General features: G+C 42.0%; 2 protein-coding genes across 18 annotated transcripts; one reads left to right on the top strand and one right to left on the bottom strand.

The window, feature by feature from the left end:
• Positions 1-101,373: 101,373 nt before the first annotated feature.
• On the bottom strand, positions 101,374-102,392 carry LOC125083051 (uncharacterized). The gene is given in 3 exon segments (XM_047698966.1): positions 101,374-101,620; positions 101,622-101,805; positions 101,808-102,392. Coding segments are annotated over 3 exon segments (933 nt in total). The 5' UTR covers positions 102,310-102,392.
• ZNF462 (zinc finger protein 462) lies at positions 101,603-241,583 on the top strand. 17 transcript variants are annotated; one of them, XM_047698956.1, is made up of 14 exons: positions 104,548-104,774; positions 105,419-105,462; positions 157,317-157,566; positions 158,115-163,732; positions 164,529-164,693; positions 166,320-166,606; positions 169,800-169,918; positions 174,161-174,352; positions 206,451-206,718; positions 208,612-208,748; positions 217,910-218,133; positions 232,983-233,115; positions 237,423-237,546; positions 238,765-241,583. In XM_047698956.1, exons 3-14 carry the CDS (start codon positions 157,347-157,349, stop codon positions 238,970-238,972), a joined length of 7,695 nt encoding a protein of 2,564 aa, XP_047554912.1. In that variant the 5' UTR covers positions 104,548-104,774; positions 105,419-105,462; positions 157,317-157,346; the 3' UTR covers positions 238,973-241,583. The 17 variants fall into 17 exon arrangements, 10 of the variants coding, with proteins under 10 accessions (XP_047554915.1, XP_047554919.1, XP_047554912.1 ...); XR_007122153.1 differs by lacking the exon at positions 105,419-105,462 and having other exon boundaries at positions 104,549-104,774; positions 238,765-239,794; positions 240,856-241,583; XR_007122154.1 differs by lacking the exon at positions 105,419-105,462 and adding an exon at positions 237,941-238,086 and having other exon boundaries at positions 104,549-104,774; positions 166,503-166,606; positions 238,765-238,891.
• Positions 241,584-257,763: the final 16,180 nt, after the last annotated feature.

The following is a 257,763-nucleotide window of genomic DNA, read 5'->3' on the forward strand; positions in this document are numbered from 1 at the left end:
AAAATTCAATCCTTCTCCTCCTGTGGAGTGGGGGCTTAGAGGAACGAGGATGTATTTTCTTTGGCAAAGCTTTTGAGTCAGAAGTTCAAGGTAGAGGCAGCCTGGGGAAAGCAGATACTGTTGGTTGCCTATGCGTGCCCTTAACTCCAGCCCCAGGGATGGGTCATGAACCCATTCCCCCTGACAGTAATTGGTTTAGATGGTGGCATGGATCTAATTCAAGCCAATGAGGTGTGAGAGAAAATCTGCGGGAGGATTTTAGGAAACTTTTTCTTTAAAAAAAAAAAAAAAGGCACAGAGGAAAAGCTGGTCTCTTTTTTTCCCTCTGACCATTGTCATGCTTAGTTGTGATAGCTACAACCACGGCAGCCATCTTGCAACCAAGAGAGAATTCAGCCTGAGGATGAGGACAAGTATGGCAGAGGTGAAAGATAAAAAGACCCTGAATTCTTGATACTGTCATTATGCTGCTGGATAACCAACACTGGAACCCCCTTAGCTCCAGATTGCTTGTAATGTGAAGTAATACATTTCTTTATTGCATAAGCCACTTAAAATTGGTTTTCTTCTGTTACTTGAGGCCCAAAGAATCTTAATACATTTGCTTTGTTGAGTTGGCTAAAACCTTTGAAGATTTTTTTTTTTTTAAGTATTGGGCTTGCACATGCTACATCACAGCAAAGTGAGACCTGATCCCTGTTTCTGGCCACTTCTCCCTCATATTTCCAGTCTTATATCCCCACTGAGGACAGTGTCACTGGCCTTCATCTTCAGCTGGGTGACCCATCGGTTTAATGGGTTAGGTCTACAGTGAGCTTCTGACTCTATACAGGTTCTTAATTTCACACCCAAATCATAAACCATTTCTTCCTGCCTCCTTTAGGCTTCAACAGAACACCCACTTGCTAAACCAGTCCCCTGACATCGTTTTCAAGAAAGGGAATCTAGACGATGTGCAGGCAGAGGCAAACAATGTGACCTTTTCCATGTCCATCTATTCCATTTATTAGGGTCCTAAACACAGCCAGCACTTGGTTAGGCTCTTCATGGGCTAAAGGGATAAGGTACTTACCTCCAAATGACGTCAAGCTCTGAAAGCCATCCTTCAAACAACTACCTAGGCCTTCCTATAGACTGCATCAATTTATTTATTTATTTATTTTCTCAGCATTTAGTGAGCAGTTAATCTATTCCATTCATTCTTTTTTTAAAGTTTATTTATTTAGGGACGCCTGGGTGGCTCAGTTGGTTAAGCAGCTGCCTTCGGCTCAGGTCATGATCCCAGCGTCCTGGGATCGAGTCCCACATCGGGCTCCTTGCTTGGCAGGGAGCCTGCTTCTCCCTCTGCCTCTGCCTGCCATTCTGTCTGCCTGTGCTCGCTCTCTCTCACTCTCTCTCTCTGACAAATAAATAAAAAAAATCTTTAAAAAAAAAAGTTTATTTATTTATTACTTAAGGACTCTCTACACCCCATGTGGGGCTCAAATTCATGACCCCAAGAGAGTCACATGCTCGCCTGAACTAAGCCAGCCAGGAGCATCTCTGTTCCACTCATTCTGCTAAGCGTTGGGAACAGAAACACAAACGAGCCTTTTATTCATTCAACAAGCAAACTTAACATCTACTTTGTGCAGCCAAGCATTAGGGAAAAAATTATGATGGAAAAAGTCCTGAAGCTTGCCCACAAGGGCAGTCTATGGTAGAGACAATCATTTATCATATATTCACACAAGCACTAGGTGAAGGGAAAGAATAGGGCAAGACAGAACATTCTAGACAAAGGGAACTGCAAATAAAAAGGCACTGGGGCATCAGAGAAAGTAGTGGAATTCAGAAAATCAAAGGCCAGTGTGACTGGGACATAATGAGCAAGGAGAAACTATTTTAAGATGAGGCTGGTGGAGCCCCATGGGTGACTCAGTGGGTTAAGCCTCTGCCTTTGGCTTAGGTCATGATCTCAGGGTCCTGGGATCTAACCCCACATCAGGCTCTCTGCTTGGTGGGGAACCTGCTTCCTGCTCTCTCTCTGCCTGCCTCTCTGCCTACTTGTGATCTCTCTCTCTGTGTCAAATAAATAAATAAAAATCTAAAACAAACAAACAAACAAACAAACAGACGAGGCTGGAGAGACAGGAGGCAAGGGCTGGGTCACCAAATGCCCTTTGTACCATATTAAAGAGTTTGGACCTTTTCGTAAGGGTCCTGATGTAACATTGGAAAATATTAAGCAGGATAGTAAACCAACCAGACTTTTGCTGGAGAAGCCAAGCTTAGAGTCAGAAAGATGAGTAAAAAAATAAACACAAGGGACGTTTGGGTGGCTCAGTTGGTTGGATGACTGCCTTCAGCTCAGGTCATGATCCCGGAGTCCCGGGATCGAGTCCCACATCGGCCTCCCAACTCCATGGGGAGTCTGCTTCTCCCTCTGACCTTCTCCTCGCTCATGATCTCTCTCACTGCCTCTCTTTCAATAAATAAATAAAAATCTTTTAAAAAATAAATAAATAAATAAACACAAGAATGGAGAGGAGAAGATGGATGACAGACGTCAAGTGGGCAGATCAGCAGAAGATAATGGCCAACATGCTATTAGATGAGGAACCGAGGAAGAAGGACCGGAAGGTAGAGATGATTTCCAGGCTTCAGGTGACATCACTTTAAGTAGGAGCAGAATTAGACTGCATTTAGTTAGCAGGACCTAGTGTGTCCAGGATGGAGTATCCAAATTAGACATGAAGATATATCAATTTGACTCAAGAGAAAATTCTGGGTGGGAAAAATTAATTTGGGTTCCATAGCGAATAGGCGGCATGAAGACACAGAATGGGTAGCACCCAAAGAAAGGATATAAGTGAACAGAGAGAAGTTCTAGTAGAGATCCCTGAGGACAGTTTATATTTGTGGGGTCTGGGGCAAGAGTACCAGTGGAAGTGCCCATGCATATGCTTAAGTATTTGAAAGTGAAACATCAAACTGACAGGCTATTAAAATCTTTAATCCTCCTACTTTTCATGTTATATCTTCATAACAACGCGATTTTAAATATGTAAAATAATAGTTTCAAATGACTGAAATTTGGCCAAAAAATAAGATGAGCGAATTCAATTATTACGTTACTATGTCTGCGTGTTCTGCTGATGGGTCTGCAATGTGCAAATGAGGGATTTAAAAAGTCATACACATTTGGTGAGTTATTATAAATTTATCCCATGAAATTTATTTTCTTCATTTCGACAAAATCACTAATTATGTTGTTATAATCAAGATTCTCATATAATTCATGTTCTTCTCACAGGAGTACCAAAATATAAAACTGAGGCAGGCGTGATTGAAAATGTCCCAAAAAAGTGCTAAACTAACACTTCATAAATGAGCAATTCATTTTACATAGCATGTCCAAACATTATAATATACAGAACATCTAGAAAAATATTACAAAATATTTTAACTTCGTTATCTCTTAGAGTAGTATCTAGATCTACAGAGCAATATAAAAATTCAATATACTTCACGCTCATTATATCTAAGCCTGCATATATACAAATTTAAGAACAACGGGAGTTGTTTACTATTACAGAATGTTTGCCTGCCTCTTTGTGACACCACTGTAAGTTCCACATTAGTTCATGAATATTTCTAGAATTCTGAATCAGAAAGCGAAGAGAAACAAGAAGATGGACATTTGGTACTTTGGACAAATGATACTTCATTATATAATAAGAATATATTGCATTCATGTTATCTCAGAGAAAAGATTTGACACAGGACTTAATTTGCCTTTTCTCTTATCTATGCACTTTTGCCACTCAAATCCTCCCTCTACTGCAAGGCAGTACCCATCTTTGCCTTCTATGGTAGCAGAACTACCATGTATGGGACTTAGACTTGCACTTAGAATCCATGTGCAGAAGGGCAGAGAAGGATTTCCCTTGGGGCTGAACAAGGTTGGTCATGACGGTAACTGTTAAAGGTTATGAGACACAGTGTCTGAGCATGGGATCCCCAATGGTGGAAGTGCCCTTGTGTTCAAGAAATCGATTGGGAGGCTGTGGTACGTGGGGGCCTTCTAAAAGATGCTGCTCAGGACGGGGCTCCCTAGGGCCAGGTCTAAAGGATGGTGTTATCTGAGGAGCATCAACAGCTGCAGTGTGATTGCAGGAGAGAATTCCATGAAGCCGGAGAAATAAGAGGAAAATCAAAATTGGTACTGCAGACATCAAGGGAAGAAGGATTTCCAAGGAATTACCAACAGAGGCAAGTGGCAGACCATTGGGTAAACAAAATGTGGCCTATCCATATAATCAGATATGATTCCCCAAGGGAAAGAAGTCAAGGGCTCACACATGATACAACACAGAGGAACCTCAAAAACATGAGGCTAAGTAAGAGAAACACATCACAAAAACCCTACATATACACTTGATCTGTATCGTCCACTTATAGAAAAGCCCAGGGAGACAGGAACGAGTTCCATGGTTGAAAGGGGCCGCAGAGCTGGAGGAAATCAGAGTAACTGCTACCCCATATGGGCTTGCTTTTCCAGGTGATGAAAATGTCCTAAATTTAGATTATGCCAAAGGCTGTGCAACTCTGTCAATACACTAAAAGCCAATGGATTGTACACGTTCAATGGTTGAATTTTGTGGTATGTAAATTATATCTCGATAAAACTGTTGTTTAAGAAGGAAGAATATAGGGGCGCCTGGGTGGCTCAGAGGGTTAAAGCCTCTGCCTTCGGCTCAGGTCATGATCCCAGGGTCCTGGGATCGAGCCCCACATCGGGCTCTTTCCTTGGTGGGGAGCCTGCTTCCTCCTCTCTCTCTGCCTGCCTCTCTGCCTACTTGTGATCTCTCTCTGTCCAATAAACAAATAAAATCTTAAAAAAAAAAAAAGGAAGGAAAAATATATGAGGAGATAACCACTACATTTAAGGTCACATCACCCTTTGTCTGATCCACCAAATGCTGGTCACCTAACTGTAGAAAAATCAAATCTTGGGAGCTGTCAGATGTTTAAGACCAGTGATTTGTCCATTGCTCCTGACAAAAAAATAAATCCATCTCCTATTCCTTAAAAAACAAAAGATGAGATAGAGGGACTGCTTTGTAATAAAGGTCTTTCACACGAAGGTAAATTTGAAAACAGAGAGCATTTATGCAAAAAATCCATTTACTGTGTCAGTAATTTCCAGCATTTCCCCTGCTGTTATTGTAGATAATTGAGTAAAAGCTTTTCCTTCTCTACATCAAGCATCAGTATCCAACTGATCCTGTTAGAAATTCAGTTTTGAGATTTCTCTTCAAGATCATGACTGCAGAGTTTATGGGAAATGCATGTGTGTTTGGGTAAATGAAACTATTTCTTTTTCTTGAGGTGAACACTTAGAACAACTGGAAGAAAACAGAAATGGGGGGGAGTAAGATCTTCCACCAAATTTATCAATACAGAGTCCCAGCTATCTTTCATCCAGCTGACTATATGTTTAGGTTATGAATACACATCTCTCTCCCCACCAATTATTCAGCATTTATGTGAATTCAAGGTACTAAATGCTAATATATTCCTGTTGCTTGTGTTTTTAATGAATGCATTCGTTCTAAAGTCAATAATCTGGCTGATGTCCACATGCTGGCTAATGTGTAGCACAGAATTTAGACCTTCTAAGAATTTATTTCTTAAAACTGTGAGTTGGGTGGGGGAACCCTAAGAGTTAAGGGCATGAAAACTAAAGACAAGTAATATGTAACAGGGATATTAATAACTCACAGGGGAATCTTACCTACCTCACAATAGCAATTCCAGATAATGGGATAATTAACAATAACATTTTTATAGTTTTTATGATACAGTAGTATCTAAACCATTAAGGGCCTAGGATTAAGAGGGCCAAACCATTCAGAGACTAGGATAGATCTCCTTGTCGGGTATTTCCAGAGGACTCTATCTTTAACACCCACTCTTGTCTACTTACTTGACGCCGGTCTTCCCCTCTAAGCTTTATGGAAGCAGGAACTCAGTACAGCAGCTGGCACACAGTATGTGCTCAATAACCATTAGTAAGATTGAACTTATCAAGTCTCTACAGCTAGTAAGGCACAGAGATGAGATGTCAGACTCCACATCACATGTCCCTTTAAAGCGCTAATGGTGTTTATTTACTTATTGTTACTGTCAACTCATTAAAAAAAGAAGGAAAGAAAGAAAAGATGCTAAATGACATAGCTAGACCAGGCATGTGTCTGTTTTTATACCTAAAGCCACTTGTGTGTGGATTAACATTTTGGCATATAGCCTAGTGGTGATATAGTTCTATGGTCATAGAGCTCAGTGGTTTTCTTGCCCAGGGGTCATGTAGGTCCATGGTCTTAGAGCTCAGGGATCACATAGCTAATGGTTAAGATCACATGGCTAAGTGGTTAAGAGGCAGAGCGCCACAGTATCAGGTCTTTACCCAAAACTTTACTGTAAGCTCTCTAGCCACGTATCCTCTAGTACTTCAATGAACTTTCCCAAGCCTCAGTTTCCTCATTTGCAAAATGGATATAGCAGTAAAAATCTCTCAGGATTATAATGATGAAATCAAATCTGTAAACCATGCAGCACAATGCCAGGTACTTAGCAAGCATTCAATATCCATCATGATTATCAACGTCCTCATTACTATTACCATTATTATGTGTCCCTAGCAAGAAAAGCAAAAGCCCCATGGGTTGTATACAGAATTGTCAACAGCAGAAAAGGCAATTTGCTGATAACTGATACTTGATTTGGAGATGGAAAAGCTTTTACTCAATTCTCTACAAGAGCAGATGAGTAAACGTTAGCTGTGCCATGTCTTTTACAAGCCACTGAAGCCACCAGAGGCAAGAAAGCCCTCTCCAAGTTCCAGTTGAAGAATCTGGGGAGACCTAGAATATTCTCCTCTACTTCTCTTTTAACAGCCTTGGGTCATTTAATCTCCTCACCACCTCTGCTGCTGTGTGCAATGTTTTTTCTAGGTGACTACAACCCTACTTGATCATTTTCAGAAAAGGAATTCTTAAGTCCCTTTGTAGGTCAGAGATGTGTCTTCTTTCATCTGCATACATGTCTTTCCCTTTACTGCTAGGCTATTAGTTTTGATTTCAACTGCTTCTTATGAACAGATCCCTGAATGTTGTGCCCTGAAGGACTACGTTGCTTTCTCACTTATTCCTTCTTCAGAACGTTCTCCTTCTCCTCTTCTGTCTGCTCCTCCTCACACTTCTCTCAGCTTCTGAGACAGCCAGCAGTGCAGAATATGGTTGAGTTATATTTGCCCAGACGCTGATACCTCATGCTTGGCTTTGTGGATTTTAGAAAGATGAGGCATTCAGAGTCAGGGACTTGGGTGTGAATCCTGATTGAATCATGAATTAGATGACTGAGTTTTGGGCAAGCTATTTCATATCCCCATACCATGGTTCACACATTTATAAAATGGGAATAATAATAACACTTACTGAAAGGCCTGATGAAATTGAACTTCCCTTTAGATCTCACCAACTCTTCACCTATAGGCTTTCTTCCATCTTTTGTCCCCTGTTCACAGCCAATCCCCACATGAGCTGTAAGCAATGCACTCCAGACTCACCATGCCATTGTGTTTTCTTCCTTGGAAATAGTCTTCCTCATAACCCCTCTGGCAAAATCCTGACCTTCCTTCAATGCCCATTTTAAGTGTCTCCAATTCCGAAGAGCCATCCATGATCCTTTCCCCTTCCCAAACTGATGGGTTCTCTAGCTCCTCCAGACACTGAGAAATACTCAGCAATTTGATATGTCCCTTATGGTGGGTGATCTCTAATTGATTTCAATACAATTGAGAAAGATCTTTCCAACAATTAGAGCCTTCTGACTAAAAAGAAATGAGCTGCTTATGAAGGCAGAGAATTGGTTCTTAATAAAAGTTTGCATGCAATCATAGTACTTGTCAGGGAATTGAGATGAATCCCCAAACCTGTTGTAGAGACTTTGACAACGAATAGGAATGTGAGACTGAGAAATCTTTGAGATGCTGTATCATTCAGAGATTCTGGATTATGTATGGTAGCATAGTGTTCATTCAGTTAACATCTTCTGAGTACCTACTTTGGAGTTCAACAGAAAGCACAAATCCAAATGCCTACTGGTGACAAGTGAGGTAGGTGACTTACATGAGGAAGTGGGTTGAGTATTACAGATCACCAGGGAGTGGAGTGGAGAGGATTACACTGGAGCAGACACGCTATGTTTAATGTTAGTACTCACACCTCAGCTCCATGCATTATTGCTGATTAGGAATGCGGGTATGGGGGGTTTTGGCATTATCAGTCATTTTGACTATTCAAAGAAAATTTAAAAAACAGATTTTGTATAAAATGTCTCAATTTTTTTAAGTTGACAGTTCCTTTTGCAAAAAACAAAGCAAGATGAAAAAATATTGTGCAGGCCAACCAAATGCATCCAAAGTGTTGAGTCTGCCCTTGGGCGCCATTTTGAGACCCAAAACTAAATACTGTACTCAGTGCTTGGTGTTACAAAAGATAAACCCCACACTCATGTGTGGGAGATAGGCATTTGGAACAGATAATTATAATATATTGCACATTTAGCTTATTTCCATTTTTTCTTCAAAAATAAATGAAAGTATCTAATGGAAAATAAAGAGAGAGAGGGAATTAATGTAAAAGCATGGTCTCAGTGTACTTGGAGTACAAAAGAAGAGATGGAAAACCTAGCAAAGAGTTGGGATAGTAGGAAAGCAAAAGAAAATAAGTAAAATGGCTTTCCAGTAAGGGTGAATACAGACCTGAGTCCCTCCCCTTGAGCAACTGGACAGAGAAATAGTATTTATTTAAAGAGGATAATGATACTTTCTGTTTATAACAAGTTGCATTTTATGTGGCCATGCTCAATTAGCCAATTTCGTATAGAGTTGGAAGGTTGAGAGAAGAATTAAAATGGCAGGGAAAAAGAAATGTTTAGGGTTCATTTACTGAGGTTAGATTGTTTGAAGTCATGGATATGAATGAGATCAACAAATGGGAGATTTTGAAGTGAGGAAAATAGAGAATGGGGCTCATATCCCAGGAGAGAAGCGTTTTAGGACAAGCAGAGAGTAAGAAAGTCCAGCAAAGGGAACCAAAAAGAATATCGGGAAGTCAGAGAAACCCAAGTCCCTACGGCCAGGGCAGGGGCATTTGCCGAGAAGTCATTCTCCTCTTAAACTAGGTCAACCCCAAGGTACAGCTGCTGGGGGAGTGGGGAGTGAGGATAGTGGGGGGAACACTGTAAATTTTTCTCTAAGACTGGTAGGCCAGGATGATTTCCAACCTGGGCAGAAACTGTGATCCAATAAAGAACTGATAATGAGTATTGAGGAGAATATTGTTGGGTGGCCGACTGAGCTTTTCATTTTGGATTGGCACCAGGAAAATATTCTTTCCATGGCTGAGAGAAAGAAGGTTTCTTTTCATTTGAGAAGAAACAGATTTTTGCCCCGACTCTGCAAGGGCAATGCAAGTCATGAGGAAGGGATTCATTATTTTCAACTGCAGTCTTCCCACATTCCCAACACAAACGTTATTCCACACGCAGACACATTCAGACCAACTTCAGAGCTGTTGAGCACATACATGTTCTGAGGTTGCAACTATTCATCACCGTGAACTTTATTTTTCTCAAGAAAAATAAATTAAGGTCTTGGGAAAGGAAGGAAAATGAAGCAGGCCAAATGAGGAGTTTAGTGGACTTGAGATGTGAATTTTCAGAAACTCCCTTTTCCCCCATTAATCCTTCTTTTTTGTCCTTTATCCATTATGTGGGATTAGTTCTTTGTAAATTTGGATTTGTACTGATGAATTAAATTCTTGGCAACCGCTGTTCCTGCTGACTGGGTGCTTCTTTGTGCCCTTTGTAAGATCTATAACTCATTGCACCTGTTGCATCTGAATAGTCCTCTGCAGTCAGGAGTGTGTGTGTGTGTGTGTGTGTGTGTGTGTGTGTGTGTGTGTTCTTTAAAGCATTCTACAACATTCAATGTAAAAGAAGAACTCCAGTAAACGGGAGGGGTTGCTAAACAGTGGACTGAGTTATGAAGGCAAGTTGCAGAATCTCTTTCCTTCGTGGTCTTTTACGGAGAACACCAGAAACAGCTCTAAGTAGCACAAGGGGCATTTGGTGCTCATTTGGGACAAAATGTTATAAAATATGAATTCTGAAGACGTCTCCAGCCCTCAGGGGTGGCTGTATGTCTGCACCGAGATCAAGAAAGGAATTCTATGATCCTCTAGTCAAAATCTCACAGTTTTCGAAGAAGGTAAGTCTGGGTCAGAGAGGGTTAGTAGTAACTTACCCAAAGGTAACACAACTAGTTAGTGGAACAGAGAACTAGAATCCACACCTCCTGACTCCACCCTACTCCAAATACACATAGTTTCACTTTACATCCTCCTTTGTTCTTTGAGATAAATATTAACCAGCTGGCTTGCAAGCTTTTGTGGAGACGCTCTGTGTTTTCATCAAGTTTCACATTTCTGAAAAATTACATCAGAATTTATGTCAAAAGGATGTTGCATTTTTTCAATGAAATATAGTTTTTAACAGGAAAAAGAGAAAGCGAACCAGGATATATGTCTTAGCAGCTGAATAAACAGGTCTACAGAACAAGCATTTTTGGCTTGATATGTTATATATTATTTATAGAGCAATCATTCAATTTATTAAAGATTGAACCATTAGTTTCATAATATAATACATTCTCTTCCTTTATTTCCCATCTAGAGCTCTTTCTGAGATGGAAATTAGCCAAATGGAGTACAAGCATCTTTCTTAGAGGTTCTGTCAGGTTTCCTTCTTTCTTATTTTTCCCCATTCCCCACAGCTACCCACACCATCAGATCATGTTGCTTAGTAGAGGTGGTTGAGACAGAATGGAAATCCCCAAGCTATGAGCCATCCAAGAGCATATAATGGAAGCCACAAAGTCTAGGATTAAGTCTCATCCGTGCCGCCTTAATTCTTTTGGAAAGCTAAAGTCTCGTCTGTGCCACCTTAATTCTTTTGGAAAGCTACTTAACCTCTCTGCACTTCACATTGCTCATCTGTAAAATGGGTCTCATAAGTCCTCCATCACAGGTTGTTACAAAGGTACAGGAAGATGACAAATGTGAAGGCATTTCATAAATGTGCTCTGTTACTACCAGGAAGTTCAATGCAAACTACTTCCACCTACCACGCAAATGAAAAACAGGACTAAATGGACAGATAAAAATAATGATTAAGCCAAATCTTTTTAGTAAGGGATATCAACCCCTAAAAACACATCATAATTTTTTTTAAAATTTAGTGAAGTAATTTCTCATCGATGTCTTCTCAACCCATTCCCATATCTCTTATGGCAAATATAAAATATTAGTGGATGACGAGGATAAGGACTTGAAGGACTATTATCAATTAAATCAGTTGAGGGTCCCAGTTAAGCTCTAAGAAAATGCTGGTTGAAATTTTCTAGCTTTCATTTCCTCTCTGAATGTAGTCTGACTTAAGAACTTCAAGAACCCCCAAAATTTACTGTTTTAAAATGTAAAAGCTCAAAACACAGGAGGTGTGTTCCAACACATGTAAGCTAGACGATTACATCTAAAGCACGAGGGATTAAACAATCCATCCATGTTTGGTGGTGATGGTGGAAGGGAGTCTGTCTGGATGTGTGTCTCCTTCAAGAAGCTGGCCTTGGTAAAGGACAAGCTCTCCATTACTGACTGCCCAGAACACATCATGTTAGAACCAGCACGTTGGCATTCCTCAACCTCACTTACGCACTTTATTACATTCTCATGTGCTTCTCTGGTACCGCATTTGAAAATCATCACATCTTCCTTATCTAATAAACATGTGCACCACTAGTCACACTGAGTATGCAATGCAGAGTTGCCCACATGAGAAGCAGCTACATTTCTATTCCACACCTGCATTTCAAAGCATCTTCTCTTAGGGTTTTTGTGCAGGACTATATTTAAGATAACTGATGTTTTCCCTATCCATGCAAATTTCTCTGTCCTACATAGGCTATAATTATATCAGACCATCTCAGATATACCCTCCAGGTTTGGTGAACATCTATTTAGATATTTTGCTTAACAGGACAACAGACAGCAATAAATAATTTTATTTATGTTAATTCAATAATTTATTCATTAAATCAGAAAACACTATTCAATACTTATCCTGTGTTCGGCCCTCTGCTAGAACTTGGGAGTAGATGAGACAGACATAGTCCCTGCTGTGAAAAGGCCTACTCACAGCCTCCTCTCAGAGTCAGGCAAACAACTAACCCATCTGAGAACTATAATCAAGTCTGTGTAGGGCACTGGAGGAACAGAGCAGCGAGGGTGTTGGGTTTTGCCTAAAGAGATATGAAGAAGGACTTCATAAAGAAGGTGATATTTGAGTTGTGCTTAAAGGATGAACAAAGTTTTCTGGGCTGGGGCACAAAAGATAGGCCTTCTAGACAAAGGGGATGCTGTGGGGAAACTGCAGGAGGCACAAAGCAGTTACTGTGAATTGTCCTGTGTGACTGGAGTGTATCATGATTGGGTGGGCAGAAGTGTTAAACAGGAGTCTGGCAAGGGAGGTCAGGCTCAGATTATAAAAGGCCTTGAATGTGTGTTCCAAAGATGTTTGAGATTGTCCAGTAAGCAATGGGATCATGGAAAGATTTCTGAAAAAATTATTCTGGTGGCATGGTTGATAACAGGTCCAAGGAGAGAAGTGGTTACAGACGATAGGACAACATGTTAGGTATTTACAAAGATCCAAAAAAGAGATCTGAACTAGATGTATGGAAATGGATTCAAGAGACATTTCTGATTAGAACTGCCCCACTTGTTGACAAGATGGATGTATACTTGTGTTCACCATATACATTTTGAGTGCACAGAAGTCTATAAGCTCCTTAAATTCTTAAGACAATTTAAGTAAAGATAATTTACTAAACGGGTCCTTCAAGATTATACATAAACAGCATGAAGAGACTAGCTCTTCTGGACCCTGGGTCAGGATCCACTGAGATGGTATTCTGACACTGTCTCTTCATAGCTGGCTGGACAGTAGATAAGTCCCTTCCCCATTTTAAGCCTCTCTTGTGTCCCAAATGGAGGAGGTGACCCCGATGATTTATCTCCAAGACTTCCTCCAGCTCTCACGATCTGTGAGTCAAACCCCTGTGATAAGGGTCCACCACCCCCAGCCTTTCCCAAACTGAGTCATCTCTGAAGCTGCGATTATTCTGGGGCTGACCAGGAAATGGGAGCACAGTCACTGCAGTAGCATCCCAAGATCCATTCTCAGGAGCTGGGAACGAGCAGGTCTGGTGTGAGGCTGAGGCAGCTGTCAGGGGCTATTCCCTGATTACACAAGCCTCTCCAAACATCTCCCGCTCAAATGCATAGCCACACTCGATCCTATAGACCAGTCAGGGCTTCCCCCAAAGAAAGAGCCCTCTCTTTCAAGTCTCCGAGTTTCTCAGTCTGTTTTTCCTGCTTGGGCAAATCCCCACAGCCAATTATCCTATTTACATTGTTCTAAAACTTCTCACAGGACTTTGCCACAAGAATGCAAGGTTCTCAGGTGGTTTTTCCTTACTTCCTTATCCCGGAGCTCAGCCGGGAATCTACTTCCCTCAGGGGACTTCAGGCCTTGTTCGTTGGTCCCCTAATCAGTAGGGGGCTCCACCTCTGCCTAGTTCCAGCCACCTAACTCAGTACACCCTTGACTGTTCTGTGGCCAACAGCTTCTGCAAGTCGAGAATTCCACACAGCCACCCCAAGAGGTAGGTGTGACTTCCCAATTCTAATGTGAGGTTTGGTGGAGGAAAGATGGCTCGTCAGAGGCTGAACTTTTAGAATGTGCCCAAACCAGAATTCAAACCCAGGTCTGTTTGATCTCCAGTCTGCTCTGGTTCTCCTTCCTGCGACCAGAGTTAAGCTCTAAATGATATTAATGCCCAAGCATGAATTATCTGCAAAGCCTCTGAGCACATCTACATCTGATGTCTTTGTTACCCAAGGAAGGTACAGTCAAGGTTACTTCAGGTTAAGACACCAACAGAGGGAAACAGGTCCTAATTCACCTAACCAAGGGCACTAATGTTAGACATCCAGGTTCCTTCCAATTTTTTCCCAGTAGCGGTGGGATGTACTGCTATCAGTCAGTTTCACATAGTCATTAAAATGAAGAAACTCAGGCGCCTGGGTGGCTCAGTGGGTTGGGCCTCTGCCTTCTACTCCAGTGGAGATCTTAGGGTCCTGGGATCGAGCCAGCATCTGGCTCTCTGCTCAGCAGGGAGCATGCTTCCCCCTGTCTCCTTCTGCCTGCCTCTCTGCCTACTTGTGTTCTCTGTCTGTCAAATAAATAAAATCTTTAAAGAAGAAGAAGGAGGAGGAGGAGGAGGAGGAGAAACTCTATGAATCAGGCTGCCCTGCTTTGAATCCCCTTTATCACACAGTAGCCTGGTAACCTTGACCAAATTACTGAGGCTCTCCTAAGCTTAACTTCCTGTGGGTAATGGAAATGAGAATAATACTCACCTCATAGCGTTGTTATGAGGAGTAAATAAGACGATACATGTAAAGCACTCAACACACAGTCTGGCATATGGTATGAGCTCAATAAATCCCAGCCATTATTATTAGCATAATATCTTTGCACATAAATCTATCTGCAGCTCTGATTGTTTTCTTAGGAGAGATTCCAATGAGTAAAATCCTGTATCAAAGGGTGGCTCTTCATACATAGTGCTTAATTATCTTCCACAAATTTTGGGGCAATTTATACACCCAAAAGAAGTGCCCGCAAGGGTAAATACAGCATCCCTCATAGCAGTGGACTCCAAAGATCTATGGAATGTAGCTGAGCGTAACACAATAGAAGGTGCTCGAACATCTTACAGTTCTCACATACAAAGATAAACTTTCTTTTCTTTTTCATGTCTCTTCAGTCATGGACTAACCAGGGTCTAGGCTAATCAATCCAAAGGCCTTTGATTTAAGAGTTTGAGAAGATGGGTTCAATTCTAAGCTCTGCCACTCACCAGCTATGAAAGTTTGAGCTAGTCTAACAGGAATTATACCTGGGCAGTATCTTCCTCTCGTATTCTTTATAACTACAAATGCAGAATGTGTATTATCATTAAGATAATATTAAGACAGGCCTAGTCTTATTTATGTGGCTGTCAATATTTTTTGTACATTTTTCTGTAAAGGCATTGCATTTATAAACAATTTTTCACTGTTTATTATACAGATATCTCATGCATCAATATCAAATAGGGCATAGATCCAACTCTACCAAAATTTTGCTGTACAGTCAAGGGTAAGTGACTTTCCCATTCCGGGCCTCTTTTTTTCTGACTATAACAGCGAAGTCTGTTGTAGATAGAAACACATTACCTATGTTTCTATCATTTTGCCTTTGCATACATCGAGGTTTCTCAGTCTTGGCACTACTGACATGTTAAGCCAGATAATTTTTTGTTGTGCAGAGGAGGGGTGGTTGTCCTGAGCATTGTACGATGGTTAGCAAGTTTCTTAGACTCTACTACCTTATTGGTACCTCCATCTAGGCTTTGACACTTAAAGATGTCTCAAAATATCGAGACAAATGCTGAAGGTCAAAATCATCCTCAGTTAAGAACTACTTGCCATATTCTTAAGGGTTTCAGGCCTTGATTGTTATATAAAGAGTTGGATTAGATGGCTTTTAATATCCCTTCCAACTATAAAATTCCAGTGATGCTGTCAACCCACCCACATCCCATAGATTTGAGAGAGGTCCTTGTCACCTCTAGTATCTCTTCTACCTGCCAAGGTCCATGGATGTGATTGACTCAGTTACCTATGCCTTTGCTAGAGGTGATAGGTGAACTATCCCAACCACAGATTTGGGGTTCATCTGACCCAGTCACCAGTCAGATGTCTCTGGGCAAATTCTGAATTTTTTCATATGAGCTTTTCTGAATTTTTTCATATGTCAAATGTGGATGATACCTCAGATCAATTCAAGGAGGACTAAATACGGCCAGTGTGCATGTGCCCACTACCAAGGAGGAGGAAAATTCCAAATGGGAAGCTCTTGCTTTCATTTTTCCCTACAGAAATGATTTACCACTCAATCCTTTCTCAACCATAGCCTTCGGGTTTGGATCCAGTTTTCTTTTGATTTAGGTGTTTCCAGCCACAATCAAGGAGCCTTTCCTGAGGAATGGGTTAGACAAATGATCCAGTTAGCAGTCAGAGGAATGCAGTGGACCAAGAGAGTGACTTTGGTTCCAGCTGAAAATGTCAGCAGAGTGCTGGGAGAAAGGAATCTGTTTAGCAGGTGTGCTTGGAATCTGGCAGACAGCATTGGGCCAGGGCCAGGGCCACTGAGCTGGTCTGAATGCCTTTCTATGTTGACTCCTTGGGACTGAGACCCAGGATTTAAAGGGGAGAACACCTAGAGTAAACACACAACAGCCAGACAGTGGCTAGAATTTTTCCCTAGGCCTTCCGTGTCTCTTATAGAACACCAAGAGACCAGCAACAGAAGTGAGGCCTGAGTCCGTGGCCTTCACCCACCCTCTTCCACATCACCTGATCTGAAAGGAGCTCCAAAAATAGCTCAGAATTTGGGCCTGCCTGGGAGAGACATAAAGATCCATTTACATGGGAAGGTGACTGCTCTGAATACCCACAGCAGGCCAATCTATGTTAATGGCTCAGTCTCCCTCAAATCTGGGATTTATATAACTGGTTCCTACACTCTGCCGTTGCCAGCAGAAATGCCTGAATTATCTTAATTCCAGAATGTAAATTATTCCAATTTTGAGGCCATCATTTTAAAGCTGTCAAAGTCAATATTTTTAACAGCCTAGAAAAAAATTACAACTGGAAAATGTCTAAACAAGTTGTACTTGAGGTCTTGAGACAACTTCTGGCAAAAATCTGTGCTGAGATGAAGAAATCCCCCATCTCGGGACTCACAACTCAGGAAAAACATCGATTTTGTCCCGTCACCAATTTGTCTGCGGGGGAGCCAATGAGTCAGTCTACCTGCATTGATCACTTTCAATCTGTTACTTTCCATTTATGGATTAATCATTCGTCTTTTGGTCCAACTTTTTTTTTTTTTTTAAGAAATTAATTCCTTAAAGAATAACATTCAATACTTGGTCATGAAGAGAAGGAGGGGAAAATCCCACCCTAACCTCCACCCTTTCCAAGTTTCCATTCCATTTGTATCTTAACTCCCTTCATCCATGACTCTCTGAGAACCACTGTGTGCTGAGCATGACCCTGGTGACGCTGAGATGGGTAAGTACTTCCTGAAGGTGAGGGAGGAAGCTTTCAGAGGAACTACCTCACATGTGGCCAGGAAAGAAAACGATCATCATCTCTTACGAACTCTCCCAGAAAGACACCTGGGATTGAAGGATGTAGACGAATGTGTGAGGAAGGGAATGTGCAGAGCTGATTTGTCTTTGGGACAGAGGCAACCTGTTAGCACCTGGGCAGCTAGCCAGGTTGCAGGAATATGGCACACCCCCCAAGTGGGCACGTCTGCCCATCACTCCCCCAGACACCAGGCTCAGGGTGGTCCTCAGGATAACGCTGGAAAATCTCTGTGATGGGCCCATCTCCTCTTCAGAGGCTGGAAAACACCCCATTCCTGTAGCTCTGAAGCAGGATTAATTGATTGGTCTCATATGAACCTAAAAGCCATTAAGAGCAAGGAGGATGAAAAGCAATTCAAATTGCTTTATTACCATTTTCTAGTAAAGTACCAGTTTAGTCCTCAGCCCTACTGTGAAGCAGCAGGTTTCCAGATATTGACTGTGCTGGCATGTGCTTCTAGAAGAGAGGAAATGCCTGGGTCTGAAAAGCAGAAACATCTGCTCAGATCTCCAGCGGGTCTGTTGCTGGAGCTATGGCATGGGGGGAGGGGGGCAGGGTTCCCTCCAGGTGGTGTCACTGCAAGCAGGAGGTGGGGAAAGCACCCCCAGTAGGGGAATTTCAGGCCATGGGTGGGGGCTCTTCCTCTCTTTTCTTAAGGCCTCATTCACTTATGGGCGGAGGAGAAGAGATTATAAATGGTTTTATAAGGTAGTCTATAGACTTTCTGACAAAGGGCAGCCAAGATGACTATGGTAGTTACAATGCTAATGACAGTAGCCATCCTGTAGTGCCTGTGTATGCCAGGACTGAGCACTTTACCTACCTTCAATCATTTAAACCTCAAGCAACACTACATGGTAGATACTACTATAATCTCCTTTTTACAGATAAGAAAACTGAGGCACATGGGTTAAGTAACTTGTGCAATTTCACCATCTAGTAAGTACAGGGGGGGTCAAGCTTTAAACCCAGAAAGTACAGCTGAAGAGTCCCTGCTCTTAATACCTATGGTAATGACTAGAGCACTATGCTAGACACTGCCATGACACTTTTTTCTTTGATCCTTACAGAAATACTGTGAGTCAGATACTACTGTCCCCAGTTTTCAAATGAGCAAACTATAGCTGAGAGTTATGAAGCAATGTGTTCCTAAGGTCATAAGGATAAGAAATAGGGGCTCCTGGGTGGCTCAGTGGGTTAAGCCTCTGTTTTCAGCTCAGGTCATGATCTCAGGGTCCTGGGATTGAGCCCTGCATCAGGCTTTCTGCTCAGCGGGGAGCCTGCTTCCCTCTCTCTCTGCCTGCCTCTCTGCCTACTTGTGATCTCTGTCTGTCAAATAAATAAATAAAATCTTTAAAAAAAAAAAAGTTTTTAAGAAAAAAAAGAAAGAAAGAAAGAAATGTCACAGCCTGGATTAACCCCAGGTCAGGCTCTTTTTACAACAGCCTGGTTACCCTCGGTGATCTCAGAATTTGGACTTGGGCTATGCTTTCTCTGTAGAGATCTAACCCAGAATGTCAATAACAAATCAATCAGTAATAATAATAGTATTATTGATAATAGTTAACATTTACTGAGCACCTGCAATTTCATAAGCCCTCCTCTAGACATAAGTTAAATCCTCACAAATTCCTGAAAGTCAGATTTTTTTCTTTATTATCCCCGTAAACCAAAAAGGGAAACTGAGGCTCAGAGACATAACGTGACTTGATTAGGGCCACACAGCTGGTAAATGATTGCACTTAAATATGAGCCCAAGATGGTCTGGTTCCTAAATACAAGTAGTTACTAATTGTCATTTTCTTAAATCAAAAGAAAAGAAAAAGAAATAAAGAAGGGGAACAAAGAAAGAAAAGCAACAGAAACTGAAGGGTTAATATTTGAAGTCTGTTCAGTGCCCTAGGGAAACTCACATGTAACAAAAATTTTTGCCACATGTCTCTAGAACATAAAGCCCATGTGAACAGGGATTTGGGGCTTTTTCTTCCTCTCCCATATGCCATGTACCTAGAACAATACTGATAGATAATTGTTGAATGAACATTGGATTGTGATAGAAACATCTTAGGAAGCTTGAGTGATTCACAGAAAGGGAGTTTTATGACACTTCCAAGAACAAATTCAGTGCTGGGCTACAACTAATCAAAGAGATAAGAGGTAGATTTTCAAGTAACAATTACCACAGGTGTGTCCATCTGACTTAAATATTTATTTATAAGATGAGCGCTCAGTGGATCATCATCTCTCCAGTTGCTCAAACCAGAAACCAGGAATCCAATCCCCAAACTACTTGGGGACCTAATACTTGGACCAAGCCACTGCTGGTCTCTCCCCTGAACTAACTCAAGATTCTCCCATCTTTACTCTCTTCTTTTACTCTTCACCTCTCTAATCCTATCCTCCATCCAAGAACCAAGGTATGCCTCCTGAAATATGAATCCAATTATGTCATATACCCTACTGGAAAACCTTCCCCAGTTTCCCATTGAACTTAGAGTTAAATCCAGACTTCTTCCACTAGCCCCTGTCTTTCACCACCACCATTTCGAACCACCTCCCCATTACTTAGAATGTTCTGTCCTCATTGACCTTCTCTCAGTGCCTCTAACAAATTATGTCCATTCCCACTTTGGACCTTGTACATATCATTTTCTCTGGTTGGGCTCTCCTTGCACAATTCAAAGTTATATTTTTACTGGTATGCTTACTCTCTATCTACTCCAGTAGGTTGTAAGCTCATGAAGGTGAAGACCCTGTCTGTTTTTTATGTGTTTGTGGGAGGTTAGAGTGTCATCATTGGCTGTTCAGCACCTAGCTTTGTGCCTAGCAGTGTAGTCTGGACTATAGTAGACATTCTAAAGTATTTACTGAATAAAATTAATGTAAAAGATTATTATATCTGGATAAAGTCGCAGAGTCCCATAAACCATTAGTGTAAGCATCTTGGAAACAAGTGCTATGTCTTTGTTAACTCTATTCCCAGCAAATTCCCCAGAGACTGACAGAGGTAGATGTTAAATGAATTCATGTGAGTGACAAGATGGAATGGACAAGTAACTAACATTTACTAAACCCATTAGTGTGTTCTAGGCAATCAACATATGTCATTTTTTAAATTCCACTCAATAACCACATGGAGTAAAAAAAAAAAAAAAAAAAAGACTTAAAGAGTTTAAGTCATGTGTCAAAGGTCACCATGTTGAATAAGTTAACTTATTCAACCACCTATTTTTACAGATAAAAAATTGAAACCAATAAAAACTCAAAAATTTGAGCATATAAGGCAACTATCTCAACATAATAAAGGCCATATATGAGAAACCCATGGCTAACGTTATGCTCAATGGTGAAAGACTGAAAGTGTTTCCTCTAAGACCAGGAACAAGGCACCAATGTCTGCTTTTTCCACTCTATTCGAAATAGTATTGGGAGTTCTAGCCAGAGTGTTAGATAAGAAAAAGGAATAAAAGTCATCCAAGTAAGAAGGGAAGAAGTAAAATTATCTCTGTTTGCAGACAACATGATCCTATTGCAGGAAACCCTAAAGATTACACATACGCGGGGCGCCTGGGTGGCTCAGTGGGTTGGGCCGCTGCCTGTGGCTCGGGTCATGGTCTCGGGGTCCTGGGATTGAGTCCCGCGTCGGGCTCTCTGCTCGGCGGGGAGCCTGCTTCCCTCTCTCTCTCTCTCTCTGCCTGCCTCTCTGTCTACTTGTGATCTCTCTCTGTCAAATAAATAAATAAAATCTTTAAAAAAAAAAAGATTACACATACGCACACACACATGCACACATGCACAGACTGTTGGAACTAGTGAGTTTAGCAAAATTGTGGGATATAGAATTAACATACAAAAATCAGTTGCTTTCTATACACTGACAATGAACAATACAAAACAAAATTGTGAAAACAATTCTATTTAACATAGTGCAAAAAGGATAAAATGCTTAAGAAAAATGTAACCAAGGAGCTGAAAAACTTGTAAATTGAAAACTGCAAAACATTGCTAAAGAAATTAGAAGGCACAAAAAATGGGAACACATCTGTGTATATGGACTGAAACTTAACATTGTTAAAATGTCGATATTATTCAAAGTGATCTGCACATTGAATGCTATCCCTGTCAAATTCTCAATGATGTTTTTGCCGAAGCAGAGAAACCCTTCCTAAAATTTATATGGAATTTCAAGGGACCTTGAACAGTCAGAACAGAATTGGAAAAGAACAAAGTTAGAGGATTAATGCTCCCTGATTTCAAAACTTACTACAAAACTACAATAATAAAAAACTGTGCTACTGGCATAAAATAGACATATCAACTAATAGAATAGAATAGAGAGTCCACAAGTAAACTTTCAAACGTATGGCTAAATGATTTCTGACAAGAATGCCAAGACCTTTCAAGGGGGAAGGGACAGATTTTTCACCAATTAGTACTGGGAAAACTGGACATGCAGAGAAGAATGTGGTTGGAACCTTACTTTACACCATAAACAAAAATTAACCCAAAATGTATCAAAGGCCTAAATGTAAGAACTAAAGTCATAAAACTCCTAGAAGGAAACATAGGAGAAAAAATCTTTACAAGATTGAACTTACCAATGACTTCTTGGCTCTGACACCAAAAGCATGGGCAACAAAAGAAACAGACAAAAAGGACTCCCTCAAAATTTACAACTTTGTGCATCAAAGGACACAGTCAAAAGAGTGAGAAGCCAACTCACAGAATGGGAGAAGATATTTGCCAGTCCTATTCCTAATTAGAGACTGATACCCAGTATGTATTAAAAAAAAAAAAAAGCTCCCACAACTCAACAAAAATAAATAGCCTGATTTTAAAATAGGCAGAGATTTGAATAGACATAACTTCAAAAAAGGTATATAGGTGGCCAATAAGCATATGAAAAGATGCTCAATATCACTATCATCTGGGAAATGCAAATCAAAGCCACAATGAGATACCTTGTCACAGCCATTACTATGGCAGATATCAAAACAACAACAACAACAAAAGAAAATGAGAAGTGTTGGTGAGGCTGTGAAGAAATTGGAACTCTTCATTCATTGCTGGTGTGAATGCAGAATGGTATAGCCACTGAGGAAAACAAAGTGGAACTTACTCAAAAATTCAACATAGAATTATCCTATGATCCAGCAATTCCACTTATATATACCTAAAAGAACAGAAGGCAGAGACTCAAACAAATATTTGCACACTCTTGTTCATAGCAGCACTACTCACAATAGTCAAAGGTGGAAAGAACACAAATATCTCATCGACAGATGAATGAATACACAAAATGTGATATGCATACAATGGAAGGTGATTCAGGCCTAAAATGGAATGTAATTGTTGGGTCCATGGCCAAAGGAGTGAGACTGATACAAAGCGAAGGTCAAGCAAAGCTTTATTTCACGCCAAGCATCGAGAATCAAACTGGCCAGCCAGGGCCGTCTCTTGCAAAGAGGCGACCTCTCTCTGCCTTACAGACTAGCTTTTAAGGGCAAAGGCCATGTGGTTGGGCCTGGCCACGCACAGGTGGCCAATGAGATCATAACACAGAGAAAGCTGCACAGTCCTGCTAGGTCACACATAAGTGGCCAATTGAATTACAATTTACCCTATAGTAGATATTTGAACTATCCTATCACCTTGGTCAGATTTGGCGCCCAAAAGGCACCCAAAGGGCGGGGCCCATACTCCTTGGTAGCTAGGGAGAGAGTACGCACCCCCCACTGATTGGAGACCTCCACCTGGTCTGACCCACCCTTGTATTTGGGCTTTGTTACCTGGAACTAGTTTCTGGGACTTGTTTTAAGTAAGTCCCCTGGGGGAAGGGGGGCGCAGGGACAGTTTAAGTTCTACTGTATAAACAACAAGGTGATTGTTTAACCGGATGGAATCGCTCTGGCTAAATAGGCCCTTACATAATTCTGACACACGCTACATCATGGATGGGAACCTTGAACACGTTATGCTGAGGGAAATCATCCAGACCCAAAACGATAAATACAGTCTGATATCACGTAGATGAGGCACCTAGAGAAATCAAATTCATGGAGACAGAAAGTAGAATAGTGGTTAGTGGTTGTGGGGAGTTGTGGGGGGCGGAGGGTAGACAGGAATGGAGAGTCATTGTTTATGGTATAGACTTTCAGTTGGGGATGACGAAAACTTTGTGGAGATGGATGGATAGTGGTGATGATGGCATGACGGTGTAAATGTTGCCCTGAACTGTACACTTAACAAGGGCTAAAATGTTCAGTTTGATGTCATGCATTATTTTACCACAGAAAAATGGAAACCAAGATGAGAAGACTTCCCCAAGATCACACAGTGAGCTTGTTATTGACTCAGGAGACAATAGAATTCCCAGCTTCCGGAAGCTCCCAGTGCTATTCTTATCTTCACTTCAAACTGAAATAGGACTTAGAGTTACAGAACATTTACAAACACAGTTAAACATCAAGTAGCTTGAACAGAATGAACCCAGCTCCTCAATTATTATTATCCCCCCGCCAGGCTCTCTTAGTAAAAGAAGAAACTCACAACAAAAACCTGTCATTGGTGGAGGTGGTGATAATGATGGTAATGGTTTTGAGAACAATCCCTCCATTCCCTGAGGCCCAGGCCAGTGTGCATTTAACTCAGCTCCTTGACCCCCCAGACTCTACAAAAAATATCCCAAGTCCCTTACTCAACAAACTTGGGCTCTGTTTCAATTTTTACCTTGATAAGATGGGACTAAGTAGAAACTCAGCTAATCAGAAAACCATTAATCTGCCAATTAATTGTGGTTTTGCTCCTTGAGTCCCTTTAGAGTAATGTCTTTACAAAATAGGCAACCAGGGGCACCTGGGTGGCTCAGTGGGTTAAAGCCTCTGGCTTCAGCTCAGGTCATGATCCCAGGGTTCTGAGATTGAGTCCCATCCCACATCAGGCTCTCTGCTCAGCAGGGAGCCTGCTTCCCTTCCTCTCTCTCTACCTGCCTTTGCCTGCTTGTGATCTCTGTCAAATAAATAAATAAAATCTAAAAAAAAATTTTTTAAAAAACAGGCAATCAAAAAACTACCTGAGGGGTGCCTGGGTGGCTCAGTGGGTTAAGCCACTGCCTTTGGCTCAGGTCATGATCTCAGGAGTCCTGGGATCGAGTCCCGCATCGGGCTCTCTGCTCAGCCGGGAGCCTGCTTCCCTCTCTCTCTCTCTGCCTGCCTCTCTGTCTACTTGTGATCTCTCTCTGTCAAATAAATAAATAAAATTAAAAAAAAAAAAACTACCTGAAAACTTAAAATTTCAGGGCTGAATCTGGGTTGGTCTCTTCTTGTCTCTTTTTTCTTCCCATGGTCAGATTGACACTTGTTAGGCAACTGAAGGAACTGTTTATGTCATGCAAAAACCTGCCTTTCAAAGGCGAGTTAGACTATTATGTATGTCATTTGTCATAGGTCTCTGACTGCTCAACCAATGTTTATTTCTCTTGGTCAAGGGTTAGGAAAGAGAAAAGAGCATGAAAAACACTCAGATTTGTAGAATAGGATTACAGCACAAACTGGATCATTAACTCCAACGAGATCATTCTAAATGAACATAGATATTCTTCTGCCCCATGTCCTAGTGTTTACAGTAACACCCCTGCTGCTACTATAACTGGTTTGTCTCCTTATTAATGTCCAGAGTTATCAAAATTCTCAGTTAGGACATACTTTCCATAAATTGAAATATTAAATAGCCAGTTACATTTTTCTTTCAACCTAAAAAAAAGGGGGGGGGGAAGCCTCAGGGTATGGCCTCATGAGTAAAGTAAATTTTAATTGTTCCATTTTCCCACAGCAACCTGAATATGGTTATCAATTTTTGTTAAACTAGATTCAGTTTTCAGAGTGATAGCATTATTTCTTTCCACTCAGACTCTTCATACTTCTTGTCCATTAAGAATACATGTTAACAGTCAAGAACATGTATGCTACCAAGGTTGAAACTCTAAAAAAAGAAGACTTGATATCATTTTTTTAAAGTTCAAGGTGTTTTTATTGGAATTTAAAAGAAAAAGAAACTTTTATAGGTCATATAATTCCAACTACCTATTAATTACTTTGATCCTAATGTACACTTTTCTGCCCTTTTAAAACATGGATATTCAGGGCGCCTGAGTAGCTCAGTTGGTTGACTGTCTTACTGTTGATTTTTGGCTCAGGTCATGGTCTCAGGGTCATGGGATGGAGCCCCATGTTGGGCTCTGTGCTCTTCAGGAAGTCTGCTTCTCCCTCTGCCCCTCCCCTTACTCCCACAAGAGCATGTGCATGCTCTCTCTCTCTAAAATAAATAAATCTTGAAAAAAAAACACTGATGTTCAAGACTTGAAAAATCCCTCCTGACCTTAGGGACATGTCAATATCTTAGTCTTGTTCATATCCATAAGATCGGCTCTTACTTTAAGTTTTCCTGATTCAGATCTGTATTCTGTTTCTTATGTCTGTTGCTATTAAAAATTGGATCACTTAGATTCATGTTGTTATCAGATGAGAGAAATACTATTGAACAAGTTACCTTGTTAATCCTACCTGACATATTCCTTGAGATCACAATCCTTCTTTTCTGCTCCAAATATGAGAGAGTGCATGGACATTTAACTAGCTGTTCTCCTCACAAAGTTCTATAAAATTTTTCTCCAGTTACTCTTTCTCCAAAAGGAAACACATGGTAAATTTTTACTTGCAAGTCTATCTGATGCTATTGTCCCTCTCAGCCCCTTCTCTCTGGTCTGGCTTTTGACCACCCTCCCCTAACAAAATTCCTCACCTCCAATCAGTTTCCAGTGATGTGTGAACTGATCAAAAAAGAAAAATTTTAAGTAATAATTAGAAAGCACTTTACAGTTTGCAAAGTACTTTTGTTAAATTTAATTTGCATTTTCTATTTCTATAAACACACTCATTTTTTTAATACAAAGACAAAGTTTTAAAAAATTCTTCACAATCTCACAACCATACAACTCCTCTTTGATTTCTTAAACAAAAACAATACATTTATCATCTATAGTGACAAAAAGCAGACCAGTGGTTGTTTGGGACAAGGGGTGAGGGAGTGGGAGGTTTGACTGTAAAGGGCAAGAAAGAACTTTCTAGGATAACAAGATTATATCCTTCCCCACCCCCCCAGCTTTATTGAGGTATAATTGACATATAACATTGTGTTAAGTTTTATGTATATAATGTGATGATTTGATATATGTATATACCACAAACTGATTACCACAGTCAGGTAAGTTAACACATCCATCACTCACATACTGACCATTTTTTTGTGTGGTGAGAATTTCCAACATCTACTTACTTAGTATCTTTCAGATATAAAATAGTTAATGGTAAGTCATGCCATGCTTTAGATCCCCAGAACCTATTATCTTATAACTGGAAGTTTGTACTTTTTGACCCCTTTCAGTCATTTGCCCAATCTGCCTGCCCTGGAAACCACCCGTCAACTCTGCTTCTATGAAATTGAGTGGGTTTTTTTTTTTTCATTTAGATTCCACATAAAAATAATATCACACAGTATTCGTCTTTCTCTGACTTATTTCACTTAGAAGAATGCCCTCAAGTTTCATCCATGTTGTTGCAAATGTCAGGATTTCCTTCAACAAAAGTAGGTTCTTGACTGTTACAAGGCTATATTCCTTTGTCAAAAGTCATCATGCTGTACACTTAAAATGTGTACATTTTATTATTATATGTAAATTATACCTCAATAAAGTTTATTATAATTTTTTAAATAGTGATATATTCATAAGGAAATTCAAAAAGTACTTGCAGTTAAATATGCTGGATTTATTTTACTCTACCTCTCGCTGAAATGGTAGTAAAGGAATGGATAAAAGACATCCAAGGACAAGGAGAACAGGGCAAAAAAAGACTTTAGAAGGTAAGAATTCAACAGATTTCAGAATTTAGCAGAGCAAAGTGAGTTACAAACTCAGTGCCTACAGTTAGATGAAAAAATCATAAGAAGTTAGTGGGCAATTTCCCCGGCAGGAACCCTGGAGGGAAAGAGAAGGAAGCTTAGAACTTAAGGGAGGTGGTTGAAATCTAAAAATAAAAGAGGGTTTAGCTGGAAGTCTGTCTGAAGAGGAATGGGACCCCACCCCTTCACTCTGGGCAGCTGGAAAATCACCCCGTCTTCACCCTCCACAGTGATAGAACAGAGGTTTATTTCAGAGAGACCCCAGACTTCTCCCCAGTGGAAAGTAAGGGCCAGTGCAAGATGGAACCTGGCCATTTACAAATAAGTTGACTTATTCTAACCCCCACAGGATTTTGAAGATCTTTTTCTGGAAAAATTAAACAGTTCTAGAGAGGAAAAAAAACCTCGCACACATATTCCAGGGTCTCACCAATGGTAAGGCTGTCCTTGTTCTCGATCTCTCTAGACTGAAGCCCACCAGTTCATAATACGGTCTCAACACACATACCTACACACACACACACACACACAACACACACACACACACACACACAGCTTCCAGATAATGGCTCAGTTTTAAATAAAAGCAGAGTAGAGGATCATTAAGCATTTAAGAAATAACATCATCTTTGCCACATCTGCCATGAGAGTGAAGGTCATTCTCAGCAGCCAGAAAGGGTTGGGACAAGGAATTGTCATATCTTATATAAGCCTTCAGTACTATTTTATGTTCAAACTATGGGTATCATGCACATAATTTTTTTAAAAAAAAAAGAGGATCCATCTCCTGTTTTTACTACTACAAATAACATTACAAAGCATTTTTGCTTCCGTTGTCTCATTGGGATTTCACAAGAGTCTGCAGAGATAGAAGTTACTGTGAGCTCTGTTATAGATAAGGAAATAGAGAATTAGAGAAATGAGGTGAGCAGTGACAGGTCCACTGATTCTAAATCCTTACCTTTTGCTCCTTCGAAAGGTTAAAGAACAAAATTGTAATATATGTTTATTTACAATTCTGCCTGATTCCTAAAAGGTCCTTATGGGAACTCATGATGATGAGTAGCATTGCCAGATAAACTGAATTTTAAAAAAATCATTTGAGAAGCACATAGGAGAAGGAATAAGAATCAAAGATTCAAGGGTTAAGATGAGTTCATTGAATTCAAGCCAGCAAATCCTATATATCCCAACAGAAATAAAACAAAGTTTGGCTCTGAGCTTCCTAGCAACCAATGCTAAAAAGGAAGTAAGACTGACAACTTAGAAGATTCACAGTGTCCACAGAATAAGATTAAATCATATATTTTCCCAAAAATCAAATCATATATTTTCATGTATCCTTGCTGCTGAAACCAGAGAGAACTTTTACTCACTAATCTTCATAAAGAAGAAACTATATGATATAATGAGCACCATCCCCAGCAATGTTATTAAAATACGTCAACAGCAAGTAGAATCTCTGTCCTCCAGTGTAGACCAACTTCATCACATCGCAATCAATTTGATTAAAAACAAATTAGCAGATGGCCCTTCTTTTCACTACATCTGTATCTTTGGGGTAGATACCCAGTAGTGCAATTGCAGGGTCATAGGGAAGCTCTATTTTTAATTTCTTGAGGAATCTCCACACTGTTTTCCAAAAAGGCTGCACCAACTTGCATTCCCACCAACAGTGTAAGAGGGTTCCCCTTTCTCCACATCCCCTCCAACACATGTTGTTTCCTGTCTTGCTAATTTTGGCCATTCTAACTGGTGTAAGGTGATATCTCAATGTGGTTTTAAATTGAATCTCCCTGATGGCTAGTGATGATGAACATTTTTTCATGTGTCTGATAGCCATTTGTATGTCTTCATCGGAGAAGTATCTGTTCATATCTTCTGCCCATTTTTTGATATGATTATCTGTTTTGTGTGTGTTGAGTTTGAGGAGTTCTTTATAGATCCTGGATATCAATCTTTTGTCTGTACTGTCATTTGCAAATATCTTCTCCCATTCCGTGGGTTGCCTCTTTGTTTTCTTGACTGTTTCCTTTGCTGTGCAGAAGCTTTTGATTTTGATGAAGTTCCAAAAGTTTATTATGGCTTTTGTTTCCTTTGCCTTTGGAGTCATATCTTGAAAGAAGTTGCTGTGGCTGATATCGAAGAGATTATTGCCTATGTTCTCCTCTAGGATTCTGATGGGTTCCTGTCTCACGTTGCGGTCTTTTATCCATTTTGAGTTTATCTTTGTGTATGGTGTAAGTGAATGATCGAGTTTCATTCTTCTACATATAGCTGCCCATTTTTCCCAGCACCATTTATTGAAGAGACTGTCTTTTTTCCACTGTATATTTTTTCCTGTTTTGTTGAAGATTAACTGACCATAGAGTTGAGGGTCCATATCTGGGCTCTCTACTCTGTTCCACTGGTCTATGTGTCTGTGTCTTTGTCTGCCACAGTTGCCAAACTGTGGAAAGAACCAAGATGCCCTTCAACAGACTAATGGATAAGGAAGATGTGGTCCCTATACACTATGGAGTATTATGCCTTCATCAGAAAGGATGAATACCCAACTTTTGTAGCAACATGGATGGGACTGGAAGAGATTATGCTGAGTGAAATAAGTCAAGCAGAGAGAGTCAATTATCATATGGTTTCACTTATTTGTGGAGCATAACAAATAGCATGGAGGACATGGGAAGTTAGGAGAAGGGAGTTGGGGGAAATTGGAAGGGGAGGTGAACAATGAGAGACTATGGACTCTGAAAAATAATCTGAAGGGTTTGAAGAGGTGGGGGGGGTGGGAGGTTGGGGGAACCAGGTGGTGGGTATTAGAGAGGGCACGGATTGCATGGAGCACTGGGTGTGGTACAAAAACAATGAATACTGTTATGCTGAAAATAAAAAAAAAGAAGAAGAAGAATGTAAAATAGCTCATTAGTAATTTTTTAATATTGATCACATTGTCATTGAAACATTACTATTTTGGGGAAATTGGGTTAAATAAAATTCATTATTCAATTTCAAAAAAAATTAGCAAGGGCAAGAGGAAGAGCATGAAAATAATGAGACCTAGGGATAAGGGAAAATTCAAAGTAAGTATAATGTTCCCATTATTCATGTATACATATACACATACACAAACATACGTATCTATGGTATCTATAAAGACTTTGAAACAACGCAACTTCCTAGTGCACTAACCAAGAGAAAGAAACTACAAAATGTACACCATTTATGTCACTTGTTATATAGGATTATTTGCTAAAAAATGAGTTTAAAATTGATTTATCTATCCAAAGTGGTGACATTAATTAGTTTTAGGATTGATCCACAGTTATTCTTTTTGTTAGAGAATTGTCTCTTAAATCCACTCCTGATCCATGAGACTAAAACCATCTCACCTGTTAACTGTTGACTCTAGGTGAGGGAGTTTGAAATGACCTCCCCCCCACCGCCATCTACTTCGATTCCTCCTCAAGGAGGAGAGTTGTCCAAATTCCATGACATTTCATGGACCACAGTATAGGGAGTGCTGATTTGACTGAGTCAGGCTGAAGAATGGGTGAGAAAGGGGAAAACTCCAGAGCTGGTCATATGTCCACTGAACATCAGGTCTTTCCGATACTCTCCTATTATTCTCTGAATGAATAATGGCCATTCCAGGGTGCTGACACCCTGGGATGACACCCAAAGCTCTTGTCTTCTGAAGTACCAGAAGTTCTTTAGTCTTTAATGCATTAGGACTCTGCTGAGTCCTATGCACAAATGAGAAAAACAGGCCTCTCTCATGCAGGGCAAACCTGGTCCATACGGACCTACTGATGGTTAAACCAATGTTGTCTCTCTTCTTTCAAACCTTGCACTCAAAACTTCCTTCTCATGTGCATCCTTTCCTTTATGCCATTCCGTATTGCAGATAAATTCAGGCTCAAGGAGATTGTCTAGTTCTTATTATCAATGTAGCCATTGTATTCCCAGGACAAACCAGCATAGGGGATAGAAATGGATTCTCATTAAAACAATATTTCAGTAGGTCTAACTCTACTAGTTCTCCTCATACTTAGTGGACTCTGGCATTACCCTCGAATTTTGCTCATTGATTCCCAGGTGTCCCCTAAGTGCTCTCTCACATGTGCTCATTCCCTTTTTCTATCTGCTCCCACCACAGACCTCTTCTTCCCTCCTGGTCCAAAACACTTCCTTAATTCCCTCACCTTCAGAGCTGTGTGAAGGTACTAACACTGTTCCTAAGGCACACCATTGAAACACCTCCCATGGACCCATCAAAAATGCAACTAATGTGCTATAGTTCTGAAGTTGCCAAAGCAGCACTTTGTGTCCATAAGTCTTTAATGTGCCTAAATCATCTATCTTTGTGCAGAAGTGGAGAAAAGTTCTTACAAGTTCCATTATAATTAGAAGTATTATGACAACATTATGAGCCTGGGTGGTTCAGTCAGTTAAGCATCTGATTCTTGATTTCAGCTCAGTTCATGATCTCAGGGCCATGGGATTGAGCCCCACGTTGGGCTCTGCACTTAGCATGGAGTCTGCTTACCCCTCTCCTTCCGCTCTTCCCACTGTTCTCTCTCTCTCAAATAAATAAGTAAATAAAATCTTAAAAGAAAAAAAAAGCAGCAGCATTAGGATAACTGTAGTGAAGTTGTATTTATGCTTATTTGCAGCTCCATCTTTCCCAGGAGTTCAAATATGAATCTACAGAGGGCTGGTCCAGGGGAGAGTTTAGAATAGCAGACACCATCGGTGAAGTGCAGGGCATCCTTCCCTGTAAATTTCAAGGCTTTGGTATGGTATTTGGCATTTCCTAGCTTCTGGTAGCTGTCGGTAACCTCTGGCATTCCTTGTAGCTGTACCAATTCAACACCTTTCTCCAGCATCTTTCCTGGGTATCTTCACATCATCTTCTTTTTCCTATCTTCATATGGCTTTTGTATAAGGACACCAGTCATGGGATTTAGGGCCCATGCTAATCCAGTATGACCTTAACTGATTACATTTGCAAGACCCTATTTCCAAATAAAGTCAAATTTCAAGGATCCTAGTGGACATGAATTTTGAGGAGACATTATTCAATCCAGGATGCCCACACTTGGTCAGACTCAACAAGTGCCAGATAAGGAAGTATAGGGGCCTGTGGGAGTCATGTATTGGAACCTAATTCAGACTCAGTCAAGAGAATCAAGGAAAGATCAGAATCCAGGAAGCCAATGAGCTGGTGAATGCCCAAACCGAAAGTTCACTTGTATGAGAACAACCTAGTCTCTTCTCCTCAACACCTTCCCTCCATCCCCTTGGACAGAAGGACTTGGATGGCTGCCATCTCTCTCAGAAAAATGGAACTAGTATATACTGAGTGTCTTCTATGAACCAGGAATATGCTAGTCACTTCTCCAGAACTAGCAATTCCCCTAAAGTTGAATCCTGATTTTAGAAGTGGAAAAACTGTGGCTCAGAGTTAAGTGACTCATCCAAGAAACATACAGCTCCTTGCCAGTCTGGCCCCAAAGGTCATGCATTGTCAATGCACACACTTTCTGCAGGTAGGACCTCAGTACAGTCCTAGGCTGCTTCTGCTTCCCCAGGTCTCGGAGAGCTAGCTTAGAACAGAGATTGTATTTTACTTCTGTGGCAAGGAGGAAATGCTGCTAGGACACAGCTGACTGTCCCGTCACATTGAATGCCCACAGAGGTTAAGAAAGGTCCATGAGCCCACTCATCATCTTCTGCCTCTTCCATGCACCTCTACCCAACCCTTCTTTCCTCCCAGGAGAAAACCAGATTGGCTGGAGTGTTTGCACCAAGAAAAATCCATCTCTTAGCAAACATTCTTCCAGTCCCCAAGGATTCTTCATAAGAGCTTTCCACTGCACCCGCTCACAGGGCAGACACTGTGCTAAACCAGCTGTTTAACACAAGAGGCTCATGGTCCCCAGAGACCCGAGACAAGCTCCTGAGACGTGCAATATGTCTCCATTAGCCAAGCAACCAGCTTTGGGTGTGTTTTCTAATTCCATATTCTTGTGTTCATTAGCTGCAAGCCTGCCAGAAACTCAGAGCTCTCCAGCTTTTCCAAACAGAGAAGAGAGAAATATTTCGCATGGTTTGCCTCATAGATCAGTTTTTCTGAGGACCTCACGCTGTAGAGGCTTGTTACCACCACAACCTGTCAGACTTAGCTGCAGAGCCTGCTGGGGTGTCTGTGCTGAGTCAATAGAGAAAGATGAGTAAACATGAGAATGAGGAACAGGCAAAACTGGGAGAGGAGCTGACCAGCCTGCAGGACAGTTTCTGAGACAGAAGGCAGCCGTCCAAGTCCTGCTGGCCAAGGGGCAAGAGGGAAGGGGGTTTAGCACAGCAGGTAAGGGCTCGAACTCCAGAGAGAGGCAGAACTGGTTTTGGATGCGGACAACCCCCCCTTAGCAACTCTGTGACCTGAGGCAACTGTCATAACCTCTTATGCCCCAGAGGTAATAAAAGAACCTCCAGATTATTCTGAGGCAACAATGAGATAATGCTTATAAAATTCGTAGCACACGGGCTGGCCCAGGATAAACTATAATTAACACTCACTGCAGCCTGATTCAGTCTCCAGGGGAAGACAGTCTTGCTGGTAGACAGTGACCTCCCATCAGAAGTAATGTCACAGAGAATGGCAGCTCCCCAACCCTCGGTTCTTCTTCCAGCCCTTGTAACATTGTCCAAATTAAGCAATTTGGGGTGAGAGTCTACATTGCCCACATGTGGCTATCGAACATGTGAAATGTGGCCGGTCCAGGTCAAGAAGTACTCTACATATAAAATCCACAGTGGATTTGAAAGGGTTAATGTGGGGGAAAAAATCATAGAATAGCTCATTGATACTCTATCTTATATTGCCTATGTGTTGACATGATAACACTTTGGCTATACTGGCTTAAATAAAATATATTATTAAATTAATTTCACCTTTTGGGGGAGGGTTTCGTTTGGTCTGGTTTGGTTTTTACCTTTCTCAGTGTGGCTATAAGAAAATTTACAATGACGTGCATGGCCTGCACACATGGCTCACATGATCTTTCTACTGGACCATGCTGATTTACGCGGGCAAGTGTTCCAGCCAATGGGTTGGATTCAAGGGACCCAATTCCCATTTTAAGCATAAATGGAACCCGCTCAAGATGTTAAGGCAGGTAGGCTTCTGAGCTAACACATGGACCTGCAAGTACCTGGGATGGGCCCCCTGGAAATGAAGATGATGATGACAGCAGGAAGATTTGTATTACACTTCACCTCCCAGCAGGGGAGGAACCCCTGATTAAGGGCCAAGCCTGTGCAGGGCTGGCTCTGTGAATGGGTGGGACGGAGCCCGAAAGCTTCAGGACCTGCACTAGGCAGGGCTGAGGCCTCCAGGGACAAAGAGTTGCCATGTTTGGGATTGTTTATAAACCTGGTAACAGGTAAGCGCTTCATAACACCATGTGTCCCTCCCTCACTGGTCATGAGCAGAGATAAGGAATCAAGACACCTCCCTCTAATGAATGCACATCCAGCTCAAAATCCTGGGCTGGAACAGAAAGACAGAAAGAGCAGGGAGGAGAAGCAAAGCGATTTTGGAGGAAAACTTCCAAAGTATTGAGTATGTCCTCAAGCCAAGATAGCCACAGCCAATTTCTAACACGGACATAAGAAGCATTCTTGGAGAACTCTATCTCATAGGCCCTTGAAAACATGATTATAGTTAGAACCATATGTAGGGCCTAACATGTTTAAGGAAACTTCTGGCTATTCCCTTCAATCTCTCAGCCCCAAACAGCCTCTGAAATGTGATTAGGTACAATCTAAACCCAAGCTCCTCAGAGACATGACCTCAAAACCTGGTTAGTAATTCCCAAAGTTAAAGTTTTCCAAGAGTCTGTATTGTCCTTACACAAAGGAGAGTGAGTAGTTTGTTGAGGAATTTCTCCAGTTTAGAAACTGAGGATTTCAGCATCTCGTCTTACCTCCATGAAGCATAAACCAGTGAGTTGAAACAAAGGAGGCATATGAAAAAGCACTGGAGATTGAGGGAAAGTAGGGATGGCTTCCCAGCTGACCAGAACTCAGTGATACACTGTGGTCTGGGCTGGGATTATTTTTAGGCTTTGGCACTATAATCAGGATTAGGATTTCACTCCCTGGCCTATGAAGACACTCATATGACTTCGTCTTTCTGGACAGAGCATGTGTTGTGCTGCAGGTTGTGTGAGGACCACTGTCAGATTTGGTGAGGCAGCCCCATTCCCGATCAGAGTGTACAAAAGGCAGGTTGGATCCCTGAGTGCGATGTGGGTTGTAAAGGGCCCCTTGGCCAGGACCAAAAAAAAAAAAAAAAAAGGGAGAGGGGAAGGAAGGAAGGAAGGAAAGAAAGAAAAGAGAAAGAAAGGAATTTGGCTGCTTCTGTTTCTAACATATAAAGAACCTTGAATAACCACCCCACACACACGCAGCCCAGTGGTGTACCTACAACGTGTCTTATGAAAAATCCATCACATGCGACTGTTGGTTTTGCCTGTTTGTTTCTGCTACATGGATGAGTCACCCCTGTAACCAGATGTTACAGCCCGTTTCTAACAAACAGGCTGGGACATGGGCTAGTGGGGATGTTTCCTCCATACTCTTTGAGACCCCTGATCTCACCCCCACCCCGTTCTGTTTCCCATGCCCCCTGTTGAGACTGACCATGAACTCGACTGGCTGGCCCACCAGGGACCCTCTCATTCGCATCTGCTCCATTTGATCCTGACACACATGGAACACTTTACCAATGTGTATTAAATAAAAAAGCATGAATTACTGCCTAAAACTCTGAGCCTCATCTTTCTCAGTGCACCCCTGTGCTCTGTTTGCAACAGAGAGTACCAAGTCACCTGGCAATTCCCTGGGTTGTAAAGCCAACTCCTGATAAGAACTAGCTAAAGGGAGGCTATGGAGAAATAGGACCAGGTCATGGTCTTCGGAGGGTCAGTGTTGGTTAGGTAAACAAGAGATGACCAAGTCTGGGGTGAACTTGAAAGAGGTAGAGATGATGCAGTCTCCCCAGAAAACACTTTCATTATCATAATGTTAATGATGCTAATAACAGTGACAAGAATATTCTCTTACCTTCTTAATACTTGTGTCTTAAGTTCTTCCAGTGTTCCAGACCCTGTTCTGAGTGTTAGGCCACATAGTGAAAAAGTAGAGTCCCTGCCGTCATGGGTGCAAGGTGACAATGTAAGGAAGGAAGTGTCTGATGTAGCACATGAGAGAGGGGTGTCAGGGGAGAAGCTACTGCAGCCTTATAGGAGGTGACCAGAGGGCGGGAGCTGTGGAAGGCCGGAGTCATCGGAGCCATGTCAGAGAGTGCCTCATGGAGCTTTTGCACTGCAAGGAGGGCCAGTCCATTGTGTCCCACCTGGAAATGGATCATACAGGTCTTGTGGTTGTGTCATAACATTGAAAAAACAGCATCAACAAAAACAAAACTTCTCACCAAAACCAAGGCCTTTAGATGTCTCCCCTAGCAAGTACTAGAAAAGGGGACAAGTGACCATCTCTGTACAGCTCATCTTTGACCCTGGTAATGAATGAACTACTGCTGTCAATGGCTTTCTTAAATACAAGTGAACACTTGGTGCTGTGCATTCCACGTAAAACCACGTGCAACTTTACAAGTTGCCCAGTATTGCTGGACCGTGCTGGACTGTGTTGGGCTTTCAACTCTGTTTTCAGGAAATTAAGCCTCATTAGGACCATATCAGGTAGATGTTATCCTTGCACCATGTCAGCAATAAAATAAACCTCCGAAAGATGATTTTTTTCCCCCAAATCACCCAGCTTACAAGTAGCACCATCATAATTTCCACACAAATGTTCCCGACCACTCAATACCATTAGTCCTTGGTGCCATTTTGCCCATCTCCCTGCAAAGAGAAGAAGGAGAACAGCCACAGGTCCCCTGCATGAGTGCTGGGAGAGCTAGGAGTAGGACCAGCCTGTGACCCAGAGATCCAGAAGACCTCCAGGATGCAGGTCGTCCCTACGAGGGAAACAGGGAAATAGGACTACTTACTTCCTTGGGTGGCCAAAAGCACTGGTGGGGGATAAAGGAACCTTGACAAATGCCTTTGAAAATTAGAATGAAATCCAATCTTTCATGATAACCAGGTATCAAAGAGCCAAACTAGAAACTTACTGGACTAAGAATTTAGCTTTCCAGGGATTTTTCATTCATTCATTCATTTACTCATTTAACGTGTATTGACTGCCGATACACTGTGTATTCACCAGCTATGCTACTAATCTGTTTGTAGCATGGTCCTGGTAAACTCTCACTTTTCTAGAAAAGAGAAGATCATGTGGAACCTGCCATAGTCAGAAGATTTAGCTTTGACCTAGAACGTTGTTACCTGGTCAGTGCATGAATGACCTAATCTCTCTACGGCCTCAGTTCTTAAAACAATATGAAGTAATATTAGTCCTACCACATGGGTTTGTTGTAAAGATTTCCTCAGAAAAGGTATGTGAGAGCACCTGGCACCCAGAAGCCAGGAAATGTTAGTTGAATCTGAATTTGTGGGTTATTTTCCTGGGGTTAAGTCTATTGCTGGTTTTCAGAACAAAATACAGAATGTGAGATAAAGGGAAATAAGAGCTGTAGAACCTCAGGTGGACTCCTTGTGCACCTGGTATGGGCAGCCTCGTCTTGCTGGCACCGCCAGGCAGTACCGGGAACCTTGAACGTGGTCCCAACTGAGACCAGGCACTAAGGCTGTGAAGCCTTGGTGAGAATGGGCAGTGTTGGAAGAACCTGCCATGTCAGCCTGTTAAGCCATGGCCTGTCTTGTGAGAGGTGAGTGCTTGAATACGCCTTCAGTATTTTCCCTTTCTTCTAGAAGAGCGGCCAGTAAAACTGATTTGGTTATGCAAATGTAAATGCAAGTACTTGGGCACTGTTCTTGGAAACCCGCTTTGGAATAGTGGTTTTCATTAGCCAGCATCTAAAATGGAGATGCTTCGAAGTTACTTGTTTAAGAAGCAAAACTGTTTCGTATGACCTAAAAAATATTCTATCCTGTTTTGTGCAGTAATGTAAATTTGGGGTATCTTTAGGCTGCGCTGTGTTTCTGCTTTTGCTAGTTCTTTACAAGTGTTTCTTCTCTGGAACTGGTTACTAAAACGAGAGCTGGGATGGTCCCAGACGCAAACACAAGGAGGGCCTATTAAGCCCTTCCTTCAGGGCTGAAGACGGAGGATTCGTCACACAGAAGAATTCACAGAAAGAACAGAGACCAGATAGCTTTCTCAGGGAACCCTGAGTCTCTGGCTGCGTGTACCATGATAAGTAAGGAAGGGGAGAGCCTGATGCCTCTGAATAAAGTCTTTTACTTTGCTTGAGCAGCATTTGACCAACAGTTACTTGTCCTCATGGCGATGTGTTTGTTCTTGTGGGAGCTCACAGCCAGGACCAGAGAAATATAAGAGCAGCCACCATGAAGTCTCCCACTTTGACTGGACAAAGAACTATCCAGATGCACTGGCCTCAGGTTGGTGAAATTCCCCAGGCTGGTGTATTGATGTCCTACGCATCACACTGTGTAAGAACAGAGAACCCAGACTCTGATAAAAAAAAAAAAAAAAAAAAAAAACCAAAAAACCCACACATTAAAAATGCAAGAGCTTGGTGATGGCTGCACGTATCTGTGAACATTGAATGGTACCCTTTGGATAGGTGAATTGTATAGTATATTGATTACATCTCAATAAAGCTGTTTTTAAAAAAATGAAAGAGGTGTCTTTTCTTTGTGTAGCCTAAAAAGGAAGAAAGGAAGGAGGTAAAAAGACATCCCTACCCCACGTGAAGGTCTTAAAATGGCTGGAAAAGGCTGCCATTCAGCAGGTGAGACCCCGCCCCCACATCACCACCAGTCCGTCATCCCTGGAAAAAGCAAACAGAAACAGAAAAATGGACTCTATGAAGTAGACACTTCATAAGACACAGGAGAAGAGGACAGTTCTTTTATTCTGGATACCATGGAGTTGAGACCTGCTTATGGGCATACCTGAATAGTGGGGATAACAGGACTTCAGATCATGGAAGAATCAGAAGAAGCCCAAAGCTAGAGATGAGCAAACAATGTCCTGTAGATGAGGTACTTATTTGTACGTGTCTAGTTCCTTTGGTTATCACTGAACCTCCAGTCAAGTCGTATCTGGGAACCATTGTCTTCTCAGCTGGTTGCCACCAGCACAGCAAATACAAGTTACATGCCTTGAGTCCTCACCTCCTCCCTGCAAAAGCTATTAGACACTATTGGTATTAGTCTCTTCCAGCTGGCATAACAAAACACTGCAGACTGGGTGGATTAAATAATAGACTTTTATTTTCTCATCATTCTGGAGGCTAAAAGTCCATGGTCAAGGTGCAGGCAAATTTGGTTTCGTGAAGGTTGTCCTTCCTGGCTCGTAGTGGCTTCCTTCCCATTTTACCTCATGACTATGGCCTTTCCCCTGTGCTTATGTGGAGAAAGAGAGATTCTGGTGTGTCTTCCTCTTTTTTATTGTTTTTCCTCAAAGGTAGTATGTATCTATGTATTTTTTAACTTGAGTACAGTTGACATGCAGTCTTACATTAGTTTCAGGTACAACATAGTGATCTGACCTCTTTCTATATTATGATATGCTCACCACAAAGGTAGCCACCATCTGTCACCATACAGTGCTATCATAATATCATTGACTATATTCCTTATGCTGTACCTTTTATTCACATGACTTAATTCATTTCATAACTGGAAGCCTATATCTCCCACACCCCTTCACCTACTCTTCCCATCCCCCCATCTTCTCTCCCCTTTGGCAACCATCAATTTGTTCTTAGTATTTGTAGATCTGATTTTGCTTCTTGTGTGTTTATTCATTTGTCTTGTTTATTAGATTCCACATATGAGTAAAATCATACAGTATTTGTCTTTCTCTGTCTGGATTATTTCATTTAATATAATACCCTCTAGCTCCATGTTGTCACAAATGGCAAGATCTCATTCTTTTGTACAGCTGAGTAATATTCCACTGTGTGTGTGTGTGTGTGTGTGTGTGTGTGTGTGTGTGTATCACATCTTCCTTATCCATTCATCTATCAATGGGCATTTGGTTTGCTTCCATATCTTGTCTATTATAAATAGTGTAATAAACAGAGGTGCACATATCCTTTCAAATTTATGTTTTTACTTCTTTGGATAAATAGTAATAGAAATAGAAATAATAGAAATAGAAATAGAATTATTGAATCATATGGTATTTCTATTTTTAATTTTTTGAGAAACCTCCATACTATTTTCCATCGTGGCTGCACCAGTTTACATTCCCACCAAAAGTGCATGAGGGTTCCTTTTTCTCCACATCCTCACCGACTTTTGTTATTCTTTTCAATTCTAGCCACTCTGACAGATGTAAAGTGATATCTCATCATGGTGTTGATTTGCAGTTCTCAGATGATTAGTGATGTCGAGCATCTTTTCATGTACCTGTTGGCCATCTATGTGTATTCTTTAGAAAAATATCTCTTCAGGTCCCCTGCCCATGTTTAAAACGGGATTATTATTTTCTTTTGATGTCAAGTTGTATGAATTCTTTATATATTTTGGATATTAACCCTTTATTGGATATATCATTTGCAAATATGTTCTCCCATACCATAGGTTGCCTTTCTATTTTGTTGATAGTTTCCTTTGCTGTGCAAAAGTTTTTTGTTTTGGTGTTGTACCAATAGTTTATTTTTGCTTTTGTTTCCCTTGGCTTAGGAGATGTATCTAGAAAAATATCTCTAAGGCTGATGTTAAAGAAATTACGGCTTATGTTCTCTTCTAGGAGTTTTATGGTTTCAAGTCTCTTCCTCTTTTTATAAGGGCACCAATCCTATCAGTTCAAGACCTCATACTTATAACCTCATTTAACCTTAATTTCATCCCTAAATGCCCTGTCTCCAAGTATAGTCAGAGTTAAGTCTTCAACATACTAATTTTGGTGGGACACAATACAGTCCGTAACACTATTATTTTCCCCATTTTACATCTGAAAAAACTGAGGCTTAGAGAAGAAATTTGGCATAGTCAAAAAGCCAAGACATGAGCCCAAAATGTCCAAAGGAAGAAAAATATCTTTATCTACTTCATTTATACCACTGTAGTGAATTAATGCGTATATGTATTCTCTGGCCAATATATCCTTAAGGGAACAGGTTGGGTCATGGTAGCAGAGAAATCTACAGGGAAATGGAAATCCTAAGAAGGCTAGAATTATGGCAGCCACATTCTGCCAGTTGTCCCCATCCTGGGCTTCACCTTGTGTTGCCAAATTTGGAGCTTCTGATCTGTGTTTATTAAGGGAGATGACAGTTTCACTTACATGATTGTGATAAAGAAAAAACATTATAATTCAGACACTGGAATCCCCAAGAGTTTGAATGATAGCCACATGTATTGTGACAAAGCAAGTAGCCTATGATTCAAAGTCACATTGTTCTTTTTGACACTAAATATCAGTTAAGTCATGATGATCATAGAGCTTCTCATTATTGCCACAAACAGACCTGCCCATCATGGATGACCACATGCTCCAAACCTTTCCTCTTTTCCCCTAACATTTCATTGTATTTGCCCAGTGTCCTATTCCCTCTGCCTGGCATGATGGGGAAAAATAATAATTTTTAAAATGCCCGGTGATAATAATAGCTACAATGGCTTCAAATGGTATTTTACTTATTTCTTCAAAAAGGTTTGTTCTTGGTTTCTTTGTTGTTGTTCCCTCCCTATTACAGATCAGATACTATTCTAGGCATCAGCAATAGAGTAGTAAGTCAGTCAGAGAAGATCCTTGTCTTCAGAACACACATGCTCTAGTAAGGAACTTATATTACTATGAGAATCTTAATCTTTATCTTAAGCAGGACATCTCTGCTGCTTAACCAGTCATAAGCAGTGTGAAAAATGGAGCTTGATCTGCAGTCATGATTAGAAGATCGAGTTTTGAGCCCTGGCTTCATGTCTTTATTTATTCCTGTAACATCCACTATGCACCAGGAATTACGCTTGGTGCTAGTGATATAGTAATGAGTAGGGGAAAGAGACAGACCATTACAATGCAATGTGCTAAGTGCTATAAAAGAATCATTGTCAAAGTGCTTTAGAATTACTGAGGGAGCAGTTTGGTCTCTTTGAGAAAATATAGGCAGCTTCACAGAAGACATGAAATTTGAGCTAAGTAATTAAGGAGCAAATATCTTCTAGGTAGAGAAAATGAGGTTGGTCTGTGCCTCTATATGCATAGAGGTTTATAGTGTTTGGGGGAAAAGGGGAAAAATCAGCATGGCTAATGAGAATTTCAGGCAAGTGGGAAAAAGTGTAAAGAATACAGATTGGCCAGAGATCTGTCTCTGTATTTCTATGACCATTTCACAAACCCAACTCTGTGAGTTGCCACATACTGAATTTCAGTGGCACAATCAGAGAAACCATAAATACAATTTACTTCTGTAAGTGCTTCTCTTCTCCAGGTGTATAGACATACATATACATATGCAGATATATATTTTATCCTGTAAAAATATCATAAAGAAATATAAAAGTACTGAGATACTTTATATTCAACATTTTGATTATTTGATTTTACAATAGTTATTCAAATTTTACAGAAAAATTAGCTTCAAATGCCATTAAATTGAACACATCATAGCTTGCATCAGGAAATCCCCAGACTTACACTTTCAAAATGTTTGACTCAATTAAATAATGTTGAAAAATCTATTGCTTCAAAATCATTATGGAAGATTGAAAGCAATCTTCTGCCTTGAACCAGAGCGCAATTGATCATGAGAGGGCACAGCACCCTAAAGAAACTTGCTAGCCCTCATTCTGTCCAGCAGTCCCATGCACCAGCCTTCATGAAGAGACTAGAGAAACAATAAAGAAAAATGTTCTGTTAGCCTTGGTGCTATTTGTCACATAGTTCCTGCTCTCTGCTTTCCAAGCATAGAGGAATGTTACATTTCCTTGAAGCGTTCATTCTAGACTTTCTCTCATGATGACCAATGATAATAGCTGCTTCATCAGCCTGATTCCAGAATGGAGACAAGACAAAGTGGATATCCAACTACTTTGTGATGTACATACCAAGGAAGAAACAAACAACCCTGTTGTGATAAACCACTAAACATTAGGGATTGTTTGTTACTAGGCATAATCTACCCTTGTTGACTAATAACTTTACAGGATTCAAGAATTGAATCAACTCTATTTTAAAGTATAACCAACTATTCATGTATCAAGTGTGTACCATATGCTAGTAAACACTGTGTATTTTATCCTCATTTTCAAACCACTAGGTAGGTAGGTATATTTTATAAATGATGAAACTGAGTCTCCAAACATTAAGTTGCAGAGTCAAAAAACAAACCAAATCCTCTTTCTTTTTCCAAGTCTGGCCTTCCTTTCGCTGTACCTCATGACCTCTTCCACTATTTCTATGGCAAGTAACCCAGATATACCTGAGACTTAACCCTCAAGATCTAGACACTTGACTTGAATCCCATTTCAGTGCTTTGTGAAAATCAAGTCATCCTCCAAGAGTTTTGCAAATTTTAAGAGGACTTTTGAGCCCAAGCCTTTGTCTAATTTCTGGAATCCTGATTCCTTATTCCACATTTACAAAATGAGGTACTAGAGGTGAAACTGAGCCTTTGTGCCAATTTCTAAAAAAAGCCAAACCAAACCAAATGAAAACTCATTACACACACACACACACAGCATTGGGTAAAGGGGGGTTGACAGCATATCTTAGATCAAACAACTAAAAATCTCATATTCGACATTTCTAGTCTTTGAAAGGCCTTTCAAGCCACCCCATCTCTAAGAGAGTTCCTTTTGTGATCTATGCTCCCCATGATACATAAATTCCCACAACTCCTGGCTCTGTTTTTTTTTCCTCTAGCTCCTCCTCCCCTCCTCCTGGATTTCCCCTGAAACTCCAAACTCCACTCCCTCTACCATTCTGAACGAGTCCATTCTCCATACTTCTTACTTCCCAATTTGCATAGTCCTCAGCAAGACTCTCTGCCTTCCCTTTAACAAAAGTACCCTCCTTAACAGTTGATTGTGGTTATTTTTAAAAGGACTTTTACGGTTATACAATCTTTTAAAAATGTTTCTTTTTTGTCTTCTTGATGTTATGTATAGTCCTTTCAGATACAAATGTAGAATCTGTCTTAAGGAAATGCCTATTCAGTTCTCTGGGTCAGTACTATCCACCTCTATCTGACAAGTCTTGAGACTTGTGTCATGCAAAGTAAGAGATTAAAAAGAATCCAGCCCCTGATTTCAAGATATTTACCTTGAAGTTGTAGATCCATGATAATTATACAGGAAACCTCTTGAAAACCTCCCAAGTTGTTATCTGCATAGTAGCGTTTGTGAAGGTACCAGGAATTCGGTGAGAAGCTGAAGGAGTCTTATGGGAGGAGATGGGGACAGGAAGAGGCTAAGGAAATGTGCAGATGTGCAAGATGGAAAAGTTTGATCCAGGAAGGGACTAGAGCATAAGTCAAAACAAGACAGCAGGAGACATCTTGGTACGTGCTAGTGACATTTCATCCCATTCTCAACCTCCTTCTGGACCCCTATACCTAAAGTCATATAGCAATAAAAAAGTAAAAGATGTATCAAACCCAAGTGTTTTGGCCTCAAATACAAGACTCTTTATAATTATACCCCAGTAGTTCAAATCATGATCCCACAAAACAGTAATTTATCTTGAGTTGGACTGATAGGTTCTGCATCTAAAATCTGGCCTTTTTTCGAATTGTTGAGGAAAAATGTTAATGCATAATGCTTTGTTCAGTGTTGAGTTTTTACTCAAATCTCTACTTACTGGCAACAAAACGATAAGCTGTAAATAAATATTAACGGGGAAAGTGGGAAACAGTCTGCACTCTTAGTTTTTCTTTACTTGTTTGTTCTTACATGAACAGATACTCATAAAGACAGGAACTCAGGCTTTGGAGCCATTCCACCTAAGTTCACATTTCTGCCTTGCTACTGTGAGCTGTGTGTTCTTCCTTGGGCAAGTTATTTAACCTTTTAGTACCTCAGTTTCCTTGCCTGTAAAATTGGGATATTTATATCACCATTTCACAGGAACAAGTCTACAGCAGGAACATTGGTGACAATATAATAATAGTAACTATAACAATAATGGGTAACATTTACTGAGAACTTAGTATGTGTCAGGCACTATCGGCACTAATTAATTTTTCCAATAAATGTTTGTTGTTGTTATAATTATGTCATCAGTGTTCCTGATTGTAGAGTTATTCCTAATGTGTATAATGGAAAGAAGGGAAACTTCATTTCATAGTGTTCAGAAGAAAGCTCAACAGCTGTTGTGGTCTCTGCCACCTGAAAAACATGGGAAGAGCACCACATTACTCATCGAGGAGGTTGATGTCATTCTTCCTTCACATACGCTTTCATACCAATAACTTTCCATCCAAATTTCAAAATAGAACATTTGCTTCTAGTTGGACAAAAATCCCTGTTCTGAAGCCAACATAGCATGCAGAATTCGTGGATTGTTCTGGTATATGCTAGATAGGAGGGAAACGCCCTACAGGAAATGCCTATGATTTTCTACTTCTGTTGCTGTTTAGGGGTCCTATCTGCATATGTCATAGAGAGGGGTGCAATTACGCAGTCTGTAGTTTTCAAATTTAATGGATTTGCATGTTGGAATTATGGTCAGAGCTTCTTTCTATGGCTTCAATCCCACCACTTCGAATAACAAGATGCATTCTTATTACAATGGAGAAAACCGAATAAGATGCACTGCAAATCCACTTTAAGATTGTCCCAGCAAACAAACGTATCCTGGCATCACCCTGAAATGTAGTACATTCTGTGATTGAATGATTACTCTGGACTACACTGAGGAGTCCTTGTCAATCATCTTTCTTCACAGGACGTATATGTGAGGATGTTTTCATTCAATCCTCAACCAACCAGATAGAGAACTTCCAGATGGTAAGCATTCTCATAGCTTCTGCTTTTTACCTAAGGCAAGGATATGAAATCAAATGACCAAATTATTAAAGCAGCACTTTTCTTCTAACCGTTAGTCATTGTTTAGAGACTGGCATTTTACAAATAAAATGAACATCCTGCTGAGGACATAGCTGTTGGCATCCCAGAGGTAACCCTTCTGCCTTGAGACTGTGAATTTTGGAATTCATTAATGTACGTATTTTAAGATCATCCTGTTTGGAAAGATCACAATGAACCAAATTCCGTAAGGTCTCACTGAATTGAAATAGTACCGTCATTTCTATGACCCCAGGGGAAAAAAAAATCTCTACATCATCAAGGCTGCATGATTAAGTATCTCAGAAATCAAGGACATAGCTTCCGCAAAAAGTGCTTTCTACAATGCACAGACAAAAATCTTTAAATAGCTAACTTACCTGATCACGAAAAGTACCTGTACCAGAATTTCTACAGTTAATTTCAGATATGGCAAACCCAACGAAGCTTCAGAGACTCCCATTAAATCTCTACTCCCAAGTTTAGCAATATGAAGTACAAGTTCTCCAAAAGGAAGTATAATATTAGCCAAGCATGCTCTTCAGAATCCATTAGACTGGAATCCAGGAACATAGTTAGCAGTGCCCATAACCTGTCATCAAGAGTTCTTGATTATTCAAATACAGTGAATGCCAATGGTTGGAGCATATTCAGGGAATATATAGGTCAAGTTGCTTTTGATAAATACTTAAAAATAGTGGTTACTGATTCTAAAAGCTTCCTATCAGGCAATTCTTAACAAACATTATTTCCAACCCTCATAATAACTTTGCAAGGTGAGTGCCATTATCCCCATTTTACAAATTAAACAAGTTAGGATCAAGACTGCTGAGTCATCTTCTGAAGGCTTAGGACACAGTAACTGGCTAAGCCAGGAAAAGTCAGGTTTGCTCAACACCGAGCCAGATGCATTTCCCTACATACTGAACTATTTCTTCAATGTTTGCATGATGCTTTTCTGCATATTAATTGCCTCATTGGCTGAAGTCATCATCTCTCTGATGTAGGCTTTACTTTCCTTGTTTTAAAAAGAGGGAAACTGAGGTTCAAGGAAATAAGTGACCACGAGAGGCCATACAGAGAATAAGTAGCAATTCTCTTGCTAGTGTGCCACAGTGCACCTGCCTTAGAATTAGCAGCAGAGCTCCATCGTCAACTAGGAGAGTAAGATTGAAATTGAACGGAGTTGTGGTAGATCCTTAATCAGACACATTCCATTTAACTTTTTTCAAAGTCTGTTGCCATGGTTGTTAAGACCAGCATGCATTCCTTGAGATTACAACAATCTCACAGCTGACGATGCTGGAAATTGCGTTGCGAGGTGTCATTACAAGGGGAGTGAAACCAAAAAAACAAAAAAGAAGAAAATTTAGTTTATAGCAATAGACTTCAGTGTCCAAGGTCACCATTCCATCTGGAATTGTTTCTAAATATTTTACCAACTTTTTTTATTGTTATTTTTTTCAGAAATGCATGATCTTTAAAGAAATGATATTAAATATTAAAAAGTAGAAAGAGGATGGGGGAAAATCCATAGTTCCAGCATCCCAAGCTAACTACAACCAAGAGTTTGTTTTATTTCTTGCTCTTTTATATATATATTATATATATTATATATAAAATATGTATATTATATATATTATAAAATATATATAAATATAAATATATAAATATATATTTTATATGTATAGTTTTATATACCTTCATATGTCTTCTACAAAGTTGTTATCATACTGGATATATAACTTTTGTTTTTTTTTTACTGAGGCATAATTGACATACAACATTATATTAGTTTCAGGCATACAACATAATGATTTGATATTTGTATATATTACAAAAGGATATATAACTTTAGATCTTACTTTTCAACCTACATCTTATATTAAATGTTATAACTCGGGCATAACCAGTAGCAGGTTAATGGCTACTTAATTATCTACTGAGCATGGTTATTATGATTTATATAGTATTTTTCTGAAAGGATAGTCCTTTCAGCTTTTACCAATTGATTTTTATTATGAAAAACTTTGCAATCAGTATCTTTATGCATAAAGTTTTTTTAATATTAGCCTTATTTCATTGGACAAACAGAAATAGAATTACTGATCATTTTAAGATTCTTAGTAGATATTTGTGTTCAGATAACTTGTAGTCAAATTATTTTTCTATGTATTTCCCACTCGTACCATCATTAGTTTCCTTTGAATATTCCAATTTCAACAAATTGATAGAAATCTCCCAAAGTAATCTCTGAAAAACTGTTTGAGCTTGTGTCATCCATTCTGCATTTAGCCATAGCACCAGTTCATTCTCATGCTAGAAATCATCTTGGGCTCCAAAGAAAACAGTTGAAGACTTTTCAACAGACGGTCAGTGTCCTCAAGCCAGCACTGCCATTAAGACATGCCCTTCACTTCACGATTGCCTAATAATTGAGCACTGTAGAGAATGCCTCTGTAACCAGAAATTTTTGAGCAGCACCCATATGTAGTATCTTTGGACAGTCTGGTTCTGGATGTTCTTGCTGGTTTGGGAACATTGCAAAGCCTAGCTTTGTCCAAGTTGGTCAACAGCTGATCTTTGATGATGCAACAACTATTACTTGTGAAAGGCCATTTCAGGTTACATGCCATCCCTTTGGAAAGTCTTTTCCCCATAAAATGTTCCAGTATTGGGATAGCTTTGGAGAAATATTCCTTAAAAGAGATGAAGTTAGGGCTTCAGTGAGTCTTCAAGAAGGAAAGCTGCTGCAGATATCTGCAGGGCGATGGAGGACTTTATTCACTAGAATCCTTCTCTGGGCCATGGAATAAAAGGAATATTCCCAGAAAAGGAAAAGAGGAGCATTGTCTTGACTGAAAGAGGAAGAAGAAGGGGCAACAGACATAAAGGGTCAGAGATTGACAGAGAATCAGGTCATCTTTTTGTTTCCATAAATGGGAAAGAAAAGGATGGGATTTTTTTCATGTCTTTGAACAGATGTATGAGTAAAGAAAAATAGTAGTATTTAATATATATTTTGCTGAATGATATGGCATGTAAACTCCTAAAGTAGACCTTCAAGAAAAAATAGTAAATTCTCACATTATTTTCTAGTCTTCTGGAGTTAAATTTATAGTGTTTTGGGATGGCGGTGGTGCAGTGAGTTGTTCTTATCAGGCTGTTTTATGTGTCACCTGGCAGGTCTCAATGTGACTCTATTGAAGTTACATAACTGTGTTCTGAGGAAACCACTCTGAACCAATGGGGCCTTCTGCAAAGCTCATATATTTTTTATGCTGATATGCTCCTATCAATTTCCACCTCTCTCATCCTATCACTAACACTCAGACTATGACTTTAACAATAGGTTTAAATCCTGGCCACTGCTCCCACCTATCATTCCCATTTTTGCTCTTCCTCCTAGTATGGGCTTTGCTATCCTATCTACACTACCCACACTTCCTTGACCCTGCCAGCCCTGCCTGGTTACTAGTATTTAGCTCAATAGTTTTAGGTTAGCCTAGGCAGCTAACATCAGTCTATACAACAGAGATAGCACACCAATCACACAGGCAAGGGAAGATGAACTCATGAAACAACTTTTGGTTGCCATATGTCATTTTGATAAATTATAAATGCCTGGGTGGCTCAGTTGGTTAAGCCTCTGCCTTCAGCTCAGGTCATGATCCCAGGGTCCTGGATGGAGTCCCACATTGGGCTCCTTGCTCCATGGGGACCCTGCTTCTCCCTTTCCTTCTGCCCCTCCCCCTTGCTCATGTGTGCGCTCTCTCTCTCACTCTCTCTCTCTCTCTCTCTCTCAAATAAATAAATAAGATCTTTAAAAATCAACAAATCAATCAGAAGGGAAAATCTAGAAGTCAAGTTGGAACTTCAATATCATCTTCTGATGCTCTTACATCAATACTCTACCCACCACTCAACAGGAGTAGAGTCACATCTTGTTTGAAGATTAGTTTCTAGTGTTAGTTTAAGGTGAAAATTGAATATAGTAAGAAAAAAAATGCCCTCAAAATCCCTTAAATCATTCACAAAGTTGTATATAATATAATCCTCAACAATTCTAGAGCCAAAACAAACAAACACACAGTTTTTCCTCTAGGATTAGAATGGATCGCTAATGCTTTAGATGAGCACCAGAGAAAATCATTAGCATGTGTTGAGAGGCCATACTGGTGCGTTGTTGTTGTTTTTTTACTTAAACTTTATTTTATTTTTTCAGTGTTCCAAGATTCATTGTTTATGCATCACACCCAGTGCTCCATGCAATATATGCCCTCCTTAATACCCACCACTGGGCTCACCCAACCCCCCACTTCCCCTCCAAAACCATCAGTTTGTTTCTCAGAGTCCACAGTCTCTCATGGTTCATCTCCCCCTCCAATTTCCCCCAGTTCAGTTTTCCTTTCCTTCTCCCAATGTCCTCTGTGTTATTCCTTATGCTCCACAAGTAAGTGAGACCATATGATAATTGATTCTCTCTGCTTGACTTATTTCACTCAACATAGTCTCCTCCAGTCCCTTCGATGTTGATATAAACGTTGGGCATTCATCCTTTCTGATGGAGGCATAATACTCCATTGTATATATGGACCATATCTTCTTTATCCATTCATCTGTTGAAGGGCATCTTGGTTCTTTCCACAGTGTGGGGACAGTGGCCATTGCTACTATGAACACTGGGGTACAGATGGCCCTTCTTTTCACTACATCTGTATCTTTGGGGTAAATTCCCAGTAGTGCAATTGCAGGGTCATAGCGAAGCTCTATTTTTAATTTCTTAAGGAATCTCCATACTGTTTTCCCAAGTGGCTACACCAACTTGCATTCCCACCAACAGTGTAAGAGGGTTCCTCTTTCTCCACATCCTCTCTCCAACACTTGTTGTTTACTGTCTTGTTGATTTTGGCTGTTCTAACTGGTATAAGTTCATATCTCAGTGTGGTTTTGATTTGAATCTGCCTGATAGCTAACGATGATGAACATCTTTTCATGTGTCTATTAGCCATTTGTATGTCTTCTTTGGAGAAGTGTCTGTTCATGTCTCCTGCCCATTTTTGACGTGATTATCTATTTTTTGAGTGTTGAGTTTGAGGAGTTCTTTATAGATCTTGGATATCAGCCCTTTGTACTGTCATTTGCAAATATCTTCTCCCATTCCGTGGGTTGGAGAGGCCATATTGTGTAAAAAAAAAAACAAAAAAAACAAAAAGAAAAAAACATAAACTATGTTTTAAACTCTTGACATAGAGCACCTGGGTGGCTCAGTGGCTTAAAGCCTCTGCCTTTGGCTCTGGTCATGATCCCAGGGTCCTGGGATGGAGCCCTGCATCAGGCCCTGTGCTCAGCAGGGAGCCTGCTTCCCCCTCTTTCTCTGCCTGCCTCTCTGCCTACTTGTGATCTCTGTCAAATAAATAAATAAAATCTTAAAAAAAAAAAAAAACTCTTGACATAGAATCAGCATAAGAAGATGCTCCCACTAGAAGAGACACAAGACAACTTGGAGAGACATGGGAACTCCAGAATCATAGCTTCCAATTCACATTCACTCATTGAGTGGATATATGAGCAAAAATATCTATTCATCATAGTAGTTATGACATATCTACTGTTAGACTAAAGTAAGGATGCCAAGCCTTTTTGGAGTATTGATACATTCATTCATTTATTCCAGAAACACATACCATATGCCTACTCTGTACCAAATATCATGTGGAGCTAGCAGCAGCTAATAGTGGAGCAAGACATATTCTTGATTCTCTAGGAGCTCGTTGTCTCATGAGAGAGAGACAGACACTTGAGCCAGTATTGATAGTTCAATACAGCAACAGAAGTGCAAGCATGAATTTATGGGAACACAGTGAAAGTTCTTAATAACTTGCCTGGGATGGGTCATGGTGGTAATCACAGAAGCTTCAGAGAAGAACCTCAATGATAATAAATTTACAATTCTCAGTGAAAAAAAAAAAAAAAGGAAAAGAAAAAGCTGGTAGCTACTACTCTCAAGGTAAAGAATATATCATTTATGCCAGAGTTTCTTCAAAAGAAAACTCACAGTCTTCATAGTACTATTAGTTCATTCTTTCATATACTCATTCACTTAATTTTCTAAGCACTATGCTGTAGAGATTTCAGTAGGAACTCTGGAGTCCCTCATCCTGGATATCATATGTAAATTTGACAATTACCCAAGCTCTCTACATCTAAATTTCTTCCTCTTTAACATGTGAATAGTAAATGGGATTTTTTTAACTCATTGAGATGATACATGAAAAGTACTTAGCATAGTGCCTGAACAGACTAAATGATCAATAAATTTGCCTGGTATCAGTCACTGTGCTCTTTTTAAAGAAGACTGGGAGCTCTCTGGGAAAAACTAGAGGCAGGTTTCTAAGGAAGGGAAAAGCTTATGCAAACAAACAGGATGAAGAAAACATACCCTATGTTAAGGGAACAAGACAGTTCAGTTTGGTGATTGTGTAGAGTGTGTGGTTGAGGGGAGTGGCAAATGATGAGATTGGAAAGATAAGCTGGGTCCAGATTGTGAAAGACTTTATAAACTGTATGAACAAGTCTGAACTTTATCCTGCTGGCAAGGAGGAGACAATGGACATCTTTAAGCAGGGAAAAAACATTATGGGTTTTTTTTTGTTTTTTGTTTTTGTAGGAAAAATGTTTTGGCAGCAAAATATGTCAGGAGCATAGGAGGCAGGGATAGTAGTGGGAAATGTTTGCAATAATCCTGGCAAGAAAAATCCAGGGAGGTGGTAATGAGTGGGAAATGAAGTAGAAGAATTGGATTTGAGGGATATTTCTAAGGTAGGATTAGCATAACACAATGATTGATCAAATGTAAGGAACAAGAGAGAAGGAAGTCTAGAATGACTCTAGCTAGAATTAAGAAAGGCAAGAAAACAGAGGCACAGTAGATTTTGTTGGTCAGATAAGTAGTATGTGTATGCCAGACATGTTAGTGGAACTGTTGAACAGGCAGTTGAAAATTGGGTCTGGAGTTCATTGCAAAGCTCTGAGCAAAGAAATAAATTTGGGAGTCATCAGAGAATAGCGAGCAGTGAAAGCTCTGGGAATGATTCCAGGAAGAGGAGTTCAACATGCTATCTTCTTAGTCTATTGTGTTACTTTCCCGGGTATTCACTCTTCTGAAATGAAGTGAAGCATAATCCATGTCACATGGTCTCCAAAAATAAGGTCTTTCAGTCATCCTAGAGCTATTCAACTTTCACCACATTTTATTTCACAAATTGCAACCATAGTTAAGTCACCTCACTTTCTAATACAGAGGAAGTGTCCTATGGCATTGAATTAATCAAAAGATACATGCTTCTTGGACTTTGTTGCTTCATGATGGTGGACAGAAACCATGGCCTCTCACTATGAATAATGATTTGCCTCAACTTGGCTCAGCCACAAAATGTTGGAGAACTAAATTGCTCATTTTTTACAAGGCAAGAATTAGCTCATCCTCAGAAAGTAACTGCATACACATTGACCAAGAAGCCCATCTTTTTATGACAGAAAGCAAGGTTCAAAGGCCTTCTACCCCTCTTTAACCATTTGCCTTCCTCGCAAATCTTTGGGGGTCATTCTTCTCAATAGATATGTCTAAACTCTTAATTGTGTCTCAGATCTATAATGACCTTGTATGACTCTACCAGGACAAGTAATTTCTAAAGGGCTTTTGATGAGCCTGGTTCCGCCTTAAACATCAGCCCTAGGCCAGTTATTTGAAAAAATGAATGCCTAAAACACTACCATTTTTTAAAATAGTTCACCATTTACCTTGGTTGAGTGTGGAGAATTTATGCACAGGAGCTTTATTAGGAACCATCATGCTTCATCACCCTCAAGCTAAATGTTGGGCAAAGAAGAAGTTAGAGACTACCAAGGATGCCCACAAGCTTACTGATGGACAAGATTAACCAGAATGGCTTAGCTGTTTCCTCATTGCTCAGTATAACATGTCTCATCAACAGCAGTAGCCAGTTATACAAAATCACCAATGAAAGAATGTAGAATGGAAATTTAGAATCCCTGGGTTGACATCCTAGCTCCCATCTCAAGCAAATTAATTAAATTTCCTAGGGGGTTAGTATCTCTATTTGTCAGTGTCTCTCTTTGTAGAAAACCCTTGCTTTTTTTTTTTTTTTTTTTTTTTTGTTAAGCATTAACAAGATAATATGAGTGAAAACACTCAGCACGGTGCCAAGTAAATAAACATCCAATACTGGATTTGAGTAAGAGTTTGAGATCTAAATGAGATCATGGTCTGCTTATACCAGGTGTTGAGTCTTTGCTGAAATGAGTTAGTGAGATAGAACTATTGAGGCCACAGATCTTGGGTCACATTCATTAGTTGGAGAGTGTAGATGACCCATCTTCATATTAACTGTCAACAGATACATTCCTATCTGGAGGACTAAAAAATTCAAGACTTTTAGGAAGTAGTTGCCTTTCTGATTGTGATTTTTTTAGATACTCTGCTATTGAACATACCTTTACCACAACATAAAAAAGCTGTAATCAGCTTCACTGTTGAAGTGAAATTTTAAAAAAGTTGGCTTTTCTACACTTACAGAACTTGAAACAGAAAAGGTAGAACATACCCAATTTAGTAAAGGTTAGTGTGAGAGCTAGCTGCCTCTGACACCCTAGAGTATCCTTAATATTGTAACATAGTATGCATGACCAATATCATGCATAATTCAAACCTATTTCTATTCCCTAGGAATTTGACAATGTATATTACCTGTCCCAGTATAAAACTGGGGGGAGAGGGGATTCCAGAAGAGTTAAATGGAATACAAAGAACTTAGCAAACTTAGCAAATAAACCAGTTTTTTAAATGTCAAAGGATATTTAAAGGAACTTGCCAAGATAAATACCATAGGTTCAAAGGAAAAAAAAAAAACACTTATAATGAATTAATATTTTAGAGCTAACTCTCATGGCCCAGTATATGGCATTCTCCTTGTATATAATAATGAAATAAGCTCATATTTAGCAGACACTCACCAAAGGGAAATTGATTTCTGGAGCCCACCTGACATTCAACCCACAGCTTGCTACTGATACGAAGAAAGATTAATGTACCTGCTCGTAGTCAGTGGAGATTTGAGGTTGCATCTTATTCATGACCAAATCCTCTCCAGCCAACCATGCTACTTCCTGGAACCATCTGTGAGAAGCTGTGGACTTTGTCATCCTGGGCCATTTATCCAGGCATGATGTTTAATTAGTGCACACAAAGTTGATGTGAAAGGCTTGGCAGCTCATCCCCTCACCCCTGTTGGGTTCATTGCCTCATTAGAAAAGCCCTGGATGGCTGACCAGCCAGACAAAATTAACAAGCTCATTTTTCTAGCCATCCACAATAGCAGTAACTAACATTTTCATAAAGATTTCAGGTTTACAAAATGCTGTTACGTATGTAATGCACTTTATTGCAATGTCGTAGACAGAGCACCAGACCTTGGATTTGGAAACCCCAAGTCTAAATTCCCATTCTGCTATGATGTGGCATTGGAAAAAGTAGTCTGTCCTCTTTATGTCTCAGTTTTCTGCTCTGCGAAATGCTTGTTTGGATTAACTAAGGTGGTACATGTGAGAATAACTGCACCTTTGCTGGTGTTCAGTGATTACTGCTGTGACCGTATCGACTACATTCTGTCTTCTCCATCCACCTAGTTTAAAGAGCAAAATCCTCTGCCATACATCTGAAGAGATGGTGGCCCCAGACAGACCCTCTGAATATGCTGAATAGATTGAACCACCACTGAGTACAGAGGTTAACTGAGAAGACTATAATAGGAGACTCGGGCAGGGAGAGTGGAGTGGAAGAGAGTGTCAAATAGGTTTACACATCTTCAGATAAGATCTCATTGGCAATCCAGACTTCCTAGAAATTATTCTCTAGCTAAAGCAAAATTCTTGTTGGTTGCTGACCCAACCATGTGACCGAAGGGAACATTTTGGACAGAACACAGAAGACTCTTAAAGTTTGACTCCAGAATAGACACCTAGCCTCTTACATCTCCACCTCCCCTCACACACACACATGTTTTGTTTTGAAATTCCACAACTGAATCCTGAGCTGCCTCAAGAGAAGGGGGCTGGAGCTCATAAGGGAACTGTATTTGAAGGAAAGCAGTGATTACCTCTCCTATCTTTCACAGTCAAATAAATATTTACTAAGTAAGGACACACAGCATACATTAAAATTAATGCTTCGCACAGCTTTGGAAATGTCTGTCATTTCTGTCAATGTTTCAATAGCTCCATGACTGTGAATGGCTCTGCTGTCTCTCAGTGAGAGCTGCCATTTTCCTGACGGTGCTCAGCGGGAGATTGGGGCTGATTATATACTCAAAGCCAAAGGACGAGCAGCTAAGCAGAGGAAAGCTCAAGGGAGAGAGGACAAGTTTACGTTCAGCGAGGTCTGCAGCCGTTCTACAGTATTTTGGGGAGAGTAATTTAATGGTGATTTCAAATAAAGAAAAGTAGCAGCACCTAATAGGGACATCCGTGTTTATAGACTATTAGCAAAAGAACACTGGAGGAAACTGACAATCATCTTTCCTTGGTTAAATAGCCTATGCAGAACTATGTCTTCCGTATGTCAAGTTGTCACCAGCCCAAGGGTTTAAGAAGGGACAGTTGGCACTTAAAAGATATTGATGCACGTGTTTACCCAAATGTCATTCATCCAACGCCCGTGCAGTGTGCAGTGGAGATATTTGGACTCGAGTAATTTTATTTTAGTGCTTTCCCCTCCTCTAGGAATAGTGTCAACTCCTGACACTAATCTGGAGGCTAAAGTGATGGCTCACAGTTTCATTAATGGTGTATTTATGATCTCTTCAAAATGCCAGTGATCTACTCCTCTTGGAAAATATACACAACCATTAAGGAAGTCACTTTTTTTAGCCATTGCTCTTTCCATTGGCACCTTGGGTCCTACTGCAGCTGCAGTCCCCAGAAAATGGAGGAAAACTTGACCAGCTATTTTTGGGACAGTGAGAGAAACAGATCTGGAGAGCTGTAGAAATGGGGAAAGTAAGAGGTGAGATGGGAAATAGCAAACAGAGAGGTATGTGTTACATAGTCGACTCCATTTTCCAAGTATTCAGAAATGAATTAGTGACATTCCTGAATGTGCTGGAATGTCTTGCTTCATTCCAGCTGTGTTTTCTCTGTGACTCATACATCAGGGTCCCATCTTCTCAGTTCTGATATGTGAGTGGTCCTCTTTAACATCAGTGCCGCCTTCCTGTACTTCTGTTAGGAAGAAAGCCAGTCCTCTCTACCAATATATTTATCAATGAAAATTCTTCCCTGTAAGAGGGATTTTACATCATAAAAATAGATTGGAGGGGCGCCTGGATGGCTCAGTGGGTTAAGCCTCTGCTTTCGGCTCAGGTCATGATCTCAGGGTCCTGGGATCGAGCCCCACATCGGGCTCTCTGCTCAGCGGGGAGCTGGCTTCCTCTCTCTCTCTGCCTACTTGTGATCTCTGTCTGTCAAATCAATAAATAAAATTTTAAAAATAAATAAAAATAAAATGGATTAGAAAATCACTAAAGAAGCTCCATCTCAAAGCCTTCTTGAAGTTACCTTGGTGTTAGAAACATTCTTTATTATTTCAGCATAAATTGCAAAGAAACTTGAAGGTCCAATCCCAACATCCAGAATTGACATAGGTTTTAGTTTGGGTTTCATAAAAGCAAAACCTGAGATAAGGGTTCTGGCACAGTGATTTATTGAAGAAGGGTTCTCAGTGTTCTAAGGGTGGGGAAATCAGGACGGCAAAGGGAAAGAAGCTAAGCACAGTCTAAGTTCAGGTGAAGTCCAGACTCTGTCTGAACCTCTGGGGAGCTCTGGAGGATAAATAATGCCACAGAGTTTTTTCCACTTTGAGGCAAGGGAGCTAGAATTTCATACTTCAGAACCAGTAAACCACTAGCTCCAGGATACCCCAGAGGAATGTAAACTCCTAAGCACTTTTGGCTCTTTGAAGATCTCGATAAAGAATGTCCAGTGGCCTAAGGGAAGTCCTCTCGAGAAAGTATGAGCTGTTAGGAGCAAAACATACAGGAGCTAGGGGATGGTATGTGAGGGGATCTGTGTGGCATTCCAACAGCCTATACTATGACATACGATCATATGGTCATTTATTCACTACGTGATCATTTAGTGCCTACTGTGTGTCAGGTCCTGGGCCAAGTGCTGGATATATAAAAATGAACAGGAAACAATTTCCTGAAATACTTCAACAGCTCGAGGAAAGGCCAGACATATGAATGAGATCACAAAATATAATGTGGTTGGTATTTTCAAAAATAAAAGTGCTATGAAATCCAATGAATAAGTACCTAACAGCAGGGGTGGGTGTCGTACAGAACTTCAGAGAGAACATAATCCTAAACATCTGACACTTCTAAATAAGTCGAACTTGAAATCTTTGTGAAAGGATAAAGTTCTGCACACTCAGCTCAACTAGCTCTGCTCACTCCCTGCATTATTGTTGTTGTTTTTCTGAGACATCCATTAAATATTCACCCAGAAAACATTTAGTGAGAACCTGATATGTTCCAGGAACAACAATGGGCACTGGGGAGACAAAGAAAAAGAACAGTTCCAACCCCTAGAGGAGCTTACATCCTGAGCTCATCATTTCCCGTGTGGAAATTCAGATTTTTCATCTGAAAAATAGGGTTTATAAACTCTTGATACCTAGCTATACCCAAGGATAGTTCATGAAATGTATGAGCTCAATGGAAATGTTTCCAATAATTAAGACCTCAAAGCCCCTGGGGGGTGGGAGAGGGAAGCAATTTCTCTTTTTTTCATCATTGTGAAAGATGTGGGTAAAGTTAGCCACAAACTTAAATTCAGCTCTTAGAATAACTGACTGTTATCCCCAGTGAAATACCTAAAATGTCTTAATATATGGTCAAAAGATAAAAGTAAAAAGTAAATGAATCCTAAGCTCCCTGTGATAGTTACAACCATAGGCAGCCAAGCAAAACCACATATGAAAAAGCATCATAATGAAGGATGGTGACACCCAGGGCCCAAATCTGGACATGACTGTCAATAGAAAAATGAAGAAGGAAAACAAATAATGTGGAGGAAAAGCAAGTCCTAAGTGATTCTTGCCCCCACATCATCTGCAGCAGCTCACCAACTGTGATGCCCTCCTCTGGCTTGTCCAAATCTTGCCCAAACTTCCCCAGACAGCCAGGTTCTACCTCTTTAATGAAATAATCCAAACCTTTCTCCTAATTCTAACAGTTCTTGTGTCTACACCACTTACTGAGCTCTTTACAAATCATCTGGTCCTCTTTCTTCTTTTTTTTTTTAAGATTTTATTTATTTATTTGAGAGAGAGCACAAGAAGGGGATCAGCAGAGGGAGGGGAAAAGCAGGCACCCCGCTGAGCAGGGAGCCCGATGGGATGCGGGGCTTGATCTCAGGACCCTGGGATCATGACCTGAGCCAAGGGCAGACGCTTTAACAGACTGAGCCACCCAGACGCCCCATCTGGTCTTATTTCTTATTTGTCTCTTATATGCCCAACAAGTTTGTAAACTCCTGGAAGGCAAAAAATTCTTATTCTTTTTCATATCTCTAAGCTGAGTTCAAGGCAAATGGAAGAAGGGAAAACTCACGCTTGCTAATGGAAGAATAGACAGTGTCCCCAAACTCCAAGTGTGCCCTCAGATTCTGATGGACAAAGTACAATGTGGGTGCAGGAAGAGATTGTATATTGGCAACAATGCAAATGAGTCATCAAGCTTAGCAAGATTAGCCTGGAAACAAAACAGAGAACCGGGTGAGATCAGGATCTGCATCTAGTGAAAAACATGACAACCCTAATCAAACGGTTGACAAAAAGCAAAGGGCAAGAATCAATTTAAGGAATAAGTCAGGATCAGAGCTGGCAGGGGCTGAAAATCAAAAACTTAGAGAAATAAAATTTGAATGTTAGGTCTGGGCCATACTGTATAGATAACTCTGCTGAGATCAACCTCTTTTTTTATTTTTAATTTTTTTTTACAGTCAAAAGTTGTGCATAATGTATATAACTTGATAAGTTTGGACATAAGTACACACCCATAAATCCAGCACCACAATCTATGCCATAAACCTACCCATCATCTCTATGCTTCCTCTTGCCCTCTTCTTCTCTTGTCCTCCCCCTCCCCCTCTTTTCTTCCTCCTCCCTCTCCTCCTCTTTCTCCTCCTTATTATTGTGACTTTGTGAAAAGAACAGTTAACATAAGATCTATTCTTCTAGCAAAATTTTAGTATACAATACAGAATTGCTAATGCTACTGTGTACAGTAGATCTCTAGGACTTACTGATGTTATATAACCCAAACTTTATTCCTTCATATTGACTCATAACTCCTCATCCCCCCTAGTCCTTGACAACCATATTTCACTCTCTGCTTCTATGATTTGATGATTTTTTATTATCATGTATTAGTATCATGTAGTATTTGTTCTCCTGTGTCTGGCTTGTTTCACTTAGCATTATAACCCATAGGTTCATCCATGTAATTGAAAATGACAGGGGTTCTTCCTCCTTTAAGGCTGAAAATATTCCATTGTGGAGAGATAGATAGATAGATAGACAGACAGACGTAACATTTTTAAAATTCATTCATCCCCATCGTTGGACCTTTAGGTTGCTCCCATATCTGCTCCCATATCTCCCATATCTCCCATGCTGCACATGGAAGTGAACACGGAAGGGCAGATGTGTCTTTGAGATCCTGATTTCAATTCCTTTGATATATATTCAGACAGGGGATTGCTGGAGCATATGATTGTTCTATTTTCAGTTTTTTGAGGAACCCCTCCATACTGTTTTCTATAGTGACTGCACCAGTTTACTTTCTCACAAACTGTGTTGTACAAGGGTTCCCTTTCCTCCACAGTCTCACCAATATTTCTTACATTTTGGTTTTTAAAAACTTTTTTATTTTTTATTTTTAAAGATTTTTATTTATTTGACACAGAGAGAGAGAGAGATCATAAGTAGGCAGAGAGATAGGTAAAGAGAGAGGGGAAGCAGGCTCCCCACCAAGCAGACAGCCTGATGTGGGACTCGATCCCAGGACCCTGAGATCACGACCCGAGCTGAAGGCAGAGGCTTAACCCACTGAGCCACTCAGGTGCCCCACATTTTGAGTTTTTGATAAACATCATCCTAACAGATATGGAGTGACTGTCTTCTTTTGATGTCTGAGTCTCCACTTAGTGATTACTGTTGAACTGTGTTGATGGCTGCCTCAGAGGATAAGAAGATACAGGTCTTCACAGCTTATATGAAATTCCATCTTCGAGACTAAATTCTTAAAGACTACCATGATTCTCTGTTCCTCAATTTATTATCTGCTGATAAGATTACAGAAATTCTGAAATGGCCATGCCCAAAGGAAAGAACATGTGCTCCAGGTAACAATTTACCAAGACACTTCTGTTGTTTCAAATAAGTATCTTTGACTTTTTATAGGAATAAAGGTAAAAATAGGTAGAAGTCAGCTGGAAGTCATGGGGGAAGCCCTCAAGGAAGTATCAAAACTGAATGCCTAGATCAGCACAGTCTGCAGAACTTCCAGTGATAATGGAAACCTTCTGTTTCTGCATTGTCCAATCAATATGGTGGCCACTAGGTATTAAGCAGTTGAAATATGGCTAGTACAACTGAAGAGAGGCTGATTTTTTTTTCATGAATTCTAGTTAATATAAATTAAGCTAAGCACACGTGGCTAATGGCTCCTAGCTGCAGTGCTAACCTAGATCTTCACCTTAGACTGATGAAGAGAAAACAATAAAATAAGGTGGTTAAAGGAAGAGAATAAAATAGATAATGACTAAAATTGAGAAAGTGATGAGAATGGGTAACAACATTGGTCAATAGAAGGAAAGAGAGAATAAGACCATCTGGAAAATCTGTTTTTATTTAGGAGATGTGTTGCTAGGAGATATATCAGCCTAAGACCAGAGTTAAAATAGCTTAGCTAGGAGAGGTTAGACTGGCAAGAGGCCTTGTCAGGAAATATCAACCAGTTTCTACAATCTGGATGAATGTTGAACTAAGAACTCCTTCCATGTTCAACTTCCAGGATCCTAAATAAAGCCATGTGCAGTATCTGTTTCGGTTTTAGATTAGGCCAAGGAATATCCCTAAAAGCCACTTAGTGTGATGCTACTTTTCAAGGAATGATAGCTCTCGTTATTTGAAAGATAGCTCTGACTGGTTCAGTCTTGAACCCCAGAAAAGACCACTGTAGGAAATGACACTCATCCTTAAGTGTGTTTCATCGATTTACCAAATGGGTAGATGTTTGTAGCACTTTATCCATCAATCCATAGAAAAGTAGATGACTTTCCTTCTCATTGGTGAGATAGAGAACTTTCTCCATGGACCATATGATCAAACACAGACCCAACAAATCAATCCACCTTGTTCATGTTCTATCAGAGACATTTTCTGAACACTGGGAGACTCTACTGAGGTCATTAAAAATGTTGAGGGTAGGGAAGTTCCTGCAGAAGGAGAACAAAAAGAAACATGCTTTCTTTTTTCTTTGAACGTAGGAAGCTGCTCTCAAATCAAGTTATTTGCATTGCTTCTTTTGCACCTTCCCCTTGAGTAGGCTATGCCCATCTGACCATCATGTTTATATGTTACACTGAAAAGCTATCCAGTGGAGGGAAAATAACTAGTATTTTCAGAAAGCCAAACTGTTTAGGAAACCTTTCTAAACTATTATCTCTTTGATCATCAGATCATCTTCATTTTGCAAAAGAGACAACAGAGACTCACGAAAGAGGTTAGTCTGCACAAGGTGACCAAGCTGGTGAGCAGGAGCGATGGAGTAGCCCAGGTTTCCTTCAACCAAATCTTAAGTGAAAGCACCTACTTCCGGGGGCCCCTGGGTAGTATAGTTGGTTAAGTGTCTGACTCTTGGTTTCAGCTGGGAATGTGATCTCAGGAGGTCGTGATCTCAGGGACCAAGGGACCAAGACTGGGATCAAGCCCAGTCTCACATTCCACAGTCAGTACAGAGTCTGCTCGAGGTTACCTTTTTTGTGATAACATTTTTAAAAAAGATTATATTTATTTGAGAGAGAGAGAGAGAGAGTGTATGAACAGGATTAGGGGCACAGTGGGAGGAAGAGGAAAATGTAGATACCCTGCTGAGCAGGGAGCCTAACATAGGACTCAATCCCAGGACCCTGAGATCATGATCTGAGCTGAAGGTAAGTGCCAAACTAACAGAGCCACCCAGGTGCCCCAACACCCTACACTTTAAAAGAAATTTGGATATATTATCTAGGTTGGTATTTATAATGACTCTTTATTATTTGCACTATATTGATGAGGAAACCAAATTTCAGAAAGGATGGATGTCTTGTTGATAATCACACAACAAATACTTAAGTAAAATGTTCTTTCTATCAGAACGACGGAATCCCCCCTTGAGCATCTCATAAATTAAAGGTTATAGGAAATTAATGTGCATATTTACACTGAGTCCAAGGAACATAGGACAATTACTCAGTAAATCAAGGAATTTGGAAAGATAGTACATTTTTAATTCTTTCTGGTCTGTATTCTCCAAAATTGTACTTTCTAGTTTCAAAGCAAAAATTAGGAACATTGTGAGTGCATTTAAAATATAAACAGTGGTATTTTTCTAAGTTTCAGAATTGGTCCTTATTTTAATATATGAGTATCCATTTCTTGATTTTAAAATAACATTTTATAAAATTTGAGAGAGACAAACTCAGCTTAATTCAATCATCTTTTAATATTTTGATTCATTTTCTGTTTCTACCTTTGTCTGCATGTATATATCTTGTGGGCCACCAATTTTTTTCTTAGATTGCTCATTCACAAAGGTGGAAGAGAAGACAAGCAGACAATGTGAATTATGTAAAACTATTCATGCTGCACAAACCACAAAATGGAATTTCTAGGATTTCTCTAAGCCTCACTATTGGAGCAAATAAAGTATAGCAAGGAGATCTTGACCCAGTTCAACTGAAGATATTTGAACATTGAGAGCATATTTAAGTTGCTGGTCTCTCTCAAACCCAATTGGATATACCAAAGTGAAAGGATATCACGTTGAGACGTGACCCAGTAAGATGTCATAGTTTTATGGTCCTAGTAAGGATGGACTCATTTCATGAGTGTAAGACCCAAAAGGCATAACTACTACTTGCTAGTCCCCATGATGCAATCTGAATGTTATGTCCATTTTGCCAAAAAACATATGGTCAGAGTATGTTAAGATACAACAGTGAATAATGAAATGTAGGAACATGAAATTGTTTTTCAGCACTAAGAAAGCAGTTAGTAGGGAAGTCAGAAACCAGGAGGACATTCTTGGGATCTGAAAAGAGAGAAGGCTAACTTGTCCTCTCATTCATGTTTCCTATGAAATATAAAATCTTAGAAGAAGACAATCCAAGATGATCTGGAAAGTACATGATCACAACTTGAAATAAACAAGTTAATTCATAAATCATCTCATCTATCCCATCTGGTATACCATACATCTGGTCAAACTTGAATGGAAATGACTGCTCCCTATGCCTCACCCTTGTGCGACCACTAAGCATCACCTAATTGCAGTTAATGAAGCATCTAGCCTCAGGATCTGGCTCCCATTCATAAGGAGTAAAGGGTTAAATCTCCACACTTCACAGCAAAAACTCCCTCTCATCAATAGGTTATAAAAATCAAACTATTTTCATGGAATTTGTCTGTTTGGGGAATGTTCATCTTTTGTAGATGTCAGCTTTGAAAACCTCTGATGTTCTTCATCCCTACATGATATGTTCAATCATTTAAGCAATATGCAGAAATGTATTGATCGCTTATATGTCAAGCTTTGTGTGACATGCTAGGAGGAACTACAAATTAAAAGGAGGTTTACTCTTTCTGCTTTCCACAGGCTTGCAGCCTGTTAAGATAAACAAGAACATAGCACTGGAGCCAAGTATATAAGTCAAGGGAATGGGTAATTAAATACTACATGGTGAGGAGGCCACTCTGATATACAAGAAGAAGATAGAACCTTGTGGGCTATAGGCAGAGTTGTCTAGTGGAAAACATACTGAAGTCAGAACCTAAGTTCAAGTCCTGGCAGCACTATTTTCCAGTTGACTGATCTTGGGCACCTCTTTGAGCCTTTGAACTAGATGGCTTTGTCCTCTTCCTGCCATAAAACGCTTTAACTTTCCATGACTCATCTTGTGTTACAATGAAGCTGGAATAAACTTTGTATAAGTAGAGGGGAACAAAAGGGCATTTAAGATAGGAACAATATAAACTAGTAGAGCAATGGATTGTGTCTGAAAGGGAAGACCCTAAGGCGATGACAGTAATGCTTTCTGAACTGAGAGTTAATAAAAATAGACTAAATGTCAACACCAGGGCTGCCATTTGCTCTCCTCTCCCAACCCAGGGCCCTCCCTGTAGATGACCAGATCCAGAGATTGGAAACCTTACCCAGTCATACCTAGAAGGCCATCCAGATAGGCAAAAGATGAATTCAGAAGGGCTCTGAAATAGAAATTTAGCTTTGTCAGGAATCATTTTGTTGTTTATAACAGAAACCCATTCAAACTGGTTTAAGTAGCGAAGGGTTTGTTGAAATAATACAGGAGGATCCTATGAGACCCAACTGTAGAATATAACAATGAGGCCTCACATGATCTAGAAAGTCATCACGCACCTATTCGGTCCATCTGACTCTCTGAGCCACATGGTTTCTTTCTCTGCTGGAAGTCACCTTCATTCTCCTCTTGCTTTATACCTGTATTCTTGCCCCAAACAAAACATGGCCGTAGCTTAACTCCATGACTGTAGTCTCTCAGGTTGCAACACAGTTAGGCTGCAGCTTTTGTGAATCATTTCAAATTCTAAGGAGAGCATTGAATTGACCAATGGCCAGCTCATGGGTTTATCATTTCTCTAAAATTTCTCCACTAGCCAATGGATAGATTTATAAGTTCTCTAAAATTTCCCTAATTACGAGAGGCCAATAGAAATTGTAGTACCCAATTCTGGCTCTTTCAGGGCTTTGATGGAATAGGGTAAGCTAGAAGGAGAATTTAGGTATGATGAGCAAATCAACTACTGTTTTTGCTACCAGCTGCTATTATGGCTTAGACATCTTACAGGTTAAAAAAGATTGTAGGAACAAACCTAATGGCCTAACTATCATTTATAATATATAACACAATTTTTATGACAAAACATGCCTCCAGTTCCAAATTTCAACAAACAGTCTATTTTTAAGTTGGAGACTATCTCCATACAATGTCTACCAACTAAACATGACATAAAATGAAGGCATTGGTTAGACTTTGTGTCAGCTTACTCCAAAAGAACATTCCTTCATACCACAAAATCTCTAACCCTCATGAATACAGATTTATGCCTTCATGTAGAGAACAAAGGCCAATCGCTTAGAAAAGAATTTATTTTTAGAACGGAAGATGAATGACTGAGAAGAAGGTAAGATGGCCAACCTTCCTCCATGGCATTAGGGAAAACTTCAAATGAAGGAAACAAACATTTGTTTCATGGCAGTCATCTGCCAGAAACTGTACCAAGGGCTGGACATGCCTTTTCTTATTTAATCCTCATAAGATTTTAAAAGAAGGCTAACCCCACTCTCCAGATAAAGGAACAAAGACAATGAGGACAACTCGCTTGTACAAAGTCATAAAAGTTGTGATAGAGTCAATACTTAATACAGAGTGCATCTGGCTCCAAAGGACATGCTCACTCACTGTCTTCACACTCTAATCAGCATGGCGGTAGTGGGCATGAGCTCTGAAACCAGATGGCTAAAGTCCTACCTTGCTCCATGCCCAACCAGTCCTATGAAAGAGACCAAGTGAATCTGCCTCTCAATTTCCTCAGTAAAATTAGTTATTTAGAACCCATTCCAAAAGCTGCGAGAAGGATCGAGTGAGTTTAAAACAGTGAAGTGTTCAGAAAAATTCCCGATCCATCTTGAGCTCCTCCCCATTCCCTCTGGTGCATCCAATTGGGATTCCTGGGCTCAAGGAGGACCAGCAACTTAGATGTGCTCTCAAGGTCCAGATATCTTCAGCAGAACTGAATCAAGGTCCCCTTGCATACCCTATTTGCTCCAATAATCAGATTTGGAGCAATCCTATTTTGTGGCTCATTCAGCATGCGGAGTTTTACATAACTCAGATGACCCGCTTGTCTTTTCTTCAGCCTTGGTTGATGAGCAATCTGAGAAAGAAATTGGTGGCCAGTGAGGTATATGCATACATACATACATATATGCGTAGAAGCAGAAAAAGCATCGAAGATGTTGTTGTTATTGCCCCCACATTGCTTTGGAGGCTATAATCCACGAGCAGATGATTAATACCATGCAAATCATTGCATGGTATTAATGCAAATAGATCTGATGACCAGCACACAACATATTTGCCAACTAGAAAATGTATCTAAATGTTGAAGAAATGTGAGCAAATCCAGGAGAATATATTTACCCAAGGAAACAAGGTGAAAAGTCTGTCAGCACAGACATTTTGGAATGAAGGTGGACCGAATACAGAAGAAGTAGAAGAAGGAATAAAATATGCTATCAGAGTAATCTTCCATGCCGGCCCTAGGGGGATAAACTAAGTAACCTAATAGGTGTTTTCCATCTTTGAATTCTCTGACTAGAATAGCAATGAAGGTTTTAGCTCAGAATTGGGATGCTACAGCCAACTTAGGAGGTCTGCAGAAAGAGGCTTTTATATTGCCTACCCACACCATGTCTGGCTTAAACTAGTGCTGACTGATTTCTGTTTTCTTAAGTGCTCACCCACCATAACATTTTCTACACACTATGTGCAATCATCGTGCACACATGCATACAATTATGGCGCAAGATACACGAGCATTTGTGTATAGATAGATTTTGAAAGGTAATGTTCACTCCTGATGCATTGGTTCTCTGATTTACATTCAATACATAGAGAGTGAAAGCATATTTCTTTTAGAAAGGGAAGGGGAAAAAAAAAACAGTGGCTGATGTAGTTTGGAATTTATGGGTCAAATATTAATTCCCTGAATATTTAGTAAATGAGTATTATACTTGTAAGGTGCAATGTTTATCAAAAATGATAGTGTGTGTTGGGGGAAAGAGGCTGGCGGGGAGAGAAAGCTATAACTTCCTTCAGACTTCATTATCTACATTACTTGGCCTACCTATTAAAATTAATATGATTATGTCTTTAAAGGTAAAAATATGCTCATACTGATCACATTAATTTCCTTATGGTGGTAATGAGTTTGAATCACAACATAAAAATATCTAAACCAAATAACTACCAGTGCTCTTGCAAAGGTTATTAAGAACAGAAGATTTCTCCAGATGGTCTAGAAATTATGCCAGTTAAATCATAGTTAAATAATGTATGGGTCAAATTCCATGATCTCGAATTCAATAAAAGTATTTTTGTTATACTACTTTTTATGATATATTATGAGGTAGATAAATATCATATTAAATGAACATAGTTTATGATGTCAAATGAACAGATTATTACCTGGGGCTTTTTTTTTTTTTCTAATCTTTTGCACACAGGTATTTGTTGAAATGGAATCTGACCCACATAAACAAATTTATCTTTATGGATGTGAATCTGATATGGCAGAAACCCTTTCAAAGTTCTATGCCACATGTTCTTTCCATTACTAAACACTTGAAACTATATGTTCTAAGTGCATGTAAAAGTTATTTCCATTGAATAAGGCATTAAATTCTAGATGAATCTCAAAAGGTAGTAAATTATTATAAAATACTAACTCGAACTGTTACAGGTAAAGACACTCATTGTGAAATAAATGTGCATGGAAAAATGCCTGAATAACTATTTCAGCATTTAATTGCCTCCGATTAGAATCCTTAATTTGCAGGAGATGATTATTGCGTACTCAGACTTTTTTCCCTTTCTCTTCTTCCAAGGTAGTCTAGTGACATTAAAAATAACTTTCTTGCTTAGAGTCTCCCATCTTGAATTTTCCCCCAAGGTGCTTGAGTTTACAAAAAATAGTCCTGGGGCATTTTTTACCAGGGGACTATCATTGTACAATTTATAACCAGCCAGCCTCCTCTTCTGTATACAGCAGCCAGATGCTGTGTTTAGAGTTTGTGCAACCCTCATTCATTCGTACATTCTTTTTTCGACTAACAGTTATTCATTGCGCCAGACACTGTTCTGAGTGTTTCATGTGGCTAGAGACAGAATAGCAGTCGAGTAAGAAGTAAGTAAGGAGCAGAGAAGAAATCCTACATTCTTGAAGCAGGGCTCTGATTATACAGTACTTCCTTTGTTAACAATAATTGCTTGTTACCTTACGACACTATCCTTTAATTAGAAATGCCAATACAGGAAAACGTTAACTAGCTCTCGCACCTATTATCAAATGTAAGATACGTCAAAATTACAAGACGTTGTAGAAATGCACGCTCATAATAATAATGATAATAATAATATTATTATAATAGTAACATCTACCACTTATTAGTGCTGAGCATGTACTTGACACCATGACAAACACTTTACATTTAACCACCAGACTGTCAAAGCTCTTAGGGCAGGAACCTTGTATGTGTCTTGTTCGTGACTTCATCTCCAGTGTCATGCAAATTGTAAATATTCAAAACTACTTTTGTCAAAGGAATGAATAGATGAAGGAATGAATCTATTATCTCATTAAGTGCCTAAGAGATAGGTATTATTACCTATCTTTACAGATGAGTAAACTTAAGGACTCGCGAGAGAGGTGAAGTGTTTGGCAAAACTAGGATTTCAATCCAGTTCTGATTCCCTCCAGGATCTGTAGTTACACTGCTCCGCATAGCACCTCCTGATGTTGTGGGTCCTGTGTCTCAATTCCTCATTAAATTAAACATATTCTTGATTAGAATAAGCTTATAATTCTCTTTCATTTGATAAATCGTTTGGATCACCTACTATTTTTTAAGTTTTTTTGTACCACCCCTCTATAAACACTTACTCAGATGTCATGCACAATACCTACAATTAAGTTTTGAAATAAATGTATCTGAAAACAAATCTTCTCCCTGCCACCCCCAAAATTTAAGGTTTGCATTATGAAAAGCAAGAGAGCCTCTCAGAGATGCACATATGGTTTCAGTAATCCAAATCGCTCTTCTTTGAATTGAAACCTGGTGTAGTGAAAGTAACATGAGTCTGCATGAGGCAAACATGGGCTCAATGGCTCGCTCTACTGACTTCACCAGCTGCCCGACCTTACTACCCATGGGCCTTCATTCCTCCAATGTAAAATGGGAACAATTAGAAGAAATAATGGTACAGTGTCTGCAAAGCTCTGAGTAAGGGTGGCATTTAAGAGGCAAATTAAAAATCAGAGTCCTTCAGAGAACACGTTCAAAGGAAGCCACTGCAAGAGCCACAGGCAGACAGAAGACACAGGTGTGTGGTGGCCACTCGCAGAGAACACCGCCAACCAGGCAGGCAGGGGAGCTGAGCTGGGAACTCTCTCGAGGGGCGCCTTCTACTGGCCCTGGCCAAATGATGGCTCAAATGGATGCTCCTCTCCAGGAAAGGTGCCCAGAGGACAGTCCTTCAGGACGCAGTGTGCAAAGAGAGAATTGTCCCCTGATGCTGGGGCTGAGTTTTGTTCTTTTTTGAGAGGTCGGTACCACCTCCAGTAGGGGAAGTCTCTGGAGGAGAAGCCGGCGGAGGGTCTAAGATGTGAGACTGGATGATCTCTGAGGTTCAATCCAGCAACTATGTATTAGGATTCAAACTTCTGATCAATTTACAAAAGTCATCTCAATGATCTCAAGTGGCCTATAAGTGCAACAAGGCAGAAGGCCACAGTGTTGAGGGAAAGAAGAGGAAAAGAGAAGCTTCACATCGCCCAGAGTGCAAAACCTCTCATGCTGGTGGAATTATGTTAAATGGAACTAGGAAGGAGAGCCAAACGGACTTCAGAAAGGGCAGTGCTCTCTCCCTTTTCTCAGCACCCCAAGAAAAATGCATTCTGTGCTTATTGAGTCTTCCTAAATATATGTGAGCGCAGCCTCAGATAGAATGTTCTAAAAGCATACAGGAAGAATAACCTATCAAATTTCAGATTGAGGAAGGAAGGCTCTGCTCTCTAGCTTGGCAAAGAATGCCAACAATATACTGAATATGCGATCTGGACCTTTTACTGGAGAGAGATTTTAAGAAAATTAGAAAAGGTTTTTTGTCCCCAGAATCTTGTCACTAAGTGGGAGAAGAGAGCAACCAACATGGCAGAGTAAACTGATCGCTAAGAGGAGGTACAAATAAGTCACTAACAAAACAAAGATTCAGACTAAGAAACTAGAAGGAAGTTTCCTGGAGAAATTGTTTCTTAAATTGAACTTTGAAGAATAAGCAGGACTTATAATAATTTTTTAAAAATGCAGAAAAGCAACCTAATTAAAAAATGGATGATGGCCATCGGCAAGCAATTTCCTCTAAAATGTAATATAAATGACCAATAAACATGAAAAAAGAGATTAATCTTAATACCCAAAAATGCACATGAAAATAATTCAAAACTATTTTTCATCTATCAGACTGGCAAACATTTTGTAAATGATAATATCCGTATTGACACGTTTTTATGAGGAATCAAGCAAAGTTTATCAAGGTCCTTAAAATGTTAATATAATTTCACCCAGTAATTCCAAATCTAATATTCTGTTCAAAGAGAGACACATAAAGACATACATCGAGGCATAATTTATAAAAATAAAATATTTGAAACTTTTAAATGTTCAAGAATATCTACAGAGTAAAATGTAATGATCCATTACCTATATTTTAGAAGAATATTTAATGACATTGGAAACTTTTCCTGTACATTAAGTGAAAAAGAAGTGTTCTAAATACATGTGTTTCTATACATAAGATATGTGCATGTGCTTTGACATAAACAGTAGAAGATACATATAAAGATATAATACTATTTTTGGATTATGGGGTTATGTGAGTTTATTTTATACTTAGTAATCTCTCTCATATTCTGAAGTTTTAATCAGATAAGTATTATTTTATTTTATTTTTTTTTATTTTTTTTAAGATTTTATTTATTTATTTGACAGAGAGAAATCACAAGTAAGCAGAGAGGCAGGCAGAGAGAGAGGAGGAAGCAGGCTCCTTGCTGAGCAGAGAGCCCGATGTGGGGCTCGAACCCAGGACCTGGGATCATGACCTGAGCCGAAGGCAGCGGCTTTAACCCACTGAGCCACCCAGGCGCCCCAAGATAAGTATTATTTTAAAACAATTTTTTAATGAGTTGAATATGCAAGTAGAGTAGTGAAATGACATTCTAGGCCAAAGAACAATACAAGTAAAGACAAAAGACAAATATGAGAGACACTTTTGGAAAAGATAGAGTAGACCAATAAGGAGGAATGTAGCAATAAATGAGACTGGAAAAGTGGTTGGAAGCAGGTGCTGAAGACCTTGACCATCATGCTAATGAATTGGTCCTATGAGTAGTAGAGATTCTTAAAAAGGGTGATTGTGTGATCACACTGGTTTGTAGGAAGACTATTTAAATAGCAGTTTGGGGGATGGAGGATAGATCAAAGGGGGGAAATCAGAAGCAGAAACAGACTGTTGTCTATATGGTCTAACCTAACAATAGCTTCAAAACTTTTTTAGACTATGACCCACACAGTAAGAAATATGTTTTATACTATGACCCAACACAGTTATATGCACACACAATTATCCTACCTATGACTGAAACAAAGGTTACATGAAAAAGTGATACCCTTACCCTATGAAATCTATTCTAATATTTTTTGTTCTGTTGTGTTCTATTCCTTTACACTCTATAACACTACATTTTTTTTTTAATGCTGGTCACAACCCACAAAAATAATTTCAAGATTTATATGTGACAGCACTACTCTGGGATAAGTCCAAGTCTCCCTCTCCTCTCCCCAGCTACATTCCTGAGGAGTGAACCAAACTTCAATAATGGGTCAAGACCAAGAACCCAGAGCTGGGCCATTATACTAGGAGCTGAAGATTTTGAGGGGAAGAGCAAGAGGGAAATAGCTTTTGATCTTGTAATGAGAATTATTTTGGGATAGCTTGCTCCCTTGGCCTTCCTTTCTTCCTGGAAATGCTTCTCCTTCCTGTAAATCACTTCCTATACAGCCAGTTTAGATAAGAAGTCTAAGACTTCTTGTCATCACTTCTGCCAACCTACTCCACCCACAGAAAGCCAACAGAAAACAAAGGTTAGCCCAGAAAAAAAAGCAACCTGAAGCAGATGTGCAGCTAGCCCAGATATAATCAATCCTGTCAGCTGGCATGTCATCCAACCTAATTCCTAATATAGGCATTTGGAACCGAAGTCCAAGCCAACAGGAAAATATGGTAAATTGGTGGGCCGCTCTTGGTACAACCTTCCTTTGGACACAAGTTCATAGGGAATGTAGATGGAAGATGTGTTTCCACCTATACTGACAGAAAAGAATTCCCTAGTCCTAGTAAGAAATGATCCAGGTCTTACCCAGGAAGCAGCTGTAGGATGCAAATGGTGGATACATCCACTAAACATATCTGTGTTAGAATCTGCTGGATTTGAAGACAAGTTGGATTGGGAAAGGGAAGAATGACAAAGAGAGCAAGAGAGAGGTTGGGGGGGCGGGAGTTGGCAGGGAACAGCTCCTGGATTTCCAATTTGAGAGACTGAGATGGAAGCTGAGTTATTCTGACATCATTAACAAGGAGAGAAATGTGGGAAGAGGAACGGGTTTTATGAAGAAAATAATGAGTTGTATTTTGGTGGAGGTCCATATCAGAGAAAATTCAAAGCAAAGGGACAGAGGTACTGTATTCTTCTCCATTGAAGTGTTCCTGTTTCCTATGGAAGAAGGCAGAATATGAAGGGCAGTCAAACCAAATAATAAGTCCATTTATTTTTACAAACATCTGGATCTGGAGTGAGCTAAGGTGTATCCCACTTCACATGTCAAATCTCAACAGCAGCACATATGTTGAACCCAGTTTTCTTGTTTACCTCTTTGCCTGTCTTCTCACAACAAACCTCACAACTGGGAGACACAGGGGTCATTACTTCCAGTTTGTAGATGAAAAGCTTAGTAGACACAATGAGTTTAAGAGGATTGCCTGAAATCACATTGAGTTCTGATGCTTATTTTTTTTAACCACTGAATGTTTCCCCCTGAAGTCCCCTCTTATTAAACAGTGAGCCTGTAAATTTGATCATGAGAAGAGAGGGGAAAATGCCAGCTGAAGAGGCCCAAGTGGAAGAGTCATCTTTAAAAGGACTTTGGAATATTCCAGAAGCCAGGAGAAAAAGACATGCCTGACTCAGGTTGTAAAATAGAATAAAATTGTTGAACATAAAATCCAGGCCATTAGAAAACATTTCCATAATTTGATGCTAGTTATGTTATGAAATACAGCCCCAATGAAATCAATCTTAGGGCTTTACAATCACTCAGGAAAATCATTTCAGATAGAGAAGGATGGTAAGGGAATTTAAATGTTTCCTGCTTCCAACACTCTGTTGTATTTTCTTAGGCAGCAAAGGGTTTTCAACCATTTTTGAAGCATGTTGACATAATCATACATGTTTCAGCAATTTCGTCAAGTTCGTATATATGAATTATATTTTTATTAACAATTAGTTTAATCCTTTTGATCTAAAATGACTGAGTCATATTTTCCTGGGTAGATCAGTGTAGTGGAAAAAGAACTTCAACATTCAGAGAGGCCAGTATTTTAATTCTGTTTCTCCCACCTTCTGGATTGGTGACTGCAACTAGACAAGTCGTAGCAGAATTTATCTAAGCCTCAGTTCCAGTAAATTAAAGCCACAGTACTCATCTTACATAATGTGTGTAAGGATGAAAAGAGAAAAATATATATAAAACCCAAGTCCAATGCCTGATGTAACAGAAGCTCAATGAATAGTAGCTATGATGATGAGAAACAATGAAGGAAAAAAAAACACTATACATCCACTTTGGAAAGATGTCATTTTATTTTTGGTAATTAGGGTAAAATTCTTTCTGAAGGTTGCAAACTTTTAATAAAATACAATATACCCCTGCAAAATACATGTTTAGTTTGAACACTCGTATTCTGGGTGACCCTGGAAAAGATACCTTCTCTTCTTTGGCTCAGATTTTGCAAAACACCAGGAAAAGAACACTTAACTCTGACCTTTCCAGAAATATGGTGAATATTTGCTTTTCAAAGATCAGTCATGGTTAGAGGTTTCCTATATCAGAAGTTAGTCCAGCTCTTTTCCTCGGGTAAACACACATGCAAAACCATATCATTTTAGGCAGATAGGAGGTAAGCCTTTTTGGTCAAGGTTTTTAGAAAGGAAATATGGCTATATTTCCAGAAAGACCCTTCTATGTCTTTAGAACTATACACTCTTGAGAATTTCTCCCTTAAAAATAAACAAAATGCCCCACGTTTTGAATGTATTTCCTCATGTTCTAGCCTTAACGGAGTTGAAGTACAATTGGTTGTCACTCTCTGGAATAACGCTTCTTTAAGTACTGTGGGATTTATAACAGCTTCTTCTCACTATTCTCTTCTCCAGGACAAATCATCCTAGTGCCTTTAACCTCTGCAGAGCATGCTAGAATGCCCTGACTCTATTAAAGTGCCTGGCACCCCATAGACCTTAATAAAATACTCTGGACAAACTGGCTAACGGATTGACTTTTGCCATAGATCTTATTTCCCAAAGTTCTAAACGTATTTGTAGCTTTCCTGTCCAAGTTCAAATATAGTATAACACATCACAAGTGCCGAGAAGCAGGAAGTCCATCACTGAATCTGGCACTAGAGTCCTGGGTGGAAAATACCATTTGTTTCCTTGACAGTCTCTCCCTGGTAAGTGGACAATGCGGGGAGCAGAGGGTTAATAATGCTAGTATGGGAGAGCCTCTACACCCTGCCAGTTCTCAGAGGACAGGGAAGGGTGATGGTGCTGGAAATGGGTGGAATTCCTGGTGCTGTTCAACAGGAAGTTGGGGGAAAGGTCTAAAGGTCTAATGGCCTCATAATTAAGGGCTTCTTCTCCAGGACAAGTTTCTAATCAGGAGTTGTCCTGCAGGAAGAAAAGGAAAGGACAACAAGTGGGAAAGTCACTTTTGCGTTGAGAATTGGCTAGCACAGAGGATGGAAGGCAGAAGACCTTTCCAACATGTTAAGAGCCAAAAGAGTACCTTTTAGTGTTTGTTTGGATTATATTTGCCTGTAACCCAGCAACTGGGCCCAGATGCCAGGAGCCCAAAGAGAACACTGCTGATGACTGGTGTACAGAAAGAAAAAGAATTCCTTTTGTTTTCTTGCTTTTATGGTTCTTCTCAAGGTGAGTGAAAAGGGCTAGTCAGGACCTTTTGAAACTGTTTAGAACCCTTACTCATTTTTCTAACAACGGTCAGGATGATTTATAGCACCACATGTTCTCATTGGTGATTTCCTCTTTTTTATTTTTGAAGACAAGACACAAGTGGGAAATGTGAATCTTGAGCCAGAGTTAAGCTGATCTTTTAAGCAACCAAATGAATTTTCCAGTCACTATCCCCCCCATCTTGAGGCTTTCCTCCCTGAATCACTGAGCTCTCTCCCTTACAAGGGCGGTCATTCCTATGCTCAGTGTCACTCTCAACTTTTGGATTTCAAGAACTCCATGTTGCTCAATATTCTAAGCTGGTTTTGCTTAATACATTCTCCTTCTGTGAACTGAAAAGAAAAAGTAGTGTATTCCATGTCTGAAATTTATTAGATCTCCTATAAAATCACAACAAAATGATCTCAAACAGAATTATATTATTTCAACAGATATATAGAAAAAGGACAACACAAAACTAAGTCATTCTTGATAATCTTTGCAACCAGGTGAGTCTTCTTACTTCAAGCTAAATCCCTCCTCTGTTACTGTCTATTTTCCCTTGTTCCTAACTTTATAGAAATAGGGAAGAGTGTGTGTGTGTGTGTGTGTGTGTGTGTGTGTGTGTGTGTGTGTGTAGTGGTGATGGTGGTGGTAATGGTGGTTTTATTCCCATTTAATCGTCATCACTTAGCCATTTGAAGATTATTAATACAGTCCTTGACCTCTTATTTTCTAGATGAATCAGTATAAGTTTTATGATCCTGCCCCCACCTCCACCATGGGTCTTATTTGTATGTTAGAAAATAACTTGGGATTAAAATACTTCATTATTTCCTAGTTAATTTAAAGATCCTAGAATTTCCCATAATGTGTTCATTTAAATGGGAAAATTACAAGTAAATTTCATCTGACTGACATATTTGGAGAATGTGGTTTTCTGATTAATCAAATATTCTCTATTTATTAATATTCAAAAATTTGGGAATATATCTAACAATAAAGCTATGTGCTACAGCATTTAACCACTAATGATCCAGATGGCACTTTAGAATCCTGTACTGCTTTCATACCAGTTTTTAAGACTCTGTCATGCAACTTGGTATCCTGAAATCAGCCATGATAGGAGTATTTATAATACAGAAAGCAGTCAATTCTATAAGGAGACTCAGTTGTTAAACATTCACTAGCACACCGCTGGCTTCTGGTCATTATTACAAATATAATAATTATTACTTATAAAATACTACTTGTAAAATCTATGCCCTCAAATATATCACAGCATAGTAGAATAAACAGAGATAATGTGAATACCCAAAGTCTATAATTTTCACTCATGCTTAAACTTTCGAAAATGCAACCTGATTTTATTTATCTTTACTAATCATTTTCTAAGATTTTTTAATAATAAAATTTCCTCATGAACTCAAAAATGAGCAAAACAGTAATACATGCTGAAATGATAGAATGGTTTAACCTATTTAAAAAGCATATTCTTTACCCAGCAATATGTAAAGAATCCTTGCAAATCAATAAGTAAAAGATATGACACAATAAAAGTTTTGCCAAGAAGTACAAATGGCTACTAATTTTGAAAAAAACACCTTATGTATTGTAATAGACAAAATCAAAATAATAATAAGATTCTGTTTTATCTATAAGATTGGCAAAGCTTAATTTCTTAATAAAAACATCTAATGTTGGTACAAATATGGAGAAACCAGCATTCCTGTACTGCTAATGAGAATGTAAAATACCAACACTTAATAGAAAATTTAGCATTGTGTGTCAAAAGCCTTAGAAATATATATATATATATATATATATATATATATATACACACACATACATATACATATATATTCTATAACCCAGAAATTATCTCTCTAGGAATTTATTCTAAGAAAGTAACAAAGTTTGAAAACAATTAAATATTCAACAATATTAGATTGCTAAAGTAAATTAGATTATTAATATTCCATTGAAACAGCTATATTGGATCGAGGAGCTCATACAGAATTTCACATATATGCAAAGAAGGGAAAGGATAGGGGGTAAGTCCGATGTCAACAATTTTAAGGAACAAGTTCAGGGCACATTTGAGACTAACATAGAACCAATTTATAACTCCAGATTCTTTACATAAAAATTAATATAATTCATTTTAACGAAGAGCCTTCGTTATCAAAAACAAAACAACTAAAATATGTTGCTCTGTTTCCCAAGGCAGGAAATCATGCCTTGTGTCCTAAAGGTTCTGAACTCCATGCTTCACACTATATACCATCTTTCCTTCTACAACATTTCCAATAAACAGTATGTTTGTCACTCTTTTAACATGTTTTTATTAAACATTTTTATAGATCTCACCATGACCCAGACTCTGCTATCATCATCCCTTGCTCATCATGGCAATAGCCTCCTTAATTTTTCTGTACTGCCCTGCCCCCCTCCCCAACAAGTGTGCAGACACTTGCCACTTTTAAATACTCAATCCTTAACACAACCCCATGGGATCAAGTTGACCTGCTTAGCCCATAAATACCGCTCTGACCTTTTCCATCTTTCTCGGTCGAGTCCAGCATCCTTGCTTCAGCTTCTCTGAGACACGATGCACATTCTCTTTCCTCAAGCTGCTCCCTGAGCAGTGAATGGGCTTATCACTGCCCTCCCCACCCACGGTCACCCCCAGCCCTCTTGATTCTTTTTCTGAATCTTTTCTTCAGATCTCACTTCACTGGTTACTTTTCCCTCAACGAAACCTCCCTTGACCTCTCCCAATGACTGTAAGCTCTCCTGGACCCTTTTTTCAGGGCCCCTGTTAGCCCACCTTTGTGAAAAATGACAAAAATTTGTTACTCTTCCTGATGCCTGCAGGATACTCAGCAGCCAGAGCTCTGGCTGGTGTTCAGGCACCCCTTGGCCTGGTGCTTTTGGGTGAGGCCCAGCCTGAGCAACTGTCTTCCTTAACATGTCTCATGGCTGCAATTTAACACTTCCCATGTGGAGCCATATTTCTTCTGACTCCAGCCTCTCCTGCTTTGCCCACCTAGGATATAACTATCCAGAAGGTCGGTGATACTGTCTGGGTTTGCTTACGGTTATATTCCCCCTGTCTAACACATTGCCTGGCACAGAACAAGTACTTAATAGGTATTTACATATCAGTGATTGAATCTAATTTCCCTTTCCCTCACTGTCACTGTCACTATTCTCTCCTCCACTTACCTTGGCCACTTCTACCCTATTGAAAATCCACAAAGATTTTCAAAACCTTCCCGGAAGTCTCCACATGTGACAATTTACACCAAAATCACCCTAGGAATGAAGAGACATTGAGGTCCTCAAAAAAACAGGGAACCATAATTTTCACAAAAGATCCAACACATGTATTATCATTATTCAGAGTTCTTTGTTTCTAACATATTTTTAGTTTTTGTCATTTTCTGCATTTTAAGTATGAAATGAATCATCGGATATTTAGAAAATAAGAACCAATAAGATCTCAGTTCAGCCTGGCAAATAATCATAAAACACTTCTGAACTACAAAAAAAAAAAAAGGGCAAGAATTTACAAAAGAAATGACTAGGTCAAAATCATACTAAGAAAAGGAAGGTCCTAAAAAAATGAAGTTGTATAGTCAATCACCAGTTGCACTTAGGATTGAAGGAGGATTTATGAAAGAATAAAATCCAGTCTTCATCCTGTCAGATTTCCTGGCAGGTTTTCACGTTTTGATAAATTTGAAAAAACCTGGATTTCAGCTTAAAGCAAAGAATGAAAAGAACAACGACAGGTCTATAAGCTTTAGGTAGATATGTTACAGTTTTGTAAATAATTTCTCAGATTAGAAATGAAACAGTATGCTAAAAAAAAAAGAAATGAAACAGTAATTAATTAAGATAGATGGGGAAAATATAAGATGATGAATACATATCAGCTTCTGCATTCTAAGAGATATTCCCCAATGAATGGAGAAATGTGAGAAAGGCGTTTTTTAGAGATTAATAAAGATAGTGAAAAGCTTTCCTCTGATGAACAAGTTATAGCGTGTCTTTTATACTTTCATAGTCAACTAAGGTCATGTGATATTTGAGTGAAAGGGAGATGAGAGATCTTGTAGGCCAGCCTCTCCTGATTTACAGCTGGGTTCTTTCATCGTTCACTGCATGTGTGTTGGGTTTAGACAGTCAAAGGAAGGAGTGTGGGAACTGAGCTTAGATCTCTCTAAGAGACTGTGATGGGAAGATGATGAGCACCCAGCAAAGAACACAGAGTGTATGGCTTGTGAGATTGGAGGAGAATCAAGAGAATCAGAGGTCAAAGACAAAGCAGAACATTGAGTTTGAAACGGGACTGAGATTTGATTAGAGGTCATAGGCTAGATGTTCTGGTTCCCACTTCCATGTTTTTTCCATAACGCCATCTTCCTTCCACTCCATTGTTACCTCACCTGAGCTACAGATAGGACTCCCCCTCTCCCTCTAGGGAGCTGCTTACTTGTAATCAAGTCCACTGAAATTTCAATAGAGGTGGTGAAAGAGGATATCTTACTTTGTGGTTTTTTTTGAGACAAGGATTTGAGGGAGACAGAGTGTGTATTAATAAGCATGTTATTGCTATGGGCAACTGGCTTAGTTTCACAGCGACCCTCTGAGGAAGCATGAAGGATATGCTTCAGCATTGTTGGGAGGGTCGTACTGGGGTAGATATTCACAGACTCATTGGTTGAGAGTTTCCCACCTGGGGGAGTAAATATTTAGCATGTCCCAGGTTACCTTGTGCATGTTTTTCAGTGCTAGCAAAAGCCTCTAGGCAGAGAAACAGAGAAGCATGGGTACTTGAGGTGGGAAGCAGTCTGCAAGCCAAGGAATCTTCATCACTGCTACAGGTGAACCCAGAGGTAGGCTGCATAAATATCGACATCTGCTATGGAGGACAGTGCACAACTGATCATGGTAGCACTGTTCACACACTTGGTAGATAGGTTGGACTCTGTTTCTTGTTCAACTATAAGCTATTTGGGCAGATGGCCAAGTGGTATTCTTCTTTCTTTTTAAATTTTTATTTTTTTAAATTTTATTTATTTATTTATTTTTAGAGGGATGGAGGGGAAGGAAGGGTAGAGTGAGAATCTTAAGCAGGATCCATGCTCAGCACGGATCCCTAGGCAAGGCTCGATCTCACAACCCTGAAACCAAGACCTGAGCTGAACTCAAGAGTCAGATGCCCAATAGACTGAGCCACCTGGGTGCCCCAAGTGGTACTATTCTTAAGCATTTGCTAAAGTGGGAGAAAATATACACTAGGTAAGAGATTATTTTTTAACAATATTTAACATGTCTTGAGAATAATAAAATATGGCTCAATAAATATTAGAAAGGATAACATTCTGCCCCCTTGTTTGCATCCAGAAATTTCTGGAAAATTTTTTGGTTTCTGCTGAAACTGAAAACAGAACAGAAAAAACAAAAAGAAAATTATTGAAATAGAAATAGAAATATTATAAATAGCAAATTCTTTTTATTTTAAAATTTATTATTTAAATCCACTAGTACCAAAAGAATTTCATCTGGCTGAAATAAATACTAATATTTTTATGTTTTAATAATATGCAAGTCTATGTAAATATCTCATTAAAATGAAATTATTCCTAAGTTCATCAGTGAGCTACTGTCATTATCTCAAGAAGCTATACTTCTAACTTTGATAACCAATGGGTCTTAATTAAATAGATGATAAACCACTTCTTAGTATAGTTTCTTAACTTTCTATAGAGAACTTATTCACATAGATATGCCTTTAACTGGTGACACAGATGATCTGAACAAAGTTCTCACTAGAGAGCCCAGCTATTCCAAACAAATAAAACATGGTTGCAAGCAATGCCATTAATAGAGGATTGCCTGAAGCACAAGCAATATATCCTACCCTCTGGTTCTCTGGGTTGTCCTGGATGAGGTCAGACCACGGAAAACATGCCCACACAGATAGCATTGCTTTGGCCCTTCTAGAACTGCTCTTATCCAATCAGGATTTGATATTATCCCACTGGCCTATTGAAGGATTGGAGGTAAATCCACAGATGTAATGGCTCTCTTAAATGTTTAAAACCAAACATAAACAGCCAAAACCTTGCCATTGTCTTCTGAGTGCCTCATCACTAATATTGTGTCTCACCTGTTCTGGCCTGCCCCAAACACACGAGTAAGGAGGAGTCTGTGCCATGCATTACTGTTAAATTACTACAATTCCCTTTCTAATCATTTTTACCCTTGTTCCCATTTCTTTAACTATTTTCCCCTTTTTACTGAATTTTTAAAAACAAGTTGACCTGAATCCTTTGTATAACTTGAAGAGAAATAAAAAAGAAAGAGGTAGTAGTAGGTGGTTGAGATAAATTATTTGAGAGCATTTAGGAAAGAATACAGTGATTATTGGATCCAGTATGGGTTCAATAAGAATAAATCAGGCCAAATTAACAAGTACAGGAAAATACCATGCACGTAACGGTATCCTAATTTCAAGAACATGTTTTCTGTTTCTCATAATATAATACAACAGATGCTAACTTAGCTAAGTGAATTCATCTCTGCTTGAACAATGATAACAAAGGAAGATTGATTGAACAATGATAACAAAGAAGGACTGATTAATGAATCTATTCCAACTTGGAAGAGGTCATTAGTAACATAATTCAAAACTCCCTCCTTTGCCTTGAATCGTCAAAGAGATCACAAAAACATTGGGTTTTGAGGATCGGGGATTCCATAAAGCTAGGTGAAATATCTAATAAAATGGAAAACAATATCAAGACTGAAAAACAGTTTGGCAGTCTGAAACAGTAGACCAGTTATTGCTTGAAAGATTGTATTTAACAAAGATGATAAATAAAATCTTGATGTAAGAATTAAATGTAAAAGATTAAAACTTCTATTTCACAAGTTCAAAGTGAAGGAAAAAACCAAGACCTGGATGGGTGGGTGAATATTTGTTAAAATAAAAATGTGAGGGAACTGAGTGGTATTAAGTTGACTTAATATAACTATATAACATGATTGCTATCAAAAGGTAGAACCATTGTTGCAAATATTAATTGAAGTCAATACTCAAATGAAAGTCCGGTAAACTCCCTCTGTACTACCATTAGCAGTATACTGTTTGTGTTCAATACCCCATCTTTCAAGGACAGGATCAAATACACATTTGGAGAGAGAAAATTGAGATGGAGAGCCTCTGGAAATCCAGCAACAGGTGAAGGAACCAAGGATATTTAGTGTGGGATAACAACAAATTCAGTCAGAAGTTGAGTAGTATTTACTTAGATGGGTTGGGGGATGGATTTGTTTTCCAACTTTTGGAAGGTGCTCTTGTAAAAGAGAACAGGCATTTCATGCGTTTCCAAACAGATAAAGCAAGATTATAAGCTGTTTGAGGATAGAAACCATGTCTGAAGGATTTTAATATTCTTGGCAAGTCCAATTATACTGCAGGTGTTGTCTGATACTCACTGAAATAAGGAACTGATGTTATTAGAAGATAGATTCCACGGGGCACCCGGGTGGCTCAGTCCGTTGAATGGCTGCCTTTGGCTCAGGTTATGAGCCCCAGGTCCTGGGATCGAGCCTAACATAGGGCTGCCTGTTCCTCAGGGGGTCTGTTTCTCCCTCTTTTTTGCCCCTCCTGCCACCTACTTGTTAGCTCTCTCACACTCTCTCTCAAATAAATAATTATCTTAAAAAAAAAAAAAAAGAAAAAGACCAATTCGAGCACTATATTGAGAAGAACTGTATAAGAAGTAGAACAACAGATTTTCAATATATTGATTTTCGTATCACTGGAAATATCCCAGCTATAAAAACAATAGGGTGTAGTGGCTCAGATTAAGAACACAGTTTCTGGGATAAGGCTGACTTGGGTTCAAATTTCAACCCCGTGAATTAGCTGTGTGACCTCAGCCAAATTACTTAACCTCTCTGGGTCTCAGTTTCTGTCTGTAAATTACATATGGTGTTAACTAGCTTTCAGTTTTGTTTTGATGTTTAAATCAAGACAATGTTTATGAAGAGTTAGGATGGTATCTGGGACAGTAGTATAAACATTCAATAAATCATTATTACTCTGGCAGAAATTGTCTTAGTCTTCCAAGAATATTATGAAAGGAATTCTTGCATTGGATGGGAAGTTGAAGAAATGATCTCTTGGTCTTACTCAATTCAAACATTCTCTGATTCTGTGATTTCTCAGCATTATTCTTTCCTATATCCTTAGAATTTATAAATGTCTCTAGAATTGGATTTATCTCACTAAACTGGAAGCATTAAATTAACGCTCACTTCAAGCTCCTCAATAGGAAGGACTGGTTCTTTTAATCTTTACACCTTCAAGTGCACAGCACACTGCCATATAGTAAATAGTACCATACTCACTTTATAAATAAATGAATGATAAACAGTTGAATATTTAATTCATCTCAAAATGTAGATTTGCCATCTTTCCATGAAAATTTCAAGTCCAAATGCTTCAAAATATCCACTTGATCCAACATGCTTCCTTCAAGCCTAAATAAGAAAAGCAAATGAAAAAGATTGCAATTTATTTATCTCTAACCTTCGCCATTTAAGAAATGAACATTCTGAGCACCTTCTATGGGCCAGGTGTTTTCCTACATAATCTCATGTGATTTGTTAACCCATCTATGAAGTAAGTATTATTTTACCTAATTTGTAGATAAGGAAATTGAGTCTCTGAGAACTTAAAAGTCATTCAAGTCATACAATGATTAAGTGATATATACCTAGATTTGAGATTTAGTATGTTTCATTCAAATACTAAGCTGTCCCTTTTAAGACATTTTTAATTGCAAAAGCACATGCTACAAGCTTTTTTTGAAAATTTTAAATTTAGCAATACACAGACTGAAGTATTAAAGCTCTTTTATAGCTTTTCACCCAACCCTGCCAATCCCTGCATTAATATGCTCTGATCCATAAGAAATCATGTGTAAAAGCACCCTTTTAAGTATTGTTCTATGCATTTACATGCATATATGATATATAAACATAGCATTAATACTATAATATTTAATATTAAGAAGGTAGCATTTAAAAAATAAATACAACAATTTTTTTTAATTTTTTTTTTAAATTTTTTTTCAGCATAACAGTATTCATTATTTTTGCACCACACCCAGTGCTCCATGCAATCCGTGCCCTCTACAATACCCACCACCTGGTGCCCCCAACCTCCCACCCCCCACCCCTTCAAAATTCTCAGATCGTTTTTCAGAGTCCATAGTCTCTCATGGTTCACCTCCCCTTCCAATTTCCCTCAACTCCCTTCTCCTCTCCATCTACCCTAAATACAACAATTTTTAATGTAATGATGCAAATAGGTCTATCTCAATTGTAATGAAAACATAAAAATTTGTAATAGTGTAAACTTATATGCTATAATTTATAAAATAATTCCACTATTGTTGGGTATTTAAGTAACTTCAGATTTTCTTTGATTAAAAACAATACTACACAAACCATATGAGACTTTTGACTCCAGGCAACAAACTTAGGGTTGTGGAAAGGGAGGTGGCTGGGGGGACTGGGTAACTGGGTGACGGGAATTAAAGAGGACACGTGATATGAGGAGCACTGGGAACTAATGAATCATTGAACATTATATCAGAAATTGATGATGTGCTATACCTTGGCTAATTGAATTTAAATTTTAAAAAATGGAATATTTTTTAATTTTAAAAAGGAAACAAAACTACAGCAAACAACTTTGTTCACATATGCAAATATTCCTATAGGATAAATTCTTAGAAATAGAGATTTTGTGTCAGAAAGCTATGAATATTTTAAATTCTTTTAGTTATCACTCCATTGTCTACCAACCCACTGTACAGATTTGCATTTCTACAAACTCAGTCGTGTATGTCCCTGTCAACACTGATAGCACAAGTTGAAAAGATATTTGACAATCTGATGAATGAAATTATGATTATTATAAGTTTCACTTCCATGATTATTAGAGATGTAATACCTTTTTCGTATGCATTTTGCCTATTTTGTATGCCTTCTGTGGATTGTTTGATGATATTCTATGTCCATTTTTAAAACATGGATTATCTTTTTTTTTAAGGTTTTTATTTCTTTATTTGAGAAAGAAAATGTGAATGAGAGAGGGCATAAGCAGGGGGAAGGGGCAGAAGGAGAAGCAGACTCTCCACTGAGCAGACAGATGCTTCACTGACTGAGCCACCCAGGTGCTCCTAGATTGTCTTTTTCTTATTGAATCATTGAAACTCTGCAGATAATATTTATTTTTGTCATATATGTTGAAAGTATCTTCTGCAGGTCTGTCATATCTTCTGCAGGTCTGTCACTTGTCTTTTAAATTTATTCACCAATAAAATTTATTATGTAAATTAACTGGACAATCTATGACATTTTAGAAAATCTTTTCACACCCAGGATTATAAAAATATTTCCCCATGAGTCCCAGTATGTTACAGTTATTTGTTTTTTCGTGTTTATAATTTTAATCCATCTGGAATTTATTTTTGTACATGGTGTGAGAAGGGAATATAACTATTTCTTCCCAAGTGGAAATGTGTTTCCAAAATTAAATCTGAAATAATTGATTATTTCCAAATGATCTGAAATACTATATTTATTATATACTAACCCTCACATGTACATAGGCTGGTTTTGGATTTTGTATTTTTTATTGTGTTCCATTCTGTATTCAATTTGTATTCAACTCTTGTCACTGTATCTGTATAATAAATTTTATGATATATGATGAGGCATTAGACTTCATACTAGTCTTATTTTTGAAAATGATAATTTCCTCTTACAGATAAGCTTTGGAATCAGTTATCAAGGTGAGAAAAAAGGCCATTTTGGTTGGGACTACTATGGATTTGTAGATTATTATAAAGGGAATCAACAGGGCCCCTGGGTGGTTCAGTGGGTTAAGCCTCTGCCTTCATTCGGCTCAGGTCATGGTCTCATGGTCTCAATGTCCAATGTGGGCATTGGACTCTCTGCTCAGCAGGGAGCCTGCTTCCCCCCCCTCTATCTCTGCCTACCTCTCTGCCTATTTGATATCTCTCTCTCTCTCTCTCTCTCTGTCAAATAAATAAAAATAAAAATCTTTGAAAGGAGTCAACAATATTGAGGTTTTTCATGTAAAAATGCAATGTATCTCTCCATTTTCATGTCATAAGTCTTAGGTTCTTTCAGTAAGATTTTAAAATATCATCATGTGGGTTTTGCACATTTCATTGTTTATTTATTTTAGCTACATTATAGATGTTTTTAAAAATTGTCATCTGTGTGATTGGGATCTTCCATCCCCATTGTATTTTCTAAATGGTACAGTGACATACACTGTGCGTCATCTACCAAGTAGCCTCTGATCACTCCTTTCTTGCTAATTTTATTTGGGGTCCTAATTTCATTTGGGGTCTGCAATATGCCCATTCCCAGAGGATGAATCATGATAAGGTCTAAGCCAGCCACAGTTAATCTAAATGATTGCGCTTTTACCACACGCTCATTTTCTCTAACACTTTCGCCACCAACGCTGGCCATGTTATCTAGTATTACAGAATGCGTGAAGAGTGAAAGTCTGATAATATTTACTCCTCGATACAAGTAAAACCCCCTTTGCTCCTGCCCCCATTCTTTCCTCTAACTTTCGATGCTGATGAGCAGGTGCAACACCTGTTTGGGATAAACCATAAAATGGCCACGTGAAAACAAAAAAAAAGCAGTGTGTTGAGATGATGTAGCAGAAAGATAGTGTCTCGGTCCCTGAAAATGTTACTGAGCCACTAAACATACCAATGAACGGATTCCCTTTTCAGGAAATAGGATTTAAACCTTAACTCAACATTCTCTAACTGAAGCTGAATGCATCCAAACCTATTTAGATATTATTGGCATATGGGAAAATTAGTAGATTTTTGTATATTTCCCTTGTCCTCAGTTCCTTTCTTGAACTCTGAGTTCTATTCATTTTTAAGAAGATTGAGAGTTTCTAATTTGCATTCACAAATGATGATGGTTTGGTCTCAATCTTTCTCATATTTACTCTTAAAATTTCTTAAATTATCCCAAAGGCCAAGAACTCAGTCAAATGTTGAATTGTATCAGTGAATAACATGTATTTTCTTTTTTAATTCCTGACCTTAATGAGAATGCTTTTACTATTTCAGTAGTAGTAAGTTTTGCTGTAATTTCCTGGTAGATATCCTGATAATGAAAAAAGTATCCTTCGAGTTGTGAATTACTGAAAATTCAATTTTGTTTTATTTTGTTTTGTTTGTAATCAGAAATGGATAATAAATTTTATTAACAACTTGTTTTGGCATCTGTCAAGATGATCACATGGTAATTCTACTGTGTTCTGTTAATGTAATGAGCTACCTCAATAGATTTCCTGGTTTTGAGCATCCTTGCTTTTCTGGGATAACCTTATTTAGTCATGGTGAATTACTTCTTTGATGCACTGTTGGATTTTTATATGAAATATGTTGTTCAGAAGTTTTGCATTTATATTTACAAGTAATATTGATACAAGCTTTCATTTCTGTATTTGGTTTGCTTTTTGGGATTGTGGGGTTATAGAGTAATAATAAGACCAAAGAATGAGTACAAAATCTTTAAACAGCACAGGACTTATACTTTGATGTCTAGAACTTTCTGTATTCTTTAAATTTTTTCCACGAATGTCTATTACTTTATAATAAAAAGAAGTTAAAGATAAATTAAAAAGTACATATATATATTTTACAAACAAAAATTATCATCTCTATAAGGTATAATAGTTTACTTAGTGCCTCTGCAGTGGGAGTTGGGGATTTAACTATGCTTTCTGTTTTTCTGTGGTAATTGGTTTATTTTTCTTTTCTCCTTTCTCTTGAGTCAATTTTCATTATTATATGGATTTTTGGAAAATTATCCTTTTCACCTAAGAAATTCAATTTTATTGATATAATAGTTTCATAACTTTTTAATCTCCTCTGTAGTTATGTTTCTTTCCTTATCTTAATGTTGTATATTTATGTTCTTTTATCAGACTTATCTGACTTTTCTGTTGATAGTTTAATTGACAAAACTTACTTCTTAATTTTTATTTCTTAAATTTTTATTTCTTAATTTTTATTTCTTAAATTTTATTTCTGCTTTTAACACGCAATACATTCTACTTAAAAAAAATTGGTAAAGGATTTGTAACTCCTTCAATTCAGTGTTTGTGTATTTTAAATATGTTCTGTTTCTAATTAATACACTTGAAGATATTAACTTTTATTTGGCTAAAACTGTGTCTCATCATGTAAGTTTTCATATATAGTATTCTCAGTGTTGTTTCTATTTGAATAGTCTGTAGTTTTAGGTATTTTAAAGTTTTTCAGTAAATAGTTTGTGTGTGTGTTTCTGTTCAGTTTATTTATAGTTTTCGTGTACTCTGATCTGTATTCTGCTTTCAATACTTACTGATATTATAGAGTTTTTATTTTTGTGGCTGAATGACTGGTCATTTTTAGTAACTGCTCCATGGGTATTGAAAAAGAATATCAGGCACGCAGCTCTACATACATCTACAGTCAAGTTTAATGAATGTGTTATTCAATTCCTCCATATCCTTTTGTATTTGAGGGACACTTAATTTGTCATTTTTTGGTGAGGCCTGTCAAAAATCTACAATTATCATTATAGTTTTGTAAACTTCTCCTTGTAGATATAACAAATTATACCTCACATATTTAGAAACTATATTATTAGGTACAAAAATGATGAATTACTCCTTTTACCAATTAAAATGTTTTCTTTTTCATTTTAGTGTTTTAACCTTGAATTTTATTTTGTCTGGTATTACTATATTTTCTCCTAATTCGTTTCTGATAGCACTTCTCTGATTTCTGGTTACTCCCTTTTTTTTTTTTTTTCTTTTTGGGGACTCCCTTTTAATTCCAAAAACTCCTGGTCATTTACTTTTACTTGCAACCTATTTAAACAGCTGTTTGCATTTTTGTTTCTTAGACCATCATGTTGTTTAACACATCTCCTTCTGGAAACTGACAGATTTTCCGACCCTCAGATAACAAACAGGATGTAGAGGAATTGTACAACCCATTTACTCAAACTGAATAAAGTTTATGGTTATTAATTTGCTTTAATAGTATGAGATTCTTTGTATCCCAATAGAGAAGCTTTATCCATTAACACTTACTCTGAAAGTTGCCACAAATATATTAACTATACAGTTTGATTTCTGACTTCTTATTTTTATTTCTGAGGTTGTGTTTGTGTTTTCTATTGTCAAATCCTCTTGTTTATTTAAATCTTTTATTTTCTTTCACTGAATTAAAACAGTGAATAGTCCTTTTTAAGATATTAGACTCAGATCTGAAGCTAACTATTTTAAGAAAAGAGCCAAAAAAACCCCAAAAAACAAAAGAAAATAAAAACCAAACAAAAAAAAGAAAAAAAAAACTGATGTAAAGTTTTGAATAGACTGGTAACCCAATAATGGATCTACATTATCTATGTTTTGTAAAATGATAAAGAGGTCATAGATGAAACAATAACCTGTGTACCTACTGAAGGAATTGGAACTAAGTTAAATTACATATAAATTTACACATATATGTATAAATATGTACATACATATTACATTTATACATACAAATATGCATATAAACATTGCATTTATGTACATTTATATATATATATACACATAAATTATTACATATAATATAAATTTACACATGTATGTCTAAATTACTACCTATATATATGGAGAGAGAAATGCTGCTCAAATATTTAATAAAACCTAAACAATATTGTGATCTTTTCCAGTTTAAAGGGATAAATCTGATAATAAAAGAGAAAGTTAGGACCAAGAATAAAACAGACACATTTGCTGTAATGAAGGTAATCTTTCAATTAAGTGGGTAAAGAAAGGGTGTTTTTAGCAATACTATGACAATTGGTTAATGATTTGGGAATTGTCTGATCCCTACCTCAAACCACATATTAAAATAAATTATACAGAGGTTGTACAGTTAAATGTGAAAGTAAAACTCTTGATATTAGTAGGGGAAAAACACCCATGTACATAAGTAGTTGTCCCATTAGGGATTTTGAAGTCTTTCCTAATTTTATACCAATGGCGGAAGGCCAAAAGAAAATGAGTGATAAATTTGAATACAAATATTTTAACCTCAGTATGTTAAAAAAGCAGTATTTTCAAAGTTAAAAGTAAAAACTAAGACAAATATTTTTTTCTATATTATAAGGGGTTAATATCCTTATTCTATAAAGTGACATCACAAATTATTGTGAAAACACAGACATACAGGGGCACCTGGATGGCTCAGTGGGTTGGGCCTCTGCCTTTGGCTCAGGTCATGATCTCAGGGTCCTGGGATTAAGACCTGCATCAGGCTTTCTGCTCAGTATGGAGCCTGCTTCCCTGTCTCTCTGCCAGCCTCTCTGCCTACTTATGATCTCTCTGTCAAATAAATAAATGAAATCTTTAAAATAAATAAATATATAACCATAGACATACAATCCTATGAATAAAAAACAAGCAAAGGATATCAACTATCGAATCAAAAAGGGGAAAAAATACAGAAGAAAGAGTTAACAGCAGTTCTCTCTGTATTTTTAGACTAGGTATTATCTTATTTTTTCTTTTGTTTAACTTTTCTGTATTTGCTAACTTTGCTACAATACCTATTACTTTTATAATCAGGAAATATAAATATATCAAGGTATATTTATAGACATGATGCAAAAAATATATTACTATGTTATATTGGTAGTTTAACACTTGACAATTAGGAAAGAAGGTGCTATCTGAAATCAGAAGTCCTAAGCTCAAGTCCCAGGGCTCATTGAATGATCTTGAGCAAGTCACTGAACTTTAAGCCTTGATTTCTCCAAATAGAAAACAGAAGAAATAATCCTCATGTCATAAATTGTGAAGAATAGATTTTTAAAAATGTATGTGATAGGAGCACCTGGGTGGCTCAGTGGGTTAAGCCTTTGCCTTCAGCTCAGGTCATGATCTCAGGGTCCTGGGATCAAGCCCCGTATCGGGCTCCCTGCAGGGAGCCCGCTTCCTCCTCTCTCTTTGCCTACTTATGATCTCTCTCGCTCTCTCTCTCTCTCTGTCAAATAAATAAAATCTTTAAAAAAATGTATGTGATAAATGCTTTATGAGGGTCACTTACAGATGTCAGAGATTCCCGTCACTAATCTGGTGTGTTAGGGCTTTTCCCAGCCTCCAGACAAAATCTGTGCATCTTCTCTTACAAACACCATATCCCTTTGCCTGATGAGGGCTTAGGTTTCTAAACTGAGGAGATGACAGCTGGATAGGTCTTGGATTTTGCAATCTCCTCAGTGAATGGGACAGGAGCACCTAGTAGAGCCTGGCTACATTCAGGTTTATAGTTAAATGAAACTGTAATAACAGTCACTATTGCTTTCCTTTTTCCATGTCATATGCTTTATCTTTCCAGTTTTAGTATCCACAGAATTAACTCAGTTACCAAACTGATAATACAATTCCACGTTTATGACACTTAAAAAGCCTCAACTGGGGCACCTGGGTGGCTCACTCAGTAAGTGTCCGACAGTTTCAGCTCAGGTCATGATCTCAGGTTTGTGAGATCTCTCTTGGGATTCCCTCCCTCCCCCTACCTCAACCCCTCTCTCTCTCCATCTCTAAAAAAAAATAAAAATTAAAATTAAAAGGAAAAGTCTCTACTGATTTCAAATTCAGTCCTCTGTCATAAGTCAGATGAGAGAGCACTGGCCAATCTCCTTTTTCAATAACAGAAATAAGTCCTTTGTGAATGTTGCATGATGTAGAGGCAGAGAGGCAATGCAAAAGGACCAGAAGAATCAACTTTTCTATGATCCCTGATATGCTGAACAGCGCTGATTCTCCATTTATATCTTTAAATTAAATGAAAGCAGAATTACAATTTTCCATGTGAAAAGCCTTTTGCCTCCTGGTCTTTTTTTTTTTTTTCCCCTGAGTCTAAGCCTATAAAAACTCTTTTAGATTGAATGATGAGAAGGAAAAAGTGGAGAAAAACCCTAAACATTCTCAAGGAAGAAAACATGTTGATATATGGACAATTTAATTAACTGCTCTGCTAATCCTCTGAGTTTACAAAAAAAGATAAAATGGACTGAAAATTATCACAATAATTTAGAGAAAGTGTAAAAATTATTTATTGGTTGATGAAGCTGTTAATTATTGTTGGTTATGTAAAGTGTAAAATCTCATTTCTGGGAAACCTTATGAAGGAAGGGAAGGAGAGAGAGAGGGAGAGAAGGGACCAAGAAAAGGAGAAAACTGAGGTTTTGGTTCAATACCAGTTCAAAAAAATCTCTTTTGCTAGGATAGGCAAATTGCCTGTAGTTGAAATTGCCATGAAAAGAAATTGAGTAGGTGTGGATCTTCAGTAACTTTGGTATGTGATCTTGAGCATTTTTTCATGAGACCATTTTCTCATCTGGAATAGATAATGCTTTTCAAACTGTGCTCCAATAGAACATTGCTGATCCAGAAGCTAAACCAGAGAACAGTAGTGATCTCTATACAATTTACAGAAAAATGAAAGAAAATAAGGTTCCCCCTTTGCTGTAGTTTATTTATTTGTATTTATTATAACAATTCCCACACTGTATGAATTTTTCTGAACATATACAACTGTTTCTTCATTTGATATATCAATAAACAAAATACTCTTGATTTTAAGACTTTCTGTTCCATTTTTAAAAAACCTCTGGCAATAATTCAGTCTGGTAGCTGAGTTCTAGCAAAAAAACAAATGGAACCAGCAAGCAGAAAGTAAATAGTAATAGGAGAATTTAGATACAATTAATTTGCTTGGGTTTTTCATTAATAATTGTTGATTTTTAAATTTTGTTTAAATAGTAATGGATTAATTTTTGACAGGGGTGCCTATTTTGGTTTTGAATTTCTGGACTAAAGACCTGTCTTTTGACTTTGGAGCTTTCCCTTCATCTATGCCATCTCACAGTGAAGCTTTATAGACTTGGATCATATTAGCTTACACTTGAAAACCCCCATGTTCTTTATCTGCATTTAAAAAAAAAGCTTCATAGCAATCTTATAAATATTTAATTGTTCTTCTTTTACAGATATAGAAACTGATGCATGGAGTCCAAGGTCATCATTAGTAAGAGCAGGAGCTGGAAACTAGTGTGTAGATGTACATTGCTGGATTTGGTTTTGTCTTTCTTCTGAACATTAAATCAATAAATACTTACTTAAAACATGCTCCTTGCAATGAGCAAATTTTCAGGATAAACATTAGGAGGATACTAAAGAGTAAACTTGTTCTGCATTTTAGATATTTAAAAAAACATGCAACCAATACTCCACTTTTATGAAACATTGATCTTAGAAGCTTGCAGGGAAATCAAACCTCAACCTAGGAGATAGGAGAGAGTATATACAGATTCTTCATTATGGAGAAAGGACAATTAACATGAAATCTACAAGGGGTCAGTCCAGGGTTAGTGGTTAGTGGATGAAAAGTCAAGTCAGTTTGATGCTGGCAGTTAGTATCCAAAATCTGAACATTGAACTCTTGAGTAAAGGCTGTTTAGGAAATCAAATGAATATATGCAAGGACTTCAAGATGTGTATGTTTTAAAATAACGATTAATGAAAACTTAAAATTAAATTTCTTTTACACATTAGACAAACATTTTTTTCAGTCAGTGATTATGACATAAGAGAAATTCTGTGCTGGCAAAATTTACTTGCAAGTTCTACAATTTTTTTCTTTCTAACTCCAAAAAGAATACATTCATTGTAGAAATGTTTAAAAATCTGAGAAGTTAGGGCTCTTGGGTGGCACAGCCAGTTAAAGTTCTGACTCTTGATTTTACCTCAGGTCATGATCTCAGGGTCATGGGACTGAGCCCCACGTCAGGTTCTGTGCTGGGTGTGGAGCCTGCTTAAAATTCTCCCTCTCCCAGGGAGACAAACCATGAGAGACCCTTAACTGTAGGAAACAAACTGAGGGTTGCTGGAGGGGACACGGGGTTGGGGTGGGGATAGCAGGGTGATGGGCATTAGGAGGGCACTGATGTGATGAACCCTGGATGTTATAGACAACTGATGAATAACTGAACTCTACATCTGAAACTAATGATGTACTATATGTTGGCTAACGGAATTAAAAAAAAAAAAAGATTCTCCCTTTTCTCTTTGCCCCTCCCTCCCCGCTCTCTTAAAAAAAAAAAAAAAAATCTGAGAAGCCACAGTGAGAAAATATATACCCATAATTACATCACCTAGAAAAATTACATCACCTGGAAAAAACTATTAACACTTTCATTATACTTTCCTAATCCTTTTTCAATGCTGAATACACACGTAAACACACATACTCACATACACATTTGGAATAATGCTGTATATACTGTTTTGAAATCTGGTTTTCTCTTATCAAAAAAATCATGTAAATATTTCAATGTCATTTAATATTTATTATAGAATTTGATAGCCATATATATGCATATATATGCATATATATTTATATATATATATATATATTTTTTTTTTTACGTAGAAGAACATATTTTTTTTTAACCAATCACTTGTTGGTTATTAATGCCACAGTGAACCTCCTTGTACATAAATTTTTGATAATAGTCATGAATACTTAGGTCAGTTTCTAAAAGTTAAGTTTCTGGGTTAAAGACTTTAAATATATCCAGAAAGATTGAAACTTGTCATAGTCCCACCAACAGAGAACTAAAGGGTCTGTTTTTCCATATCCTCAACAACTGGGAATTATCTTAACAACTGGCAAATGTAAATACACACTCAATGCAGTATATATTTCTGCCAACTTGTAGAGTTGAGTGCCATAGTTTTCATATTCATAACTGATGAAGTTGAATTTCATACTAGCCATTAGTAACTTTATTTTGATAATATTTGATAATATTTTGAGAGTATAGTGGAATTCTAGATTTCAAAGTACAAGAGTAAGAAGTTATGAGACCTGGATTTTAGTTTTCTTTACACCATTAGCTTTGGAAGACCTTAGGTTAAATCATTCAATCTTTTTGGTCTTAAATTTCCTCTTGTATATAAAATATACTCAAAATGCCCACTCAGATCTTCTTACTGTCCCTGTGAAAAGCAAATTAGATTATTTTCCTGAAAACAGCTACTGTACCACTAATTTATTAACAATATTAATTAGCTCTTTGAAACTCATTTATAATAACAAGACACAAAAAAGAAGATTCTATCATTTAACTTTAAAATGTTTTTAAGGGGCACCTGGGTAGTTCAGTGGGTTAAGCCTCTGCCTTCCGCTTAGGTCATGATCTCAGGGTCCTGGGATTGAGCCCCGCATTGGGCTCTCTGCTCAGCAGGGACCCTCCCCGCCGACCCCCGCCACCACCTGACTCTGCCTACTTGTGATCTCTGTCTGTCAAATAAATAAATAAAATCTTTTTAAAAAAGGTTTTAAAATACTTAAACAGGTAATTGACAATTCAGTCCAAACAAAGCAGTCAACTCCATATCAGTATATGTGTGTGTGTGTGTGTATAGGCACATAGGTACATATGGTTTATATATAATTATATAACATATAATTTATATATAAGTTCCACATTTTCTAAATTTTTTATGAGAGGTCAACTTATTATTGACACATTGGTATATTTCCTTTCAAGGTGATTTGTGTGTGTGTGTGTGTGTGTATGTGTTATAAAAAATAATCAGTGATCATAATTTTGTATCTAGGTCTTTTACCTAGCAGGAGGCCATTTTTCCATTTAATTACAAAATCTTACTAACAATTTTAAGCTGCCTACTACATCATAGTGGGGATATATTCTTATTTATTTACCATTTCTCTTCTCTTTCTTAATCACAAGTTGTTTTCAATTACTTACTTTACCTGTGCCATTTTTTTGTATAAGTTTCTTCTCCATTTCTGATTGGTCCCTTAGGATAGATTCTTAGGGGAGGAATGGGGGACAAAAGGTGTGACAATTTTAAAACTTTAAATATATATTGTTAATTGTGCTAAAAAACTTGTGCCAGGTTTTAATTCCTCCTAGGAATATATAATGGGAGGGCTTAATTTGGGGGTATAGTAGTCACTGCTAGACCACATTATTATTATTATTATTATTACTGTTATTTACTTTTTAAAGTGTAAAAATGATTCATGTTTGTACACACAAAAATAGCTCAAACAACATTTTCTTTTCCACTTCTCTAACCCCTTACCAAACTTACAGTTTGGCACGTATACTATCAGACTGTGCTTTAATCCAATTAATTTTAATAATATATTTACTTTGATACGTATTGAAAATGTATATATAAAATAGTCCATCAGACCTGTGATATAATGAGTATTATGGCTTTTGATAAAGCTAATTTTTTTTTTTTTTTTTTTTTAGATTTTATTTATTTATTTGACAGAGAGAAATCACAAGTAGGCAGAGAGGCAGGCAGAGAGAGAGGAGGAAGCAGGCCCCCTGCTGAGCAGAAAGCCCGATGTGGGGCTTGAACCCAGGACCTGGGATCATGACCCGAGCCGAAGGCAGCGGCCTAACCCACTGAGCCACCCAGGCGCCCCAAAGCTAATTTATTTTTAAAGTTGATTTTAAAATAATATATGTTAAGTAAATAACATGTAAACAAAACAATCTTGAAGTGATCTGAGAACAGTAACTTCAGAAAAATGCCATAGAGGCATAACTTCTAGAGTTGACTGCCTCTGACCAGCTCTGTGGTCCTGACCAAGTCACGTCCCATCTCTGAGCTTTAATTTCCAGAGCAAGTAGCAGGAATCTGGAAATACTGGTCTTTCTGCTAGAGAGGGATGCTTCAACAAATGGGCAATCTCTCAGCTGAGTCTTTTTCTTCTGAATTTTGCTTAATCTAATCATAGTTGAGCTCAGGTTGCTCTTTCCTAAAAAGAGCTCCTCTATTAAGAAATTCATGTATAAATATGAGTTAAGTAGGATATTGACTTTAAAATGAAACCCCAAAATTTTACTTTAACAAAATACCTCTTCTCAATAACTTCATAATAGGAGCAGAAATGTTCAAGTTAATTATAGTCCCCAAATTGGCTAAATTCCTGTATTGCTTTTGAGAAAGTAAAAAAACCCAAAAAACAAAGTAAAGTTCTATAACCAAGTAATGTGATTTTAAAGCTAGTGGGTCAACAAGTAGATCATGCATTGAGACTCTAACCTATTGTCTCCTATTCCTCTTTGCATCCCTAATATTCAGCTCTAAGTGTGGCACATTGTGGCTGCTAAATAGATATTCAACGATTGAATGATATTACATATGAATGTTCCATATTATGGTAACTAGTTTGATAGAACTGTAAATTTAACTTGTACTAAGGGAGAAAGACTTTTTTTTTTTTTTTTTTAATTTTAGAACATTGCTATTGAACTATCCTCTCTGGTATCCAAAGGTATAGATATACAAAGATTCATATGAAGTAAATTTAATGTAAGTCATTGCAATTGCCCTTCCTTTGAGAGCTGTTCAGAATCACAAATTATCCACCTTCGTCTTCTTTTCATCACTCCTCCCTAGGCATGGACACTAGTCAACTAGTTATACATATTTGGATATGGGTTTATGAGAATATATTGATTTTTCTGTAAGGGCTCAGAAGGAAAAGTGTTAGTGACTTAACTTTGTGGATATTTGGTGGATCCATAATTACTGAATTTGAAATAAAAAAAAACCTTTTTAAAGACTGAGTAATTTCCAACGACAATGAAAGATCTTGAGGATTTAGAATAACCCTTTGAAAATCAGAAACTCAAATAGTAAAAGACTACATTGAACTGTACTGAAAAGAAGTTTTGCATAGGTGGGAAAATACCACCAAGTTCAAGAGGTCTGTCACAATATGGTCAAATGTTTAAAGATGGAATAATTGAGACTTCTGAAAAAGCCATACTCAATTCATTTGCTCTTTGTTTTGCTAAAATCATCAGCATGAACAGTTTTCCAGCTGGAAATTTAGAAAGTGGGGCTATAAACTGGAATTTGGGGTTGGCTTTTTTTTTTTTTGTATAGTTTTTGTAAGGAGGACTTTTCTTTTTTTATATGATATAATGTAAATATTGTAACAATGACAGAACAAGAACAGGAGTGAATAGCTCTTGTTTCAGTTGAAATTCTGTCTTTTTAATGTAGCCTCTGGACCAGCTCTTCTTTCCATGATTCCTTCCTGCAGGTGACAGAGGCCCCTTTCCTCCCAGAAAACACTTCTTTGAGAGATCTGGGTGCCTTCCTTTCGTAAACCTTTAAAAGGCAAAATGATTTATAGGCTACCCCTGTCCTTCTAGAGGTGGGCACCTAAGTAGATCATATTTGCATGGGTCACTCTGATTGTAGGACTCCACTGATTCTTGAACTAAAATTGCAAGATTTATTATTCTGTTAATGCTCATAAAGTCACTCTTTTGATGAGCCATAATTTCCCTTTATGAGGAGCCTGCATGCCGGTCACCCATGATAAGGGAGAAGAAAGTCCAGACTTCCAACACGCTCATATTTCCTCGTGAACATTAATAAAGTCTTGAAATCCCATATGACTCCAGGACATAATGGCATGGGATACAGCAACAAAAGGCAAATTTCATGCAGTCAGCATGTCCCCATAAGACTTCCCTTACATTGTTGGCTGTGTACAAAAACTAAGCTTTTCCATTTTTAATGCAAAACATTTAGAAATTAACCTTCCTGGTGGAGAAAATACCCTACCAGGTAGGCTTGTGTTATCCTTGTGAATTTTCTTAAGGAATGACCTAGCAGGAGGTGCGAACTTTCTCCTGTTATCTTAATTGTCCGCTAATGGCAAAGCATAATTACAGTTACTTAAGTGCCAACTTTATCGAGGTTTTCACTAAAACCTTCAGCCACAGCGCTTTCCTTGACTGACCCAGCTTTTATCTATCCACTTGCTTTACTATCATTTGAATGAAAACGGCCCCCAATAAAAACAAGCAAACAAAAAGCCTAATCCCCAACCGTGTTGAGTATCTTCTGTTGTTTTAGTTGGAGACTTAAGGCGGTTGTGACCTCAAAGAAGTCGACAAAATTGTGTATGGCATCATTAATTGAAAATGTAGCCTTCCCACATTCAAAAAGCAGGGTTTTGCGGGAGTTCTGCAATAGTTCGCTTCACGGCTCGGGGAAGTCAATTCGCTGCTAAACCAGAAGATGGTCTTCTAAAGACTGTCCTGTATTTGGAATGGAAACTTAGCCATTGTACCTTTCCCCCAGTGCACCCACATGAGAAGCCCGAAAGCCACCCATCGGTCTCTGGAGCTCCTCGCTGCCTTTGTCCCTTCTAGACGTGGAGGCTTGGAGAGGAGGTTTAGTTTCCAAGGATTGGAGCGTTTGAAGGGCGGGGCCATCTCCAAGTCCATCTCCCCTTTTTGTCCTCTTCTCCTGGGACGGGAGGGAGGAGCCAGGTCCCCCCGCGGCCGGTTCGGGAGCTCTCTGTCTCGGTCGTTGGAGGTGAGTCTGAAAGGGCGGCAGCCCGTTTAATTGTAGCGCAGGTTAATTTCTCGAGTTCACCGCAGTCGGTCCGCCAGCCGCTTCCCGGGTCTTTGCCAAGTGGGTTTACGAGGTCTGAGGCGTGTTGGGGCGCGCTCGCATTCTCGCAAAAGGCTCCTCCCCAGGGCTCATTCCCCGACTGCGGGCAGCCCTTTGGTGCCCCAGGAGCCTTGGGTTTCCTCTGACCTCGGCGCTTCCTCTTCCCTCCCCACCGCCTGGTTCCGTGCGACCCTGCCCCCGGGGAAGGGCGGCCCCCATCTTAGGACTTCCGACCCAAGCCAACCCAGAAGGTACCTTCACGTCGAGGAAGATTTTTATCACAGCCTCCAAAACCCAGCGGTAATAGGGGCTTTCAACCTGAAATACCATTGTTATTTTCCCCGCGCAGGGCTTGACAGAGAAAGTCAGCTTTTTATTAAAGACAAAGAGGTAAATTATCAGCTGGGGCACTGAAGGGACGGCGGAGACCTGGCGCGCTTCCTCTCGTTGCCACGAGGAATTTGTGGGGGAGCGGCAGCCGCCGCTCAGACACCCCTGGGGTCCCGGGGGAGGAGCTCGGGGCAGAAGGACTTCCCCGGGTCCCTCCGGGCACCTGGAAGGGAGAGTCCTGCCAGTTCTGCACAAAGCCAGGGGCATTTCAGTTCTGAGCAGCCTTACCGTCCTCCTCTCTCCTTCTTTTTCTTCTCTTTCTTTGACTCCCGTCTCCCTTTCGCCTCTGTGCTTTCTCCTCCTTGTTCTCCTCTCCCTACTTTTTCTCTTTCCTCTCCTCGCCCTCCCCCTCCTTTCTTTTCCACCGCACGCGTAGAGTGTCATTTATTTATTTATTTATCACCCCCGCCATCAACACCCTTTTAGGGCTCCCAAGCTTTTCAGTGTGAGTGGGAGGAGAAAAGGGCAGGAAGTGTTGACTGCGAGGGGATGAAATCGTGCCTCTGGGTGAGAGATTCTGCCCCGGAATAAACGATTGGGAAAAATCTTGGAAAATGAGGAGTCGGATCTGTTTATGAAAGCCCGCTATCCGATGGGAACCAACTCCGCGCGCGTCTCCTCCTCCCCTTTATTGTATGGGTTTATGGGTATATCTTCCCGGACTGTTGTTTGGGGTGTGTGTGGCGGCGGGGGGGGGGGGGGGCGCGGGCGGCGGCGGAGGAGTGAGTATTAAAGAGGACAATCTGGCCCAGGATCTTCAACACCGCGCCTTCTCCACCGGATGCGCGCTCCCCAATGCAAAGGAATCCAACATCCCCCAATTCAGACGCGGACAAAAGAAACTTTAATTAAGGTCTCTGCCCCGCGCGCTGTGTGTTTCTCTCTCCCGATGCTGGTGATGTCCAACTCGAGGATGCGAGAAATAGAAATGGTACAACCAGCCCGTGCCCTTGAACTTCAATTGCTCCTGACTTGCTGTATTGATTTTTTTTTTTTTAATAGTGTAGGCACCCCTCCCAAATCAAATTAAAGCCTTAGGAGACGTTCGACCCGGTGAGGGGTGAGGGGAAACCCATTCCTTTGCAAAAGAGATAGTTCAGAACGATTTGGGGGGAAATTACACTAAATAAAATTCAAGGTGTGAAAGCCTCATCTTGGTTCTATGTCTTCAACACCATGACACCTTATCATTAGAAGCGCTGATTGTTACTTTCCGAGCCTTTAGATGATCAGCCAGAAAGTGCAAACAACGCGGGGCTGGAGGGTGTAAAGTTATTTGAGTAGATTTTTTTTTTTTTTTCCTTTTGGTGCGCCGTCAAAACATTTCACAAGTTAGGAAAATAAAGTGGTGGTTCCGAAGCTCAGAATGATGGGTTCCTTCCCTCCCCCATCCCCCCTCTCCATATCAGAAAAGAAATAAAATGCACAATGAGCCTTTATTTCGGGGGAGAAGACTTCAAAATACGTGCCAGTAATGGACAATTTGAGCTTTTCACTGGAGATACTCACACCGCAAGCTGGAAAGGGATTAAAAAGCCCCACGTGGTTGATCTGGGTTTAGACTTGCAACCTCTAGTTCCCCATGTATGTTCTTTGCAAAGATTGGCCTCTAGATGGATGCGTGTGAGGGACTCTCTGGGGCCGGGGCTCGGCGCCTCGGGCTGGGCTGATGTTGGGAGAGCTATGAGCGGCCGGGCAGGGTCCTCACTGGGGGCTTCCTCTGCCGGCCAGGGCGGCCGGGCGCCTCCGGGACGCGAGCGCGCACGCCTCAGCCCGGCCGCCGCGCTCCTCGCACCGCCTTCTCCGCAGGTCTTTATTCATCTCATCTCCCTCTTCCCCTTCTCCTCCTCCTTTGCCTCCTTCTCCTCCTCTTCCTCCTCCTCCTCCTCCTCCACCACCACCACCACCTCCTCCGCCGCCGCCGCCACCTCCTCCTCTTGCATCTCACTGGCCTGGCTCTGTGTTGCTCTGAGTGACAAAGACAATGTCCCAGTCTTAACTTTGCAACCACCTTGCCTCCTTCTGGGGTTCAGCGGGGGGGAGGGGGGACAGCAGGCGCAGCCTCAGCATCTCCTCCAGCTTCTCCTTCTGTTCTTCTCCAGCTCTTGGATAATTCTTCCCTTTTCCCCCCCCAGCCCTTGTCTCATTTCTTTCTTTCTTTCTTTTTTCTTCCTGTCTCCTGCACGTTGTTGTTGTTATTAGAAAGGCTTCGCGCACCCCCTGGTGCTCCGGCGTTTTGTGTGGCAGGAGAAGATTGTCTTCCTTCTCTCTTTCTGTCTTGCTTTCTCTCTCCCTCTGGTTGCTCATTATTCAGAGAGAGACACAGAGGGAGGGAGAGAGAGAGCGCGCGAGGGAGAGGGAGGAGAGGAGAGAGAAGAGGAGAGAGAGGGGAGAGAGAGAGAGTGAGAGGGAGAGGGAGGGAGGGAGAGAGAGGGAGAGGGAGAGAGAGAGACGGATATCTCAGGTCATCTGCAGCTGCAGCGAGTCTGAGGAGCCGAGGAAGGCAGGGAAGATGGCGATCCTCCATTGCTGAGACCCGGCAGAAGCACATGAGACTCCCAAACAACTTCCACAACAATAACCCGAGCAGGAAGAGGAGAAAGAGAAAGAGGATAAGGAGGCGGTGGGGCTGGAGAACCCGAAACACCTCCCGGCGCCGGGACGCTTCTTCTGTAAGTTACTGCAATTAACAACCACCTCGGGGTGGTCCGAGTGCTCCGGGGAGGAGAGCGCGGGGCGGTGGAGGCACAAACGCGCTCATTCATTCGGCCAAGGAGGGTTGCTGGAGCGGGGAGGAGAGGAAGTCCCCTGCATGGACTGGCTGTTGGGAGAGGAGAAGAAGCGAGAGAGAAGAGGAGGAGGAGGAGGAGGAGGAGGAGGAGGAGGGGGAGGAGGGAGAGCAGGAGGGGGAGGAGGAAGAGGAGGAGGAGGAGAAGCGAGGGAGGAAGAGGAGGAGGAGAAGGTGGTGGTGGTGGCAGTGGAGGTGGCTGTGCTTTTCCTGCTGGCTGCTCCTTCTGGGGGGAGCGGAGAGCTGTGGCTTAATTAATTTCGTGTAGTTCTATGGAGAGAAGAGAAAATGAAAGATGAGTGAGGAGAGAGCTGGAGCCCTAGGACGGATGCTCTGAGTGTGGGGATAGGAGTAGGGACAGAGAGGGGGGCGGAGGGCGGGAGGCGAGGGGACCTGAGCCGAGAGCCAGAGGGAGCGAGCGAGGGGCAGAGGAGGGAGCGCTCCAAGCCGCCCCGACCAGAGCGGGTTGACCTCTTTCTTTCTCTGTCCCTCTCCTTCCTTTCCCCCTCTCTGTCTGCCTGTCCCCAGCCCGATGGCAAAGCCGTGCGGATTGGCACCCCCCTCTTCCTCAGGTATTTGGCTCTCTCTCTCTCTCTCTCTCTCTCTCCCCGAAGTTGGGATGCGGGGTCGGGATGTGTCGGGGGGGTGGCTGCTGCCGCTGCTGGTGCTGCTGGTGCTGCTGGTGAGGAGAGAGGCGAGGAGCGGGGGGCCCGGGCCGCGTGGGGGGGCGCAGGTTCAGGAGCTGCTGAGGAGCTGTCTCCAGGCTGGGGGTTCAGAAGCGTCTGGTGGAGGAGGACAACGGTTTCTGGAGAGGAGAAGCCATTACACACGCTTGGCTCTCTGAGGAAGGGAGAAAAGAAGGCAGGGGCCTGGGGGTCGCCTCACTCCTGGTGCAGTTCCCAGGGGTCTGCCCTCCTTCCAGGCACGAGGGGAAGCCGCAGCCGCCCCCCATTGGAGCAGCCCCTCTCTTTCCCTTTCTTTATCTCCCTGTCCTCCATTTGCAAGCTGTCTGCTTTGGTTCCAGTCCAGACTCCAAAACACAAAGCTCCTTCTCACGTTCATTCTCCAGGCTTTTCACCATTCCTGAAGGAACCCTCATTTTCTTTTCATTGTAGCTTCTAACCTACAGAGAGGGAGGGAGGCTGCCTGGAGTTCCTTTTATATTTCTCCTCTACCCAAAGGGGAAAAAAAAAAAGTTTTATTTTTCAGCACGCGTCTGGGATGGGAAAAGACCAACCAGTTGGGGCTTTTCTCCCAGAGCTCCCGGGGGTTGTGTCTGAGTGTCTGTGTTGGTTGTTTGGTTTGCTTTGGTTTTGTTTCTGGAGGTGGCTTGCAGGTTTTTGGAGGAAGTGACTAGTTTGGTTGGGAGCTGGGAACTGAGTCAGGTAAGCCGTGTCATGTAACTCCACCAGAAAATGGAGGAGAGCGGGTTTCCAGGAGACAAAGCTGAGATGAGAAGTGTTTATAAAATTATGGATGTCTCCATTTTGAAGCTCTGTTGGTGATGGCTGGAAGAGGTTTGCCTGCCTACTCCTTCTTCTTTTCCAGGGTGAAATCTTGTGGTGGTTCCTCACCATCTATTCATTATACAAGGAAATGAGGGAGTTGTAAGGGCTGCTCAGATTTTTCTCCCACCAAAGGAGTGCTTTCACAAGTTATTGAGGCATTTGTTTCCATTTTAAAGTAAACTTTTGAAATTTTTTTTCTTCTTTTGAGTGGACCTAAAGGGTTTTGACCTCCTTCAGGAAAGGCAAGGCAAAACCTTAAATGTTTTCCACAGAGGTCTTCACCCAACTTTTAAGCTCCTCCAGGTCTCCTAAAAAGTCCCCAGGAATTGTTATTTCCTCATTGTGAAGATGGTGGTGGCCCTAAAGCTGAGATTTTGGAGTTCTGGGGCTTGGTTTTCATCATGATTTGATCCATGGCAAGACTTTATTGTCTGGTTTGGGCTGATTTCTGCAAAAAAGGATAAGAACAACAACAACAACAACAACAAATCCTGCAAGATCTCAGAGGAACCCTAAGACTGACTGACCCCAGTTTCTCCAGAGTCCACATTTCTCTTCAGGTTGTTCCATTTGTGTTTAAGGCCTTCTTTTAGTTCCTTTGTTTTCCCCCTTCCCTTTCATTCTGCTCTTTTTCTCTGTGTTCTCAAGTACTGTAAGTCTTCAGAAATATCAGATGTCTTCTTAACAATGTCACTATGGAAACAAATTTTTAAAAGATTATGTCTGTGGAGAAATCCTTATGTCCAGGTATCTTCACCTTTTTAATTGGGAAGAATTTAGTAGTCCTGAGGAAGACATTTTGTGAGGATGATTTGAAGGAAGGACCCAGGACTACCCCAGTCCACACACATTGATGGGAGTTCTTCAGATTAGTTCTAGAGAATGTATGTAATTGATCCAAGTAAAGAACAAAATCCTGAAATGCTTGAGGAATTTATAAAAGCCAACCATGAAGATGTTGCTTTACCATTAGGTAAGGTAGCCATCTTGAGGGTGAGGGAAGATGTTGGAAGTATTTTAAGAGGACTACTGGTAAGATAGGTGAGGAAGCCTCCACAGTGGAATGAAAACTTGGAGGAGATTCAGAACCAATTAATATATTGTAAGGAGGCTGACTGGACCTTGTTTTCAACTAAGGAGAGACATAGAAAGGTACCAGCTTCAACAGAAATAAGGGACACATTGGTGAGCGACTTATACCAGCTTTTTTCTTGCTCTGCTTTCTCATTATGTGTTAGATGTGTGTGTGTGTGCGCGCGCGCGTGTGTGTGCAAGGTTCCTATGTCTACAATATTATTGTGCATATTGAAGTGGTTTTAGATTCCAGATGTAATTATATTCTGTTGAGTAGCTGGTCGCAGTGTCATTCAGTAAATGCACAAGGCTGTATATGACAACATCACATTTTTCAAACCAAACTGTTGTGTCATTAATTGAGGGTTATTGTTCTTCTGAGGAGTGTGAAAGGCAAGGAGAAATACATGGTTCTTTAGCTGATAATTGTCCATGGTCAATGAAGTAAAACCCTGTTTTTGCAGACGAAGATGTATGGTTTTCAAGATTTTCAGCTGATGTGTGTGCTCATTTAAAAATACTTCTCCTTAGATCACTGCTTCTTTATTAAAAATCTGGGCTTCTCCAAGAGCACTTGAAAAATCTTACTTCTTGGAATCATACCTTTTATTATTCAGTTTTGAATGTTATCTTTTGATACCATTACTTTTGCTCAGAAAGTGTAATGTTGTCAGTGTTAATACTTAAATAAGATTTGCTAATGCATGTATGGATGTTACTTGTTCAAACTCGGAAGTTCAGATTCAATGGAATAAAAAGAGTTATTTGGGAAAGTAATTACCAGATAATTTTGCATCTAATTAGCCATATTTATGTATGTAAACACAAATACATTATAGGTTGATCTTGAAACAAACTTCCATGATATCTTTGTTGTTGTTGTTGTTGATACCAGGACAACCGGTTAATTACTTATTTCAGTGGGGAAAAAAAAATCTGACAAACTGGTTGCTGGTCCAGTGTTTGACTCACCACATTTTTTACTTTGTGACCAAATGTTTTGGTGTCTTTATAGGCAGTCTTAGAGTTGAGCTTTCCTAGAGGGAAAAAATTAGTTACCTAAGAGGCATTTTGGAGTTTGAGAATATGTTCTAACTGGTTACCTAAGAGATGTTCATCTCTGACGCCCTTCATCCACATGGGAAGCACTTAATGTTAAAGATGGGGATTCTTGCATTTTTACAAACGTACATATTAGAAATGGGACACGTATTTTGGATAGTGTGCTATGAGCGAAATACAAAGAGTGTCAAATTGAACATTTTCATTTGATGTCAAGGCTCAGAGATTTTGTTTTGTTTTCAAGACATCAGGTTGATGAAGCTCGTTATGCAAATTTTTTCCTTAGCTCTAATATATCACAAAGAGAAATCATTCTAGAGAAATATATGTGAGCTATGAGGCACGTTGCCGTAGAAAAGATTCTTGTTGGATCTTTGTATCCCATATTTCTCATATGAGATTTATGTCCATCTAATTTATTGACCACATTCCCTGAGGACTTGTTTTTTTTTTTTTTCCATACTCCTTGGAATTGGAAACACTTTTAGATAGAAAGAAAAAGATCTATATGTACACACATGTATACACACACATCTGTGTGTCTGTGTGTGTGTTCTTTCTTTCTAATGAGTCTTTTGGAAGATAGTAGGAGAAAAGAAATCCAACTCCACTAATGGACTTTAGAGCATTTGTGGTCAGTTTTCCTGAAAGAAAAGAATGGTAAAATTGCCTCGGGAAGAGTTCCGCTTTCTGTATGATGTACTTTAATAGGGTCTAGTCTGTCTTGAGTTCTTGTGTCTTGAGAACTTGTGTTGCAAGTTCTTGGTTAAGGTAACCTTACTCATCTTCTTTGTGCTGTATGCCTTTATCAGACTTAGTGCTCACGGCCTCATGGGACAGAGCATTGACAAAGCTGTATTGAATGTTTCAAGTTGAAAACTGGAGAACAGGGGTGCTGTTGCACAATGCCACACTCACAAATTAAGAAATAACATAAATAATGAACTCAGATTGCAAAGGATAGGACATGAATATTTGATTGGCTGATTGGTATGTGGAAATGAAGGAAATTCAAAAGAAGTGTAGGAAAATATTTCCAGAGTCTATCATTACAATCCAGCAAACTGGGGTGGGGGGGGGCCGGCCTCTGTGTGTTGGGGGAGACAGGGGCTGGACAAGTATCTTCTGAGGTTCACATAGTTATGAAGTTGGTGGCTTTGAGAGAAACATTAGCTGGGTGTTGGTGACCTATTAATTGATTATGAGAAAATAGAGAGGAGAGTAGATAATGCTAGAAGAAAATTCCTCTTGTGTGATATGCCAAGACATCTGGCAGATGTTATGTTGGGCCCTAAGGAATGGACAGTTTAATTTTAGCCCTAGCAAGGAAATGGGAAGTTCTGAGCTCTTTTAATAGCACAAGCCTTAGTTTGGGGAAGGTTGCTTAAAAAAAATAAGAAAGGAAAAGAAAAGAGGCATTTATTGTAATATTGAAGAACTCCAGGGAGCACCCAGATTAAGCTGAAGTTTTGGGGTGAGGGACAAAGATGTTACTTCCTTAAGTCGAAATGAATATAAAAATCACTAAAAACTTGACTAATATGTACACCGTAAATGGTGACTCCGAAGAACTTGTAATTGGGAAGCTAGTCGTTTTGTGCCTTGGAGAGATCATCTGCTTCAGATCTCCCCTTCCCCCGGCGTTTTATTGAAGAGGAAACTGGCAAGGAGACAGGCAGTGACTTGCCCAAGGTCAGAAGGTTCAGTTGTAACAAAGCCAGGCCTAGCACTCAGGTAGGCTGACTCCCAACCCAGTGCCCTTTCCACCACCCCAGTGCCTCTGATTGTAGCGGTTTGTGAAACACCAGCTCTCCTCTCCAGAGTCCAAGCCTCTCTGAGAAACTCTGTAATCAAACACCAGTGGGGCAGGAGTATTGGTTTTTGTTAGTTGAATTTACCATGTTGGAGCTGAGCATGGTTTCATTCACAGAAGTGATACCCTCTAGAGGCCAATTTTGTTCATGGGACTTTCAGTCAAGTTGTAGCTAGTGGGTTTGAGACTGGGCTTTTCTTTCAGTTGGCCTACTCTCTTGTACAGTTTGTCATCCAGGGCTTGGGAGTCCTTTTCAGATGCCCTTCTTTGGAGGTTTGTCTGGGTCTCTTGCAACTTACCAAAGTGCCCACAATTGGACTCAGGGGATCTGTTTTGCAACATGGTATGGATTTAAATTGGCTTCTCTCAGAGATGCCATTTTGTAATACTGATGAATGGCCAAGGGAGAGAAATCCAGTCTAAAACAATTGCTGGTGATTTTCCAGTATTCCAGACTCATCCAAAAATGTGCCCTCCATATATCTTCTTGGAGCCCCATTCTCTCTTGCAGACCAATGGCTAGCTATTTACCTTTCCCCAATGAAGTCATGAAGTCATCCTTGAAGTGAATTTTTAACAACACGGGAAACATTTAACCAGAGAGAGCTAGAGAGACAGGATAGTACTTTGGGAAGGGTGCAGTGGATTCCATTTCTGATTCCTCTTGGACGAGCGAAAGTCATTTTGTATAAAAAGAAGAGTGATGTTTGGAAGTTTCCACGTTTTCTAAGCTTCTTCCAAACTAAAGCATAAATTCTTAATCCAGGAGGCAGTCTGGAGAAGGTAGTGCTGGATGTGGACTTCTGGCAGAAACACAGTTAACGCTATAAACAGTTGAACCTCAGTGTGGCACTCCTCCAAATGAGTTGACTGTCGAAAATAAAATGTTCCAGAAGAACTGGGAGAACAGGAAAGAAGTTAAAACAGCATGGTTTGCATGCCAGTACTGAAGGAAGAAAAAAAAAAAGTTGGGGTTGGGGGGTGGGGGCATTGGAGAGAAGATAATCCCAAATTGAATAATCCCAAATTGAACCTGGATTTAGAAGACCTGGGAAGAGAAGTTTCTAAGTGAGGGAAAATGGATTTTTATGAATTCAGATTGTATTTGCAGTTTACTAGGAAGCTCTTTTGAATCTTTTGTCCCCTTGAACTTTGTCTCTGGAGAACTGCACACACTGATAAATAGAAAGTCAATTGAAGTGCTTTGGACTTCCATTTTCTGTTTAGAAATATCATCAAATTTGTCTACTTTCTAAGGGCTCCTGCCCTTATCGGTTGAAGCATAATACACAGGCTTTTTAGCCTTTGGATGTGTGGCTTCGACTCCAGGTTGGTTTTTCTCAGGTCTCGGAAAGACGAGAGGCAGGGTAGAGAGGGTGTGAGTATGGTCACCTACAAATGCGTTGTCTTTTAATCCTGGTTGAGCGGATTACGTGGTATCTTCAAAGCGTTCTTGCCTAATTCCTAGCTGGAGACATTTTTTTCATGAGTTATTCTTGGAGGGAAGGTTTCTTTTTGTGCCAGGTCATGGGTATTTTGATATTGATTTCCTTGCTTTCATGTGTTTGCTTGTTCAGTTGCCTGCATGTTGCTTCTGGATATTAATAAAATACTTCTGCTGTGCCTGTCCACACCTTAGCCCCAACTTCATTCAGATAACACAGCCTGCTTTTGGGGGCGAAGGGAAGGTTGGTAGATACTTATTTGTTCAAAAAATAAATCCTTGAAAATGAAGAAGGCTTGATTCAGAGAAGGATTTGCCAGGCTTTTGAGTAGACTTTGAACAAAGACCACGGAGGAAAGATGGGGAAAGTTCTAGTAGGGACCAGGAGATCCTGATTCAAATGTTTTAAGGATCACTTCGTAGGAAATTAAGCATTTGTCAAGATGAGTAAGCAAAGACTTACACCTTTGGATTCAGATTGGTTTGAGCACAAAAGGAGCTGGAGGCCCAGGCGGGACAACTGTGTCAGAAGTAATTAAGCCCAGGATTTGTGGAGAGGCTTATCTGCCACAGAGCCCAGCTGGGGAAGGCTAGTCTCGCTCCCTAAGCCCTCATCTGGCCAGTTGAACCAGAACAGGAGCTAAGGCCTTCAAATTTTGGAGTTTCCCTCTTCCCTGTTCAGATTTAAGAAGGTAAAATTGCCATATTCAGTTTTGCTCATGTCAGTTGAGTACTTGCTTGTCTCTTGAGCTGGGAAATGCCAGAAACGGGGGTGGGAGGGTGGGGGGGGCTGATTTCCTCTGAAGGAACAGTCTCCCTTTTGACACTACAAATGTGCCTATAACATTGTTCTTATTAACTCAGAAAATAATTGTGAGGTGGCACAATGTGGGATACTTGAAAGATGTTTGCTGCACGAAGGTGCCAGTACTCACCTGCAGATTAAGAAATGGGTTTCTAAACCATCTCATTTCTATTGCTAATGAAAAGCTTTGGAAGGCACCTGTGAATTAGAACTCCAGCTGCTATCATGGTAGGGGAAGTTAGGCCTTGAAAGGATACACGGATTAGCCCGGCAGAGAAGCAAACAGTAGCATCAGCACAAGTAGGAAATAGACAGGGGCTGTTAAGCTAACAGAAAAGTTGGCTAAAGCATTGCCATAATTATATGGTGGAAATTTGCTGGGAAGGAGAGCCGTCTGGGATGGGAGAAGGAAAAGCGAAGAGAGGCAGGGGAGTGATGGGCGAGTCCCAAGTAGAAGAGGTCTATCCACTTGGAAGAGCCAACAGGAAGAAGAAAGGCGGTACTTTTAAGAAAACAATAAAGTAAGTGGGAAAAGTCCTGGTAATTTGGAACCTATTGCACGTGAGAAATGAAGACCAGTGCTCAGACCCACAGTCTTTGGTCAGTGCTACCTGTAAGGAAAAAAAAAAAGAACTGAGCTTGGAAGACCATTTATGTGACTTCAGGCCAGTTACAAACTGGCTTTTCTGATAGAGGACAGAGGGACACTTGAAGAAACTGGTTAAGTAGGCCTAGGTCTGGACAATGAATGAAGTAAAGAATAGAGCACAGCAGAAAATCGCTGCATTATTAATGGGCAGGCAGCTTGATAGTCCTCTCTCCACTTCTCCGTAGGGCTTCTCTACCTAGGCTGTGGGTGTTAGAAGGAATGAAGGAAGAACAAAGACATGCTTCTCTCCTAGGGGAAAGGAGTGGACCGTGGCAGCTACCTGGAGTCCTCTTTGGGATTAAGCCAGTCACTGGAGGCAGGAGTCACAGTCAATCCGATCCTGGCATCTAAAAAGCCAAAATAAGGCCTTTGTGGCCCAAAATGGTTAGCCATTCTAATCCCTAGTCATGTCATCCCTCTGTGTTGTGACCAATTAGTCAGTAATTGCATATCAGTCACTCAACCCAGATGGGGCCTGGTCTAGGGGATCTTCCGGCTGTAGCCCGAAGATGGCCAGAAATGGATGCCAGCTAGAAAGTACGTAAGGATTTCAGTACCAAGTACTTATCACCCAGAAACTTTTCCTCTTTAGTGGTTTCTTGTATGGTCTTCTGGTAATTGGTCCTGAGTATTGATACCTGGGGAGGGTTGCTGCATGGAAGAGACCATTTTGAGCTGAATGATAGAGTTCAGCTGCCAGGACTTCTCCCCCTTCTGCTGTCAACTAAATATGATCCCTTCTGATACTGGCTTCATCAAAAAAAAAAAAAAATGCTGCTAACTCTTCTATAATAGGCATATCCCACAGACCTTCCACAAAATGTTCTTTCTCCTCCTGGAGAGACTCAGAGTTATTACTAATGCTAGGGAGCATTTGCTTAACGTTTAATCTGAACCCGGGACTGTTCCTATGGTAGAGAAGACTGAGGTTTGGGGAGGTAAAGTCATTTACCCAAGGTTGCGGAGATGGCAAATGGGAATCCAGGATTCACACACAGGGGTAGTCCTTCTGGCCCTCAGCTGGTGGGAACTGGCCTCCGTTATTAATTAGTTTGCTAATAGCTTATAATTGTGATGGTTTATCTCTTGCAGTTGCTTACGCCAGTAGTATATCCTAGTGTTCTAGAAGGGAAATTTGAGCATAATGGAAAATTAATTGTAATATATTAGTTGATATGAGAGATATAAGTTATTGTAATAGCTTGACAAAGTGTGTTTAACTAAAGAGTACCCTGTTTTTGTTCTTCTGAGTTATAGAGGAGATGGTGAAAAACAGCAGGAGACCATGTACGAGGAAATTTAGAGAATAAATATTTTTAAATTGTACTGTGCAAAGCTCAGAATTGTAGTTTTACATGCGGATATTTAAAAAGGAACACCTACCTGTTACGGCAGAAAGATACACTGTGTGACTTTTTTCTTTCTTTCTTTCTTTTTTTTAAAAGTAAAGAAGGTGTCTTACTTTTTTTTTTCTTCTTGGGGCTCCTGTTGAAAGTCTCAGTGTCCCCTATTGACTCTGGTTTACTGTAAGCGCGAGACGTGTTTCCAAAAGCCACATGGCCGTATTTGAAAAGTAGTTCCACTGTCTAATGGTCACTTTTGGAAAATAGCACAGATACTCTTCAAAGCATGGGTGCTAATGTCCCCCACGCCTTTTAGTGATCACCCTGTGCTCTGTTTAGATCACAGAGACGTGATGAATGTTTGGATTTTATTTACCTCTCCCTGAAACATCACAGTACAGTAAGGGAGCTGCTGTTCATGGATGACCACAAATGCTCTTAATAGAGTAACAAGCTGTACTAAGGGAGATGGAGCAGGTCCAAATATCCTGAAGATTACCCAGGACAGTAGCTTTACTGTAAGACAGGCAGTTGGGACATTAATTGCTGAGCAGACTCTTTAACCTCAAAACAACCAGTCATGGTTTTATAAAATCTTAACTTTGCTACGGATCTGTTCAGGTGATCTGTTCCCAGCCAGAATCTGTGTAGGAGGATAAGCATGTGTCCCTGTTTGTAAAGTGTCCTGAGGAAGCCACAGGGCCACCCATTTTTTTTTTTTTAAGCCTGCCATCCCTATCATGTACAAACTTAATAAAAACCATTGTTTTCTTAGATAAAGGCCCTTCACTGGAGGGAAAAAAGGTCAGAAAAAATAATACATAGTGGAAGAGAATACACTGAGATATACCAAAGTATGCGGTTCTCTAGGTGGAATTTCTGATTTAAAAGCCTTAGGTAGCATCTACTGGGACCCTAATCAGTAGCCCCCCGCCTTCTATGATACTCCCTCAAACCAGCTGGTCTCTGGTCTCATAAAGACCAGTTCTTAACGTGGTTCCCTAGTGTTCCTCCATGAGGAGACAGCTACCCAGGTTACCCTCAGGAGCTTTGTAGAAAGTGCAGGTGAATTGAGCCAACATATCTTTGTGGGAGCAGTAACATCCAGTTGGGACTAGGACTTTGAATTTGAGAATACAAGCCATGTGAGAGGCAGGGTGGCAGAGGGACGGACCCTTGGAGTATGTCCAAGGAGGTAACTGTAGAAAGTCTTATGTATTTAGGCCTGGTGGTGGAATCTCCCATTATCCTGAAAACAAAAGAAAAGAGCCTCTTCAAAGGCAGATTCCACTGTAATGTGAAAATGCACATTGTGGAGATCACATAAAATGGTATGCATTCAGGAAAGCAGAATTGTATCGTTCCTTCCACTTGAGTGGAAGTTCTCAATCATGCATTCCATCTTCTCCTGTGGTTTTGCCTCTGATTAGTAATTTTGGGGGTTGGGGGACTGAGAAGTGACATGGTTTTAAAGAACAGATGTCAGCTGTCCCTGACATTCCTCCCAACTCCTTGGTCGTCTCCAGTGTTTTGAGTACCTCAACCATTCTTTCTCTGACCAGTGGCTGTAGCTTGTTAATAATGAAGGAACATCACCCATAGGTCCTGAAATTAGCAAGTGTTAAATGTTATGTGATTATTAGGGGAAAAACAAGATAATCTAGTCAGTGGGCTTAATTAGGTTGTGATTGCCCAATTGCTGCTTCATGATAATTATATTCATAACCCCGTTTCTAGACGTCAACTACAATTATTAAAATTGACCCCAGCACAGGTAAGTGTTAGCGATCTTACTTGAAGCAGCTACTGAACAGTGAATTTCCAGTGTTCCCAGGGTGTTCTTCCCTGTTCCTTTCCCCCCTACTTGCCACCTTCTCATCATCTTTTAGGATTTTTAGCAGAAAGATCGGTGGTGACATTATTTTGTCTGTGACCATGTACATATTGTGTCGCTAGTGTTGATGACTACAGAAATATACTGAAGTTTTTAAGAGTCAAATATGAGTAAAAGAAAAAGCAAAGCATTAATAAATCAGCAAATAGGAATCCTGAAACATAAAAATCCGAATTGGGCTAGATTTTTTTTCTCCAGCACTTGAGATCTGTTCAGTAGATCTAATGTGATTCATTTGAACAGAGCCTTTCTTTTACAAGGCATAGTCCTGAAGTGAAAAAGTGTCCATGTCTTTGAGGTACTGTCTTATCAATGTGATCATTAAGGTCTGAGGAACAGAGGGAGAATTTTTAACTTTATATTAACCACACCCTCTTATCCCCCAAATTCATGACATTTGCTAATAGAGTATTCTGGTAGAAAAAGAATCTGTCATTGCTGTGGACATCGTTTACTGTTTATCGCCCCAATGAAGGCAGGGATTTCTAGGAAATACAACAACCTGTATCAGAATTGGTTATGTCAGTGTGACACTGTGAATCACTGGGGCCAGATTGTCACTTGGCAGCTTTCCCTTTCTGACATTCAGTTATATGAAAAAATAATGGACTTAAAATTTGCACACGGGCTAAACTTCAGTGCCGTTGAACTGTGAACAACTAGGAATTTGGTTAATATATATATGGGTGTGTGTGTGTGTATACATGTACATATACATATGTACATATATCTAAATATGTAAACATGTATGTGTATATTCTCTCCGAGAGAAGGTGCTTATTTTTTGCTGAAACATCAAGAGCGCAAATTTCACATAAATGCAGTTCTCTGTGCAGGAGTCTTCATTAAGAGAGTGGTAGTATATAGAGCAAACTCCCTGGGACTGCATGAGCACAGGATGAAATTTGTCTCTGTCCCTTCCTCGCTGTGTGACCTTGAGTAAGTCACTTAACCTCTCTGTTCCCGTGATTTCCTACCCAATAAAAGGGAGATGATCATTGAATCTGTAGAACTGACATAAGGACTATGAGTTATGGGAATAGGGGTCTGGTTCATAATGGGCACTTGAAAAATGATCATTTCTTCCTTCCTCACTGATAGAGAAACTGGGGTAGAGATCTCCCAGGGCTTTGCCAGATGTGAATTGTTTTGTCCTTGGTCTTAAACTCCATGTTTTGAGTCCCACCTGATTAAGTTTGTGCCATGTCTGCCCTGACTGATGAATGGTCCTCACCGCTGTTGGTCAGAGGGAGATTTCCCACGCTGTGAACCTCTGCTCTGCCTGACTGTGGGCCCTGCCATGCTCCACATCCGTGTGTGGGTGCTCAGGAGGGATTCGTAAGCTACCTGAAGATGACGCCTTGGCCTCTTGGAGTGGTATATTTTCATGGTGACAAAGCCCCGCCTATCTCAACCTTGCGGAGATCTATTCCCTGGAATGTTGTGGGGGAACAATTTTTAATCAACGAGAACTTCTTGAGCATTTTGGAAGCAAGATGTTATTACTGTTCCTATAGTTTGGCATCATTCTGGCAAAAAAATGATTTGTCTTTTCGAGAACACAGAGTTCATTGCGATGAAAATTGAGCTACGGATGCCTCTCTTGCAGCCTCATTCATGTGGATAGCTCTGAGCCAGTTCGAGGACAGGCTGGTGGCCTTGCCTAGAATTGCTTTGGTCTTCTCTGTGCATATGTTTATTTTGAAACCCCATGTCTACTTGGTCTTCTTAAATGCTGTAATATCAGATGCTTTGAGATCTCAGGGGTAAGGAGGCTAATTTTAGAGTGCCATAAGGGTAGATGGTATTTCAGAGTGTAGAAGGGTAGGTAGCCTAACGAGACTTACCTAACCTTGTTTGCTCCAAGTTAGAAGAACATTTATTGATGGCCTCCGTGGTGACAGCGTGGTGGTTGGCGGTGGCCGGGGCAGAAATGAAGAACCTCTGAGTGGTTCTTCGGTAAAACGCTATAGGGACTTTTCCCCCTCTAAAAGCAAATTATCCTTGATGATTTATTTATTTATCTTCTTTGGAAATTTTTACATTTCAAGAACTTCCAGAGAGACAAGGATGTCAATGGACTTTTTTTTTCTCTTAATTATAAAGAATTTACGGTTGCTGCTTTAAAATTGTGTCCAGAGATTCTCTAGGAGAGAAGAGACCAAGCAGTTATTTTGCTGTGTTCGGATCTCTAGGATGATCTCAAGTGAGAGATTTTGGGTCACCCAGGGGAGACCCCAAGACTAAGGAGGTGACCGTGTAGCTGGTTCTAATCATGCGGCATACCCTCAGTAAAATAAGACGTATGGGGAGAAACAGGAGGAGCTGAAACTAGGACTTAGGATGCCTGAAAAGCTGGGAAGAGAAAGATTTCTCCAACTTCCTGGAGATTTTTTTGGTGGGTGTATTGGGGAATGCCACGGTCATACGTGTTGGGTTCTTTACAAGTTACAAGATCCGTACTTCTCCGTGGCTACCAAGTAGTAGAATAATGATTGGTTTAACTTGGGTCAAGCTCTTAATTGGGTGGGAGCCTCCAGCTTATCTGTAAAATGGAATTCTGTCTGTGACGACTCGGCCAAGAGGCATAATGTATGTAAAGCGCCCAGCACCCTTCCAGGTACCCAAAAGACGGCCACCTCTGCAGTTCATTTGCAATTAGTAGCCATCCAGTGCCTCTCGTGCAGATGGCTTGCTCTTGCCATTCGTCCTCCGCCTGGCTTTGCACGCCTAGTTAGCAGTTGTGGGATGATGTAGAGTTGGAAAGAATGTAGTGTCTTCACTGTCCTACAGAGTGTTTTATGGATGCTCTTGTATTTCAGAAACGTGTGCCGGTCCATCTCTCCGTTCATCAAACATTTATTGAGCACCTTTTGAGTACCCTTGGCATGCGCTGCCTCCCCCAGGGTGGTTGAACCCAGGGGGTTGTGAGACCTTCGCTCTTTCTGTGGTGTTGGGCTCTTTGTTTTGGTAATTGAAATGATTATGATGGAGATGGTGTCCTTCCCCACATTTAAATAGGTTGGAGTCAGGGGCTGGTGAACTGTGGCTTTAGCCAGTGGGAAATGGATTCCTGTTTAGATGCCTGCATTTCTGAGTCTTTGTGTGTATATGTTTACAATATCATTTGCTAACCGTGTAGTCAGTGCTGCTGGGGTACGTAATCTGGCAGATCATTTAAATATTTACTCCAAAATATCTTGTTCTCTGTTGGTGTGAAGTAGAGTTTCCAGATATTTTTAGGTCATTTTCATCTTAGCAACCCTGTTGGAGAGGAACCAGACACGCTGCTGTAAACTGTCCCCACATTTTGATAGAATTTAATAAAGTAAAGTTTAATGGTTGGGTCCCAAGAGGCCAGCAGACCATCTGGTTAGCAGAAGGTTAGGTCGAGTCCTGCGCGGCTGCCGGGAGGGCCCACGAGGCAGCACCGACGCCCTGGTCCCGTGTCCAGTTGCTGAATGTGGGAAGCGTTGAAACGGTGCTTTTTCAGGTCTGCCGAGCCAGCAGCTCCGTTAGCACCGCTGTGACGCAGGAGATAATTCAGCTGGGCAAGCGGCAGCATGGGGGTGGATCTCCAGTACAGGATGTGTAATGTCAACATGAAGGATTGGAGCTGGCAGAAGGAAGGGAAGCACTCATTTCATGCCAGTGCAGGAAGCCTGGAGAGATGCTTCCCACCCCCTTGCATCTTGTCCTCTTCTGGAGCTTTCACATTATGTGTTAAATGATTACCTTGTGCAGGGCCCATGGCAAAACTTCAGCTGATTTTCTGCCTCTTTTGGAACCTGTCAGCATAAACAGAGTGAACCACATTCCACACACATGGAGGGCGGGCGAAGGCAAGAGTTAGCTGCACAGCCTGGGAGGAGGAGAAAGGGCCTCGTTAGGCAGGAGCATCTTTGTGCTAGAGATGGAATCCCATTGTCCGGCCCTTTGTGCTCGGATTTGAGACCGGCCGTCCATTCACGTCCCTTCAAAGGCTGCAATCATCCCAGAACACTGGGCTGCAGCTGGAGTCCGTAGAAGCCCGCAGAATGGTCCCAGAGATTCTGCAGGAGCTTAGCAATTACATAATTGCCGGGTAACTGGAGAGAGCCATCAGGACCGTCTAGTTCCCCTGGAAAGAAAGCTTCTACAGTTTGAAGGATAGACTGTTTTTCCCCAGTTCAGCCTGAAAGCTGATGAGCAAGGACATCAAGCCACCGGGCTGGAACCGGGTCCTCTCACTGGCATGAGACAGGAGGATGTTCACAAGTACACTTGGCTGGACATTCAGTGGACGTCACAGCTGCCTTCAAGGGAGAGAGAGACAGAGAGGAGAGAGAGAGAGAGAGAGCAACTCACTGGGTCTCAGAAAAGTGGATTCGTATATCAGCAGAACATAGTATCCGACTCATTTCTAATCTGGGAGGCAACATTCCGTATGCATTCAAGGCATGGAGTGTTCCAGAGCCTTCCTAGGAATGGGATCGGCGGAGCTGTGCTTCATAACCAAGAACCCTCTCCAGTTCTGCCTGCTCTGGAGGGATTTTCACAGCCTCTCCAGAATGAACACTTCCCTCAGACGCTGATTGGCCGACACAGCGCAGGGCCTGATGGTCATCCGATGTCCCTAAATGCTGGAATCTTCTCAACATCAACCGATGGTAGTGCCTCGGCAGCCTGGGGCTGGAGCAGACTGGACACTTTTGTCTGTGGAGACCTCACAGCACAGGAATGAATTCCTTCTTTCAGCTTCCCGACCGCCTGTTTTTCATCGTTGAGGAAATTTTGAGGTGGAGTCGGTTAGACCTAGGCATGAGGGCCGCACTCAACCGGCGAGAAGTCCAGGCTCCATTTCTTCAGATACGGAACAGTCATCTAAAATTAGCCGCATCTCCTCACCCAAGTGGGGACTTGCTGTTTGTTTATGTTAAGTAGCTCTGCCCCTCAGCAGCCCTGCCTTTCTGGGGACGGTTCTGTGGGGCTGCTGGAGTAGACCGTGGTTTTATCAATGGCTTGCAGTTAGGTCTTTGATCGCCGCGATCTTCATCTGTATCTCTCAATTGAAACGTGTTTGTAGTCAGAACTTCGCAGAGGGCAAATAAAACATTTTGGCTCTCATGTGAGTTAAAAAAGGAACAGCCAGCGGGCACTGTAAGGAGTTGGACCGCCAAGGCAGATTGGGTCCAGGGACTCCTAGACCTTTTACCTTTAGACTTGCTCTCTTCTTCTACTCCTGGGTTTAGCTCTGAGGTTGATGGATGCAAATAGTTTCTGTTAGAGTTTTGATTCCTATGAAACAGCCTTGGTGGGTTTTCAAGGAGCCCGGCTGTCTCAGTCCTGCACTTTTGTTTTGTAGCAATTGGAAGGGGGGTATAGGATCACCCATGGTGACCCTTTTCTGCGTCATTCCAGGCAGGCCTTGGCATGCTCCAGCAGATGAGTAAGGGTGAGGGCAATTGGCAGGAGGACCCGCTGAGTTCATCTTGCTTTGTATCTTAGAGACTGGCCTGACCTTGTTCCCTCATCAGTGTTTGGGCACTCTGAGAAACACGGGACCATCTTTCAAGGGTCCCAGAGATTGTGCTGGGAGCAGTGTGCTCTCATACTAGGAAGGGACACTTGACTCAATTTCAGAGACCACATGGAAGGGGAGCCCTTTGCTATCAGCATTGGGAGGTCTGTGAAGACCTTGGCAGTGAGGGCCATGGTGTATAGTAGAAAGAACTGAGACCTCAGAGCCAATGAGGAGCTGCGTGACCCTGAGTGAATGATTTCATCTTTGATCTTCAACTTTCTTATCTGGGGAAAAAAGAAATCTGCCTTGTAAGCTCCACATGGGGAATAAATGAGATTGTGAATGTAAGTCTCTAGTGTGGAGCCTGATGTATTAGCACATAAAAATACTAATTTCTTTTTCTCCCATCCTTAAGTTTTCATAAAACACTTATTATAGGCAGAGCACTGCTGACAGTGACCATTTGATTAGGAGTCAGAATACACTTGAGCCCACATGAAATCCCCGTAAGGGGGCGTGGGACTGATGCTTTCATTTAACATCTTGGCCTTATGGGATGGAGAAAATAAGTTTTATTATATGGTAACTTTGATTTATTTATTTACTTTTTAAATAAAAGGATTTATTTATTTACTTACTTATTTGAGAGAGAGAGACGGGGGCGGGCAGAAAGAAAGAGAATCCCAAGTCGACTGTCCCCTGATCACAGAGCCTGATGTGGGGCTCGATCCCAGGACCCTGAGATCATGACCCGAGCTGGAACCAAGTGTCAGCCTCCCAACTGACTCTACCATTCAGATACCCCTGTGTGGTTACTTTTAAAAGCCACTGTGCTTCTCCATGAAACATGACTCTAAAATCTGGTAAAGGGGCAAAAAAAGTACCTTAACCTCCGTTGGCACTATCTTAGACATTCTGTAGTAGATTATTTATTATATTCCTCAGATGAGGTTCTATTTTGGTTTTGTTGTTGTTGTTGTTTTGACTATGGTTGCACAACTAACCTCTTTAAAAGAAAAATCTGATATTTCTCAAAAATAGTACAGATGAGAGATAGTTGGGTGACCAGAACTCAACAGATGAATCAATGACTCTCACAGCCTCTTTTCTCTGACCTCTAGCCCAGTGTGCCATTTCTTATGTTGGTGTTGCATGAAGTCTTGTTGACTGTTTTCAGGGAAAAAGTTAAAATTTAGCCAAGTCAACTTGGAAGGCCAACCAGTGGTTTCTCATGATCAGTTACTGAACAGAACTTGACTAGAAGCTACAGAAAGTCAGGCCCAGGCTCTCTCCTTCTCATCTGTATAACCGGTGCCTTGCACAGTGCCTGGGGTAGAGGTACTGCATTAATAAGTAAGTATTGAGTCAGTAAACCAAATCCAGCACTTTTTAAAAGGTCATATTGCTTTTAAGTATCTGTTCCTTAAATACACCTAGATTTTAAAAAGACAGAACCGTATCTCTTAGTTTCTTCTAAACAAAGATTGCTACTCCAGATATCACTAGTATAAAGCATTCAGTTTGAGTAAATGGAGATTTGGCCCTGACATTTTAATTTAAAAATGAGAGTTGATGTAAGTTCTTAATCAAGGGAAACCTCCCAACTCTGCTATCCATATTAAATATATTCTGGAAATAAGAACAACTAGATTGCCATCTAGGGTAAAGAAGCCAAGGAGAGTTTGGGTATTGGTGGTTTGGGAAAGGATGCTAACTTGAGGATGACGGTTTACTGGTTTGATTGTGAATGACCCCCTTGGGGCACTGTAAAATTCGATTTTGTGGAACTGAGTCTGACGCATTGGGAGGAAAATGTCAAGCTCAGGAATACTCAACAGCTTAAGGTCGGTAGTTCTAGAGGTATCTCATTTGTAGTTTTATATGGAAAAAAAAAAAAACATCTTTTTCCAAGACTTTATTTGACCTAATAAGTCTGTATGGATTGTGGCATGTCTTTCATGGGGTAAATGGGTGGCATGGAAGCCTCAAGGAATATAGAAAAAAAAAATGTTAGAGAAAGAAAAGATGAGTATGGAGCATTTCCTGTCAATTTAACATAATTGAAAGAATGAGGCAATGGAACTGGGACAATAGTCATGCTCTTTGAAGATGGTCAAGCAGGTTCAGAAAACATGCTTCTCCAACCTTTGACTTTAGTTCTTGAACATTTCAGCAGAATGATTTAGACCATTGAAAGTCTAGTATGTGCAGAAGCCTTCTAGGTATGAGGTGACCTTGCAGTATTAAAGAAACCCACGGATCCTGTTAGTTCCAACCTCACTGAAGGACATATTCTGAAGAGCCAGCTCATTAAGCAAGCTTTTGAAGGGTGTGCGCTGCAGAGCAGTTTCCTGTTATTTGGTTAATGGTTGACCTAGTTCTATTGCCATATGCTTCCTGGAACGCATTCTAATATAAAGTATGTGTTAAAGCAAGACTAGGATAATAGCAGGAAAGTCAAAGCCTTTCTGAAGCAGAGACCATGTTAATGCTGGCCCAGTGAGGGCAGAAGAGTGTATGGGTGGAAAATGAAAAGACTTTTTCTCTTCTCAGTCCTGTTTACTCATTCTTACCGGAGTCCTCCCATTTCATCCCAGGGCACTGCAAGGAGTCGCCTTTTCCCAGTGTACCTGGTACCTAGGTAGCCTGCGTTGTGAGCTCGTTTCTCGCGCCTGCTAGACCCAGTTAGGTGTTGAGGTACCCTGAGTAAAATCACTGCTGCAAGGAAAGCTTAGATAAAATTGAGCTAATGGCAGGTGATTTTGTTTTGGTATTATTATTTTTGTATTGCCAACAAGGGATTAGTAAATCTTTTTGTCTGGAGTTTAGATGGAGTCCAGAGTCGAAGACCGAGGCTTCTTTGACTTATTTGTCATTCTACCTGGAATGGGCAGCCTTGGCTGTTCATGTAGATGGATAGGAAAGTCCACACAGTCATGGGGGCTGCTGAGCAAACGTTGCACCAGACACACAGTGTTTGTTTTAACAGCTTCAGAATGTGAAGAATCTGTGGGTCTAGTCTGCTGATTGCTGGATATTTGGGTGGTGGTAGAGGAAGCTGTTCTCTTCACTGCATAGAAAGAAAACATTTGAGGAACCACAAGTGTGTGGGGTGGGGGTAGGACGAGGTGGACAGTTCCTTTTAAATTCTTTTTTTTTTTTTTTTTAATAAAAATCCCCGTAATTGTAGAATGGGACGATGATTCCTAAACCAGGCTGATGTTCAGTTTCATTGTGAGAACTTGGAAACAAAAAGGAGGTTATTAAAAATAGATTTTTAGGTCCCACCACAGGAGAGGGATTCAGCAGGTCTAGGGTGGGACCCTAGAATGTGTATTCTTAGAAGTCTGATTTAGGAACCACTGGTCTTGGGAATTCAGTATCATTAGGCAGGCAACGGAGGAAGAAGCAGCCACTGTGCTTTAATGTCTCCTATGCAGGAAGTAGGAAAAGGAAAAGAGATGCTGTCAGAACTTGATATTTGTAGCTGCTTATAATTTGAGCTATGGAAGAGGCTTTCGTCTTTTCCTCCCCAGGAAGTCAGTACCTCCAGGGCACCTTACGGGGACCGTATACTAAAGTGATTTGGGTTTGGGAAATGTCATCTTAGTGGCATGCCACTTACTCTGCTCCACCATCGTCACCACCCTCCGCTGCCCCGTCCTCTCCCTCCTGCTGTGGAGACAGTGTTAGCAGAGTATCTGTCGTTCCATCAGTTAAATTGGATGGCATTTTTTCATAGTCATACCTCTGGCTGAAACAGGAAGGTTATCTTATGTTGGTTTCTGCATACAAAGAAATTGCTACTGATCCACCTCGTTGCCGCTGTTCCTGCTGGGTTTTTTTGTTTTTTGGGTTTTTTTTCCCTCCTATTAACAGTAAAGAGATGCACATGTTGACTGTGGACTTGCTCCATAAAGCTGCCCACCCGGCCTGGTTTGAAGCTATTGGCTCTGATACTGGGCCACAGCTCAATAACCCATTTATGAATCAGGATGGCCTTGACATCAGGATCACCCTGATTTGGGGTCTACTAGTGTGCCTGATGACTTGATCTTCAAGGCACAGTTAGTGGACGAATGAATGACTGAACCAGCTAAGTAAACAATGCCCCCAGGAGATAAGAAGTAACTTGGAAAGAAGAAGATTCTGCTTCAAAGCAATGTGTGTGGTCAACATAACCTTTTTAAGGATGCTTTCTGCATTCATCCCAACAAAAAGGAAAATGACCCTGTTTAAAATTTGACAGACCAGACGCTTTGGCTTCCTGAGAAAATGCAGGGAAATTATTTCTTTAGGTGTTTTCTATCCCCTAAAACAACTATCACCAAAAAACAAACACACACACACACACACACACACACACAAACAAACAAAACAAATCCCTGCACCACATTCAAGAGAGTGGTACAGAATAGATACCACGAAGCCTCTCTATTCTTTCTCCATCCCCGCCTTCGAGTTGAAAGGTCTTGTAAGGAGTGAGAAGAATGTTGTTTGGGGAGAGTAGAAGAGAAGGAACAATTGGGTAGAAAGAAGAGAGTCAAGGAAACTTCTCTTCTTGATAGTAATCTCTTGGTAACAGAAAACAGTGATCAGGGCCTAGGAGCTTGTAGTCATGCCCTTGGCATGCTTAGAAGCTCCAAGAATGGAAGATTGTCTTTTCAAAGTTATTTTGAGGAGTTGGACACTACCTGCTCGGCTTCTAATGCTTACCCAAGTTAAGAGGTTGAAGCGCCTCCAAGGCTTTAAGTAAGCAGCTGAACATGTGATCTGGTTAACCCTGAGATGTTGAATAAGTGACTCAGATCACAGAGGCAAGTGATCCTGTCCCGCCCCAGCTGCCCCAGCAGAAGTTGGCGTTAGAGTCAGCCTGTGGACAGTTGGTAGAGAGCTCACATGGAAACTTTAGAACAAGGACTTGAATTGGCTGTCCTGCACACAGGACTTAGGTTGAGTTGGTGGACATCTGTTGCTTGGTGCTCTGATTCACAAGTGTTGCCAGTTTCTCCCTCCACCCCTACCCTCTACCCTCTCATGAACCACTTGAAGAGAAGGGTAGGGTGTCAGAGAGAGTCATGAGTTCTCCTAATGATTTGCTCTTTGGATGTTTCCTCATCTAGATAGACGGAGGTTTTTGTTTTCCCCAAGGGAAGGTAGAGTATGCCCAACGTGGCCTAGAAATTGTGTGAAGCCTATTTGGAATAAAAGAGCGGATGAACAGATTGCATTTTTATTAAGTAATAATTAGGAGGTAACTCATACCCACGAAGCTGGTTTGTTGGCCTTCTGGGAGAGGAGGTAGCTACGGAAGGACTTGCTGAACGTGACTGACTTAGTACAAAAGGAAAATGGGGGTGGGGTGGTAGGCAGGTGGTTGAACTTGCTACCTCACCAGACCACTCTTTAAACTTTCTCTGTCTTTTCCTGACTTCAGTGTGTTTACATAAATCCAAAATTATTTTAAAGCTTAAAATGTCTTTCTGTGCCTCTGAGTGAATGTGCTGCCTATTTCAAAAGTTGATAATGACTCAAGGGTATCCAGCCCTCAATATTCAAGCCACTGCATGTTGGCAATGATACTGAATCCCAGTTTTATAAATAAAATGCTGGGGTGCCGCCTTGAAGAGCCAGACATAGTCTGTGAGCACATTCTAAATCTTGATCCATGGGTACGCAGCAGCGTCAACTCCCCCCCGCCCAAAAAAAAAAATCACCAAAAAGCAAAACACACATACACAACCCTCTCCAGAAGAGAGGGTCCAAAAGGACTACTGCCATCTGTCCTGGACGTAAGGTTACTGGTTCTATTCAAAGAGATGAAATCCCCAGCCGGGATGGATCTGTTCAGTCATCCTGCCCAACCCCTTCATTTTGCATCTCTGGAAAGGCTAAAGTGATTTGTCCAGAGTCCACAACGTTAAGAAGTTAGTTAGGGGAGTCTGAAATGCAATTTCAGTTTCCTGCCTTGGCTATCTATGCTTACTCCACTAGAACAGTGTTGGCAAGGAGCTTGTATTTCTTGTGCCCGTTTTGATTGATTGGTGAAGACTGCCCGGAGCTCCGCTTTGAGGATTCTCTGCCTTGTCGAGGCTTGTTGGAGAGGAGCGTGGAGATCAAGCAGAGAGGGCTGCAGTGGGCGGGAGAGGGTAAATGATAGGCGGTGGCACTTCCCCATACTTGCTGTCCCTTACAATTATGTATTTTGAAATCATAGACTCACTGTCCACCAAAACACTTTCTCACTTGGTGTTCATGACGTCTTCCTATTTCCAAATATTTCCAAGAAGAGGATATTCAGTCAGGAGGCAACTCTCAGGCAGAACAGCTTAGCCAGGTGACTTATCCAAGGTCACTAAGTTGTTAAGTAGCAGTTGGAACCAATGATTGGGTGTTGGCAGTGGTTTTTATCAACTAGCCCAAGAGCTCTTTCTGCATTGTCATACAGTCTCACCTTGATACTGGTGAGGGGTCGCTCCTCTCTCTGTTCCACTACCACCTTCTTGCCCGTTCTGCATGCTGTCCACAGTTTGCCTTTATTGCCTACACGCTTTGTGGGACCTCCTAGACCATCTGCTAAATCCTTTCCTTGTGTGGATGGTTCAAAGAATTCGTTAACTTGACAGGGTCATGCAGTCAAGCTGTAGAAGGGAGTCGAGATAGAACCCTGATCGTGACCATCACTGCTCCAAGATATTTCCTTGGAGGTTTCCTACCTGCTACAGCACATGCTATTTTTGAAACTAGAAGGAACCTTGGAGATTATTTATTTAATCTGATTTTATAGCCAGAGAAATGGAATCCAAGAACATTTAAGGGACTTGCTCAACCCAGGTAACTAAGTTGTCAAGGAGCACAAAACCCCTCTGAGTTTTGAGGAACAAAGCCAAACCCACGGTGTGCATGTGTGTTGTTGTTTTTTTTTTTTAATACTTTCTCTCTTTTCTTTATTTTAATGAGAAAAATGAATTTTCATCACAAAATACACAGGGGCATTATCTCTAGAATCCATAGATTTCATATAGTTAGAAGGATGAAACTGGTTAGAAGAGGGCATTTTGGATTATCCTTACATGATGTAAGGAAAAGCTTTGGTCATAAATTTCTTATCATTTCTTATCATTGGGCGCTCATAAGCTTTAAAGTATAATTTTGGAACCCTCTCTGCTTCCAAAGATAAGCTGATGTGAGGACGCGTAAGGGGCACAAAGGTGCCGGTGCATCTGAAGGGCGCTGTGAACTTGAGATTGTCTGGCGTGGTATTAGGCACGTGAGGGTGGTTCTGTCACTGTGATTTTGTTTTTGTCCGGGATTTGGAGCACCTACTGCCAGAACTGCATCCTGCTTACCGTATGTATGAACTAATAACACTTTGCCCTGGAGAGGATCAGTGTTTGGTGGGGAGGGAGATGTGTTTCACAGGCAGAACAATCCGTCCATGGCTCATATGAGATGAATGCCATTGGTAATATATAGAAAAGACTCTGGCAATTTCCCATGCAGGTGCAGCTGTTTGCCCCTCTTGGCTGGTCTGGAAAACAGAATTGAAGGTCTTCTTATCTTTCTTGCATCTTCAGCAGCAGACCCAGTGCCACTGCCCTTGGTTCCCATTGGCCACTTCGTATCTACCCCCTCTCCTGACCACAGTAGCCCATACGGAAGGAAAGTGATGTAGATTTTGAAGGGATCTTGGTGCTCAAAAGGGTGTCAACCCATGGGCCTCTTACCCAGTAGGCAAGGTGGCCCACCTTGGAGCCGTTGCCTCTGCTGGATCACTTTACAAGTGCCACCACCCACAGAATCATCAATAAAAACATTTCCCTCGCTCCTTGGGGAACCTCCATCTAACCTTGAGCCTTTTGTTTTGGAAGATAATGGTATCAGTTCTACACAAACCTGGGAACAAACCATTTTTAATTCCTTTTCCTCCCAGTCAGTTGTTTTAGCAAAATGATCCCCTTTCACTTTAACGAAAAGATTCTCTTTCTTGCTTAAAATATTCCGGATGTGCTTTAACTTGCCTTGGGGTCATAGCACATGTCTTCCAGGACTGATGAGTCTTGTCAGTTGCCCCAGGGTGAGAACTTTAATAAGCAAATTGCACACACCTGGTTTTGCAAAATATTGGCCTAATGGGGCACCTAGGTGCAAGTTCCTACTTCCACTCCCTGTGTACACACCCTCCATCCCCACCCCTTTTAAAAGAGAGGCCTCAGAAATTGCTGCCTCTCCATTTATCTTGTAAAACTTTCCTGTCTCTTTGCTCCCCTGTTGTGATCGCTAACGAGCTCCGGTTGTTGTTGTCACTGCTACTGTCTTGGATTTGAAAGTAATGGCAGTGATGGCATGTGGGATAGGTATGGGGGAGTCTGGTTAAAAGGAAACAGGGCCGGCGAACTCTCTTTGTCAGGCTGTGCGTCCCCCTGCCCTGCTCTTTGATTTGCCGCTGCTGCCATCGGTGTTTGCACATCCTTTCTCTGCTCAGACTCTTCTTGGTTAGTTGAAAAAATGACAGCCTGTTTCCCTGGTTTTGGAGACTGGACACCCGGCTTACCTCTGTCTCACTTCTGTGCATTCATTTGATCATTCATTCCAACTTTTATTGAGCCTTTGGCTACTTGTCAGGCTTTGTTAAAGATTGAGGGGTACGGAAAGGAAAGACCCAGACCCTCACTGCCTTCTAGAAGCTCATAATCTAGTATTCATATCCCCAGTAGTTGGCAGGCAAAAGGTACGGACACAAATCACAGATGCATCGGAACGCAGTTCTTTTGCATTCTGTGCTCTCTCGTTGCCAAAGATCAGCTTCCCCAAATAAAGCTGTTTGGATGTCTCTCTTGTCACCCATTCTTTTGGACATGTTGGGGTACCCAGGGGATCCGGATGCAGGATTACTCCCTTAAAAAGTTGAGACTGACCCTGATGTATATGTATATCCAGACCAACTAATGGGCTTGACCATTTATTTGAGTGCATCAGGCTCCAGACCAGATTCCACACTGATCTCAGATGACATCTGCTGTCCTTCCAAAGATGCTTACAGGCTTCGCAGAGTTGGCTTTTTCTGAGCTTGTCAACCTGTGCATCCGTGGATGACATCCTGCCTAGGCATTTATGAAATCTGGGGATGACATTTAGCTCTTAGGATGTGAGCACGTAATGGCTTTCCTGGCTTTGACTCGGCTGTGGGTGGCCTCACTCTTCAAATCTGTGATCAGCCCATGTTCCCCCATTACTTCCACATATGTACCTCAGAAATTCCAGTCATTAGTCCAGTAGCACCCAAAGGCACTGTTTCCAGGAACATTGGTGATCTTCTAGGCTCTTGGTTTGGAAGATTTTCCCAAAACATCTTTAGGACATTTCTTTCATCCACTCCTAGAGTCCCTTCGTGGGGCATATAAAGAGGGAGCACGTGAAACCACTTGACCATGTCCTGGCTTATCTACCTTTGGCAGTTCTTTATTCGTGCCTGTGGCATGGCTGTACATTTGTTGAATTATGCAGTTGGGCTCAATGCCATTTGTGGTGAGACATCTTTTGAGGTTGACATTTAGGATTACCTTCCTAGTGTGGGTGCATGTCTCAGGTTAGCCAGATGTGTCCAGGTCAGAGGGCATATGCTTTGATATGGAATTCCAGAGGTCGTTCCCTGCCTTTGTCCTCTACACCAAAGCTCATGTCACTTGCATCATGCTACGGCATGAAACAAACAATATTGCGTCGCAGGGAGGGCATAATAGACTGTATTGTACAATTATCAGGAGATTACTGAATACTTCTGCCTGGAAACTTGCCAGCAATAGTGAACAATGAGATGCCCCAAGCCACTTTCTCACCTTTATTCTTGAAGACTAAATAGCATTCTTAATATCTGATGGTTTCCTCTGTCCCCTTCTCATTGAGTAAAGAATAAGGCAAGCTTTTTTATTTTTTATTTTTTTCCTTTTGACAAAGAATGTGGCTAGTACAGGAAACCAAGATTTTTAGCTAATTTGATGAGAATTGGTAAAAAGTCAAAGGTGGAACAGAATACATAGGCTGAAAAAGGAGATGACCAATTTCTAGGAAATTGGAGATTGCTTGATATATTTACAGTAATAAAGAAAAGTTCTTCCTGGAACAAAAGTATTGCAGAAATAACCAAAAGAGGCAAAAAAAAAAAAAAAGTGCATTTCCCTAGCACACAAAGTATGAAACCCATGCTTTTTGTTACTGGAAGTTCTGACATTTCTTGAAGTCTCCAACTTTCTTGATTTTCAAAATCTAACATTTAATTCCAAAATCTGTATTCATCTCTGTGTTTTCATTCTCCCTGAGTTATCTGTGTCCTCTGAAAGTTTAAAAACAAGTGATATTTTTTTTCTCATCTCTGTTGGCGGAGACACACAATGGGCTGCCTTTCCCCTTCTCTGTGGAAAGAATGGAAATATGGTAAGCAGCCAGCAGAGCTCCATACGGATTGACATTCCTTGCTTCTGCTTTTGAAGTTAAGATGGTCACGAGAGAGAAAAATATTTTCGGTTCCAAGCCTAAGAAAAGGACATTCCTTTTCGTCTTGGCACTCTGGTTTTCATGGTGTTGATTTCCCCCAGAATCATCTTCAGTCCCATTAATAAGTCACATCTGAAAATGAAATCACTTTTGTAAGTTCTTTTCCTCTCCACACCCTTGGTTATAGAGAAGGTGACGTTTTCTTAGATTTATCTGAAGTAGCTTAAGATATATTTTCCTGGCATTTTTTGCTGTGGGTGAGTTCCCATTGTTGATCAGGCATATTCAAGAGACATTTCAGGAGCCCTGAGAGACCCATCCATGCATTCTGTTCTGTTAAACAAAGAAAAAAATTAGTAAAAGAAAAAGTTTAGTTTTCACCTTGCTTTAGAGAAGGAAATCTCAGAGGAATCATTTTCCTTTTAGGAAGATTGGGGTTTGTAGGTTAAATTCCACATTATACAAATTCCCTAAAGACAAAGAAGCTTCGCGATCAACAATCTTTCTTTAAAATGCATTTCTGTATTGAAAGAGGGGATTCCATTTGAGGCTGTTGATTAAGACATGAAGATGAGGTCTGAAATTGGTGGTGGCCCAAGGTCATTGGTAGAACTAATGGACCATTTGAAAATTATTAGCAGCTGGTTTAATAGAGTTGTAATAACTACAGCTGTGTGAGAAAAATCCAAGCACAAGGTACTTGGAACATCCCCTTTGAGGTCCTTTCCTATTGTTCTAGAATAATCCTGGCATCCATTTAACAAAAGTGCAACTTGGACAAAAGATTAGGAAGCTGTGTACATAAACATCTAATACAGGCTTTATTTGCTTTAGGTCTTTGATCATATTAAAAAACATTTTTTTTTAAATTTTGGCATCATTCAGCTTCTGCAACCAGCATGTCCCCGTGTCTGCACCAGTAGTACCACAACTTCGGAGTGTTATAATGTTTGAGAATTTTAATAGTTTATCTAAGGAGTGCTCTTTCTTTCCACTTAACATTTTTTATTAAAAATTTTAATCATATCAAAGGATTTATGAGGTTTAATTTACCAGACTCCAAGGCAGTGGAGAAAAAGACAACTGGAAGAGATGCCATTCTTTCTAAAACACACCTTTTCTTAAAAACATAAATGTTTCTAGTTTTATACAACCCAATAGAGGAATAATTTGCTCAGATCTTTGCTTTCATACCTGGAGGCACACACATGCATACACGTAGGCACGTATGTATGCATATATAGATAACATTTGGTCTGTACAGAAATATGCCTATTTCCTCAGTCTGTCATCTGTACCTTGCTAACCCAGAGACTTGACAAGGAAGGGAAATGCAGAGAGCATTCCACCGGTTAATGAGTTCCACAGCCATGAGTCACCCTAGCCCCAGGCTTCTCCTCTGCCTCATCCTATTCCTGTACTCAGAGTCAGAGGTCTGGATCTCCAGTTCCTCACTTTGGAACTGGGGAAGAAGGTGGGAGATAACACAGCTAACAACATAAAGCAAGAGCCCTCTTCTGCATCTCAGAGCAAATTCCCAAAATACACTACCAAGACATAGAAGTGTGGAAGTCAGGTTTGGGTAAATCCCTGCCTTATGTTGATTTGCAAAGCTCTTCATAAATGAGACCAAGGGCTTTCTGTCTACGTAATGTAACTGTGTTCTCCACAACAGCTCCATGAAGCAGATGTGCTCTCTGTGACCCACAGAAGTCAAGTGACTTCCCCAAAGCTATGGCTGGTTGAAGGCCAGGACAAAGTCCCAAATCTTGTCTTCTGACCAGCCCTTTCCAGTACACGGTGGATGACTCACCCATGAATGACAAATGCTTTGTAGGTTTTTAAAGGAAGTTGGGGATATTCAGGAGGAGACATCCTTTAACCTCGTGAGGATGTATCATTATGGAAGGAAGTCACCGTGCTCTCCATAGTCCTCCTCAGGGTCAGTGGCCGAGATGACTTGCTATGGTTTATGTAGAATAGATTGGACATGGGTGAGGACACTGTGAAGATCTGATAAGAGAGTAAATGTCCCCGAAACAGGAAACAGTTCTGTCATGGTAGTTTCCCTTTGCCTTGACTTCACTCAGAAAGGATGTGCTTCAGCTCATCCCCAAAGGAATCTGTTCAAAGCAACAGGCTCTGCTTGAGAAGGGGGAAGGGGTCATGGTCCTCGAGAGGGGACAGACACTCTATGTGCTAAGGGCTGAATTACTACCATGTTTGTTGTCGCATCTTAACTGTATTATTGTGCCGTGGGTCCCATTTTATTGTAGTTCTTATTCTGAGTATGAGAAAACAGAGGCTCAGACAGGTTAAGGAACTTGCAAGTGGTCTCCTCAGTTAGGTGTCCATGCAGGGATGTGAGCCCAGGTCAGCTGTGATCTTTCCATTGTGCAATGCTGCCTACAGACCTCTCAGGTTGTTGAGAAACAGGATACTGGCATTGCTGGAGGAGTAGAGATGTCCGTGCAAGTAATGGCTAAAAATTATTGTCAACAGACTATGTGCCCAAGTAATTTTTATGTAGCACCTCATTTAACCCTTACTGTAATCCTGTGAAATAGTACTACCATTTTGAAACCTGGATTCACACTCAGGCAAGGGGGCTCCAAGCCTATGCTCTTCACCGCTATACAGGATACGGCTACGCAGGCCGTGTGCCAGGTTCAAATAGCCCTTGTTGGCCCAAGGTGTTCTTCAGCCGGATCATCTCTGGGGTGGGTGAGTTATGCAAACGACCGGTTTAACAGTATAGGTAAAGAAATCAGGTTTGAGGAAGTCCTTTGCATCTCTGTTATTACAGAGATAAGCTGCCGAGATATTATTTCAATAATCCACAAGGCTTGATGTGTCACCTTCCTTGCTGAATGGAAGGGATCTCTTAACTGGTTCATCTTTATCTTAAGGAAAATGTAAAGACATTGCAGAGCTGTAAGCCAGGGAGCAGATGTGACTAGATTAGCATTTTTAATCTCTCACTCCAGATGTTCAGCTGCAGTAAGGGACTACCTCAAGGTGAATTCCAATGCAGACTCCATTGAATAAAGGACTTTGTTCAAGTACTAGAAGTACCTGACGGTTGTCTAAGTCTGTCCGTCCACCACAGTAGCTCTGTGTCACAGGTGACTTATTGGACGTTTGAAGAATGCCTGGTCCGAATGGAGAGTTTGCTCTAAGTCTAAAATATATTGAATTTTGAGACTGTGTAGATTAAAAAAAAAAAAGAATGTGTAAAATATCCCATTAACATGTGTTTGTATTGATTACATGTGAAAGAATAATTTGGGATATAGTAGGCTATATAGAATATATTATTGACATTAATTATAGCTATTTCTGGCAACTAGAAATATTTAACTGACATACATGGCTTGCAGGATATTTCTTTCTGGTCTAGGTAATTTCCTTGCTGTCTAGTTAAATAGAAAATATCTAAGAAGGCCATTATCGTGGGTTGATGCTTTATCTCTGAGTACCCTCTGGTTAAAGTATTCCAACCTAAGGAGTCTTTTGCTTCTTAAAGTTCTTGGGTGACATTCTACGCTTTCACTCGCACTGTCCTTTTTAAATTATAGTTAGGAATGTAGTTTTTTCATCTGTCACTGAAGAAGTGTTCCTGACGTTTAAAAAAAAATACTGGGTTCAGACCACATCTCATTGTTTAATTTACTCTAGGTGGGTCAGAAAGCAGTGAACTGGTTATTAGATAGAGTTCACAGAAAGAGAGTTAGCTGCTGCCCTTTCTCCCTTCTAAATGTTTAGGTTGCACCCCGCCCCCTCACCTCCTGTGCATCCTCCTAGCCCAGACCCGCTTTCTCCCATTCCTGGACCATCTCAGCAGCTGCTTTATAAGCAGCTTCTGTCTCAGCTCATCCTCCTAGGTGCCCCTCCCAGCCTCAGGAGTCCTTCAGAGTGCTGCCAGAATCATCTTGAGAGGACGCAGCTTTCATTATATGACATTCCCCTGCTGAAGGATGATAAGAGTTCCCCGTTGCTGTCCCCATGAAGGTAGAGGGGGAAGGATCTGACATTTGAGACTCCATAGATGTTATCTGCTTAATCCCTAGGAGATGGATATTTTTAGCCCCATATTTTTAATCCCTAGGAGATGGATATTTTTAGTCCCATTATACAGGTGAGGAATCAGTTCTGTCTTGTGCCTAAGGTCAAGGGGTAGGCCATCAAGCTAGATCCTGACTGCCAGGGTGAGGTCCTATTGTATTTCCTTGCTAAAGCTTGTGCTTGTTCTGCTGACCATGCTGGGTCCCCAGCTTTTAAGAACATTTATTATCAAACTCACTGTGTCCTTTGCTTTCCTGGTTGTTCTAGCCATCTTTATACTTGGAACCTGTACCATAACAATCCATGCTTCATTATAGAGTGTTTAGAGTTCTTCATTTTCTAGTTTTTTTAAATGTTAGTCATGTCTACTTTTTTTTTTTTTTTTTTTGTCAGAGAGAATGAGCACAGGCAGAGGCAGAGGGAGAAGCAGGCTCCCTGCTGAGCAAGGAGCCCGATGTGGGACTCGATCCCAGGACGCTGGGATCCTGACCTGAGCCGAAGGCAGCTGCTTAACCAACTGAGCCACCCAGGCGTCCCAGTCATGTCTACTTTTTAACTTCTGTTAGAAAAAACATGCCTTTTCCCTGTCTTTTGTCGTCCCCCTACCATGTCCCCATGTTTCCTGTTTTTCTCTTATGTCTAGAACCATACCAGCTACTTAGTAGGCATTCAAATGTTCAGTAAATGGGCACATGGTCGCTGATCAATAAAGACGTGTTTTTGGCTCAGTTGAAAATGATTTTTCTTTTAAATGAGGGCAGAGAACGCCAGTTCAATGACTCCCACTTCCCTAGTCTAGATGTGTGATGAAATGGCCCTTGGCAATGACAAGATACTTCTAAGCCAAACCTTACCTCATTGAGTCTCAGATTTCCCACCTTATCTGAGTCGTGGGATGAGATGGTCATGACTGGTGGCCCACATCTCTCCAGGAGGTGATGGATTATATTGCTTCTAATATTTCCTGGAGGGACACTTAAGATGTTCCTATCTGTTTGGGGGTAGATTCAGGGCAGAAGTGTTGCCCTCCATACGGACTCTTGGAACAAAACTCAACATTAGGTGGGATGGTCAGTCAGTCCCATCCCACCTATTGATTAAAGTTTGTGGTCAGTTAGGTGTTCCTGCCTAACTTTGCTTTTTCAAATTCTGTGGGACACATCTGCTCCCGTCTGAAGTTTATGACATTTGGTCTGTTTGCTAATCGGCAGTTAGTGTTCTGTGGTCAGCCTTGGCTGTATGCCTTTTGTTCACATGCCCACATTATTGTGTGGACACATATTAAGTCTTTAAACACTGAAGTGATCGCACACCCACAGGTTCCCTAAAATGTGGGCCGACTTGTTGGATCTGGGGGACATTTTTTAAGGGAGTCCGTTGAGCTTGTTTACTTATTTCTTCTGAAAACACTTAAACCTTAACAATTTCCAGCTTGTAATAACCAAAATATATACAAACATTATACAAGTTGGAATTCAGAGAAAGTGAAAGTGCTTTGTAACCCCACCCCCAGAGAAAACGTCTTTTAAGAGGCATATATCCTCTCTTTTCCTATATTTATATACTAGCACGTTGTCACTAGCCATTGTCACTTGAATAGCAATAAACTATTACATTCTGTTTTGCAACTTACTTTTTCATTTATCTGAAATGTTAAGAACACTTCCTAAGAATTCCTTAAGGAGAAGTACAGGTTTTATAAGGCAGGCAAAATGCTGGATGCCTGGGGTTCTTAACCTTTGGTGAGGAGAGCATTGCCTATCAGGTGCTGAACCTTGGCCATCAGTGACCTCATTGTGCTTTCATATGTGGGTCATTAAAGACTTCTTCTTTTCTTTTTCTTTTTTTTTTTTTTAAGTTAATTGCAGAGAAATCAGTTGTTTGGAGACCAGTTAGTTCTTTTCAGACCTGACATTTCTCATCCCTGCAAATACACCAGTCTTCTGGAATGCAGTCGTGTTTTATGAGTGCAAGTGGTATTTTGTAAGGACACTCTACTTGGTCTGAAATTTCATTGCCAGAGGCAGGAACAGTATAAGGAGCATGGTGATGTGCACAGGGAGGATAGAGGTAGAAACATATCATTAAGTTAAAAAAAAAACCCAGATCAGCTGGGAAGTCTCAAGACAAGGACAGCATTGAGATTAGGAAGGGGATGCCTTGTGCCTGAGAATAGTGAGGGAAAGAGGTGACCAGAAGGGTACTGCTGATCTTCCTGAGGATGGCCTCCAGCCACAAGGCCCCTTGATCAGGGCCACATGGGACTGAGGCTAAAGCCTTTCTCTATTTCTGATCCCCAGCTCCTCTGTCAGCCTCCCACTCCACACATGTACACACAAATGCACACAGCCCACCAGTCTGGCTTGATTCCTTATTCCTGGGTACTAAGACACATCCTTCTCCACCTTTCTAATTTCTCAAAAGGTATGCATGTTACAATTCAAGTTTATATTAGTATGCATGGGTCCCCCCCACCCCCGTGCAAATCTGTATTAAAGTATGTCTCATAATAAGTTTGTTTCCAAGTCAAGGACGGAGAGTATGTAGGTTTCAACCATGGTCCAAGGCTGGGATTGAACCACACACAGTCATAGCTTTCAAGGAGCTCAAAGTACACCGTGGGGTACAGGCAGTTAAGCATAACTACCTAGTGTTCTATGAAAATTATAGTATAGCACATACTACCTAATATTGTATGAAAAATGCTTGGGATTTTTAGGGACATCTAGGAAGAGTCTCAACCCAGCTGTGGGGGTCCAGGCAGGGCTTTCTAGAGAAAGTGATTCTTAGCTGGGGGTGATTTTTCAGACCAGCGGAAAACACTGTTGGTTTCGCTACTGGGGATGTTGGGGCCAGAGGAGGGAGACGATACTGGTATCTGGTGGGGAGAGGCCAGGATGCTGGCACACATTTTGCAGTGCCTGGGATAGTCCACCCCACCCTCTGCTCCCTGCCCGCACCCGAAAACAATCAATAATTTGGCCCTAAATGTCCATGTACCAAGATTGAGAAAACCTGGGCTGAATTGAGACAAAAGGGTACTGGGGGAAGGGGGTCAAGGTGGAGAGAGTCCGAGGTGCCCAGGGGAGAGAGTTCCTTACAGGAGCGTGCGGGCTCTGGTGGAGAATGGTGTGGAAGTAATGCTTCAGTTAGGTAAGGAGTCATAGTATCCTTTCACTGGCCCTAAGAAGGCTGCCCTTGACCATATGGAATTTGTTTTAGCAGAATGCTACTCAGACGTACCAGATGTAGAAGGCTGAAGAAGGAAGGAGCAGGAAAGCAGTCTGTGAAAAGGGGGAGTTGATGGTAGTAATGGCAGTTATAATTAAGCCTTCATGTATGTTGGAAGCTATGCCAAATGCTTTTTGCTATTATTCCAGACAACAACCCTGTGAGATGTGGATTTCTTTATATGGATGAAAAGGTACAGGTTTGGAGAGTTTAAATAATTGGTCAAGGATTCACAAAGCTCATAAATCATGGAATTGAGATTCAACCCCAGGCATCGTCAACTGGACCTGTATTGTTTCCCAAGGAAGAAGCTGGGCCAGGAACGTGGGTTGGTTGGATATGCTTGTGTGGATGTGTGTGTGTGTGTGTGTGTGTGTGTGTGTGTGTGAGAGAGAGAGAGAGTGAGAGAGAGTGAGAGAGAGAGAGAGAGAGAGAGCGTGAGCAGGTTTTCCTCTTGAATGAGAGAGAGTTTTCAGATGGGTGTGATTTGGCTAGTAGAGAGAAATGGAAAACGCAGATCAGGTGAGCTCTTGGTTGAAACAGGAGAGGACTGGATCAGGAAACCAAGTTGAGGAGTCAGCCTGAGATCAGGGGCAGTGGGAGCATGTCTTCTACTTGTGGCAAGAGAAGAGGCAAAGGAAGGGTGCCCCTTGAGATAAGGAAGGGAAAAACAGACAGAAGATGGAAACTTCTTTTTCTTCTCAACTAGACATAACAAAGAATGGAAGACGGGTAAATACCAGACTGCGGGGTAGAATTATAACCAAGAATTTGCCGGGACGCCAATCTGAGGTCAAAGAGAAGTTGGGATAATACATTGATTCAGACCAATCCAAGGTTGAGATTTTTTTCCGAGTGGTTATGGGGAAAAGACAATGAGTTGGGCTTCATACTTTGATTTAGGAGTTCATTTTCACAGTCTTCCTTCCACCTGCTTAAGTTCCTTTAACGAGCTCGTGTAGTTTCTCTTTTCACAGAACTAAAAGATTTGTCAGTGCATGGGTAGAGCAACTTGTTTCTTGAAAATTGATTATATAGGATATAATCAATTAAGAATTATCTTCATGACCTCAAGACTTGAAATTCCTAAGTCACTGCATATGGCTCATCTGAGATTATTGATTTAAGGAGTCATTAAAGAGTTCCAAACAGGGTAGAAAAAGGAATGCCAGGGTTTGCAGAAGAGTTAATGTTCTTAGTAAGGTGAGCTGTAATAAAGCCATTGAACACCAATATCTTGCCAGATCACTCCAGTGCTTTACATTTGATGAGTGTTTTAAATGTTTCAACTAATAAAGTCTTAAAGTTGAAAAAGTTCTAAGTTATTAAGTAGCAAATGACAGTGTTGTTCACCTGGGCACACAACTGGGTCATTCACCTTATGTATGAATTTTGGAAACTCTCTCATCTTTTTCACGTGTTATTTATTTTACTTTTTTTTTAATTGAAAGACTTTATTTATTCATTTGAGAGCGAATGAGTATGACCCCAGGTGGGGGGCGGGGTGAAAGGCGGAGGGAGAGGGAGAAGCAGATGCCCCACAGAGCAGAGAGCCTGACTTGGGGCTCCATCCCCAGACCTAATCATGATCGTGACCTGAGCTGAAGGCAGAAGGTTAACAATCTGAGCCAAGTGCTCCTATATTTCCTTGTATGAATGCATTGGCTAGCATTTTCACAACAATGCTAAGTAATTATAATCCTTGTCTGGTTTTTAACTTGAATTCTTTTAATGTCTTATCATTAAGCATGATGCTGAGTTGTATCCATCGTATCCAGTTGTGTGTGTACATATCCATATATTATCTTACTAAACCATTTTTATTAGAAAAGGGTCCTGAATTTCATCACATGCTGTCTAGCCTGTTCTGTATTGATTAAATTATTTTTCCTTCTTTGATTGCTTAATGTAGTGGAGTATAGATTTTCTGGTATTGAAATACTGCCTTCCTGCAGTGCATCCCACTTGATCATGGAGCAATATTCCTTTAATGTCCACTTGGATTTTATTTGAATTCTTGACTCAATATTTACAAGTATGTCGGTTGCTTTTATTAACATTACGGTTATCGTTTTCAGGTTAGCTTTGCTTTCTGTGTTACACTAGCTTTGGAAATACATTGATGAAACTCTTAATGCCTTAGACTTTGGACCAATTTCAAAAATATCTGATTTACCTATTCTTTGAAGGCTCTCAGGTGATTGGGTTGGCTTTGTCTCTTTCCTAGTCTTCCATTGATATGGTTTCTTCTTGGATTAATTTTGGTAATGCACGTTTCTAGATAATCATCCATTACTTTTAGGTTTATAAATATGTTTATAAATATTATCATGAGTTGTGTGTAGTGATTTCTAAATATAGTTTATTTTTTCATTTACTTTTTTGAATATTTTCTGCTTCTTATCCTTAATTCTCTGTATTTGTGACCCCTCCCCCCGCCATGCACACCTTTTCTCTTTCTAGGTCAGTTTTATTTATTTATTTATTTATTTATTTATTTATGGGTTTTTTTTTCCCCTGATTTTCTATGTTTATCCTAATTAAATCCTTTCTTCCACTTTTCTTCCTTTTTCTTTTTACTTGTGATGGATGTTCAATTCATTTAGTATTATTTCTTTTTTTATTTAGTATTATTTCTTGATTTGGCAATTTTCATAGAGCTATGAAATTTCCTCTAAGTACAGCTTTTCCCAAATTCCATATTTTATATACATAACATTTTAAAAGTCACAGTATGTAATTGAGTTTTCATTTCTGGTTAATCCAGAAATTGTTGAGGAGAATGTTAAAAAGAATTTTCCAAGTGTTTGGAATTTTTTGTCACCCCCCCCCCATTTTATTACATTATAAGTAAAAGTGATGGACCTTTTTTCTATTTGTAATTTATTATCTCCTAATTCTGACATGATAGACTCCTATAAACCTCCATGGGCATTTGAAAATCTTTGTAATGTCCCACAATTCTTTGAAATGAAAATGTATTTTCTATATCTAGGATATAGAATTTGAAATGTATTCCTTAACTGAATTCTGACTGTTAATTCTTTTCTTAGTTGGCTTTCCTCATTTAATCTACTAAGTGCTTGTGTCTATTTCTTCTTTTATTTGTTGCCTTTTTTTTCTTTATTTGGTGATATTAGGGAGACATAAATATTCATGATAAATCTTCATTGTGGATTGTACTTTTTTACATTAAGGATTCTTTCAACTTTTATAATTACAATTTATTTTCCTGTATATTATGAAAATTTTCTGCTTCTTATCCTTAATTTTCTTTAAAACTTAAAGGTAAGCCTAAAAGCTTTTTTTGTGAGTTTAACTTTGAATAATATTAATCATATTCTCTACTTTTTCTTACCTTTATTTATCTTTTATATTATTACTACTTTCAAACTTTTTTGTCTTTTTACAAACTTTTTACTTTTACTATGTCTTTTATAGACCAAATGGAATTAGAGTTTGTCTTTGCATCTACTCTGGGGATATTTTCCACGGGAGGATTTTATCCAGATCACCTCTATTGATATAACATATATGCTTGATTCTAATTAATTTCATTACTAGTATATTTCTGTGCATGTCCTTTGTCCTTTTAGTTATGTGGTCTGTATTGGTTAAAAAAAATTAAAAGCTACATTGTCTGTTTTTATTTTTATACTAATTAATTTTTTTACTTTAATGTGCTTTATACCTTTATTTGGGAATTTATTAACTTCAGAAGGAAGCAATATCAAGTTGTTTTTTTTTTTTATGTTCTACTGTGAAAGTTGAAGATTTTCTCCCACTTACCTTTATCCTCTGATGCCTACCTCTTTGTTTCTGTTATTATGCAGAGGGATTTTTCCCAAGTCTGTGCAATTTTATTGTTATTCTATGGGATAATTTATTGTTATTATAATTATTATGTTGAAGGGTTTATAATCTTGATTTGCAATTATTATGAATTATTCAGTCTTAGTTCTAGATGAAGGGATTCAGTGCTCACATCTTCTGTTTACCTCTTACATTCCATATTCTTGAGATCTTGATTTTGAATCTTCTCTTGGTTGGATATCTTCCATCATTGAGTAGATATTGAAGGAGAATTATTAGTAAGTGCAGCAACCGTTGACTCTGCTGATTGGAAAATGCTTTCTTATTACTTTTCTACTTTTATACATGACTGCAAAGTTAGGAATTGAATAATTCCAAAGTTGGGAATTGAATAGTAGAGATGCTCCTGTCTCTTTCTCAAGCCTCTGTAGACATCCCTTCACTGCTTTCTGTCACTGAGCGTTCCTGTGGAAAAAGTCCCGAATTCCTCCCCCCCGCAATTGACTAATTTTAAAATATCTCGATTTTATGGCATTCAGTTTTTATTCTTGAAATTCTGCAACTTTACCAAGGTGTCTAAATTTGATGATTCTCTTTGTTACATTTTCTCAGCATGTTAGGTATTTCTTGATTTCAACAAAATTATTTCCCATCACAGATTTGAGCTATTTTGTTTTGCTCTGTTTTGTTTTGTTGTCTACATCTAGAATACCTTTTATCTGTATGTTGGATCTCTGTTTTCAAACCTTCTTATCTGTCATCTTCTCTACCTGCTTTCATCTGCTTGTCCTTTTCCTCTGTATTTGTACAGTTTTATGAAGACTGTTTTCCACATCATCAACTTTGTTTTTGGTTTGTGGATTTTGTCTCTTATTACTTTAATATATTGGTTCTGCAATGATACTATTTTTGTTTTCAGTTTCTTTCTTCACCTGCCAGGTCCCTTTTCATCTCATTGTGATGTCTTATCATTTTATCTTTGATCTCTTCTTTCATAGTATCTTTGTTAATTGTTGTATATAATTTTCTTCTGCGTTCTATTCTTTCAAAATAGATTATTCATTGGTCTTTTCCATACCACTTCTATCACTTTTTTTTTAAACCAACTGAGTTCATTTTTTTCTAATTTATCTCTGATTGGGACATAACTATCAGAACCTGCTCTTGACCCCAACTAGTAAGGGTAATAATATCTCTTTAAATTTTCTCCTTGAGTCCTGCTCAGTTCTGGTTTCAGAGCCTGAGTTTGGGTCTTGTTGGGTCGTCTTTAACTTCTGTGCCCTTGGAGCAGTCTATCATGGTCCCATGGTCAGGTTCCTGGGCAAGACACAGTTGATTAATTTTATCTCTGAACTCTGTGATTCTGAGTCCTGCTTTTGATTTGAGGGCCCCATTGGTCTGTTGCTGTGGCCACACTTTTTTTCCCCTTTGTTTATGTTGACCTCCTTCTTTGCCTTAAGCCAAGCCTTTGTTTGCAGTTTGAGACAATTAGCCGCCATTTTTTCTGGGAGTCCTTTGGTTAGCTTAAAGCACATATCCTTCCTTTGAGGAATTTCCAAACACATCTGTGTTTTCAGATGTTGATTCTTACCACGGATTTAGCTCTGGACTCTAGCTTTGGTGTGATGATCAAATAACCACTCCAAGTTTGGAGGTGTTTTCTAGTAAGATTTTGTTGATCACAAAAGCCTCCTGTCATGGAAGAATCTCATTTTTGTTTTGTTTTGTTTTGTTGTTTTTTAGAATCTCGGGTTTTGAGGATTTACCCAGTTCTTATTAATTTCTGGATAAAATACTCTAATTATTTCCCTTGTGGATTGCCACATCCCACTTTACAAATTTCAAGGACACCATGTCATGAACCGTTCTGAAGTTTTTAAAGGAGATGATTATCAATATTAGCATTGTGTTGTCCACAATATTCACTGTTTCAAAGACAGGAACTCTGCCTTTTATGAGTGTGCTCTTCATAGCTTCTGATGCTGGATTCTGCAACTTAGTGTTTTCCCATTAATTTATAAATAAGAAGTAAAATATTTGCAAACATTGGTCCTCTCTTAGGCTCTTTGAGGACTACATAGCTATTACTGTAGTCATTCAATCAACAGCATTTAGAAGTAAGGTTCCCTACACATTGTAGAAGGGGCTTTACATTGTAGCACTAGTTTCAGGGACTGTTTCATAGGAAGGAGGATTTGGGCTTAATCTTAAGACCTGAGTGGGTAGCAGAATCACCCTGAGGTCTTGTTAAACTACAGGTTGCTGGGCCCTTTTGGACACATTTAGTCTGGAGAGGAACATGAGAACAACTAATTTTTAACAAATTCTTGGATGATGCTGAGGCTGCTGGTCCAGGAACCCTCCCTCCCACTTTGAGAATCATTGTCCTAAGTGATGGGGATTACATGGACCTTCAAAATGTAGGTAAAAGAATTCTATAGGGAGGAAAACATGAACAAACTGTAGAGATCTTACCATCTTCTTGATTTCTAAACCATTCTCTTGGTTATGATAAGGGACCCTTTATAAGAGACCCTTATGGTCTCTTTGGTTACGATAAGGCACTCTTTGTAAGATACTCTTTAACTTTTTAAATATCAGAGGATATTTAAAATAAAATAAATAAATAAATAAAAATAAAAATATCAGAGGATATTTCATGGGTAATATCATTAATGATATTGACCCCTTACCCTCAAAGCCCATGGGATCATCCTCCAATATTTAAAAAGTTAAAGGTGATTCCGGCCTTTCTGATGCATTAACTTTTTTATATCCAATACATGAGTATAGATGTCTACTACGAATATAGGTAAATAGAAGATATGTACATGAGGTAAAACAGTCCAGGTTGTGATTGGTTTCAGAACATAATGTATAATTTGAAGTAAAACCTGGTATCAGCAATGTTCTGGAGTTAATTGGTCCAGGCCACACACTCGATGGGCCATGAGAAGACTTGCTTCCTTGCCAGGCATTTGTCCAACTGACTGCTCTTCTCCTTCCCATTTTTAAAAGAACTGACCCTGATATTTTCAGATGCCCCTAAGACTCATTCAGCCAGCCTCTTCAGTGACTTTGTTGGCAGCACACATTTTCCATAAGAAATAAGACGATGTTTCTCATGGGGTAGATTTGGCAGGCATAAAGCTACTACGTAACCTTGTTCCGATTCCATGAGGTTGGATTCTGAAGAAAGATAATTCAGTGTTATAGGTCTTGTTCTTCTTTGTATACCTTTGTCAGCAACTTTCAGTCTTCCGGAATGTGTTTCCAAAGTAGGAACACACTGTTTGCATGCCTAAGAGGGTCTTTGAACAGTCAAACTGCAGACGATGGATTTTGCACCTTTTCAGTGACTCTCCTGAGTGTAGAATTCAGAGCAGAGGAAACACGGGAGGTGATTCTGGAGTCGGCCTCCCCACTGAAGAAAGGCTCTTGTTACTGAGGATATATGGGGCATGGACTGTAAGTGTGAATAGCTATTAATGAGCTGAATAACATTTATAGAGTGTCTTTACTGCTGATTTCCTTTCTCAAATTATGGAATTGAAAAGATTTTTTTCCGCCCTGGGTTCAGAGACTTTATGTGCTAGAAGTCCTGGGCAGGTATTTTGTGTGAGGCCTCAGTTTCCCTACCTAAAAGGTGAAGACACTGGACCAGGTTGATCTACATGGTCTTTAAGATCTCCTCTGTACTGGACATTATGAAATGATAGGTAATTAACTTTTAAGTGAATACTTCCATTGGACTTAAGGAAGGCATGAATAATATACTGTTTCAGTATTTTTCAGGGACACAGAGGAGAGAGAGTTCTGCTCCTACCTAATTTTGTTATACTCCCCCCCACCCCCCGCCACTGAAAATGTTTGTACGGTTTTGATCTATAGGGGAGAATTTTTCCTCAGGCTTTCCAGAACCCTTGCAAACAAGAATTAAAAGGTTTTTGTGGAGGGAAGACAGGGAAATAATCTCAAGAAATAGCGCCAGGTGATGATGCCAAGTGTCCCATCAGCTCAGAGAAGCTTAATGGTGTTATAAATATATGGGTGAAATGAGGCAGCCAGAGGACCTTCCCTGTGGATGATGAGGAAAAAGAAGGTGGTCACTTACTTCAAATACAAGGACAAGTGAAGACTTAGAATTCCTGGTACCCCTGCAGTTAGCTAATCATTATGATGTGGCTTCTTGAGTTTCATTAGCTGGAGTGGGAAGGAGTGTTGTATAACACTCAGTTTTGTTTTTCTGGTCATTCGAGGTTCTCTGGAATTGCTTAGGGCCCTAAATGTTTAGCTTTCTGTTGGTAGCCCTGGCATGTGTTCTGGAAAGCAGGCATGTGTACATTGTGCATACAACAGTTCTCATCAGGACCAGACCTGTGCTGGGCCCTGGGAGTCTGAGAACCAAAAGGAATACATGACTCGTCCTCTTAAGAGTGATTTTGAGTAGCCTGGGTCCCCATCACTTTGAAAGAAGATAATTTTACATATTGAAGAGGAGAACATGTGCATCTTGTTTTCCACAAAAATTTTAGTTGGAGGCCACATGTTAAGTGACCTGACCATTTTTAATGATATTTAGACCCCTGACCCTCCAAGCCCATGGGATCATCGACAGTGCAATAGCCTTATCACTAAAGAAAATCACTCACCCTAATCTTACTTTTTTCTTGAAAAATTTTTCATAAAATACCCAAATCAGAAAAATAAAACTAAAAACTTGTGATATGTAATCTCAAGACTACTAAGGTCATTTAGAATCATAGAATCATAAAATCTTTGAGCTGGAAGAGAATTGCTAATTATTTAATTCAGAGATTTCCTTGCCAGGACCCCAGTGCAAGGACTATAAAGGCAGGTGGATTATATACAGAGACTGAAAATAACCCCCAGACAGACCATTTGTGAAAAGGTTTCCAGCCTCTGTGTCATTGACATTTTGGACCAAATCATTCTTTGTTGGGGGGACAGTCTGGTGCTTTGTGGAATATTTAGCCACATCTTCGGCCTCTACCCATTAGATGCCAGTAGCACCCTAGTCTCTGGTTGTGATGTCTTTCAACCAAAGATGTCTTCAGAAACTCCCAAATATCCCTAGCCTGAGGTTTTTTGGTGGTGGTAGTGGTGGTGCAGCCGGGAAGGGCAGGTAGGCAGAAGTCCTCCTGGTTGGGGCCAACACTGTTCTGTACTAACATAGTGTTAGTAGAAGAATCCAATCTCATGACCACTCTTTTCATCTTTGATTGGAATCTTCAGAGGCTCTGACTCATTCATTCGTTCATTCAACACATTTGCTGAACCCATTGTGTGACTGTCCCCAGTGCTGAAGATACCAATGTGAGTAGACAGGCATGGACTTGCTCTCAGCGTGCTTATGTTTTAGAGGAAGACAGACTGCAAACAGGCATCTTATCAACAGTGAAGGAAATAAAGCAGTGGAATGTGGTAGAGAGAAAGTGAGTGTGGTCAGGGTTGTGGAGAGGGGGCTCAATTTCATGGAGGGTCAAGGGGGTGGGAAAGTGTTAGATGGAGTTGTCAGGGAATGCCTCTTAGAGGTTAGAACCTTTGAGCCCAGACTTCACTGATGAGGTGTCAGCCATATAAAACTACATATTTATTTGTCTCTGAATAATAATAAAAGGAGTAAATTAAGCCAGAAAAAAAGTCTTTTAGAGATGAAAAGGAAAACTGTAAAACATTCCTTTTTTGTATAAAAAGGTTGAATATCTTAATCTAATTTTTTCATTTAGCAAAATGTCCCAATAAAGGCTTTGAAAGACTTGGTCAAGGTGAAGGTGATGGGCAGAGTCATCATACCTGCTAGAAACATTCTTTTACTTGCTGGATAGGCATTTCTGTATCATTATCTTCCTTCCTATCAATGTAATAGTGAGTAAGCTGAAGAAAACTAAATTGCGCAAAAATGAGACTTATCATTAAGGGTTTACAGAATGGGGGGCTTGGCGGAGTACTGGAGCATTCTAATGTTTTCACATGGTGATAAATTCTAATCTTGGGTTGGCAAACAAATGTCTTAACTTTCTGCTTTGAAGTTCTTGGGGTGCAGTGGTTTTTAGGAGTAAATTTACTTGCTGAAAGTAGATTGGAGATTGCAAGAGAAAAGAAATTCCTTGCCTGTCATTTTTTTAAAAATCCCTAATTCTTGGGTATTTGCCAGTTCTAATACGTAAACACATAATGTGTTTTTCCTATTATAAGATTCTGCTAATTTGTCAGAACAACCAATGGATAGGAATGGGCCAGTTGGTTAATTTAATAAGGAGGAAGGACAGCCTCTGATAGCTTCTGCTATAGGTGGAGGCCAGAGGAGAAAAGAAAAACAAACAAACAAACAAAAAACAGCCCACAGTCTCCTTGAGCAAGAGGATCTCAAAGTCTTCATGATCCACACAAGCCCAGCCATTGTTTAGCTTTCTAGAAAGGAGTCTGCTGAGGGCTCTTGTCCTGATGGGGTAGTTAGATCAGGAACCAGGGTTTGGAGAAAGATAGACTGAGGTGCCAGGCTTGTGTGGTCAGTTTTGTCAGATGTAAGAATGAGGCTGGAGAGGTCATTGCAGCATTTGGATCCGGCCCTTGTGTGCCACTGATACGGGCGAACTTGGAATGATTCTGGTCTAAAGAAAGTGACTTATCTGAACTTCTGAGTTAACTGTGTACAGAAGGCAACGTGCAAGTGTCTGACAGATTAGATTGGGATTTTCGTGGGCTTTTCCCTTAAATAAAAGAGTTCCTCTAGCAAAACTTCCTTATCCTCTCCACAAGGCAACAGCCATATACCATTTTTTGTTTTGTTTTGTTTCGTTTCTCTCGGAGTGGTAATAGAGAAAAAGGTAAATTGTTAAAATGGTTTCTGGATCCGTTCACTGAAACTGTGGAACTTAGACTTTGTGTGGTTGGCCAGGCCAGCGCTGGGAGCGGTTATGGCGGGAAGACCTACATGACCAACGCCCGAGGCCGGTCAGGCTTTCAGACCCACTGAGGAGGTACCACTCGGTGCCCGGGTTGGTCTTTCATGGTGGGAAGGATGAGTTTCACCGCAACTTCTGCTTACTCTGCGTCTCAATCAGTTCTGTAATGAAGACCCAGCAGCATCACTACAACTTCCCTTTAATTTTACAATTTTTATAATGAGAGTTCTTGTAGCATGAAAAGTGTCTGTAGAAACCCAGCCAGCATTCTGAAGAGTTTCTAAAGGAACACCGTGATTTTCTGTCTCTGCCATTTGGGTGCAGATTGGCCCTCCAGGAGAGAAATCAGTTATCTCTTGTTCTCAGTGCTAGGGCGAGAATGGCCTCAAAGTTTCCAAGGAACTTCCTGATGGGCCCATGACATTTCAGAGAATTCATTCAACACCAAGAGTGGCTTTCCGTCATTTGAAAGAAGTAGATGAGCTGGGATCTCATTTGTCACAGTTGCGTTTTGAGCATTTTACTGAGAGGAGGCCTCTTGGTTTGTTTTGTTTCTCAAGGAGAATATTGTCAGGACACTTCTCAGAATTAGATTTATCTGGCGAACTGCAGGTTCCCCTTTCCAGACAATGAAGTCTAAAGCTGCTGAGATACTACCCTGCTTCCTCCCTTTCTTTTCTAGTCCCTTCTCTCCTCTTTTATCTCCTTGTTCAAATCACACGCTTCCTTTTCTAAGGACAGGAGAGCTGGCAGGCTGCCGATTGGCCTGTTGGCCTCAATTAGCCTTATATCATTGCAAAGGAATGCATGAATTCTCCAGAAGGTATGTACTATCTCTTTCTGTGTTAGACACTCACTACCTGCTTTCATAACAGGTCACTCAGCCAGAATTGCTCCTTATTTACATATCTGATAGTTTTTTTAGTCACTTAGATTACATCCCTGGATGCTCATCTCATTTTAATGATGATCCCAAAGGCACCTGTTATGAAATAGTACTCAACGTGCCCTGTAACCCTTGAAAACTTGATGCAGAACAAAGCTAAAACAAGAGATAACCTGAAAAGGACCATCGCTGGCCAGAAAGCAAGTGGGTTATTCATCTGCAGCTTGCCTGCTCCAGACTTGTGCCGACGTGCAAGGTCCACAGATGGACCACAGTCTGACCACATAGAACAGAGGCAACGTGCATTGGCAGGACTAGGGGGTCTCCTGGTATTTCTCTGCTCAGTATTTAAATTCAGTCTCATATTGGGGGTTACATATGTGATTGCAAATTAATCCTTTCTCTTCTGAAAATTTGGTTTTGAAGAACAGCTGTGTCTCCCTTCTGAATTCCTTAATTATTTATCCTCCCTGATATGTTAAACCTTTCATTAGTGTGGTGAATTGCCAAGAGTACACAGAACTGCTTAGATCATGTAGCAAACAGTATAAACATTTGATAGGACATTTGAAGACACCACATGGCAAGCCGGGATCTGTAGTGGAGCCGATGCTGTAGGATCGATGGAGGTAGCTTGTTGTCAGGAGTTCTTTGTTGGTTTATTTTGCCGGCTTATTTTATTACTAGGTTTTTTTTTTTCTTTTTTTAACTAAACATGGGAGGAGTACATAAATCCTGGGTACTTACTTGGAAGGGGCTGATTCTGCTCTGATAGAGTCCCTGTCCAATTTGGAGTGCACATGCTCGTATCTGAGGTCAAAGTAAATCAGTCCAATTAATTATTGCATATGCAGAGAGAGAGAGTAAGTCTTCGTTTGCATTTGCCTGTCACCTTGATCCTGCAACTGCTGTTGGAAGGAAGTTTCACCTCAGTTTCTTCTCCGTGCAGTCGGGCTTGGAAAGATGCTTTAAAAGATTTTTAAGTTACCAGAAGTCCTGCTTTGACCGTGACAAGGGCAAGTGATAAGTACTGACACGGAACACCCCTTGTTGTCAGAGTAGCAGCCCACGTCCACAAGTGGATGAGTTAGTGGTTCCCCCCATTTTTCATCCTCAGCATGGAAATTCTTCCTTCCTCCCAAACCATGGCAGTGCCAGGGCTTACCGTTAGAAATGTTAACCCCCTAACACCCCCCTCCCCCAGCTCTTTGACCTCACCCTATCAGCTGTTTCTGATCTCCAAATATATTTGTAGGCTGATCTTCAGGTTCCTGATGCTTCTGTTTTTCTAGCTGAACTATTCCAGAGTTGATGCATTCCACTGCCAGTCCTTGGATAATTGGTTTTTCCATTCACTGGAAAGTAAGAAAAGAACAAACAACAGGTGCTAACTAAAACCTTTTCTTAGAATTGTGATTCAGGAGAACTGGGGAGCTCAGTACCTGATAAATGAAACTAGGTTTCTGGAGTGGACAGAGGAAAAGGACCTTATGGTGTTTCTGGTTCTATTTCTCCAAGGCTTTGAAGGTTATAATTAGTTGCTGCTGAATCCCTGTGGCGGTGGCGCCTCACCACTTTATTTCTGGTCTGCGGCCTTCAGGCAGAGAACAGGTTCGATCCAGGCAAGGTCTGTGTGTTTTAATTCAGGCACTTCCTGGAGACTGTTGGGACTTTGACTTGAAGACCATGTTTATGCAAGTCTGGGGAACAGTGTTCGCCAAGCTGCCCTGGGCGAGGGCTGATGGTGGCCTGGTGGTGAGAACACCGTGAACCATCCAGCGTGCCTCCCCCTCTCCAGGTACGTCTGGGCCATGAGCGGGAGAAGAACGGGGCATGAAGCTGCGGATCGCCCTCTTTCACCTTCACCGAGCCATGATGGCTCCCCGGGATGCTGGGCACAGAAAAGTGGGGGTGCAGGTGGTGTAGACGAGAGAGCAGCCTGTGTCCATCATCCCCCTTTACCCATTCGCACGTGTACATTCCCGATCTTGAACGAGATCTCTCTGGGTTCTCTTTAACTATGTCTTCAAGAGTTTGTCAGATGTGGAGAGTTGGAGTTAGGGTTTCTCATCCAGACCCCCACCTTTGGAAATCCCCAAACTAGAAATGGAAATGGAACACACCAGCAATGGGGAATAAAGGATACTGAAGAGCAGTGAATAATTCGAATGGTCTAGGGGTCTCGTGTGTCAGGAGAACTGATCACGTTCGGCACTAGGGTATTAGAGAAGAATCCATACTCACAGAGCAGGTCCCTTCGTGGATGGTGTTTAGAGTCCAGTCCTCAATGCCTATTTGACCTTGAGAGGCCTGGGAATACTGCTGGGGGTGGGGGGAGTAGGAGATGGGGGTGCTTGTTTGATTTGTAGACTCAGCCCATGACCTTCTGAAATAGCATTTTTTTTTAGTTAGTTTGGAGCTTCCTCTTCTGCTTTTGATTTTGCTGATTGGGTCAGTGGTGGGGAGGGGGGTATTGCTAATCTCATTATGATGATATTTTTAAATGAAGTAAAGTAGATAGGAGATCAAGGCTTTTAGCTTTAAATCATCATTTTGGAGCACATCAGTGTCTAGCTGAGTCTTTGAGGGTTGCTGCTCTTTCTGGGCGGATGAAGCAGTCAGAGAAGCAGCAGAGCGCGTTTCTCCTCTTTTTTCCTGGTTGTGGGTTTCTCAGAGGATTACCATCTGCTGTGAAAACATACTCTGGTTGATGGATGGGTCCTCCTCGGGTCCGGCTTTCTTTGTCTCCCGTCCTCCCCCATTCCTTTCTTCTCCTGCTCTCACTCGGTGCACGTGTGTGCATCCTCAGTCTCATAAACACATCGGGTTTCTGCTTCTTTGATTGTTTAGGCCATGCTGGAAATTTCCGTTTTCTTCTTCTGTCAGCGTCTTCAGGACAAATGTGTACACAAAGGCAAATGGCTTTCAAAGGAGGCTCCGTCCTCCTCTCAGGGCTTGGTGCAGACATCAAATTGAAGGCCGTTCAGCTGTACCTGACGCTGGTTCTCAGCAGCCTGGAGATTAACCTCTTCTAAGGCTCTGAGCTATTTTTGAGGTAGAGACTGCAACAACATTAAAGCTAGAACCCATTAGGAAATCACTTTCATCATCTCTTCTTTTTCCAAATCAGTAGGTTTCCCCCCCCACCCCTGATCTCATGACCCTTTAATCTCCTTTGTAGCAGAACAAGGAGACTGTTGGTTTGTGTTTGCATCCAGTGAAGTTAGAATCCTTGATAACAGCTTCCGAAGACACCAAGATATTAGAGAACCGCATAGCGAGATGAATTTCATGTCTGGGTGGATGACTTAGTGCTGAAGGTGCCCTGCTTTCCTTGTGCAGAACCATCATTTTTGTTGATGTTGTGCAAACCGGGCTCAAAATTTCCAAAAGACACACAGCAGAAAGCCTTTTGTTGCGTTATTTCTAAAGGCTTGAAGTTTTGAAGGGAAGAGATTTTGTTTTCCTCTCGGGCTACACAATGGAGCTTTCAGAGAACCTCTTTTAAAAGGAATAGCTACAGCCTTTGTGTTGAAGGGTGTGTCTGTTGGCAGGGTCTGCTGATGCAGACAGACTGGCTGGTGATTAACAAAGGTCATTAGACTTTGGAATCTGGCAAGCAGAGTCGGATGGTATGTCTTCTGTGTGTGGAAGGACGACTCCCAAGAAGCCAAGGCATTCTGGAGGTCCCCCCCAGCCCACCCCCAAATCCTGCTGTAGAACAGGGTCTGGTCCAGGATCGTCCTGCCATAACCAGTCAGCTCTGCTGGGACTAACGAACAAGCTTATCAATCATGGGATAAAAGAACCTTCGGAGATCTTGGTGAATGACATTTGAGGAGGAGAAAGGTGCTGCTTTTGGGAAAGCAGTGCAAACAGTTCATTCTTTGTTGGGAGCAGAAGAGCATAGGAGGAGCCCAGCCTGTTCTTCTACTGCTCATTTCTGATTGTCAGCCTAGCAGAATCCCAGAGAAGCCATGTTGTGCACGGAAGAGAAGCTCCGAGCTAAAATGGCCGCTCCTGAAGCTCAGAGGACTAGGGCAGCTTAGTGAGTCTTAGAGCTTCGGTGACGCAGGAGCTCATATCTCTTGAAAGTGTGATAAACACATTCAGCAGAGCTGTGGCTTGTTTGGCTGAGATGAAAGGGCTAGGCTTGGGGGATGGGGAGTGCACACTGGATGGTCTGCTTTTTTCTGTGAAGTGTTCTAAATGCAGGAGTCGTCTGCACCATGGAAAAATTTGTTTTCAGGTCTAATGGACTGTGCGAAAGGAGAAGTGGGGTGGGGCCTCAGTGACGGCTGTAATTTGATCCAGAGCTGATAGCAACCTCTTCCACACAATTTGGGTTGGCGCTTAGGCATAAAAGCTTGTGTATCTCTCTCGAATGTTGAGACTTAGCTGAAAAGACTCTGGTGCACCGTTCAGTGTTTATTGAAAAAGGATAGATTGCTGGGTGAAAGAAGAGGAGGTAAATATCTGTGTCTCACTCTGCAAGCTCAGTCTGTCCAGAGCTGGACTTGCCAGAAGTTATTTTAGCAGGCTATCAGCAGGAGCATTCTTTCATAGAAAATCCACCCGCAATGGCTCCTTTCTCTCTACATTTGACACATCGCTCGACTTTGTTCCTCCTGCAGAATCAGTTTACCTTTTGCCCTAAAAGTAGCAAAAGTTGCAGTACAGTAGAAGTCTAGGAAGATCTGGCGAAGGCTTTAGTTCTTGGACATCTGGTTCTAGATTGCGGTGACGCAGTAGAGTTTGCGGTGAGCTCCATGAAGTAACTCACTGATTAAGATAATAACTGGGTATCTCAGCTCAAGATATGTATTACGATGGGATAGACTACACCTTCTAATACATTTTTAATTGCTTAATGGTGAGCCTCTCCGTTGAGTTAGTGGGAAGCTATCTGTGTCTCTCCGTCACCCAGCGAAGAACAGAGTGAAGGTAGCTGGGCAAATTTTGCTTTATTCTGCCCCAGGTTTGCAGCTTTTTGTTGGCAAGTACACACTGCATGTTTGTCAAGGAGAGGCGTAGGAAGGGAGTCGCGGCTTAGAAGCCCCTCTTCAAAACTGTGTTTGTTACCTTAATGTAAACCGAGGTATCAAGGTACAACTCTAAACTAGAAACTGGATTGTCATTTGAAGTTGGTGGTTGGAGAATCTCATGAGAAAAAAATAGTTTATGACCTAATTAGTTGGAGAAGGTGTTAGGTTGTAATTGGTAGATAGTAAAGAGCAAAATAACCATTTAGCTTATGAAACGCATACATACATGTGCGTGCGCACACACAACTAAACTGGGGAAAGGAGGAAAGAGGCATACCCCAATATCAGTTAAAGTATTAGAATAACAAAAGGCATAATAAAAGCTCTCTCTACCACCACCCAAAATTCAATACTATTTCACCATTTGGGGATGAAACATCAATGTTCTAATATTAGAACAGCTAATGAAGATTGAAATTTGTCCTTTTTTCTGTACAGACATCCTCTTTACTTCAGAGAAGGTTCTAGTCCCCCTCCCCCAAAAAAAAGGGTCCAAGCCAGAATCAAAGTCAATACTGACTTGACAAGAAATTTGAAATCAGTCAAGAAATTCAGAAACTACTAAAACTCTTGAACTGCTAAGGGTTTCCTTGACCAATGGCATTTGAAGATGTATTTATATCAAAGTGGAAAATGTTTATCTGGGTCCCCCCCCACCCGCCCCTACACTTTTTTGATGTTTGGATCTCAAGGACACTATCCCTGTTACGTCTGGTTGCATTTCTTTGGTGGACATTCCAACTGGCAAAGTTCAGTGTAAGATCTGCTGATACTAGAAATGTTTCTGTTAATGGACTTGTAGCCTCATCGACTTGGGATATTTAGCTAGTACAGTTCTTCAGACACTGTATTCTGACTTTTGTCACAGGTTCCTAATGTGAGAAGGTAGGCCCAGATCATGGAGGTGCTACAGTGTGATGGCTGTGACTTCCGAGCCCCATCTTACGAAGATCTCAAGGCACACATCCAGGATGTCCACACAGCATTTCTGCAGCCAACTGATGTTGCTGAAGACAATGCTAATGAGCCACGATCCGGGTCCATGAACGCCAGTAACCAGACAGAGGTGGAGTATTCTTCGATAAAGGACGAATTTGCAATCGCAGAGGATTTATCAGGTAAATCTTTGCTGATTCTGGGCGTATCTGATCTGTTTCATGGCGTCCCTCTAGTTTTAGCCTGTAGCCATGGGTCTTGGCACATGTGGCTTCTTCAGAGTTCCTTGCTCTCTGCGAGCTGTCTTTGCAATTAGGGCGTCACGTTTCTCTACCTGAGTGTCCTATGTTATTGTCCTTTTAGCTTCCTTTATGTCTCTTAGTTTCCTTTCAATTTGGAGAACAGGATAGTACCTTGTAGAATTCTGGGATGAATGTCACAGTATGGGAAATGCATCTTTTTATAGCCCTAGGGCACGTTAGTGGAGATGAGGTGAGTATCGTCTCTAAAGCTGAACACTGCGTTTTCATCTGTGAGAAGCGCTATGTGTGTGTTCATTAATGCTTCATTAATACTCTTCAGGGCCTCATCTGGAGATGTTATTAGGACTTTCGAATGTGATGTTTATTAATGAAGAACAGTTGAAAAGAAAAATTGATTTGCATGATGAAATTCTTAATTCTCTTTTGTTTGCTTTTCTGTTCTCACTTACCTCGTACTTTCTCTTTAGGTCAAAATGCAACTGCATTGGGGACCGGAAGCTACTATGGCCACAGTCCAGGATATTACGGTCAGCATATTGCCCCTAATCCCAAACCAACAAACAAGTTTTTTCAATGCAAGTTCTGCGTACGCTACTTCAGGTCAAAAAATCTCCTCATCGAACACACAAGGAAGGTCCACGGAGCTCAAGCTGAAGGGAGTTCAGCGGGCCCCCCTGTTCCAGGATCCTTAAATTATAATATCATGATGCATGAGGGATTTGGAAAGGTCTTCTCTTGCCAGTTTTGCACATACAAGTCACCGAGGAGGGCGAGAATAATTAAACACCAGAAGATGTATCACAAAAACAATTTGAAGGAGACCACTGCTCCCCTCCCTGCCCCTGCTCCAATGCCAGACCCTGTGGTCCCACCCGTGTCCCTGCAGGACCCCTGCAAGGAACTGCCAGCAGAGGTCGTGGAGCGCAGCATCTTAGAGTCCATGGTCAAGCCTTTGACCAAGTCTCGAGGCAACTTTTGCTGTGAGTGGTGCAGCTACCAGACACCCCGCCGGGAGCGCTGGTGTGATCACATGATGAAGAAGCATCGCAGCATGGTCAAGATCCTTTCCAGCCTCCGCCAGCAGCAAGAAGGGACTAACCTCCCCGATGTGCAGAACAAAAGTGCCCCCAGCCCCACTTCCAACTCCACCTATCTGTCCATGAATGCTGCAAGCCGGGAGATGCCCAGCGCCAACGTCTCCAACTTCCGGGGCTCCATCAGTAACTCCATCATGAGACCCAATTCTTCGTCCGCTTCCAAGTTTCCACCCGTGTCTTACCCTCAGATGAAGCCGAAGTCCCCTCACAACTCTGGCCTTGTTAACTTGGCGGAGAGATCGCGTTATGGCATGGCTGACATGACCAATTCCTCTGCTGACCTGGAAACCAACAGCATGCTGAATGACTCCAGTTCTGATGAAGAGTTGAATGAGCTAGATAGCGAGAATGGCTTGAATGCCATGGATCACCAGACGTCAGGCATATCTGCAGAGCAGCTGATGGGCTCGGACGGCAACAAGTTGCTGGAGACCAAGGGGATTCCGTTTAGAAGGTTCATGAATAGGTTCCAGTGCCCCTTCTGTCCCTTCCTCACTATGCATCGACGTAGCATCTCCCGTCACATAGAAAACATCCATTTGTCCGGAAAGACCGCCGTCTACAAATGTGATGAATGTCCGTTTACTTGCAAGAGTTCGTTGAAGCTTGGGGCTCACAAGCAGTGTCACACGGGTACAACGTCAGATTGGGATGCTGTGAATTCCCAGAGCGAGAGCCTTTCTGCTTCCCTGAACGAAGGTGTCATGTCTTATGAGAGCTCGAGCATCAACGGCAGAAAGCCGGGGGTCCTGTTGGATCCCCTGCAGCAGCAACAGCCGCCACCCCCGCCGCCACCGCCACCCCCACCACCATCCCAGCCGCAGCCACCACAGCTACAGCCGCCCCACCAGGTGCCAGCCCAGCCGCAGCCCCAGCCCCCGCCGGTGCAGCCGCCCCAGCCGCCCGTGCCAGCCCCACCCCTGCACCCTTACAAATGCACCATGTGTAATTACTCCACCACGACTCTGAAAGGGCTACGGGTCCATCAGCAGCACAAGCACTCGTTCTGCGACAACTTGCCAAAATTCGAGGGGCAGCCCTCAAGCCTGCCGTTGGAGAGCGAGACAGACAGCCACCCCTCTTCCAGCAACACTGTGAAGAAAAGTCAGACCTCAATTCTTGGGTTGTCCTCCAAGAACAATTTTGTAGCTAAGGCCTCTAGGAAGCTCGCCAACGACTTTCCCCTCGATCTATCACCCGTGAAGAAGAGAACGAGGATCGACGAGATTGCAAGCAACCTGCAGAGCAAAATCAACCAGACAAAGCAGCAGGAGGACGCGGTGATCAACGTGGAGGACGACGAGGAGGAAGAGGAAGACAATGAAGTGGAGATAGAGGTCGAGTTGGACAGGGAGGAAGAGCCCACAGAGCCGGTCATGGAGGTGTCCACATCCTTCTCGGCCCAGCAGATCTGGGCGAGAGACGCCGGCGAGCCCCAAAAGGAGCCCAGCTTCAGAAGCATCGCCCACGACTACAATGCCACCAACGGGGCAGAAATTGAGCTCACCCTTTCCGAAGACGAAGAGGATTACTATGGCTCCTCGGCCAACATGAAAGACCACCAGGTTTCCAGTACTGCTCTGCTGAACACCCAGACTCCCATCTATGGGACAGAGCACAGTAACGAGAACACAGACTTTGGTGACTCTGGACGGCTTTATTATTGCAAACACTGTGACTTTAACAACAAATCGGCCCGGAGCGTCAGCACCCACTACCAACGGATGCACCCTTATATCAAGTTCAGCTTTCGGTACATCTTGGACCCCAACGACCACAGTGCCGTGTACAGGTGCCTGGAATGCTACATTGACTACACCAACTTTGAAGACCTGCAGCAGCATTACGGTGAACACCACCCAGAAGCCATGAATGTACTCAACTTCGACCATTCGGACCTGATCTACCGGTGTCGGTTTTGTTCCTACACGAGCCCGAACGTCCGAAGCCTGATGCCGCATTACCAAAGAATGCATCCCACAGTCAAGATCAACAACGCGATGATATTTTCCAGCTATGTTGTGGAGCAGCAGGAAGGGCTGAATACGGAATCCCAGACACTGAGGGAGATTCTGAATTCAGCCCCCAAGAGCATGGCGACTTCCACTCCCGTGGCTCGCGGTGGCGGTCTGCCGGCTACATTTAATAAAAACACTCCTTCAAAGACCTATACTCCAGAATGTGAAAATCAGAAGGACCCCTCAGTTAACACTGTTGTCGTTTACGATTGTGACGTTTGCTCGTTTGCAAGCCCCAACATGCATTCTGTCTTGGTTCATTATCAGAAGAAACACCCGGAAGAAAAGGCTTCCTACTTTAGGATCCAGAAAACCATGCGAATGGTGTCTGTGGACAGGGGCTCTGCCCTTTCTCAATTATCATTTGAGGTGGGTGCTCCAATGTCTCCCAAAATGTCCAACATGGGTTCCCCACCCCCCCCACAACCCCCGCCACCAGACCTCAGTACTGAGCTTTACTACTGCAAACACTGTTCCTACAGCAATCGGTCAGTTGTGGGAGTGCTTGTCCACTACCAGAAAAGACACCCAGAAATAAAGGTCACTGCCAAATATATCAGACAGGCTCCTCCCACAGCTGCAATGATGAGGGGGTCTGAGGGGCCCCAAGGCTCCCCTCGGCCACCCGCCCCCATGCAACAGCTCAACCGCAGCAGCTCTGAGCGAGATGGCCCTCCTGTGGAGAACGAGATGTTCTTTTGCCAGCACTGTGATTACGGGAACCGGACGGTCAAGGGTGTCCTCATTCACTATCAGAAGAAGCACCGAGACTTCAAGGCCAATGCAGATGTGATCCGGCAGCACACGGCCACCATCCGAAGCCTCTGTGACCGGAACCAGAAGAAGCCTGCCAGCTGTGTGCTCATGGCCCCCTCCAGTGCGGAGCGGGACAAAGCGAAACTTCGAGCGCTCAAGTGTAGGCAGTGCTCGTATACCTCCCCCTACTTCTATGCACTGAGGAAGCATATCAAGAAAGACCACCCTGCCCTGAAGGCCACAGTCACGTCCATCATGCGGTGGGCGTTCCTTGATGGCTTGATAGAAGCTGGCTACCACTGCGAGTGGTGCATCTATTCGCACACAGAGCCCAACGGTCTGCTCCTGCATTACCAGAGGAGGCATCCAGAGCATTACGTTGACTACACTTACATGGCTACCAAACTCTGGGCTGGGCCAGACCCATCCCCTCCCTCCCTTGCGCTGCCCACAGAAGCCAAAACGTACCGATGCAGAGACTGTGTCTTTGAGGCCATGTCCATCTGGGACATCACCAATCACTACCAGGCATTCCATCCCTGGGCCATGAATGGTGATGAGTCGGTGCTGCTGGATATCATCAAGGAGAAAGATGCCATCGAGAATCCCCTCCCCCCCTCCGCCGAAGAGCTGGTGGGTCCCGTGAATTGCGAAAACAGCTTGCCCACTCCACTCCCTGAGCAGGACGCAGAGTGCCCAGATGACCCGAGGCTCTCCCCAGAGAAGAGCATCCAGCTGGCCTCGGCCAACCCGGCCATCTCGTCCACCCCGTACCAGTGCACAGTTTGCCAGTCTGAGTACAACAACCTGCATGGCCTGCTCACCCACTACGGAAAGAAGCACCCCGGCATGAAGGTGAAGGCTGCCGACTTTGCCCAGGACATCGACATCAACCCCGGCGCCGTCTACAAATGCAGACACTGCCCCTACATCAACACCCGCATCCACGGCGTCCTGACGCACTACCAGAAGCGCCACCCGGCCATCAAGGTGACCGCCGAGGACTTCGTGCACGATGTGGAGCAGTCCGCGGACATAGCCCAGAACGACGTGGAGGAGACGAGCAGGATCTTCAAGCAAGGCTACGGCGCCTACCGTTGCAAACTGTGTCCCTACACACACGGCACGCTGGAGAAGCTCAAGATCCACTACGAGAAGTACCACAATCAGCCCGAATTCGACGTCTTTTCCCCGTCGCCCCCGAAGCTACCAGTCTCCCTGGAGCCCGAGATGACCACGGAAGTGAGCCCCTCCCAGGTATCCGCTGCTGAGGAGGACATGGGAGAGGATCCCATGTCCACGTCGCACTTCTCCGCCTCGCATCTGGTCTCCCACACTGTGTTCCGGTGTCAGCTCTGCAAGTACTTCTGCTCCACGAGGAAGGGCATCGCCAGGCACTACCGCATCAAGCACAACAATGTCCGCGCCCAGCCAGAGGGCAAGAACAACCTCTTCAAGTGCGCACTATGCGCCTACACCAACCCCATCCGCAAGGGGCTGGCGGCCCACTACCAGAAGCGCCACGACATCGATGCCTACTACACCCACTGCCTGGCCGCCTCCCGGACCATCAGCGACAAGCCCAACAAGGTGATCATCCCTTCCCCGCCCAAGGATGACTCCCCGCAGCTCAGCGAGGAGCTGCGGCGGGCCGTGGAGAAGAAAAAGTGCTCGCTGTGCTCCTTCCAGTCCTTCAGCAAGAAGGGCATCGTGTCCCACTACATGAAGCGCCACCCGGGGGTGTTCCCGAAGAAGCAGCACGCCAGCAAGCTGGGCGGCTATTTCACGGCCGTCTACGCGGACGAGCACGAGAAGCCAGTGCTGATGGAAGAGGAGGAGAGAGGCAGCTTCGAGAAGGCCGAGGTGGAGGGAAGCGAAGCTGCGGAGACCGAGTGGCTCCCGTTCCGCTGCGTCAGGTGCTTCAAACTGTCCTTCAGCACGGCGGAGCTGCTGTGCATGCACTACACCGACCACCACAGCCGGGACCTCAAGAGGGACTTCGTCATCCTGGGCGGCGGCCCCCGCCTGCAGAGCCCCGCCTACCAGTGTAAGCACTGTGATAGCAAACTGCAAAGCACAGCGGAGCTGACCTCACACTTGAACGTTCACAATGAGGAATTCCAGAAGCGTGCCAAACGTCAGGAGAGGAGGAAACAGCTTTTGAGCAAGCAGAAATATGCAGATGGTGCTTTTGCAGATTTCAAACAAGAGAGGGTAAGGCTATGTTTTGATTTCCCTTCCCCCAGGAGGCCTCTCATCACTGGTGCCCACATGCACTTCTTCGTTGCCAGCCAAACTGCTACAGGCTTCCTAGTGACTTAGCTTTGCCAGAGAGCTCCATAAGTCAATTAAACGTTTCGAGCTTGATTAGCCCCCCATCCTAGGCTCGCCCTTCTCCACGGCCCCGCTCCCTCCCTCCCACTCTCCCAAGGCTCCCCCGGGGAGGGCCGGGGTGGTTTCTCTGTGTCTCCTTCCGCCAAGTAGCCTTACGTGAGGCCCCGTTACACGACGCCGCTCGCTCTCTTTCTAAGGCAGCTGTGGGCCGTCTCTTGGTGTCAGCCGTGGTGCTGGTCCGCAGTGTCTGCTACAGGAACCTACCATCTCCAGGAGTAGATTTGTCTGATTGGTTGGTTTTCGGTTTTGGGGTTTTTTTTGTTCGGTTATTTTTCCTGGTCAAGACGTTCACTAATGGCGTAGCTATGCAACGTTTCACCTGCGTGGTTGACACTGCTTTGAAAACCACCCGACGCGGTGGCCGTGACCATGACGCTTCTCCACAGAACTCTGCTCTCCTCACAAGTCGTAACATGTGTGGGTTCCGGAGACTTTTGCGTGGCAGGCAGCGCGCCACGGCTCTGACGACCTCGTTCTGTAAACACACGTCCGTATCTCTCCCTTGGTTTCTAACCTAATCCACTTTGAAATAAAGTCCGCTAGTAAGCGACAAGCGTAAACGCCGGCGTGCGAGGGAGGGCTCGGAGTACTGATGGCTACCACTGTATTTTACCAGCCTTTTGGTCACTTAGAAGAGGTGCCAAAGATCAAGGAGAGGAAGGTGGTGGGCTACAAGTGTAAATTCTGTGTGGAAGTGCACCCGACGCTCCGAGCCATCTGCAACCACCTGCGGAAGCACGTCCAGTATGGCAGCGTCCCCGCCGTGTCCGCCGCCGTGAAGGTGAGAGTCGGGGAGGGGGGAGGTGTGGATGAGCGGTCAGGTGTGTGAGCCGCTCGAGTCACTGATTAACCCCCCCCCCCCCCCGCCCACCTCCCCCCTCCCCCCCCACCGTTGCGCAAAGCAGCTCAGGAAAGGGCGTCCCAGGATGTGGGCATTCCTGAGCTACGCTTGGATCGGTCTGGCTTGTTTTGATTTTTTTGCAGGTTGGACCCTCTTCATCTTTCGTGTCTCAACTCGGTCGCGTTTCGATCTGGTTCCCTTCCACGCGGATAGTTTGGTGGAAACGGAAGATCCGGGCCTCTCGGGACAGGAGGCTTTGGGTCGCTCTTCTGTTCTGCATGTAGTGCCGTTAGGTGTTACGCTCTTCCAAGTTGCCCAAGCTCTTGAGAGGAATCAAGTGGGTCCTGTTCCCATCATCTTCTGCTCCTCCCACTGCCTGACTTCTTACTGTTCTCATCCTGCTGATGGTGCAGAGAGCCCAGGAGAATCTTTCACTTCTTATCCTGGGTCCTCTGAGGAGCGTGAGATACATGAAATCTAAAACTATGGGCCTTTGAGTCAGAGTAGGCCCCAGGAACCCCTTGCCCTAATTTGGCTCCTTTATCCCTTTTTTACCCATATGTGGCTGACTGGTGTCTTCTCTCCCTGCCCCACCTTCGATTAGGCTGCCTGTTTTGGACGTCATAATCCAGAGAGCAGCCACAGTTTCGGGGACCTGCCTTCCAGGATATGGCTAAGCACGGATTTTTGAGCAGAGAAGTTAGTTAGTTTGGGGCTTGGCTATTTCTCTCTAGATACGTGAATATGTTTTCATTATTGGCCTTTCTCCATCTGGTGACCTGTTTTTGCCCATGTAACATGGACATAAAGTCTCTGCTTTCCTTCGCTGAAGACAGAAACCCCTCTGGCTCCCAGCACAACAGTGGCCCCTGGGGGCAGCGGCAGTCAGCCTCTTCCGTGCCACCACAGTGTGTCCCAGGCTTGTTTCTTGGAGTCACTCGAGGGAGACAGAGCAGTTCTTCGTGTGTAATCAGTAACCCAAGGAGTCACCTCCAAACACGGGTATCTTAAACTCGGGCTCCTCAAGTTTTTCAGTCGATCATACAGCAGCCTCCCATTCAGTGGGTTAAGTCACTGTACGCAGGGTGGGGAGGAGCATGGGTGGCAAAGGGCAGGGTCCTTCCCTTTCCTTCATTTCCCGAGGATGGCCCACACTGGCTCCTAGATGCCCAAACCTCTCTGCTGTGTTTTCCTCTTCCTTCCTTTCTTTTCTCTGAGCCATAACCCTAACCCTGCTTTGTGTGAGTTCAGGTGGGATGGCAATTTGAATTTTCGTTCTAAGATGGGAGCAAAGTGAGTGAATGGTCTTCACAGTGGGAGAGCCTCTCTCTCGTGTTTCCCAGGCAGTGGCAGCCTGTGCCCGGACATGTTGCCTTCACATCACCACCACTGCATGGCAGGCGGGTTTGCTCTCCCTCTAGGGGGAGCTGGAGAGGCAGGGGAGGAAGCTTGAACTGGAGATGCTGATGAGTTTGGGAGAATGAAGGGAGAGGAGGAGTGCTGAAGACGATGATGATGGATATTTATTTTGTTGGTGGGGCATGTGTGTGTGTGTGGTTCTCTTAGCAGGAGGCCGAAGACCCTTCCCACTTGTTCCTGGATGGATTGGAAGTCGCCAAAGATGCCAGTGGCACCCTGGTGGACCGGGTGGATGGTGAACACTGCTTGCTTGATGGAATGTTGGAGGATGAAACCCGGCCGGGGGGATACCATTGTAGTCAATGTGACAGAGTCCTGATGTCCATGCAGGGGCTGCGTTCTCATGAGAGGAGCCATCTGGCCCTGGCCATGTTTACCCGCGAGGACAAGTACAGCTGCCAGTATTGCTCCTTTGTTTCTGCTTTCAGGCACAAGTAAGTGCTGTTGCATGCCCGCAGGTGGGGAGGAGGGAGGTGTCCTAGCGGGAGGCAGCTGAGCTGGAGCAGGGGTTGGGGGGTAGTGAGGTGGGGGGTGGGTGGAGGCGTCCAAGAGCCCCACTGAGGGCTTTCGCCTGCTGCTTAGGTTACCTTGAGCCTCAGTCACCCCGTCTGTCAAATGGGGCTAAGAGCCCCAGATTACTTAACATTAGACGTGGCAAATACAGGTCTTTTTCACAAGTGGCTATTTTGGAGGCCTTGCTCTGATTTACAAAAGACTAGAAAGTAGAGGAATTTATTGGTGTTATCCGTCAAATATTCATCCAGAACCTCATCGTCATTTGAGGAAGTAAAGTTCCATTTAGGAAATTGAGGGTCTATGGAGGTAAAATTAGGACTATTCATTCCCTGTTGTGACCAAAGAACCATTGCTTGAGATGTTTCTTAAAAAGACCTTGAAAAGTAAGGAGGTTCCTGATGCCAAGAGGTGCTTTTGAAGTAAAGGGAGGTTGAGTCAAAGAAGCTGCCTGAGGCCCATCACAGCTTTGGAGTCATGGATTTGGAGTATTGTGACTGCCATTTGGGGGTGATGGGAAGGGGGATGGTTCCGAGAAGAAACCACCTTTTATTGCCTTTCTCTGAACTGTCTGAGAGGGATACGCGATGAGCAATGTGTGCCACCATCTTGGATGGAGGTGACCGATTAGAAGACTGACATGCTGTTTATCTTTAGGATGATTGAAAGTAAATGTTGGGTTGGTTGCTTCTTAAAAAGATAAAGTGCTGGATAGTTGTTGAAAGCTGGAAGGAGGCAATGCTTGTCCGGAGGGTAGGATGGGTTACAGATCCTGAATTCTACTGAGACTAATGTCTCATCTTTGTTGTCAGATCTGTGTGCCGACGTGAAGCTTGTGTAGTTCTCATCAGTTTAAGAAGTATGTATTCCCCAGCATCTGTCCTGCTTTCTGACACCCAGTAGAGGCTCGGCAAATCCCTGTGAATAAATGGATACCCCTGTGCTAGGCAGTGTGCTGGGGACTTGGGGGCGTATATGAGGGGCGTATAAAGATGAAGAGGCCATGGTCAGGGAGCTAAGGGAATTTAGGGGCTAGGGGAGTTATAAATAAAGCAAGCACACAAATGAGGCAAAACAAGGCACATATCTTTCAAAAATGTACAGTAAAATGCTATGAAATTTCAGAGAAGGGTAATGTGACACCCACTGTGGAAGAATTGAGAAGGTTTTATGGAGTAGGGAGCATTTGAGTCAGGTCTTAAAGTCGGAAGACAGGGGGCGCCTGGGTGGCTCAGTGAGTTAAGCCTCTGCCTTCCACTCAGATCATGATCCCAGGGTCCTGGGGTGGAGCCCTGCATCAGGCTCCCTGCTCAGCAGGGACCTGCTTCCCCCTCTCTCTCTGCCTGCTTCTCTGCCTACTTGTGATCTCTGTTAGTCAAATAAATAAATAAATAAAATCTTAAAAAAAAAAAAGTCAGACAGGACTTGTATAGTTTGGAATGGGCGTACAGCATGGTAGAAGGGATGAGATCATAAGCCCGTGGAATGGAGCATGAGGCTGGTGGGTGCCGGGCTGGTGGTCTAGTCTGACTAATCTTTAAGGTATATGTAAAAGAATAGGGGAAGATAGAGTACGAAGACTTGAGTAGAGACCATATTTGGAGTCTTTGAATGCAGAATTAAGACGTTTTAATTTACATTACCAGCAAAAGGAAGACTGAAATGAGTAGAGTCATCATAATTGCTGACATTTACTAAGACCTACTATGTGTCAGGCAGTGTGCTAAGCGCCTTCAAGTATTATCTCTTATCATTCTTAAGTCAGCCCTGTGAGGTACGGTCCCACTATGTCTCCATTTTGTGGATTAGAAAGGTGAGGAGGTTTATTTATGTAACTTGCCCAGGCCATTTGGTTTATAAGCAATAGCTGGGATTTGAACCCAGGCAGTCTCACTCCATAGCTCATGCTCTTGAGTTGACAAAAAGATGGGAGGAACCAATTAGGAGGCAGTAATAGTAGGTAATCCAAGAAGTTAAAATGGAACTTTGGGAATGGTTGAAAGAAGTAGGATCTTAATGATTTGGAAAAATTGACTATAATATAGGGGATGAGGGATGAGAGACAAAGTAGAGGGCAAATGACACCCAGGTGTTCCGTCTGGTTGACTGAGAATGGTGGAAGGAAAGAAGGAAGAAAGCAAGGAAAGGAGGAAGAGCTGCTGTTTGGAGGTGGCCGGGGGTACTGATGGTTTTGTTTAAGGGCTGGTTGAATTTAAGAAAGCTGAAGGACACCCAGAGGGAGATGTCAGGAAGTGATTGAAAGTGCAGCTTTGGAGCTCAAAACATTGTGTATTTAAATGGTAAGCAACACCATTCCCAGATGAGTCATTTAGAAAGGAATCTAGTTCTCTGGGGTACCGATTCAAATTAGAACACCTTCCCACACCTTGTTTGGGAGATTTATTATTTTTTAGACTGCTGATTATTAGGAAATACTAGGAGTTCACCATAATTAAATAACTTCTTTATAAGTTGCTCTGGAAGACTGAGGTACAGCAAACATGGTAGTGTTTATCAGAAGGGATAAGTGGCCTTTGGATCACAAGACTTCTTTGAAACCTACCTTCCAGTTGCCTCCATATTTACAAAGATGTTGGAGACGTGACAGCCCATTGCAAGTAGTTCAACTACCTTGGAATTTCCCTTCCCCTCCTGAGTGTTCACCATGAATACAGAGTTGAGATTTTAAAAGAAAGCCCTTTCTAAATGCAAAATTTCTCTAATTTTTTTTTTTTTAATAAGTTAAGGGACTATTTGATAGGCACTCCTCACCACCTTGGCAGAAAACTTGCATTCCCTGGTATTTCATCTTTTCTCTTTGGATGCCCTCTTCCGATTATACATGCTTCCAGGGAAGGGAAAATGTTCCCACTGCCACGTATCTCAATCCAAAAAGGCTCTTGCTATCTTCTTGCCTTGAGCCCCTCCCTTTCAAGTAGGCATGACCACTCTTATCATTTTTGTCATTGTTGTTTTTGGTTTGGGTAAGCACCATGGTTGAGCAAAATGACTTTGAGCAGCTTAGAAGTGGGATTGCTGGAAAAGGGCAGGGAGAAAAAGGTATGTAATTGTTAATCCTGTCCTGTTTCTCTCTCTATTTTTCTTCTCATCAAGCTTGGATCGCCATATGCAAACCCACCACGGACACCATAAACCATTCCGGTGCAAACTCTGCTCCTTCAAGTCCTCCTATAACAGCCGGCTGAAAACACATATACTCAAGGCTCACGCTGGTGAGTTGGCCTTCCTGATGCAGGAGTCCTCTGGATTTGAAATCCTATGGTCTTCCCTGAGCGAAAGTCAAAGTCTCTTATCCTGCACATGAGAAGAAGTTATTCTTGACTTGGTTGCTTATTTATTTCTATTTTAATCTAATGAAAAAACCTAAAGAAAAATTATAGAATAACCTGAAGCCAAAATAAGCCAAGGGTGACCAAGCCCATGTCACCTAAGTCATAGTTGAGATGTGCTACTAACAGGCTTTGTTTCTGTTGTTGTTGTTGTTGTTTAAAGATTTTATTTATGTATTTGCCAGAAAGAGACACAGCGAGAGAGGGAACACAAGCAAGGAGAGTGGGAGAGGCAGAAGCAGGCTTTCTGCTGAGCAGGGAGCCCAATGCGGGACTTGATCCCAGGACCCTGGGATCATGACCTGAGCTGAAGGAAGATGCTTAACAACTGAGCCACCCAGGCACCCCTGTTTTTTGTTTGTTTGTTTGGTTTCTTATAGGAATTTCTAAATTACCTAGCCTTTTTTTTTTTTAAGATTTTATTTATTTATTTGAGAGAGAGAGACAGAGAGAGCATGAGCAGGGGGAGGGGCAAAGGGAGAGGGAGAAACAGACTCCCCTGCTGATCAGGGAGCCCGATGCAGGGCTTGAACCCAGGACCCTGGGATCATGACCCAAGCGGAAGGTTTAACTGAGTGAGCCACGCAGGTGCTCCTACCTGGCCTTTCTAATGGAAATGCATGAACTGTTAGCATCTACTGAAGATAATTCCCAACTAAAATGAAAGTATAATCTTGAGGAAGTTCAAAGGGACAGAGTCCCTAAGACATGCAAGATTTCTCATGAGATACCCTTAAATACATTTCCTTACAAGAGATAAGAAATGACTTGGGTCCTGAGTGTCCAGAAGTTGTGCTGGTCTCTGTTACTCTTTTGTTCCATCTCCTCATGCTTCTGTCATGAACAGTCCCTTACCCGCCAGGCTTGCACTAATCATGTTATATCCATCCCACTCATTAATCCTCATGGCAGTCCTAAAGGGTAGGTGGTGGTGTCCCCCTCATCGTCAGAGGAGGATATAAAAATTAAGTGACCTGTTCAAGGCCATATAACCCACTCACTAAGAATTCGACTTCAGAAGAACAGCCTGCATCTTTATCACTGACAAGAAGCAGATAGCCTCTCTTTTTTGCATCTGATGGAGGATGCCTGCTGGTGGCACAGGAGAGCTCAGGCAGGAGAGGAAAGAGGTGTGGTGCAGGGAAGGTGCTGGAGAGGGGTCTGGGGGCCTCTCCATGGTGTTCTCAGCCACACCTGGAAGCCTGACTACACATACACCCTTAGTTAGAATCCCTCTCCGAGGTTTTATTTAAATTTTTTTTTTAAGATTTTATTTATTTATTTGACAGATAGAGATCACAAATAGGCAGAGAGGCAGGCAGAGAGAGAGAGGAGGAAGCAGGCTCCCTGCTGAGCAGAGAGCCCGATGTGGGGCTCGATCCCAGGACCCTGGGACCACGACCCGAGCCGAAGGCAGAGGCTTTAACCCACTGAGCCACCCAGGCGCCCCCCTCTCCGAGGTTTTAATCAGCTTTCCTGGTGTTGGGTCCTGTCGAACTGGCCTCATGGAATAAAACTCCTGAAGCCATCCAGCTGTTCCCAGCCCCACTGGGCATGGATGGGATGGGGAGACTGGTTTTAGACTTCTGTTCGTATTTTTATACTTTCAGGAAAAGTCTACTGAAGCTATGGAGTAAGAGGCTTCAGGGTTCAGACCGCTCTTCTGTGACATGTGTGCATATTTTAAATTCTTCAGCTGGGACAGCATCCTGGAGAGTCTTTCTCACAGATCTCCACCTTGGCCAAAGCGCTGTTAGCAAGAGGAGCTGGGTAAATGACTTGGCCTTGTGCGAAGGACTTTAAGAAAGTACCAGAGGCTGCCTGGAAACTCCAGGGCAGTGAGGTGACCACGCACACGGTCCTTCTGTGCTCACTGGTTGGTGAGAAGGAAGCATCCATAAAGAGAGGTGGAATGCTAGAATTTGTTTCTCTGCACACCTGGGAACCTTGCTGTCTGTGGCACGGCATGCAGCCACTTGAGAGCAGCTTGGCTTGCAAAAAGCCAGTGCGTTTTCCAAAACACTCGTGTCATCTTGTCCATGCTAGGTGGATTGTTTTATTTTAAAGGGTAAAAGTCACATAGACAAATCAAATAATATCTGGATTTGAATTCTCTCTCATGTTGTGCTACTTGCCACTACCTAACCACTTCATGCAGCCAGACTTGCATTAAAAAACTTAAAAATGGAATAAGAAGGGCCGTGGTATTCTATACAATGATTAATATATATTGACATGTGTATTTCTATGTTATATGATAAATGATATTCTATATATCCATATTTATTATAGTAATAGTTAACTGTTGACAACCGGGCATTATCCGGACTCCCAGAAAATGGCTGGGGACTGACTGAGGTTCTGGTCGGGGTCGTCTGACTTTGAACTTCTCTTCCATCTTGGGCTGTAGTGTGTTGCGTCACTCAAGGTTCTCTTCAAGGCTTTCTTGGAAGTACGTGCTATGGGAGTCATCAGTGGCAACGCGGAGGCTGAGTGCAGAATCTGGGTTGCTGCGCTCACCTCACATGTGAAGACATTGAGTCATTTTCAAGGTTGGGCAGGGAACAACCCATCTCAGCTGGGTCAGAGCAAGCAAAAGAGGTTTACCTTCTCATTCCTGCTCCGCGGCTCTGTCCACAGGTCCCCCTCACTGGCCCACGAAACTTTCCTTGCTGAAGGGCCTTTCTGCTCCTTTTTTCCCCTCTATTTCCTTCTCTTTCCTTACCTCTGGTTTTAAAATTTCGCCTTAAAAAGAAATGTAAAAAAAAAAACAACCAAATAAAAAACCAACCTGCTCGTTAGAGGAAATTTGGAAATGAAAGAAGAAATAAGAGTCAGTCACCCCATAATCTTATTCTCTAAAGACCACTGTTGTTCACGTTTGATAACACTTCCTTTCAACCATGGCCTCTATAATTATTTTTAACAGTTGTGATTATAAGTGAGTCAAAAATACATCGTGCCTTTCTATTTGTTTTTCTGAAGATCACTATTTTATTTTCTGTTACTTTTTATATTATTTAAGAATTTATTTTAATGAATTACCATTCATCAGGAAGCTGGTCCATATTTACTTAATCATTTCCTTATGGCTGGAAACCCTGTATGTTAAAGGATATTTTCTTAGTATCAGGTTGGAGCAGTGCAGATACTGAGCTGCAAGCATGAGGATTCACATCCTTTTGTTAGAAAAAGCAAAATTGCTTTCTGAGTCAATCAAACCAGTGTTTGTCCCACAACATAAGCATGTCCATTTCACAGCTTGGCTTTTTAAAATGCACTTAATTTAAAAGCTGACTTCGGGCAAAGGTGAGCCATAGTCTCATTTGGTCACTGTGTTTCCATGGTATAAAAATAATTAAAATAAAAATGCCTACTTTTACTGAAATGTCCTGTTTATCAAAGAATATTGGAGATACACATGTGCTTATACATATACAACTCTCTCTTGATTTAAAAAAAAATGACTTACTTTTACCCATTTCTCTGCACTATTGATTAGATAGGGGCATGGAGTTTTATGCTGAGGTTTGTGAACTGGTCCAGAAAAACAAACTAGGATGTGTGGAATCAAGGAGGTGTATAGTCAGCAAAGACGCAGAGAATGAAAATAGCACAATGGAGTTTGCACTTAGTTACCCTGTGCTTGGAAAGCCACTGATAGGCCCTTGAAATAAGAATTAAGCATATTATATTCTGCAGATGATAAAAAGCATCCTTGAATGAAAGCCGACGTGGTCATTTCTAGTGGAGAGAGAGAGAGAGAATGAGAGACTGGAACCCTTTCTGAAGGAGGGATCGTAGACATTCAGTTTCACTCCCTGTTGGGGAATCCATGCATGGGTTTGTCCCTGTAAGTAGAGCATGAAATGAAAAGGGACCAGGTCACCTGATTATGGAGCTCATGGAAGAGTTTCAGTCCCAGAGGAGCATTGTGGTTGTGGGAAGGAGTGGGTAGCTGGTCTGTGAGGCTTCTTAGACCCTGAAACTTCAGAAGTCGCATCTCTTGCGTGAATTAACTGTACTTCATCTCTTGTGTGAATTAACTGTGCCATTTTGTTTTCCACCCCACCTTATACCCTTCCCTCCTTTCCCGTTCTGCCCCTTACCGCCATCTTCTTCCAGGTGAACATGCCTACAAGTGTTCTTGGTGCTCATTTTCCACCATGACAATCAGCCAGTTGAAGGAACACTCCCTCAAGGTCCACGGAAAAGCCCTGACCCTCCCCAGGCCACGAATTGTCAGTCTGCTCTCCTCCCACGCTCACCACTCCTCCCAGAAAGCTACCCCAGCCGAAGAAGTAGAAGACTCTAATGGTAATGAGGGGCTTGCGAGTGCTAGCTCACCACCCAGGGCGGAGCGGGGCTGGGATTAACTGCCAGTCATTCTTTCCAGAGGAAAACCTAATACAAAACCACAATGGTTCAAGTGAAGGAAGAAATGTGGAAAGGTGAAACGCTATAGACATTGGAGTGGGAGGGTGAGGGGCCCTTGGTGACTGTCTGGTGCCGTGGCTGAAATGTCTCTCTGGACCGTGTGAGCGTCGCTCATGGAAAGAGTGCTCCGTGTGCATGGACTAGTGTTGGGAGTCTCCCGTGTGGTTGTGAGCAGGAAAGTAGATAGGATACCAGGCAGGTTTATCTCTTTGTTTACTTAGTTATTTATAGTATGTGTTGTTCTTAAAAAAAAAAAACAAAAACCTGAAAAACAAAAAAACATGTGGCATGAAGAGTCTGGCGGGGGCATACTACGCTACACAGAATTCAGAGGAGGAGACGGAAGGGGATGGGGGGCAAGTCTCTTTGATCCTGTTGCAATTTAGGGGTCATGTTATGATTTCTGGTAGCCAAAGGTTGATGAGGAAGCGGCAGCTGAGAAGAGGGTTTAACTGCCAAGGTTTGGAGCTTCAGAAATGCAGAGAGCCATGGAGGGGTCTCCTCGCTGGCGGTGTCCCCCAGTTGTGGGGAAGTGGCAGGTGTGACATAGTGAGCCAAAGGACAGCTTATTGTTTTGACCAGACCAAGAAGCAGAAGTGTTTTAACTGCTCAGCTTGCCTCTGGGGATTGCAGAAATCAGGTGCTTAGGACAGAAGGAAGTGTACAGATTGTCGGGGTCTGCAAAACCCCAGAGCTGCTCCCTTCCCTGCTCCTACAGTCACCAGACATCTCCTACCAGCTCAAGTTCTTCCCAGCCTGGGAACACACTGTTCCTGAGGTCTACTGTTCTGTTCTCGGGAGGAGCTTAGTGGACTGGAAGGAAACTTCATGGGCTCTTGGCAACAGAGGATTGGCTTTGAGTCTGACTTCTCTCGATGCCAGTTGTATTTTCCCGGGCACTTGTGGCTTCCACACTCATGTAGGCTTGGATGATGATACTGTCTCCACCAACTATCTGGAGAGAGTAAAGAGAAAACGTCTGACACATGATGGGTATTGAATAAATGGTCATTTTACTGCTGCGATTCTCATCCTTTGCAATTTTGGCCTTGGGGGCCATTGATAACAAGTGTGAATTTGGGGTTATTTTTAATGTAAGGGTTTAAAAAGAGAGCCTCTTCAGGTAACCTGAAGATTTGACAGCTCAGCATGTCAACATGGCCTGATTATCAGATTATCCAAAGAGTAAATGAGTAATCTTCCTTCCTGAGGTCTGCAAAGAGACAGCTGTGGGAGTAGAAGGGAAGGCGAGTCCCGAGGCTAAAGCTGCCTTTACTGAGTTAGGGAACTTGGTGGCCTTGCCTTTCCAGCCGTCAAAAACTATGTAAAACACAAGAGCTCCTTACTTACCGGTATTCTTGTCCTAAAGGACTTTGACTCAACAAGAAAGGCTTGTTATTTTGACTGTGGCTTGTAACAAAGTGGATCTCCTCGATTGTTGTGTAGTAGTTCAAAGTGTGGGAGGAAGCCAGGTGTGCGTTGTTGTTTTCTGGGGAGACTTCGAGTCTCGGAGCTGGGAGGATGGGTTGGGGCAGAGAGCCTATGCAGAAGGGGACAGGATGTTCTCTTTGCACCTTGAGATGCTGTTCATTGGAAAAGATGGGTATAGAGCAACAAAGGGCAAAATGTCATTTGATGTGGATTATAACATCTTTATTCATATGATTTTTAATTAATTGCTTTCTCCTGAAATGGGAAACTACACCTGCAGAGCCATTTGGGTGAAATCAATGCATCTACACGCCATTTCCAGCAAGGGCTCTTCCTGGGACATTTCTCCCCATGTCAGACCTTTATTTCTTTTTCCTTTGCTCTCCTCCCTTGAACAGTGGGCCTCAGTCACAGGGCAGGGGACTCCTGCGGACCAATCACTCCACCTGTGTCCATACTCTGCCAAGGACTGTGCTCTGTACGGAAGAATCTTATACAAACACAGTACCATCCTGGTCCTCTGACAGCTTAAAACCAAATATTGAGAAGATATTGTCAGCCTGGGTTTGAACCAAACATAACCCTAAGCCTGAGTTCGAAGCTTTTCAGGAGTGATTTCGGAGTCTTGAAAGTGAGACAAGGTTGGGACCTTGGGGTGGGTGGTCGCGGAAACACGATAGTAGAATGTTGACTCTCTGCGGAACATACAGAGGGTCTGTCTTTAGTCAGTCACAGGAAGATAATTTGCAATATGTAGAAGTGTTTTCTTTTCCCTTCTATAGAAAGGACTCAGCAACTGTGAAAGCCCTGGGTGGCAACTAGTGAGGCCCACACAGAGGTCATTGGACTTGTGCTGGTTTTAATGTATATAAATAACTTTTATCAATGGGTCAGCAGTGATTGGTTTAATTTGATGGGGGGGGGAAGCTTCATTAGAAGGTAGGTAAACAGAAAGAAGGCATCAAATGGGCTGTTCTCATGAGTGAATAATTCTGTGGAAAGAATCGTAGTTTTTTTGTTTAATAAACATTTTCTCGAGTCCTTCCCATAGGTCTTGTGTAGCTTTGGATGCCCAGGAATGACTGAAGAGGTTGAAATTGGGAGGACTATTCGCTAGGGAGCTAATAATGGTGGATTCCTAGAAACGACTAAGTCTGGGGGATGAAAAAACAGCTGTGGGGCTAGACAGTAGCCTGTAAATCATGCCTTGAATGGTGTTTGAAACACGCATGTGAAATCCAATTGCACATTTTAATAGGGAGAAGCTCTGGGGCTGTTGGCTCTCAGTTCGGGTTTCCCACACTGCAGATGCCAGGACACTGTGAACACTAGCACCAAAAATGTGTTGCAGGCCTGGGGGGAGTAGAGAGCTATAAAACCAGGGAAATCACCAGTGTGTCCTTGGCTTTTCGATTCCCTAGCAAGGGATGGGAATAAAACTGGTTGACATGCTCACTGCTGTGTGCCGTGGTCAAATGCTTGCAGTCTTGAGAGCGAGCCAGTCTTCTCTGGCAGGAGGAAACGGGATGAAAAAGAAGGTTCTTCCAAAGCTGCTTTCCCTCCTAACCCAGAGGGAACCGCTGCAAGGGAGGGAGGGGAGCCGGGAGGGCAGAAATGAGAAGGTGGAGGGGCGATTTCGCCACATACCTGTTCTGTACATAAACAGAGCTCTTGGGCTCTGGGCTGTCCGTCTTGACATGTCTCACCAGCACGCGAATCCTTTCTAGCTTCTCCGTGATTGGTTTTTTGGAAGAAAGAGCGATGGCTGCGCTGCGGTGGTTTTGTGTGTAGGATAATGGGAAATGACACGTAATTGCTATTCTAAACAATGCATTAAGGGGAGATCGTAAGGTTGTCAACAAAAGGAAGTGCTCTGCTGTGTTTGTGTTTACTGAGTTCCTTCTCCTGCCACAGAAAATGTAGGACTGGGTTTTAGCACACTTTTTTCCCCAGTCTCTGCTTTCAGGACAGAAAAATACATGGACACACACCTCTGTAACATAACAAAGAAGCTAGAATAGCCTAGTTGAGTTAAGAGATGTGGTGAGGTCTAGAAGCTGCATGGTACACGGGCGGTGGCCATGTCATTGGAAATTGAGCTATATCCTTAATACAAAGTCAGGCCAATGGTGACATTTCATTATCTTCCTCCCTTGAATGTCCCCCAAAGAATGGATTATTTTTGTTTTTCTGTCTACCCAGTTATGCTGCATGGAATTGCCTGCTTTAGAAATTAGCTACTGTGCTGCGTTTAAAGCAAAAATGAGACACTAAGAACAGGGACAAAATAAATAAGGTGAATGAGGATGACATAGTTCTTTAGTCTATGCCCTAATGATAACCTAGGGAGAACACCATGAACCTATGGTCATGACACCTTTCTCTCTTTATGGCATAGGTCTTGGTACAGTCCACCCAGTGGAGAAGTCTTCACTGTTAGGAATCAGAAGAAGAATGTTGTAAGGAGCTTTGTGATTGTTTTTTTCTGATAGAATTTTTCAGTTGGCTTTTCTATTCTAAACTCTAGAATAATGCTTGATAAGCACATTTTTAGCCAGATATCTCTCACTAAAGAACTGTAGGCACTTCTTGTCATAGCAGAGTCTCGTGCATTACGTGCTGAGTTTACCCCCATTCCAGAGTGGCCTTGCTAGCATATAATACCGATGCGTGCCACTATCTCTGTGCTTGCTACCCCTCTCTACCCCCCAGCATCTAACTTCTGCGTTTCCACTCCCAGTGCCTTTGAATAGGTTCTCCTGGGAGCTTGGAAGGATTTCCTCCCTGTCTGCTTCTCTCTCTGAGCCTCTGACTTTCACTATCTCTGAAGACTGACTTTTATTGGCCCAACCTTCTACTCTGGTAACTCTCCTATTTGTCATCTTCTCAGGGCTCTCTTTGTACTTGTGGATATGTTGCTGGTACTGTCCCATAATTTTCTGATGGAAGCAGTTAGCTGTAGGTCCATGTTAAATACCAGCTTCTTTTGAATGACCAAGGATTTCTTGGAGACATCACAGTTTTCAATCCAGTTAACTGTATTGAGTCTCTTATGTCTAACTCACTCCACAGAACCAAATTAGGAGGGCACATTTCTTTCATTTCCATTTAAGAGTCAAGTTCAAAAGGCAAACATTCTAAAGATGAAATCTCATGGACTGCTTTAACAGAAATTTCTGATACATGCTGCAAGAAGAAGAGATCTACCTTGATGAAGTGTTTTAAACTTGCCCTTGTTCCGTGCATAACAAGATCTTCTGTAGGGTGGGAAACCGAAGGTTGAAACAGAACATAAGCCTTTCCAACCCTCAGGAGGAGACAGTGTAGCAGAGGTGGAGAGGAGTCACAATACTCAAGTGGTCACCTGTTTACAGAACCAAGTATATACAATCATGGACCCCAGAGTGGGTGAGCTTGTTCTCCATATCTCCCCAGTGTTTGGTTGCGGTGAAATCCAAATTCAAAGAAGCTATAGGATAAAACTGACCAACAAAACTCATGGATTGATAACATTTTCTATTCTTCCTCAAAATTTTACCCACCAGGATTTTAACATAATATATTCACTAGAAGAGACTCTTTTATGAGACTGATACTGGTCCATTTCTACACAAATCAGGGATTGGCCAACTTTTCCTGGAAAGGGCCAGATAGAAAATATTTCCAGCTTTGTGACCCATACCGTCTCTGTTACAGCTATTCAACTGTGCCATTGTAATGTGAAAGTAGCCATAAGCACTATGTAGATAAATGGACACAGATGTGTTCCAATAAAACTTTAAGTACAAAAACAGGGAAGGCCAGATTTGGCTTATGGGCATTGTGTCACTGACCTCTGCCCTTGGTAATGGGTGGGGTAGAAGGCAGGGATTACAGCCATACCCATGAAATTAATCCCGTCTTTAGCAAATGTCATCATCAAGCTTTATATTTAACAGGACTATTCCTAGATGCCACTTGCAATGTAACTTGACCTAAATTTATTCTTTATTTCATATATGAAATGTAGGGCATTGGATAGAATTTTTTAAAAATTAGCACATGAATTACATTTAAGCTTAAAAGAACGTCTTCTCTAAGAATTATGTTGAGTCTAGCGCCAAGCTATCAACTCATTTAACCTTGACTGCAGCAATACTTGACACTTAAAAATTAAGATCTGAGATGCCTGCTTTTCAAAGAGAAGCTTTTCAGATTTCTAAATAGGTCAAACATAAAATTCAACCTTTAAGAGGATCCAATTAGTTGCTAGGGTATCAGACCTTCCACACAGGTTCCAATTGCAATCAGATTTCTCTTGGGGTGAAGAAAAGAAGAGGTGGTTTCTTTAAAAATGACAATAATGAAGTGGAGACTCTAGAGTGAATAATTGTGAAGTACAAAGATTTCCATTGTTTCCAACACATGGGATACAAGGCATCATTTTTAATGGCTTGACCGTAATTTTTAATAGGTTCCGCTGGTCACAGAAATTATCTGACCAGAGAAGACTAACCTTCCCTTTTTGACCTCAGAACTTCTACATGAAAATGTGATCTAGAGTTTATTTTAATGCTTATTACAAAGAATGGCATTTCTACTAGAAAAATTCAGAGGTTTGCGACACCAGCGAGGCAGTGATACAGTGATTCTGGATCTCCCGTCGTATACCCAGCGGTCTTCAGTCATTAAGCTGTTAGAACTTGGCAACCATGGCAAACACGAAACCCCCATAATCACCACCACCCCGAAGTTGTGTATCACGTGACCCACCCTTCCCAAAGAATCCACCTGCCTGAGATTTCTGTGACTTTGTGAATTAGCCACAGTTTCATGTGCCAAGGATTGAAAAACATTTCAAGTGTAAGTCTTCCGTGTCCTGGGAATTTAGTCAACTAACCCATCTCCCCCTTCTCATGCCAAGAAAAACATTTGTTCCTCCGAAATCTAAGCATATACTACTGACCTCACCCAGAGCTAGTTCCTAGCAACGCTGGAGTTTGCTTCCTTACTCCACGTCTGATTTTGGCATCTTTTGGTGGATGGAGATGTTACCTTAAGTCTCCTGGAACCTATGGTGTGGAAAGTAACTGAAAGAAAGAAGGAATCTGTTTTATTCTTTGGCAGAAAATACATTCTGTTACTGGTCGGATCATCTAAAACGACTCATCTCGATTCTTTTTGGGAAGAAAGAATTTTCCTGGATTGTCCTCATCAGATTTTGTTGCTCTGGAACTGGAGCTAGATATTTTAGCCCAATTATATTTGAGATAAAATCCTTTTCTTGAGACGCATGATTCTATAGGTCCTCTCCTTGCTTTCAAATGTTGTTCTGCTCCAGAGGATTTTATGCAGGCAGAATTTAGGGGGACCAACTTGAGTGAGCCCCGATTCAGAGGTGGAGATCCTGAAAAGTCTTGCTGGATCCAGCAGAGGGTATGTCCTAAGCAAGAAGAAGTATGTGAAAAAGATTTTTTGAAGGTGCAGAGATGGGAAGAAGATACTAGAAATAATATTTTGGAAACAACTATTATTTACTTTTAGAAATAAGTTATATGAGTTTTGATGATACAGACCAGGAGAGCATGTCCAAATAGTATACACATTTCCCTGTTAACTCATTCATCATCCGAAATAACATCCTATGGAAAAGTCTTGGTTGTGATAGTTAAATAAAAATGGACACAAGAAGTTCAAGTAGTAGGGACTGTTTGCATCTTGCTGGATTCACTCCTTTGCAGTCTGTGCCCAGTAAGGGATGAGTTCCTGCCACAGGGACTCTTTACTTTGCAAGCAGTTTCAGAGCCATCAGCTGGACCCAAAGGAGGTGTTTGGCTGCGAGTACAGAGTCCAGCTAAGGTTTTATTTACCAGTACACGGCTCTTGGAGCAGTCATTCCAGGGCTAGGTCCTTCAGCTTCCTCAGGGACACAGAATATTCTTAGATCATTCATGCAAGCCACCCTCCTTATGTCATCTTTTATTTTAATGTACCGTGAGCCCTCCACCAAAGCAGCAGTGAGAGCAGTCGAGCAATAGGGCCTTCTAAAGAACCCTTAATCTAGTCCTTGGCTTTTTAGCCTTGCTAGCTATTTTTTCCTCCTTGACCAGTTTGAAAGTCATCCCTTCTAGTATTGCTATACAGGGTTCTGTCTCTTTTTTAATTTCTAAGCAATAAGATTAATCATTATTTTTATTTTTTACATTCTGCTGTTTGCCATAAGTTTATCATCTGGTTCAGCATGTCTGATGAATCAGGGGTACAAATTATTCGTCTCATTTTTCTAGAGAGGAGACAGATACCCCAAAGAGTGACCTGATGAGTCTAAGAGTCACAAAACCTATGTGTGTGGTGGAGCTTGTCTGAATCCAAACCTTGTGCCCTTAACCTTTGTGTCATCTCATGGCATTCTCATAGCAGAAATGCACATCCATACATGATCCAGAGTGGCTAAGGGACAACCTCCTCTTCCATGTTTGGGGATCCTGGAATTTTCCAAAGGAAACTTGGGCCAAGTTTTTATTATTCATTGATATTTAGACCTTAGGTTAATCGATAGACAGTATTGTTAGAACAGAATAGAGTGAAGTGAGAAATTGTGCATTTGGTTTTTAATAGTTATAGCCTTGGAGAGGAGAAGAAATTGAAGAGTCATGGAAGGCTTCTTGGTGGAGGTGGGGCTTGGGCTGGTTCTCGAAGCATGAGTGAGTTTTGCATAGGTGGAAGCCCATTCAGGGTAGAAGGAGTATCAGAAGTGAGCAAATATGCAGAAGGAGGAATCCTGGGACCACGCGACCAACCTGGCTACCGTGGAGGGCGTACATTAGTGAGAAGACAGTTGGTGAGGTGAGCAGAGAGGGGCGCCTGGGTGGCTCAGTGGGTTAAAGCCTCTGTCGTCAGCTCAGGTCATGATCTCGCGGTCCTGGGATTGAGCCCCGCATTGGGCTCTCCGCTCAGCAGGCAGCCTGCTTCCCCCCCGACCCCCAACGCCTATCTCTCTGCCTACTTGTGATCAAATAAATAAATCAAATAAATAAAATCTTAAAAAAAAAAAAAAAGAATAGTCATGAGAGGTAGTTCCTTTTAAGATGCCCACATATCTTATTCTTTTTTTATTACAAACATAATACCTACTCATAATTAAAGAACAGCTTTATGGGGGCGCCTGGGTGGCTCAGTGGGTTAAGCCGCTGCCTTCGGCTCAGGTCATGATCTCAGGGTCCTGGGATCAAGTCCCGCATCGGGTTCTCTGCTCGGCAGAGATCCTGCTTCCCTCTCTCTCTCTCTCTGCCTGCCTCTCCATCTACTTCTGATCTCTCTCTGTCAAATAAATAAATAAAATCTTTTAAAAAAAAAAAAAAAAAAAAAGAACAGCTTTATGGCGGTACATAACCTAAAATGTAGGAGTCACCCTTAAGGCCAGCCTTGTTTCAGTAACTAAAATAATCTCTATTAACAATCTGCTCTAGAGTCAGCTAGATGTTTGTTCTATAGGTTCTATTTGAATTTTTTTCTTTACAAAACTGGGACCATAATATATAAAGTATTTTTTTTTCATGTTTTTGCTCTCACTTGATAGATTCATTACTTGACTCATACTGTATTTTAAAATTTGAGAGTCCTTGTTTAAAAAAACAAGAATGATTCCCCTTCATATAATAAATATCAGGCATTTAAAGGCTTCAGTTGTATGTGTGTGTGTGAGAGAGAGAGAGAGGGAGATATGTGTTTAGGATGGCATTCTCAGAATTAGATAAGGCCTTTGAGCTTTTACTAATCAAAAATCCATTAATTGTGTTAATTTTAAGGCTCACTTATTGCCTAAAAAATTTAAGTTTTCTTCCTGCTGCTTGAGGCTTAATACATTTGAAATATTGGCAAATTGTCCATAAGTTAAGTGACAAAATCAAGATTACAGACCGTCTAGACTGTTCTGAGTATGAGCTGTAAGGAGATTTTGCTAGGTGATAAATATAAAATATGCCGGGTGGCTTCTGACCCTCATACTTTCTGCCAGTACTAGACTTGCCAAATTTTCTTAAAATCATTGCTTATCATATCTGTCTCCCCAGCTAAACTGTGTGCTCTCTGAGGTCAAGGACTGTATCAGATCCCTAGTGCTTGGCAGGCCATTCAATAAATATTTGTTCATTTGAATTAGGGCAACAAAATGAACCATACACAAGGAGAATTGACAGAACAGTAGTTTATATGTGGAAAAGCCTGGGACTTTGAGTGACTGTGAGCTCAGCTGTGCTGCGTAATGTTTGGGAAAAGCCAGTGGATTTGGGCTGCATGAATACCGTGATGTACCATCCTGTCCTGTTGCACATTTCCTTGGTCACACCTGTCTTCTCCAGTTAACTAACTTTGGCCTTCTTCCCAGTGACAACACCATATCCCTTTCAACTCTTTATAACCAAAGTGACTCATCTCTTTCCTCCAAGTGGCCAAGAAGAGGGAGCACATACCTTACTCGCTGCTACCTCTTGAGAATATTTCTGCTTCCTTCATTTAATGGTCCTTCTCAAATACCTGCTGTCTGCTGAGTTCCTTCTCCTGATGTTCTGGAATGTTCTTTCACTTTTCTCAGTGAACTCAGTGCCAGGTTCACAGCTTTTCTTTTTATTCCAACCATGACCATCATGCTCTAGAACTCCAGTATACTAGACTCAGTGAATTGGTCTCTTCAGGTCGAGATGCTTAACCTCCTTCCTGACTGTGCTCCAACCACCATTCCCCTGTGCCTGAATTCACTCTAACTGCTTCATCTCCAGCATCCCAAGCTCCAAATTCTATGACCAGGCCGCCTGGGTGGCTCGGTTGGTTAAGCATCTGCCTTCAGCTCAGGTCATGATGCCAGGGTCCTGGGATGGAGCCCCGGGTCAGGCTCCTTGCTCAGCTGGGAGCCTGCTTCTCCCTCTCCTTCTGCCTCTTCCCCTGCTTTTGCCCTCTCCCTTTCACTTGCTCAAATAAATAAGTAAAATCTTTAAAAAAAAAAAAAAAGATCTCTGACCTCTCTATCTACCCATTTCAGAGGGGCTTTCCTCAGCATCCTATGTCTCTAACTTGCCAGACCCCAACCCCAAAGAACTCTCACTCCATGTTCTCTGATTTTAGTCAGTCTTCTGGGCTCCAATCCCAAGCGTTGCCGATCTGTTTTCGAGGTTATCTTTGTTAACCACAAATCTGATTTACTTTAAAGAATGAAGTTGAACTTACTGAGATTTCTCCCTTTATAAAGCCAGTTTCCCTGCCAGTACACCAAGTTTCTCTCCAGAGAGCACTGTGAGTGGAGTCCCCAGTGCTGTTGGAGGTTGCTGGGAGCTGCAGTCTGTCTTGCCTGCCCCAGAGCTGACAGTGGATCAATGGCAGGAGCCACTCTGTGGTTAGCAGCCATGGCATATTGCAGAGGATTGTACTTGTGCGTTGTGATTTCACTGGTACTCTGTTTTACAGTTATTTTTAAAAATTTTGCCCATGGGTAAGTTTTTAATTAGGAATACAGACAGGAGAAGATGAGGAAATCCACTTGTACCTTGTGTGCTAGCAAGAATAATGCCACCAACGTGTCCGTTAGAAAAGACCTCCATCGTGATAACTAAATCAAAGGCAATGAATAGTTGGGGTTTTTTCCCCATTTTTAAAATTTATTTTTATTTACTTATTTTTAATTTTATTTTTTCAGTGTCCTGAGATTCATTGTTTATGCACCACACCCAGTACTCCATGCAATACATGCCCTCCTTAATCTCCACCACATGGCTCACCCGACCCCCTACTCTCCTCCCCTCCAAAACCCTCTGTTTCTCAAAGTCCACAGTCTCTCATGCTTCATCTCCCCCTCCAATTTCCCCCAATTCACTTTTCCTTTCCTTCTCCTAATGTCCTCCATGTTATGCCTTATGCTCCACAAGTAAGTGAAACCATATGGTAATTGACTTTCTCTGCTTGACTTATTTCACTCAGCATAATCTCCTCTAGTCCCATCCATGTTGATACAAAAGTTGGGTATTCATTGTTTCTAATGGCCAAGTAATATTCCATTGTATATATGGACCATGTCTTCTTTATCCTTTCGTCTGTTGAAGGGTATCTTGTCTCTTTCCACAGTTTGGCAACTGTAGCCATTGCTGCTATGAACACTGGGGTACAGATGGCCCTTCTTTTCATTACATCTGTATCTTTGGGGTAAATACCCAGTAGTGCAATTGCAAGGTTATAGGGTAGCTCTATTTTTAATTTCTTAAGGAATCTCCACACTGTTTTCCCAAGCGGCTGTACCAACTTGCATTCCCACCAACAGTGTAAGTAAGAGGGTTCCCCTTTCTCCACTTCCTCTCCAACACTTGTTTCCTGTCTTGTTGATTTTGGCCATTCTAACTGGTGTAAGGTGGTATCTCAATGTAGTTTTGATTTGAATCTCCCTGATGGCTAATGATGATAAACAATTTTTCATGTGTCTGTTAGCCATTTGTATGTCTTCTTTGGAGAAGTGTCTGTTCATGTCTTCTGCCCATTTTTTGACGTGATTGTCTGTTTTTTGAGTGTTGAGTTTAAGGAATTCTTTATGATCTTGTGTCATTTGCAAATATCTTCTCCCATTCTGTGGGTTGCCTCTTTGTTTTGTTGACCGTTTCCTTTGTTGTACAGAAGCTTTTGAAGTCCCAAAAGTTTATTTTTCGCTTTTGTTTCCTTTGAAAGGCAGTGAATTATAAGTAAAATTCCCAACTAACACACTGAAAGTGGTAAGTCCTATAGGTTGTTATGTCAATAATAAGACCGTTTTTGCTCACACAGCTACAGTATACTTAAGCATCTTGCCTATGTTACCTACATTGTGAAAGACTGGAAAACATCACTCTTTAAAAAATTTAATTCTATGTGAAAGATAGATTTTTTTTTCCTCTTTATTTTTTTCAATGGCTTTATTTGTATGTGCCTCTCCAACCCTGTAGCTTAACAAAAAGCTTTATGATCCTTTTTACCATGTTTCTCCCTCTTCTAACTTTCTGGGGTATTATCTAAATCAGGTTATGCCTCAGGAAGAACGTTGAGAACATAGATGTTCACTAGTCATGTGTTGTCAGAGCAGCAAAGAGTTTGAAAACTATAGGATGGAGGAGTGGTGGTTCTGGGCAAGTCAAGGGCAGGCTTTTGATTTATTTATGTATTTATTTATTAGTCATTTTCTAAACTGAGAGAAAGCAAAAAAAAAAAAAAAAAACCCAGGTGTGAGAAAGAAGTTTTGTGAACTAATATACTGAGTGAATGGGTGGTTTGTATACCAATCATCAAGCTCAACACATTAAAGTTGAGAAGTGCCCAGAGCCACAGGGCCAGACCCTCCCCTCCCCTGAGCAAAGGAGCGGCTCTGGGCTTCCAGTGTCTGGAAGGGGCATGAGGGTTACTGATACCAACAGGTCAGTGACATTCAGTGGCACATTGAGCCTGTCCCAGGTCCGCTGGGCATTCTGGCAGCCGTGGCTCCCTTCAGGTGCTCACCATCAAGGGAAGCATCCACATGTTCCAGGGAACCTATTCCCCACCTTGTACCCATTTATTTTCAGTGGAATTTTGGAGGCGTGCTGGGTTCTGGCTTTGAATGTGACTCTTATGTGTATCGCTGGGTTCATTTTAACTGAGCAAAGCACCTGGAACTTGGAAAGATGAGGGGCAAATGATCTCTCAGGAAAGCAGTTCTCCGTGTAGATCCTTTTTAGCAGTCTGCATGGGAAATCTTGGGCCTCTGAGTTTGAGGTCTGGCTTGAGAGATGTTGTTGGCCTGTATTGAGGAATCCATCCACTCAAGAGCCCATGAGACCCCCACCTGTGCAGCCTTCGGCAGAGGTCCTATCCACCTCCCTCTCTCCTGAGCGTGTTACAGTAAACCACTTACCTTCTCTGAACCTCTGTTTCTTGTTCATAAAATAATGATGATGCCTCCTTCGTGAGGTTATTTCAAGGATCAGTGAGATAACATGTAGAAATGCTATCATATTCTAAGTTACTGTAGGAATATTAGTATAAAAGTATTATCATAGAAGAAGCAAATTTCTTGTCAATTTATAGTCAGTTGTCATGCAGAGATGGATGAGAGTTTGATTTTTTTAGTAAAACAGGAAAAAAAATTCATGTTTTTCCTTAGAAGCTGAAAGAAATCTCTTCACATCATGAGCTATTTCTTGGGAGTCTAAAATAATTCAGTGTTCGGAACATGGTGTTTAATGTGGAGCCCTGTTGATCTAATTTTATTTAAACTTTGGAGCTTAATTGAAACCATCCACACAACAAAGTCCTTAGCAGTGGATACCCTAACAGACTGGTGAAACGCACTGATAAGTCCCGTGTCAGACATCAATAGTATTGTTATTACTGGCCCTAATCAATACATATCTTTAATTAATGGTAACTATTATTTACTGAATGTCTACTGAGTGAGTACTTTACAAACGTCCTCTCTTTTCATTTCATCCACCCAGCAATCCCACGAGACAGGAACTTCCATAACTAGCTTCTTCCTGTTCACAGAAGGAAGAAAAAAGGCTTAAGAACAGTCACAGTCACTTCTGGCAGATTTGGGATTAGGATGCATGTCAACCTGCCTCCAAAAGCCCTGTCCCGTATGTCATGCCATTTTCCTAAACCTCAGTTCTTAGATGTGTTATGTTTCCCTTGGAAAGTCTGAATAGGGGAGCTCTTGGAGCCCCAGGAAAGGGCTCTGTGTTTTAAATATTGAAGCCATTCTTGGATATGACCTTTAGCATTTTGATTCTGCAGTTGTCTTAGCCTCCAGATCTTCTTGAAAGAACCAGTATGCCCAACTTACACTCCCTCACCACTTCTTCTTTTCTTAAATGGCTGGAATCCACGTTCTGCCTTCAGCCTCTCGTTGAAACCACTCTCGTGAAGAGACCTCTTATCTGCTAACTGCAGTGACATTTTCTCTGGGAAGGAGTCAGTCCTTCCTTGTTCACACCTGCCACCGCCTCCTTCTCCTCCCTCTCCCTGTCTGGCATCCCAGGCAGTGTGACTCTGGCCCTCAGCACAGTAATGGAATGGCTTGCACAAGGGTTGACGACGACTCCAGACAAACAAGTCCATGGCCTCTGCTCCTGCCTCACCCTTCTTTTTTTGGCCGTGGCATTTAAAACTGCTGACTTTCCTCCCAGGGGAATTCTCCTCCTGTTGTTTGGGACCTGCTGTCTCTTTCAGGCTCTCCTCTGTCCTCATGGTAGTACCTTGTCTTTACTCTCTCATCACCACTCTTCCTCCCACTGCCCACACACAGACCTTGGGCCGGTCCTCCGCCCTCTTGGTCTGGTCCTCAGAGGTCCCCCTTCACAAACACATGGAATCAACTCACTGTTTAAATGATGCTGCCAGAATCTCATCCTCCAGCCCTAACCTTTCAGGTTCAGCTCCAGAACTTCTTTTCTGTCCGCTTCTCACCTTCTCTCTCTGGGGCTCTCATGCATCCTTCACCTCAGAGTTTCTGAAAGGGAACGCCTTACCTTCTTGGCTGTCGACCAGCACTCATGGTAGCCAGCCGGACTCTGTGTCTTCAGGTCTTGGCCCACAGTCCGTCAGCTGCTTGGCTGCCCACAAAGTCCTGTTGTCCCCTGTCTCCTGATGTCCTGTCACGATCTCCCCTCCCCCACCTTCTCCTCCTTCCCACACTTTCTCTTACCCAGGAGCCATTCCCATACCCCCTCCACCTGCCAACTCCTCCCTTCATCCACGCCATGCATGGTTGAGTTGCATTATTCTCCTACTCCAAAATCTTTAACCACTCTACATAGCCTGTTTAAAAAAATTCCTACCCTCAGCATTCTCCATGCCCCCCCCCCAGCTGCCCTCCTGGCTTCCATTTCCACATGTCCACACCCTACTTGTCCTTCAGAGCTTTCCTTCACTTTCATGATGCTTCTCATGATGTCTTCTCTGAAATCCTCTGGTGCTATGCCTGCCTCCCCTGGGGACATGTATGGTCCATTCTGCCAGCTCTGTAATATTACCAGAAAAAGAGCTCATTAGAGATAGGGTTTTTGTCCTGCTCATCTTTGTATTCTAAACATCTGGCCTAGGGTTACTTTATTCTGAGATTAGGTGTCCCGTAGATGTGAAATGAAAGTTGTGTCCTAGAATAGCTATTAAATAGTTAAAAGCAGCAGACCTAGATTTAAATTTTTTTCTCACTGTAAAGCCCCAATTGTCTTCCAGCCATTCTGGTAACAACAAATCGAAATGGCCTTGAGCATTTGCTCTTTTCTTTGGGGGCTCACTCTTTTGCAGTATGTGCTGTCGTAATCGCCCCTAACAACCCAAAAGCTCTTGAAATAAGAGATCTGATGATCCTTGTATCCATCAAAGACCCAACATATAGTAGTTCTATTTGTTATGAATAAACAAACCATTTATATAAAGTTAACAAGTCCAGAAGAATATTGGATCGCTTTACAAAATAATATTTTGACTATTGAGTCTAAATGAATGCAAGAAAATGTGTATCGTGTCCTTGGCTTGACACATGGCTATTAAAACTGAGGAGTAAAATACAGATCTAGAAACATTTTGGATGTGGCAGAGGCCCTGTGTTGGGAACACAGACCACAGGGTTTTGGCTGACACCAGTTCGTTTCTTTCTTTGCCAGAATGTGGACGTACCACTCAGTGTCTCGTGCCTCCTTGTTACGTTTTTCCACATGAAGGGCTGGTAGGTTGCCAGCAAGGTAGCCTGTTGGGTTTCTGTCCTTCCTTCCCATCAGCAGGGCCATAATCTACTCCAGATGTACGTGTAGAAATAGTAGGAACTGAATTTCAGATGAACACTTGCAACCTGCTAGTAAAATCCAGAGCAGAAAAGGTACGATAAGTTGTTTTCTCCTTACCAGAATGAAGTCTGTGGACTCACAGGCTGCCGCTGATCTTCCTTTGGTGAAAACAAACGTGCCATCAGTTGGTTTTTCCCACAGTGGGAAGGCATTTACCCCAAGCCACCTTCCCTGTCTGAAGTCATTGGTCAAGCACTGCAGGTGCAATTTAGAGACACAGAAAAGGTAAAAATATGAAGCCTCTATCTTACCTCTTTCCTGCTTAAAACCCTCCAGGGGCCACCTCCTTTGCCTTCAGAATAAATTCTAAGCTCAGCATGAAAGTTGTTTTCTGGGCCCCTCATTTCCCTGTGGGGTCATTCCTCATGCCTTGTTCTGGCTTCGTACTGTGTACAGCCACGCCGAGTACCCTGCCTTCCCGGGCGCCCACTCTCTCACACTGCAGGCCCTGCTCTCCCTTCCCCGAACGCCCTTCTCTGCTTGTGTTCACCTTCCTCCTCGTTACTCCATTCACTTGGCTGCTTGTGTTCACCTTCCTCCTCGTTACTCCATTCACTTGGCTAATTCTGACTCATCCTTGAAAACTTGAGTCTTGTTTCCTCCAGAAACCTTCCTCTCTGGCTGAGAGGCCTCCTGTGTATTCCTTCCAGATCCTTGAGCTCTGTTTAGTGACCCAGCACTGATCGACTCTGTTCCTCTCTCTCTTTGCACTAAGACCATTGGCTTCTTGAAGGCAAAGGCCATCATTTTTTTTTTTTTTTTAAGATTTTATTTATTTATGGGGCGCCTGGGTGGCTCAGTGGGTTAAGCCGCTGCCTTCGGCTCAGGTCATGATCCCAGGTCCTGGGTTCGAGCCCCACATCGGGCTTTCTGCTCAGCGGGGAGCCTGCTTCCTCCTCTCTCTCTGCCTGCTTGTGATCTCTCTCTGTCAAATAAATAAATAAAATTAAAAAAAAAAAAAAGATTTTATTTATTTATTTATTTGACAGAGATTACAAGTAGGCAGAGAGGCAGGCAGAGAGAGAGGAGGAAGCAGGCTCCCTGCCGAGCAGAGAGCCCAATGCGGGGCTCGATCCCAGGACCCTGGGATTATGACCTGAGCCAAAGGCAGAGGCTTTAACCCACTGAGCCACCCAGGCGCCCCAAAGGCCATCATTTTATGTTTGGGTTCCCAGAGTATGGCAGATGACCTTGCATGCTATGGGCACTCAAACAAGTGATTGGAGTGTCTGAATCTAGAAGTGTTGGTGTTCATGGTGCCATACACTGGCCACGGCACTCGAAAGGCTGTATAGACCCGTTGATGGTAGGCCTGCTTCCTCGCACCAGCCCTTAGGTTTCTCTTATGAGTACTGGCCAAACACTCCAGGCTCAGCCAAGCCACAGGTTCCCAAGCAAGCTTAGATGCCCTCATTAATCATGAAATTAAATCCCCAAAATCCATAGAAGCTGAGAAATTTGAGACAAACTCCCTCACATCTAGTAGGGAAAACCAGATAATCTTCGATGGATCAGGTGTCAAGAAGCACTGTGCAGAGGGGAAGGACGGGCTGTAGCGTCGGGTGGGATGGTTGGAGAGACCATCAGTGATCATGAGGCTGGTTGCCACACCTATAAATCGGGTACCGAAGGACCTTGCTCAAAGCTTGAGGTGAGCTTGGGGAAAAAAAAATTGAAAGGAAGTCAACCCCAGAAGGCTTGCCAGAGAAGTATCTAAAGTTTGGAAATGAAATTCACTCTGACCACTCTTTTTGCAGTAAGGTGATGTGTGACCATGCTGTGTGCATTGTGATCTGACAAAACGGGGCGAATCATGGAGTCTGTGGTGTTATTCAGGTCAAGCCCTGCCTTTGAGCCGAATCCAAGCCCCACGATTGCTCCCCTCCCCGCTGCAGCCATCTCCACCTTCCAAATAAGCTGGTGGGTTGTTGCCAGCTGTAGCAGTGCTCTTGGCTCTGCCCAGAATCAGTCAGTCGAAAGCTAGCTGCCGAGCTCCTGCCACGTACCTGGAGCCGGGACGAATGTTTGTTACATCTGTTTAGATCAGCGGAGAGACCCCCGCACCGCTCCATCCTGCAGTCCCGCCTAGGAGACCGAATTCTCGCATGGATAGAGAACACTCCATACACACTAGAAGGCAATTTATAATTCAGTTCAAGGTTATGGGGTGCCGACTTTAATAGCTGTGGAGCGGAGACCTTCAAACACTGCTTTGTGCATCAGGTGCTACGCTTCCCACACCGGCCTCCTCTGTGGCACCGCACACACCGTGATGCTTGCCATTGCCACGGCCTCCGTTTCACACGGGAGGAAGCAGAGGTCTGCCTAACCACCCATCTCCGCAGGATTCCCGGGGGGCCTCGATGCACCTCTGGGCAAATGAGAGGTTGCCTCTTTTCCAGTTACTCCCTTGCTTTTCCCATTTCATAAGATTATGGTGAAGATCAGCAAGAGGCCGTGTAAGAAGCCCTTGACCCAGGTGCTAGCCAGAGAGCTGGTGGAGACAGTAGAAGGTGACCCTGGATCTCACCACCTGTCCCTTTGCCTTCTTGAAGGCTCCTGCCCTACACCTGAGCCCAGCCCCACCGAGCAGGCGAGTTTAGAGCAGGCAGAAGAGCTGTCTATCCGAAGGCAGGAACCTACTGCTTTAATGGTGATTAAAAAATGTAGCTTCACCCAAAGCCAGGATTTTCTTCCACGGCATGGGAATAGGGAAAAAGAAAAGGAAAAACGGTAAGAAACCCACTGGGTTTGTTGGTTAGGAGACTCCTGCTGCTGGGCGACAGTTTTAGAAAAAACTCCATGCTTTGAAGTGTGGCTGCTTGTTCTATTCTTGATAAACCATTGCCTTTCTCACCTGATTTCCATATCATCACTTAGAGCTCTACACGGATCTAAATATATATGCTTATACTCAGATGCGTTTTTTTCTCCTGATTATCTAATCTTTGAAGAAATCGCTACAGTTGTTCCCTGCCCGGGCTGACTGCACTGTTCATAGCAAGCCATCCATTGTGCCCAACTCCTTGAAGTCAGTAGGCATCTTCCCTCTAGTCAGGTCTTGAGGAGGAAGCTCAGTGGCCTTGCCCATGGCCCGCGAGCTCTCCATTCCATGTGAAGTTGAAGCAAGCTTTCTGCGGTTGAGGCCAAGTCACTGATATAAAGAGGCTTTTGTACTCCAAGGTTTGCGTTGGATTTTCAGTGTGGTAAAGACATCTATAGGATCTAAACGAGCAGCAGGAAACATTACTTCCTCATCACACAATTCAAAAGAGTCACAGGTGAATTTTGCATTTGGTATTGTAAGAGCTTCTCAATTAACAATGGCAGATGCCACCCAGAGTTTCCTCCCCCCCCCCAAAAAAAAATTAGAAAAAGGCTCCTTTACCACACATTTATTCGTTTCCCAACAAGTTTCCAGCCTGCTTCGAGAAGACTTTTTTTTTTTTTTTAAGATTTTATTTATTTATTTGACAGAGATCACAAGTAGGCAGAGAAGCAGGCAGAGAGAGAGAGAGAGAGAGAGGGGGAAGCAGGCTCCCTGCGGAGCAGAGAGCCCGATGCGGGACTCGATCCCAGGACCCTGAGATCATGACCTGAGCCGAAGGCAGCGGCTTAACCCACTGAGCCACCCAGGCGCCCCTCGAGAAGACTTTTTAAGAACACACACTTTGAGTTACGAATAACGTTTAGGGCAGAAGGAATACCTATGATGTTTGCTAATGACTGTGGCAGAAAAGGAACATATTTTTGAAACTGGGGCACGCAGGAGCCCCAGGTTCTCTTCCTGTTTCTCCATGGACTGGCTGGGGAACTGGAGGTCCTCTCATCTCCACTTTGCCAAACCTCCAGCAGTCTCTATGCAAAGTGCCTTCTCTGTATGTTACACACCTGGGATGAGAGCGTGTTCCCGATCGAGAAAAATTGGTAAAACAGTTTGTATGGTGAAAATGTAGTGATAAATGTGGGCAGGAAACCCATGAATGCCTTCTCATGGATTGCAGCGGGCCCAGTTTTCATGGCCGTAGAAGCTGACTGTAGGAAAGTCACGGTGCATTAAAATACGTGCTGCCGGTTACACCTGTGCATTTTACAAACCTCTGCGCCTCCCACTGGGTACAAAGAAGAGGAGAGAGTTGCATATGGAATCAATGGAAGTGCTCCCAGGTAGCCTGATGCCATCCGTTTCAAAGTTTAGACTTCATAGTTGATTAGGGTCAAAAGCAGAAGTGATGCCTTTGGCTTCTTAGGATGGCCATGGATGATGAATTTCATGCCATCCAAACTCTCAGAAGCCATTCTCCAGATAATCAAAAGAGACCCCCAACTCAGTTTTTCCTCCCTTCTCCCAATGTCCTCCATGCTATTCCTTATGCTCCACAAGTAAGTGAAACCATATGATAATTGACTCTCTCTGCTTGACTTATTTCACTCAGCATAATCTCCTCTAGTCCCATCCATGTTGATACAAAAGCTGGATTGAATATCCTCTTTTCAAAGAGATCCTAGTTTGGCACAGGTAAAATAAATTAATCTCAGTGCCTTGTCATGAGCACAAGTAGGGATTTTAATAATTGTAATTAGAAAGTTCAAGGAAGATCTTTATCGTGATGGCATATTTGAACTAAGTTGGGTTTTGAAAGGTGGTAGAAGTTGAGAATGCTGAAAAGTAGAAGAAAGGCATTGCAAGACTGAATGATGCAGTGAAAGGAAAGCACACAGCGAATATTAGGAGCCTTCCATGTGGCTGGCCGGGAGCAGTGTGGGAGCATTATGACTGGGGGGGGGGGGGATAAGTCTGGGAAGGTGCAGGAGGGTGGGAGCCCCAACAGTGCAGAGTTTGGACCTTTTCCTATCAGACTCGGTGATGGTCATGTTTGCTTTTAGAAGAGAAAGGAATCTTAGGAGGAGAAGAAACTTGAAAACGGAACACCTGTTAGGAACATTTTGCAGTGGAAGGTAATGCATGCAACCACAGGGCCCGAACCATGGCCGTGGAGTAGTGAGTAGATCACAGAGGACGGTAGAACCAACAGGGCTTTCCACTCATTGAACCCCGTAGAGCAAAAGAAAGAAATGAATAGAGGATTTGCCCTAATTTTGTTGACTGAGTAGATGGTGAGGCCATTTGTAGAAAATCCCAGTGAAACAAATGGTTTTGTCCCCCAAATATAGGGCCTGGCAAACTGCAAGTCTTAGCAGATTTAGGTCAGACTTACCTGGATCCCCCAACAGAGAGAGAGAGAGAGAAAACATGAAGCTTCATGTAAAATCAGGCCGTTGTGAGACCCTTTCAATGAACTTCAATAGGATGGGACACAATCTCTCAAAAAGAGAAGGTGGCCTTTTTTCTTTTTTTCTGTTTTTGTCATTTTGAAGACTAATTTTTTTGTTTCAGTTTTTTTTTCTTCATCTATTCCCTGATCATATTTCAAGGTTTTGTTTTTACTCATCAGAATGACAGGAAGTTTTCAAAGTGTGTTTCCTTCAAGTTTGGCCTCAGCCTTATTTTCAGGATTAGGCGTTTGTTTTTCCATTTGCCTCCATGACAACCAAGCCCAGAATTCCTATATATAGTCATCCAGCGCCCATTGTCCTCCTGGCCATTGTAGCATAATGTCGTGCATCCAAGCCAGAGAGCTTCTCTGGTGAAGGAAGATGGGGAGGCGCCGGGGTCCTTGGCCTGGAGATTTTCAAGGCACAATCAAAAGAAGGAAATAAAATAGTGTGGCTGCCTCTGGAGATTTATGTTCCCCTTTAGACACTATCCAGAAGGAGTTGAAATGTCTCGTGTTCCATAGCTTTGTTTCTAATACGATTTTCTTTTAAAGTGGCCCACAGAGAGCATTTTTGAGACTCTTCAAAGGAAGTGCTTGGAAAGTTGCATCGATAATTTGTACTTGGTGGTATTCTTCTGGAGGCCAGGTTCTGCTCTGTGTTAATAGTGTGAAATAAACAACAGGTATCTTGAGAAACAGAGTTGAGTTTCAAAGGGATTCAGATAGAACCTAAGAAAAGTTATTAAATAAGTAAACTTTTTGAGTCTGTGAATCATCTTGGGAGCGTATTGTTTTCGTAACTTCAAATGATAGGTGATAGATGGACAGATAGGCAGACAGGCCCACATTTAAGAAAGTTGTACACAAATTCAATCCTGCAACATTTTCCTACATACCTTTTTTCATAAGTACTTTCTTTATGAAAGGACTGTGAGTCTCTGTGGCTATAAAAGCATGTGAGGTACTGTTCCTGCTGATCTAAAGTGTAAGCTCCACAAGGATCCTTGTTTTTTCTTACTGATGTATCCCAAGTGCTTTGAGGTGCCTGACACGTAGAAGCCTCTCAATAAATATTCTCTGAATTAATCGAAAACTGGGAACGAATATATAGACTGATGTAGTAGAAACTCTTATTTGATGTGATCAATACCCACCTTCTCAGTTATATTTGAAAGTTACTAAATGCAGGGAATCCTTTTTAAAATGTCTTAAGCATTTTATTTTCACCTACAAAATAGATTCATTCACCACTATTGAGACGTAGGGCCAAGCCTATGTATTGGAGTCCTTCAGTTAAAGTTCCCCATTCCCTTCATGGCATAAAAGACAGGCATCCATGTTTTATCATGTGTTACTTCCAGAGTCTGCTTCTTTTAAGTGGAGTGGTAATTTAGACATTTGTGGAACAGTCTTAGAACATAGTCCTTCTAGATTTTTATGTTCTCAATTTATAGTTGGTCTTGCCAAAACATAATTTGACATAAAAAAATTGTTTTTAGCAACTTGACTTTATCAAGTCTTTCCAAAGCATTCAGTGTAGCTTTCCTAGAAATGACACCTTATGCCCATATTTCATCATTTTAGGTCATATTAATGACATCAGACAAGCTCAGTAGCAAATAGAACAGGTACAAAGAAGTCTGGGAGCAAATCCAGTGGGTTTGTTGTTAACATCAGCTCAACTGTTGGAAGCAGAGATGGATGGGCCTGCTGGAGGGTAACCCCCAGCAACTAGTCCAGACACTGCTGCCTTCGGTCTTCTTGGGTCAAGGTGTTTTAGGGTCAGAAGCATTGATCTGGCCAAATGTGATAGTGGAGGTTGCTTAGGGGACTGTGCGAGTATAATATGAGGTGTAATGAGATCAGGACGAGAAACCCAGTGTGTCTGTGCTGACAGAGCACTGAGGAGAGCAGCGTCCTATCTGGATTGTTGGGAAAAGTCATCACAGTGTAGACGACATTTCAGCGGCGCTTTGAAGGATGGGTAGGTATTTGTCAGGCAAAAAGAGGAGGAAGAGTGCTTGGTGGCCCTGGTCAAGGACTCCCAATGATGAAATCAGCAGAATGTGCAACGGGGAATTGAGAATGAGCTAGAAGTGAGGTTGAACACCTGCTCTGGGGCCAGACTGAAGAGCTCTACATTCCGCACTCAGGAAATCAAGACCTCGCCCTTGGGCCCGGTGGCATAATACTGTCATAACCATGTGAGTGATAACATGTCTGTGATGTGCTTGCTGGCTGGAGTGGAACAGATATCTGAGGAAGGAAGACCAGATTGGAGACTGTTCCAGCTGCCCATGCAGGATATGAGGGCCTGAATGAACAATGGGAAGGGAAGGCCTAGAGAGGGAAGTGTTTGGAGCTGAGCGGGACACAGGTCTCTGGGACAGCGTACTTGGCTCAGGTGCTGCTGCCAAGGACAGCTGGGAGGAAGAATCTGACAGCTGAAACTAGAACGAAGTGGTGAGCCATTCACTAACGTTCAGACACGTGGGCAAAGGAACAAAAGGAGAAGTGTGGGCAAAGAGGAGATCCGTCTTCAGTGCCACAGGTGTAAGGAGTCTGACAATTTTTTTCAGCGTTAGAGGAAGACTCAGTCACCTTAAAGCTTCCTCAGTTTCTCATGGCAGCAGGATTCTCTCGTCCCCACAGATACCTGGGTCAGTAGCACAGATGTGAAAACACATAGACTCTCTGTCCTTTGCCCACATTTATTAGCACTTGCATGATAGAAGTTGCATGGCATTCCAGAAGTTTCCCAGCTATTAACTAAAGTAGATCTTTAACTGCTCTCTTGGTGTTGTTAGTGTCCCCTTCTCCAGTTTTCTGTGATTTCTTGACTGGAAATAGTGAGCTGTATTTCCAGCATTTTGGAGGTCCCATACTTTGGATATTTACAGTAGTTGCAGTTCAGTTATTCACAGTTATTCACATTCACATTGCAGTTCACACAATTCACAGCACTCACCACAGCACATACCCTCTCCAGTGTCCATCAACCTCAGTTTATTTCCCGAGATTAAGAGTCTCTTATGGTTTGTCTCCCTCTCTGGTTTTGTCCCATTTCATTTTTTCCTCTCTCCCCGATGATCCTCTGCCTTATTTCTCAAATTCCACATATCAGCAAGATCATATGATAATTGTCTTTCTCTGATTGACTTCTTTTGCTTAGCGTAATACCCTCTAGTTCCATTCATATTGTTACAAAAGGCAAGATTACATTTTTGATGGCTGCATAGTATTCCATTGTGTATATATACCACATCTTCTTTACCCATTCATCTGTTGATGGACATCTAGGCTCTTTCCATAGTTGGGCTATTATGGACATTGCTGCTGTAAACATTGGGGTGCAGGTGCCACTTTGGATCAATACATTTGTATCTTTGGGGTAAATACTTAGTAGTATGATTGCGGGTCATAGGGTAGCTCTATTTTCAACTTTTTGAGGAACCTCCATACTATTTTCCAGAGTGGCTGCACCAACTTACATTCCCACCAACAGTGTAGGAGGGTTCCCCTTTCTCAGCATCCTGGCCAACATCTCTCATTTCCACACTTGTAAATTTTAGCCATTCTGACTGGTATGAGGTGGTATCTCATTGTGGTTTTGATGCCCTGATGCCGAGTGATGTTGAACACTTTTTCATGTGTCTTTTGGCCATTTGGATATCTTTGCAGAAATGTCTGTTCATGTCTTCTGCCCATTTTTTTTTTAAGATTTTTAAAATTTATTTATTTGACAGGCAGAGATCACCAGTAGGCAGAGAGGTAGGCAGAGAAAGAGAGAGGGGAGGAAGCAGGCTCCCTGTGGAACAGAGAGCCCGACGTGGGGCTCGATCCCAGGACCCTGAGATCATGACCTGAGCAGAAGGCAGAGGCTTCAACCCACTGAGCCACCCAAGCGCCCCTCTTCTGCCCATTTCTTGATTGGATTATTTGTTCTTTGGGTGTTGGGTTTGATAAGTTTGATAATCTTCTTTAGAGATTTTGGGTACTAGCTCTTTATCGGGTATGTCATTTGCAACTATCTTCTCCCATTCTCTTGGTTGTCTTTTGGTTTTGTTGACTATTTCCTTTGCTGTGCAAAAGCTTTTGATCTTGATAAAGTCATTTTTGCCCTTGCTTCCCTTGCCTTTGGTGATGTGTCTAGGAAGAATTTGCTGCATCTGAGGTCAAAGAGATTGCTGCCTGTGTTCTCCTCAAGCATTTTGATGGATTCCTGTCTTACATTTAGGTCTTTCCTCCATTTTGAGTCTATTTATATGTATGTTGTAAGGAAATGGTCTAGTTTCATTCTTCTGCATGTGGCTGTCCAGTTCTCCCAACACCATTTGTTGAAGAGACTGTTTTTTTTTTTCCATTGGACATTCTTTCCTGCTTAGTCGAAGATTAGTTGGCCATAAAGTTGAAGGTCCATTTCTGGGCTCTCCGTTCTGTTCCATTGATCTATGTGTCTGTTTTTGTGCCAGTACCATACTGTCTTGATGATTATAGCTTTGCAATAGGACTTGAAGCCCAGAATGCTGATGCCACCAGCTTTGCTTTTTCTTTTTCAACACTCCCCTGGGTCTTCAGGGTCTTTTGTGGTTCCATAAAAATTTTTGAATTATTTGTTCCATTTCTGTGAAAAAAGTCGATGGTATTTTGTTAGGGATTGCATTAAATGTGTAGATTGCTTTAGGTATCATAGACATTTTCACAGTATTTATTATTCCAATCCATGAGCATGGAATGTTTTTCCATTTCTTTGTGTCTTCCTCAGTTTCTTTTGTAAGTATTGTATAGTTTTCTGAGTACAGATTTCCTTGCCTCTTTCATTAAATTTATTCCTAGGTACCTTATGGTTTGGGGTGCATTTGTAAATGGGATTGACTCCCACTGCTATTCAACATAGTACTAGAAGTTCTAGCCTCAGCAGTCAGACAACAAAAAGGAATAAAAGGCATCTGAATTGGCAAAGAAGAAGTCAAACTCTCACTCTCTGCAGATGATATGATACTTTTTGTGGAAAACCCAAAAGATTCCACCTCGCCTGTGTTTCTCAAGAAAATTAGAATTCAGGCATTATTTTGAACTTTCTTTGCTATTTTAGAAGATTTTAAATTCTCCCTTATGCGATCTACCCTACTCTCTGGCATACATATTTTTCCATTCAGACTCATCCTCTGATCTTCATTCCTTTTCCGTGTCGGAATTAAGTGACTTTTTCTCATTGTGTTATGAATGGAGTTATTTCATTTCTATTTAAGACTTAAGGTGGAAGTGTGGTGACTCGAACGTTCCAGCATCTTCATATCTAGTGTTACTTCATTAATGAACACACTGACTAGTACTAGTTATTAATGGGCACTCAAGTTTCTTTTGTCATTCTCCTCCATCTCTCTTCTTCCAACATTCCATTAGTCACCACATACTGATTTTGCTTCTTCTCCACTTAGCTCTTTGTGGATGCCTCTATCAAGATGTTTATTTCTCTGCATTTATCATAATGAGTTCTTTACATGTCCATCTGAGACAGTGAGCTGCTTGAGGGCAGGAACCAAATCCTGTGCCCAGAACTGAGTCTTCTGTTGACGTAGATGCTCGGTAAATATTTGATGAACAAATGGATATAATTGAAGTATTTGCCCCCCCTCCACCGGGCATCCCTCATGTGCTTGCCTAAGATCCTTTGTCTTTTAATTTTCTCCTGGTACTTGGTTCACACCGACCAAAAGAGCCTGCCTCCCCAAGTCTGCACGAAAGTCTAGCTCAGATAGAATTAAGTGTGGTTGCTGGCACCAAGATCCTTCTGCCACTTTTGTACCTTCACTCACATCCTCTCTGGAGCTGCAGAAAATTGAGAATTGATCTCCCTGTATAGCTTCCCTTTTGGATCACTCAGTACATAAAGGGGTTCTCCTCTGCAGCACCCACAATTTACTGCCCAACTGATTCTTACTCTTCTTTGGGTCTCCCTTAATCTTGCAACAGTTAAATTCTCCTGGTACTCACTCTTCATTTGTTCTCCTTGCCATCAGTGGGGTAAGTTTGCCAGACGTGGAGAAGGCCTGTGTTATCACAACAGCTCTGCTCGCCCCCCTGCTAGAGCCCAGCTCTGAGAAGGTGTCTTCTTGGACTTTGACTCCCTAGAGCCCGCACATAGGCTGGCACTAAGAGGGTGTTAACTAAATGTTTGTAGCCTCAGAATATTCCAGAACGCTTCATTCTGTCATGCTTTTTATACTGCCAGAGTTCACGTATTTGTCATTCATCTTTATAAAATCAAATTTCTTACGATTGTTTCTCTGCTGGCTAATTTTTAGAGAAAAGAGAAGAAAGAAAAAAGCCACTTGAAGTGATAGTTTCCTGGCTTTGGTGGCATTCTGGGAGATAGACTTTAACAAGATGGTCTTCCATTTCTTCAGGAACATGAGTCAGTGAGAGGGCTGGGAGGTTTCCTCTGGAACCCAGCCCTTTCCTTGGTTCAGAAGCCTGCCCAAGAGCCACCGGAAAGCAGCCACCCGTCTCCCGGCCGTGTACCTTTCTTTTCCCAGCCAAATCCCACTTGAGGAATTTCAGAGCAGCATTATTTGAGAGCAGGTTATCAGGCATCTGTGCAAGTGTGACATTTGGACCAGCGGGTTTCTGATGCTGGGTATCTGCTGTGTTCTCCTGCGCAGCCTGCTGGTGGACCTGTCGCCTATGTGATCCCGTGTTTTTATTTTTATAAAGCATCTTAAAATTTTGGATATTCTTTTTCTTTCCCACGTACCTTGCTTTATTTTTTCCCCCGACATGCTCTGAAAGGCCCATTCACATCCCATTCACTGTTATCCCCTATCTGTTCCATTTTCATTTCTATCTATTCTAAAATGATTTTCATGACTTTCAATTTTTCTGTCACCTTTTCTCCCTGCTCTCTGCTATGTATTTATTGTTGATGGACCACTCAGATGTTCTTTCTCATTCTTCTGACTTGTATAACGGGACCCCAGGTCACCATTGGGTATGGACACCTGATGGGCAAGACTCAGATTTTAGAGTCTGATGAGTCTTTGGTAAAATCCAACCTCTGCTTCTTACTAGCCATGTAACCAACTGCCTCAACTACCTCATGGGTAAAATTGGGATGAGAACCTAACTGCACACTGTAGTTGTGAGAATTAATTGCTGGCTTTTCAGTAAATTATAAACCCACATCCATAAGCACCATGACCGTCCGTGCTAAAATTCTAGTTTGATCTTGATTTTACAAAATACATTTTTATAGACTGTTGACAAAATGGATAGCTACCTATGACTTAGATTCATCTTATAACTATAGCTGTACCTGATAATGTAATTTCTAAAGCTTTGCATGTAAATAAAGTCATGGGTCAGAGAATTAAGCTTTTAGATGGCAGGCGTATGTCAGGATTGGGTTAGGAACGTAGGGACCAGCCTGGTCTCTGCTGTTGATTTCCCCTGTAAGGATTACTGGCCATCTAACTGAAAAAGATGTGATCTGGGTGACCAGCTCGGGTTCAGTTTCCCCCTGCATTCCCTCCCTCTGCTTCCGGTGCTGTATATCTCAGTGACCACAAACCTGGCTGGCGGAAACAGAGTTTTTTCACTTTCTGTAAGCTCAGAATGAAGAAAATAGTGTTCATGATGATTTTTAAACCTCTGTGACGTGTCCCTTCACTACTAACAATCTGCTTGCCTTTCTAACCTGGGCACAAAAACGACCCTTTTCCTGTTCCTCAGGCTGTGTGTCTCGTGAACAAGTTGGAATGTTATGTAGTTTAGCAAATGGGCTTTTTTAAGATCGGTGGAATCATACACGCTCACGTCTTTGTCACTTTAGTGCCCAAAGTGCTAAAATTGTACATTATTCACAAACTCCCAAGTGAGAGAGAATGAGAGACATAGTGTGTCTTGGCACCGGAGAGGAAAGTAAAGCTCTAAGAAGACCCAAAAAGTTGTAACCTGGGCATTATTACAAATGTACCATAAGTGGTGGGATTTGCCTATCTTTGTAAATAAACCTGTCCATCTGATTTTAACCAGAAAAAAATAAAAAGGAATCCATAACATGGTACACACGGCTGTTCCTTTTGCATTGCCATTTACAAAGGAAGGGCGCTGAGCCTCCCTTTCTTGGAATGCTTTCCCTCACCACTTCTTGCGTTTCTGTTTCTTCAAGTTTCATGTAACATATATATACCGAAGTTAAAATTTAGAATTCGTTTTTTGAGATGGATGGAATGAAATGCAATAGACCCTAGAGACAAGACAAATGTGTTAAATCAAAGAAGACTCCCTTCCCTTGGAGGGAGTCTCCCTAAGAGATTAGTGCAGGTGTGAAGTTGGGGTGGATGGAAGGTAGGGGGAGATGAATTTACCTGGCTTATGATTTGAGTCGGAACAATGGACTTTACGCTTCTGTAATAAAGGGATCGAAACTGTCAGGGGCCTGTGTCTGAGGTGACCACCAGCCTCCATGCTAGCCTTCAGGACTCACTGAGTTGGGTATCGAGTCTTGGAGGGAGCTGGTAGCTGCTTTTGGAAAAACGGACCGTTCCTTGGGACGTTCATTTTGGTTTCTGGGTAGATTTGTAGGTGGCCGAGAGCTCACAAGCAATAGGACCCGGCTTTGGCCTTGTTGGTCCCAGAATTTCAATCCTGCAGAGCAAAGAGCAAACAGGAGGACAGGGGCTCATGGGGGAGGCTGGCAGAGCAGTGCCCAGCCCACGGCTCAGCCCTGTGTTAACAAGAGAGGGAGAGTACACCTTGCGCTTCCTTGTGCCTGTATTAAGCAGAAACTAGTATTGAGAGCTTAAATGGAAAACATCTTGAACAATCCATGAGGTGGTAAACAAACCTGCTATTGAAAGGAAGAATGAGAAGTTGACAATTGCATTATTGTGATCCTGAGTGGGTTCATCAGCTAGGGTTGAGGAATAAAGAAACCAGAGATAAAAGACTTGAGTAAAATGAATTCGGTTGTGTCATTCCTTTCTTCCTTTGTCTTCAGTTTACACCTGGTAATGAACCCGTGGAGGCTCAGAGGTATTGTTCAAGTTTCCTTTTGTTTTATTTTTGTGTGTGTGGCAGGTTTGTTTACAATTTCCAAAGGGTTTTTTCCTCCATCTTGAGGAATACGAATTGAGGAGGGGGAGGAGGAGAACAAGAAGGGAAGGTATTTTAGTATTTTGAAGACAGGAGGCGGCCTTACAATCAGGGAGGCTGCTCTGGTTTTTGTTTTTCTCCTCCAAGAGGCCAACGGGATGGATGGTACTAGTTTTCATCAAATACGGGTTTTACAGAATTCCTCCGTGTCCTGCCTCAGGGAATCATGCTTTGGAAAATGAAGTGTCCGTCAAATCAGGAGGAGGCTTGTACAGTTTCTAACCCCTTCCCCCCCCCTTGCTTTTTGAAAGGCTTTAAAAAAAGAGCCCTTTGTTTTCTTTTCAAGGAAAGTTACACTGAAATTCATCTGACGGGTATTTAGGACTCCATTCGTGTCATTCATAGGCGGCTGTAGGTTATACAGGACAATGTTGTCAAAAGCTTAGCCTCAACATTCAAAGCAGCGCGTTGGAAAAAGGTTCAAGACCTTTCTCTCCTCTCTTTCAGTTTTTAAGAAACCAATATTTTTCCCACCTCCCATCTAGATCAGATTTCTCCACCACATTTCTCCACTGGAGCTTCTCAGGGTTAAGATTTATGGCTGTCATTTCCGACATTTTCCTCCGGATTGCAAACTTGAAAATACCTTTCAGGGAAACTTATTTGGAATTTCATTTTAATGGGATTTATGAATAAATCTCCATCTTAATGCTGACTAAGCTTTAAACATCCATTCCAGGAGAACACTATTAGATCTTTATATTTTAAATTTTAAATCACTTGACTGTGAAGGCATAAAACATTTTTATATTTGTGAGTGCCATGTGCTCGAGCATTTCTGTTAAAGACCTTTTGGTTGGGGGGGTGGGGGTTGGCTTGAATAATTCTGGGCTGCAGAGGAGGACATGTGACATCATCGACTTTCCTTTCTCACCACGGTGCCTGTGTACTTGCTGTGCGTTTATTTATCTCACCTATGGGGACGGGTGGGTGCTCTGTGGCAGCCCATTACCATGCTGCCATTTCCTTTAGACCGTTTCCTTTAGACCACAGTTGACTTTCTTCCTTCACTTTGAAACCTGTCACCTCAGAGTTTTATTTTTAAATGCCGTGAGCCCTCAAAGTCAGACGAGAAGAAGCGACACTTCCTTCCTACCTGCCTTTTCCCAGATCTGTGTGGTAGGATGTAAATGAAGATGAAAGGTGGATCGTAGTCATCATCTTAAAAAAAAAAAAAAGAAAAAGAAAGAAAGAAAAAAAGAAAAGAAAAAACACTGCAGACTAATGTTGGGGGTTTTCAGGGGTCAAAGCTCCACTGTGTTCTCTGTGTCCGGTATCCTCTTCCCCGTCTGTCCACAGACTCCTCCTACTCCGAACCTCCAGATGTTCAGCAGCAGTTGAACCACTATCAGTCCGCCGCGCTGGCGAGGAACAACAGCCGCGTCAGCCCCGTGCCTCTCTCCGGGGCCGCCGGGGGTGCCGAGCAGAAAACCGAGGCTGTTCTGCACTGCGAATTCTGTGAATTCTCCTCTGGCTACATCCAGAGCATCAGACGCCATTACAGGGACAAGCATGGTGGGAAGAAGCTCTTCAAGTGCAAAGACTGCTCCTTTTACACAGGCTTTAAGTAAGTGGTGTGAAGAATGGCCTTGAGAAACAAGGTGGCTGCGCCTGCTCCGCCCCTCACCACACGCTTCCCTCCATTCTTCTGGGGAAGGCTCTGCTCCAGTGGGATCTTACAGGGATCGGGTCCAGTCTTCACAAAAGGAGGCTAGTTCCAGAGGACTGCTTTGGGGCTTGTGGAAGGGGGTTTGGGAATGAAGCAGTCGCTGTATCAGAACAAACGAGTTTAAATGTTAGAGCAAATGGGCAGCCAAGAAGTGTCAGAGTGTGGTAAGGGATTTCTTGGGCCCAGTGCATGAAGTGATGAGTGTTTTTTCCTGTGGAGGACTACCCTCCCTTTTTTAGATTTGTCTTTAGGGGAAAAAAAAATCTGTGTTTCTGAAAGCAAAATCAAAGCCAAGAGAGAACATCCAGCAATTATGATTTCCCTGCTACCCTTACAGAAAATTCCTATTTCTTAAGATCATATTGTTGAGAGACCCCCAGAGAATCAAGACTCCAGCTCTGTGAAGACTAGAACTGAACAACTGTAGAGAGATTGTTTCCGATCCAGAAACAGATAATCCAAAGCCACCTTTGCCCCTGTGTATAATAGAATCAGTGAGCTCAAGGAACAGAGTGCTTCCTGTCATGTGCTCTGGACACTTCTGATCTAATCTCATTCTGTGCAATGCTGCTTAGTTTAGTGGTTATGAGTGCAGAATGTGGAGCCTGACTGTCTGGGTCTGAACCCCAACTTTACTGCAGGCTGGCAGTGTGACTTTGGACAAGTCCCTAAGCTTCTCTGTGTCTCCTGGTCCTTATCTACAAAATAAAGATAGTAATACTACCTCACTTATACAACTCGTAGGAGGAATAAATGAACCAATATATCTAAAGTGCTCAGAATAGTGCCTGGCGCAAAGGAAACACTAATAAGCATTATAATATCATAGACAGCCATTATAATAATATAATATTAGATGGCTATATTACAGGTGTAAAGCTATTATTATCTCCTCCTACTGTAGTTAGTACCTAAGCCGTAGGCCACTCTAGTACTTCAAGACAGGCTTCATGGCCAACAAAAAGCAATCGGAAGAACAAGGTTCTTTTCCACCAACACCTTAGTTGATGGGATTCGATGGGAAATGTGTTACAGCTCTGACTATTAATTCAGTTCAGTTGTTTTTCAGATAAATATGTATGTGACCTTAGAATTGAGAAAAGGCTAAAGACCCAGATAACAAGGGTCCACTGACAGGTGTACATGTTTCCCCAGAGAGAAGCACTTGAGTTAATAAGGGGACCTTACCCCTTAGACTCATGGTTTCATCCATTTTTATGAGATACCGAAGGCTTTGTAAATGGTGAAGTTTTGAAAAGGATAGAGGGGAAGGCAACAGTAGCCTTCTGCCTTCAGGTTGGTACAACCGCTTTGAGTTTAGTTTAGCTGATCTTTAGCCACCATGACGTCCCAGCCAACTTGCCGTCTCCGCCCTGACCTGTGCAGAGTCACGTAGGCAGCTGGGAATTCCACGTGACTCCAGTCCTTCTCTTTCCATGCACAGTGAGAACCTCTTTCTCTTAGGGACTTTGGCTTTTTGCTTTTCATAGGCAGCTTCTCATCTTCTAGAATAAAGTGTTTGGGGAAGTCCATTTCTTTCCAAAGTAAGCCCTGACCCCAGCCAAGTGGCAGAAATTTTCAAAAAGGAAGTTAGCCCTGCACGACAAGGTCCAGGTAGTGGATGAGTGACCAAGGAGCTTGTGGTCTGGAAACATGATGAACGACTCTGGTTTGGGCCTTCAAGCCAGGGGAGTCACACACAGAAGCCTAGGTAGGTAGCCCGCAGGGGATGTGTGAACGACATGATCCCTTGTCACACTCCTCACCTGTCTCTCCCCACCTCTCTCCCAGATCTGCTTTTACTATGCACGTGGAAGCTGGGCATTCAGCGGTTCCCGAGGAGGGCCCCAAAGATCTCCGCTGTCCTCTCTGCCTCTATCACACCAAATACAAACGCAACATGATTGACCACATCGTGCTGCACCGAGGTAATCTTCCTAAATGTGGTTTTCTTGGGGCGTGGGCTGTGGGTGGCATTTCAGGGATGCCCCTCTCGAGGTGGCTGCTTTGCCCTGGTCCCCGGTTCCTTGCCTTCTCTCCAAGTGGGAAATCACAGTGGATGACCACAGTGACAGCCCATGATAAAAACCCCTTCCTGCCCCAAGGATCTGCTCCACATGGAGGGAGGCAAAGATGATGGGTTGGGCAGTGAACACTTCTGGGCTTCCTAGCGTGAGGAGTTTTCACATTCTGATTCCTCTGTCCTCACCGCCTTGCTGAGGAAGGAGCGAATGGGAAACAGAGCGGACGGGTGAGGATTCATTACAAAATGTGAGGAGCTGTGTGGTTGCAGGCGATTCGCTGGCGGGAGCCCGAAATGATGATTTCCAAAGCAGAGCGTGGAGTTTCCCGTGAGATGAATGGAGAGAGGAAAAAGTCTTAAAAATAAAAGGGGTCTGATGTTAGAAATCCCAGAGGCTTCGGATTTAAGTTCTGGTTTTAAAGCCTCCTGTATTGGCCTGCTCTCCGATCTGTTAAGAAGAGAGGATGGTCAGGCCTACGAAATGATGCGCCGAGGGTCCGGTGCGTTCCGTGGTGGATACATACTGGGTGTTCTGGACGTGTGGCTTCCTGTTGATAAACAGGGATGGTTCTTTCAAGTCGTCTTTGGTTTTCCTTTCAGTTGAGTTTACTCTTGGCCAATTACAACACTGTTAAACAACAGGCTTCCTCTGTATTGGAAGGAAAAATATGTTTATGTAAAAACTACTTTGTCCAAAGAAGATTCAAGCCAGAGGTAGATGGAAAAAGATGACCAGAATCCTGGTTGCTAGTCTCTTGTGTGGTTTCCGTCCACTCATCTTACATCTTTTGTTCATGCCTTCCCTCCCTCCTCGTCCCCCTCTTCGTTCCTTGGCCTCTAACCTTAGGAGGCTTTTCCATGCTTGCCACGTGGGCCTCAGAAACTGAGTGTGTCTTCTGCTGTGCTGCTGAGATGTCACACACCCTGACATGCTGGATATTTTTGGAGCATTTTCAAAAGTGTCCAGCATGTCCCCAGCACCACTGTCTTGGGCCATTGCATTTTGTGACATTTTGCCTATCTCTGCTGCACACCCCGTGGAAGGCTCCGTTTAGCGCCCTCAGATTTCCTTCCTGCCCAGGCCACTCTGAGGAGACATGAGGTCGCAGCTGGCTGAGACGTCCACTTGCAGGATGAGAGAAACAGCGTCAGAACACGGAGGCAGGAATTCTTGGCCAGAGTGGTCCCACCCAGGGTGCCACGTCAGTTACCTGGCTTCTGGTCCCCCAGCCCACGTGTGGTGGGGAGAGGCCATGAGTAGCGTTCCTGCTGAGCAGACAGAAATGATGAGACCTCATTTCTGTGGTCAGTTCCCCTGGCTTCCCATGCTGCTGCCTGGTGGGCTCCAAGCTTCAGTGGCTAATGAGCTGCGGTTTCAAGAAAGGAGTGTGTGTGTGTGAGTGTGTGTGTGTGTGTGTGTGTGTGTGTGTGTGTGTGTGTGTGTAGGGGGGGACACAGAGAGTAAATGCTAAAGCTGAGAAAAGCCCTTGGAGTGCTACCCTTGACACCGAGTCACTCCTGTCCAGCAGCACCGTAAGGGCTAGTATTATTACCTGTGTTCATGCATCACGTGCATGAAATGTGAAACTGAGAGAAACTGCTTTTTCTTGGATTCAGTGTGGTTACTCGTGGCCATCTTGCAAAGGATTTAAAGTCTCTTAAAGATACTTGTGCAGAACGATAGGATTAAAACAAATGGGAAGTTGGGGCAAATGCAGACTGAGGAGAGACCAGTCACAAGTCCCCTGGCAGTACGAGGATGCTCTGTGACAGTTTGGGATCTGGTGAGCGCTGCGAGGTGTCGTGCGCCTGTCGGCCGCGGTCTCCAGGTCCGCTCAGAGAGCCCAGCCTCCCGCGGGGGAGAAGAAAACGGAATCTGTTGGATTTTGGGTGTTGGCTAGACTCTCGAAGTTGTGTTCAGGAGATAGTCAGGAATCCTAGACACCAAAACATGAGAGGAATTTCTCCAAAGTGGAGCGTGTGTGACCCAGTGTGTATGATCCCCACCGTGGACACAGTGGGAAGGTGTACAGGGACCGTGACAGCGGGCTGGTTGAACCAGGGTCTCCCGAGGGCTCACGGGGCAGTGAATCAACTCCGGCCCTCTGAGCCCGGGACCCTTCCGTCATACTGCCCGTCGGTGGTTCCTTACAGTCTCTGCTGTTTATTTATAGAGGTCATTTATGTTAAAAGAGCCATCTAAATCTATAAATATCATCCTTATCAGGGTTGAAAAGTGCACAATCTAGAACGAAGGGGCGTTTGAGGATCAGCAATAATAATGACAACATTAACAACAACAGATTACTGTCACTGAGTGTTGACGAGGACAGGTGCTGTACTAAGTGAGTCCAATATGTCATTTTATAGAATTCTTACAAAGCCCTATATGGTGTGGGTATTACTGTTATCCGCCGATCACAAGGGTAAAAGGTTCAGAGAGACTGAGTGTGACCCAAGATCCAAATGACTAAAAAGGACCCAGTTGGATCCAAACCTAGGCTTGTCTGCCCCACAGCCCATGCCTGTAACCACCAGGCATCGCTGTCTCTTCCCTGGGAGGGTGGCTGGTGTCACCCTGTTGAGCATTCTCGTGGCTGTGGCAGCTGGGCCTGAGGACGGAACCGCCTGTGGGGCTGGAGGTCAGAGTTGAGGACCACAGGACCACAGATGGCCGAGAGTCTCAGGACAGCCGTGTCTGCCATCTGTGTCCTGGCCTGGCTTTGGTGTCCATCTCAACCCAAAATGGCATCTTAGTGGGAAGCTGGTCTTGACGAGTCAGGAGACAGGGCTGGGTGTCTGCCTTGCAATTTCAAGTTGGGGTTGAACTCAAAGTAACAAGAGGTGGCTCTTCCTGTACCTGGGCTCTCCTTGCTCTGGGGATGAGTAAGCATCTTTGGTCTCTAGGGCCTATAGTAAGAGAGCTTTCTGAGGCCTGGGTTCATTAAAATACTTGGGATGAAAGGCAAGAAAAACAACTTCTGAGCTGGCCTGGGACTGAGATACTGCTTGCAAGAAGAGTTTCCTTAGCTTTTTATCCCAACAGGAGGATATATTTAAATAGGGAGGAAAGGGAGGGGAGTTCATTTCATTCATGGGAAATCTGAATGAGGAATGATCATGGTTTTATGTGGGCTGTGGCAAAAGAGCATACTGTGTGTCCATGCATTCAGCAAGCATTCATTACTTGCTTGTTTTGTTTTTTTTTTTAAGATTTTATTTATTTATTTATTTGGCAGACAGAGATCACAAGTAGGCAGAGAGAGAGAGAGGAGGAAGAGGAGGAGGAAGCAGGCTCCCTGCTGAGCAGAGAGCCGGATGCAAGGCTCAATCCCAGGACCCTGGGATCATGACCTGAGCCGAAGGCAGAGGCCTAACCCACTGAGCCACCCAGGTGCCCCCATTACTTGCTTGTTATGTGCAGCACTATGCTAGCTTCTTGGGCCAGATAAGGTACATAAGACCCAGGACCCTCCCTCCTCAAGGAGATGAAGCATGTGCGTAAGTCTCCATGATGTAGTGAGTGATGGGTATTTAGGAGATTCACAGTAGCAGGTGTATTTGTGTTGGGAGTAGAGAAAGGTAGTGTAGAGGGGTGACTTTCAAACTGAGCTATGATGATGTTTAAGAAGGCAAAAAAGTTTGAAGTCGGGGCATGTTAGTTTCCTAGGTAGCTTAAAACAACAGTGTACTGTCACTGCTCTGGGGCCTAGAAGTCTGATACCAAGGTGACAGCAGGGCCAGGCTCCCTCTGAAGGCTCTAGACAAGAATCTTGCCGTGGCCCTTCCTCACTTCTGGTGGCTCCCACCATCGTTGCCTTATAGCTGCGTCATTCTGGTCTCTGCCTCTGTCCATGCATGGCCGTCTTCCCTTTGCATATCTTCTGTGTGTCCTCTCCTCTTCTTCTAAGAACACTACTCATTGAATTTAAGGCCCACCCAAACTACTGTGACCTCATCCTGACTAGTTACATTCATCTGTAAGGACCTTATGTCCTAATAAGGTCTCATATCAAGGTTCTAGGTGCACATAAGCTTCTGGGGAACACTATTGGACCCACTACATGAGTGGGGAGGAAAAATTTAGATCATTCAGGTAGGTGGGAGCAAGATGTGTTGACATAGTGGTGTTTGAGTGTTCTGAGTGAGACTGAAGGGAATATAGGGGACAAGACTGGTAAAGTGTGTTCTGGCCAACTTAGGTAGAGCTTGGATACCAGGGTAGGAGTTTGAACTTTATTCAGTAGGAAGATGGGAAGCCAGGATACCTGATGAATACCAATTTAGGAAAGATTGAAGCCAAGGATTGGTAGACCCATTTCTTTCAGGAACGTAGGTCTGATCAGCATTTGGTGAGATTGGCCATGATTGGACCAGCTTAAAAAGGAAAAAATTAAGCCCTAAGATTTTTGTTTAAAGGAAAAGGTTGGAGGTAGGGCTTTTGGTGGGTTTTCATTCAATGCAACAAATATTTATTGAACATTCACTATAATGCTAGTAGCATTGTTTTAATCCCTAGGGACACAGCCATGAAGAGTCAGGCAGTCTGTGCACTGAAGGAACATGAACTTTAATGGGAAGAGAGACCATGAATAGGGAATATTTTCACGAGTACATTTCCACTGAGTTTATCAGCATCACTGGAATCACGATGCCTTGTGCACAGACAGCTTTGCCTGGATGTATCTTGCACACCTTTGGTGCACCTGGAAAATTGGGTACAGATTAAATTACAGTTTTGCCAGATATTTTTATTTCTATTTCTGGAGCTGTGTAATCCCTGATACCGGTCTCCAGTTGGCATATTAATTTAAAGCTTCTGCTCCCCAGCCTGTAACCCCATATATGGGCAAATACTGAATTTAACTGAACCCTGCAGGTGGGCGCCTTTTGGGAACAAAACTAATCTCCCTTAATTTACCTGATCTATATCGTTTTTCTTAAGAAAAAAAAAAAGCTGCAGTGAGATTGCCAGTCTTTCATTTTATTCCATGAAATTACACTTTTCCCTTCCATCCCCACCAAATACTTTTGCCAGTTAGAATGAGAGGTGTGGTTCCTGGCTTTCTCTGATTTGACAGTGGTAGCCTGGCTAACGTCAGAATTAGTAACTTCTTACCAGGAGCTGTTGTCCTTATGTTTGTGTGTGTCCATTTATGGTCATGTTTTGGAATCATTGTTTTTTAGGAACTATTGTTCTTTTCCTAATGGCTTTCTAGTACTCAGCTGTTGTCACTTATTTGGCCTAGAGTAATAGGTGGGGCTTTGGTTTGGCCCAAAGAGGGTCTCAGCCCCGGAGCAGGATCATTTGCATACGGAGTTTGTTGGCTTGAATGACTTCCAGATCTCTCCCTGCTTCGTTCAGACTTGGCACGTTGTAGGGAGGAAACCCAAGTGTGCTGTGGTCTGCCTTTCAGGAAGAATTTTTACTTGGTGACTCTGGACTCCACAGTGATGTGGTTTTTCTGTTTTGAGCAGAAGTGACCCTCCGCCCTCCTGGTAGTTGGAGTTCAGCCGATTTTTCCACTGAGCTCCATGGGAGCTTGACAGCACACCCTTCTAGGCTCTGTTGCGCTTGGGTTCCCACAGGCTTCCGTGGGGCATTCCTCCTGGGCGTCGTGTCCAGCTGCAGCACCAAGCAGCCTTTGAGTAGGAAGAGATGAGAGACACAATCTATCTTGTAGTCAAACTGGTGAAGTCATAATATTTTTGCAGCCAACTCTGGAAGCTGAGTCACAAGGAGTGTGATTCAAGCCTTGGTTTCTTACCCAAGGTAATTTTGAGAGGTGTGAAGTCAAGAAAGACCCACAGTTGTCGCTGCCTCCATAGAAGAAAAAAAAAAAAAAAACCTGAGCCCTGGGCTTCTGTAGCCAAGACAGGGCTCCATCCACACCTGGAAACATTCCAGTCTCTAACTTTATGTCCCTGACTTGCCTCAGTAATGAATAACCTCATTCAGAAAGCACTGTCAGTGATTTGTCCACCTTTCCAAGTCTGTCTTGTTTTTTATCTTGGTCGTGTTAGCCGTGTTTTCAGGAAGAAAAATTAACTTTTTTTCCCCTAAAATGAATATCTTAGTAAAAATCCACGTAGCCCAGAGACTTGGAATGTTGGGGATGTCTTCGTTTGGAAATGAGAAGTCTGATGTTTCAGAGTGAGTGAGCAAGCAGGAAGTTGCCTCTTACCTGATTCAGAAGATACTCGAAAGAAGTTCAGCTAGAAATGGTTGCCTTAGATATGTCTGTAGCTCTTGAACTCTTAATCAATGAGGAATCAGAGGCTCATCAGTAAACGGCATGCGGATCTAATGATCCAAGAGACTTCTTTTCTGGGGATGAAGGAGAGGAGGGCGCTGGCACAGGTCAGCCAGGAGACCTGTGCTCCCAGGTCACAACTTTGTTCTGAACCAGAGGCATGACTTTGAGGAAGGCGTGCAGCAAGCCAGCCCTCAGCTTCCACACCAATAAACTAAAGGTAATAAAACTGACTTTGCAGAGTCTTTCGAGAATAAAAATTTAACCATGAGGGTAGAATGCCTAACAGTGCTTGCAACAGAGTGAGCTCCTGGTAAATCGCCATGGTCACTTCCATGAATCATTATTATTTAAACTCCAGGCTATTTTGAGTGCTCATGACTTTGTTAAGATTCACTTAGACCTACATAGTGAAATGGGAAACTGCAAAGAAAACTAACTAAGGCGGTAGAGGAGTTGAAAGGGAGGCCTGTAAAACCCCAGTCTGAAAGCAGCGATTCTTTACGGGGAGAAGTGAAGACTGGAGGCTGGCCGCACGGCTGTCTCCAAGGTGCTGGAGGCATCATTACGGGGGCTGTTAGACCAGCTGTGGTCCTTCTCCACGGCGGCCGGCAGGGCTGGAGACAGAGTGCACGCAGCAGAAATGACACAACCCAGAGTGGGAGCCAACACAGAGCAAAGGGGGTTGCAGTGTCAAAGCAGCAGAAAAGTTCGTGGGAGCACTGCCCATGAGCCCCTGAGGCATTGGGCCCGGTCCCAGGGGGTTCAGCCTGTACCCATCTCGTGCTTGGGCACCGGCTTGCACCCGTGCCTTAGCCAGAGCGGCTGGAGGTAATGCTGACACTTGGTGTCGAGGAGTGGTCATCAGCCGGAGTCCGGGTGCCTTTGTCTGGAGGCATTTTTGGGTTGTCACCCCTGGGAAGAGGGGTGCCAGGGCTGGTCAGTGGAGGCCGGGGACCCTAGTGAACATCCCGCAGTGCAGAGTACAGCCCCCGGAGTAAAGCCTTTTCTGGCCTCAGAACGCCAGGAGAGCTACTGTTGAGAAGCCCCGGGCCCCACGAGTAGAACATCATGGCCTGGGCTTTCTCAGGGCTCCGGCTGGCTTATGCCAAAGCATTTTTTCGCCCCGATTACACCGAACCATAGAACTGAATGGTTAGAAGACTGTTAAACATTTGCTATTCTAAGAAAATGTGTGGATTACATTATAATCATGTGTTTCTTAGCTGTCTGCTCTACTTTGGTTTAAAAATATTTATATTGCTAAATAAACGACTGACTCTTTGTATAGGGAAACTAACATATGCATTAGAGCTCTGGGGAATATGTAGCAGACACCACCTTCCACGCTTCCTCTGGCCAACGTTTTGCTAGCCAGTTAATCGCCGTATTCAAGGACTCCCAAGGCAGGGACTGCCCCGCTGTGAGAATGTGGTCGCTGAGCCCACAGCGTGGCTTTGGGTGGGGAGGATTCCCCAAGGGCCAACCCCGGCCAACAACAACGGGAGGGCTCACGGGGAGAGCTGCATCGGTGCACAAAGCACTGATGTCTGGAGATGTTGCTACTCAGTGACTCTGAGAATAAATCACGCTTTCTTGACTTAATAATACATTGCTATTTCTAAATAATATAAGTATATGTTGTGTGCGTCCATTTGTAAACTTCCAGAGTCTTCTGAAATCCAGACACAGCATGAAAACACACGCTATATTTGATCCTTGCATAAATAGCACAGATTTTAATTTTATCCCAGTTATGGATATCTGGCGCGTGCACCGATACTCTGGGCAGACTGGTGTGAAATTTAATTTGAGCAGTTAAACACAAGGGTGAGAGAGTGCAAAATAAACAAGCACACGCATTTCCAGCCCTACAGCATTTGGTATGTTAATGGGAAAAGCACCCAAATCCTCTCTCTCTTTTATTTTTTTCCTTGTGACAATCAGATTACAGATTGTCTGAAAAGGCACAAATCCTCCCTATCTCCCTCACCACCCGCAACGGCCCCCCCACACCCTGAATGTTTCCCATAGCCGTTTCATTTGTGCGCTTCTCCGAGTTAGAGCCTGAGTTTTAGTGAATGAAAACCTACAGGTCCTTTGTTTTTAAAATTTGTTATTAGAGATTCCCTTGGTTTCAGGAGAAGGAAAACGGTCTCCTTGAGAACATCTCCGAAGGGGAAACAGGAGTGGAACTGGAAACAGTGGGACGTAAAGGGTTTGCTTTTCGACAGGCGCGGATGGAGATCACAGCTGGGCGAATTACAACGTCTCTGATCTTTGGAAAGTTACTCAGGGTCCCGTCCTTTGCTTAACTGATTTGTAAAAACAGGAATACCTCCAGCCTAAGAGAGTTGCCAAAAAGGTGCACCATTGGGGCACACAGGTGCTTAGGAACCATCCATTCCCCTTCTGCTTAGGGGCATCTCTGGGTTCAGCTCAACTAGCACATACTAAGGAAGTGCTCAGGCGGGCTGTCAGTAGTCGTCGCGGTGGGTAATTGATGGCAGCCAGTCTCATCCCCTCCGTTAGCCACCTGCATTCAGGAATTAGCGAGCACCTCCCAGCCTCCCACCTCGGTATAAAGATCACTCTGGGGATTAAGTACACCAAAAGGCTTTGGTCTTACAAACACTTACCTGGACCAGAAGATGCTGTTTGGGGAACGGAGGGAGAGGCAGTGTGCACATGAGTTCACGGACACCCATGAGAGGTAGCAAAACCGGTTGAGTTTCTTCCTTTATTCCAAAGACCGAGCACGTGCGGACCATCAGTAAAAACTTCCATCTTTCCATTCAATTTGTTTCCACAGAAGAGCGAGTTGTCCCCATCGAAGTGTGCCGTTCCAAACTGTCCAAATACTTGCAGGGAGTAGTTTTCCGCTGTGATAAGTGCACCTTCACCTGCTCCAGTGACGAGAGCCTCCAGCAACACATAGAAAAGCACAATGAACTAAAACCTTACAAATGCCAGCTCTGCTACTATGAGACCAAGCACACGGAGGAACTGGACAGCCACCTTCGGGACGAGCATAAGGTACCTGCCGTCTTCCTGCCCCCACCCCGCGGCACCCCTGTGGGGATCGGACCTGGCGGGGAGACTGAGCTCTGGGTGTTCATGCCCGCTGCGGGCAAGTTGGGACTAGAGGTTGCGGGCACGTTTCCGACTTTTTTCTATGATGAAAGAAATGAGAGGTCATGTTAGAAAACTGGAACACAGAGATGAGCATAAGGAAAGTCACCCGGGATGCTGCCACCAAATCCACCTGCTTGGCCCTTTTTATCTCTTCTCTGCCCATTTCCCCTTGTTTTACATAATTCTGGTGATACCACATGTAAACTACTATGTCATCCTTCTAAAAAAAAATTTTTTTTTACTTGACAACCTAACAGGAGTATTTTTCCATGTTATTTTAAATGTATAGTCACAGGAATTGACGAACTTTCTCTGTAAAGAACCAGATAGTCAATATTTTAGGCTTTGCAGGCCAGATGGCCTCAGTGGTAAGCACGCAACTCTGCCTTTTGTAGCAAGAAAGCAGCCACAGACAGACAAGACATAAATGAACGGGCACGGCTGTGTCCCAGCGACCCCTTGTTTATAGAAGTAGGCAGCAGGCTGAGGACCCGGATGGAGGTGCTGACCCCTATTGTGACGGCCAGCCACCTTGTCCCTTAACCACGTAGGTCGTTTCCACTATTTTGCTAACTACAGAGATTTTCCAAAGCCTTGCTGTTCATGTCTAAACACTGTAAGGACTGGAAAAGACGTGTTTTACTGGGGTAGGAGGATTGATAAAAAAACAGATCAGTCTGACCTAAAATAAGGGGTTTGTGAAGAAAACTTGTCTTCCAAAGGTCTGCTGATCGGAAGGCAGGGTCCTACGGGGCGGCTTCAGAGGGTTTATTCGGCAGGCACATGGGGGAACCGAGGTGCTTGCTTCTGGTTTTGTGGCTTGCCCAGAGTGTAGAGGAGCTACAATCTGTATTTGTTTCTTGAAAAAAAAGCTGATTGAAATGTTTCCTAATTGACCCCAAAATCCAAAATAGCGAGGGAGTGTTTACTTAAGGCCCAATGAGAAGGGCTTTTAATAGTTTCCTTTTTCTTTTCTGTGTCCTCTTCCTCTTTTCTGACTTTGCAAACCCCGAGTTATCAAGACTTGAGCCTGAATCCTCTGTGTCCAAGGGTTAGAATTTTTCTGCGGGGTGTAGGACAGAGAAGGCTGTGCTCTATCACCCCTCCACAATGAAATGGTTTTGTGGCCACTTTTCTGCTCAGGAATGCATTCATTTTCTAATGTGTCTGCCCAAAAATGAAAGCAGAGAAGAAAAGCCTGAGTTTACTTCACTGAAAAACTCTCATAGCCTTTCTTAGTCAAACTTCCTGGGCATCTCTGCCCCCCAAACTCAAAGGGTAATCGCCCATCCATTTCAAACCAAGCTTTCTACATTTTTGCACATGGATCTTATTCATGTAACCACCTCAGATCTTTTTATTATAGTGTTTCAGCCTTTGGGCTGGTATTTTGGGAGAGAGCAAACCAGGAAGATAAATTCTCCCGTTGTTACACAGTTGCTGTGAGTCACTGGTGAGAAGGTTAGAACCATACCTGCATGGAACTGAGGGCTTCCTGAGTGGGCGTGGAAGGTTGGGGCTTAAGGGTATCCATCAGGACAATGGGTAATGCCAGACGAGAGGGGCCCAATTTAGAGCTTCTGGAACCAAACAGACCTGACTTTGAATCTTGTCTCCACTGCTGACTATACAGCTTTAGCAAGTTACTTAATTTCTGTATTTTCTGATTTCTAAATGGGAATCATTTTATCTTCCTCAGAAGTTGTGCAAGATTAAACGAAGTCCTGGTATATCCCCACACTTTGATGAGACCCAAGGTGTTCCTCAGAATTGAGCTGTGGTACCTATCAGAAAGGCAGTTAAGTTCCCAAAGAACTAAAATATATTTAAAAATCACTAATTATACCTTGCATCTTGGATACGGTCTTTTGATGTTATATTTTCACTATGCCATGTTATGTTCTTTAATTTTACTCTTTCTCATGGCTGACCAGCTTATTAAGTCCAGTGAGCACGTAACAGGCTAAAGAATTGCCACTTCCAGCGTGCGTGAAGATGTTCACCGTCGTCTCAGTTGTTAAGTTTATGAGATGCCTACTTATTACTGATGGCGGCGCTTTCTCCTGCTTTCTATTTCTTCGTTTCTAAATGAGGAGTATAAGATGTATGTCGAATTTTTAAAATAACTATCCAAACACTATTTTTTTTTAAAGATTGTATTTATTTATGTGAAAGAGAGAGAATACAGCGAGAAAGAGAGAGAACAAATAGGGGGTGAGAGGCAGAGGGAGAGAGAGAAGCAGGCTCCTGCTGAGCAGGGAGCCCGATGCAGGGCTTGATCCCAGGACCCCGGGATCATGATGTGAGCCAAAGGCAGACGCTTAACTGACTGAGCCACCCAGGCGCCCCCAGACACTATAAACAAGGATAACAGTGCTGCTGAAATGGAAGTTCTGACTGGTAGGCAGTGACATACACTGGTTAAAAACCATCAATTAAAAAAAAATCAATTTATTGGGTGATTTTAGCATTTATGAAAGGGATATAAGAGTATCATTGTACAGTGAGCTAAAGTGACGTTTGCTAATAATCCAAATAAAAGTCAAGGACCAGAATGCTTGAGTGGCTCAGTTGGTTAAGCATCTGCTTTAGGTTCAGGTCATGATCTCAGGGTCCTAGGAGGGAGCCCCAAGTCTGGCTTCCTGCTCTCTCTCTCTCTCTCTCTCTCTCAAATAAATAAAATCTTCTTTAAAAATGCCAAGGACCATAAGGCAAGGACAAAAAATTAAAGGTGTAAGAATTGGAAGAAATGAGACTACTTGCATTCACAGACAATTCACAGACAAGGTGACTTTGTACATGGAAAATCCTAAGTAATCTGTATTTTCTTTAAAAAGCTGCAAGGAGGGACGCCTGGGTGGCTCAGTTGGTTGGACGACTGCCTTTGGCTCAGGTCATGATCCTGGAGTCCCGGGATCGAGTCCCGCATCGGGCTCCCGGCTCCGCGGGGAGTCTGCTTCTCCCTCTGACCTTCTCCTCGCTCATGCTCTCTCTCACTGTCTCTCTCTCAAATAAATAAATAAAATCTTTAAAAAAGAAAAATAAAAATAAAAAATAAAAAGCTGCAAGGATATTAGTATAGCAAAGTTGCAGGATATAAGGTCAATATGCAAAAATCAATTCCATGTCTACATACTAGAAATGGAAATCCGAAAATAAGATTTGATTAATTTCATTTACGGTAACATCTAAAAGAATATAATATTTAAGAATAAATTTAACATAGGAACTGTGAAAGCTATACACTGAAAATTACAAGATGTTTTTGAGAAAAATAAGAGAAACCAGTTAATGCAACATATACTGTATTCCTGGATGAGAGGACCCAATATTGGCAGTTCTCCCCAAATTAATCTATAGATCTGATGGAATCTCTGTCAAGACCTCTTTTCTTTGATAGACATTGACAGACTGATCCTAACATGTAAATGCAGAGGATCTAGAATAGCCTAAACAGTATAGAAAAAGAATAAAATTGGAGGACATCACCCTTCCTTATTTCAAAAGCTACTGTACACCAGAGCATGTGGTATTAACATAAGGATAGATGTGTGGATCACTGATGCAGAAGAAAAAGTCCAGAAGTCAGCCCTCATCTATGTGGTCAGTTGACTTTTTTCTTTTAACCAATGGTACCAAGGTAATAAGGAAAGGATAGTTCTTCCACAAATAGTGCTTGAACAATTGTATATCCACATACAAAATAATGATCATTGACCCTTAATTCACTCCTAACAAAAAAAATTATGTCAAAATGGGTCATAAACCTCAGCCTATGAACTAAAACCATAAAACTCCAGAAAAAGAGTAGAAAATCTCCTTGGGTTAAGAGAAATTTTCTTAGATACAATACAAAAGCTACAGACATTAAAAAGAAGAAAAATGAGTAAATTAGATGTCATCAAACATAAATTTCTGCTCTTCAGAAACACTATTAACCAAACAAAAAGGCAAGCAACAGATTGGAAGCAAATATTTGCAAAGGAATTATCTAGCAAAGGTTTTTAACCAAAATATACAAAGAACTTCTACAACTCAATAGTGAGAAGATAAAAACTCAATTTAGAATGAGAAAAAAACGTGAATAGACAATTTACCTGTGAGGATACACAAATGGCAAGTGATCACGTGAGAAGAGGCTCGGTAAGATTCATCTAGGAAAAGGCAGAATAAGACAACAGTAAGATGTCACTATCCACCCACAAGAATGGCTGAAATTAGGAAGATAGTGCCGAAGTGTTGGCAAGGATGTGGAGAAACTGGAAATCTCATACAGCGTTGGTTGGAACGTAAAATGGCATATTCACTTGGGAGCATTTTGGCAATTTGTTTAAAGGTTAAACATACACTTGCCATCTGATCCAGTGAGTCTACTCCCACATAAATTGGATGGAAAAACAAAATGTGCTATCCATAAAATGGGATACTAATCAGTACAAATAAATGAGGGACACCTGGTGGCTCAGTTGGTTGGGTGACATGATCCCCGAGTCCCGAGATTAAGTCCCACATCAGGCTCCCAGCTCCATGGGGAGTCTGCTTCTCCCTCTGACCTTCTCCCCTCTCATGTTCTCTCTTACTTTCTCTCTCTCTCTCAAATAAATAAAATCCTTTAAAAAATACAAATCAATGAGCCTACTGATACATGGAACAACAGGGATAAATCTCAAGAAGATCATGTTAATCAGACAGGAGCTAGACGCGAAAGATCACATATTATATGATTCCATACACATGACATTTCTAGAAAAGACAAAACTGAGGAGATAAAGCAGGTTGGAGGTTGCGTGGGGCTGGAGGTTGGGAGAGGGATTGCAGAGGCTATGAGGGAACTTCTCAAAGTAGAGAAGAATTCTTAAATGAAATTGTGGTGAGGGTTGCACAAATGCATACATTTCCTAAAACTCACTGAACTATTTATTTAAAACAGATGACTTTTATGGTGAGTAAATTATACCTCATACCTAAAAGATTCAAGTTTCCCAGGACCTGACCCACATAGTAGATCCTCAAAAATGTTAATTTCCTGCAGGCTTTTCTTTTTTTCTTTTTTTTTTTTAAATGAACTTGATCCTGAGAACAGATCAATCTACAAGATGCTGGAGATCCAGACTGTTGTGTAAACCACCAAAAATAAAGTATGCAGTAGACTTAGCCATTAGTTCTAAATTAAAGTTTACTTTTCCCTACCCCCATCCAGTAAGACTGTTTTGAGAGCATTGCTCACCCTCTTCTTCTACTAATAGCATGAGGTGATTTTGTGTGGTGGAGAGAGTCTGCAGAGGAAACTACGACACTGTAGGATGTGTCTCTCATCAAAGGATTTCATTGAACAGAACTGGATCTCCAAAGCTGAACTTCTGAATTCTATCTGCGAAGCCTGGAGACCTCAGGAATGTCTCTGTCAAGTTGCCACACTCTGTCATTCATGGACTGGGCAGAATCCCGGTCCTGCAGGAAGGATCCTTGAAGTCAAATATCCCCTTCTAGTTAAGAACCAGATCCTCGCCTGTGCTGGATGCATGCTGCCCCGTTTATCCTCAGAAGCCCGGGTGCAGTAGAAGAGGGATGAGCGCAGCCCTCGTGGTGAACATGACACAGCATCTTTGTCTTCCTAGACCTTTATCTTCACACCAGTGACCAAAGACTCACTTGCAGTCTCTTGGAATCTAAATAGTACAGGCGATTTAAAATTTTATTTTTCATCCTTCAGTTCTGTTCTTTTCGATCTCACTAGCTCTTCTAGAGACAGACTGCTCTATGCCTTCAATCCCTCCCTCCTACCTTCCCTCCCTCTCTTCATACGCGCTTACCCACAGACACACACATACACTCTGAAGCCGTCAGTAGCACCGTTTGTTAGTAATGCTGGTGAGAGATGAAGACAACATTTTTGAGGACCTTAAAGTCATGAAGAAGAAGAAAAAAACAAACCTTCCCCTTCTCACAGTTAAAAAACCCATTTTTTTAAAGAAAGTTTTTAAGTGTATGCGGTACCTTGTTAGTGTTCTTTATAGTTCTGGAGTCTCTTTGCTAGTTTAAGGAACATAAAAATATATTATCTCTAACTTGGTTTGCTCATAAAATTGTCATGTTCGCTATATTAAATTTAGAAGGATAGTCTATTCAGGCAATACACATTCACTAATTGAATTTACTTTGAAATGTTTTTAATTTTTTATACAAATGGAGCCTCAGGCGGCCAAACTCAAAGGAACTCTCGTATCTCTTACTCTTACTCTTTGCCGGTTTGGGGGAAGCAGCACGACCTTAAGCTCAGGAGGCATCACCAACATTTCAGTTATGCCAATAAAATTGTTCAATTTTCTGGACTAGTAAAATCCACTGTGGCAGAAGAGTCCCATAGAACATTTGTGTCCAGCAAAAGAAATGAGAAGAAAGAAAACAAAAGAACCTTCCCTCGATTCCATATTATAAAACACACCTTTGGCCACATGTTGTGGGACTGCGTTTAAGTTTGAAACTGAGTGCGAGCAGCTTTATCTTGATCGACTGAGGATTGATCCAAGCTGGAGGTTTCTCCTGAAGATTACATCACCTCAGTTCCGCTTTTCGTTACAGTAGTCTTGCTTCTTGATTTGTTGACCACAGCCCCCGTTTCTTTCATGGATTTTGGACATCAGAAGTAGATGAGGAAAGGGGTCTGACCATTTTTCGGAGGGATGTGCCTGGTTGAACCTTGCATGGTATTTTTTTAAGTACACATTTTTTAAGTATTTTTTAAGTACAAAGATGGTCTTTGCCTGTAACTTTTGAAATTATCCACTAAACTCTCCAAACTGAACGGCTCCTGCTGAAACTTACACTCGAGTCTCCATCTTGCCATTGGATGCAACGTCCTTAAAATGGAAACCGTGTTATTTATCTGTCTTTTCTTCCAAAATCTAGTCATGGTACCCTACATACAGTAAAGTATCTGATAGCTGTTTGCTAAATAAATATACAAAATTACTTTTCAAATCAAATATTTTAAATATCCTGTTTGTTCATATAAGCAAGATGTGGCAGCACCAGCCACACCTTTGCCCTCTGGGTTTCAAGTTCAGGATATTCATAACAGCTCTGTTGGCCAGCAACAGAGTTCTTTGACTTTCTTAATGATGCCTTTCCCTGGGCTTTCTTGAGTACTGGTCACTGCAGTTATCCTGAGATGCTCAAAATGACTTGGTTTTGTCTGGGCTTCTGCTAAGTTAGGTCAGCAGAAGCATGTTTTCTGCTTCTGGCTTAGTAATTACAAAAGAAAGTAGATATTCCCCTTGACCTCTGTGCTCTGTACCTTCCTGGGTACTCTTCCAACCTCTATTCTCACTGTTCTTAGAAAGGTTTTTATTTTGAAGAAAAATTCTCAAAAGATTCTACTCCTCTATTCATCAAATTTTGCAACATTACAGTCACAGTACTTTTTTCTGCTGCCTTCTTGTGTTCAGTTGGTATCCCGTGGGTAATTTTTACATATTTTGTACATAATTTTGCATTTCTGCAGATGATTTGCATAATAATGGGGAAGCTGGAGCCTTGTCCTCTGAAGATGTGAGTTCTAATCCTGGCTTTATCACTTAGCTTCTTGTGTGTTGCTTCCCTTATTTGCAAATATAAAAGGGAACACATCTCTCTCCGAGTAGCCATAAAGGTTAAGTGACCACGTGAAAACGACTAGATTAACTTTTAGCACATAATAGATATTTGGTAAGAACTGAAAATCTTTTAGAAAATGTTCAGTCTTATTAGCAAGCAAATTTTTATCACTGGGTATGACATTATGAAGTTCTTTATACTCTATGATCTCCCGTGGTTTTTATGTTACTAGTAAATTCAGCATTACTGTGAAAAACAGCATTACTGTATGTCAGTGAGATGACCGATCTAATACTCTATACTGAGCATATAAAGCTAAATAGGAAATAGTTGCTACCTTGGAAGAATTTATAACCAAGGAGGGGAAACAAACTTAAATAAAAGAACCACAAGCCAGCATGTTAAGTGCTTGATAAAGGTACCTGCAAAATAAGGCGGCAGCACAGCATATATGGTGTCATGGCTTATCTCCCATAGAACTTTAATACACTTAGCTGAATATCCCTTCTAAAAGCTTTTATGAGAGCTCTGATTGAAAGGCTCTGATCCGATAATTCAAGATTTTTACCTGCACCTTGGATCGTCTTCCTCCAAGAAATCGTAGAGATGATGTTTTGCTTCCTCCTGATTTCATTCCCATTCTGACTTTCCAAGGTAGGTAGAGATCGCTGGGTCGACCACCTGATAGTGTAAGTTAGAGGTTGGCAAACCCTGGTCCATGGACCAAATCCGGGCCCCTGCCTGTTTTTCTGTGACCCACCAGTTAAGAAGGGTTTTGACATTTTTTAATGGTTGAAGAAAATCAAAAGAGTACTATTTCATAACGTGAAATTATATGAATTTCAAACTCCAGTGTCCGTCAATGCGGTGGTCTTGGAACACAGCCGTGCTCATCCATTCCCATACTGTCTGTGGCCGTTTTCAAGCTGCAGCAGCAGGTGAGTCGCTGTGACAGAAACTAGACGGTCCAGAAAGCCCAGAATACTTGCTTATCTGGCCCTCTGCAGAAAGTGTGCCCACCCGTGCCGTAAGGCCTTTAAAATCTTTGCAGCGCTACACATCCTCGGCATGGGCCTGAGATGGGCATTTCTGATGTACAAGGCAGTTTCTCCGTATTCTCTGGTGTCACTTTTTCTGCAAATAAAAAATGTTCCCTCTGGCCTTTCTTTTTAACATGAACAGGCAGTATTAGGTGATGTGCTCAGCCTGACAGCATGTCCCTTTGAAGGTACAGATGTTAAGTGAGAAGCGGGGAGAGCTCTGGAAACACGGAGGGATTCTTCTTGATCACAGTCTCCCCCATTTAATGTCGGCTAAGTAATGTGAGGACAGGGGTGTCCGGTTTCCTGCTTTCGTTAGCCAGCGAGTTCGCACGAATCTTTCCTGTAAGACTGGGTTTGCCGCCGCAGTATGAAAATGTATGTTCAACTTGGTAGTATTTGTAAATCATGGAATGCTTCTCCCATAGAATAAGCCTCAAGTATGGAAATTCGTTCATATGCTAGGGAAATGCATTCACTCTGCTGCATGGCTACAAACCAAGACGCAAAAGGACACACACAGGTGTGGAGCTTGACTACCGAGCGTGAGCTCAGAAGGGCTGACAGTGTCGGCTCTCCAGTGTTAACGGGGAGAGCTTCTTGCTGGTTGTTGGCACTTCTTCCCACATTCTTAGGGGCAAGTGGCCTTCACAGGGGACTTTGGATTTGCAGGCAATCACAAGTAACTTTCACGAGATATAAGGCTCTCTGTATAGTTTTAGAGTCCAAGGGATTTTGTATTTGAACAGTCCAACCTTCAAATACGCATACTGTTACTTCTGCCTTCCAGAGCCTGCGAGGAGCCAGATTCTAAATCTCAAACTCTTAGCTTTGCTGTTTCTCCCTCTCTTGTGGGCCTTTTGGGATACAAGGTAATACATTTCTGTGTACCTCCAGAGAAAGAAAGGACTTTCCCTCAGTGTGTCCTCTGCACCAGATACCCACCAATCTCCAGGTCCAGAAAGTAACTCACTGCTATGATCACTGTAGAAGCCAACCCAGACATCAGTTGGAACTTGAATAAAAGTCCGTGGCCTTTGACTTTGATCCTATAATTTCACATCTGGCAATATAGCCTATAAAATTAAAGCTAAACGTGAAAGAAATTGTATAATTTATATATAGTAAGATTTATTGTTGGTTCTTAACAGTGAAAAGCCAGGGATAGCCAAAGGTAAACTCATGGGAGGAGTCAGGTAAACTATAATCTTATTTACTTGATAAGATACATACGGAGTGATTAAAAATGATATTTATACAGAGAATGGTATTTATACCATGCCAGGCATAAAAAGAGGTAGGATACCCACTTGTGTGTTTTAATACAATTTCAGCAATTAAATACCCTATGCATGGAGAGCAGGATTACAGAAGTACAATACCTTGTTGACAGTCGTATGTGTAGGTAGTCAGACTTGAAGCTTTTTCTGCTCTCCAGTTATTCTTTGTGACATGTATAGGAACGAAAGATACACTACGTTGGAAGGAAAGCCTGTAGTAGGCAAGAGGTGAGCGCAGCAGCTGCTCTAACACATGGCCAGCCAGCTGCGAATGAGACGCAGAGTGTCTGTCTGTCCTCCTGGGGCTTGCAGTTCACTGGGGGGTGGCAGGCCATAAACAATCAACCCCTGAATGGGATGAATTATAAAAGGGGAGGGGAGAGCATGTGGAAGCGTAGTGTAAGGATAATTTACCCACAAGGAGTTTAGGGAAGGTCCCCCTGGTGTAGTGACACAGAAGCAGGGCTGGAAGACAGGAGTGACTGTGTGAACGAGGCAGAATTGCAGGCAGAGAAAGTGGCATGTGGAGAGAAAGGTCCATAGTCAAGAGCGTGGCGTATCCTGGAAACGTCAGTAAGTTCAGGGTGGCAGCAGTGGGCTGTAGAAGATGAGCCAGGGTAAGAAGAGCGTTGGCCATTTCTAACTACAGTGAGAAATTCAGATTTTATCCTGTCCTCAGGGCAAGCAGAAACTGACATGAGTAGATTTACATATTTATTTTTACTCTCAGACCACACTGGAGAATCAATGCAAGAAGGGGCAAGAAGGCATGCTGAGAAAGCTGCAAGGAGGGAGGGGGCGGGGAGCCTTATTCCAGGTAAGATGGTGGCTCCACGGTGCAGCAAGGGGGGGTACCTAGAGAGTAGGATGCCAAGTGAAACAAGTAACACCGAGAAGACAAGCACCAAATGATTTCACTTATATGTGGAATCTAAAAAACAAGCAAAAAGAAAAAGAAACAGACCCATAAGTATAGAGAATAAACTGATGCTTGCCAGGGAGGAGTGTGGTGGGGGATGGACACAGTGGGTGAAGGGGAGAGGGAGAGAGAGGCTCCTGGTTGGGGAATGACCGTTGCAGGGACGGGGGGAACAGGATGGAGACTACAGTCAATGGTACTGTAATAGTGATGCATAGTGTTTGGCAATAGCCACACTGGTGGTGAGCAGAGCTTACTGTAGAGACCGGTCACTAATGGTATGCCCAAAACTAGTATACATTCTGTGTTGGCTGTATCACAATTTTTAATATCACTTTTTTAAATGAATATGATAAAGTCCTACTATCTTTGAGAAATAATTAAAATTCCAAATAATAGTTCAAAAAAATTTTTTTAATGCAGGAGGGGGCCCCTGGGGTAGCTTAATCAGTTAAGCATCTGACCCTTGGTTTCAGCTCAGGTCATGATCTCAGGGTTGTGGGACCAAGCCCCACGTGGGGGCTCAGCAAGGAGTCTGCTCAAGTTTCTCTTTCCCTCTCCCTCCACCCCTGCATTCACTTGCTCTCTCTCAAATAAATAAATCTTTCTTTTTTTCTTTTTTTTAAGATTTTATTTATTTATTTGACAGAGATCACAAGTAGGCCGAGACTCAGGCAGAGAGAGAAGGGAAGCAGGCTCCTCGCTGAGCAGAGAGCCCGATGCGGGGCTCCATCCCAAGACCCTGAGATCATAACCCGAGCTGAAGGCAGAGGCTTTAACCCACTGAGCCACCCAGGCGCCCCAAATAAATCTTTTAAAATAGATGAATGAGTGAATGAATGAATGAATGAATGCAGAAGGAGTCTTCCTTTTGTATTAAGATTAATACCGCATGGCTGATTGGGGATTTAAAGTTTAGGAAGAGCCCAACACTATAAACAGTTTTTCTTTTAAAATCTTCTAATTAGGGGTGCCTGGGTGGCTCAGTGGGTTAAGCCGCTGCCTTCGGCTCGGGTCATGATCCCAGGTCCTGGGTTCGAGCCCCGCATTGGGCTTTCTGCTCAGCGGGGAGCCTGCTTCCTCCTCTCTCTCTGCCTGCCTCTCTGCTTACTTGTGATTTCTGTCAAATAAATAAATTAAAAAAAAATCTTCTAATTAAGTGGCAAGATTTTTAGTTTTTAGTGTACTAAATCTTTTAATTACCTAACAAAGCCTTTAGAAATCTCCAGGACTGATAAATCCTGGGTTAGCCCTGGATGAACGTCATATCGCAGAAATATCATATATTCTTTTAAAATTGTGCAGAACCCAAGATGTTTCCCAATGAAGGAATGATGGTAATGGGAAAATGAAAAACCCAGAAGGGGGAAAAGAAAAAAATAACATTTGGTTTTGTGACAGATCTCCTTCTGTCACCATGAGCTCCTTGAGAAGCAGGGGCTTCTATACCTTGTGTGGGGCCCGGGCGGGGAGGACGTGGAGGTATCCTTGTGGAAGGAAGGAAGGAAGGAAGGAAGGAACAAATAAGTGAACAAATGAATACGTATGGATTAAAGAAGGTGTTTGAGGATCTTCTTGACCTTTCTTGGTTTGGTTATTTTCATTTCCTGGCAGGGGCCGCCACTCACACCTCTTACACACACCTGCTGATGCCCCAGCTAGAGATGGAAAGTGGAGGGAGAAGGTCAGAAAAGGCTCCCTTCTATGTATTGGTCACTTAAGGATGTGTTACTTCACACATATTTCAAAGTTAGGTAAATTGGAACCTTGCCTCATTTTCCTGAAAAACTGGCAACCCAGAAAACTTTTATTCAAATATTTGTCATAAATGCTATTTGGTTAAAATGTAGAGTTTGTGGCTAAACATAACTTCATAAATATGCATTTACGATGCTTGTTATAAGCGTTTCCAAAAGCCAAAATTGGAAAAGGCCACATTCCCAGAAAGGAGAAGGAAACTGCATTTTGGGGAACTGTTGTGCTTCAGGTAGTGTGCTGACCTACCCTTTTACGAATGGGGACACGGAGGATGGATGTTGAGCAACTTACCCACAATCATGTGGTTAATAATGACAGACTCTGAACTTGAACTCAGATCTGTCAGACTTCAAAGCCCATCCATGCTCCTTGTGCTCTTTTTGCTTTTATGTCATAAAAACAAAGAAAAGTCAATATGGGTCTGTAGGAGTAAGGCATAGTAGAAAAATCCAGATAGGAAGGTGCTGTAAGCAAAAGCTCTTTGAAGACTGTTCCTGTGAACTCTGAGGAGGGAGGAAAGAGAAATAAAGATTCTGAACTCGACTCTTCTTCCTTGTCGGCACCTTCGTCTGTAAATTTTTAATTTTAATTAATTTTGCAAATCACCAAAATAAGATGTTGCCTTCCCTGAGCGCTTAGCATTGAGGTCTGCAGAAACATCTCTCCGTCCTCATGTTGACTTATTCTCGGAGTCCAGTGTTAACTGATTTCACGGACTGCATTATTACAGTTAGACCAATCCATTGTTTCTCTCATTTTAAAAGAGCTTTTATCCTGAGTTTTCTTCCTCCTTTTAAATGCTGCCTACCTTCTACAGGATGTTGTTAGGGCAATATTAAGTCTTTTCTCAGGACTGTCTTATTGGCCCTGGTACTCTGAGTCTCTTTCACTACCATTTGTCACAGTTGATGAGGATGTTCCCATCTGCCAGGCATATGGAATTGGTGGTGCTCAGCAAATCTTTGTTCCAGTCTGGTCCCAGAGGGTATTTTGGGATTATCTTGTAAATTCTCCCTTTCCTCTCCTGTGCCCTCAATATGTTCTATCTATATTGTAGCAGCTATGGAAATCTACCTTGGAGTCTGATTAATAATGCCTGCTTTCCCACTTCAACTAAATTGTGAGGCTCTGGAGGCCAGGACTGGGTCTCTTTCATCTTTGTGGGTCCCTTTCTTGACCCCCAACAGGGGGAGCACAGCACCTTCCACAGAGGAATAAGCCCATCACCGTTGACTGTGGGCTGGTGACATTGTGTAGGCTTGAGTCCATGCTAACCTGTCATTCCTAATAATTCTATACACACAGCTGGAGAGGTTCTGAAAATAGATCAGTCAAGAAGGTGAATTTTGTGCTACTGCCAATGTGAGACCCCTAAACATAGCCTCATTATAAAGTTTTCCCAGTGTGGATTTCCCTTGGGCATTATTTGGAAGAAAGCGTGGATTCCCACATTATTCTAACCATGTTTTACATAAATAAAAATCAGCCATAGTTAACACTTAGAGGGCTTTTAGGGGTTACTCTAGATTTTTTTTTTTTTTTTTTTTTTTTTTTTTTTTAGGTAATCCCAGCCTTAATCGATAGGTTATGGTCAGCTTCAAAAACAGTAATACTCACAGTAACGGTGTTGTCTTCCATATATGGAGTTGGGAGTCCGATAGTTGTCATCTGGCTTAAGCTGGGGCACCACAGCCCCACAGCCTCCAGACTGATAAGATCATGTAGAAGAAGGTTGTGACTCTCATGATAGTTTTCAGGATACTCACAGAGCCTTTTCGCCTCCAGAGGTATTTGAAATTTGGTAGTTTACAAAAGTTACACCTTTGAATTCAACTCAAAAAGCATTATTGGACACCTACTCTGTACCCCAGGCTTTGTGATACTTTGATTTCCTGCCAGCTGGAGCTCGTGTTTTTTGCTGCATATGGTAAGAAAGGTCCAATATTCCTTTAAAAATGTTGGAACAAGAGGGTAAAGGACAGATCCACCCCTGGAACAGCCCAAGGGAAGAAAAGAGCCTCTTGGGCACTGGTGTTGTTTGGTCCTGGTTCCAAAAACACGGTCAAGGGAAAGTGGTGGTGGAAAAATCTCTCCCCCAGGGAGAGCCCTGTTCGGTCTGTGGCTCATGATTCTATTATTCATTTGGACCTTTTTCAGGTGAGCCGTAATTTTGAGCTGGTTGGACGGGTTAACTTGGATCAGCTGGAACAGATGAAGGAAAAGATGGAGAGCTCCAGCAGTGAGGATGAGGACAAGGAAGAAGAAATGAGCAGCAAGGCTGATGACAGAGGTTAGTCTCAGCCCTGCCCTTGGAGGCCCAGATGGCATCTAGCACGTCCATGGTGAGACAGAAGGGAGGCAGAAGGTTGTTGGAGGAGAAGCAGAAGGAATGATCCTTCTTAGTTAAGTAGCAGAACAGACTGACTTAAGAAACATGTCAGGGGCCATCTTCATAAACAATTACCAGCTATAGGAACTCCAAGGAAAACAGACATTTTCTAACTATAGCTATATGTTTGTAAAAAAAATACATGGGGATGATTTGTTTTTAATAAGGAAAACTGGTGTCTAGGGAATCTTCACAGTAAGGACAGGCAGACAGTGAGACAGGACACTGTAAAGCTGTGGGGGAATGTGAAAGAAGTTTCTGTTGGGCACTTAGGTAATATTACTGCTGCTGGGGGTAAAATTGAAGCTGGGGGGCAGGGGAGCCTGCAAAAGACTTGAGCCCTGGGCTTTTCTAGAAGTCCCTCTGCCTGGTTCCTTAACCCCTTGCTCCTCTTTTTGCCCTGTGAAGAGGGAAAAAGAGGCCAACAGTTTTCATTCAACCACGTGTTTATAGGGAAAGGTTTTGTGGGATTTTTGTACTAGTTTTCCAGTTTCCTCTGAGTCTATAATTACTTTCAAAGTAAAGTTTTTCAGAAGTATATTTAGCTGTAGACATACATTTATATGGTCTAGAGTTGGTGTTCAGTATTGTTCAGCATAGCACATTGTGGAAATCCTGGGACAGTGCATATCAGAATATGGGTTTGGGATCTGTTAGGTTGGTCATGGCAGATTCATCAAAAGCACGTGGATAACAAACGTGAAAAATAAGCATAGATACGAGAAGAACAATGTTAGTTACCAGCATCGAGCTTCCTTACGTGCCAGATCCAGTGTTGGTGGGTTTTATAGAACCCTTTTTCTTTCATCTTCTATAATGTAAATGGTTCTGCATTTGGCCGCTGGGATCTGGCTCCCAGTTATGTTACTAAACTAGCTCCATGACTTTGGATAAAGTGTTTTATCCCGGGTGCATTCATCATCTAAAACAATAACAACACCTACCTCTTAGAGTTGTGGAAGGCTTGGATGAGATCATGTACAAGACACCAGCCCAGTTCCTGAAAGTAACCACCACATAAATGATAACCCTGCAATGTACATGGTATTATTAGCATTTTACAAATGGGGAAATAAAGACCCAGAACATTTAAGCACTCAAAGGAAAGGAAAAAAAATCATACCTTGGAGACTGAATTTGGGTCTTTTGGCTCCAAAGGCAAGATCTCTGCACTACATTCCCAGTCCACGTCCCCAACCCCTTCGGCAGTGGAATGTTCTTCATCGCAGGGGACCTAACTGTGAATCCCCTTTGGGCCTCACTCTGAGGTATGCTTCTACAGAGTATCTTTGTTTTTCCTCCTTGCTCCGTCTGCAGGCCTAAGAAATCCTGGTTGGTGGCCATTACCCTCAAAGGTTCTCCCCGTCCTTTTTCCTGACCTGCCCCACTCCCACTCCATTCCTACCATGACACCATAGCAGGAGACCACAGGTTTGCAATGTGAGGGGCCAATTAGGCCCCTCAACCCGCCCCCTCCCCTGCCCCAAGACAACAGCAGGGACTGCCGGCTCTTCAAAGCCCCTGTGCCCATGGTCAGCCTGAAAAATGAACTGATGGAGAACACAGCCTGCCCTTGTCAAGTCACAACTTTTATTAGGAGAGGCCATAATGATCCATTTCTTGCAAGGAAAATGGCTATGATCTAAGGAAGCATGGTTCCTATTTTTCTCTCTCTCTTTTTTTTTAACATTTTACAAATATGTTCTTAGTGATGAATTCTTTAACGTCTGTGCACTGTTACCAGAGTTCTCTGGAAGAGGATGCTTTTGACAGAGGGTACAGAGGCTCCTTTTGCTTCATGATGCTCTGTGCCCTGCTGTTCCTCTCCAGGAAATAAATTATTCCTCGTTGGATGCTATGACTTTTTTAAATCTCTGAAGCTGAGCACATACGATTTTAGAGGTTATAAGCACGGCAGAGGCAAGAACCCCTTTTAGTCCTCCCCTCCTCTGTGATTCCTCCGAAGGGAAAGCATCGTAAATTAGAAAAATAGATGGCTGTTAGGGATGGGGGCACCAGGCAAATTCCCTTGCTTGCCTAGCTTGGCTGCGCCATTCGCAGGGGTACTGGGGCGTCAGACCAGTTCAGTTTTTGACTGGAAAGAATTTCATGGTGTCTGATTGCTTCTCACCGGGAAGTGTAGTGTCCACGTTCGTGAGCGCTAACCCCATAGGGAAAAAGTCTTGGGGTGGCGGAGCATGTATTCCTCTCTGAGGGTGGGGGATTTATGTGAATAACTCCTACTGATGCTAATGGGCTTTCCAAGCCTACCCCCCATCCCCCTCGTGATTCTTGAAAGAACAGCCTCCTTTGTCTCATCTCCTTTGAATCAATTTTCCACCATCTAGGTATATCCTTGCCAACAAGAAGAAATGGCACACAGTAGCCTCAGGGTGTTTTTGCCAGACGGTCTGTCTTCTAGGAGTAGAGCGGGAGGCGGCTTTAGCACAGCTCTCGGGAGTGATGGAGAGCTATTTGATGTGTGACAGGTAATGACTGGCCTCCTCCTTTGCGGATGAAACAGCATGAGCCACTGGAAAGAATACATGACTGCTTTCATGTTTCCTAAGGGTAAAGGAGCAAATGTGCCGGGAGCACGCCCCTCATTGGCAGTGTAGACTTCCATCAGGCGCACTCGGTCTGGGGGGCTCATGTCCTTGTAGCTCCCCCACTCCCCACGCCCTCTCCAGCAAGGGAACCGGAGACTGACCACGGCCACATCGCAGGTCCTGCCTAGGCAGCTCGGAGGGAATTTAAAAGAGAAGTGAGGCGTGAAGAAATCAAAATTAACCCAAGCAGAATCCTCCCCACCCCCTCTCATTATGCAGTTGGGAGGAGTCAGGAAGGCATTCTGTTGATTTCTTGCCCAAGATAATCCCTGCTAAGGAATTAATGCGCAGAGCAGATGGTGCTGTCTCATTTCCAATGAAAAGAATCAAGGAAGATAGTCTGTGCAATTATTTTTAATGGCTTGTGTGGTGATCTTCTTAATTTGTGAGAAAATGTTTCATCTTTTGTTAAAACTGGCCCCATTCACATAGCTTTTTGTGCTAAAGATTAAGGCAGCACAGAGACACCTATCCTGTTATCATCATCCTGAGGATCTTATTAGATGGAGTATTTCAACCAGGAGACACCCCCCTGTACTGTCTTGTATGTACAGGCACAGAGCGATCAGCTACAGAGAGATGATGGACATTTCCCTTCCCCTGCCTTGCCTTCACTGCGCAGCGTGGCTGCAGGCCCGTCTCGGTCCTGCCATTTATTCCCCTCAGGAAGATGGGCCCTCTGTGGTATAATGAAAGACGTACGGGCTTGGGACTCAGGAGAACACAAAGGCCATGTGAGCTCTCATCTTTGAGTTTGCCAGGAGGAGTGGTTTGTAAACAATTAGCTGGCCAATCCGCCGTTTTTCAGTCCCCTAGCATGTGCCCAGCGCCATGGAGAAAACAAAATGACAGTCAGTATTTGATGTTGACAACAGGCCTGTCCAGAAATGTCTATACCCCCACATTCACGAGTACCACTGACTGAGGGGTAGATGCCAGCAGCCGGCCAGGGTCCCTCACCAGCTCAGGACATATTTTCACACAACCAGCCTCCCTGTTGTCCAGGATTCCCGTTCACGCTAGGTTCTTTGCTCTCAGCTCTCATTCAGGGCCCGTAGCCACCCTGTGAGGTGTGGATTAGGACATCCGTGACAGGTGAGCGCAAGCTGTGAGCCCCCCGGCCTTACTTGGAACCAGCCGAAACTCTGAGGTCTGCTACGCGGAAGCTGGTCCAGTGTGTCTGTGTTCTTTTTAGTGAGCAAACATAAACCTCTGTGGGATAGGAAATGGATAGTCGCTAACCTGGGAGTCACTGACAGAGCATCTCCGAAGGAAGAGATGCAGCAGACAAACCTGCTGAGACACTATTGGGAGTTCTTCAGGCCAGAAGACCCCAGATTATTTGTGATGGGAGCAGCTGGGGCCGTGAGGAGGCATGGGGAGGCTGGGGGCCTGGGAACCAGGGGTGGTTCTTGAGAACTAGCCAAGAAACACCTCTAGGTGAGAAGCCGGGAGGAGAAAGAGTAAGGAATCTGGAAATGCCTTCACGGATGGTTTTACAAGTGCAGGTAGGAGAGGAGGTTTCCTAATGAATGTGGACTTAACCTCTTCTGCCCCCTCCCACAGCACACAGGTAACAATTCTGCTTTCTCCTCACAGATCTGATGAGATTTTCCGACCGTGGGGCTGCTATTAACACCGAGAAACGTTTTCCGTGTGAATTTTGCGGACGGGCATTTTCACAGGGCTCTGAGTGGGAAAGGCATGTGCTGAGACACGGCATGTAAGTTGAGCCATCCCAAGCCATCACTTGCCCAGAGAAGTGAGAAGTGGCAGGGAGATCAGGTTCTTTTTGTTTTGTTGTGGTTGTTGTTGTTTGTGGGGTTTTGGGGGGGGGGGGTTGGTTTTTTGTGGTGGTTGTTGTTGTTCCCCTGACAATCTGTAGACCCTTCCATCTGTGTCACACTTCTGGGCATGGGAGGAGAGGCAGCTGTCAGGAACTAGGTTTTGTTCTTTTTTGTTGATTTTTTTTTTTAAACGGTCACCCAGACACAAGTCAAATGAGGAAAAATCATCTTTATGAATGACAAATCCCACCCAAGTCCTCGCGTGGAAGTTTAGTGCTATTCTTCAGCCAGTGTCCCTTCAGCTTTCATTAGCGTGACATTCTCTGATAGAGCGTGGACCGGGGTCAAAAGATCTGGCTTCTGTTCCTGCCTCTGTGATGACTCATTCCCTGAGTGGCCTTGAACATGCCCTCGCACCTCTTGGTGCCTTCAGTGCTCTGCCTCGGGGACAGAGCCAGCTTCTGCCTGCCTCCCAGGTAGGTGGGAGCATACCCATAAAACACTTGCAAGATCCCTGAACATAAAATCGTCCTCTAGACAAGGCACTCTCAGCCCACAAGACAAAGAGAGAACCTAGGAGTTAGTACTCAAGTAGAAAATGCCCCGGAAACCCCAAGCATCTAAACTTCAGAGAAGATAACTAAACTTCCCAAGACATGAGTTCCATCTTCAGCTTTTTGCTCTTTGTTTCTAGGATTTGTTTCTGAACCTGTCCATTAAATCTTCACCTGAGTTCCTCTTTTTATTTAGTCTTACTTATTAAATATGGCCAGTCTCCAAGCTTGTGAGTTCCACCATTGAGCTTGAACAAAAAACGGTTCTTGCTACTACCACTTGTGACCTGTGACCAACCCAGTAGATGAGGGAACATAAAATAATTATGTTAATGCGTCCACATTACACATGGTGTAATTAAAACATAGTATAATAATGGATACTTTTATAGATTCACATCTTTAATAAGAGGCCAGAAAGACATGACCTAAGCATAACAGGTAGCAAAGATAAATCACTGACAGTTTAGTACTACATTCGTGGCATTTATGCAAAGGAAACCCCACGGTCTTTTTAGGAGCAGGGAAATAAGGACACTTTTTTGGTTAGTTAGAAAAAAAATGCATACTCACCTGTCTCTCCCATCCATGTTTTTCCAGGGCGTTGAATGACACCAAGCAGGTGAGCAGAGAAGAAATCCACCTGAAAGAGAGTGTGGAGGACAGTATTAAGATGCCCTCTATAGAGGAAAAGGAAGATGACGAGGCAATCGGGATAGACTTTTCCCTAAAGAGCGAAACAGTAGCCATTTGTGTAGTAGCTGCTGACAAATCTCTCCTGGAGAATGCAGAGGCCAAAAATGAATAAGTGTTTGGTGAAATTCTTAATCAAACCGTACTTGAACCGTGATGAGAAAGTGGGAGGGCCAGCTTGGGCTGAGAAGGGGGGGTGGACAGAAAAGAAGACAGAACAAAGCTGCTTTTTAGGACTGAACAATCTATTTTCAAAGCACTGGTACCTGTGTGAATGAGTATGTAAATTAAAGTTATTTAAATGGTTGGAATATGTGGCTCCTTTTCCATCACTACACCTTTTCTTCCGGATCTTCATCATGGAAGTGTCATTTGTTGTGGAATATGGAAGCACCTCCCGTGTGCACGGTGTGCTCTGTGGCGGTCTTGGACAGGATGTGGAAACAGAAGCTCCATGACAGTAGAAGACTTCTCTTAGGGGAACAACTTTTTGACGCACATCTTTTGGTGCGTTTTTCTAGTTTTAATACCTTAAGCTTTTTCAAGACCTAACTGCAGCCGCTTTGGGAAAAAACAAACAAACAAAAAAAAAAAAACACAAAAAAATCAAAAACAGAGAACAAAAAACTGCTTTGCATAAAACAGTCACCTGTTTCCTAGTACCTCAAACTTAACCAAGGGAATTCTCTGCATTTGTCAGTACTACCTGTCGTCGTCGTGGTTAAATGTAGAGAGAACTGCTGGGCAAGACGGTGAATGGAGAAAAAAAAAAGAGTTTTAAAGAAAGGAACACAAATTGTGCTTAAAATCCCCACGTGGGTTTTATTTCTTAAAATACTGTGATTTTTTTAATTATTTTAGTAAAAAACAAAACAAAAAAAAGAAACAGACTTTAATTATTAGATAACTGTTTGTGAATTGTCATCCTTTATTCCAGGTAAGCTGTTTATTAGTGTTCAACTATAATTTAGAATTTGGTAGATTCATGTGAGCTAATTTTACGGTGACTGTGGAGTTTTGTTTGCCATATGTTTATTTTCTATCAATTTGAGTGTTACAAACACAGCACAATTCAGTTTTCACATAAATTGTTTTTTGTGTGCGTGTTATTGTTTTAATTTGGGGGCAAGGGATAGTTTTTTTTTTTTGTGAATAGGAATGTTTTTATTTTAAAACATGGAAATAACAAAGAGGTTAACTTTTTTTTCTCTTAATTTAACTAAAGAACCAAACTTTTTGGCACAGCTATGCAGCTTGTGGGCCAGATGAGGAAGTCCTCTTCACCCTTTTGTTGCTCGTCAAATTAACACATTATCCGTCTCACACAAATAATTTGTTAGAATGGGCTGGCTTTTGTGTGTGATTTTGAAATCTGTGTTCTGTTTTTGTTTGCATTGTGTTTGGGGGAGGGTTTTTCATTTATTTTATGGGACAGGGGATGTGCTAGAATCCCATCCCTTTGGTGAGAGTGGACAAGAAATACTTATATCCTACAAGGAGCCTGGAGAACTACTTTTTTTTTTTTTTTTTAATCTAGCTGCCAGCTGCTCTGTTTCCCCATATTAGCTTTTTCAGGAGGGAGCAGCTTAGACTAAATCTAAGTCTACATTTATAATATGTTCTGATTGTGAACAAAAGGTTTCATTCCAAAAAAGTAGAAAAGAACTTTCCTTGAAGCCTAGGTTATAGAGAAGCCTGTGTGTGTGTGCTTTGATGCGTGTGTGCTCATGTGCGTGTGTGTGAGTCCTTTGGTTTTCATGTTTTGTTTTGTTTTTGTTTTTGTTTTACTTGGAAGGGTTGCGGGAGGGGGAGGGAAGAAAGGGACAGGGAATTGCTGAGATGACAGTGTCCCACACAGCTTCAAATAAAATCCATGGAAAGATATTGCATTTGTGGAATAAGTGCTTACTTGAAAAGCATGTTCTTCTTTTATTTTCTTGCTGTTAAGAAATTTTATTTGTAGGGTGTTTGTTTTAATTTAATTTTTTTTTTTTTTAGGGATGGGGGCCATCATGTGGAAACCAGAAAATGGGGAAAGTGTGATCTAGACAAAGATAACATTTTGTGTCCATATTTGTTTTTAATTGGCCTCATTTCAAATGTATTAAACAGTTCCATACCTGGATTGGGTGTTTGTAATGGTTACCAAAAAAAAAAAAAAAAGAAAAAAAACAACAAACAAAAAAAAAAAGGAAAAAAAGGAAAAAAAAAGAAAGAAAAAGGAAAAAAAAAGAAAATAATTGTGACATGCTTTTATCACTACTTTATTTTTCAAATAACATGTAAATATTGTAATCCATTGGATTTTGTTTTGCTAACCTGTTAATAAAAATATGGGACCATTATCCTTTTAACAGGGCTAGAATGTCATTTTTTTTTTTGTTTTCAAACATACCTGATATTTTGTGGCCGCACATTTTGGATGCATTATTATAATTCTGTTGACTGTAATGACATAGAATTTACAACATTTTTTTTTTGTTTAATTTATACAGAGGACATTTTTTTTCAGAGCTTGAGAGAAGAAGATAAATAGCAAAATGAGAACCTGTTGACTCCAATAATCAGTGTTTCCCAATACTTGATAGGAGAGAGGGAGATTCTGAGTTCTTGAAGCCAAGGGTTTTAAAAACAACAAAAACACACAAGTAGGTTATTCAAGTTGTTTGCAACATACATTTTTGTAATGAAATGTGAGAAATTAATAAAGAATTTTTTTCACATGTGTCTATGTGCATCTGTTGTAGATCATTTACAGATATGACCACAGATATGAAATGTAGGAATAATAACATAGCGTTGCCTTCACTGCATGTACAGGAGAGCTAATTCAAGCCATTGAACCTATACAGGTATGGAAAACAAAGGTCATATTAAAGTGAGGTGTGAGCTGGGATTTTAAAAGTTAACATTTCTGCATCAGGTATGTATCACCAATTGGATTTTTATAGAGGAAGGTTTTCCATCAAAAATGTAAATCAAAATGGTGTGTGAAGGTTTAGAAAGAGGAAATACTAGTGATTAAATGTCATCTGCGGACCCTGAATCCATGGGGAATTATTTTAAGCCAACAGCAAGACAAAACCACTGCCATAAACTATCTTACTGTGCATCCTGCACTGGTAATTGTTACCGTTAAAATATTCTTTGAGCTACCCTGTTATAAAAACAAAGGAAAAATTAATAGGTCATGAAAACTAGAGGAAGAGTAAATTAAAATCAGCACCAACTGTTAAACTCAGAACTGATTTATACTGTCTTCACCAGGGTTAGAGGAAAGGTTCATTGATCTTTTGTCCAGAGCACATTCTAAAAATGTGGTCCTCACCCTTCTTTGTCCACTTTATCTCTTCCACAGAGGAAAATTTTTAAGATAAGTGTATAAAACAAAATGGGAAATAGAGAAGTCAGAACCTAAAGGAAAAAGGAGGATTGAGTAGCAACATAATTATAGTAGAGAACTGGCAAAAGTGCATCCCAAGAGGCCATGCATACGCTATGTATTTGGTTCAGAGCTTCATGGTAGGCAAAGCAATGAAAGATCAAGAATCACATTTCTAGTAAATTTATTACCAAATGCTCAAGAGATACTCAACCTTTTCTAAAACTACAAGTAGGGAAGTTTCTTCTATGTTTTTCTAAAGAAAGCAATGTAAAATTTGTCCCCTGCAAAACAGCTCTTACGGCCACCATCAAATATTTAATGAACAGTGTTTTTACTGAGTTGATGTCTAATCCATATTCTCACTTCGTTTTGTGGAAATGAAGTGGAATTTGCTGACAGGTTAGTCATGGTAGCGACTACAGCAAGGCAACTCCTTGGAACCCTAGAGGTACACCTCCATCTGCTACTGCCATCTGAACACAAGTCCTGGGATTATTGAGAGCTTTGGGTGATCTGCTTCTGTGCCTTACCCAGGAAGTAGCACACCTCACTTCTAGTCTTGCTGCAAGGGCTAGATCTAGCCTTTGTCTACCCGTATCCCCCAGGAACTTAATAGAAGTTTCCTTTGGAAACAGTAGGGGGGACAGAAACCCTCTATTCTTAAAGCACAAGATACTGGTCTCATCACCTATGCCCTTAACCAGTATTTTTGAGCAAATATTTGATGGTGGTCACTGCATAACAAATGGACCAACACGGCACCTTCTCCTGATACCTCATGAATGGTGAGGCCAGAGAGACAACGTGGGAAAAATGAGCAGCACAGGAGGTCTGGGACTTGTGAGACCACCAGCTACCTCTGTGGGTACTGGTAACCCTGGGAAAAGATGGCCTTGACTGTGAACACCTTTTCTCTGCCTAAAAGCTCACATTTGATTTATTGAAAGCATACGAGAAATTGGTTCCCCATACACATTTGGAGGGTCTTTAGCCCTGGGTTTAATAAACATGACTATAGGATGTGTTCTTCCCTTGTAACTCTATTTCAGGGCCAGGGGTGTGCTAGGGGACAGCACTCGGTCACAGACACTAAGATGCTTTGAGGTATTGTGCTCATTATTCCGTGAAAATGCCAGTTCTTTTCCAAACACCCTGCTCTGCACATGCCGTTCCCTCTGCCTTCAGTGAACTCCTTTTATTACCCGAAATTACCTGCCCTTTAAGACCTAGCCTCAATATAACTTCTGATGTGATGCCGTCCCTGACTCTACCGTCACCCTACTTATCACCTGTCCCCTGCCTTAATAAACACTTATTGAAGACTTCTCCCCACCCCACCCCCTGCTCAGACTTTAAGTAGCTGAGACACATTGCTGTCAGATGCAGCTAGCCTTTTTAAATTCAAATATATTCCTGTTGATACCAAGTGTTACTTCTCATCTGATTTGGCATCGACGTTACATTTTCTTTCGGAGCCTGAGATTGCTTTTTTAAATATCTAAGTAAAAATATGCAGTTTGGTAGATGAAAAATGTCTTTGTCTGAAACTCTAGGCTCTCTGAAAAAACATCAGAACACAACACCAGCACTCCCCCTCAAGAGGTCACTTTGGCCATCCCCCTTCTGTCTTGCTCCGATGTGAAGAGGAAAGGGATGGGGAGGTCCGCTTGGTCTGAAGAGTAGGCATTGGTGGTGCCTGACAGGGGTGTGGGGTAGGGGAAGCAGAAGCCAGAACTGGCAGTGATGGCGGCAGAGATGTGTGGCAGTGACAAGGGGGTAGACTGTGTGAAGATGCAGAGTGGTGAAGGCAAGCCTCGAGGAGGAGGAGGGTAGCTCCAGAGGCAGGGTTTAGGAAAGACGTTTTCTTGGAATGGAAGACAGTTGGACACGTTTATCATCCCGAGGGAAGGCAGGGTAACTGGCAAGCGGTCTCATCCGGGGATCCTGGCCATAGGAGAGGAATGGGCTTCGCAGATGGAGAGGGACTCTTTCCTCCTAGGGGGTGGGGGGAGGGAAGGAAGAGGAAAGGAACGCGCTCTCCGTGTGCATCCGCAGGTGGAAGATGCAGGTGGGGACTGGGTTCATACTGGTGAACCCGGTCTTTGAGGCGGGATCCAAAGTGGCAGGTGGGGGATGAGTTGGCAGAGAGATGGGGATTTGGAGCTTCTACAGAGGGCCACGTAGAACTGAGTGGAGGGGACAGGGAAGCAGAACAGTTACTATATTCTCCATAGGACAGAAACGGCTTACTCCGAAGCTCTGGGGTAAGAGAGCTTTCTCTAGGACTTCCCTCACCACCACCCCCTTCCCCCGTACACACCACAACCTCCATCACCACCTAATAAAGAAAGGAAATGGACAGACAGGGAGAGCCAGAGCTCTTGGAATCAGAAGGGATACTTCCTTTCTCCGCCTACTTAATTATCTGGCTTTTTGAATTAGCAGTGGAAAGCAAACTTGCCTTGTTTCTATTCAGTTTCTCTCTGGAGTTTGCTCCCATTAATGAAACAGCTTAGTTTGGTTTAGCTAACTGCATGCATGACTTCCAAAAACCACATCACAATGCGGGAGGAATGCAGCCTCTAGCAGTCCTACAGCAGCTTAACCACACTGTTTAGAGAGAGGAGCGGGGCAGTGCCAGTGGCTCTGAAATCCATTTAAGATGTGTGAAAACACAAGATTGAAATTCTGACCTTTCCCCCACGCTGAAAGAAACTACTCCAGGGGGCTGTTTGGATGACTGCGGCTGCAGGCCTGGGCCCATCCATGGCTCCCCAGAACCCTGGCTGCCAGTGGCCTGTCCAGCTGGGAAGCCCTGCCTCTCTGTGTCCGTCTGTCCCTGACGAGGGCACCGACCTGAAGGCTGCTGGACACTTTGGACAGGGAGATGCTGCTAAAACAATAGCACTGAGGCCGGAAGAGGAGGGAGGTTGTCAAAGGGCAAAGAGAGGAAATCCTTATCTAAACCCTGTGGGTCCAGGTCAACGGTCACCCACAGCCTTTTCAGATTTGCATCAGAGAGGGAACACTTCCCATGGGCTTGCTGCTCTTAACCCAGATGTCAAAATGTTAGAGGCATCCTGGGGCAGGAAGAAGGGCATGGAACTTGGAATTAGTCACATACGTGGTATAAGGATTTCATATACAACTAGCACTTAGCACAGCTCATTTCTCATAGTCTGTGCCCAACTGATATGAGCCGCCATCATCCTTGTCATGTGATCAACTCCTTAATGATTTGGAATCTTTGCTTCCCCATCTGTCGGTGCCAATGAAGTCTTTTCCTTCAAGTGGCTTCAGATGAACATAGGTGAGAAAGAATGTGACGTATTTGGCCCCTGAATCTATGAGCTACTGATTTTTCTCCTGCTGGGCCCTACAAAAACGTAAAGGGTATGATTTCTTTAGATGGAATGTGTCATAACAGAAGATCTTTAGCTCACAGTACAGGCTCTGGGGTCAAACAGAGCCACGTTTGAGTGTCAGGTCATTTTCTTATTTGCTTCGAAAGGTTTGACAAGTTTTCAGCCTTTCTGTGTCTCGGTGTCTTGATACGGTGAAGACAAGCAGTGTGTACTGTGAAAAATGCAAGGGGATGAGGCAGAGTCTAGAGCAGAGGAGGTCCACATGATGAGAAATACTGCTTCTTGAGAGCAAGGGCTCTCTTCAGCTTCCTGTGGTATTTCTACACCTCTGAGCACACCTGGACCATTGAAAAGGGGCTCCATAAGAATTTATGGCCTGACTGAGGCATGAGACAGGAGAATATCGGTGCCAATTTCTGAAAGGAGGTGTGGCCTAAGGGGACCTCTGAATTTTACTAGTAGCTCAGCTGGGTCAGGGCAGTGTTTACACTCTCAAAGCCTTTGGTATGTGCCTGAGTCTTTTTATTTTTAAATGCAATTCTTTTCAAGCTTTCTGAAAACAAAAGTATTCTTCTGCAAGCCTGTGTCCCACAATCTACCCAGCTCGCTTCTCAGGGAGGTGGTGAGGGCGGATGGTAATACAAACCTCTGGGATCTGAGGGGTCTTAGAATGCTGGTTCCACTCTTGACTAGAATTGGAACCATGGGAAAATCACTCACCACCTCTGAGTCTTGTTTTCCTTACCTATGGAATGGGGTGTTCATAAATAAAGGAATGGCAGGGACTAGAGCAAGATGGTAGAAGAGTAGGAGATATAAATTTCATCTGGTCCCAGGAATTCAGCTAGATAGTTATCAAACCATTCTGAACACCCACCAACAGATCAAAGAAAAGAATAGCAGCAACTCTATGAACAGAAAAACGACCACTTTCTGGAAGGTAGGATGTGCAGAGAAGAGAATCCGAGATGATATTTGGGAAGATAGATGGTGAAGGGAGGGAACCTCTGTCAGCCAGCTCCTGGCAACTGATAGAGCAGTGGAGCACAAAATTGGAATTTTTAGAAGTCTGCTCCAGTGGCTAAGTCGGGGAGGGGGGTGAAACCCTTGCTGGAACTCAGGACCCTGAGTGTGGTCTCAGGACCCTTGGGTCTGTGGTGCCTGACTCAGGTGCTTGAGTGCAGCAGAGTCCCAAGCATCAGAGCGGGGAAGCCAGCTGCAAAGACAGAGCTGAGGAGTGAGCTCTCAGCTCAGGGTTGCCATAAACCATGATCTGTGACACAGCTGGCCCACTGCTCTTTGAGAAGCAAGCAGCAGATCTGGGGAGACTCTCCTTCCTCCCCCGCCACCCCAGAGGAGTGCCACGGGAGCATGCTGCAGGAATCTGCTGGGTTTGGAGGCACTGAATGGGGCTGTGTGCTAGAGAGAAATGCTCGATCACAGGCTGGGTGAGCACAGAGAATAGCCAGAGACCAGAGAGAAAAGAGTGATTGATTGCTTTTCTCTGAGGGTGCACTGAGGAGGGGGTTCCTGAGCTCTTGGTTTCTCCAGGCTGGAGACTGGGAGGCCACCATATTCATTCCCATCCTCCAAACTGTACGGAAAGCTTTCAGGGAACAAAAGCTACCAAGAGCAAACCTGAGCAGATTACTTAGCCTGGCCCCTGGCAAGGGGAGTGCAATTCTGTCTTAAGCAAAGATATTTGAGAATAAACACAACAGGCCCCTCCTCTAGAAGATCAGCAAGAATATCCACCCGAGACCAAGTTTACACATCAATGAGAACTGCAAAACTCCAGTGCTAGGGCAATACAGCGCATAGAATTCTTGGCTTTTTTTCCCCATGATTCTTTAGTCTTTCAAAGCTAATTTTTTAAATTTATTTTTCTTTTTCTATTTCTTTTTTTATTTTTCTTCTTTCCTTTTTCAATCAACTTCCTATCAATTCCTTTGTAAAAAAATTTTTTTAATTTTCATTTTACAGTCATATCCATTTTTTGTATACATAATGAATACAAAAATGAATACATATTTATTTTTTGTATACATAAGTTTTTCTTTCTTCAAAATTTTGGGATGCAGTTTCTTCTAACAGATTAAATATACCCTAAATCTGGTGTATGGCTTTGTTCTATTCACCCACCTGATCACATTCTCTCCCCTTCTTTTTTTCTTTAATTTTTCTTCCTTCTTTTTTCAACCAACTTCTTATCCTATCAATTCCTTTTTAAAAATCTTATTTAGGGGGCACCTGGGTGGCTCAGTGGGTTAAGCCTCTGCCTTAGGCTCAGGTCATGATCTCAGGGTCCTGGGATCGAGTCCCACATCGGGCTCTCTGCGCCACAGGGAGCCTGCTTCCTCCTCTCTCTCTCTCTGCTTGCCTCTCTGCCCACTTGTGATCTCTCTCTATCAAATAAAAAAAAAATCTTTAAAAAAAAAATCTTATTTAAGTTTCATTTTCATACCCATATTCCATCCCTTCATTTTATCTACTCTTATTTTTGTATATATATGTTTTTCTTTCTTTAAAATTTTGGGAGGCAGTTTCTTCTAAAAGACCAAAATATACCCCAAAATCTAGTATGTGTGGCTCTGTTCTATTCACCAGCCTGATCATGTGCTTTTTTTTTTTTTTTTTCTCCTTTCCTTTCCCCGGTTTTGGGTATCTTCTGATTTGTTTAGTGTATATTTTTCTGGGGTCATTGTCACCCCTTTAACATTTTGTTCTCTCATGCATCTATTCTTCTCTGGACAAAATTACAAAATGGAAAAACTCACCTCAAAAAAAAAAAAAAAAAAAAAAAAGAACAAGAGGGAGTACCAACTGCCAGGGACCTAATCAACACAGACATTAGATGTCAGAACTAGAGTTCAGAATGGTGATTATAAACATACTAGCTGCGCTTGAAAAAAGCATAAAAGATACTAGAGACTCCCTTTCTGGAGAAATAAAATCTAACCAAATTGAAATCAACAACACTACTAATGAGGTGCAATAAAAAAATGGAGGCACTCACTTTTAGGATAAATGAAGTAGAAGAGAGAATTAGTGATATAGAAGACCAAATGATGGACAAAAAAGAAGTTGAGAAAAAGACAGATAAACAACTACTGGATCATGAGGAGAGAATTTGAGAGATAAGTGATACCATAAAGTGAAATAATATTAGAATAATAGGGATTCCAGAAGAGGAAGGGGGGGGCAGAAAGTATATTGGAGCAAATTATATCAGAAAACTTCCCTAGGTGGAAGCCACTGGGTGGCTCAGTGGGTTAAAGCCTCTGCTTTCGGCTCACGTCATGATCTCAAGGTCCTGGGATAGATTCCCATATCAGGCTCTCTTCTTGGCAGGGAGCCTGCTTCCCTCTCTCTCTCTCTGCCTGCCTCTCTGACTACTTAATGATCTGTCAGTCAAAAAACATAAATAAAATCTTTAAAAAACAAAAACTTCCCTAACCTGGGGAAGGAAACAGGCGTCAAAATCCAGGAGGCACAGAGAACCCCCCTCAAAAATCAATAAAAATAGGTCTACACCCGTCATCTAATAGTAAAACTTACAAGTCTCAGAGACAAAGAAGAAATCCTGAAAGCAGCTCAGGATAAGAGGTCTATAATTTACAATGGTAGAAATATTAGATTGTCAGTAGACCTAACCACAGAGACCTGGAAGGCCAGAAAGGACTGGCATGATATATTCAGGGCACTACACAAGAAAAATATGCATCCAAGAATACTATATCCAGCTAGGCTGTCATTTGAAAATAGGAGAAGAAAAAAAGCTTCCAGGAACAAACAAAAACTAAAAGAATTTGTGACCACCAAACCAGCCCTACAAGAAATATTGAAAGGGGTCTTCTAAACAAAGAAAGAGCCTAAAAGTAACAGAACAGAAAGGAACAGAGACAATATACAGTAACAGTCACCTTATAGACAATACAATGGCATTAAATTCATATCTTTCTATAGTTTCATGAATGTAAATGGTCTAAATGCCTGAACCAAAAGACACAGGGTATCAGAATGGATAAAAAAAAAAAAGACCCATTGATATGCTGTCTGCAAGAGACTCATATTAGACCCAAAGACACCTTCAGATTGAAAGTGAGGAGGTAGAAAACAATTTACCATGCTAATGGACATCAAAAGAAAGATGGGGTGGCAATCCTTGTATCAGACAAATTAGATTTTAAACCAAAGACTATAATAAGAGATGAGGAAGGACACTATATCATTCTTAAAGGGTCTGTCCAAAAGGAAGATCTAACAGTTTTAAATATTTATGCCCCTAACATGAGAGAGGGCAATCATATAAACCAATTAATAAAATCAAAGAAATACATTGACAATAATACAATAATAGTAGGGGGCTTTAATGCTCCCCTCACTGAAATGGACAGATCATCTATGCAAAAGATCAACAGGGAAATAAGGGCTTTAAATGACACACTGGACCAGATGGACTTCACAGATATATTCAGAACATTCCATCCCAAAGCAATAGAATACTCATTTTTCTCTAGTTTTCATGGAACATTCTCCAGAATAGATCACATCCTACGTAACAAATCAGGTCTCAACAGGTACCAAAAGATTGGGATCATTCTCTGCATATTTTCAGACCACAATGCTTTGAAACTGGAATTCAATCACAAGAGGAAAGTTGGAAAGAACTCAAATACATGGAGACTAAAGAGAATCTTACTAAGGAACGAATGGGTAGGTGAACCAGGAAATTAAAGAAGAATTTAAAAATTCATGGAAACAAATAAAAATGAAAACACAACTGTTCAAAATCTTTGGGATGACGCAAAGGCAGTCCTATGAGGAAAGTATATACCAATACAAGCCTTTCTCAAGAAACAACAAAGGTCTCAAATATACAACATAACCCTATACCTAAAGGAACTGGAGAAATAATAGCAAAAAAAAGCATAAGCCGAGCAGGAGAAGAGAAATAATAAAGATCAGGGCAGAAATCAATGAAATAGAAACCAAAAGAACAGTAGAACAGACCAACAAAAGTAGGAACTAATTCTTTGAAAGAATTAATAAGATTGATAGAGCTCTAGTCAGACTTATCAAAAAGAAAAGAGAAAGAACCCAAATTAATAAAATCATGAATGAAAGAGGAGAGATCACAACCAACACCAAAGAAACACAAACAATTATAAAAACATATTAGGAGTACATGCCAACAAATTAGACAATCTGGAAGAAATGGATGCATTCCTAGAGATGTTTAAACCAGTTTTGGGTTCAGTTCACCAAAACTGAACCAGGAAGAAGTAGAAAACCTGAACAGTACCATAACCCACAAGGAAATTGAAGCAGTAATCAAAAATCTCCCAACAAACAAGAACCCAGGGCCAGATGGCTTCCCAGGCATTTCTACCAAACATTTAAAGAAGTAATACCTATTCTCCTGAAACTGTTCCAAAAAACAGAAATGGAAAGAAAACTTCCAAACTCATTTTATGAGGCCAGCATTACCTTGATCCCAAAATCAGACAAAGACCCGATCAAAAAGGAGAATTAAAGACCAATATCCCTGATGAACATGGATGCAAAAATTATCATCAAAATGCCAGCCAATAGGATCCAACAGTACATTAGAAGGATTATTCACCACAATTAAGTGGGATTTTTTCCTGGGCTGCAAGTTTGGTTCAACATCCGCAAGTCAATCAATGTTATACACATTAATAAAGGAAAGAAGAAGAACCAAATGATACTCTCAACAGATGCTGAAAAAGCATTTGACAAAGTACAGCATCTTTTCTTGATCAAAACTCATCACAGTGTAGGGATAGTGGGTACATACCTCAATATCATAAAAGCCATCTATGAAAAACCCACAGTGAATATCATTCTTAATGGGGAAAAACAAAGCCTTTCCACTAAGATCAGGAACATGGCAGGGATGTCCACTATCACCACTGATATTCAACATAGTACTAGCACTCCTAGCTTCAGCAGTCAACAAAAAGAAATAAAAGGCATCCAAATCAGCAAGGAAGTCAAACTCCCACTCTTTGCAGATGATACAATACTTTATGTGTAAGCCCAAAAAACTCCTCCCCCACACTGCCAGAACTCACACAGGAATTCAGTAAAGTGGCAGGATATAAAATCAATACTAGTTGCATTTCCATACACCAACAAGACAGAAGAAAGAGAAATTAAGGACTCGATCCCATTTACAATTGCACCCAAAACCATAAGATACCTAGAATAAATTTAACCAAAGAGGTAAAGAATCTGTACTCAGAAAACCATAGAATACTCAAGAAAGAAATTGAGGAAGACACAAAGAAATGGAAAAACGTTCCATGCTCATGGATTGGAAGAACAAATATTGTGAAAATGTCTATGCTACCTAAAGCAATCAACACGTTTAATGCAATCCCTATCAAAATACCATCAACTTTTTTATGTGAGACAGGAATCCATCAAAATTGTTGAGGAGAACACAGATAACACCTTTCTTCGACCTCAGCTGCAGCAACTTCTTCCTAGAAACATCGCCAAAGGCAAGGGAAGCAAGGGCAAAAATGAACTATTGGTACTTCATCAAGATCAAAAGCTTTTGCACAGCAAAGGAAACAGTCAACAAAACCAAAAGACAACTGACAGAATGGGAGAAGATATTTGCTAGCATCCCAAATCCATAAAGAACCTATAAACTCAACACCCAAAGACAAATAATCCAATCAAGAAATGGGCAGAAGACATAAACAGGCATTTCTGCAAAGAAGACATCCAAATGGCCAACAGACACATGAAAAAGTGCTCCACGTCACTCGGCATCAGGGATAAACAATTCAAAACCACAATGAGATATCACCTCGCACCAGTCAGAATGGCTAAAATTTACAAGTGTGGAAATGAGAGATGTTGGAGAGGATGCAGAGAAAGGTGAACCCTCCTACAGTGTTGGTGGGAATCCAGGCTGGTTCAGCCACTCTGGAAAAACAGTATGGAGGTTCCTCAAAAAGTTGAAAGGAGAGCTACTCTAGGACCCAGAGATTGGGTATTTACCCCAAAGATACAAATGCAGTGATCTGACGGGGCACATGCACCCCCAATGTTTATAGCAGCAATATCCACAATAGCTAAACAGCCAAACTACAGAAAGAGCCCAGGTGTCCATACACATACATACATACACATACACATATATGCAATGGAGTATTATGTAGACATCAAAAATGAAATCTTGCCATTTGCAATGACATGGATGGAGCTAGAGGAGGTATTATGCTAAGTGAAATAAGTCAATCAGAGAAAGACAACTATCATATGATCTCAATGATATGTGGAATTTGAGAAACAAGACAGAAGATCATAGGGGAAGGGAGGGAAAAATGAAACAAGATGAAACCAGAGAGGGAGACAAACCATAAGAGACTCTCCATCTCAGGAAACAAACTGAGGGTTGCTGGAGGGGAGCAGGGTAGGAAGGATGGGGTGGCTGGGTTATGGACATTGGGGAGGGTATGTGCTATGGTGAGTGCTATGAAATGTGTAAGAGTGATGAATCACAGATCTGTACCCCTGAAACCAATAATACATTATATGTTAATAAGAAAAATAAAAATAAATAAAGCACTGCCTCCCTTACCTCAAAAAATGGGCTTCTGAAAACTGCCAGAGTAGAATTGTGGTTTGGAGAAATAAAGACCTCCCAGAGAATTGGGGAGAAGAAGGGACCACATTAGCCACAAACCTATGAAAAGTCTTATGAATATATATTTTTAACTTTTTCTAAATAGAATAAAAAAAGATACAAAATGTCAGTGACATTTAACACATATTAAAACACTAATAGCAAGTGCTATCCAATTAATTTCTATTTACCATCCCTTGCTTCTAAGAAGATTTTCAAGAGCTCCTTCCCCTCAAGTTTTGAGGAGGATGCTGAAAATTCAGATGGCAGTTAAGAGACCGCTGAAGGGGGGAGTCTGTTGGTTAGCCTGTTTTTTCTCATGTTCAGGTCTCTATACATACATGCATTGTCTTCTCTTGGTTTCCCTATGCATTGTTCTCTCTGTTCCCCAGAGACCCGGGCTCAAGGCACCTCAAAGAAAAAATCCCAGGCACCATCTGTGCACACAAGGTGTGCTCCTCCCCTGGGGTACCCTTCCACCCAAGAGGAAGTCTGTCCACTGGCCCTGGCTCCCCCCCTCACACCAGGTCTTCACCTTCAGTCCCCAGGCCCAGTCATCCACAGCCCAGTACCCCTTGAATCCATCTGCCACTTGAGCCCAAGTGCTATAGCTTAGTTGTCCTTATTTATCAAGACTGCTGTGACCACATCCTCTCTGGTTCCCTCTAACCAGCCCACACGAGGCACCCAGAATGGGAAGCAAATCCCACTCTGTCACTTCCTTTCTTAATACCTCTCAAACCCCTCTAGCTCTCTCAGCCAGGCCCCTGCTCCTCGACGCCAGTCACAACCAACACCATGTAGTTTCTCAGCTCCTTCTCATGCTCTACGGATGGACGCTCCTTGACTTCCCACATGTGGCTCTAGTTGCTGGGAACTCCTCCCTCCACCTCCAAACTAAGTCCTCTTACCCTTGTGTACTCAGCTCAGATTTAACCACTTGGGGCTTTAGGTTTTTAGTCCCATTAAATGAGAATAACGGTACCTACTTTACAGGTTTTTGGAAGGAATAAATGAGTCAATCCATAGAAGGCATGAAGATCTGTCCCTGGCAGTTTGACAAATGCTAGTTATCATATATCTCTTCTGGGTAGCCTTGACCCTGAACAACACTCCCCAGGTTATGTGTTTCCATATTGCCCCACACTTCCCTCCTCACGACCCCTAACAGATGGAACTCAAACTGATCACTGGAGTTAACATTCCTTGAGATCCCACCTGGGGTCGTATTTATCCCTGTCATTGTTCAGAGCAGGGCCAGCAGCCTTTCAAGGATGTACTCAATGTCAGTTGAATGAACAAATGTTCAGGCCAAGAGGCCTTTTTACCATGGCCTGAAAGTCACCTGGGATGGCTTACAGAAGCCACTTCTCACTAGGGCTTCTGAAAAATACCCTGCCCATGCTTGAGCTCCTACCTGGCTCTCCCTAACCACAGACAACCCCATCAATGCACTGCATTGGTGGCCTGATAAGTGTTACTCTCTCTTTCACTTAAAAAAAGGAAAAAAAAAAAAAAAAAAAAAGAAAAAAACCAAGAAGAGGAAAATGACTTAGTCATCACTGTCAACCTTGGCAAATAAACATTGCTATTACATACTCCAGAACTCAAGGAGCAACACATAATTAGGCACAGGTTCAATCAGCGGCGAGAGGCAGGATGGGTGAGCCCGGAGGGTGAGTGGCTCATTTGCACTGCAGAAGAGGTGGGGATGCTGATTTTCATGCAAACACTGTCTCTACAATTCCCAATTAAATAAGCACATTAATATTTTTAAGGCCCAACCCAGATGAAATGCTTTTGCTGAGAAAAGAAGCAAGAAAGTTTGGGTGGCTGTGTTTCTGGGTGGTGGCAGCAGATTTATTAGGACTTTACCTGTTTTCTCATTATAAAAGTAATATATTTTCATTGAAAGTACCTTTGAAAATGCAGAAACAATAAAGAAGAAAATAAAAATCTCTAATAATCATATACTTAGGGTCCTAACATCCATTCGATTCACTCTATTTCCATTCAGTAACTCACTCAGCAAATGGTCTCATTAGTCCCATGGCTTTAAATGCCTTCTTTATGTTCATGATTCTCAAATTAATATTTCCTGCCCCATTCACTCCAACCAGCTCCAGGCCTAGATGTCAAAGAGACAGAGCCTTGTGGATATTTCATAGCGTCAGAAGTTCAGATGGGCCACGGTAAACCTCTTTTATATTTTTTTAATTTTTTAAAGGATTTTATTAATTCATTTGAGAGAGAGAGAGCATGAGCAGGGGAGAAAGGCAGGGGGAGAAGCAGACTCCCCTTCCCTGCCCCTCCACAGATCTGGGAGCCCCACGTGGGGTTTGATCACACGACCCTGGGATCGTGACCTGAACTGAAGGCCGACGCTTAACCGATTGAGCCACCCAGGTGCCCCTTGCAGTAAACCTCTCACCTGCTCTCTATTAGTAAATGCCACCCTTCTCTGCCTGGGTGCTTCAGCCAAAAACTAGAAATCTCCCTGAGGAAGGAACAGGTAGGGTGAGGTAGGGAGAAAGGCACAGGGCCACGTATCAGGCTCACAAGATTCCAAAAATGCAGAGGTGGAAGGAAACAAACCAGACCATCTTGTTCTAGGTGTCCGAGGTAGGGTCTTATTTTAATAGCAGCTTGTGACCAGCAAAAGAATGACCCCACCCTAAAAAGCAAGTAAACCATTAAAGGTGTTAAATCACTCATTCTTGCTCAATGGTGATATTGATAGAGATGTTCAAAGGATTTAAGTCCCCTGGTTAGCTTTCACTGAAAGACCGACCCTAAAAGCCCCCAGTGGCAACCCTGTCAGGAACACCCCTCACTCCAGAGAGCTCTTTCTGTATCCCTGAGGAATCAAACTTTACTCACCCTCCTTTGTCCACAAGATTCACTCTTCCACTCAGAGACAAGAACCTTGTTCTCCCACTTCGGCGACAACCTACTCTTCACACCCAGTTAGCCCATCAGAAAGTCTTAATTCTAAAAGAACAGCCCAATCTCCCAAGTACCTTCTATCCCCACTGCCATTACCCAAGTGCCAGAGGTCAGTATTTGGCACAAGGGGTAGGGTGTGAACAGAGCCCTAACTTGTGTCTCCGCTTTCTGTTCCTCATACGGCAGTCAGAATGGTATCTGGTTGGGGCACCTGGGTGGCTCAGTGGGTTAAGCCTCTGCCTTTGGCTCAGGTCAAGATCTCAGGGTCCTGGGATGGAGCCCCGCATAGGCTCTTTGCTCAGCGGGGAGCCTGCTTCCCCTCTCTCTGCCTGCCTCTCTGCCTGCTTGTGATCTCTGTCAAATAAATAAATAAAATCTTAAAAAAAAAAAAAAAGGGAATGGTATCTGGTTATTTTCTAATGCCTGATACCTAAAAAGCAGGATTGCAAAACCAAATAATTTAAGGCCTTGATTCTCTATGTATAGCTATCCAAGCAGACTCACAGAAATCACCTCCCAGTATTGGCCACTCTTGCACAGTCTGAGGGTCTGGATTTTAAGATCACGTCCATCTCCAGATGTACCCCACCCGTGGCCAAGAGCAAGCTTGGTTCTTTTCGTTGCTTCACATTTCTCGGTTACTGATGGAAGCCATGATTAGCTCTTTGATCGTGTCCTATCTACATAGGCACAATCTATGGCACAAGAGAATAAAAAATTTCACTTTTAAAATATTTCCCCTCATAATCAAACTTAGCATCTGTCTGGAACCCCCACATTGTCTAGTGGCACAAAACCTCAAATCTATTTAATTCTAGATAAGCTCAATCACTTGGGGGTTTTCTCAGTCTCCTCAAATTTAAATGCGGCCGGTTTGGATTTTCTCCAACCCCTTCTTCTGTTCATGACCTGGGATTTATCTAAATCAGTTGGGATCGTGGCCTGGGGAGGGGCTTTATAGAAAAGCCCCAGACAGAAAAAAAAAAGGGGGGGGGTGAACTGGGTACAGTGGTCATTTGCCTTTGCTGGAATCTACTAAAAAAAACTTTACATTTTGTGATCTTTGGTGAATCCCACTTTTATCAGCTGAAATGTCCCCTTCACCACCGTCAACTCCCATGTCCTTTGGCCCAAGAAGTCCATGCCTGAGTCTCCTCGGGTCACAGCAACCTTTCGGACATTCCTCCATGGCAGTCTGGGGCATGCCAAGACAGAAGGAGCTATCTGGGGCTCTCTATGCGTCCTGTAACCATTTTCTCTTTACTTCCAGCCCACCTCGCTGCCTCTCTTGGGTGGAACATGGGCTGTTCTGCCAAACCTCTCTGGCTGTTCTAACATCTCCCGGCCTGGGGTTAAGCTTAGGGAGGAGAGGAACAGCGTGGTAGACATGGAGACCCACAGCTGCCCTGATCTTCTTTATGGAAGGACCAGCTGCAGGGAGTGAAGCCAGATGAAGACATCTCCAGCTCTCAGCTCCTCTCAGATACTCTTCCCACCTGGTACAAGGTCATGCCTTCTCAGAGCGGCTTGCACCAAAGACTGAG

This window comes from Lutra lutra, chromosome 13, assembly GCF_902655055.1.
Source record: "Lutra lutra chromosome 13, mLutLut1.2, whole genome shotgun sequence".
Classification (NCBI taxonomy): Eukaryota; Metazoa; Chordata; class Mammalia; order Carnivora; family Mustelidae; genus Lutra; species Lutra lutra.

Bases quoted from the DNA above. Each gene is read 5' to 3' on its own strand.
- ZNF462 (XM_047698959.1), top strand. From the start codon at position 157,347: ATGGAGGTGCTACAGTGTGATGGCTGTGACTTCCGAGCCCCATCTTAC. The intron at 169,919-174,160 runs GTGAGTTGGCCT...ATCTTCTTCCAG, and splicing joins TATACTCAAGGCTCACGCTG to GTGAACATGCCTACAAGTGT. The intron at 237,547-238,764 runs GTAAGTTGAGCC...ATGTTTTTCCAG, and splicing joins CATGTGCTGAGACACGGCAT to GGCGTTGAATGACACCAAGC.